The sequence below is a fragment of the Tauraco erythrolophus genome, chromosome 8, assembly GCF_009769465.1.
Source record: "Tauraco erythrolophus isolate bTauEry1 chromosome 8, bTauEry1.pri, whole genome shotgun sequence".
NCBI classification, from domain to species: domain Eukaryota; kingdom Metazoa; phylum Chordata; class Aves; order Musophagiformes; family Musophagidae; genus Tauraco; species Tauraco erythrolophus.
This window is the reverse complement of record NC_141472.1, coordinates 21,656,104-21,910,278: the sequence shown is the minus strand read 5'-3', so window position 1 is coordinate 21,910,278 and position 254,175 is coordinate 21,656,104. Positions and strand designations below refer to the sequence as shown.

The following is a 254,175-nucleotide window of genomic DNA, read 5'->3' as shown; positions in this document are numbered from 1 at the left end:
TGTGTCTGAGGCTAACCTTCCCCGCCGCCGCTGCTGCCGCCGGGGAGGGGAGGGGAGGGCGCAGGCGGGGAGGGGTCATGCGCAAACACGATCGCGAGCCGAGCGAGCGCCGCGCTCTGCCGGCGCCCAGCCGAGCCGAGCCGTGCCGGAGCCGCCCAGGGGCGGCGGGCGGGGAGCGGCGCCCCCCGCACACGCACCGGCCCAGCCGCCCGGCGCGGCGCGGCCTCAGCATCCCGGCCGCCTCCTGCCTCCACGGCCGCTCCCGGCCCCTGCCCTGGGCCGGCCCGCGGCTGCCCGCCGGCCGAGCCCCCTCCCCACGCACGCCCGGCCCGCGGCGGGGACCTCCCCCCTCACCACCGTCCCCCCCGCCACAGCGCGCACCTTCCGCTCCGCGGGTAGCGCTCCACTGGCCGCCGCGGCGGGGGCGGAGGCGGCTCCCCCGAGGGCGCGGCGCTTCCCTCCGTCCAGGTCTTTTGGGCGGCCCGGTCCGCCCGCACCGGAGCCCCCGCACCGGTCGCCGCGCCTTCTCCCGCGCCCCGCCATGGTGGCGGGGCGCGGCGGCCGGCGCGGGGGCGGGAGCGGAGCCCGTACGCGCCGCTGCCGGGGCTGGGGCCGCGCCGCCCGGCACCACCCCGGCGTGGGACCGCGCGGGGCGAGCCCAGCCCGCTGCTGCGGGAAGTACGGGCAGTAGCAGCGGGGCTGAAGAGGGAGCGCTTCCCAGCACGGTCGGAGGCAAACGTTTTGGCAGCTTTTCCTCCAGGCGCTGACAGGGATCTGCCGGATTTCGAGTGTTTTTTCTTTTCACGCACAGGACGGTGTGGCGGTAGAGCCACGGGGGGGACGGACCCCATAGAAGCTGTTATCCTGAGGGAGAAGGTGTTTCTGGCCAGCCGTAACCTGCCTCGCTGCAAAGCAGCAGCTCCCAGCAGCTGAGCTGAAACTCGGGCAGGAGCCATGTGCCAGGCCCCAGCACCTCTCACCTGCCTCGCCCAACAGGCTGAGGCTCCCAGCTGGGCACCAACCCCGGCCCGTGCATCTTTCAAAAAGTACCTCTTCCTCCTGAGTTAGGCTAAAGTGCAGACATAGCAGAATTTAAACCCAATTTTCAGTTTTTCCTTCCTTAAAGCTAACATAGTCTTCACTGAGAATATAAGATATGTGAGATACTGGAACAAAGCCTTTTAATTTACGAGTACAACTTATGTATGGCAATGACTTTGGTTACTTAAAAAAAAAAAAAAAATCGTAGTTTGCAGATACATTGCATTCTGCATATATAAAGAAGTATATTCATCAGCCGGGCACGGCACTCATTTTGTGGTTGCTGTGTGGAGACATCCTGGCCATCTACTAACCTACTTTCCCCTCTATTTGAGAACGGCAGGAATAGATTACTGATGTTGGGTTGCAATCTGTGCACAACACAGATATTACCAATTCTGTCTCTTCCTTTTAAAGTGACATCTGTCAAATTATCTAAGATCTTCACCTCCCACAAATATACAGCATAGCTGCAAGTTTCTTAGCAATTTGGTATTAACTTGAAGTAAAAATTAGTATGTTTACTTGCTAAATAAGTCTGTTCCAGGACATACATTTAGTAACAGCTGTACATTTTTTTTTTGGCAGAAAGAAGCAATCTGATACTTCAACCAAGACTTACTTGTTTTTAAGGACTTGATCCTAGAGAAGACTTCTTGGGCTTTACCTAAGCAAATTACACCAGGAAATTGTTAGTACTTAGGCATGAAGTAAAACAGTGCTTGTTCACTCTGAGTGCAATGTTAATATTTGGCAGCCAGCATAGAAACTTCTTGCAAGGTTAAAAACACAACATACTCATAATCCCACAATCCATACGATAGCTCATTTCCTGATGAGTATATCCTGCTGCAGCATGCTGGGTTTAAAATCTGCCAAGTAAGAAGCAGTAAGTTAAAGAAATTCAGTCTCTTTTTTCATACTCATTTGCATCCACTTAATACAAGCCCCTGCTACCCTTACAAAAACATACATAAACCAGCATTCTTTCTGCCAGTTTTGCTTACAAACTGTTGCCCACAAGTGGTTCCACAGATATGGTTGGGACTCCTTGTTCAAATAAAGCATCAGTCACTTTGACGAGGGGAACAGGATATGATGAGATTCATTACCTCTTCTGTCAGACTTGTAGTATAAATATTATAAAAACACTGAGATGTCCTTTAAACTGTCATAAATTAACACTATGGAAAAATAATCAGATATTTGCAATATCTCCTCATGTGTTAGAAGGCATCTCACTGAGGGGCCAGGAGTGAGTGGGCGCGTGCTGCAGGACTCCCCACCCGAGCACTCAGTAAACACAGTGCCTGCTGCTTGGCAAAAATGGGTACCAGCTGGAAAATACAGGTTAGGGTCTACTATTCGTAATACAGCAGAGCTGTATCTCTTGTTTTTGTAAGCTGTTGATGTAGATTGAAAGCAGAGTGTGAATTATATAGATCATCTCCAGATGAGACAATCTGTATAACTTTAAAAATACATGGAGCTGGTTTATTTCACCTCTGTAGTTCATATAAAACCTACTTTCTTAATGTGTTAGAGCTGACACTGATTTTAAGGCATCCCTTTATTTGCAAAGCCACATTGCTTTAGTGTTACCAGTTTAATAGTATCATGGCAGGAGAGAACATCTTCATTAATACCTTTTAGAGATTTCCAACATATTCTAAAAGACTTCCCTTATTACGTAGCATCATAAATGTACATAATGCTTTTCCTTGAATGTCCTGCCTTCATTTTGCAATTAAGCTTTATGGTCCAGTGGCCAGATGGATAACCTCTCTCTCTCAGTGGTGAGCAGTCAGCTCAATGTCACCCACTCAAAATGTTAAAAACTAAATCCAACTCAAATAGTACTGAAGAAGTATTACTCATTCTTTTTTAAAAATACAATAAATATTAGATTTTTTTTTTTTGCCTTTAGTTTTCAGGAGCAGAATAGTCTGCTATCCAGGTTTCCTATGTAAACACTGTGCATCATTGACATTAGGCATAACTTGAGGTAGCAGATACGGGGAAATCCCCTTTCAGTGGAATTGCAGTGGATAATAATGAAGAAGGTGCCACATACCTATCTACAAGGGAAGCCTTGACTCCAGGCGAAGCCCAAGAAAGCTCATTTAGTTTTGCCAACTGCTAAGGAAGAGGACCTCAAAATTCAGACCAGAACAGAGAGGAGTGAAATGCCTATGTGCTGTTTTTCTTGTGAGAATGTGTCAAATGGAAGTTAGCAAGGCTTATCACAGTAGCAACTCTTGAAACAAGGACACCTGAAGAACAGAAAAGCATCATGACATTTTGTTATTCCAAAGACAGAAAAAATAAGCAACAAAACCCCTGAAAAACATTAAAATTGTGAGAGCTTTCAACTTCACTGGAATTATTTGTGCAAGAAACTTTAATCACAGTAAGTTCACGATCTACCTTAAATCTTTAGAAAAGTAAGAGTGGTTATTAACTGGCAGATAGCGAAAGAAAGGGCTTAAAGAAAAGAATTGATGGGCTGCAAAGTGAAAATAAGGAAGATTACAGCAGGAGCGAGTTTCCGGCAACATCTGTATTGCATCTATAAAGATAACCATGTACTCAGGTCAAATGTCAATTTCAAAACTTTTACATACATCCTTTACAGAACAAAGAGACATCTTTTCAAACATTACATGTGGTAAAATCCAGAGTTTATCCCAGATGTTCTTGAGGAAGAATACGCTATGATTGTGGGACCAATTACAGAGAGATTATAGTTTCTTCCCTATTCTGAGATCATCACCTTCACAGGTCACAGACGCCAAATATATTTTGTTGTCCTTGTGAAAAATATGTGCTCTATTAGCACCAAATAATACATGTTCTTAGTATCTGGCTATGTCTTATCTCTCTTTTTCCCACCAAAATCAATTTGATACTTGCTGGCTTAGGTTTCATGCAAGCAGCAGATACTGCAGTACCTGGGAGTAGTGACTGATCAGGTCAGGTAAACAATTACATGACTAATGTATGTTTACATATAGGTTCTAAATAACACTATTATTTAATTATGTCAATAATTCAAAGGAAGGCCTCAAATTCATGGGACAATCAGAAGAAGTAGAGGTAGAACAAGAACTTGGTTTATCAGTCTTGTACATCTAGGAACGAAAGTCAAGAGTTTCCAGAATTATGATCAATGACAACATCCCTGGAAAAGTATTAAACTATATGCTTCCATACTTAAATCAGTCTCTTATCAGCTGAGATCAGGAAAATGTCAAGAATCAGAGATCATTAGTGTCTTTACTTCAAATGCTTTTGGTATCTATTTCCTTCTCCTGCTTCTTTTGATAAGGAGTTCTAAAATATGCCCAACAAGGGTATTACATCTCTTCTTTTTAGCGTTTCGTATATTTAATCAGAAATATTTAATATGCAGCCTTCTTCCATCTTCTTGGACTTGGAGCAAGTTGCTTTCTTTGACAGACAGTAGAGCAACCCAGCCTTGTTTCTATCCTTTTCTCAAACAAGCAGTTCTCTTCTGTAAGCAATATTCAAATCCTTTGATTTAGCCAAATCAATTATTTGCAATGCCAGTGAAACTGAGGTTTTGTGTGTTAAGAAGTCTTCAAATTCTTTGTTAGTTCCCTCTCATCCTAGCACTTTGGATAATAGACCTGTAGTGGTATTTTCTTAAAGCACAAGCTATTACAGTATGCCACACTGTATATTTGCCAGTGTGTTTGCAAATATATATGGATTTTATACACAGATATATGTATATACACATGTACACATGCATTCACCTACCCCATGTACAGAAGGACATACACACCCCCTATAACTATACCAACACCAGCAGCCCATCTGCTTTAACATCACAGTAGAAAAATATTCCTGTAACTAAATAGACATACTGGTACAGCAGCTGGAGTAGAAAACGCCTAAATTATTTCATCATCAAAATGATGTATTTATGACATTTCTAGATTAGATGGAATGTAGTATGCTGGGAAAACATAACTTGGGAGAAGAAAATACTGGTTTCTGTCTTTGGGAATGCTGGAAGTTTGTAGCTCAAACACTCTGTCCTTCCTTCTCCTGACACAGCTGAGCACATGTATGGACCTTCCCTGGGTCGGATCAATGTGCTCCTGGCCAGTCTAGGCTGGAATGACAACTAGAATCTTCCAGTCTGTGTCCTGTAGCTTCGAAGATTCAAAATGCAGTTTTGGCAGGAGTACAAGGTAAAATGCCAAGAGACTGTGACAGCAAGCACATTGCTGTGATGGAACACAGTCTCAGATTTTAACAGCTTCTGCACCTGATTCTCGCACAGCGTCTCTATTTATGAGCAAATAGGAATGTTGCAATTGTGCTAACATTAATTTTCAAGTTTAGTTAAAGTTTTCTAAAACTTATTTAAAGTAATATTTTTTATAGGAAAAAGTTATTTAGATCTTGATTAAATCAATTTTGAGGCTCACTGAATTAAAGCTGTCTCCCTGAGCCATATACTGCACTACATGCTTTATAATTTTTTTTATAGCACTTGCTAGCAACTCCGAGTTGCAAGGTAACAAAAACATACATAAGTAATATACTAGCAAAAATATCTTCCCTAAATATACCAGCATATCAAGATGCAGAGAAGCAAAATTAAAAAAAATGTTACCACGTTAAGCCTACATTCGAGAAATAGACACAAACACCATGTAAGCACAGATCTATTTTTATCATCCATGTAATTGTCATAAACTGCATTTATCATACGTTTGATATCATCACCATCAGTCAGATCCAGTGATCCACCTCTCTGCTATGATTATTTGTACTCCAAATCTCTAAGAAGCCTGCAAACAGCTTCCCTTCAAACCAAACACAAAAATTAAACGGTGGGGTTTTTCACCATAGGAATGTTCCTCTCGACCCTAGTCTCCCTGCTTTAGCTACTAAGATTATTAGCTCCATTCCAGTCATAATCCAGGATGGTTTTACAATCCCTTCTTGTATATGTCATTTTAGTTAAAAATAATTTGGTTTTAAATGTTGCCTGGTGAAGAAATGAAAAACCCCATTCTGATGGATGCTACATTCACTTTCTTTTCCCTCACCTGTCTGTTTTCATTTTATTCTATTGCTTTGCTTCCTGTGTCCCTTGCAATCTACTTGTCTGCTATTCCCTGCAATTTTTTTCCTACACTCAGACTATTCCTTTTATAACGCTGCTGTCAGGTAAACAGGCCCCTCTTATCTGTCAGGCCTCCTCTCCACCTTTTTTTGAGCTCATGCTTTTCCACACATCTTTCATACTTCTATCTCACTCTTTACACCTAATATCTTCTTGCCTGAAGTATCTGTCTTGCCTGGAGCTTATTTTTTTGCCTTTGATTTTAAGCCATTAGAGACAGACAGTGTTTGCAGAGAGCCATGTCTGTTTGTGGTTTCTAATAGCAATGGGGCATGTCTTAATGCTTTTTTCAGGCAAAAGTCATCCCAGTTTAGGATGGTCATGTTTTTGCTAATTGTTGAATAAGGCCTTCAAATTTTGGCCAGATAATATCCACAATAAGCCTGATAAATGATGAAATATTAGACATTAAAATGACAGTATTGTAATTTACAGATTCCCTGCTCCTGTTCCCTTCCATCTCCAGGTGAGCTGGTCAGCTGCCTCTCTCCACCAACACCCCTGTGCTGGGAATGGAAGAGCTGCTTTGCTCCATCTGATCCGACACCCACCCAGTCCAGTGTCCTATCCATGGTTCTGTCCAGACATGTCATATTCCTCCAACAAAAAGTTAACAGCCCCATAGCCAAGCTGCCCAGCACATTCCTGAAGGGTACTGGGAACAACTACTTGTGATTTTAGGCAGTTGAGGAGATAGGAGAGGAAAGGATGGTTTGCATATTATTTAGCTTATCTATTACTATGTCCTGATTAATACAACGATGGAAAGTATACATATAAAACTGACCACAAAGTAATCAAACTCATGATGCCAAAGAAAGCATGGAGTGGCAGAAAGAGAATGGGCTTCCCAAAGTAGATTTTAGTTGGCTTAGGAAATGAACGGGCGGGTAGATCTTTTGGAAGAAATTCAGAAGGAAGTGGGAGCATAGGAGAGCTGACAGTTATTGAAAGAAGTGTATTAAAGGCACAACAGCAGGCTACCCTGATGCAAAGAAAGCTCTGACAGAGAGCAGCAAGGCTTCATCAGGAGCTATTTGATTAACTAAAAAACAAGAAGAAATCACACAAAGTGGAAATGAGCAGATGACTCAAAATGAGCTTAAAAGAATTGCACACTCATATGGTGAGCAAATCAGGAAGGCTAAGAGGCAAAACTAGGAAAGGACAGATGGACGGATGGACACACACAGACACACATGCAGTAAGGGAGATCAAGGAAGGTTCAAATCCACTGTCAACCAAGAAAGATAGCAAATAATGTGACATGGAGAAGACTAAAATATTCAATGCTCTTTTTTGCCTAATGTGTCTACAAAAATCTCAGCATCATATATGCAAAGCAATTAAAGGTCCAAGAAGCACAGATCAGAAAAGGGAGAGAATGGGTTAAGTGATATTAAGACGTGCCAGTTTCCCATCCTGCTGACTTAAAGTGTAGTCCAGAAAGCAGTGGATAAAGCCTGCCTCCCTGCAGCCTTGTGTCTCCTGTTTGGATTAGCCCAGAGCGAAAGCTCTGATGGAAATTTATGGCTGGAATATTCATAATGTTCTTCTGTGAGTTTTCCAATGCCTGATATCATGGTTTCTTTTACACTGAATTCCTTGTTGCTATGGAGGAGACTCTATTTACCTGCTCATTTTCACAAAAAACTGTAGGAATGTGGTACCTTTGAGACCACCACTACTCAGTCCAGTTCAGATGGAAAGTGAGCAACAAGTTCAAAAGGTATGGTGTGGTCTAACTGGTCATACAGTGTGATCATATAAACTGTGTTGCCATAGGAAAATGTGCTAAAAATTACCCTGGAGCACTTAAAAAGATAAAATAATGCCTGCATGACGATTCTGGTTTCTTTCTTTTTTTTTCTGTCGTTTGGGTTTTGGGTTTTTTTTTGAGAATTTGTGGAGTACAAGGGAAGTCCTAGAAGACTAAAAGAGATGAAAATACTGCCTGTCTTAGGAATTAGCGTTCAATTGACCTACCTTTCATAAATACTTCATCCATCTCTGATGGATACTATCATATACACTATACATATCATATACCTAGTGTATAGGCACGAAGATAACAATATAATAGAAAACAATTAAGCAATAAGATGTTAAAATGTAATCTTAGGATCATTATTGTGTCAAACCTCTCTAATTTCCTTCTTGGAAAAGGCAACAGGCCTATTGAGTAAGAAGAAAGCAGTAAATGTGGTTTAAAAAGTTTTTAGTTGGGTCCTCTAATTTTGCCTGCAATACAAACAATGGTGTAGATGAAATCAAGTAACAGTTGACACACAAGTAGTTAAATATTTATCCCAAACAGTATTTATCAACAGTTTTCTGAGAAAGCAGGATGGCACTGCAGTAACATCCTTCAGGGATTTCTCATCCGTCCCATTCTATGCAATTTTTCATTGAACAGCTTGGATAATAGAACAGGGAGTAAACTTGTAAAATCTGCAAAAAATCTGGCAGGGGGGTTGCAAAGACATAGGAAAACAGATCAGAATTCAAAATATCCAGATAACGTGAGAAACGGTATAGCTGCAACAAGCTCCTATAATATACAGAGAAACTAAGTACTACCCATGCCCAAAATAAACCCGAGTGTATCAGTACAATACCATGACACTTTAACAAGGCAACAAGATTGCAGAAAAGGATAGGAAGGTTTGAGTGGATTTCAAACTGAATATGAGTCAACGACATGATGATGTTGCAGAAAGGCATTTCGCATTCCAGGATGTATTGGAAAGTGTGCAGTATGCGAGATGCAGGACCTAATTATTTTGCAATCTCCAGTGCTGCTGAGGCCTCGGCTGGAGCGTTCTGTGCAATTGTGGGCGATGTGCTCCAAGAACAATTTCAACAATTTGGATGGAGTTGAAATGAAATCAACAAGAATGATAAGTTACTTTGAAAATACGGCTTACAAGGCAAGGTTGAAGGAATGGGGCTTGGCTTCCTCAGAAAAAGAAGACTGGGGGGAAAAAGCGTATTTGAAGAGGCAGCATACAGAAAGCCATGATAAACAGTTCTTTGTACCCACCTGAATAATAACAAATAATTGTTCAATTTGCAGCAAACAGTAGTAGACTAAATTAAAAAAAAAAAAAGAAACAAAACCAAATCCTTTCAACTTAAAGTCTAGATTAGATGGAATAGCTTTATGGAGGTTGTGGAATCCCCTTCATTTGTGGTTTTTAACAGCAGCCTACACAAACATCTGTCAGGGATGACCTAGTTACCCATTTCCTGCCTCAGAACAGGGATGGACTGGATGACCTTTTAAGGTCTTTTTCTGCCCCTCTCCTTTTATTTATCCCTGTAATGATTTCAGTACTAGAGAACCTGTTTCCTTTAACTTGGCTGCTCCAGGTTAGGCAGCATGGCTGTTGTAGGCAGCCAAGGCCTTAGTAAAATAAAACAAACCTCCATGTAAAATAAGAATTAATTTGGAAAATGAAAAAATAACACTAATTTTAGCAATTTTTAAAAATAAACATGTAAAAAAAACCCCAAACCCAGATTTTTATAATGGCAAATGCTACTAACACTTTTTTAGCCAGCTTGCACGTATATATCTTTGCAAAAGCTTCATTCAATACTCACTATATTCTGTTAATAATGATCATAGAGTTAACTGTCATAATGAGTGATATGATCAACCACATGCCAAAAATCATAGTGCTGTGTTAAACTAAAAAAAAAATTCTTGATTAATTACATTATTTCTTAAAGTACAGTTATATTGTCCAAAACATCCATTTTGTAACCACTAAGATGTCAAATTGTGATTTTTGAATTCTTTTAAAACAACCAGGATAGTAAAAGGTATTTTGATTTTAATTCTTAATTTTGATCTGGCTTTGTTTAAAGAGAAAAAATACCTGTGGTTTTCAACAAGAAACAAAAGCGATACATGAAATACAAAAAACAACTCACAGAAAAACTGTGGATGAAGCTCTGTCAACACCTCAGGGTTATGATGGTATCATAAACCACACGAGAGCTTTTCTCCTGTGCTTAAGCTGCTGTCATCAGAAACCTTCTGTGTTTATCCACAGCAGCCTTAGGTATCTCTGTTACCGGTACTTAGATAATACCAAGCTATGCACATGCACAGAGGCATGAAGTGTTGACCTATAGTTACAGTTGTTCTGATGACACTTTCATCCTGAGAGCTAATGCAATCCCTTTTAAAGAAACAAAAACATCATCATCCATGCTAAAGTCTTCATGACTGGTATGAAACTTTCAGATGATTTCTAAGAGTTCATTTTTAAAAATACATATTTCTTTTCCCATTTTTCATAACTACCAAGAAGGCCTCTTCCAGTTATCGAAGCATGAAAAAAATTCTGTTCCAGAATAACCTTTTAAAGTATTTATTTAAAATTACTTTCCTAGAACTCTAAAATGGTTATGTTTTCAGACGAAGCTCGTAGTTTACAAAACATACATAGCATAAGAGGGTTTTCATGTATTCCAACCAACCAATCAAGAAAAGAATCCAATTCCTGCTACTGGCCTGCAGTGGGATAAAAGGAAACAAGTTGGTAAACCACAGACATCTGGTTCAAAATATGGGATGTGTGGCCAAAGGTCGTAACATGTTCTGTATTACCAAGATCAAAAAAATCTGATCAACCTTTCCAAAATAGTGTGAATTATCAGAACTACATTAAATGGTAATTTATCCAAGATCAACGTAATTTTTATGTTTGGCTCTACCGTTTCTGTAGACAGGTGAGTTTGTTTCATTTTGAGTGTGTTTCCCAGACGCTGCTAGGTGAAAAGGACCTGAGAAGGAATTCACTGAAGTAGCAACACAAGAAAGCAAAACGCCCATTGCTTCAGTTGGTGTATGACATTCATAAGGAGGAGATTAGCTTTCATTTCCAGTCTTAACACACAACTGCGTGCTGGATTTTTACAATGCAGAAATGTGAGTGGGAGGGTATTGCCAGAACGCTGACACGTCACGATGATTCCTTTTTCATTTTCTGGATTGGATTTTTGGTTGTCCTGCATACCGAAATGTAAGCTTTTCTCCCCCTTCCCAACCTTACTTAAAGCACACAGAAGAGCTATGAACTCTATAATCTAAGAATTAGCATAACCATTTGGGAAATATTAAGAAGAAAGTACAACGGTTGTGCCTGTAAAAGTAAGTTCTGATGCATGCAAAAAACCCAAATGTATACAACCAGCTGTCCAGTTTCTAACTACAAAGTGAAATTTTGTGCTTATAAATACATGTTTTTGTGGGTGCAATGTATGTAGAATTGCTTCTTTTTAAACCAGCTCAAACTGAAATTGAGTTTTAGGCCTTCGCATCTTTCCACCCCTCTGGTATAATACTGCATATAGAATGAATGGCATCATAAGGGAATTTGTTTGTATCTCAGCTCTTTTTTTCACCAAATTGTATTCCCAGACTGTTCCCAGCAGCTGTTCATCTAATTCATCAGCAAGAACCATAGAATATATTCAACAAGATTATACTGCTTTCATTCGGCCCCTTCGGAGAAGCAGAGGAAAAGTAGAGAAGTAGGAGAGGTAGAATGCAATACGTGAGCGGATAGGAAACCACAAAATTCCCACAGTCCTGCAACTCAGTTAGACCTCAGTTATAGGCAAAACCCCGCAAAATGCCTTTTGATGTGTTAATTTAAAACTAGCTTTCCACATGGTCCCATTTTCTTCTCAACACAAGGGACGCTAGCTGCTCTTGAGAAAGAAAAAAATTAAATGCCTGTCATATAGTTTTTCCGTGCTTACTTCAAGAACAAAGGGTTAAGACAAGCATTGAAAAAGCATCCAAGAGATTAGATAAACAAATAAAAATGCTTATGTATGTGTATATGTGCGTATGGTGATAAGACAATTCCTAGACATTTTTCCCTCTCCCCTTGCTGCGACACAGACAAAAGAAGGTGTCAAGACTGTTCGGCCTCCGTCCTTTCTCTTCTGCTGCAGCTTTCAGCAGGCACAATGCTTATTAGTACCACAACAAACAGGGATTTTGTAGTTCAAGTGAATCACATCTTCTGGGTTGTAATCAATGGTTAATAAAAAAAAAAAAAGGTCATAAGTTAAGGACTCAAACTGCAAAGCAAACCAAAAAGTAACTAAAATATGCCACAGTATGCAGAGATGACATTGACTCTTACCTGCACCTAATCAAAGAGGCTCAAAGATCAAACCAGACACATTCCTCTCTTGCTTGTAATTTGCACTATGACAGTCCAGCGGTGTTGCACAGAAGTGTTAATGATCACAAAAGCTACAGATGGAAAGAAATTCTGCGTGTCCTTCAGTCACTTAAGGATTTTTCATTTCATGTTTGTATTTTCACTCCTTGGTTCAGTATCAAGCACTGGTGGTTTTTAGCGGTGGATCTGCAGCCCAGTAGCTCTCAGTACACTGGAGTATTCTTCATTATTGTCTGGCAACGTTAGCTTAGCTGATTTTTCTGGAAGGTGGAAGAAGGGTTTTTGCTGCACTCTCTCATCAGTTTCCTAATTCTCCAATAAATATTAAGAGGGTTGGATTCATCATTCTTGCCAATTTTAGTAGGAAGCAGTAACTGTCCACTAATAATATTTATATTTGCAGAGTTGTCTTCTCTGTTATGTTACATCTTGGCCCATAGCTGTTCTTTTCACAAACAATCCATATTTATCACATGTTTGTAAAAGTCAGTATCAGTATGCAGATACTGTAGCGTATTTTGAAGATGTCCTGTTGCTGTCTGGATAGATGTGCAATGTAAGTCCTCCATTATGACCTTATTTTGAGATGTCCTCTATTTCCTGTCTATGTTATACTTCAATCCCCCTTTTTTAGATTGTCTCCAATTTGTTGGCCCCGTTCTGGTAATGACGTTATCTCTAACTGAATGCTTTCAGTCTGCCCTGACAGATGTATGTCAGGATGAATCTAGTATCATAGTTCATATACTAGAGAAAAAGATCAAAACTGCATCCTCTGCAACACTGATTAAGGGACAGCTTGAATCCATAAGGCATTTCAGGGCATACCGCTAAAGATATTGCCTGTATGAATAGGAAAATTCAATCTATTGCATGTTGTATAAAAAGTCAAATACTGGAGATACTCAGCACGTAGCTAGCATGAAATGAGGCGATGAAATGGTCTCACTGTGCCAAGCCAAATACCTCGGGATGGTGACATCTAATACCATAATACAGAACTTTGCCCAGTCTTGAGTAAAACTTCCAGTACTTTCAGACTCTAAAAGGACTCTGTCACCTCACGCTACAGTTCTACTTCCTTCTGGTTTGATAGACATCATTTTTTTCACTTCATTTTTGGAAATCATTCAATAAAATCCCTTTCTTCCCTTCTTAAGTTCCCTCTACCATGTGCACACTCTCCTTCAAGAGTTTTCCTATTTGCAGTCAAGAAAGCTCAAGCTTCTCAGGGAGGATCGTTGCAAAGAAATTCAAGGGCCAGCTTTAGTATGAAACTTGTTTTATCATTTCCAGTGATAAAAGAATTCCCTAACATAGACAACAGCCATCACTGAGCTTAAAGCAACAAGGCACCACTTGGTCTGAGAGTCAGCTGATTTTAAGTGTGCAATCAAATACAGGCAGGGAAAACTGACTGATGTGTCAGAGCCACCTTAATTTGGAAGAAGACATTACACAGTGCACTGAAGCACCCATTATGGCTGCTAGTGCTGCATATATGTATAAGCTCAGCAGAAGGCGATCTCCATTGCTCTGGCAGGAGGCACCCAGACACTATTCAGAGAAAGAACAAGTGCTTCCATGTCATTAATCGAGCCGAGAGAAGCAATCAGAAGTACAAAGTAGAGATCCAATTTCATAGGGAGAGGCTGAATTAAATTTTGGACTACTCTAACAAGTATCTGGGGAGCTACAGGAAACTATTACGCAATATAATTTTATCTCCAGGATTCATTCTGAAGCAAAAACATCAAGTAGTTATTTTCTCAGCTGACATCTAAACAGGCCTATGAAAAAAGGTATGTTAGTCTTTCCTGGAAGATATGGAGCAGCAGTCTTCAATCCATGACATGTAGGCAACATACTGGCCAAAGACCCTCTGTAACATTGCTGATGTCCACAGCGCTCTACCTGCTGAGCAGTGCGTCAGTGAAGACTAGGATCCCAATCAAGAGTCTTTTTCCTTCTTTCATGAGGTGCAAGGTACCTCCCAGAAATCCGTTCATGACCATATCTGCTTTACAAAAGGCAAGACCTGAGGATCGGGAGCTAACACAGAACTAGATAGAATCAAAAAAGAGAGCTGAAAAATTAAACAGTGCCTTGAAGGGCTTTAAAAACATACTTAGTTATAAATGGCATGCTTTATTAATAAAAATCAAAGAAGCTTTACCACATCTGACGTTCTTTGGTGAGTTTCAAAAAAATGACAAAAAACAAATGTTCACCACAGTTCCACAAAGAATCCCAACTCATCCTGAGTCTACCTCATTCAGGTACAAAGAAAATAACGTTATACAAACCTGGAAAGCTGGTGACTAACATTAATACACTGCTCAACAGGATGCTTGCAGAAGCTATTATTGGCTATGGATGTCGTTCAATGTTATCCTCTTTCTATGCTATTGCATTGATAATGTGCTGGCAGAGGCTGTATTTTATACATTAGCTTTCCTAGGAAAGCACAACTGCACCTCAGGGGTAAAATTGTGATCCTACTGAAGTCAGTGGCAAAGCTCTCGTTGTTATAAATAGGGCTAGAATTTCACATTAGGAGTTATTGTATGGAGAGATGTACTAATCCTTTATTCCTCATCTGTCTCTCTAGGGAAAACTTATTCTCACTTCTGCAAAATCTTATATAAGACTCAATGCCGACACATGAAAGAGCATCTCTATCAGACCTGACCGCTAAAAGACAATGCATCTCATTTTCCGCCTTCCAAAGATAGATTCACCATTCAAATTCCACTGTCACAGAAACAACAGTGAAAGCAATGCCTGTCGCAGATGATAGGATTCAGTCAAGGCTTAAGGATCCTAGGGAAGCAAAGGGAACATGGTTTGCAATCAGATATGTCAAGTGCAATTTGTTATTCACATACTTAATAAAGCTCACAGACCCCAGGACCAGCCAAACTATTTTTTTCCATTGCCAACAAAACTTAAAGCACTAAAATCAGCTGTAAGAATCATCAGACAACTTTATGTACAATTTGCATTTTTTTCACAGAGTCTCACCCAATTTTCTTATCAGACAATTCCACTTCAGGTAGAAAAGGTAAGCGCCTAATAACACACAGGGCTCCTTTAGCTGCTTGCATGCTAACAACTAATATAATTGTGCCTAGCTTTTTATTTTAAATGGAGACTACCTGCTTCCCATAACAATGGTCCTTCGTTAAAGGACATATTCCATCATGATTTGTATGATACCTACCCAAGTTCCCAATGGGAGTTGTACTTTGGATAATAAATGTAACTGCTTTGATCCATACAGATTTGGGGCCAGTTCTATCTCCTTTTCACTTATTCTAGTCACTATTTTGATCTTCTTTTTGATGATACTTATAAATTCATATGCCAAGTTATTATTCTTTTTTTTAAATCCAAAGAAGTTATAAAATATCCTGCAAAACTTGTTCCAAATCAAGTTTTTAGATCCTCAGGGGTAAACGATAATCCATGGTCAATTGCACATACTCATTTATTTATAACATTGTTTAGAGGCAAACAAAATAGCAGCAAGATGTTTCTGCACATTAGTTTCTATTTTTCATATATTTCTGTATTGTTTCCCAACCACATCTCAGGCATGCGTAAAGCAACACAACCGCAGTTATGCAGTTCTCTGCAGTTCTAAGATTTTGCCTACATGGAGCTGAGAAGGAGCAAGTCAGCTTGCTTTGTTTTGGAATTTTTATTTTGTTTTATGCACACATGCACACAAATATGAGTACTTACGTTGGAGCACACAACATTAAAGAAATGTTCATTTTCTGTAGCTTCTGAGGCAGAGCTGAACCATTTCCAAGGAAAACTCTGTTCTCACACAGTGAAGCTTCGCTATTACTGTGAAAAGATCCGTTGTTCTAGATGACCCACATTTTATTTCTGCGCTTTAGTAGATCCCTTAAAAACCCCATAGCTCATTCTTGGAGTGACTAGAGAAGATAGAGCAGGATACTGATGCAGATTTATTATTCTTTGAACAGGCAGAGCAAGGAACAGAAGACAAATAGGAAGTATCCTCCATCTCAAAGAATACGCAGCATTGTTCTGCGCTAGCTGCGAGTCTTCAGTACCAAAGTTACTGCGACGCATGTTACCGTATCGCCCTTGCTCTAATCCAACCATGGGCTGATAATGACTGAGAAGAGGTTATTACTCACCAGTATGGGACAAATTCTTAGACAGCCTCACAATCAATTCTAGGTAAGCAGCTGTAGTGAACTCCAGGATTGCAGCCAGGCCCTTTTTGCTGTTGTACAAAACAGGTACAAAATATCCAGTTGTTTGAGAATCCTTTGTTTATATATGACTTTAGTGGTCCTTTATGATGGTGGTTATCCATGGCTCTAGTTATTTGGTCCTGATGCCCAGCAAGGACAAACTGTTTACTGGATAGCTTCTTGGGGTAGGATTCAACAATCTGAAAGCAAAGTCTACATAGGTTTTTTGAAGAAAAAAGTTACAATTTCTCTTTTATAGATTTCACTCGTCAGCACTATCATTTCGAACTCTAGCCCTTTTACCTTCACGTGGTAAAGGGTAAGAGTAACCCTTTTGGCAAGGAATGCTGCAGGGCATTGGAAGAAAGAGTCCATCTGGGGATCAGGACGCCAATAACTGAGGCGAGCACACATTTAGAGTAACTCAGGACTGACTGACTCTGGCTCAAAAGAGCAATTGCACTGTTATTGCAAAGTTCTCATAAAGAGAGTGTGAGTGCAGAGTTCACAAAGACATTAGCTTTTTCCTGCTTTTCAGGATCAGAACTAAACTGTCACCCAGCCTTTTTACGAGCAAGTAGTTATCGCTGTGAATAAACTCAGAAATGCTACTTACAATCCTATGTGTTTAATATTAAATCTCTAATCCCTGTTAGTGATTATGGGTATTTTTCCATACAGCACTTGTCGAATGTAATTCACAAACTTAGATTCATGTCTGATTTCAATATAATTTTGCTTTTGCATAAAAATCACACACAAATCCCAAAACATTACAGGGCTCAAAAACCTTGTTAAATACTATCTTCTCCATAAAGACTTTGTACAAGATACCTGAGAGATCTACTCAAAAATGCTGAAACAGACAGGGCCTGAAATAGGCGTATTATATAGAAGTCTCACGTACACAGCGAGATTTCTCTTATACTTCTGATGCAGTTTTCTTTCTGACCCCCAGGGCAAAACTTCTCATGACCACCATCTGCAGGAAAAATTTACTGTCAACATATACTGTAGACTAGAAGGGAAAAAAATGAGCTCAGACCACATTCACACCAACCCCACAGCTCCTTAAGACGCTCATTTTCAAAATATTTTTGTTCAGTAACATGAGCTTTGTTTCAAGTTTCTTTATGGCAGGTTGGTAGAACCAGGATGAAGGCAGGCTTGCTAACCACCCAGAGCACTTGCCTTCTTTTTAATTTCTCCTGGGAATGAAAAGTACATTCAGCTTTTCCTCCTTTGGCACTACACTGCCCTTATGGAAGATTACTGAAACGTGACTTTGTGAAGGCTGTTTCAAGCAGAAGTATGTTCCTATGTATAGGAATGATGTTAATTCCTGTCACTCTGAACATCCAAGTGAGATTGTTGTTAAAGCTGCTCTAAAGGATCGAGGGAATTTGTGCCGTTCAGTTCAATGACTTTCATCACCTCTATTAGACTAAACATAAATGTAATATAGCCAAGCCAGATTCCAAAGGTTAGTCTTTCATTTAGGCAAAGTACTGGAGATGCAAAAGCTGTGCAGCATTTACAGGAATCAAACACGGATTCAATAAACCAATTGAACACGAAAGGAACATCCTTTCTAAATGCAAATTATTCAGGTGCAATTTGAGTTCCTTAAAGGTTACTCTTCTGTTCCCTCTCTCTGTCTGATAAATGAGAACACAGAACAGCTTAGTTTCCTTTTTCAAAATTCTTTGTATTAAGTCATCCTCCTGCTTCTATTACAGGCCTTTTCTAAAAGGAGCAGATACAGACTCTAGACTGCTTCTGTCCTGTGATTGCTGAACACCAACATTAATCTTTTACTAAAGCACTTCTGAGAAAAACTAATTTTAAAAAGTGAGTCTGACAATGCAGCAGTGCACAGACATACTCAAGCTGCAAGATTTTCTCTTTCATTTTCATTTTGTCAAAAGATTCCACATTTTCCTATCTGGAAGAGTAAAACCACAAATATCAGGAAGGTCCTAGAAAAAGCAACCCAACCATACTTGATATTAAACTGATCAAAGTGTCAACAGATCTACCTGAACAGGTATGCACGATAGCTGCAGATCTTACTGTGAAATTTCTTTATGATGAAATCTTTTCTTAAGTGAAGTTGGTGGCCAAGCTTTTACTTGGTTCCTGTGGGTCAGAACAGTATTTGTTATATCAATTTTGAGCTAGGGTCTTAAGAATTGTGGGAAAGAAAACTATTATATTATATTAAAAATGTCATATTAGAGATGCTCTCTACAAGAGGGACTATAATTGTGTGTAAATTAAACACTACATAATAGTAGCCACTGACTGGGAAGCTGTTGTGGGCTCTTCGTGGCATTGGCCAAATCCACAAGTATATTTTTTATACAAAATTTGTGTTTTGCATGGAAATTTAATTTCACCACAATTCATATAGCAGTATCTTCAGAATTAACAGGGATGGCTGAAAGTTCAGGGCCTTCAGGTGAAGAAAAAGACTGAATTAAAATGGCACCGAATTCCACAAGGAAACAAAACCTAAATGATACTACTGGGAAGTACTGCTGCAAACTGGTTATATCTCACTGTTAAAGACACAGGGAGGCCGCTTCCACTGGAGAAAAGAAGTACTAGCAGTTCTGTGGATAGAGGAAATATTTTGCATTTACCATGTTTCTTTTCACACAAGATTCAAATGAAAAGTAGCAACTGGGCACACAGTGTTAGCTTTTAAACTGGAACCATGGCTATACTTCAGACAATCACTAAGTCAGATTTTATATCTGTCTCATCTCAGCTGCATTCTGTATTTTATAACTGTACCAAGGTCTCATCCATTATATATTAACGGCAGCACACATGAAATGGCTAGTGTTTTGAATGTTGTAGGCATAAAATACGCAAATAACAGTAAGAAGTTCAGTTAAGAAAAAGAGACACATTCTGGTTTTTGATCCTGTGCAAAGACAGCATCCAAAATAAAGAGAATTACAATAAAGACTGGTAATAAAGTCACAAATCGATACCTTCAGCATCCCATGCATAACTGAAAGTAGGATTCAGTCCTTTCCAAAGAACATGTTAGAAAGTTTCACATAAAGGGCTGGATAATATAACATTTACTGATTTTCCTCGTAGTGGAATGAACCAGGACTTTCTTGCTTTCCTTGTATCTGCCACAGGCAGAAGAAATATACTTGTAGGTCCCGTATTAGGCATTTATCTTCTGGAGCCCAGAGATCTTGACTCCATCTACATGCTGCTGAGAAGCTCCAAGAATTTAGCAGGTGTTGCAGAGCACCAGACAAGTAGCCTATGGCTAGGGGCAGGTTAGTAACGGTACCTTGTAAGACAAATATCAGTGCAGTCCTCCACCCTAGTTTAATCAGAAACGGATTCTTCTCATTTTTCTGCCGTAATATTGTCAAGAAATCCCCTTTTGTTGTAAAATTGTCTGTCTCAGTCTTACACCAGTTGGAAGGAAACTGATAAAACTGGTTTTGAGCCAGAAGCAAATAAAAAAGTACTCATTTCAAATTTTAACGTAAGTTGTGAACTCGTTGTGGTTTTGTAACTCACACACGGCTGACTAACTTTTAAAACCTCAAACTTTGCATGTTTTACGTTCTCATAGCAAACGAGGGCACAGTCTCATTTTGAAGCTCACATCTCATAGTAAGGTAATGACTTTTTTTTTTTGACTAACCAATCAGTTGCACATGAACCGCCCCACTGCGCATCGGATGCAATGGCCAGTACTTTGCCGCTTAACACAGCAACAGGTTTTTTGCACCCAGTTAAGAAGTTCTGTTCCCAGCTGTTTCACTTTCATAAAAAAAAAAACCTCTTGAAACACACTGTAGGTACTGAGGGTGAAAGTTTGATACAAAGCTTACAGAAAAAGATATTTTTTCTCAAAACAGTCTTTCCTCCACTGCCGTGCACTTACCTGGACTTTAATCAATCTAAATAACGAAGCATTTCCTTTAGGGTAGATTTCGATTAGATATAAGGAAGAAATTTTTCACTCAGAGGGTGGTGAGGCACTGGAACAGGTTGCCCAGAGAAGTTGTAGATGCTCCATCCTTGGAAGTGTTCAAGGCCAGGTTGGATGAGGCTTTGAGCAACCTGATCTAGTGGAGGGTGTCCCTGCCCATGGTAGGGGGGGTTGGAACTATCTTTGAGGTCCCAACCCAAATGGTTGGTTTCCAACCCAAACCATTCCATGAATCCATGATTCTATTTCCTTCACTTAAAGCAGAGCTGGGCACTGGTGTGCCCCTGGGCCGTGCTGGGCCGCCAGAACAACACCCATCAGACCTCACAGCCTCCATTCAAGGACTTACTTTTCTGGAAGACTCTGGCAGCCAGGTGGCGAGGCGACAGTCCCTGTGCTGCCCACGCTCTGCTGCAGCAGAGCTGTGCGGAGGGAAGCCGGAGCGAGTCACGGCACCTTAGCGGCACCAGCCGGCGCCACGGCCAAGGCTTGCCCTGGCACAGAGCCGTGCCGGCACTGGCGGCAACATACGCCATCAGCCAAACTGACCTACTGCTGACCAGGCAGAATTTCTCCCTCCCTGCCGTACATTTTCAGGTGGGGAAGGACTCAGCCATCGTCTCTTCAGCTACAACCTATGCAGAAGGCACAGAATGTTGCCAAAATTAAACATCGGATCACCAGTGCAAAACCGTGCTTTTCTAAGAAGGAGCTCCCACTATATAATGCGGGATTATACACATTTATCTACAGTGAAAGTGAAAACACCTTTTTGTAATTCTGATTCTCTGATACAGAATTTTGAATGTCAAATAAGGTCCTATATGAGCAAAGTTCCCAAACAAACAGACCAAAGTGTACAGAAGTTCACCAGAAATAAAAAAACCCACCAGCTCATAAGGTGAATGTTGGTATAGTATACCAGCTGCAAAGGTAAAATTAGTACAAGTCTTCTCTGACAATGTTTATTCAGAGAACTGACAATTTCCAGGTGGTCTCCCACAAACTCACACTCCTTACCCCCTGAACATAATAGCTAAAATCCAGTCGAACAGTTAACATTCTCCCCTTCTAAGGCTTAATGTAAGCTTCCTTCCTTAACTTAGGTTGCTCTTCTGTTCCCTCCCCAAAGTCTATTTGTTCCACCTCCTCTGCATATAGTGAGAGCACACGAGCTATCCTGAGAGTTTTGATGCTTAGCAGACACTGAAACTTGCCACTCTTCTGTACTTCTTTTCGTCATTTTTTAATTTTAATTAATTATTTTCTGTTTGTCATAAGAGCGACGGTTTTCAGGAGTGCGTGTATACAAGGCACAGCTTTGGTTCTGATACGAGCACTGTTAAGAATGAAATCATTCAGGTCACCAAAGCTGTGTACGAGCGTCCACGGCTCCCAGATTAGGGCTTTAAATGTTCACCTCTATATTTAGAAACCTAAAACCAAATGGCCAACTTTCCTGATGACTCAGCACCCGTACCGACTGCAGAAGAATGTGGATCCCCAGCAGGCCCCTTGTATAAAAGTGCTTAGAAAGTCCAAATGTGAAAGTTACAGCTTAGACACTTTCCCAGACCAAAAACTGAAAGTCCACTAGTAACTTTTCTTCTGCTTCTCATCCCATACTACCATTGGTTTTAGGAAGAACTTCTAAGCATACAACCTTTCTCTTTTACCTTACGTTAAATGCCTCTTTAAATTTTTTTTTTTTTTCTCATGCCTGGACTTTTCTTTAATTGGATGCCAGCCAATTTTCATTTCTCTACCTCCCAGCCTGCTGATGTTCTCTGTGCTCCCATGTTATTTTTATATACTCATACACATATAGGTATGTAGGTAGGTATGCATATGACCTAAGCCTTTTAGGCTTCTCTTTGGCAACAACTGTTCTGTGGCATTTAAATAAAAATTAAATCAGAGAGTCCTGAAGTATTTGGCAGCACTCTCTGAGAGATAAGAGTGGGCTCTGGGCTCCCCTGGGGAAAGTTTGCACATTCATTGCTGATCTCGCCTAGCAAGCTGCGGGTGAAAACCAAGAGGCCTGAAGCTGTCACTATTCACATAGTTACACCTGGAGATTTATGTGAAATTCTGTATTTATTCACTTTATGAATACAAATAGTCATACTTACATAATGTAAGTAATATGTAAGTTAAACTTACTTACGTTCCACTTGGGAATCTCCAAAAGCTTTATTAATGTAAATCAGAAAGTAGAGTAGCTGGAAACAAGAACGTGAAAATGATATGAAGTATCACAAACATACATAGAGTATACCTGTACTAAAAAAAAATGCTGGTAACATAGCAGATAAAACTGTCCCACTCTGGATCTCACAGATGGCAGGAAAATACACTGGAAACAACATTCAGTTAATATTTGCCTGCATTATCATCAACAATTTGTGGCTTTCAAAGAGTGTTACTATGTTTGTTCTCTTTTTTAATCTGATGGACTGATTTAGTAAAAGTCAAATAAACAATTGTGAAAGAAATGGAAGCTCAAAGAATAATGTAAGTTTAAATTATACTGCTTTACTGGTACTTCCTTAGAAACACTTACCAATGTGCAAAGTCTTTCGGTAATGGAATAACACAATTTCTATGAAATCTAAAAAGACGGAAACATAAATATGCATTTTTCACTTCCTGACAATACGTTTAAAAAATTCATTTTTTACTTATTATTTTTTTCAGTCTTCACAAATTTTGTTATTTTGGACTTAAAAAGACTGCTAATTTTAAGAATAGGCATACTTTCTCACAGATAGTTTCTCAAGTATTTCAGAGAGAAACAGCAAAAATGAACATGTCTTAAGCATTTTATTGTAAATCACTTATCTTAATCAACCATGCCTATCTGGTTGGTTGTCAAGTTTCACACTGCCTGTTAGAGAATGTTGTAAGATAAAAAATTCTGAAAATCCTACACTAAAATAAAACCACAGATACGTGAGCATCTTAAACCTATATCAAACTTCAGCCCTTAACCAAAGTAAGAGTAGTGAACAAAGCTACTGTCCCGTGCAATTGATTTTTAATTCAATTTTTTAATGATTAATCTAGATATTCTTACTGACAGAATATTTTTGTACTACTATGTTTGCATTTTTATTTTTACAAGGAATAATAGGCACCAGTTAATCCGGATTCTAATTGCAAGCAACTAGTCTATATTTTGAGACTTCAGGGGTCTTCTGGATTTACATTGACATATACGACACTGAGAATCTAAGTCAAAGGGGTTTTTTTTCAGATTTAACCCTGAGGCCTTTTATTAACATTATTTGTTTCAAAGTAAAATAAATATTTACTGTTTCTGATGCTCTGCCTCATGTTAATTGATGTAAGAAGAAGAGTGTGGTTTAGTAGTTTGTTAAATACCTTAAGTGTACTTATGTGCCTTGCAGACTGTGTGCCATGTGGTTTCCTCTTTCATCTGCTTTCATTTGTTAGTAAAATAAGTACATGCAAAATAAAAAGAAAATGAAGAAAGGTTCTTGTTGATTATATCGATTCTTTGTGAACTTCAGTAAAATAAAACGTAGACTTATTGCTGGTGTGATTTTGTTGTTCTCTCTTTGTATAAGATAGCTCAGATTGCTTCAGATTTGAAAAATAGACCTTATTTCAGAGTTTGGTAACTATCACCAAGTATTTATTTAACTCACTAATATTCGCTCTTGAGTAACAAGATGAAATGTTTATCTAAAATAAAATTACAAGCATGTTTGTCATAATTTTTATCTCAAGGCAAGTCAAGCTGAGTGACAATCACAGCTTTGTCACACCATCTTTTATTAACACAACTGTCTTTGGTTGTTAGATCACAAAAATGTAAAAAGGATTAAATGATTGATTTTGAACAGCATTGTGTATCATCTTTGGGTTTAGCTCAGCGCCTGTGTAAACAGGCTTAGCATTGTCATTGAGAATTACACCCATTTATGCCAGGGATTAACATGCCAGGGTCTCTCCCTGTGAAATCACAGCTCCAGTCTAAAGATGCAGCTTCTTGTTACTGTTATTTTCTCTTCATCTGAAGTAAATACACGTTTAACTACAGGCTGCGCCGGTAGCTCGTGAGGATGGAGATTAAAACCAAAGTGTGCGCAGAAGATACAATTGTGCTCCGCTTCAGAGTAAAACTCGTTTCTCAGAGGGATTGTCACCCACATGCAAGTGCTGGAGAGCAAACCTCCTCCTTGAAATGCCTCACACTGTCTTTTCACTTCTCCACCCACCACTCTTTCTCATCCTCTCACTGTTGAGTGTAATCAATGTCACTGGAAACTGAGCTGCCCGATTCCTCGGAATGACATCTGACTACTGTGCTTAATAGGGTATGTAGCGAACACAGCCATTAAAAATGGCAAAGCTTTTCCTAGTGTAGAAGAAAAGACTAGTGGTAGGTTCAGATTCTCTAAGCCCATCTGCTAAATCCTACGCTGCACAACAACCCTTTTATTCAAGTTCAAAGATGCAGCTCCTCCATTTACAGAGCACTTGTTATTTGGGAGGAAATGGAGGCTAGAGCGTGCCTGACACTGAAGAAAGGAAAAATGAGTGTTGGCTCTGCAATGAAACCCTCCAACACAGCCCGTCTGACCCAAGCATAATTAATCAATTCAGTGCTCTTTTAGCAAAGCGATTACTTTTAGTCTTTGGCTTTTGGCTTGTCCAAATGCCAATTTTCAGTGATACTGTCGAAAGTGACAGGAAAGTCTGGCAAGACTGATGTCTCTCTCCCTCTCTCTCAGGCACTGTACTGAATTCGTCATTCTATATAAAACACTAACTGCTGTATGATTGCTACAGGACTACATGTTGTCATGCCAATTAGTATGTTCTCTATTTTCCTTTTTCCCCCTCCACCTTTTCTTAATTCAGTAAACTGTGCCTACTAGACCCATTTCGTATTCAGGTTTATTCTCTAGCTCTACTGCTGAGCAACGTAAGGATCTGGCAAAAGGTAGTGAGAAAGGTTGTAGGATTGTTGGGAGTTTTTTACTGGAGGCATTTTAAAATCTTAAACAGTATGCAGATTTTCCCTTTCACACATCTAAAAATAAAAATATCTAATATAACCCATTTTTGGCAACTCACCAATCTTTCAGCCTTGCAAACATTGTGATTCCTTGTGTTTTTATAGGGCACACTTTATGTATTTATCAATGTAGGTTTGTCACCTGCCAACTTGTCTAATTTATCTTGCTTTTCGTATTGTAAAGGGATAAACTAGACCTTCTAAAATACTAAAACGTAACGTTACATGCCATGCTCATATTGTCTATCATTCATTTCCCTAAACTGTCCTCATATGAAGTTTTTTCACGTGTGTAGGAATTTTCACCATCTATTTCTACTGCATCTTTTTTCTAGCTGAACAGGACACACTACAGAGAAGACTATACACTGGATTTATGCAATAGCTATACAGCATTTTATTTTTACATCATATTTATAAATTTTAACATTTTGGTTGTTTTTATAACTAGCAGCATACACCAAGTCTGTGTTTTTAATCAACTTAAAAGTTCATTTAGTATCAATACACTGCAACACTCAGATTATTCTTTGAGTATATATTAAATTGTATATGTCATCAGTGGGTTTTAGATATCATTAAACTAATTCACTTGCTTTCTTAATCTTTCATGTTCCCTTCAAAATTGTAGTAACCTGGTCAATAAAATGTTCTCTGAAAATGGGACTGTCTTGTTGCTAGCTCCTTTTTCACAGGAACAACTTACAAGACACCTTTGGCTAACATTAAGTATATGAAGCTTCCTAACATGGATATTAAGTTTAATATTCTTGATGATGTACATTATACCTCAAATAACCTAAACTTTCAGTCTCTTGGATGAATGCTCCCTCGAACCACGTGTTTTAAAACAATAAACATATTCCTTCTCTAAACTGTTGCAATCCCAGACAAAGCCTAAAGATTTTTCTGCTATTGTCTGTTTAAGTTGTATTTCTAGTTTATACAATTCATTTACATTCTGTTGAACAGATGCAAGTATAACAGAAACTGAGACTGGGAGGCACTTCAAGGTGATAATCTGCAGATATGGTCTTGATTTAAATGGGACAACATCAGAACATATGGAGTAAATTTAATTGTCCTACCTTGATCGAACACAATCAGGATGCAGACACTTCTGCTATTCTTTTGTATTTGCTTCTCAGGAGGTCGGGAGTGTAGCTTCTCTCACTATAGAGTTTTACTTGGAAGAAGGTAAAAACATTATTCCCCAAGGGAAAAGCAAAAGCAGGTGTATCATAAACCTGCCTGCACTGTTGCAAACACATGTGCATAGCACATATAAACTACAACAAATGAAACATTCCATCTTTGTAATAAATTGAAATACATTGTGCACATATGGATGAAAGACAAAGCCTATAATATTTCGCTAAGATGTGAAAATACGCTATCACTTGGGAGAAACAGACTTTGAAGATAGGTCTTTCCACTCCAATCCTTACCCCAGTTTCTTTGTTTACCCAAGTTTCACTCTATTCCTGTGACAGATCAGTCCTCTTTTTCCTCTTGCCTTCTTCATTTTATTTCACTCGTTCCCAGGCCCAATGTCCTCACCCTGCCCCATTGTCTCCTGTTACACTTCTCCCTACATGGTGCCTGTGGTGTTCTCTTCCTCAGTTCCATGTTCAGTTCTGCATTTCATTCTTCTTCTTTTGTCAGTCCATCCAAGCTTCCTTCTTACCCCAGTTTCCAGAAGAAACACTTGCTCCTTCTCTTGTCTGCCTTTGAGCTGCATCTTCACCTTCCTCCCCTCCAGCCTGTATAGCTTCTGCTTTCAAATCAGGCAAGTTGTTCTTTTAGTTACTTGGTACTGGCAAAGGGTGGAGGATGGTCACTACTTGACAGAGAAGTTCCCTTCTCTGCTTGAAGCCATGTAGATCATGCTTGGAACAGCAGGTAAGATGAAAAACCTGCTAAGATGCCCATGGCAACCCATGTAGTTCTTCCTGACTGTACAGGAGGGCAACTGGCACATAACTGATGTAAAAACATCCCTCGTGTCCAATCTTTGTTCCAAACATGGAGAGAAGTTTAGCTTTCAGTATCTGTAAAGTGACCTGTATTATTAACAACACCCTTGTTTAATATTTTGGGGTGGTTTTTATATATATATATATATATATATATGGTTTATTTGCAAGGTTGTTCAATCATCCATTATGAAGACACGCTATGAAGAAGAAATGGTTTAAGTATGAACTGCCTACTGTTATCACTGCCATTACAAACAGATACTCTAAGGTAAATTTGGTTTAAAATAATTTAAAAATATAGCAAATATCACTAATTAATTTAGAATCTATACAATTCATTGCATTCACACAAAAAAGAAAAGCAATCTGTTCCACACAGAGGAAATAAAACTCTCTTGCTTCAATCTTAGAAATAAACCAGCCAGCAAACTTTACTGCAAATGTTTGTGTATATAGCTCCTGTGGAAACTGCTTAATTGCCTACTATGAACAGGAAAAAAGGGAAATGAGGGATATGTCAACAGATCAAAGAGCACACTGGAGCAGCGAATAAAGATCACACCACAAATCGATATGAATTTATGTTAAGTGATTTCCATTGGTGTTTAATACAAAGTTGAGGATGGTTTGTTACAAATTTTTAGTCAATACTAAACAGCAGAATCTGCAGATTAGCCGAGTCACAAGCAAAGGACAAAACAGAAACAGTAATTTCAAATACAAGAAACTTTTCACTAGAGTTCCTGCTGTCTCCCCGTCTGCCCTGCATTTTAGTTGTCCTCCTCAGATTCAATGGATTTGTAGATATGGCACAAGCACTTGCCTTGGTTTTGCTGGAAAAAAAAAATCAAAGTTTTTTACATGAGTTAATTGTTATTGACTAGATACTTCAGAAATAGTGTAGGAAAGAAGGTTTGTCACTTCCTTTACTTTATAGCTGTCTTGTAGTTGCTTAAAAACTAAGCAAGGTCTAAACCGATAAATACTACTCTCATGCATCCCTGTACGGAAGTATAATGCAATACCAGTGGAGATGGGCAAAAGGCAAACGCTATTGATAAAGCAAGCCAAAGCCAATGAAGCCAAAGCTCAGTTCTAACAAGATTATCTTTCTCTAATTGCCATTTGTATACATTCATAAGTCTGCTTTACCAGCACAGGAAATCATGCTGAACATAAAACCCCATCAAAACCAACCAACCAACAAAATAATTTGCAATTAACCATTAAAATGCTTACTGCACTTCTATAAATTTACAGAAAGAGAGAATTTAGGTATGTATCTGATTAAAGAAGTAACTTTGGATTTCAAAGGTGAAATTTGCAGCCTTTTTCTATACTGGACACACTTTGTTTGCAATATCCTAGTTTCTCTGTCCCCCAGAAATTAATTAACCACAAGCCATTTTAAACTGCATCTCTGCATCTCCTTTCTTTCATTTCAGTAGTTCTACTTGCTTTTATTTTGTCAATATTGTGATATTAGTTTTCCCAACTAATACAGATAATTTGAAAGTATTTTAAAACACATGGCCTTGATTTTTGAAAACTTGGAATGTCACAAAGTCAAAATACAAAAAGTCCTACCCAGATTCAAAAGTTCTTATCGGGAATGATGTCTTTGTCCACTTCCCCTTCTATCAATCTTACAACTGTTCAGACTAGTTACAGTTCACTTTACAGTGCATATTCTACACTTATTAATAGTATCTGATCTTATTACTTATCTATAACAGGCACCATAATTCTAAGAGGCAGCCAACACTTATGCTGTAAGGTATGGAAGAGAAACAACCAATTTTGCTCAAGGCCATATGAGAATTCAGAGTTTGATTTCTTCTGATGTCACATTTTTGTTAAACTAACAACATAGCATATTAAAACCTTGCCAGAATCAACATATCGGTGTGAGAGCAAAAGCAAACATTTCATTAGCCTCTACACATGGAAAATCTACATCACACATGAATAAGACTGCATGATGCTCAAGAGCTTATCATCACCATCAGGCCCCTGGAAAATTCTACAACTGAAAACACTTTGTACTAGACTAAGAGTTATGCATACTCCAAAGTCGCGATTAATAGCACAGGGTAGCAACTTAATTAAAATATAAGTGGATATTTATTTACATTTCCCATGCAGATGTTATAGTCTCTTAAGACCTAGGGCTTGAAGAAAAACAGCTATGTTTTCACCTTTGATTTATACCACAAGAGTTTTATGGCAGGTTACAATAATGCTATTGCTAACCAAAGCTTCCTAAGCCACTTAATTCATAAAACAGTATCTTACTCTAACGGGAGTTTAGTATACACCAGAAATGCAGGATCAGATCCTACCTTCAAAGACTCCTTATTGCACCTCATTCTTGAAACAGATTTGCGTTTATAGAAATTAAGCAGATCTCTCATCTTATCAAAGGGGATGAAGATTCTTAGCATCTAAATTTAGACTATTTTTTTCTAGAAGACAATCAGTTCTACGTAGCTTAGCAGCTAACAACTTGCAAAAAAATGGGTTGTCAGCTGTGACATGCTTACCCTTCAGACTAAAACAAAAGCAAGAAAAGAGACTTTGAGAGTGTTGCTATACTAATGACACTCAATATTACCCACGTTATAGATTACATGCATTCTACATCCTTGTTGAAGTAAGAGGGATTTATTTTATTCATTCATCTGTTTCTTGTCCTCTCCTCCTTGTGGCTAAGTGATTGTAAAATTACATTTAAATCACAGAAGTGTCATCTTTAAATAGGTCAACAGCCTCAGTATCATGGTCTGCATCTGAAAACAGTGTTTGCATTTTGGTTTTCTTCTCAGAAGTACTTGATGTACTAGCGTAGTCCTGTCCTTTTACTGTCTCTCTACAGGGTCAACCTGATCTAGTTGGAGATATCCCTGTTCCTTGCAGGGGGGTTGGACTAGATGGCCTTTGAAGGTCCCTTCCAGCCCTAACGATTCTATGATTCTATGATTCTAACACAAAATCATTGTGTCTTTTTTTCTAAGACTCAAGCCTTAAGAAACCAACCTCTCTCTATAAACAACAAAAATATCTCAGCTACCATGTACATCACCATTTTAGTGTGATTACATCACTCTATAAAAAAACGTACTCTGGACAACTCTTTTTGCTCCTCCCTCTGGTGTATCTGACGTATCATTCAAACAACGCTTGTGTTTATCCAGGCAAATGTTATCTATTCGGTTTCAGCAGTTTTGGCATTTTGGTAATTCCTTTCTACATGATGTTCAGTCCACAACCTACGACACTTTAATGTGCGTGTCACTAAGTTGTTACACAAACTTGAGTTTGGCGTGTTTCTAATGAGCATGTAGATGGAAAGTCGAGACTTGAGAGCAGTAAGGCAGCCACAGCGGAGGATGCCAATCACTGACTAATCTGATACCCAGGCATATCACATGCAGTTAGCATGAAATGATAACTTACATGCAAATCAAAAAGAGATTTTGTCTTCATTATTTATGCACCAAGAAATTTCCCCCCGAAGAGGAAGTGCAGTTGCAAAACACATGGTAGTTAAAAGAGACATGACTCAGAAATTAACACAGCACAGCTTGTAATGATAGTGAGAACAGATACACTGTTTCTCTAAATCTCTGACACAATTGTGCTTCAGTCTAAAACTTTTTAGGTACTGTGAATTTCAACAGGAACAAGATACATGCTAATACTTATTGACTATTCATATTCAAGGAAGTAAAATAGTGCCTGGACACAGTTATGACTAGATTAATGCACATCCCTTTCTTGCATATGAAACAGAAGTCAGAAATGTGTTTCTTTTTTTCCCCAGATCATTTTCACACACATACATTTACAAAAGAAATCAGGGAAAGGTTTTCAGTTCAATATATTTCTCCTTTTCCGTGGCTAACACAAGATTTATAGGAAACATACATACCCAAATTTGCTTCAGTTTCTGGAGTTCACAGTACAATTATCTATATGGGTGCCTTTCAGTGGTTTCTTCAGGATTATTCAGAGACAGAAGCAATGGTTTTTGGAACTTGCTTTGTATCCAAACTCGCTGCATTTTCACTTTTTTCTTCCTGTTTACTTGTAATCGCCGATCAACCAAATTCTGTACTTCAGTTAATCCAGCAAAGTTGAACATGTTCAATACCTCATCTGTTTCTCATATGAAGTATTATTGTAATTAAAAAAAAAAAAAAGACATTTATAGAATGTAGTAATTAACAACTTGCAGTTCAACCAAAGATGGAACTAAATCTGGTTTGTGATTTTCAAGATCAAGGAAACTGCCTGTAAGTAGTCTTTCGTTAGAAATTCACTTTCACAGCTCTCGATTTATATTACAGTAAAAAATGTTACGTTGAGGCCCAAACTACATGGGTTATTACTCATGGCATTCATAAATCCCCTTTCTTCAGAGGGTTCAGTATGCCAGACTCAAGGAAAACAAATGCATACCATTTGGTCACTGTTCGCGTATTATCAAGATACAGCTATTTCACTTGCCAAATGACAATCCACAGATTTATGCCAACATCATTATCTCCTTCTTGTCAGTCATCACTGCAAAACTTTAAGCTTGTTTGCCATGAGTAAGCACAAAACAAGACATTTAAAAACTAAGAAGGCTCTTTAAATACAAGTGATTTCCCATAGATGTCCCAGATCTTCCTTCTGACTCCTGAAATTACTCGGGCTGGGATAAACCCTGATCCATCTCTATTGCTTACAGTCCAGGTTACACAGGGTAAAAAGAAAAAAAAAAAGTTAAAAAAAAAGTATTGTGATGCTCACTCTCACAATTTCCAGTAGATGGGATAAAATACACCAGTCTAAGCTGACTGCCATCAGAACCAAGTGAGGAGTCATGCGAAGAGCAGGACTATCCATAATCAAGAAAGAGCAGTCTCACAGCTCAGACTCACCAACATAGCAGAACAAAATACTAGACCACTGCTACCAAATGTCCTTCCAAACATGTTTATCACAATTTTAAGAAAGAAATCAAGTACATCTTTAAACAATAGAATTTGAGGATATCATCAGACACAAGATGCTTGGACAAAGAGAAATTCCAGCGATGCTTGCATGCAATCTTGCAGGACTCCAGTTGCAACAAGGGTATACATAAAGAAAATTATTTTCTTGCAACAGTTAGCTTTGGGCTTTGTAAAAGCAGAACATCAAAAAAAACCCCAAACAATAAAACCTTTAAATTTCTGTTCTAAGATGAGCTTTTATAACTAAATAATCTTGAGAGACACTCAATCCTTTCAATAAACTATACCATTTCATACCTTTGGTAAAGAAATATACTCTGGTTCCATCTCCTCGTACATAAAAATTTTCTGACAAGCAATGACCTAAGAAATTAGAGCAGTAATGAAAAAAGATATGTCACTTTTATTTAAAAAAAAAAAGAACAGTGAACTATAAAAGCATTCAGGAATTACCTTTTTTAAAACGAAGTTGAGCTGTATCATATCTTCCATAGTCTCGAAACAGCAACATTCCTCCAGGTTTCAGTAGTTTAGCCAACCTATTTACAACCCTTTGCATCCTGAGAAAATAGAAGGGATACTGGTGAGATTTGCAAACATAACTTGTTTTTTCTAGATGTTTGGAATACATATAGATTTCCGAAACTACAGTGAGAAGATGTGTCTATATTTACTATAAAAAGGTCAGGCACTAGTGAACAGGAAGAACTCTTTACAAAAAGGCTTCTAAATCAAAAATTTAATTTTTTTTTTTTTTTTTTTTTTTATTAAATTAAACCAAAAAATAGAAGGAACTGCAAGAGAATACAAACTGGAAAGAGAAAAGGAGTCCTTTTCTTTCACTTCAACAGAATCTCAAGGATAGATTAAACCAGAGTTTTTGAGTATATGGGTCATATGGGTCAGGCAGTACATGACAATGAATGAACAGTTAGCTATGTGCATTGGTGAGCTAGACTGAGCCTTCTCGCTGTACATAGCAAAACCAAGGGCCTGGAAGGCAGATGAAAATTTATCTGATTTCTTATGGAGGTACTGATCATATACACAGAATCAATATCTCCACACCTAATGGTTGAGGATGGAAAGAAGAATCCAAGTAGTAACTCAGGAGAGGAAGCTGGCAGAACTCCGTCTGGAGATACTGCTAGTTAGAGGAGGAAAGTTTGCATCCTCCAAAATGCTGACAAGTTTGTGAATCTTGGTAGTATCTAACATCAGCTCTTCCTTATCAACATCACACCAGCCTGCTGTGTGTATGATAGGAATAAATACTCTTTCCCCATCACTAGACCGGAGCATCTTCATTCTCACTTTTTAACCTTACCCTAGAGCTACTTATGAATACATTTGCATCACTCTGCAAAATATGTTCCTAATGAATAATGGCTTCTGCTTGCCTCACTCTTTCAGAATAAACTGAAGGATTCTGCTTTTCCATATTCATGAAAGACAACAAAAGGCAGTCTGCACCTATCAGGCTCCAAGGCAGAAAAGTCCACTTCCCTAATTCAACTCTCCTCCCACAAGGAAGCAGATAGGCCATGTAGAAGATGTGGAGCCAGAGTGAATGCTAAATGAATGGAAAGGAAAGGCAGGGTGCTATACCTGAAAAGAGCTAAAGAAAAGTGAGTCCTACTTAACTATACAAAATCAGCATACCATTACTGTGCACCAAGAGAACATCCTTACACCATCCCTGTCTCTCAGGTGGCCTTACCCCCTTGCCTCAAGAACGTCAGAAATCAAGCACTAATGCAATGTGGTCCTTACGCAACAGCAGTGCAGGCGTCTTACCTTGATTTTTAAGGGACAGAATTAAGAGGTAGTTCAGCAGAAAAAAATATCTTATCTCCCAACAAACAAAAAGCAGCATATACTTGTTAAGCACGGAACTCCCTTAGAGGAAGCCAAATGCTTTAAAAATTGTCCTCTTTGCTCATGCTCACAAGCAACCAAGTGTGCTGCCACAGATAGGAAAGGCAGAATAAGAAACTGTTCAACACAGGTAGCTGTGCACAGAATTACAAACACTGCCTATATAAACATAGGTTTTGTGCACATAGAAAAAATGTACATGCACGAAAGGTGAAAATGCTCTGAGAAATCTCATCCGATAGGACTAGAGCACACCAATTATATATCTTGAAGAAAGTTTAATACCTTTCAAATTCTGCAACCAACTTTTAGAGGGGACTTCTAGCAGAATTTAAGTATGTTAAAAATTGGGTACAAGAGTAGCAATTATCAAAAACTAAATACAATGGCCCGAAGTAAATCACTAAGTAACAATTGTGCTGAATACAAATGTGTCCCTCTCGTGTATATTTTCCAGGTCTCCAAATCACTGAAATTCTGCATTGGCATTCTCTTGGTTTTCTTTTTCATTTCCCACTTTCAAATTTTCCAGAAAAAATGTATACTGAGCAAGATGGATCTGGATTACATTTGCCTTTATGCAATCATTCTAATTCTGAGATGACAGTAATGACTAACAAATCTTTGGAAAGTGGGTCTTACAACACAGATAATTACACAGAAATCTTTATGTGTGTATACACACACACAAAAGCATCCATGTCATCCTTTAGATGCTGTCATGGGGAGGGGAGGGAAAAAAAAAACACAAACATATTCTCAAATGACTAATAGGACAAGATCACAGAAATTCTGACAGAACATCTGATTACTGCTTCTACAGGCAAAGCGATTGCGATTGAATGAATGCATCTCTATTGTCCAATTTCTTCCTGGCAGCATCACCACAGTTACAGAGGTCTGAAATCTACTGCTTGAATTGTTTTTGAAATCTGGACCCAGGCTTTGCATGACTCACGTGCTCATCTCTGAACAAACAGGAAGGAGCAATATCCTATATAGGAAAGATGTTTCTGTAAAGCTAATCATTAAATAACTTAGGCAGAGAGGCAGGGAAACAGTTCTCAGACAGGCAAATACGGTTCTGTTTGCCAAGCCCATTTTAATGACCTTCTTAAAGTAATAAATGTATTGCCACACATACAGCATGTATTTCCCTTCATATGATCTAGTTAAAGGAAGAGACAAGGAGTTTAACTTACATGCCTTTTTTTGCATTTTTCCCATTAAAAAAGGGGCATTTTCACAATCAGCCAGCCTTAATAGTCATAAAGTTTGGTTCATTAGACATGGAGAGGCATTAGTAACAAGGCTAACAGCCCTCAACACTATGCATGACAATTAGATCAAGTTTTCTTAATCCAAACAAGTTACAAAATTCTGGATGAATTTTGTTTAAAAGGCCTGCATGTAAGCATTTGCGCATGGCTAAAGCAGCAACCTAAGTCTTTATTAACATACTGTAAGGTATTAAAACATGGATGTTTGGGTTTTATCACTAAAAATAATTTCCTTCTAGAAGACTAATGATCTGGGCTTATAATTTGTAATTTTCTTGAATCACTGTCACTTTTAACACTGTTATATTTAGTTACGATATATTTAGTTACGATATACACTGATAGTTACGATAACACTGATATATTTAGTTACGATATACCCCCTGTATTTGGATGGAGACAGGAGGCTCACTAATGAATTACCCTGATCAGCTTTTCTCTTGAAGCCTGTAAATGGGACACAGCATTTAAAATGCCTTGTTTAACATGGATCGTAGCTTACTAAATAATAAATTAAAGATTCATCACCATCTTCTGCTATTCTTGAAAACCTCCAGTGATAAAAGAGATTTAACCCATTTGCTTTGCCCTTTAGTCTTCATTTACCTGTCAGGATGAATAGTGGAGAGCACAAAGACAAGGAGAATGACATCCAGGATCTCATCTGGAAAAGGATAGGGTAAAGCATCATCACACACATCATGAACAAAGGCAGAACACCAGGCTGAATTGTAGGACGAATGTGACTGTCAGGAAAAAGATGAAAAGAGGCACAGAGAGAACAGTAGTAGTTAATACATTTACTATGACTCAAGAAACTTTTTTCCTTCAATTATTCAGCATTGTAAAACATCTCATATAAAAGCCTATTCTGTCTGGTATCTTACTCAAGCTGAGAAGCAAGCTCACTGATGGTATTCATTCCTCTCCGCACAGAGTAAGACTTTGTTCTTTGGAATACTGAAAACTTCAGTTAAAAGTTGTCAAAGCCACCACATTCTTTTTCATGAAGACGGCTTCCTGGCAGCCTCCTGAATTACAGGCTTATAAGGTACTCAAAAGTGAGCATATGAATTACCTTTACCAGCTCCACTGCTCCTGAAGCAAAATCACAACAGTATAGAAAGGTTCCAGGCGTATTGCTAGGAAAACAAAACCAAGATCAGTTAAAAAATTATTATTGTAAAAGATGAAAGTCTACATCTGTGTTCATGGAACTACAGAGGGCCCTTTGGGGTTCTCCACAGGTTTGATCAAACATGCCTTATTGATGTCTAGCACATGGAAAGCCACATAGGTTGTAATGAACCAATAGGGCAGACAAATTCATAAGAATACCAACAGGCAGTTAGTACAAAAAAAGAGAATTATAGCTTTGTCAAGGGGGAAGTGAAAAGGAAAAGAAAGAAGGTCACAGAAGGCTGTCAGGATTGATGACAATGTCCTGGTGTACGAAATAAATGCACATTAATAGGTCACATTTTCTTACAGAAGCACTGCATTAAGTCTCTATCATCAGCACATATATTGCTAACTAAACTGCACAGGATTCAGGCAGGGGTGGAGTATTGCAAGAGTCATCCACAGTTCTGTAGAGTTCGGGCTCCCACGTGCCACCTTGCTGTGCTTTTGATTAGATTAAGCAGTACTGGTTGTTTCCCTCCATTATCCCCTTTGTTTTGTAAGCCAAGATGAATAAGAATTTCCTGTAGCACTGTGTTTCCTTCCTCTCCCATCCAAGACTAAGCCAGCTGCAAATTTCCTTGTACCATTCATCAGATACTAGTAACTCTAGGGAGAAATATTTTTCACCTCCAAAAAATTCATTTAAGAGAAATTGAGCAAGCCCCTCAAAATCTACTGAGGGATGACCTCATGGTCCACTCACAATCAATTAATGTGTCTTTAAAAATATTTGAGATTTTGGGCAGATGGTTTCTTTAGAAAGGGAATCAATAAATTCTGGCAGTGCCTATAAAATCTCACAGTATACACAGCTGAGTTAGTGACCTCTCTTTGTGGGCTCAACAGGAGAACCCTCATGGACCAAAATATCTTCTGTCCTTGCTGCTGAGCAAAACTTTTATCAGCTCTGTGCCCACCATGAGAGTTGGTGAGTTTAGATATTTATCATGGATGATGACAAGCAGCCAGGCTTTGGACCCAGCCAGTCCCTTGGGAAAGGTTAAGCTGATCACCTAACTGACTTATTAGGATGTTATTTTAATTATTTTAGAGCAGAATAGGAGCTCTATAGAAAGTCAACTCACAACAAAGACACAGCTTGATGTGGATGGTGATTTCATGATGCACTGTATTAAAAGCAGTAACTTAAATTTTAAGGGGGGCAGGTGGAAGCAGTTTAGAAGTTATGTTACAAACCTAAGTGAACAATTTTTTTCATAGTCAGGGTACACTCATACTTGATAGTGGCTTCTTTTCATATGCATACAAAAGGCATTTTTTATATTATTAAATTCAGAGTAAACCCAACTGTGCTATAAAGCCAGGCCTGCTAAGAGACAAGAGATGTTTCCATCAGGTCATATACAAGACAAACGTGAGTTGTTCAATGTACCAACCAATGTGATAGACTGAAGGATTTGCATAAGAATAGAGATCTCCAGGAAAAATACCTAATGAGTGGATTCTTAATTATTAGAAATGCCAACCTATTACTAATACCTTCTGTGAGGAAAACACAAAAGTTTGTCTCATCTTTTTTAACACAGACACATGATATCTTTCCCCTGTACAGCGTTACTTTCCAAACTTTTCAGATGAAACAGGGCTCCCCTGTCATTATACACTGTCTAAAGCAAAGCATTTGTTTTGGGATGAAGATGCATTGCTTACACTAATAGGTTTCATGTATGATTCTGGTGCAACACTCAATGCCTCCTGCTCTCTGTTTCCATATCCACAAAATGGGGTGTTTTTGTATAGTGGTGATGCTAGCAATCAGAATTAATTTATAAAATAACAAACTGTGATGTACTCAAGCTCTTGGAGGCAGGAATAAAAAGAAGTCTGTTTCAACCCTTGATACATATGCATCCTTTTCAATAAAACCTTCCTGCCTACATGGAGAAGAGGAGGCTCCGGGGTGACCTTATAGCGGTCTTCCAGTACCTCAGGGGGGCCTACAAGAAAGATGGGAAGAGGCTGTTCAGGAGGGCCAGTTGTGATAGGACAAGGGGTAATGGTTTTAAAACAGAGGGAGGTAGATTCAGGTTGGATATTAGGAAAAAATTTTTTACCATGAGAGTTGTAGAACACTGGAACAGGTTGTCCAGAGAGGTGGTGGATGCTCCATCCCTGGAGATGTTCAAGGCCAGGTTGGATAAGGCCCTGAGCAACCTGATCTAGTTGGAGATATCCCTGTTCCTTGCAGGGGGGTTGGACTAGATGACCTTTGAAGGTCCCTTCCAGCCCTAACCATTCTATGATTCTATGATTCTATGGAAGGGAGGACATGCTGTCGTAATAGATTTTGCTAAAACCAGAAGCTAAGTGAATTAAGATGTTTCAGAGAACTAAGTAATGCAATACAGGACTCGTGCCTTCCTTGACACTAAAACCTGAAGCAACACGACAAAGTGTACCAGCCAAATTCAGAAATAATACAACTTCTTACCAGTAGATCACATGCCATTATCTACTGTTTCTAATTTTGGCCTTTTGAAGAGGTATCTGGTAGCTTCACAGTGACATATAAAACAAGAGAATATTTCACCTGCCTGAGATCAACTACAGGAAATCAGTCTGAATGCACCTGAAGACAAACCTTGTCAGCAAATATGGTAGCCCCCAAGACTAGAGTTGACCAGTAAGAGGAGTATCTTGTACTGATGCTACCAACGTTATCCGTGGTCTGCAAGTAGTCAGCATTTCAAGGCTGTAAAACAGACCACTCAACACTGGTGAGTTCTTCCAGCACTGGTCTAGCACCAACATTTGAAGCAAATGAAGACGAGAAAAGAACTTTCATAGTTGAAAACCCAGCACTACATACCATAGAACTTTCAAAATAGGAAAGACACTGTTTCCAGCACCACAACCAACCTAAAATCAGAAGAGAAAAAAAAGTTAAAACAAATTACTAAACAAAACCTCATATTTTTTTTTAATTTTTGTCTTAAATTAGTTGGTAGGTAGGACCCACTAGACTTGAAGGTATGTTGGACAGAAAAGGTATAAACAGTTCATACCACAATTCTCAAACGCCTTCTATGATCACATTTCTCTTCTATGTCTTTCTAAAGTTAAGAGAGAATCCATCTCTCAAACTGCATAGGAAAATGCAATATTCTTGTCTGATTTCATCATTTGGCAAGAATGTGTCAAGTACTTGCACTTTAAGACAGAGCACTTTGAGACAGAATTTTCCTTAGGAAATTAGAAACCCAACTTCCAGTGAAATCAGAATCTGACAATCTAGCCCTAAATTCTGATTTGGGAGAAACTTTAAAGGAAAAACAAAACTCAGATCTAGATTTCTTTGAAAGTTTCTGCTATAAATGAATGTAGTACGTCAAATTCTAAATGTTTACTTTCTTGATACTTACTATCTTTATCAGGCTTTTAAGCAACTAAGAGGAGTTGTATATGATGGGTAGAACTTTTGCAGTGCATTACCTCTAATATTCTGTAAGTGGCATCACTACCAGGGAAGGATTCTGGCCTGCCAAGTTCTTCTCCACTGTTTTTACCTTGAGGATTGTCAGTAAGAGATTTTGCTTGGTTTTTATTATATACATATCCTTGTACAGAAGTAGAACCACCTCCATAATTTTTCTTCCAATATTTTTCTCCTTTCTCAAACATTTCATTGTTGTGTGAAAAAGTGTTGGTACTATTTATTTTTGTGTGTTTTGAAGATCTTTCTTCTGTTTTCAACTCTTCTCTTCTGTTTTTTGGAAGAATTTCTGGAAACTCCAGAAACAGCCAATTGCGATCCTTGAAGAAGTTATTTTTATGAGTCTTGTAAAATTCATTCCAATATTTACTAGCTTCTCTGTCATATTTATCTGAAATTAAAACAAAACAAAAGCTTGGTGAATATGAGCTTAGCTACAAAATACTGTAAAGCAACATGGAATTTGGAGCCCAAATTTACAGGTTAAACATCCATAGTTTCCCGCCTTGTACACGTTTAAATAAAAATATAAGGATTTGGGGTCTTATCTTAATCTATGTTCAAAATAACTCGCATGAGGGTTTAATTAGATTTTATGTCACTTCAGACGGGGCAGACAGGCTTTCTGCATCATCTTTTTTTTTTTTTTAATAAATGTAGCGACATAATAGAACAGCATCACTAAAACACTCAATCATAAGTTTCTTAGACAAGCTTTCATGTCTCAAATTATAAAAGCAATGTATCTTTTCAATTAAATGTTCTCCATGATTTTCCTATTTAAAAAATACTAAATTGAAATTAATTTCATTATTTATGAAACCCTGTGAACAACTGCAAATATGTTGGTAGCTAGTCATCTTTCAAAAAAGCCATCAATTAGAAATCCAGTTTTGTGAACTGGAGTGGTAAGTGCTACTGCATAGCCAACAGATAGCAATTTACTCTTAACCATTTAACAATGCCGTTTTGACAGAAAATAACAATATAGTGAAAAGCAACATATTGGCTTTGTTACTTTCAAAACACTTCGGACAGTTTTACAACTGACCTTTGTGTTAACTTTTAATTCACAAAACATTCCAACTGAATGTTAGAACCTCAAAGAACAGGACTGGAAGGGATGTCACCCAGTTAGGGAATTCATACCCCTTCTCCACAGAAATTTGTCCAACTTGTTCTTAAAAATATCACCTTTCATATAGGTTTGACAACGTTCTTCAGTAATATATCACAGTCCTTCACCATCTGTACAGTTTGAAACCTTTTCCACTACGTAATCTGAAATTTCCTTATTGCAATTTAAGTGCATTAATTTTTGCCCCCTTAACCAAGCACATAAAGCAAAGATTACTCAACTTTTTTTGCAACACCTATTTACTTATTTGAAGTCTTTTACTTTGTCTCCCAAAAACAGTCTCTTTTCTAGGTTGTCTAAACCTAACTATTCTTTTTTCTACAGAAGTTATAATTTTTAGACTTCTGATCATTTTAATTTTTCTTCTCTAGATTCTCTCCAATTGATTTACTACTTTTTGGTATTGTATTCTGGTAAAGGCATCATCAACGCAGAGCAAAAGGAATGTTTTACGAGGCTTACAGGCTGTAATCCTGTTTATAACTCCCAGCTTGCCATTTTGCAACAGCATGACACTGCTGATTCAGCTAGTGACTCACCACAACCCTCAGATCTTCTGCAAAATTATGACCTAGCCAATTGTTCCAGAACCTAATATTTTTTTCAAGGAATTATTCCTAAGCAAAGTAGTCTGCATTTATTTTTAGCAAATTTATATCTTTCAGATCCTTTTTTTTTTTCACCATTTGTCCTGATCTTTCTGAATCCTAATCCTGTCCTTCACCATACTTGAAACATCTCTTTGCTTGATATCATCTTCAAGTCTCCCATTTCCTGAGGTCACTAATGAAAATACCAAGCAGAACTGGACACAGAACAAAATGCTTCTCTGCCCAGCACAACCTTCCATTCTGAAAGGATCTCTCTAGGCATTCCTTTACCCAAAAGCAGTTTCATTAGCTCTCGCTTGCCTAACTCGCTTATGAAAATGTCAAGTAAAGCAAGTCAGAAGCCTGACTAAGGATAAATTTCAGGACATCTGCTGTTTTTTTCCTTATCCCCAGGGCTTGTAACCTTCTCCAAGAAGGAAATTAGCTTGATTTTACGTGATTTATTCCTGAAAAATATTTGTTGGCCAGTATTCATCTCCTTTGTTCTTCCAAACCCAGTGTCTGCAAGCTCTGGATTATCTCTTCAGTATTTTTCCAGGAATTGAAATTAATTCTCTGACTCTTCTCTTTTCACATCTCCTTTTTTAAAAAAAAAGGAAATATTCTCTTTTCTGCTTTCCCAGTCATCCATGTACTCTATGGATGTACTTTGTAACCTGTTCTTTCTCAGTACAAGAACAAGATTTTTCCTCCTTCTCACTAGTACTAATTGTGCTAGCCACTGGACTGCACCTAAACAGTTCAAAGGAAGGCTGATAAAAAGATAAGAATTACAGCTTTTTCAATGTCTCTTTTGTTGATGGTTTTCCTTCCTCATCCCTTCTAAGTACCAAACCAAATCTTTTTCCCCTCATTCCCAAAGCATTTACAGAACCATTACCCTTGACGTCTCTTGCTAAGTGTACATTATATAATGTGGTGCCTTTTTATTTCGTCCCTACTTGCTTACACTGACCCATTAATTCTCTTAACATAAAAACACAGAGTAAATACATGGTGCATTTCTCCTACTACTCTTACTTGAATCTTAACATACTGTTTCCTAAATTGCTACATTTTTTCGGAGATAAACAAGGCTGAGAATTATCATTAGAAGCACAGACAGGCAGTGGGAAGTGGCAAGGAGGTGGCAGAATGCCTTGTCCTAGAAATCTGCATAATTTTTTTAATTTAACATTTAATACATCCAATATTATTATTAAAGGGCAAGATCCAGCCATGCAGAGTAGTTGTACAGGCTTGTTTTATAATGTAAGTGCAGAGTTGATTGAGGTCATATATACCAGACTTCAACAGTTGCACATTCACAGATTGTTCAGCTTCAGTGTAAAAAACAAACCTTCTACTCAAAAGGTTCTTAAATCATTATCATCCTTGTTGTAGTCACTACTTTTCTACAAGTCTGCTCAGAACCCTCGTACTTAAATTCCCACCAAGTTTTCCAGATTTCAGAACTGAAGGAAAGCAATGGCTAAAGTCAGCCTTTCAAATTGTATTAGTCTGGTACTACACAGGTTCAAGTGAAAGAACGCTTTACTTTCCCCTCTTTCACTGGTCACTCCTGCACCACTGTGTAATAACCATGCATGCACTATTATTACCAATTTTTTGTTTTGTTTTGTATATTTAAGTAACCTGACTACTAAATTTTCCAAAGCATGTAAAAATGACGAAACTAGTAAACATATAAACTTATGAGACAAAAAAAATCCCTTACTTAGTCAACTGATTTTTCTCCTTAACAGAATCCTTCACACACTAGCAGGCATGCCTGAGAAGAAAATGGACATGCTAATAAGCAAACCAAATTCCTAAAAGTAGTATCATGAGCTCCTTCAGTTTAACTTCTCTTGACTTACCGAGGCTCACCAGAACTATTCTATTTTAGTGATATAATAGAATTGTTGAAATCTGTCTTGTCTTTTTTCCCTTACTGTAGTTTCTGAGGCCCCAAAATAACCTGCTCATTAGCTTCAGTCTAGTTCATTGTTCATATAAATAGGCCAAAATGTACTTCCACTTGCAGAATGAAGCTGAAACTTTCTGAAGGAACACTATCAGCAATGCTCACCTATCCAAGTTCTAAACAGAGAGGCATTCATAGGAAATGTGCTTGCATTCTTGTATTTCTTGGCAATAGACAAATGCCTGATTATTCCATTTCTCACCAGCACACACTAAATTCTAATTGATTGTAGATGAAGAATGAAAAGTTCAATGAGCTACATGGTTACACAGCTTACTTTTCACCTATGAGCTCTTTTTTCAACTTTTTATACAAATCAAATTAAAATACTAGATGTTATTTTTGAAAACAACATTATTCTCCTGTATTCAGATAAAGAATGTGAGAAGTAACAGAAAAGGGCAGGATGACAATCCCAGAGCATTCAAAGAGATGAAGGACACACAGTCCAAGACACATTCACAGGTAATTCAAATAAACTCCAACACTTGCCCTGGTTACGTCAATGAAACCGAGCACAGGATCATAACAACACTATCTAATTTGACAGTTTCAAGACACACTAAATAAACTGAAGCCCAGGACATCCAAGTAATTGTTTTCAGAATATTGTTCTAATAGGGAATAAACTAAGAATCCAGTCTTCTATGTTACTATCAAGTTGATACTCCAGCTTTAGCATACATAACTATCCTAGAGTTCAGTCTAGGATTTAGTTTGCCAATTTGAACCTAGAGCTATCACTCTTCAGAAATGCAGAATACATTAAGTTTACCCTTTAAAGACATGCATGAAATTCTTTAATCATTTACAGAGCAGACTCTGTATGATGTATTGTAACACCTTCCCCACAAAGTAAGCACACTGCTTCCTGAAGCACTCTCAGCTCAGCCTGGCCAAGGCAGCAAGCTGGGACCAGCTGGGACCAGTGCAAATTTCATGGCACTCAACTGAAACATGGTGCAATGTACAAACACTAGCTCTCTAAACAGTCCACAAAACATTAAAAAGCATTTGAGTTTTCTACATGGAACTTTCATCCCCAGCACCCTAGCTGGCTGCAAATTCCATTCCCTCTGATGATGTAACACTCCTGTGCAGTAGGAGTTTTATTCTGAAGAACTGCAAGAGAAGCCAGAACTTGCAACTGCACCATGTTGATGTACTCGTCTTACCTAGTGCCTATTGCCCCCTTCAAATGCAAAATTGCTCAAATAAGTAACTGAATTGCTAGAAAAACACACTTTGAGACAATCTTTTGAGGTAACAAAAAAAAAAAACCACAAACAAAGCAACAAATTTAGATAAGAGAACACAGAAATAAAAAAAGCGTTCCTGGATTTTAAAGCATCTTTAAATGCTTTAATAAATAGCATTAAAATAAGAATTTTTAAGCCAATATGAATTGTTACCTTGGTCTTCCCATTGGACTTTCACAAGTGAGTTTTCTGCCGCTTTTTCCTTGGCACTCTCTTCTTCTTCTTGTGACCACTGCATGTGGTCCCTGCAAAAGGCAGTTGAAGAATCAGCCTTTAAATACAATTTTCCATAATCTTTTTTTCCTGCAAGTGTTCCTACATCTATGCTATCTATATTTGTGTAAAGTAGTTCACTACATGTTGTATTAATTCATTAAACAGTCACAGAACCAAGATCTGGTGCTGCTGGCAGCTTCTAAAAGCAAATCAGCTGTCCCTTCAAATTGTCCAGTCTGAACAGTTTTAGAAATCAGATTAGATTAGATAATATAATTTAAGTAATCTGTTAGATCCTAATCCTACTGAAATTAACTAACTGAAAGCCTACGACTAAAATTCCTTTGGTTACTATGGGAAAAGGAACAAGGTGCCACTTTGAAAAGGGTTGATTGTCTCTAAAAGCTAATGAGCATCTTCCTGTTCCATGCATGGTGACATATAGGTAATTTAATTCTTAGACCTTCACTGTTCCTCTTTCGTTAATTGTGGGAGACTAATTGGTATGTATTTGTCTGCTTGCCTCAGACTTGATTTCCGCATCTCTACTGAAATATTTCTCATTATTGTCCCCAGCAGGTTGCCTCTCCCCTTCCTGTATTTGTTCGTATACCAAATGTTCCTGTGCAGTGTCAAGGCTCTGACAGACGTGCTGTAGGACAATAAAACTGAATGACCGAAGCATTACTAGGCAGTCATCTTCTTGGAAAGACTTGCTTCCCTCACTGCTATCACCGTTTTTGACTTTGTCTATTCTAGCAAGCTGAAATCAAGGACTATTCAGATGGCAATATCTGTCAGAAGGGCTGACTCTATGACTTGCTGTGGTATAAGCTTTAGCCGATCAATTGTAATTCATCATTGTGTGTCTGTCAGAGCCCTTAAGGGCTTTTTTTCCTCTTGTCCCTCCTTAGAAATTCATAAAGCTGAAGAAAGATTTCTTCGCTCTTTCCTAGAAATTACTATATGGAAGACCCCAAACAACAGGATTGCAGCAGCACTTGTTGATCAAAATCTGCAAAAGAGGGGACAGCATAATTCTTATGCAAAGTATTTACATAGTTTGGATGCTTCAAATGAGGCAGCTCCTTCAGCAATACAAGCTGGCAGAAACACAGGATACAGAAGAATTCTACGCACAGAAGTGTTTAAATACATAAGGGTTTTAAGCTCAACACTGAGAGCAGCAAAGCAAGCTATCCGTTTTAACCACATCAGAAAGTGTTGACGTGAGGAGACCTGACATGAGATCAAGCAATGCTACTTTCAGTTCAGCTTATTCTGCAGATCCACTTTCTGGGCAATCCTGTTCCTTTCAATCTCATCTTCACAATCCATCCCAACCATTTCATCATAGTTTGGTAACTCTGTATTAGACTGTCACTGAATGCTTCCAAGAAAAGCTGAAGCTACACATGATCAGTTATTTGGAAGGAAATTAAAAAATGAAACAAAACTGAGTTTCATCAAGGTACAATGTTACAGAAAAAGGGTGGTCTTTTTCTTAAAATCTTTTCCTACCTAGACTATATAGCCTACATTTGATTCAGCATTCACACAACTAAAGGAATCTTCCAACTAGCAGGAGGTCCTGAGTCTGGAATATGCTTAAGAACTACACTACATATAGTTTTATGAAACATGCAGACAAATTTTACACTCTTTTAATAAAATAACCAGCCAGTTTCCAGCTTCCTTGACCAAGGAACTTACAGAAGTATAGATAACTCCAGATTTGGCTTTAAGGTGGTATGTGTTGGGGACATCTAGTTTAGAAAACAGTAATAAGTGTCAGACCTATTTGCATATCTTACCTCATAAGTTAAGCTCAAATCAGGGACTAAAAAGAGTAATGAGGAGATCAGTTTATTAACCAGAAGACAAACTTCTGTGTCACGTTCTTCTCTTAAGACCTTTTAATTAATCAGAATTTTATTAGAGAAACTTTTGAAATAATTTAGATTAAAAAGTAAAATGGACCAATTAACAAATAAAATGGACTACAATAATAATAATAATTTTAAAACCCAATAAGTTGAAAACCTAATTTCAGAACAAAATCTTGTCCAATAACTTCTCTGACAGTTGCCAGTAGGGGACACCTCTGAGGAAGGTATAAGAACTGCAGTTCTTTCTTGAAACTTGTCATCTGTTACTCCTATGTTATGTTACCCATTAGCCACATCCACTTGCTTTTCTAATTTTGCTAAATCCTTGCTCTCAAAAATGGTGTGTGGCAGAATGCACGAACATATTTTAAAATTATGTAGAAAATATTTTCTTGTATAGCTTGTAAATTCCCCACTTCTCTTTTAATCAAATACTCCTTGTTCTTAAATTATGAACTATAGGAATAACAATTCTAGGTATCGTGGTCTAACTCGGCCAGCAACTAAATGCCACGCAGCCACTCACTCACCCTCCCCCACCCCCTAGGGAATGGGAAAGAAAATTAAAGGGGAAAAGGGAAGGAGACTCGTGGGTTGAAATAAGACCAATTTAATAATAATAATACACAATTAAAAGTAACAATGATGAAATAATACTAATAAAAATATATAATGTATATAAATTAATATATACAAAAAAGTGATGCACAGTGTAATTGCTCACCACCCAGTGACAAATGCCTGTCGCATCCCAGCAAATGATGCTGAAACAGACAAGTCCCGAAACCGCAATCTCAGATGAGTGAGAGGCCCGAGAGACCAAAAGTCTGAGAAAAGACCAAAAAAGTCCCCCAAAAGAGAATAATTCCAACTTCATGGTTAACCCTCATCTATACACTGGCCATGACATTTCATGATATGGAATATCTCATTGGCCAATCTGGCCCTCAATCCTAAATCTAATTTCAAATCATCAAGGGGAGTTGTGGGCCCTTTGTCCTAGCCACGCTTCACCTGATGTGCTCCTGCACACTGGGAAGAACATGGGAAGCTGAAAGGTCCTTGATGTCTGAGCACCAACTATAAATATCAGTGTGCTATCAACGTTCTTCTCATAACAAATTCCATACTAAATCCAGAACACAGCACTCTTCTAGCTATTAAAAAGAAAAACTAACTCTGCCCCAGCCAAAACCAGGACACCAGGTCTTCCAAATACCTTGGGTAGATATTCTACTTTCTAGATAGATTTAGATATTCTTCTATCCTTCTACCACTTCCTATATCACTAACTGTTTTGTATTCCTCTCCATTCCACGGTCAAAAGTCCTAGCCTTTTCAATCTCTTTTTTCCCAGAGGGAAATCCTAGTTGCTTAGCATTCTCACTCTTTTCTGAGCTCCCATTAATCATAAAAATACCTTTTACAGATGGAGATGTATTGCTGCAAATCAGGGCAATTCGTAGTCTTGTTAACATTTGCATGTTACTGTTTTCTCTGCTATTATATCACTTATGTATGTTAAGATTCAATTTTTTTTTTTGACAACTGTGCACTGTATGGACATCTCTGCTGAACTATCTGTAACATCTTCAGTACACCTTTAGAAGAATACAAGTAATCCACACGTTCTTTTTGAAATTATGTCAATTTTAGAATACAACACTATCCAGCATGCAACGTTATTGTACCGAAGTAGTAACTTTCTGCCATCATAACATGGACTACTTATCCTCTGTACTTTCTGTCTCCTAATTCATTACTGATCTATAACAACATTTGGCCTTTCATTCCATGACTAGCTACTTGCTCAGCAGCTTTTTCACAAGTCACTGAGAACTCATAAGTCAGGTTACTCGTGACAGTCTCAAGTTCTCTCTAGTACTACCTTTCAACGTCTAATCTGGCAGCCCATTGTTATACGTACCGTCCCCCATTATCCATCATGGTAAATAACATACAAAAATATAAGAAAGTCAGCCTTGAAGAAACATCTCACCACATGTTATGCTCAAAAACCTTAGAAGGATCCGTTAAAATCCGTGATCCAAGTGGAACGGCTGGTCGTCTACTACTTTGGTGCCTCTGTTGCATCTTGCTTTTCCTCAGACATAAAGCAGAAAGCCTTGTAATGAAATTCATTTTGTTCAGAGACCTGAAAACACAATTAACTCAAATTACAGTTTTGCTGTAATTTAATTGTTTATGTCACTTACATGAGAAACTGGTCAAATAATCAAGCACCAATATCAACGTTAGTAATAATATTTTACCATAAAATGAATTTAAATGCTTTTTAGAAAATAGCAACATCCCCTCAGTGTGCTGAAAGCCCAAACAATCCCGGAGTGGGCTACTTGAAAAAAATTTCTTGAAAGATAAATTATCTGGTATCATTTCAAAGTCTTATCAAGGCAGGGGGAAAAAAATAAGAAATATACAGTAAAACAATAAAGCAAGTTAGACATTGTACCTTTAAGAAGACAAGCAAGAAGTGATCAGTAAAGAAACCACTTGTTCTAGTGGGTACGTACTGTCACTGAGATTGACATTTTTCACCCCACTCACTAGGTAACCATCTTCAAAAGATTTCATTCTAGAACTGTGACTGTGGTTTTACGCTTTTAGATAGGAAATGAAAGATTTTATTTTTTTTAAAGTGTAAACATTATGCACCAGAAAGCCTTCCAAAATTTCTGCCATGTATTCTCCTGATCCCTCTTTAATGCCTTCTTTGAAATGAATCGTTTTAAATGTTAAATTTATATTCATGCAAATTATAAAGTGCTTGAGATTTTTCTATTACATGTATAATTCTTTCTTATATTGCTATATTTTACTTTACTTGGAATCTCTTCATACAGTATTAATAATGAAAGATAAGAAGCATGTGTAGCTAGTACCAGCATTTTGTCTTGTAGGGTTTTTGTAGTTTGTTGCATATTCTTGTTAATGTAGGCTTTTTAGGAGATGAGTAAAACAAAATACCTCTCCTACTACTTTTACCCTGATGTGCCTTTGTTCTTTTTTCCTTCAAGTGCTCTGCAAATGACTTTAAAAATTAATCTTAGTTCTATTTTTTCTGCCTCTTTTTTTTTTTTTTTTTTTAGTGCTTCTTCTGTATAAACCACACATACAAATTGCATAACGCACTGGAAATACAAAATGTAGTTACAAAAGAACAGGCACAGTTCAAATAGACATTATTAGAAAACATTTTGTGCAAATTGGTTACAAAATGAAGATTTTTATCCCGAGGAAAATAGTACTATTTGATCACAAGTCTTGCACTGTGAATAAAAAAAAAAAGATTAATTTGTACACATCAATACAAAGCCTGGCAAAGGAGTCACTTCAATTAAATGAATAATTCCTCATTTAAGGTGTATGAGTCATGCTTTAAAAAGGGCATTGTTTATTCATTTTAAGCCTACAGGGTAAAAAAAAAAAAAAAGGAGGAAAAAAGATTAAAATTTCTTTTTATTTGTCAAAGATTAAGTAAAATAGGGTTTGTCTTTTGGCTGTCAATGCCAAATAAAAACACTGACAAATTTTGGCTGCTGAGACTGTAATGTTACCAGGATATGGGGCATCACCATACAGTGAAAATGTAACATTTAGTCCTATTAAAAACGTAAAACCTCTTCTAATCTTAACAAGTTTATTACAGCTCTTTTTTTTTAATGTGGCTCAGCAACTAAAATAATTCTAGTTTATACTTTAATTACTACAAACTGTTCATGCTTTGCTTTTGAAAATATGTACACATTTTTCATAACATAATGTATAATTATTAACATATATGAAATATTATTAAATAATAATTATGAGACATGAAAATTAACACACCATGACAATTTCTGCAAAATGCGGAAGGCAATATTCTTGAAAACAAAACCAAATCCCCTAAAAAACCCCAAATCTCCCAAAAACCCAATCTGATCTAAAATCATTAATATTAAATTATAGAAATGCCTGGATAAAGATTCCATGATTACGTCGCAAACTGTTTACAAATCCTCTTCCTCCTTCAATCATTCAAAAAGACCTGAGACAGTATCTTGCATTTCCCGTGCCACCATTGATATTCAACATAAAATACAATGATTCAGCTGCTAGGCTAGTCACAGAATTTTTCTTGGGTTTCTAAGTATCTCAGTAAGAACATGAAAAGATGTGCAGATGGGAATTATAGTTAGATGACTAAGATGATCTTGCATCAGTAAAACCCAGAGATGCAGCTCCTTTCATGAAAATGTGATCCTTTGAGTGATAATTGCACAATTTTAGCTGATAAATTCTGAAACATCAAGAAAATGCAAGGAGAGGGGTAGGTGGAGGAGGTCAAGTTTACTGTTATCCAGTGTTAAATGTGAAGGAATGCCTTGGAGTATGTAGTGGAGTATGGATGCACGTATATCCCTGAGAGTTAGAGTGATGCATAGATCATGGGATTAACGGGCAATCTGGCTACTAGATGTTCAAAAAGCATCCAGATGACTTGGAAGCCTAAATTTCATTTTCAGAAGCAAGTCGTTGCTCGATTGTTTCTCTAATTGATTTTGTTAATGAAACAGGCAAACACCCTTTCTCTTTGTCAGATAAGATGATCATACTCTGAAGCCATGACAGCAAGAAATGTAGTTGTCCGAAAGAATTAGGAGTTATTTCCTTGTTCAGAGCCGCAGTCAGGAAGGCTTTAAGATTGATTATTAATCACAGCAATTAAACATTCCTCTCCAAAGATATTATCATGAAACTGAATTACATTAAAAATGCCTACATTTTGTGACAGCATAACTATTTTTCAGAAAAAAACTTTAAAGAAACAATGCACTTGGTAACCACACTCAAAAGCAAAATGGAAGATTTTTTTTTTTCCCTGTGGAGCACTGCCTTTTAGCCTTTGGAATTTTGTCATTGTTACAAATACAGATCAGATCCTCAGTTTAGTTGAGAAGCTTTAAGAATACAGCCTTAAAACTCCTCCCCTCCTCAAACAAGCTAACACAGCACCTTTAGTACAGCTTTCTGAAGGTGGACATGCAGAAGGAAGTATACGCATCAAGTGCTAGCTAGACCTGAAACAATAAACCTCTAAGTGATGTTGGCACTAAAACCTCAGAGCAGACACACCCACAGAGGAAAAACTAGAGACACGAGAGAAAAGAACTGTTCTAATCTTGCTTTTTAAATAATGAATTACACACCAAAACATACGTGAACCATTTAATTGATAAGTAAAATCCTTGACAAGTATCAGTTCTGAAAGAGATATCAGAGGGAAAAAAAAACAAAAAACAAAACAAAACAAAACGGAACAGAAATAACCTGTCATTTTTGTCCGAGAACCTAGTTTAATGACCTTATTGGACAAAAACATTTTGAGATTTGACTGACCTCCAACTACAAAGCTAATCACTTCTTCCATTTCCAATCACTAAGCCTACTTGTAGAGTTTCTATTATAAAGAAAAAAAATACCCTATACTAGGAAGAGTATGTGCAGCTTATGTTATATTTCTAGACAGAAAAGGATTCTCGAAACAATGAGCTTCATACAATTACTTCTTCTGCTAGGCCCCTAGAAGCTTATCTATACAACATTTGACAATTAATGCCCCATGCTCTCCTGTAAAGTGTAGCTGATCTGTTTTATCACCAAACACTACCAAAACTCCGAACACCTTACACAAAATAGATGCAAGTGGCAATTATGGACACAAAGTGAAAAATTCTTCAAGATAACGGTAAGACAGAAGCTATAACTATGAATTACCAGTGGTTATTTTTAAAATACATATTAGTATTTCTTAAAATTTCAAATCAAGGCAGGGGAGAGGAGGGGACTTCACTGTCAACCAGACCCGTTCATTAAGTGAATTCTTAATGCTATTCTATTCTACCAAGTGACTAAACACGCCCTCTTAGGGCTTCATGATTAGTCTTTCAAGGATATACTTTAAAAAAATCGGGCACATCTGAAGCAATAGGATATTTCACAACTTTTCAAACTCAGCAGATCTAAAACTCTCAACTGTTTTTCTTTCTCATACATCGCCACCACCAATGATGCAGGTGTCTCTGCGGGCACACAGCAACTCCAGTAAAACTACTGCAGAGCACTAACTATCAAAGGAAAAAGAAAAACAAAACAAAAAATTATTTTGATTTATTCTGACTCCTGTAGACACAATACAGTTAACATTGGTTAAAAAGCAACAGCAGATAAAAACAAAAAAAACACCCTACCAGAAATTATTTTAACCACATGCACAGAAATGTTAAGTAAGAAGTGCCTATTCTTACACCACCTGTGAGATAGCCTGTTAAAAAGTCAAGCAAAGAGGAAATCGTTTATAAAACAGTAAAGGGAAGGAGATAAAACTGTTCATTTACTGAAAACATTTACTCGAATCACCATACATCTAGGAGATCCGCAATAGAACCTGAAGGTATGTTATTTGGGATAAAATAATGTATGCAGGTACTATATAATCACTTCCAAAGTAAGAAAGAAGACAAACAGCTATTAGGGACAAGCAGAGCGCTAAAAGTCCTTGAGAGTTTAAAAAAATATTACTATTTAACTCTCTAATTTTGTATTCATTGAGAATTGTTTCTCAGCCACTATTCTCCATCTTGATACTCCCGTTGGAATTATTCTGCTATATAAACTATTTTTGAAATATCTTATAAAATGACAGGTTTTGCAATAGTATTTTTATTCTTTTTTTAAAAAAAAAAAAATCATACCATTTCTATTAAAAAAAGGGAAAATGTTATTCAATTGAGATTAGGAACTGCAACATTAATTCTCGTTGGCATATGATTCTATTGATCTTGGAAGACAGCGGAAGCAAAGAATGTTTTCTCCGCAGTACTGAGGGAATCAACTACACTAGATAATATGTTTTTAAGCTAATGTAGACAGTTTGAAAAAATGCAACTAAAGATAATATAATGGCAACTGCAAGAAGAAAGAGACATGAATGGCCAACAAGGAAGAAAGAAACACGTGCCTTAGAAACACAGATGTATTTTATACATATATACTGAATTTTTAACCAATTAATGTGAACAAGAAGTAACTAACAAAAGCATTTTACTTGATTTAATCGTATGGATAAAATGTGGAGTTTAGTTGCTACAGGTGACTAATGTAATCTGGTCTATCCTAAACTAAACCTGAGCTCCTATTTCTTTTTTCGCTTGCAAAGGCAGGTGATAAAACATTCTGACAGAAGCTTGTCAAAAAATGCTGATTCAAGAAAATCACAGTATTTTTAAAGAAATGTAGCAACTCTGATGACACTTTAATATATTCAATCATTTTTACTAATTTTTGGAATGTTGAGAGATTTTGTTTTGATCAGGACAAGTGTTTTGTTGAAACTGCATTATTTCAAGCTATAAAAGAGATGTTCTGACTTCATTATCAAAGACTATTTTGCCTTTAAAATGAAGCTTCAATAAAGCATTTAAATTTAATTCAAAATACTTCAACTTGTGAAGAATACCTTCATTCCAACTGAAGCTAAAACTGTATTTTGATATCCTAGAATCATTCTTGGAATAGAATTTCTACTTTTGTACTGAGTCTATTTATAGTAACATTTTCAGTGTTAACTGTTCTGCTGTTCTGTGTTGTAACACCTACTAAAGGCACACTTAGAAATAGTGTCATTATAAATATTATTGACTAAAATAATTCGAATAATAGAAATTAAGAAGATACCAGTCACCCTCAGTACAAATCTCTTAAATATTGTACAACGTAAAGAGGCAAATTCACAAATAATTCTTTAGGCTACCATCTGGCAAATACCTGTACATCTGTTTAACTTTACAGGCAAATTGTCTTCCCACATAACAATGAGTGTTTGTAGGGTACAGGATTTAAATACATAAGTATTCTGTGCAATCCTTTACTTTTTTCCCCCCTATTTTTCTCCTTTTTCCATGAGGTAATTAACATCTTTTCCTGTTATTTATACAGCAAAATACAACACGAATCTGATTTACTAAATTAATCTATTCACAAGTTTAACATCAAGAGGAAGCCATCAATGGTAAATATAGCTCAGAAATAAGGCTTCCCAGTTAACCTGTGCACCCTCTGCTGGCTGCTGCTTATGTAGGAAGAAAAACAAACAAAAAAACGCTGTGTTGAGTTTACGTATACATATATCTGCACAGTGAACATACACCTAAGTCTCCAAATATATCTTTCACTCAAATTGTTTTTCAGCCTATTGCCTACAAAATACTGAACACGTAACTATATTGCCTAACAATCAAAAGAGTATTTGTCTCAACACAAACCACGTTTTTCTATTATTAAACATACTGAGAACAGACAGAACATGAACTTTACCACTATGCATAATTTATTTTGAAACACCTCGTTCATTTGCATCCCCGCAAGACTGTGGATGTCCACACGGACTGTGCTTAGGTGCAGCCTGCCCTGTCAGCTCTGAAGTCACTGACAGTGCTGCAGACCCGCCAGACAGCATGGGGAGCATGCTGTCCTAACCCGCTCTTTGAAGGAGCAACTGCAACCATCGTTGCTTGAGCTGTCTTCATCCAAATCACTGCAAAGCACCAGAAAACCACAGGAATCTGTCCTTTGTTACACTACCAGGAAGATAAAAGGTTCCACTCAGAGATCCTGAAGAACGGACACGGAAACACGTAAAAGGTCAGTAACTTCCACATTACCCCATTTGGGCACCTCGCCTCAGAGAAGAAAGGGAAACGAGTTCTTCCACAGACTTCAGCTGCTCTGCTGGCAAGTGGCTGTTGATGACGGCGGTAGTTTTTGGGACACAGCTCTACAAATATAAAAACGGAGTGTCATACACCTCGGGAAGCTGCTGGCGGCCCTGCAGTTTTACAGAGTTTTGAACAAATTCTTTAAACCACCTTCTTACCCCCTAACCCCAAGTCCAGGTGGGCTCCATCCAACCCCGCACTATCCGAACACGCCCCACGGCGGGTGCCCGCCGCCCGCCCGCCGCTCCCGCTGCTCCCGTAGGGCGGCCCCCGCGCCCGGCCCGGGAGAGCCCCTGCGCTCCCGGCAGGGGGCGCTGGCGCCGCGGGGTTCACTCTCCGTAAGGGACGGGGGACAGTGAAGGCGGTAAGTTCTCACTTCCTCTCAACGGAACTACTGCTGACAAACCTTTCCTGCCTTTATTTAAAAAGGACAACGGGTAGTCTGTTTACACGCCCCGCATGCCGGTACGCACTGCGTTGACTTCAGTCCCTTCAGCGCAGGGTGCGGCGGCCGCGGCGGAGGGGGCAGCGGTGCCGGTGCGGCTCCGCGGTACCGGCGGGCCACCACTGCCAGCGGCTCTCACCGAGCTCTACACAGCGACCCTCCTCCTGCCCTGCCGTCCTCTGTGCGGCGCTTCACCGGCGGCGACGCCGCAGCACCCCCGTACGAGACGCCGGCCCCGCTCCCGCCGGCTGGCGGGAACCCGGCTGCCGCGCACCCGGCTGCCGCGCCGGAGGGAGCAGGCCGGCTGCCACGGGGCATGGCGGGAGATGTAGTCCGGGCGCGCAGCGGAATTCCGCCCGCGAAAACTACAGCACCCGGCGGGCCGCGGGGGGAGGCGGTGGCCGTGCGGGCGGTTGTCGCCTGGCGGTTGCGGTAACGGGTCGGTGGTGGTGAGGGGGGTGCGCGAGCGCGGCGGCGGTGGTCGTAGCCCCGCCCCGGGACGGCGCGGCCACGGCGGAGCCTCATCGGAACGTCTCGGTTTGCGTCTCCCGGGAGTCGGAGAGCAGGGGCCCGCTCGGGCCTCTCCCCGCTTCGCTTCACCTCTCGCCAGGCCGGGGGGGGGGGGGCGCGGAGAGAAATCCCGCACGGGCCCGGGCCCTGCCAGGCTGACCGCCCCGCCAAGAGCGAGCCAGAAGCCGGGGAGAGAGCCGCGCCTGCCCCGAGCCCGGGGATGTGCCCGCAGGCAGCCGCCGCAGCCACCGGCGGCAGGAGAGCCGCCTCCCGGGCCACCGGGCCTCACAACGTCTGCCTCCTCCTCACCCGCAGGGCCCACGGCTTTTATGCCAGAGATGCCGGAGTCACCCACAGAAAAAACCTGGGACTGCTCAGAAAGATAATGTGTCAGGTAATGGCGATGCTTCCCGGAGCGGGCCGGCTCTCAGCCGGGTGCTCTGAGCGTCGGTCCTCGGCCCAGGCGTTGGAGAAGTCCCTGGGTTACGCCGACTAACAAGTTCGGGGAGAAAAAAGCTGCAGTTTTGCTGAAGAGAGTTAGAAATGGCTAAATTTATTTCATGAGGCTCAGACCTAGAGGTGTTGAGAGGACTGTGCTGTGGAAAAACTGCAGAAGCACTTGTAAATCTAATAATCATGTTAGAAATAGCCTTCTGTGAGAATTTATGTCACTTGTTTCTTTCCCTACAATGGCTTAATATACCAATATAAGTGTTTTAGGGAGCATCGATGTTAAATTTGAATCAAATTCTCACAATAAAGTAAGATAATCAGCAGAGGTCTTCAGGTAAACATACCCCTAGTGTGTCAGGGAAATTTATGTTTAAGAAAAAATAGGAATTAAACTAATTATAGACTAAAGTGAACTTGATTTTTTTTATCAGAACTGTTACTGCTCCTGTGGAGTAGTTGATAGAGATAGAAATGCATTGAAAGTGAATATGTGAAATTTAATTAGAAATTTTGTTATATTGAAAATATATTTATTGGAAGTGAGCCAAAGTGTCCACTTACACAGCTAAATAATGGGCATACAACATTTACTAAAATAAAAATTAGTACACTTGACTTACACAAATTCTTATTTTTTTGTAAGACTGGAACCTTTGTTAGTGGTGTTGAGCTCCTGACGTCTCTAATGCACGAAAAAACTTTATGTGAGCAGTTTATCCCATTAACATTTCAGGCACTTCTTGCAAATAACTGTAAAGGCATTTGTCTACATTTCACACAAAACACCAACAGCAGAAAGAACTCAGATGTTCAGTAAATTCAGTTAATTGCATGTAAAAGAGTTATGTGCTTATTTACACTCTGGTGACTTTTATCCTTGATTTTAAAAGTTGCTATTAAAGTTTAGTTGCCAGTTTTAATGCAGGCAAGTTAATGAGAAAATAATGACAAAATATTCATTACCCCTGCTGTCCATAATAGCTAATAAAAAGATCTTTTAATTTGGCTTTTAAAAAAGACAAAATTTCCCTTAAAAAGCCTTTTAATTTGGTAAAAAAAAAAACCACCCAAGATTTTCTTTTAGGTATTCAACAGCAAAGGTTCAATTGAAGTAAGTTATTAAGCTGCAGGAGCCAGCCAAGTAAAATATTTTCTAAAAACAGGGTTTGTTACAAAAGCCATCACTGTTACAACTGCTCTGTTTCAGGAAAGTACTAAATTCAAGAATGTTTGGACAACTCATTCTGCATCTCCTATTGCATATGAAAGAGGAAGAATTTACTTAGACAATTACCAGTGCTGTATTAGCAGGTAATAAATTTATAATTAAAAGTTACCCTGGCTTACAGTTTTAACGCTATGATTCTGTTTTAGATGCGTTGCTAACTTTACTCATCCAAATAGCCTGTGTGAATTGAACAAAAAATAACCAGGTGCATAAGTGTTAAATTACCCTCGGATGTCGTTGTGTCTTAATGTGACACCTGCTTTGGTGAAGGAAAGTCTGATCTTACTGGTGCTGTGTAACTTCAGCTTCCAGAGCACTTTAACAGGAGTGGAAGATTATCAGCGTTTTATAATTTTGCACTAAAAGTCAAGTGAACGGTAGTTGTTTGTGATCTAGTGACTAGCAGGGTGCTAGAGAACATGTCACAAAATCACCCTCTGTAACAAGCTTGGTACTATGTCTATAAATTCTGCATTAAAGTAGTAAATTATTGTTCATGTGAAAAAAAGTACAGTGTGCAGAGTACCCGCTGGTTTTGTTAATGTATTTTGCAGATCAGTTTTCTGATCTGATGTACTCTCCTGTTCCATGATCAGCTGCAGAGACACAGCTTAGGAGGCCCCACAGGGCAGGGCAGAGGATGGGAAGTCATGTGTGCACCAGTCCTTGTCCTTGCCTGTCTTGTGAGGGAGGTAGCAGGGGCTTGGAGAGCTGCATTGCTGAGTAAGTAAGTTGTGGTCAGAACAGTTTTGAGACAGTGTCAGATGATACATAAAAAACAAATTACTCTGCCAGTGTAAACCACTGAGAGTTAATTTAATTAATCTATCACTTACAGCAGAGATTTAAATCTACTTAGCTGTGTTTTATTCCTACTTTGTCTGAATGCTTTCCAGTACTGGCTTAACCTGTCTAGCATCTTTCAGGTTTATCTTTGTCTCATCCTCTCCCTGAGGGGAAAACTCTGCACATTGTGAAGTTTTTGTTCTTTTTAAATATCTGTACATGACGCCACGCCTTTATATTCTGAAAGGCAACACTGGAAAAGCTTGAGGGGAAGGTTCTAGGATGATAGTTTCTGAAATATGCTTTCTTTTTAATGTATATCACTAAAGTAAGAATGTTACTATTAAGTTTGCTATTTAAAAACAAACCAAAAAAAAAAACCAACAAAACACCACTAGACCATAAAACATAGAGCAGGTTAGCTTGTATGTATTATGTTGTACTGACTATTGTTTATTAGGCCTTGATTTGAGAGCAATTTCAGGTTATGTTTACAAAGTAAAAATAAGATGCTTAGATTTCTGACCTGCCTAAAGAGAAGGCAGGATTTGTAAAACTGTATGAAATGGTTCGTTGATAGAAAGTCATTTATAAAGCAGACTAATGATTAACATTTTCCTCCAGCATTGCACAAGAGCCAAGAATACTTTATCAAAAGGAAAAGTGTTCGAAGTCAGAAAAAATAGAAGATGCTTTATTATTGGAATGCCCACTGGTAAGATTACTTTTTAATAGAGCATTGTTGTGGAAAAAAAAAAAACCACAAAACAATACCTTTTAGTGAAACATACTTAGAATGGAGTGTTCTTTCCCTGTGAACTGTTTTCTCAGTGTTTTTATGGCGTTTGGTCATTTAAGGTTTGCAACATGTGCTTATTTATTTTTACTGAATGTTTAGAGATGTACTTATGTGAATTTCACAATAGCACATCTAAATCCTTTTTTGTGAGCTTTTGTGGAAGATTTTAAAACCAGTGCCTTTATGCTTTTGCAACTAATTCTAATTCCTTACAACATAAATTCTGATTTATTTTTTAATTAGCAAGGCCAGTAGGTAGGAGTTTTTGTTTTTACCAGATCTGTTGTCGTGAAAAAAACACACCTCACAACAGATAAACTGAAAACCCATTAAAGCAGCTCTGCCCAGTAGCAGAATGCGTATTAAGTTTTGTTTTCTTGTTATTGTGTCAAAATGTTATATATCCTCCAAGCACAAAGTTTTTTCTGATAACCTTTTGTTACGCAGGGAGAAATGCTACCAAGTCCATCACACTATAAATCTTCCCTGATAGTCTTGACAGTGCGGAACTGGCTTCTACGTCTCTCTGCTGATAGTGGAGAAATACTGGAAAAAATACACCTTGCTGGTTCCTCATGCAAATTCAGGTATAAAATATTGACAAGGCTTTATGTAATTAACAGTCATTAGTAGCATACTGGAGAAAGAGAATTGTGTTCATACCTGGCGCATTACCTGGCGTCCTGCTCCTGCGTGCCGTTTTCTCTTGAAGAATTTCAGCAGCTCAAGTATTGCGGTCTCAAATTTGGTATCAAGATCCACAAAAACTAGGCTACTTTTGGCTTTTCTTTGACAATTTTACGGCGTTTAATATTGCAATAGCAACACACCAGTAGAGGACCTTTAAGAGCTGTAAAACAAAATTCATAAAACATGAGAAAAATATGTTTAAAGATGAAAATGTTTTTAACTTGCAAGCATTCTTCTCCATAGGGTACCCATTTTGCTCTTTAAAAGCAGAGTAGTTATTGCTTCTGGTAAACTGCATCTTTTTTTCAGTTCTCAGAAGAAATTATTTTCTTTAGGCTGAAAGGATAAGAAAGCAGCGATTTGTGAAGTGAAGGAGAAAAATTAAGACAGTGAATGTTAATACTTCCAGAATTTTTCTTACGATCCTGAATGGAATAAGCTATTCCTAGTTCCATGGGTTTTGCATTATTGCAAACAGGAGACATCTCAGGCACCTCTCCCCAGTCAGAAACTGAACAGTTTGCCTGGACAAAGGGATCTGCCTAGTAATAGTAGATTATATTTTATGTGAAATAATGTATTTATTATTAAATTATTTTTAAATTATTAAGATAGGCCTTTCTTGTCACAAATAGGTATCTGAGCTGGGATACTCCTCAAGAGGTAATGGTTGTAAAGTCAGCTCAGAATAAGCTCCCTGCAGCAGCACGACAAGTAAGTTTGTTGAAAAAAATCTGTCATTCTTAAATTTTTACAAAATAGATCAAAAAAAATTTACAAGGACAGTCATGCAAACATTATACTTTGTTATTATGGTAGAAGATGAAGGTGTCCTGCTGTTAATAAATGCCTCAAGTATAATAACTATATTCAGTATTGTTATTCCTTTCCAGGCAGGTATCCAACACTCAGTATTGTTCTATCTTGCTGTATTCCAAGTTTTGCCTCTTTCATTCGTTGGAATGCTAGAAATAAACAAAAAGGTAAGTTAATTCCTCTGTTAATTGTGATCTGTTGTGTAGTTGTATGAGAAGCACCGTTTAGGCAACCGTCTCAGAATTTCAGAAGTCATACCTACAGCTTAAAAAAGCATAGTGCCCTGAAACCTAAATTAGCAATAATGTTGTTCTTGTGTCTGATAAGGGTATTGAGGGGAAGATTCTTACTTCAAATGACCAGAAGAGAAAATACAAATGCATTCTGCTATTGGATTACTCTATTGACATGTAGAAGGACTTTAGCCTTTACTTACAGCAATCATAAGAGTTGAGAAATCCTAAGGTGTTTATAGACTTCTTTTCACCTCTTGAAAGAAAGATAGATGTGCTTCTGATCCACTCCTAGTAATAGTCTGTGAATTCTGTACGCAGTTACAAACGTTTCAAACTTAGAATCATAGAATAGTTTGGGTTGGAAGGGACCTTAAAGATCATCTAGTTGCAACCCCCCTGCTATGGGCAGGGACACCTTCCACTCATCCAACCTGGCCTTGAACACTTCCAGGGATGGGGCAGCCACAGCTTCTCTGGGCAACCTGTTCCAGTGTTTCACCACCTTCAGTGTAAAAAATTTCTTCCTTATATCTAATCTAAATCTGCCCTCTTTCAGTTTAAAGCCATTGCTTCTTGTCTTATCACTACACTCCCTTGTCAAAGGCCCCTCTCCAGCTTTCTTGTCAGCCCCCTTTAGGTACTAGAAGGCTGCTTTAAGATCACTCCAGAGCCTTCTCTTCTGCAGGCTGAACAACCCCAACTCTCAGCCTGTCTTCATAGCAGAGGTGCTCCAGTCCTCGGATCATCTTCGTGGCCCTACTCTGGACTCACTCCAGCAGCTCCATGTCCTTCTTGTGTTGGGGACTCCAGAACTGAATGCAGTATTCCAGGTGGGGTCTCACAAGAGCAGAGTATAGGGACAGAATCACCTCCCTTGACCTGCTGGCCACGCTTCTTTGGATGCAGCCCAGGATACAGTTGGCTTTGTGGGCTGCAAACTCACCTTGCTGGCTCACGTTGAGCTTCTCATCAACCAACACTCCAAAGTCCTTTTCCTCAGGGCTGCTCTCAAACCATTCTCCGCCCAGCCTGTACTTGTGCTTGTGATTGCCCCGACCCATGTGCAGGACTTTGCACTTGGCCTTGTATTATCATTGTATCACTTGTATTATCATTGAATGGCAAAACGTAAATATGTGTCTTGCTTTATCAGTCAAGAGCAAACAACCTTTCTGAGGTCGGTTTGTGACCTGTAAGAGTGTATATATTAGGAAACCCAAGCCAAATGGGCAAGTTTTACTGTTCTGGTGAAAAAACTTGTCTATGTTAAGTTGAGAGAGCTCTGGATACAACTTACAAATGGAACAGTACAAACATGCAACTCTGTCTTCAAAGCTCCATGAGCTATAGTCTCATTTGAGCTCCAAAACTATTAGTGGGTTTTAGCCAGTGCTGGGTTGGGTTGAGGCTCTAATTGAGATTGGGCTGGCAAGTTAATGAGCGGGGTTAAATACTTTTCATTTGGGCCCATGAAAGTTTAGGGGCACTGTGTGTTGTTCTGTTCCAAATTAGTATTTAAACTGGAAAAAAAAGTTGTTACCAGTATCAAAGTTACTCTCAATCTGGTTAAGAATGGCATGCCAGATTCATCATGGTCATAGTAGGCAAAACATCTAAAAGAGTTCAGTTTGGCCTGCACTGAGTACTCATCAGAGTAATTGTTACAGCTAGGAATAATGTCAGGGTGGAATTTGGGATTAGAGAACACACCCAGGGGAGGAATCAACCAGTGAATGCAATGTCAAACCTGATACACATCGGTGGACTATAACTGTTAGATTAGAGTTAGGATTAGGGTTACTGTTCAAGACTACAGAATGCTGCTAATGCATCAGCTTTACTGAGATGGTGAACCACAATAAAGTCTGAGTTCAGACTAGCTAAGGTCTCAAGGATAGAACGGAGAGTTTAGGGTTGGAAGATTATTAGAGTTTGAGTCTGAAAGACACCGGGATCTAAGCTAACAAATGTATTGAGAAAAAGACATAAGACTAAATAAGAGGCAAGGTCTCAGGAGTGAATATATCTTTCAGTTCCAAACTGATCAGAAGATCATTGATAGTGTTAAGATTTAGGAGTATTAGAGCCTTTGAGTTTCCTTTTTTTAAAAAAAAAATGGTTTTTAAGCCTGTTTTAACTCTGTCATAGTGATTTAAATTTAAAAAATGAAAACTATAATTCCAAGTATTTCTATTAAAAAAATTATTAACTTCATGTGTTGTTATTTATTAAATACTAAGAATTAGTTTGTTGAGTTTTTCTCAGTGGAAATGTGCTAAGTGGTGGCACAAATGAATACTGCACAATTGTTAAAAGGGGTAAGTCAGTTTCTCATATATGTGTCTAATTTGGATTCAGAGAGGATCCTGTACTTTGTGACAGCTGGGTAATGTAGTTTTTATACAGTTGTACACAGTCATAGAGCCAAAATTAGACTAGTATTTTACCCTGGTGATGAAGAAAGAAGATCTGAAATCAGTACTTTTAGATTGAGTTGTTAGCTTTGCTAACGTTCCTGTGGGATCCTGGGTAATATAATTGATTCATGTATTACAACAACTGGGTAACATGATACGAAGATACACTGAGAACTGATTAGAGAATGAATCTGCTTGCAGAATATGACTGATCTAACCTCAGGTGTTACTGCAGTGCGAAGTATTACAGAAACTCAGCAGAACCGATGAGTTAACAGAAAACTTCGTGAACTAAAACACTGATCATAGTGTTTGGTCAGACTAAAAAATGAAAGCGATTGCAAAATTAAGAACATAACATCAGTGTTTTGCATTGTCTCTCAATTATTTCTTCCCTAATAGAATATATTTCTTCTCCTTTTTTTTTCCAGATATTTGGTAATAGCGTGACAGATGTTGCTGTTTCTAATGGAATCCTGATTGTAATGTATAGCATGGGTCTCGTCAGGCTCTATAACTTCCAGGCTATCTCTGAACAGGTAATGAAATATGAAATTTTTCATTTTTGGGGCAACAAATCATAAATATTCATGTAATGCCACATAAGTACATGGGAAATATGTCAAAGGATAGAGTTCTTGCCTAAATCTGTTTACAGTCAGAAGATTCTACCCACACCAGTTACAGGTGGGAAAACATAACAGATACAGGGTCAGACAGGCACTTAAGTGCATATAAAGAGGAGCTATGTAAATGCTAGACCAGAGTGTGCTCTTCTTTACACACCTCTTGTATTGGTTCTGGCTGAGATGGAGTTAATTTTCACCATAGCAGCCCTCATAGTGCTGTGCTTTGTATTGGTGGTTAGAAAGGTGTTGATAACACACCAGTGCTTTGGCCACTGCTGAGCAGTGCTGACACAGCATCAAGGCTGTTTCTTGAACATTCCCTGCTGTGCCCCTCACCAGCAGGCTGGGTGTGGGCAAGATCTTGGGAGGGGACATAGCCAGGACAGCTGACTCAAACTGACCGGAGGAATATTCCGTACCATATGATCTCTAGGCAGCAGTAAAAGCTAAGAGAAAGGAGGAGGAGGAGGGAGCATTCGCTACTTAGAATGTTTGTCTTCCGGAGCAACCGCTAGGTGTACTGAAGTAGCTGAACATTGCCTGCTGATGGGAAGTAGAGAATAAATCTCCTGTTTTCCTTTGCCTCCACACACAGCCTTTGCTTTTGCTTTATTAAACTGCCTTTAGCTTGGCCCAACAGGTTTTGTTTCCATCTTAATTCCTCCCTCCCTGCCCTGCTGAGGAGGGGATTGATAGAGTGGCTTGGTGGGTATCTGGTGTCCAGCCAAGGTCAACCCACCACACCTAGTCTGTCGTTACGGATGAGTGTTGAGCCTAGAAACTGATGAGTATGGAAAATTGTTTGATCTGAAGCAGAATGGCAGTGAGACTTTGGCGTTTATATTCTTTCAATCAAAAACCAAACGTTAATTCAAAAATAAGACTTCAAGCAGTATCTAACAATAAAGAATGCAGTAGTAACAGAGCAGTAAAACTAAACAGAAAGTAAGTACGCATGAATAAAGCTAAAATATTCTGTGTTGTTTTAGTTCATGGAACAGCCGTTTGATTTGGGACATGAATTCAACTGGGATGGTCAAGTGGGAGTTGTAGGAAAGTATCCATTTGGTCTTCCATGTAACATTAAAATAACAGGTATTTATGATGTTTGTATTATCTTGGCTGGTGGCTTTTACGGATTGATTATGGCTTTCACATTTTTCTTTCACAGCAAGAAAAACATGAAAATTACTGTACTCATATTGTGCTGTGGCTCTATTTCTGGGTTTACGTTATAGTAGAGATACATTTTGCTTTAATTCTAATTACAAGAATAAATTACATAGGACTTACCTAGAAAACTAGTACAGCAAATAAGCTATTTGAAAAGCTTCATAAACAATGCCTGAAGCGGAAACCCCTTCCTTATTTCTGAGACACAACTCCTCTTGGGAAAGAGGAAGGGCTAGGGCAGCTGTTAGTAACACCCAGAAACAGTATTCAGTATGTAAGCAAAAGATGTAAGAATGTTTATTCTAACTGGCAGAGGGAATTCAAGGAAACAGAATACAATTTGTCCAATTGCATGTTGATAATTCTTCAGTTGTCAGAAATGTGGCAGTTTCAATAAAGTTAATTCCTCAAATTCCTCCACTAACTTATGAATGTTCTACTTTATGTAATGACTTTAATTTCTCTGAAACCAATCAATCATTTCTGTTGGTGCATTTGAGGTTAGAATTTGGTGCTAAAAATCTTAATGAGTGACCACAGCCTGAGACTTTCTGTGAAACTTTTTTACTTTAAAAATACATTCTCACAAGTTCACACTTGAGGCACTTCCAAAAAAAAATTAGTAGGTTTCATCAATATCAAATATTTAATTTTGAATGTTTCTCTATTAAATGGTTTTTACAGGTGACTGTCCACATTAAAAAAATGCTTTTGCTCTTTATGTTTACAAACAGTATCAGATAATAACAGGCAAATCAAATCAGATTCATGTAAACCTGTGGAAATACACTAAGATAAAATACAGACATACGTAGTGAAGGCTCTCAATTATAATGCAGTGTTTTATCAAAACAAAGTGATAGGCTGCTATAATTCATGTCTCAGGTTCTGCAAAGGGCAATTTCTCCTCATTTTCCTCTCTGAGTTTGCAAAATCACAATTTCATGTTAGGGGCCCTGTGGAAAACTTGCTGTTGGAGTTTAATAGAAAGCCTATTCCATATTTGTTCTCATGTCTTATAGACTGTTGTAGTTGTTAGTTTTGAGATTTAAAACCAATGTACTACAGAAAACATTTTTGATCTTGAATCATATTCAAGAATTTATGCTTAAGAAGTTTTGAACTTGTGACAGACATTTGCCATGGCTGCTCTTTGCAGATAGTCGCATTCCTGTGGGTTTTGAGCTGTTTTCTTTCAAGAAGGAGATGGCAGACTGAGTGTTCAATGCTTCAGTGAGCAAGATTTTAACAATTTTAGAGTTTAAACTTGTATTTACCATAATTTAACCATGTGTAATTTTCCTGCTTATTTAGTCCTAGCCTTCCTACAGAAATTGCCTGAAGGGATGGCACCCAACAGGAAATGTATAGAGATCAAAACTTATAGGCTACCTACCACGTCATTTACAGCTATTGACTGGTAAGGAATTTTATTTTAGTCACAGTGGAAGGAGTGGAAAAGGCACCTATAAATCTTCATTATGTCACTCTCTGAAAGGTCCAGAACTTAAAACTGTAGTTTAATTTATTATTAGAGAATACAGTTTCATAAAAAAAAAAAAAAAAAAAACAGAGGAAGATATATTGCTTAGATTTTTTTTACGTTTAGAACAAATACACTTGTTAGTGCTGCCAAGAACAACTCGATGGCTTTACATTTAGATGAGGCTGGAGAGTTTTAAGGAAGTGAACAAAGCAGCTCAACTGGAGACTGAGAACTGGCAATGCTAGGGAAAGGACTTAGAAAGAATGTGAACAGCAGGTGTTGAGCAACAAGAATGAGTGCCACATAGCAGGAAAGAGGGAGGAAAGAGCAGTCACGCTATCACAGTGGTTTAAGTGGCCATGACCTTGCAAATCTTTGCCAAATGAACATTAAAAAAGTAAGGCATATTTTATCGGCAGCCTGTGCTGCTTAGAATTGATATATTATTGAAACACATTTAAATGTATCATCTTTCCATCTACCAGAATTTTTGAGAGACATTGTTGTATATGCTTTATTTAAAAAGAAAAAGTTGATAAGGTAACATGTTAGCAAATTTTCTTGACTCATTTTTCATTTCTAACAGATTTTAATATCTATAGGTCCTCTGCTTATGCCTCCATCTTCAACACTGTCTGTATTTTCAGCAGATGCCTCGTTTTTTATAACCTACACTTTACTATATATACAAAATATATAACATATATATAATTTTGACATAGAACTGTATCTTGCACAGAATCTCCTATGTGTTAGTCCAAAAGACAACTAGAAGATAGCCAGCTTAGGAAAGATGTCATTTCCGTGGGCAGTGAACTAATTGTTTTCAATCTAAACAGCTAAATTCTTGGAAATATGAGTGAAGGAAAAAAGAGAGAAGCACTATGTAAACAAATTTCTGATGTCATGTGACATCTTAGCATCATTGGCTAGGATCTCGATAGTTCTCTAGACCAAGCAGGACAAGAAGTCGTCAAAATTTGGATGAGATCTTTGGGACACAAAAGTCTGGATAAGAGCCTCATTCTTCTCACAATAATTGAGCTTGGGGTTTTATATTCTGCCTTTTTAAATGTCCCTTGTCATTGCAAATTTTCTCCATGCTTTGTCTTCTTTTTTTCCAGCACTTCTATGTACTGTTAGAGCTGATCTTCAGTCTAAAAATTATTTAGTTATAGCAGCTGTAGAAATTGCTTTTATTTAGCTAGTTGGTAAAAGTTGTTAAGCTCCATGCAGTGCATTTCGTTCAAAGATACTTCTCTCATTTAGTACACAGAGAACTTGTAAGAATGGTGTATTACATCTGAATAATTTATCCCAACTGAACTGAAGGGAAAACTAGAGACCTTTTGCCATTAATTATGGCAATAAAAATTCCTAGATTTTTATTGATTTTTATGAACTCAGCCAGAGATTCCATTTGTTGTGGTCCACACTATTTTGTTGTATTACGCAAAAGGAGAAGGAACATTCAGGTTCAGATATCTTTCTGCATTTAATTCTCTTGAGATTGCTGCTGTTAGCCTGTTTCCAGCTATTTATCACTATTTTTCCCAAGAGAATAGTGACCCTTTTGATATGCTCTTTGATCTGTTCATGTGTACGTCCTCTCTCATTCAGATGAGCTGGATTCATTTTAGTTGTTTGCTACATCTTTGCTTGTCCAGCTTGTTTGGAATGAAGTAAGTCAAAGGTAGCAGAAGAGCAGTTCAGCATGAAGATCTGAGAAGGCAGTAACCTTCCACAGGGAATTGCAGATATATGCCTGGATGCTAGGTGAGGTAGCATAGGTGGTGCTAGAAAAAAGATCACAACCAATGTATTTCCACCAGTCTTCAGAAGTTCTGAAGAATTAATAGCTCTATTGGAATTTAGAATTGTAAGGATCACTGGAATTATGATTGTTCTGCTACTAATGGTGTTAACATTACTGAATATTTGCAGATACTCCACCTTTGCTATTTGAAGCATCTTCTCTGGAGAATGCATTTCAAATTGGAGGTTACCCCTGGCATTATATCATCACACCTAACAAGAAAAAAAATAAAGGAGTCTTCCATATTTGTTCTCTGAAAGACAATGCTTTGGTAATATATTCAGATAGCAGCTTCTCTGAAATGAATGTGTATCACATTTGTCTTCATCTCTTCTTCTGAGTAGTGCTCGAGGTAACAATACCCTTGTTTTCCAGTGTGGTGCTCTCACTGGGATCACCCCACAGCATTACATCTGCTATCCAGTGGAGTCATGTGTAAAATGTTTTCTTCTGAATTAGTACTGTTTCCAATATTTCCTTAATTCCAATATAATTGTAGCACGGTCAGTGCTACATAGCACTGTATTCTCGGCTTAAATGTTAAGGTTCAAGCAGAATCTCATGACCTTGTTCCTTGCATGGTAACATCTTGATGCACTTCGGACTAGTCAGCCTCCCAAATGGCATGACTAAAGAAATATTTTAAATTTCAAGAAATTGCAGAAAAAGTTTCCTTAGTGTTTGTAGTTTAGCCTTGATTTGTACCTTCTCTCTCCTCCCCCAGAAAGATTTTATTACTCAGTTTAATCCCTCTCTTGCCCTAGAAATATTTTATTGCTCAGTTTAATCCAGCATTCCTAATTATTTTTGTTTATGTGCTATTCATCATACATTCTTTTGCGTGAGCTCTCTATTTCAGCTTTTATTTTGGATCTGGATTTGACCTGAAGATACTTCTGTAATAGAAGCAGCTTCTAGGCCTGTTAGTTCGGAGTTCTTCACTAAAAAACTTCTCATTTGTAAATGTCCTCATCTCTTTTACTAGCCCGATCAAATCAATGATCCTCCTCCTGTTTTCAAAACAGATCTTTCACAACCATAGCTGAAGATCAATTTTAATTCAAAGGGACTTGTAAAATCCTTTCTCACCTATTTTTTTTAATGTGGCTTCATACTTTTGAAAATTGGAATGATCAGGGTCAGCTAAATTTAACAACAAAAAGCCACTGCCAAAATCCCAAGATTTTGACCAGCTTGCAGCTGAAATCACAAGCTACCCCAGGCTTACACACACCACAAATATTTGCTTAAAAGAGGCTGAGCCTGAGGTTCGAAGCTGAAGTCAAAGTTTGTGCTAATGCTTTTCTCATGTCTTGACACATCTCATGTCTTTGACACTTGAATTGCTGGAATTGTTGAAGAGTTTGCAGAGTGTAGGCGAAATCTTCCTTTTGCTTAGTTTCAGGAGAGATAGGACCATGTTTAACTGTGGTACAAGGTCATTGCTTATTGCATATTAAAAGTTGAAACTGTTCCATGGAATATCTGGAGAATTGGAACTGAGTCTATTTTTTTTGTTATTATTGTTCCCCTGCCATCCTTTCTGGTCATGATTAGGAGCAATACTTAAAATCCTTCAGAGGTATGTGGAGAGGAGCTCAGTATTTCTTCTTTAATTAGATCTGTGAGACTTTAAAAATACTGATATTCTAAGCTTTCCTTTCCTTCTTCAGGCAAAAAATGGCATACAGGATATGAAATGCTGTTCGCTGGAACCTGATTGGATATACTTCCATCCAGATATGTCAGGTAGAATAATCCACGTGGGACCAAACTTGATAAAGTATGAACCTTTTTTCTCAAATCTTATATTCATTAGAGGAAAAATTGCATAGCTGCATAAATTCAGTAGTTTGACAATTTGGAGGCCAAAACACTCATCAAGCCATAGAAACTTTTTAATTTGTCAGAATCAGAAGTTCTAGTAGAAACATCTGCAGATTTCTATGTGATGAATGTGGGCACTGGCAGGCAACACTAGATTCTGACATGAAACATGTTCAAGGACCACTGCATTAAAATTTCACTGAAAAATGTAAAATACAAACACGCTTCAGTTATTTTTGATGTTTTAATATACCTGTTTTTTTTAAATTATAAATATAGAAGTGTTGTAGTCGGTGAATTAGACTGCATGACTGACTTTGTAATTTCTCTTTCTTTGGTAGAGTCCTGAAGCTTAAGGAAGTAGAAAATAATACAGATCAAATGGAGATTGCAGAAGATTTTACGATTGTGGCCAACAGAGAAAACTGTGTGAGTTTAGTGTCCGAGATCAAAATGTATGATTTTGAGCAATACGCAAGGGTTTTGCGTATGTGAGTAATCACTGTGCTTTATGGGCCTAATTCAAAGTTTATTGAAAGATATTCCAGGTTTTCGTTGGACTTTAAGCTGTATGAAAAAAAAAAATTGAAAACAGTAACACTTTCTGGATAGCTTTCTGAAACCTCCAGTCTTATCTTTAGTTTTCATCATTCTTTATAGTGTGCAGTATAACCATGTATCACTGATATAAAACATACTTAAAAGATGGTGACAGATTCCTTCAAAAGAAGGTTCCACCAAGTGATAGTTGTGTGTATCTCTGGTGCTCAGGTAAGCTGATCATACAAATGCTAAAAATGTTTCAAGTCTCTCGCAACTTAGGGGTAAGTCTTCATAAGACAACAAAGACAAAATATTACTTCCAAAAGTCTGTTTCTTTTCCTGGCCGTGTACATCCGTCACTCCTTGTGACAGGGCTGGCATTCATCTAACCCTTGGTGAGCCAAATCAGTGCACTAAGATAACAGAATAATAACCCAGCAGAAAAGGTGAGTACTTTTCCACTCGCTTGGTGATCCGACCTGGAGCTGGAACAGAACAGAACTGAATCATCAGAAGGGTGCAGAAAGGTGGAACCAGATGGCGAGGGGATGATCTGAACCTCCTGGTAGAAATGAGCTGTTGAATCACCTTGGTTGCTTCATGAAGTCTTTTGTGATAGAAAATCACAAAGACAGTCTAAATGTCAAAAAGGTTAAAGAGCACACTTGTGAGAAAGTTTTTTGGCAGTGCCTGGAACTGTCATTTTGCTTCAGTGCATAAAGTTATGTCTTACATAAAAGCAAATTTTTACAGTTTATGAGTACTGTAAAGTCCCTGGAAATCAGTGGTATTAATTTTGAAGCTTCTGCAGAAGAAAAGTTTGTGTAGTAAAAATCTACACCAACTGAGGAATAAAACTTCCATTGAATCAGAAAGGATAAGGTTTGTCATCTAATGACTTACCATATTTATTTATTTTTTTAGAGTTTGTGTAGACAACTTCTGTTGTAATAAGAGGAAAGAAATAAGAGTTCTGATCCTAGCTATGCTATGCCTTTTCGTTTGACTTTCATTAGGACATTGATACCTCAGTTTTGAATGTTTCTGGTGTTAATGGTGCCCAGTGGAAGCAGTTGTGGGTAGTTTAAGTTGCTGCTTTCCCCATCTTCTGGAAGTAAGAGTTTAAGAATCAAATTGGAGGTGACTTAGCTGTCTTGATTCTCATTCCAGCATCCTGGCCTCAGTCACTTCTCTTCTAAAAATGACTGGTAGCTGAGAACCGTTGTCACCTCTACAGGGCTGAGAACCTCTGAATATGAGTAAACATCAGTAATATCTCAATTAAAACCACTGAGTTTATGAGCCCTCATAAAGAAGAGATAGCAGCACTAGGGCCATACATCGTTAATGAGTAAAACAAGGTCAGAAAGCAAAAGCCATTAAATAGTTTCTTCTTATCTGTTTGATGTCTAAAATACTTTAAAGTCTAGAGCCACTTTTTTCTTCTTCTTCAAAGGTGAACAACGCTGTTACTGTAACAGCTTCTGGTCGGGTGGTGAAAAAGCGTTTAACTTGCTGGATGATGACCCAGAACAAGAGGTAACTGAGTAAGAGCAGTTCATGGATTATTGAAGATGTTTAGCTAGCCATAAGTCATTCTTGTTTCACGTGCAGTGGCTATAATCGTTAGCCATGTTAATCTTTGAGTTCTTTATTCCTCTTCTGTGGCTGTCTTTGTCTTCTAAACTTCTAATTACTTCACTTCACCGTCTCTCTGTCATCTTTTCTCCTTGGTTGACATTTGCGCTTTGGATAGTCTCTTTCGTTACAGAACTGATCTCATGCCCCATGATACCGTCATAGCTCTACGTGCCGTCAGTGGCACAGAAATGAGATGTTAACGTGACAAACCATTACTCTTCTCTCCATTCAAACATCTCCCTTAAACGTTTCTTATAATGCATTTTGGGACATGAAAGAAACATACTTCTTTTTTTCTCTAATTTAGATTCCTCTAGTCTTTGATATAGTATCTCTAAACTGTTTTTTTCTCTCCCAATTACTTTGATTAGATTGCAGGACAAGGTAATTAACGTTTTTTCTTTAAGTAACTGCTTCTTGAGAGTGAAAACACTACATGCCTTGGTGTTGAGTCATCAAGATGTTATAAAGAATATTTTTTAGCTCTCTATTTAAAGCTGGAGCTGTATTTGACATAAACACAACAGTTAAAATTAATCAATTTCTGGCAGCCATTTGTATTCTTTTTTCTGAGGAAAGAGATTTTGCTGTGGTAAAAATACAGGACAGGCCAATATAACCCGTAAGGTCTGCAGTTCATTTCTATCCACTTTTTTTTTTTTAAACATAATAAAAATCAGAGTCTGCACACTGTTTTTTTTTTCCTGATGTTAACACTGTATTTATGATTCCAGTAGAAATTTTTCCATTATGAAAGAAAAAGACTGCCTTTAAATTAGAGTATGTTACCAGGTTCATGACAGTGAGATAGAGGCAATTAAGGCAGTTCACAGTCTTCATCTTTTGATCTCAGTTCTTCACTGGCACATACTCGGTGGAGCAAGAGAGCTCTAAACAGAACATACAGGTGTTCATGTGAATGGAACTACTCTAATATGCCCATCTCCTCAAAACCAGTAATGACTTTAAGCTCTACTGTCTATAACATGTCTGCTTCAAGAGAGGGCATGGAGTTTAAATTGTTTCTTCTGCCACTTTCAAAGTACTTTTTTTCTATTTCCTGTATGATATATATAAAATACATCTACTTGCACATTAGGATTGTTCAGAACATGACTTTATTCTCTCCTCTCTTAAGGAATGTTGCTGAAATACATTGGACAACTTGTGTTGGGAAAGATGCCTGTTGGGTGTCAGGCTGGCAAAGTGTTCTTTGTCAGACCAGAAGACAATTTTTCCAATTCTGCTTTCACCTGAAAGAAAAAGAGCTATGCCATTTAGGTAGAGGGGAATGTGAATTTATGCTTGATTTGTAAACTTGAGGTTTTGTTTTTCTTAAGACATTCAAAATTGTGGACTATGAGGATGAATTGGATTTGTTATCCACTGTGGCAGTTACTCAAATAGGAGCTGACGGAAGAGCTCACCTTGACTTTCATTGCAATGAACATGGGATTCTACTGAAGAGTATTCCATTACTGGAGTCCTGGGATGTGGTGAGGAGAATTCCTGTCTTTTGTTTACGCTAACACTTCCCCTTACCTGTCTACCTACCATTTTTGTTCAGATTTGAAGCAGATATATAAACAGTGTTGCCAAGTGCTATGGATGAGATTTGTACAAAATAATAATCATAACTCAGAAATTTTAATTATTCCATCAGTCAGTAGTTTGTTTATCTGAAAATCTCCTTTATTTGAAATAAGTATTTTTTTTGTTGGTTGATTTGTTTGGGTTTTTGGCTGGGGGAGGGGTTGTCCTTAGGTATTTCTGAAGTATTTACCAACTTGAATACTCACCCTCTGGCTAGTTACATCAGTTTAACTTTACAACTTGTAAATAGTCTCACTAGCTTAACTTGAACTACTCACGCATAGAATTAAGCATGGACCTCACTGTGTGTTTATTTGGAGAGATGGAATGGGCTGTTTGTGCAGTCCAAGTTTAGGTGGACATCCAACTTAGATGATCTGAAATATTCAGCACCTCTTTTATCATTGACTGCAAAGGCAACTTAGAATCTTAAATCAGATGCTCTCTGAATTGCACTTAGATTCCTAAAACAGGCATGTGGGAAACTCTCAAAGTTTTAAAATTCTATCCCTTATCTGGAAGAGCAATCTGTGTGTATCCACACAAAATTCCTGTCTGATCATGGAGGTCACCAATGTTAAATACTTTTTGTTCCCCAAGGAAAACGGTATGGGTATTAGCAAGTCATGGAAATGGAGACTGCAATCAGAATTTTTTTTCTCATTTCAGACTTACAGTCATGAAGTTTACTTTGACAAAGACCTTGTATTACATATAGAACAGAAGCCTAACAGGAGGTTCAGTTGTTATGTTTACCAAATGGTCTGTGATGCTGCAAAAGATGATGAATGTTCAAGCCACGAAAAAACAGGAAGAGTGTTTTGTAAAAAAGGAGGGAGATTTTTTGAATATATTTAAGACATAAACAACAACTACAGAGACTTCAATTTGGATATTTAAGGACTTCATACATATGAATAAGTCAACTACTGTTTTTCAGGCGGGATTTAATCTTAACATTTTGTATTACTGTGTGAAGTTCTAACTTGTTTTTTCTCTGTGACATTGTACACTTGTCTGTAATCCGTAATGGCTTTCCATGTATTCACCAGTGCATCATTAATGCTAGATGCAGCATTCCTTGCCTCTCTTCAGCTATTGAATTGAAATACTGGACATCAAGGAGAAAGATGTGGACTTACTGATAACCTACCATCTGCTGTGGTCTGTCTTACGTAGTTTTATCTATGCAACTTTAATACAGACTGTTAATTACACAAAGTGTGTAAAACTGTATAGGATGAATTTTATATGTCGTATAAAAGTGGCAGAGTTACCATTAAACCACATAGACAAAATCCTTCTGTTTGTTTTGTGTGAGAAATAAAAAAACAACTTTTCTGGTTGTGTTTGTTTTGGTTTAAAGAGAAGAATTAATAAATTATATGTTTTTACTGCCTTTTTAATATGTATTTATATATGCATATATATACACACGTATAAAAACCCAAGCAATTCTCTGTTTCTCCCTGTGTCAAGGGTCAGGAGTTGTTCAGTCTGAGCCAGAGCGACCCAACGCTCAGCCAGATCCCTGTGTGCAGCCTGTCTGACGCCCGGGAGTGCCGTGTGGTATATTCGGATCCTGCAGAATGCAGGCTTTCGTTTTTAAATTAAAAAACACCCACAACAATAAAATACAGGCTTTAGGCTTCATGGCAATAAAGAGCATTTCCAAACACAAGCCAAACGTGGGCTCAGGAGAGTAGCGTGTGGAGGGACGACCAACATGCGATTTCCCGCTGCTGCCACCATTATCCTCAGCGTGATAATTTTAAAGCCAAATATCTCTTTTCACTGCAAGCTTTACTAATGAGGTGTGGATCATTCTAGCTGATGCAGCAGTGAAGAGCTCTAGAAGAATTATAAAAACTATCTATTGTGAGTTTTTATAAAATGTGTAATGCAAAAGAAAAGCGCAATAAAATTGTGGAAAGAAAAAACAACACGAAAAGGAGATCTAAGAAGGTAATGAAACAACAGTAGAAATGAAGAGCAGCAGCAACACTCTACTCCCACTCTAGCTTCAGTAAGTTTTCACTTAGTATCAAAGAAAGAGAACCTGTCCGTTATCTGCTGCTAGGTAAGTAAGGTATCAGGGTAAAAACTAATATGAATCTATACTTGTAGGTAGAAGATCCAATTCTTAAGCAGATACTGATATTTTATGCTCATTTCTGTTTGAATTATTAAAGCGGTTCCTCCCAGAGCAAGAGATTTAAACTTCATATTTTATTAAATAGTGCAAGTACTGCTCATCAGGAGTTTGCTGTACTTTTCAGTGACTGTTATTTCTAAGTTACCACAGACTTTTGCAGTTACGTTCTGCTAAATCAACAATTGTACATCAGTATACATCTTTTCAAAAATGCAACAATTTGTAATGACCAAAAGGCAGACCAGACTTTGATGAAGATGATTATGGGCTTCGTGTAAGAAATTCTGTCGCTCTAAGTGTGTTGCTGCACTACAGATAATGGCAGATATTCCATCCTGGAAGGTCACATACAGATGTTTTCACTCAGAAACAGGTGAGATGTTTCTGTTTAGCTTAAAACACCTTGAAAGCTATTTAAGACTAGAGAATCCAGAACGACTAGGCCTGAAGACTTCTATGAGTGTATTCGCAACCCTACTTAAGAATGGTCTGGGACACACCAGAGAAGCAGAATTACTAAATGCTTCTGGGTTGTACTTTTCAAGCTGTGAACAGCAGCGTTGCCTTCTGTGGAGCCCCAGGGAGTTCTAAAAATAAGCCTGTCTTTGAACGGGAGGAAAATCCTGACCACAAACCAGTAGTTTTTTACATTGTTAAAAATAACTCTGTATCTGAACCAAACATAAATACATGCATGCTTGGTGGCAGCCCACCTGAATCAACAGATTTTATTTCAAGTTAAATTTTGAAACAATTTTACTTTGCCAGGAGATTTTATATTTAAGCATTTTTTGGTAAAAGTTGCTGGCAGGGCTGTACTATTGTGCAGTATCAAATCGATATGAAATTCAAACAAATGCATTAGATCTGACCTGTAGACCTACAGTTTGATGTCCATTTATGATGATTCTAGAGCACTTACCTTTCTCTTTCTCATAATGTATATTAGGTACTTGAAAATCTTTTACACAACCTGAATAATTCAGTATACTAAAGAATAACAGTATTTGTAAAGTGGAGAAATTCTGAGGATACTCGTGGTTTCCATTACAGAGGAAAAATTACTTTTGTGCACATGCCCAGCATAGTTATCTCTGCAAACACCAAAGTGTGACATTAGTACAAGAAAAGAGAAACAAAATTGCTTTGAAAAAAGAGAAGTAACTTCTTCAAATATAGTTTATTTCCCATTTATAAATTCAGAAATTAAGATAACTAAAATACAGAAGACAAATATTCTTCAATTTCATAGGCAGTAGCTAATTGCTTTATGATCAGGAAACCCATTTACCGACAGCTTTCTGTTCTACAAAAATTGGACTAAGGAACTAGTAGTGTGAAATTCTGAGTTCCCTTACTGCCTGTGTATTTCAGGGGGCTGTGGCGTTCAGAGCCTGCAGATAAAGCCTCAAATAGATCAAATGCAGTCTCAGGTAAGTGGACCAAGTGCATACTTGAAAAGATTGAAGCTGAAGAGCTCATGCTTCCATAATTTTCACTAGCAGTACATGCCCAAGGAAAAAAAAAAAAAGTGTATACATATATATAAAAATGTAAATGTATATAAGAACTGTTAACATGAGTAAAGATTCTCAAATGTGTAATTCAAACAGAATTGAAGGGCTCTTAGCCACTTTTGCCAACATTCCCAATTAGGTAACTTCACCCAAACTTTCTGCATTTTCAGTGTGTAGAAATGTTTCTTTATTCTTTTTTTCTGGATATGTCCTATTACTTCAACAGCATAGATTCTTGCTCATTTTATTCCAATTTTCCTCTTGATATTGACAAAAATACCATTTGTATTACTTAACAGTAACTGAAGACTGCCAAAAACTCACCAGCAAGAAACATTTTTTCCTTACGGAAATGCGACAGCTATCCCACACAACGGAACAGCTAATAATCAAATTAATTTGCTTCCCAGTTATTATAAACATTGCTATTAGGAATACCTGCTACAAAGGACACCTGTAGAGCGTGGCATGTAGACTGGGTGCTTTCTTAAAGAGCAGTTGCGAGGAACTACTGCTAGCTGCTTCAAGCAAAGTCTCTGGGCACTCTGCCTACAAAAGGGAAAATGTTGGTTTAGTAAGTTTAAAGGTCATGAATTCCATTTTGTTTCACCTAATTCATGTTGGGATTCACCTAGGGTTGTTTGAAAGAAGCTTTCTGCTGTTGCTAGAATGTACAAAACCTAAACGATACAAGTGGAAAAGGGGAAGAAGTAATCAAACATGGTTTTCTAAGGCTGAACCGCAAACGAATTTATAGAACGGCGACTGAGTTCTTTCATAACTGCCAAGTATTGCTACAGTCACCAGCACAAAACCTTTAAAGAACTTTTTTTTCTGGAAGGTGTGTGAATTGATCTGATCTGTACGTAGCAATGCCTCACTAATAAAATTGCATAGCATATCTGAACCCTTTCTTTATCGAAGAACTGGAGAAATTTAATTAGTCTCTGCTAAAACAAAGAATTCAAACACTTCCTGCAAAACTGTTACTTTTGAAGAATGGATGAAGAGTACAGTAATTGCCAACTACCCCTATTCATACTTGAAGAAAGTTTCTGTTTATCAACATGAATTCCAGGTGTCTCTCCCGATAGGCAGATTGAATAGGTTATGAGTACTAAGAGAAGGAAACAAGTATTCCAGTATTTAACTTCAGTGTTAGAGATATGTAAGGGAACATCTTTGTTTTGCAGCTATTTCGCAATCTTAGATTTTCAGAGAGGATCACTTGAAGCTTTCTGGTTGTTAGACTTGGCGTTTCCGCAACTGTAACTTTAGTATTTATTTCTGCTTTACTGAAGCTACAAAATGGTGACCAAAGTAACCTTCAGGAGCTCCAAAATAATTTTTTGTCAACATGTTCTAATGTTCTTAGACTAAATAAATTTAAAGTAGTCAAACTGCTTGCTTTGGATAATGAGAGATTAAAATAAACTGCAAAATAGTTTGGTTTTTTTTAAATAAAAGGAACTAGGTATCCTAGCAGAGTGAAGAGTTACAATGATACAATTGTTACGAACTGCTTTGGTTGGCATAGCTTAACAACTCTTTTAGTAAACTGGGAGTACAAATACCTTAGTCCTGTCTGAGTGGGGAAGGAATAATGTGTTCTTAGGAATATTATATTTTTAGGGAAGAGTAAGTGCACATTCTTCTCAGGAAGAGACAAAGGAAGCATGGATGGGGAAGTTAAACTTACTAGAATTACTCCGCAGAGTGGCTCAAGAGCTCTGGCTTACTTGAGACGCTGCAGGAAAAGGAATGCACTCCACGTGATCCATAGGATTGCAGGCTCACCAGCCCATCTCCAGTAACAGCTGCTTGCCAGAAGCCAGATGGGAAAATTATCCTGTTAACATGTTTACTTGGATGCTCCACATTCAGACTCATACATTGGCAGTTTTCCTGATTATCTTCTGGATCTGCAGTTCACCTCAACTTCGGGTATGTATGCGTGTTGCCTGTCTCTAACACACAGCTTGCAGCATGGTTGCGGCACATTTCCATGCTCTGGGGCAGAGATGTAGGAAATTCTCGACTGTTGACAGCACGCTTTTCCTCTTTTAGCCCTTTATAATGCCACTGCCTCTTCTTTCTTCTGCCTGGAAGCTGGCTTGATTTTATAACTGTCTTAGAAATATTTGTTTCATAGACCAAAGCAGCATATTTCCAGCATTTCTACAAAAACAAGATCACTTTCCCCCCCCCCCCCCCCCCCCACTTCACCATGATGTCTCAATGATCATCTATCTGGACAGAGAAGCAAAAATGGGTTCCTAGAAGTGCTACCCCTATCTTTATCTGTACTCGATAAACATAGGAATAATTTCCCAGTCAGTGCCTAGGGACTGAAAAGATAGGAAAGGATGATATTTAAGGTTCCTTCCAACCCAAACCATTCTATGATTCTATGACTGGCTTCTCTTGGTAAGATTTGCTTTGAGCATAAGAAGAGCACACACCCTTTCTTTCTCTTGTCATTGAGTATATACTCACTGACAAGGCTGCTGAGCAGTGGGGAAGAAAATGAGAAAGCACAAGCTAAATAAAAAGTGCAAGCAGTAAAATTTTATAATCTTCCTTTGGCGGTTCCAACTACTGCTCCATGATTCCACAATTTTCAAAAATTTTTACAAAAGACTTCACATTATTAGAAAAATATTAAACAACTCTCAGAAGCAAAATGTCTACGGATTGAAGCACAATAAAGTGTTTCATGGCACAGGTAATAACGACTGGCCTATAACCAGTATAGAATTTTGGACAAAAGCTGTACTATGTGCTTTATTCTACCTCAGTGAAACCTCTCTCCAGGGCAGAGAGTAAGTAAAGATTATTTCTAGGAAAGATCCCATTCAATAGTCACAATTTTTGCAAAGATAAATTAGCGATGCCCTCAATAAGAAAAGTCAAACGGTTCTGCTTCTTAGACATGGAACTGTGCCAAAAAGAGTAAAAGGATCATAGCGGTTGATTTGCGACATTCAAACACTAATTACTTAAACTCATTTGTCAGTGTTACTCCGGTAAGATAACTTCTGAGGGGATATTTCTAAAACTTCCAGAGGAGTCAGTTAAGTTAGCTGCCAGGACAAACCTGGCTGGATTATCTCCACAGTTTCATTTGTTTACAAGATGAACAGCCACCAGGCTTCTGAAAAACTCATCCAAATGCTTTCAGGGACACTGTAACTCATCTGGAATGTCCTGTTCTAAGGCTTGGATCTTCAATGACTTGTCCAGGATGGAAAAATAGCAATGAAGTTGTATGTGGTAAAAGAGACTCTAACCTTATTCTACCTACAGCTCTGGCAAGTCAGTTACCAGTCACTGGAAATTAGAAACACTTCCTGTATTTAAGAAGCTATATCAAAAGCACAAAATAACGATCTATGGTGACATGGTGTGTTGCTTAGATAAACATGCATCTACATTTATGTCCAGGCTGCTGCTCTCAAAATGTGTGAATGGTATAGCAACAATGACAGAAGCTGCCAAATAGCCACGCGCCGCAAGCACAATACAGGCAGCAGTCCCTTGCTGCCTCTCCAAAATAATCTGCGAATCTTTGTCTGTTTCATAGGTCTTATTTTGTATCTCTACTTTGTAGGTTCTTCCGGGTCTGAACTCGTATTCATCCTACTCCTACACCTGACAATGCAGCAACCCAAAGAAAGAAGCGCATATTAGGTGATGTCCCGACAGAACTGCTAAGAAGGAGCACCAGACGTGCTGTACTGGAAAAAACACTGACATGCTCTAGGAGACAGAGGCTCTGGGAAATCTAGAGATGACAAACTGCCGTGGCACCTACACACATTAATGGTTAACAAAAGCAGGTGTTCATTGATCCAAGAGACTCGAAAGCCCCATACAGGCTAGTTTCATTTTTATGCCAGTGGGGGTTTATGTTCCAAACAGATTATCAAATGCATAATTCAGCCTTCAGCAGTCAGCTGTATGACGTCGAGTTCCCAGCCCCATGTAAACATGCAATCCCCTCAGACACCGTAGCTGTGCTAAAGACTGCTTCTGACACTATACCAATCCGACACTTGATACAAGTGGGCAAGAAGAGGTGGAAGAACAGGAGACAAGGAGAAACACAGGCAGGAGTTACTAACTGTGCTCTCTAAAATCTCTTCTGCACCACAGATTTTCCATGAAGTACATTTCACTTTGTCGTCTAACAACTTACTTTGTACTTTGTTCAAGTCTGCTTTATTGAACACTCTGCAAGCTTCAACGTTTCTTCAATTTTATTTAAAAAACAATTTGTTCACAGTTAGCTGGCAAAACAAGGTTTCAGCTTTCAGTTCAATAAAATTCTATGTTTGCTCTTGTTATTGGCTGCTTTAACAGAGCACACCAGTTTGAGCTACAGAAATTCAAGAAGGTCTTCTGAAATACCTAGTTTTAGGCATAAGTAAAATCCACTTGACTAGAAGGTATCTATATGGGACTGTTGGGGCAACTCGATATAATCAAAGCTGGTTGAAATCAGTGGGAGCTGGAAGTATTTTGCAATTTGGAGATTTAGTTTCATCAAAGGTAGATTAAAATAAATATTTATTGTGTGTTAGTTTGTAGGCTTCATGGAGACAAAAGACATTTTATTAGACCACCTCAGATAACTGGAAAGAATGGACCTATTTTGGGGCCTATGAACTCTTTTTTTGGAATTATATGTAATAATTTTGTCATTCCCTGTATGGAACTGACAAGCACCGTGAAACTGATGCTTTGTGATCTGTAGCATTTCAACATAAATCTGAAGGTTTTATGATACTCTTTAACTAAACACTAAATTTTTGAACATATAACAGAGGTTATTTGATTATTTAAAAGATAATGACTAAAGGATTCCAGGGAAGTAGAGAAAAAGATACTTTTAAGAGGTAAAAATACTCTAAAATTGATCATGCATAAATACTACACTGTTTAAGGCATGTGCATAAGGAGGCGGATTTATGGTTTTATTATATGTCAGTTTGCAAGTAAATAATACAAAGATTCACTTCATGTAAACAATCCACAGAAAACTTACTAAAATTTTTATGAACATAATATTGAGATCACCCATTTGCCTCAGGAGCTAATGACAATCTGGCATCCTTGGAAGTTCATGCCTGAGTGCATTCATCAGAAGACTCAGGGCTTAGATCTTACATGCTGTGACTTGTGAAACTTAACAATATCACCGTCCTAGTTACCACTGTGACTAGAATGAGCAACCACTTAAATCCTGAGAGCAGGTAACACCAAATCCATGCAAATTAAAGCTAAACATCGTTATATAAGTTATGCTCAAGTCAAGTTTTCCTGTAAAATGTCAGAGCCAAACATCTATTTTTAGGAGATTACAGAGAATAATGAAGAAATGTATTTGCATCCCACTCCAATCTGGCTTGGTCTTCACGTCTCTACGTAGATGTTTCCAACACTTTAGTAAGTACTGGGTTTGAATTGGCAGATTCTCTCTGAAACTATTCTAAGTTCCATAAAACTGTTTCCTTTCATTTTTTAAGCCTCAACTTGAGCATCAGATATCAAACAGCTCAAAGACTAGCCTGAGTGAATAGTATTTTGTTCTCTCAGTCAGTTATTAACTTCCAATTCACATGTATTTTGACACTGTATATATTTCAGAAGTAAACTAAACAAATACCAGAAAAGTAGTGTTGAATATATGTTTGGGCATATCCTCCTACTACATTTGGCAGGCTTCAGAGACAGCTGAATGCTTTACAGCAAAGGAAAAAACAGACTGAATACATGATTTGACAAAGCTGGTCTAATCTACCAAGTTATGTTTTTCACTAGGGCTGCCTATGGTCTCCTTTGCAATTTTGTTTTGTTTTCTTCTGTTTTCCTCTCTAACTTCCCTGCAATGGGCCTTTTCACACCTGTTGGAATTGTCTTAAGGTTTGTGCACTCCCTTTCTTAGCTAGTGGACATTGGATATATTTGATGCTGTTCAACGGAACAATGCCCAAGTACTCCTCTGTACTTAGGCCAGAGTCCATATATGACACTGGTTAGTACCTGTTTCACATTTATAGCACTCATTGAATCCAATGGGAAGTCAATGAGATGTTCATGACAGAAAGCATGCTCCAAGCGCAGCCCATCAATGTCTTTAAGCATGCTTTTACCCCACATTTTCTGAATGCCATTTGCCACTTCATTACAGTAGAATAGAAATAGAATTGTTTAGGTTGAAAAAGACCTTTAAGATCATTGAGTTCAGTCATTAACCTTGCACAGCCAAGTCCACCACTAAACCATGGCCCTAAGTGCCACATCTAAGTCTTTTAAATACCTCCAGGGATGGTGACTCGACCACTTCCCTGAGCAGTCCATTCCAATGCTTGACAACCCTTTCAGGGAAGAAATTCTGCCTAATATCCAATACCTAAACCATGACACCAATCTAAACCTCCTTTGGTGCAACTTGAGGTGATTTCCTCTTGTTCTATCACTTGTCACTTGGGAGAAGAGACTGACACCCACCTTGCTACGACTTCCTTTCAGGCACAGAGAGTGATAAGGTCTCCCCTCAGCCTCCTTTTCTCCAGGCTAAACAATCCCAGTTCCCCCAGCTGCTCCTCATAGAACTTGTGCTCTAGACCCTTCACCAGCTTCATAGCCTTTCCTTGGACATGCTCCAGCACCTCAATGGCTTTCTTGTAGTGGGGGTCCAAAACTGAACCCAGTACTCGAGGTGCAACCTCACCAGTGCCGAGCAGAGGGGGACAATTGCTTCCCTAGTCCTACTGACCATGCTGTTTCTGATACAAGCCAGGATGCTATTGGACTTCTTGGCCACCCGGGCACACTGTCAGCTCATACTCAGCTGGCTGTTGACCAACACCCCTAGGTCCTTTTCTGCTGGGCAGCTTTCCAGTCACTCTTCCCCAAGCCTGTTGCGTTGCATAGGGTTGTTGTGACACAAGTGCAGGACCTGGCACTTGGCCTTGTTGAACCTCATACAATTGGCCTTGGCCAATCGATCCAGCCTGTCCAGATCCCTCTGTAGAGCCTTCCTACCCTCAAGCAGATCAACACTCCCACCCAACTTGGTGTTGTCTGCAAACTTACTGAGGGTGCACTTGATCCCCTTGTCCAGATCATTGATAAAGATATGTCATGGTTTGATGTGGAGGGGGGGGTGGTTCTGGTGGCAGGAGAGGGGTTTTGGTCCCTGTGACCTCCCCGGTTTTGGAACCGGGTTAGGCTTAGTTCTGGCCACCAGATCAGACTGCCATCCCCCTCGGGGTTGAGCCAATAGGGCGCCTCTGCGAATTGCCCTATTTAAGTCAGGACAAAGGAACCGGAAAAGGTGCTTCGCCCAGGATCGAGCAGAGAAGGGAGGAGGGCACTGCCCCCGCTCCCTGGCTGCCGGCTGGGCAGCTGCCTGCGTCGGGCCGGCGCCGCCCACGGAGAATGGCGGCAGCGGAGCCAGCTGGGGAACTCGGGGGCACCCCACTCCCAGGGTGCCCACTGGGCTGAGTTCACCTGGAGAGGACTGAGATCTGAGAGAAAACAGCTGCATCGACACCAGGTCAGTGAGGATGGAGCGGGAGGAGGTATGCCGGAGCTGAGTTTCCCCTGCGGCTGATGGTGAGATAGCAGGCGGCCCCCCTGCAACCAGGACGGCCTCGGTGGAGCAGAGACCCACTCGCAGCCCATGGGGAGAAGATGCCTGAGCCTGAGGATGGTCGTGTTGGGGTGCACGGCAAGGCAGAGAGGCATCTGGAGTCTGCGTGACGACCCACGCCGGAGCGAGTGGCTACAGCTCCCTAAGTACCCGAGACTGTGGTAAAGCCCACACCAGAGCAATCTGTGGGGAAGGATTGTTTCTAGTGGGCTGGACTCATGCTGGAGAAGTTTGTGGATTTTTCCTCGTGGGTAGGGGATCCATTGGAGCAGGGGAAAAGGGTGTAAGGACTCCTCCTCCTTTAAGAAAGAAGCAGCAGTAACAGCACGGAATGAACTGACCTGCACCCCCCAGTCCCTGCCCCCTGTGCTGCTGGGGGGAGGAGGTAGAGCCGGGAGGAAAAGGAAAGGGGGGGGGAAGGTGTCGGTTTTAAGATCTGGTTCTGTTTCTTTCTGTCCTCTCAAGTAATCGGTTTTTGTTTCCCTTTGTCCTTCTAAGTAATCATTAATAAACTCTTTTGCTTTGAGAAAGCCCTGTCTGGTTTGCCCAGGACCATGGTTGGTGGGTGCTCCCTCTGTTCTTGTCTCAACCCTCAGTCCCTTTGGTTTTTTTTTTTTCCTCTCCTCTCTACTTTACTGGAGAAGGAGAGACTGTGTGAGTTTTAGTTGCTGGATCAGCCTAAAACCACGACAAGATACTAAACAGAACTGGCCTCAATACTGAGCCCTGAAGAACACCTCTTGTGACAAGCTGGCAATTGGATTTAAGTCCATTCACCACAACTCTTTGGGTGACCTTATAGCGGTCTTCCAGTACCTCAAGGGGGCCTACAAGAAAGATGGGGAGAGGCTGTTCAGGAGGGCCTGTTGTGATAGGACAAGGGGTAATGGTTTTAAAATAGAGGGAGGTAGATTCAGGTTGGATATTAGGAAAAAATTTTTTACCATGAGAGTTGTAGAACACTGGAACAGGTTGCCCAGAGAGGTGGTGGATGCTCCATCCCTGGAGACGTTCAAGGCCAGGTTGGATAAGGCCCTGAGCAACCTGATCTAGTTGGAGATATCCCTGTTCCTTGCAGGGGGGTTGGACTAGATGACCTTTGAAGGTCCCTTCCAGCCCTAACCATTCTATGATTCTATGATTCTATGAAAAGCTTCCTCGGCTCCAAAACCAGTCGGACTGGCCTCTGGCCAGGGCTGAGCCAATCAGGGCCTCTGCGAATGCCCCATTTAAGACAGAGACAAAGGAGCCCAAATCAGGCTGGACCTACAGTGAAGAGAGGGGGAGGCAGGTAGCAGCAGCCCAGCACAGGCAGCCACACGCCCAGAGACAGCCGTGGTGGCGTGACTTGGAGAGCTCCGAAGCGCCTCACTCCCGGGGCACCTGCTGGGTGGAGTTATACCTGCTGGGACTGACAAGGTTCATCAGGCCTGGCACAGCTGCAGTGGAGAGAAGACTGAGACCTGAGCAAAATGGCTACACAGACACCAAGGTCAATGAAGATGGAGTGGGAGGAGGTGTGCTGGAGCTGAGCTTCCCCTGCAGCCTGTGGTGAGATGGCAGGTTGTCCCCCTGCAGAACATGGAGATTAACGGTGGAACACAGAAGCAGAGATCCACCCGCAGCCCGTGGAGAACTCCACGCAGGAGCAGAGATGCCTGTGCCTAAGGGAGGTCATAGATTGTCTCAGTGGGAAGAACTCCATGTTGCTGGAGACTGATAACAAAGCAGAGGTAGGTACATCTGAAGTCTGTGGAGAACCCCATGCCCGAGTGGGTGCCAACTCCTTAAGAAGCCGTGAGTCTGTGGGGAAGAAGCCTGCACTGGAGCAATCTGATGGGTAAGGATTGCATCCTGCTGGAAGGACTCACGTTGGAGAAGTCTGTGGACTGTCCCATGAGGAAGGTATTCACTGGAGCAGGGGAAAAGAGTGTAAGGAGTCTTACTTCTTTAAGAAAGGAGCGGCAGAAACAATGTGACAAACTGACCTGCAACAACCTCCCTCATTCCTCATCCCCCTACACTGCTGGAGGGAGGAGGTAGAGCTGGGAAGAAGGGAGGGGTGGAGGGGAAGGTGTTTTTGAGATCTGGTTTTGTTTCTTGTTATCCTCTCTGAATGAACCGTTAATGAATTAAATTGATTTGTTCCCAAACCAAGTCTGTTTTGCCTGGGGCAAAACACGGTTGGTGGCTGATCCCTCCCTGTTCTCATCTCGACCCTCAGGCCTTTTTCTCCTGTCCACCCCACAGAGGAGGAGGAGAAGTGAGCAAGAGACCTCATGGTGGCTTAGCTGTGGGCTGGGCTAAACCACAACAGTCACTTTGTCATAGAAAGAGATCAGGTTGGTCAAGCAGGACCTGCCTTTCATAAACCCACACTGACTGGGCCTGATCACCTGGTTGTCCTGTACACACTGCGTGATGGCACTCAACATGATCTGCTCCATAACCTTCCCCAGCACCAACGTCAGACCAACAGGTCTCTAGTTCCCCAGATCCTCCTTCTGGCCCTTCTTGTAGATGGGTGTCATATTTGCTAACCTGCAGTCAACTGGGACCTCACTGGTCAGCCCGGACTGCTGTTAAATGATTGGAAGTGGCTTGGTAAGCACTTCTGCCACCTCCCTCAGTACCCTTGGGTGGATCCCATTTGGCCCCATAGACTTGTGTGTGTCTAGGTGGTGTAGCAGGTCACTAACAATTTCCCCTTGGATCATGGAGGCTTCATTCTGCTCCCTGTTGCCGTCTTCCAGCTCAAGGGGCTGGGTTACCGGAGAACAACTGATCTTACTATTAAAGACTGAGGCAAAGAAGGTATTAAGTACCTCAGCCTTTTCCTCATCCTTTGTCACTATATTTCTCACCACATCCAACAAAGGATGGAGATTCACCTTAGCCCTCCTTTTGTTGCTAATGTATTTGCAGAAAAATTTTTAATTGTCTTTTATGGCAGTAGCCAGATCAAGTTCTAGTTGAGCTTTGGCCCTTTTAATTGTCTCACTCCATAATCTCACAGCATCTTTGTAGTTCTCCTGAGTGCCCTGCCCTGTCTTCCAAAGGTCATAAACTCTCTTTTTAATCCTGAGTTCCAGCCAAAGCTCTCTCTTTAGGCAGGCCGATCCTCTTCCCTGCTGGCTTATTTTTCAGCACATGGGGGTTGCCTGCTCCTGTGCCTTTTCTTCTTGAAGAATGTCCAGGCTTCCTGGACTCTTTTGCCCTTTGGGAGTGCCTCCCAAGGGACTCTGTCAACCAGGCTCCTCAACAGGCCAAAGTCTGCCCTCCCAAAGACCAAAGTAGCAGTTCTGCTCATCACCCTCCTTACTTCAAGAATCGAAAACTATTATTTGTGATCGCTAAGCCCAAGATGGCCTCCAGTCATCACATCACCCACAAGTCCTTCTCTGTTTGCAAACAACAGGTCCAGCAGGTGGCTTCCCTAGTTGGCTCATCCACCAGCTGTGTCAGGAAGTTATCTGTCTTCCACAGACTCCAGGAACCTTCTATACTGTTTCCTTTCTGTTGTATTGTATTTCCAGCAGATACCTGGTAAGTTGAAGTCCCCCACGAGAACAAGGGCTAGCGATTGTAAGACTTCTCCCAGCTGCTTACAGAATATTTAGTCTGCCTCTGTCTATAACAGACACTCACCACGATATCTGCCTTGTTGGCCTTCCCCCTGATTCTTACCCATGAACACTCAACCCTATTGTCACCATCACTAAGCTCTAGACAATGAAAACACTCCCTAACATACAGGGCTACCCCACTGCCTCTCCTTCTTTGCCTATCCATTCTGAGGAGTGAATAGGCAGCACTCCAGTAGTGTGAGTCATCCCACCACGTTTCTGTGATGGCAACCTGCTGTGGTTTAACCCAGCCCGCAGCTCCGGCACACCTCCTCCTGCTCCATCTTCACTGACCTTGGCATCTGCATAGCCTTTTCTCTCAGATCTCAGTCCTTTCTCTGCTGAAGTTGCACTGGGCTGGAATGGCCCAACAGAACTTGGCAGTCCCACCAGGACAAACTCTGCCCAGTGGGCATGCCGGGAGTGGGGCACTCTGGAGCTCTCCAAGCCACGCCACTGCAGCCATCTCCAGTCAGGCCAGCTCGCCACCTCCACCCTCTCATCACTGTAGGTCCAGCCTGGTTTGGGTTGCTTTGTCACCATCTTAAATAGGGCATTCTCAGAGGTGTTGATTGGCTCAGCACTGGAGAGGAGAGGGGGTCCAACCAAGCCAGAGGCCAGTTCAGCCAGTTTTGGAGCTGGGGAAGCTTTTCTCGCAGCTTCTTAGAGAGGCTATCTCTGCAGCCCCTCTCATGCTACCAAAACCCTATCACATAAACCCAGCACACAACTATATCATAGTTTTCCTGCTGCACAATGACTTTCAGCTCCTCCTGTTTGTTGCCTAAGCTGTGTGCACTGGTGTAGATGCACCTCAGCTGGGCTATTGATCCTGCCACCTTTTTCGAGGGAGAAGCTCTAATGTGAATGTGACCATTCTCAGGCACTTCCGTGGTTTCTAACACATCAACAACTCTTGCATCTTTGCTGCTGCATGGATCTCCATCCCCTACCTCCACCGAGATGGCAGACCAAAGGACCTTGTTAACACACCATCCCTCAAACGCTGGCATGCCGCCCCCAGGCTTATCTCTAGCGAAACTGGTTTTATCCCCTTCCCCCTTCAAATCTAGTTTAAAGCTCTTTCAATGAACCCTGCTAACTCCTGTGCAAAGATCCTTTCCCTCTTTGAGACACGTGTACCCTGTCTGATGCCAGCCGGCTTAGTGTGTAAACCAACCCCTGATCAAAAAACCAAAAATTCTGCTGGTGACACAAGGCTCAGAGCCAGGTATCGATCTGCTGGCTCTTCCTATTTCTTCCCTCATTATTCCCTGCAACTGGAAGGATAGAGGAGGATGTTACTTGTGCTCCTAATCCCTTAACCAGTTGTCCCAATGCCCTGAAGTCTTTCTTGATCACCCTCGGACTTCTTGTTGCAAATTCATCGCTGCCTGTCTGAAAAATCACTAATGGACAATAATCTGAGGGCTGTACCAGGGTAGGAAGCTTTCTCTTCAAGTCTTTATTTAACCCAGGCCCCAAGCAGGCAGCAGGTTTCCCTAAGAAGTTGGTCCGGTCTGCATATTGGGCCTTCTGTTCTCTCCAGAAGGGAGTCTCCTACGACAATGACCTGCCTTTTTTTTCTTTATGGAAGCAGTTTTGATGCAAGGCGTAGGCCGACTTAACTTCAGTGACACCTCCGAGCTAGATGAACCATCATCCTCATCATTGTTTGGTTCCACTTGCAAAGCCTCATACCTATTACACAAGGGCACTGGGCAGGTGGGGAAGTCACAGAGGAGACGTGCCTGCTGCACCAGGCAGGAACTTGTCGCCATTGCCCCCTATCCCTGAAGTCGCTGTGTTCAGCCAGGTGGCGAGAGGATAGAGGATGCTACATATCATGCATCCTGTCTGCCTGTTGGGCCTGTCCCAGGGAAGGTGGGGTGTGATTCCAGTAGTTTCTCTCTCTCTTGCACTCCCTGATACTTCCCAACCTACTCATCCCCTCCTGGAGCTCTGACACTAAGCAGATAAGCTCCTCTGCCTGGGTGCACACCGCACAAACTGCCGCGCAAAAACTGCCGCGCTACGCCCTGTAGCGTTCCTGCTTTTTATCTTAGAGTTTATGGCTGTGTTGGCTTATCTTTATGGCAGGTCCGTAAATTCCTGTTGCCTATGAGTGTCCTCCCCCTTCACACCCGCCACCCTCCACTACAACCACGTGCACAAAAGCCGCACATCACCTCGCTGACGGCAGTGCCGGGAGGGGGAGCGGGGAGAGCCGCGGGGCCGGCGCCCCGGCAGGGGACGAGCTGACACGGGAACGTCTTGTCTAAGGCGCAGCGCTGAACGCTCGGCAAAGAAACGCCCGGCAAGCTCGTAAAAGCCGCTTTAAACACAAACAAACAAACCAACCAAAAACCGCAACACCCTCCTCGCGAAAAAAACAACTCTTGAGACCGCCGAGGGACGCCGAGCCGCCGGCGGGCAGGGCGCCGGGGCGCGGAGAGCCGCCCTCCTCCCGCCCCGCAGGGGCGGCGTCCCCGCCGGGTGGGCAGCGCGCTGCGGGCGGCACCGCCCGCCGCTCCGCCGGCCGGGGCCCGGGCCCGGCCCCTCCTTCGCGGCGCTCGCTGCCGTGCACGGGGCGCGGAAGATGGAGGGCTACGGGCGCTTCTTGGCGCTGCTGGTCTCGGCGCTGCTGGTCGGCTTCATGTCGGTCATCTTTTCCCTCGTCTGGGTCCTCCACTACCGCGACGGGCTGAGCTGGGACGGCAGCACGCGGGAGTTCAACTGGCACCCCGTCCTCATCGTCACGGGATTCGTCTTCATCCAGGGCATCGGTGCGTCAGGAGCCCGGCCCCGGGGCTGTGGGGCGGAGGGGGCCGAGGCGGGGCGGCGGGGGGACCGGGGCGGCGGGGCGCTGGGCAGAGCTGCCGGGACGGCCCGCGGCCGGTAGCGGGTGACAGCGAGAGCGCAGCGGTCCGCGGTGTACGGGCGGGAGCGGTTTAGGAAAAGCCAGCGCTCCCCGGGAAGGGACAAAGAGTCCCTTGTAATAAGCCGAAACTGTTATATATGTTTTTTTCTGCAAGCACTTGTTTACCCTGGCCTGGGATTGCGTCGCAGTTTGAGTAATGGTCGCGAGGTGTGTTTTCCTAGTCAGCCTGAATTTATGCAAGTTGAGAACCAAAATGCCAGAAATGCTGCCCTAGGAAAGTTTCTCTCTTTTGGCTCCCTCTCTTTTGGCTCTCTCCTGTGTCCCAAGAGGAGAAAGGAAAGTTCAGTACCACTGAAGCTGGATCCAGGAACGGGGTTTGTGCCAGACAAAACACAGCACCATAAGCATCCTTAAAATGCAATTCATCAGCCCAGACTTGGCACAAATTATTTTGTAAAATATGTATTTTAAATTCATTCTTAATTCTGCTTTCTAAATAACACAATGATTATGATGCGGTAGTGGTTTTTGTCATTTCATAGAGTGTATGAACTTTTGATTGCATAGGGTTCAGCTTTGGACTGACTCTTAAATGTTTCCCATTACACTTACAACATGAACGGTATCTTTTTTTCCATCCCATACAATTAGTATGTTAGGTCTTAAGCAAAAGGATTGTTCCTTGAGGCCAAGAGGAGTACTGCAGTTTGAACTGGGTGTTTCCTGTTAGCGTAACTGGCTAATTGCAAGAAAGCAACCAAATTAGACACATAGTAGTTAATAAACGGTATCAATTTAGGACAGAAAAATACAGTGCTCTCAGTAAAGTTTAGAAAGCAGATAATGATAGAGCACCACAGAGAGGCTTATCTAGCCTGTGAATATATTTAAAGTGGAGCTAAACATTGCAAAAATAAGGGCACTGGACTGTACCTTAAAAATCCTGACAGTTGGGAGTGTTAATTTATGCTAATGACATAAAAACTAATGGGGAAATTTGACTCGGGTAACAGGTGCTAACACTAATTTTTTATAAAGTCATTGACAAAATTCTTGTTAGTTTCAATATGAAAAGAACTAAGTGAAACAACTCTCCAAGAAGGGGAAATAAATACTGCAGAGAACAGTGAAAATTCTCCTATAGTTTTACCACTGATTTTTGAGGGGAGAGGACAGGGAAGATTTTACTGTTCTTAGGTAATGAAGAACTCTGGAGACTTGCAGTATAAATGTAAGCAGGAGTATTTTTCTTTTGTATTAGAAAACAAACTAGAATTTTATCTAGACAAACTTAGAATTTAGCTTTTAATAACCTTATTTACATTTGCTTCACCGCTGAACGATATATTGCATTCGTCCAGCCAGAAAACTTGTCCAGCACATCCGGACATTCATTCCAGTGGAACATGTTGTTTGTATCACATGTGCACTTACTCGCTCGCTCACTCCTCGCGGGAGCTCAGCCAGTCAGAGGCTGGAAGATGCAGGAGGAATGGGTGGCTCCCTAGTTCTATCTACCAAGGGAATGTTGTGATTAGAACACACACTGCAAACTTCATTTTTTTCAATGAGAGTGGGGTGTGTTCTCAGCTTTGTGGCTTCAAGTTACAAATTACTATTGAGCAATAAACAGTATTTTGAACTTGGTTTACATAATATTGCTCAATAGGTCATGGGAAGTGTATCTTCAGGCTATAAATAAGGAATAAGAATCACCTCTTGACTTCACTAAGATATATTCTACTTCCTGTGATCAAACTACTGTATTTTATATAAGTATAGACTTTTTGAAGAAAATAGGAGGAGGTTTTCTGCAGCTTTTTCCTACCCATTTTCTTTTTTTCCCTCTGAAATTCCATTTTTCTCTGTGTCAGAGAGTAAGGATATTGCCTCAAGCCTCGAGTAGGTAAGAATATCTGTAACAGAAATGGAAATTTACCACAGCTCAAAAAATAAAAGGGAACATATGCAAGGAATTAATTGATAATAGAACATTATGCTGGGGAGGAAATCTTATTATCTAACAAGAAAAGCAAAGTCAGAGACTGAAGGAGTTTTGTAGTAAATCAGATGAAATATCAACAGATAAGATAGCACTGCAAATCTGATTCAAATTTGGCTGACAGAAGTCTGCCACTGAAATCGAAGTAATTTGGATGAGACTCGGGAATAGGGTACCTCTTTGCGCATATACAAGAAAAAGAAGCCTTTAAGTAGTTAAAAGTAGAAAGGAATAGCTAATAAATATCTTGGTTAAATTTGTGTGAAGGATTTGAAATAATAACCAAATCAGCTGTTTCCTGAGTTCATTAAAGTCTATACAAAGGATAGAAATGTGGTATTGTTGGTCTGTGGGAGGCAGAAGGGATGACTATAATAACGTGCATATTGGGAAGCGGATGTGCCCTGATAAAAGTGTGGTATATATCTTGTCAATCAAATGAAAAAGCTGTAGGCATGTTAATATTAATGCTTGCTATTTGTCGATCAGCACCTATAAGTAAATGATACCTGACAAAACACTGTCGGTGCACAGTAATTGTCCAGATGATTTCCTAGATTTAAAGCACCAGTTATGACAAAAGGCGGGGGAAAAACCACAGGCAATAAAAGACTGTGCACATATTAGTACAGCAACATTTTTTAAAATAATAAGACAGGAAAAAAACATGAGGAAGAGTGAGTTTTAAGAAGGGCTTAAAGCAATAGTAGTGTGATTAGTAGGTTAAATAGAATTCCTTACTTATTTTACATGTGGAAATGTTGAACAATGACTGTAGACACCAGGGCATGCTCCAAAGGAGTATGTGCATGCTAGTCCATGTTTGGCCTGCAAATGATTCTCTCCCAAAAAACTAATTAAGGAACCCATCAATATATAATATGGAATGAATGATGTTTGAGAATTTCCCTTTACTCACCTAATAAAAGAGTATTTTTTTCTACAGAGGTGTGACAAGCTCTGTTGCAGACTGAGGAGCAGCCTGGTGGTTTTTGGGGTTGTGGAAAATTGAATAGCGAGTGAGTCAGAACAAGGAGGGTGGGGCTAGTATTTGTCTCCCATCCTCAAATCAGTCTTCTATTGCTTATGAGTCACATGTAAATTACACAATAAAGTCGTAGGTTGACACTATGAATCTTGGAAGATGCTTTAATATTCCTCGTCATATATGGTTTATAAATATCATATAACTTCTATTTTAAACAGGCTTAAAACATGAGGATGTAGCCTAATGTCAGCAGTATATTAGCAAAGGAATACAACAGGAATGTTATTAAGAGTTCTTACAGAGAAAAGAGAAGCACTGCTCTGCCACATTACTATGTGGTGTTACAGAGTCAATTAAATTTCCTCTGTGTGAATGAAATTACTTTGGTGGGTGAGACAATCTAACAGCTCACTGTGGCTGAAATATTCCTACATTTTTCCTCCACTTCTCCCTTTCAGCTTTCTCCTTGACTTAGACTTTATCTTCCTACTGTTTTGGGTTTTTTTCTGTGCCAGCTCTGCCCCTTGTCAGAGCCATAAACTGAATTAACTCAACTAGCAGAAAACTAACACCCACCTACCCATTCCAAGTACAGTTTTTGCCAGAATAGAAAGTTGAATTGCCTGCACAAAGGGTCTCAGAAGTGCCATAGATGGGAGAAGGGAGATGGTGGACAATGTGCAAGACCAAGGAGAAGGAGTGCAAATCTATTTTGAAGTAAACATAGTCTTTCATCTTGAAATCACATCTAAAGATAACGCTTGCTCTGACAAACATGATTATATCTGCTTCAAACCTAACAAAACATCTGTTCAAAGGAAAAATAGCTAACTCTTGGAGTTTCTAACATCAAATGGGCTGCAGAATTCTCAAGAATTGGAAGGGCAAATGACTGCTGAGCTGTAAGGGTCTCATCACAGGCAACTTGTGAAGAGACAGCTCGCTTGATGAGCTTAGTTTGAGTCCCTTTGAAATCATAAACTTGTCCATTCGGTGTTAAAGTGGTTCCCAAAGAATCTAGTGGGCATTCAGAACTTGCTGAAGATAAGTAACAGGATCAGCCAAGGAGTAGGAGAGGAAATAGGAGTGAAGAGGAACATTCCTTTCTGGCAGCTGTGAGGTGCTGGGCAGTGCACCCCCAGTGCTCCTAGGATAGGAGGCATCTCATGAGCAATCCATCACACCTTGCTGCAGCACATCCCAGTCAAAAATACTGGAGAGCTAACTCTAGAATTTTGCTTTGTACATTTGATGAAGAACAGGTGTCCCATGCCACACACAAGATATTGCAAGTTCCCTCTGTCCTATGTGACATGCTTTAAATCAGCTCAAAACAGGAGTGAGATCTGAGTGAAGAAGCTGTGTCGTCTAAGGATGTCTAGACTGTCAAATCTCTTAACAGTAGTAGTGGTGTAGTGATACTGTACATAGAAAAAGTTCTTCGCAGGACTGCGTTAGCATATCACCACTAAAAATGCTGTAACTGTGTATATGCTTGTCCTGATTTCGCTGGGATGGAATCATAGCATCAATTTTCTGTTCAGAAAAGCTACCTTTCTAAAGGAAGCTGCATTTTTAAGAAGACTGCAGCACTCAATTCTGTGATAGCACTCGATTCTGTGATAACAAAGTTGATAAGACACTTTGTTTTAGTTTGTAGCCAGCCATGGTATGCAGGTATCCATAGTGATCAAGGATTTTTCAACTTGTTTTTGCTCATGACCTAGATGTCGGAGAACCTGGGGGAGCGTGGTCAGGGCGATTGACACCTGAACTGGCAAATGGGTATTCCATACCATGTAACATCATGCTTACTTATAAATTGGAGTTTGTTGGGAACGATCTCTGGAAGGTCACAGGTCATTCCGCTCCCAAGGCCTGCTCTCTCTCTTCTGGGATTGTGGTTTTGAGATTTTCCTGCTCCAGGATCACTAGCCAGGAACAGGCTGGACATTGGTAAAGGGGTGGTGAGCAATTGCACTGTACATCACTTGTCTGTATATATTATTATTATTATTATCCTTATCATTGCTATTTTTAATTTTATTTCAATTATTAAATAGTCCTTATCTCAACCCACAGGTCTTCCTTCCTTTTCCTGATTCCCCTTCTGAAGTGGGGAGGAGTCACTGTGTAATAGAACAGCTGGCTGTTGTTTAGCCCCAGACACAGGCTAAGCATAGACAGTGCTTTTAACCCAGCCTACTTTAATTTGAAGATGAAATTACACATCACATCTGAGTCAGTTTTTAAGAGCTTGCACCACTGAAACCAGAATCTTCCTCCTCCTCTCCCCTTTATTCCCCAGATTGTCTTGCTTCCTCCTGTTAGTCAGAAAAGCACCAGTTACGAGAAGGGAAAAAAAAGGTAAAGGGGACCATGTCTTTTTGCAGTGATAAACACTCAGATGTGCTCAGGTTGCAATGTATAACATCACATATAGCCCTCATGGAAAGAGGATTAAACCAAATTGTGCTATCATGCATATGTCCCGGGCTGCAGCACGTGACACACTAATGTATGGTATTGTTAACAAGTGTCCAAACCATGAGTCTGTATTCCTTGCTTTTCTGTGATCCTGCTTGTGGGAAACAGCCCAGAAAATTCATGGCCCAGATAGAGATCTGAGACTAGGCGTACGAGAGACTAGGGAGTTTGATAGTGATTCTGGAAGTTTAATCAACTAGATGACAGCATCTTATGCACCAAAGAAAAATGCTACACAAAAATTTTAGCCTTTCTTAATAGGTGGTCTTCTGAATATAAGAATTGGGCCCTATTCCTTCAGTCTGACTAGTAGCAGAAAAATCAAAATCCTGTGCAGGGTCCCTGTTAGATCAATTTAAGGAATGAGGAAAAGATGATGCCAAGTTGTTTACTGTTCTTTTTTTGAAACACGCTTAAGGGTTTTTTTTAAATTAGGAAGAAATCTCCCTAAAAACTATATTTAAGCGTCAGTTGTGTATTTGGAATATGCTATGCTTATGTGTAGGAGAAAAAGCCTTTTAATAAGACTTTTTTAGAGGATTAAAGATTGGATTTTCCTGTAATTTACAATGGAACTATATGAATGATGCATGATTATTAAAATCTAAGAAAAGTTATTCTATAAGGCATAAAATCTTGTTTCTGTTCTTTCTTCAGCTATTATTGTGTACAGGTTGCCCTGGACCTGGAAGTGCAGCAAACTCCTCATGAAGTGCATACATGCTGGATTAAATACTGTAGCTATGATTCTTGCAATTGTTGCTACGGTCGCTGCGTTTGACTACCACAATGCCAGTAACATTCCTAACATGTACAGTCTGCACAGCTGGATTGGGCTGATTGCTATTATATTTTATTCTCTCCAGGTCAGAATCCAACTGTATTTATAAACAGGTTGTAAATTTGAAGAATGCGTTAAGTAATTCAGGCACAACAGGCCTTCACTAATATACTACTGGATACCCATTGTACATTCTGTGATTTGGCAAATTAGCATGTAAATGTGCAAAATCTGGATCATTGACTTCAATGAAAAACGTATTTTAAAGCATATTTTGTTTATTTGTTGGGATAATGGCAGTTTATTTACTATTCAGTTATATGGTGCTTCTAAGGTCTCTAAACTGCTGAAGTTAAAGTGATTTGGTTTGTTGGCACCATATTTAAACAGTTAGCACTTTTATTAAGGAAGTCTTAAATGAAGTAATTGTTTTTCTTTTTTTCCAGCTGTCATAATTTTTAAGTAGTCATTTCTTGGCCTCAAGACTTTGTTTATCAGCAGAACAAGTGCACCAGGGAGCTGTGCAGATCTAAAGGATCTGACATCTGAATGAGCTACTACTGGCTAACCAGTTTTCCTGAATCAGCAAAACGTTGATAAATGTTCATGTGAATGCTTTTAAGTGCTCCTATTGGCAGAGAATTAGAGTTATCATAATCTAAAATGAGCTAACCCAGTGTGTTTTGCGTTCAGCATAGAAGAAGAGCAGGCATGCCCTGACATTTAGTGTGCACATACAGATGTGATGTTGCTGCATATGCATTCTGAATTCCCTATATTTTATTATTGCATGATGGAAATTTATTTTGTTCCTTCAAATTGTCGTTCTTATTTTTTTTGACAAAACACTGAAAAGAAAACATAAGACTTAGTTATCTGGTGATCAAGCACAGAAAATCACCAGCTGAGGAATTTGAGTTCTGGACTTTTATCCTTCATTGCTCAGGCTAGGAGGTACAGGAAATAGTGTCAAAATAGTGTTTTTAACACTTATAAAAATAAAGTATATTGCAGCATTGTTGAGTATATTCTTTATAGGTGAACAACAGCTAATGAATAAGAAGGAACGGTGTTAAGATCTTCCTTGTCTTAACAATGCAGTTATTTCAGGAAAATGTCTGCTGCCACTTTACTTAGTATCAGCATTTTTTCTCATGGTTAAAATAAAGAATTGTGAATAAGATCTTAATTCTACTTTTCATTTTGCTACTATAAACGTGATCAATGGCACTTAATGCCTTGCCTGTCTCATCAATAGAACTGTGGTATTACTTCCTCCAAACTGTGATGTGAGTCTCCAGTCAGAAACTGATGTTTGTTAAGTGATTGAGCACTATTGTTAAAAAATAGTCATAAAGTAGTATCTCTGTTAATGAAGAAGACACAGTTTGCCAGAAATGGCATATCAATCTCAGAATTGAAAAATCATTGAGGGGGATGCTCACATAATACTATATCTACAGGAACAGTACTGTAAATGTATTGTATTTAAGCCAAATGTATGTTAATACAGTATAGCACAAGGACATACATTTAAGAATAGGGCAGAAATGCAAAATGGAGACTGTCTCTTGGAAAGCAGTGTCTCTGGAAAGAAGTACTCAAAGATGACATGAAGCTCAAAATGAGTTCTCACAATGCTGTGACAACAGGAAAAGTAAATTCTCTGATAAGAGACTTTGAAACTCCATATATGGCATTAGTGACACTAATATGAAATACTATGGAATACAGGTTTTTTAATGTAGAAGATTAAGAGATGACTTGATTATGGTCTATTAAAAAGCTTCCCGGGGAGAAAATACCAGGCTCTTTAATCTGGCATGGAAAGACAAAACAAAGACTAAGACTGGAAGTTAAAGCAAGATGAAATACAAATTCATGCAAAATTTCTAATCTAGCAGCCGCAGTGAGAACAAACTAAAGACGGGATGCAACCTCAGTATGACTGGGCAAGCCTCTGACTGCAACCACGTGACATGATGGGTTATTCTCCCTCACAAAATTAGCACTACTGGGAGGACTGATGTCCCTTGTATAACTTTATGTCACCCACACACATCTTCACTCTGTAAATGCCAACTGATTGATATATTGAGAGACCATTGCCCTTCTGAAGTCCTTTAATTTGACTAAAACTGTAACAAGGTAAAATTATTTAGTCCACTCAGGTCAGAAGGTTAGACTGCCTCTGATCTTCATTTATGTGTAAATCTGTAACAGAAGCAGAGGCTAGGACTTGAAAAGACTGTAATAAATGTAGCTACTCACATCTTCAATATATTACTGAGTTAGTAACACTGAAAACTTTTGTTTCCAGTACTTAGTTTGGTTGCAGTTTTAGCATTACCAATAAATTTGGACACTGATAGTAAGTGGGATTATTTATAAAATATTTCATGTCTGCTTCGTAGGTGCTAATCCAGAATTATTTCTTTAGTTTTGAAGGGAAACACATTCAGAAATAAAAATGCCAATTCTTTTCAAATTTTTACCTGAAAATATCTCGGAATATTTATGATTATTTTTATTCTGCTTGAGAAGTGCAGCTTGTTTCCCATAGAGATTTAACTATGAATCTGTTTTGTGTTTAGCTTTTCTTGGGTTTCGCTGTCTTTCTGCTCCCTTTTGCTCCAGTTCCTCTCCGAGCAGCTCTCATGCCAATACATGTTTATTCAGGTCTTACCATCTTTGCAACAGTGATTGCAACAGCTCTCATGGGAATCACAGAAAAGCTTCTATTTTCATTGTAAGTATTTTTTTTTTCACTTTTTTATTAACGTTATTCATTGCGAACTGTACTTCTCTTTGCACAGAATAATAACCATCTAGAATCAGGACATTGTTTTGTTTTGTTTTGTTTTGAAAAGGCCTCCTACCTAGCAGGAGACTGTTGTTTTTAGACCAGGATTGTCTTTAAACAACTGACCTTTTCTTTTTTTTTTTTCCCTTTCAAAGGCAAAATCCTTCATATAGTGCATCCCCACCAGAGGCAACTTTTGTCAACTGTCTTGGTCTTTTGCTGGTCATATTTGGTGCGCTTATTTTGTGGATGGCAAGCAGGCCCCACTGGAAGCGCCCCCCAGAAGAGAATGCTAAAGTTCTGGGGCCCATTGGAGAGACTCCTGAAGGCACAGAAGCAGAATCCACAATGACAGACGGCAGTAATGCAGATAAATCTGATCTGAGGATTAATAGTGAAGCAGACAGAAAACAAAACCTCAAGCTTGATGAAGCAGGCCAAAGATCAACTATGTAAAGAAAATACATAGAATAACAATGCTACTATACTGCCAAACCCTCCTGGTTCTTTCCAATTTAGCTATATTGATATATGAATAGGTTGGGGTTTTACTTTCAGTATGGCTTGCTCAAAGATACTCAAGTTTTCTGCAAATGAATTTAAATTCCAGTAAGTCCGAAACATATGATATTGGTTCATGCTCAGTCCTCGTTTAAAAAATGAGAGCGTGAATGACATCACATAACGTAAAATCACTTAATTGGAAAATGTTCTCTGTATCACTTCTTAATTTAGTGCTTGTATCTCTTTTAGTCCTGAAAAGTTAACAAGATTGAGACTAAATTTTGCTCTGAATGATTTTTGCAGGTTATGAATCAGAGTCATGAAGCATACCAGACAGCAGAATTTAGTTGGTCACACATAATTTTTCTGGTAATATTGACTGTTTTAAAGCCCTGATTTCTCAAGATGATTAACCCCCTCACCAGCTGCTAAGATCTATGGGATTTGAGGTCATTCGGCACTTTGCAGAGTTGCACCATAAAAATGTTTAGTCTAAAATTCTGAATTAAAAAAAAGCAATGAAAGTTTGCCTGAAATGGTCATTAAATGTTATGTTCCCTTTAAAAACTTCCAGGGTTTTTGTTTGGTTGGTTTTTTAATCAGAACGTGTCTGATTTTAATCTGAACGTATCAGTTTGATCCTCTACTGGCACTTTACTTTTATAGCTCTTTCCAGTAATCAGAGTGTTAATGTATTATACTCATTCATTATTTTCACAGATATAAACAATACTGATATTTTTACTACTATAGAAGAATAATTACAGTAGATTATTTTGATCGTGTATGTCCAAAATGATGAGCCTTTCTATTATAATCTCTTGTAAAAGCTGCAGAGCCCACTACAAGTCCAAATTTACCACTGTTTGTGTTGCAATATAGACTGTTTCAGACAGCATATAATTTCCTATTTTTTTTAAGGCTACATGAATTTTTATCTACTGCAGCTTTTTAAAATGTTTAAACACATTACACGTCAGCAAATATGTAACTTTTGTAGTTCAGTGTTGTGTTAGTACAAACAATTTCGGTCATGAGTTATTTTGGATCTTCTCTGACAAGAAGCACCTCAGTTCCTGTTACTTGATTTGTAATAACATTTAATTATTTGGTGAATGCAGTATAGAAAGCTAGCATAGTAAATCATTTGAAGAACTTTTTTGCTCCTCCATTTGGTACTCAAGGACTACAATCCCAGAGTTCTATGTTTTCATTTATATATATGTTTGTGGATGACTGGGACCCACCTAGCATTGGTGTATTGTTTCATTTGAGAAAATACCTGCTTTTAAATGCCTTAGTGTAGAATTCGAGTATGACAGAAGAAATACTATCCTATTGTGTGAGTACTCCTCCAGTCCCCCTATATATGTGCAATGGATCGGACAGCTTTTTCCCTCTTTTTCAAGTTCCACACAATTATCTGTCTTGCCTAAAATTGTTCTACACAGCATCAGCATAAAATCCAAATAATAATGATAGCAGCTTTCTGAGAGAAAAACGAGCACTTGTTTTACATGACATTAGTGCTGAACTGACACAACATGATTATTTTATGCATCCTATTACAAATTTATGTACTGAACATTAAGTAGGAAGAGGGATTTGCAGTAGGTTCTGGAGAACACTAAACTGTGCTGTCTTCTTTTCTTCTGATCTCATTATGTCCTGCTCAACAAGTCTGCTTTTTTGGTGAAATCAGTAAGCATCTTACATCTGGTGAATGCACATTTAGTCTGTGAGAGATGCTCTATTAACACTTTTGAAGTATAACAGGTGAAGTGAATAAATGAACTCAACTATTCTAGTAATTTACTATGCTAGCTTTCTATACTGCACTCCCTCAGGCAACAGCGTTTTCAGTTGGTATGTGTTGGCCTCTACTGTGTCTCATCCAGCTATGAAAACGAGCTCATTCAATCCTTGCATAGTACTAAGTTGTCTAATAAAAGTGTGTGTTTGTGTGGAAGGTAGTCACTTGTCTAAGGATTGTTCCGGAAGAAACTCTAACTGTACAATGTATTAGGAAAAAAACCCTACAAAATCTGTGATTTCTTTTGTTACAACACTGACCTGGATGCATTGAAATCAACAGCTTTTAGGGGAATGGTTCTGTATGCTGTTAAAGTTAAGCTATAGTAACCAGTATGCCTTCTGTTTTCCATTTTATTCCATGTACTTTTCAACAGTAATGATACTTGAAAAAGAATGGTGGCATTTCTTCACTTCTCTATTCTGATGATATGAATCTAATTGAAAATGAAGGATTAGCAACCTGTTGAGGGTAGTCTGCCAGACTGTATTTTGTTTTTCAACTTTGAGGTTAAACGTGATAACTCAGTGGGAGCTGGAAGATTCCATTCTGGGAAACTATCATATCAGTGATATCTCATGTGTACGAACTGTGGGCTCTTGGCTGCGTAGGTCTTTGGAAGGTCCCCGTGAGATGCAGTAGCTGTGAGCTCCTAAACCTTGCTCAACCTTGGTGTGTGCAGTTTGGAACAGACTCAACATACTACAGACTTTTGTCTTCTGTTCTAAACTGATTAAAAAGGTCTTTAAGTATCCTTGCAACATAGGAGGTTAGTTCAAGTGCTAAACAATAGGACTTTGGACAGTAATTTTCTGGGGGAAAACCCCCATATTCCTAAAGCTGCATCTCAAAGTGACCTTCCATTAACTTTCCTTTCATGCAACTTTTCTTACCTGTATTTATGTGTAATAGTAGCAACACAGGAAATAAAAAGGTGTCTTTTCAAAGATATAAATGGAAGGTAGAACTCTAGCTTTTTTATCAGGATTTTTCTGCATGTTTGGAAATCTTTTACATTGTTGTTTTTACAGGGACATGATTGGTCCAAATTTGGATTCCTATAAAAACATAGGAAATTACAAACCCTAACATTGAAAGTGCTATTTTTTTAAGATGCCTGAAAAAAAAAAAATTTTTAATGTATTTACATGCTGTCATGCAGTACTGCACACTGAAGCAGAACAGTGTTTTTTCCAACATTGATGAAACTGAGAAATGATGGTGCAAATTAGATTTTAAAATTGAATGTACAGTAATTACATGTACACTTGTTACTACATGTAACCAAGAAGATTGCAGATGATATTGTAAATATGGATTACTTGTTTACATGGATATTTTATTGAAAGACTAAAAGATATTGCCAAATATTTTCTATTTCAGAAGACTTTTTTTTGCTTCTATTTCAGAAAATTCTTTCCTCTGTTTCTAATCATTCACAAGAGCTTAAAGAATTATTAAATTGTTTTGTTACTTATGGTACTTATTTGTAGATGAAAGAAAATGTGTAATTACAATGTCTATTTTCCTTATTCTTTTTTGTATATTAATAAAAATGATTTTTCAAGCTTATGATACCACTGAGTACAGATTTGTACTATGAGAAAATACAGCTTTCTAAAAAAAAAAAAAGCTCAATTGTATTCACACTTGAAAGAGGGGACTCAAAATTTTGGCAGAAGGACTGCATTTGTGTGGAGAAGGTTTTTTTGTACGTACTTGATGGAACCTTCATAACTTACGTACAGATTTTTTCCTCATGTTAATGGTATAAGCAACGCTTATGGTCTCTGTAAGAGTCGTGGGCAGTAATGAAGGGTAAATTACTATACAGGAAGAGACTGAAGCCCAGGTCAAAAAAATGGGTGACAACCATTCCAAGCAATACAGCTAACAGAAGAGAGGAGGTAAAGTTGAGAAAATCCAGTTACTACCATAAACATATCAGAACTTTTGCTGTAACAAAAATGAAAAGGCCACAGCTAACTCTAATAGAAGAAGCAGAAGCAACTAGTATAAATTTCAATGAGCTCACTTATGTTTGCCAAAGATGGTGATCACATACTACCAATCAAGATAAGTTAGCTTGGGGCTTGAGTTTACCGTTGAGTCCATGGCCATGTATACTGACTACTCATTGGCTCTCAAATTCCATCTTTTGCCGATCACCAAGTCAAACAATAGCTATAAAGAGAGCTATGAGAAAATGGATTAAAGTTGTGAAAATGCTTGCAATTTTTATTTCAATTCTCACTAGCATTTCATTCCAACAAAAAAATTGCCATCTAGCAGTACGCAAAGTCTGCAGGATATTATTAAATAGTGTGATTAATAAGCAGATTTTCAAGTATTTTTGTAGCAGATGATCCTTATCATATGTATAGACAAGCAGTAATCCACTAGGTGGCAAGCACTACCAAAACGGCCTTTGGCAGATGCTAGTCTATCATTCCTTTAGATGACAGAACAATATGATGAGTCATCTGCCTTAAAATAAAATTCCAAGGTTAGTAGACATAAAACATGCAGTCGTGTCAGCATTGATATATTTAGTTTTATATTCATTTAAAGGGCCCCCACTTAAAATACAGTATATTTCTTCATCTCTGATGTTGGAAATTGTTCTTTATTGTGCTCTACCTCAGACTTCTTAAACTCATGTTTGTAACTTCTGTGCAAGTACAAGCTTGGTTAAAAGACACAACAAAGAGAACAAAAAAGCATTAAAGTTTAGAGATAAACTCGTGCACGAGATATGAAAGTAGCAAGAATTAGAAAAAAACAGGAACTTACAGTACTTTTGCCCTTTGATCTTGCAGACTCACATAAAATTTGACCCTGAAAAAGTGAACATTAGTGCCAATTTCAAATAACCAAAACATAAAGTTGTCCCCTCTGATACATGCTAAGAGCTTCTGCTCGTAATTTACTCTATTTGTGGATACTGACTTCGTAAGCATGTTTTCTGATATATTCCACTGAATATACTAATTTTAGTACCACTGAAAGCTATTTTGTACATGGTGTGTTACTGTTACGTCTTGATCTAACTTGCTTACCTGTCCTCTCGGGCTGTACTGGAAGATAGTTTGTCGCCTATAGCTAACTGTGGCAGTGATTTCATGGTGTTAGTAACAATGGGAGTACTGACGTACACAGGGTGCTGTGGTTTTTCACAAAGCTTAGTATTCATGTTTAGATGAACAAAGTAGCAAAATGCGTGCAATTCTGATTCTCCAGGATGTTGCTCTCATTATTGCTGTGACTATTGGATCTGGCAGAAATACTGTGTTAAAAGACCTTCAGTATAGGTATTATCCTAGCAACTCAGCTTGACTGCTCGATCTTTTTGGATTAGATGATCTCTAAGGTCCCTTCCAGCCTATGCCATTCTATGATTCTCTCATTTTGGGAAGGGCAAGTCAGTTTAGTATAAATAAGACAGTGCCTCCTAATGCCTTGAAGGACTAATTCACTCTGAAGTAAGCTCTTGCGGAATGTAATAACTGGATACAAAGATATTTTGTACATCAGTTCAATATGTACAGATTCAGATTATATTACAAACCTCACTTTTAGTTTTATGTGTTGTCAACACATTTATAAGATAGTTATTCGTATAATACTTAGTCTCCCTTTGCCTATCTCTAAACATTTAAAATACTCCTAATCAAATTACTAGTAATATTTTTTAATATGTAGGTCTGTAATAATAAAGGATACCTTGGGGTTTTGGTCCAATATATTGAATTTTCAATTAAAAATATTTTTTTTTGTGGCTTTAGAGTCAGTCTGTATATAAAATACATAAAATCCATCCCACCAGCTACATGCAATGATTTTTGGTTACTTTAAATCTATAATTTGAGGTCTGACCCATTTTGAGAGAAGACAGCTTCTGCAGCCTCTATGCAAAACACTAGGAAAAGCAGAAACTTCAATTTGTTCTCTTTATAGATTTGTTTATTGAGAAAGAAGCTTTGAAATAAAAGGCTTTGAAAGGCTGGCAAGCTTGCTGAATAACGAGTTGTTACTCTTTGAAGGCATATTATCTTAAAAATTACAAGAAAACCTGAGTATTTCTAATGAGTAGAGCTCTTATTTTTGAGAGAAAATAAATGGAAGAGTTTGATAGGATATTTTTTTGTTGTTTTTTTTTCCACCTGGGGCTGCCTGTTGCTCTATGTGGAAGTTTCCTGCTGATTTGACTTTTTATTCTGCTGTGAGACTGATGCCAAGATTTACATGATTGCTGTGGATAGGAACTGGATTTAGCATAAGGACGATAACTGCTTTTCCCCTAGGGAGAGGTAGAAAAGGGAAAGACAGAGCTGGGCACACAGACAATATTATCTGAAGCTATATTCTTGCTCAATTATTTTATTCAGCCTCTATTTTAGATTATGCTGCAACTAATAAAAGGCAGGAAAGCTACTGGCCTCAAGCCAGGAACACAGATAAGCAAAGAATCTATTTGTGTTTCAATGTGTATGTCCAACTATAATGGAAGCATTATACTGTTTTTATATAGAGCTGACCACAGTGCATCTTCTAACATACGTGTAATTAAGAAAAACTGACATTAGAATTTGCCAGGTGGAGAATCGCCTTATTATATGCAGGGTTCTTCAGCAGAGAGAAAAGGGTGATTGTGGAACTGTGCATCATTACAGTTATTTTAGCAATTCATTGTCTGTAGTCTTTTGCACATTCTTTGATTTTGGATTACATGCTCTGAACGCTAAAACAGAGGTTAAGATTTTTGCTTATAAGGCAGACTTGTGCAACATGAAATCATTTACAGCCAGTTGTCAGACTTGACTTGTTAACCTACAGTACCTACGGAAAATGCAATGTCTTGAGATACTTAAATGTGTTTGCATCACAATGCAGAGAGCTTAACGAGCAAAGCTAGACTCCACAGGAAACAAACAATAAATACTGAAGGAGATTAGCACTGAGAGGGTAAAGGTTTTCAAATGTAACTATTAACAGATCATTTAACAAAATTTTAGTAATTTTTCTAATTAAATCATATACACTGAATAAATAAAACTAAATCACATAAGTAGTCAGTAATTAAACAAGCCAGATATAAATATTATCTACTTGGTCTAGAAGTTTAAGTCCAGTAATTAGAAGACAGTATCATATTATCGAGGTAAATATTCTGGAGTTCCTGAACTAAATGTATATAATAGAAAAATGGGTAAGAATTCCCATCATTCCCTTTTCCTTCATTTAGTTGCATGGACAACAGTTTATCCTGACATTAAAATCAAATCATCGAACTAGAACGACTGACTCTATGTTTTTGCATCTTCTTGATTGCAAAGTTATGATAATTACTAAAGATAACTGATCCTTTAACTAAGTTGTGCCTGTTGCAGTACAGTACTGGTTTTGGTGGTAGAAAATAGCATATTTGAGATACACTGTCACCATCTGCAAAATTTTCAAAGGGCATTTCTTGAAAAAAAGGTGTCATCTTAAGTCTGCTGACAGTAATTGCTTGGTATTTCTGCATATGCTAAAGACTACCTTTAGTATCAGTGTTTCTTGAATAGAAATTTTAGCAAAGCCTTGAATTTGGGGTATATAGACAAGCTTCCTGGAGTTTAGAAGTCTATCTGAGCAACAGATACTACCCAAAGTCTTAGTGAACTCCCCATTCTGCTAAGACTCTCTGAACACAGAATTATTTTGGAAAGAAACCTAATAACCTGATACATAGCTACAAAATTACCATCAGGGTTATGGCAGACTCATTAACATTGCTCTTCCTTCCAGAACCATTTATTTTCTTTCCAAAACATGATAAATTGAGACTTGGTTTGGGTTTTTACGTTTTTTTTCCCCTTTTCGAATAGAGAGATGACATGGAGCTTCTCTGTTTTAAAACGTTTTATTTATTTTTTGCTACTTCCTGTTATGTCACATTTGACTTAAGTTTCTCTTTCATGGGGAAGAGAGCACTATGGGGAACACAGGTGCCTCATTTCTCCCCTATCTGATCTCTGTGGTTGGCTAACGAGATTTCTAACGATGAAATTCAGGGCAAGAGGTCTTACCAAGATGTTCAGAGAGTTTCCAGTCAAGCTCCTGTGAGCTATTCCGACCTCCTACAAATCACAGGTTGTAGGCCTTTTCAATAATTCCCATACCAGTTCAGAAATTATGCCTGAGGTATACAGAAAAAAATGGCAATTAAAGAATTCAGATGATAGAATACTCCTCCTACCCTAGATACATTGTTCAAAATTTTAATGAATCAAAAATTTTGAAGTAATTAATTAATATTTTTAATTTATTTACCTTCAACTTTTGATCACTGCATTTTATGCTTCTATTTGGTAACTAAAGGATCCACTACTATCAGCTGTTTTCCTTCTATATAGATATTTATAATTATGACCAAGACAACTCACTATCTTTTCCATGAAACTAAATGGGGAGTCTGCGTATCAAAAAGGTAGACTATAAGGCATAAAACGTTCATTCTTCTGTCCAAAATGAAAGAACCCACCAAACTGACTACACAGAGGAGGATCACTTTACACCCTTGCAAAAGGCTATAAACAACCAAAAACCTTCAATAGCTCCAGGCTGAGGCTGTCACTGCTAGCTCAAACTATCACCATATTCATTATGTTCCGACAGAGTCCAGCAGGCCCAGCGCAGAGGCAGAGCAAGTTCACATTTATTTCTGCAAAACACAATATAAAACTATCCTATATATGACAAAGCTGGCTTTAGGACTTCTTTGAGATATATGTGCTCACATAAATTTTCACAATTTCATCTGAAAAAATAAAGTCTGTTTTAGTTTTGTAAAGATTTGGAATAAAACTGACTTTTGTAACAGGATAATAGGTCACTTTCTTTCCAGTAGTTCTTTTGGCCATTTCATTCATTTGTACGGTTCAGTGCAGGACTGTGATAAAACTACCAGCACCTGACAGCACTTCTTTGCCTCAATTCATTTCTACACTTGCAGCACAAGTCAGGAAGGTGACATTATGAAGACAAAAGACAATTCATAGAATCATAGAATGGTTTGGGTTGGAAGGGACCTTAAAGATCATCTGGTTCCAACTCCTCTGCCATGGGCAGGGACACCTTCCACTCACCAGCTTGCTCAAAGCCTCATTCAGCCTGGCCTTCAACACTTCCAGGGATGGGGCACCCACAGCTTCTCGGGGCAACCTGTTACAGTGCTTCACCGCCCTCAGAGTGAATTCATCAGATTCATTAGAAAGACAAAACATCTGATCCTATTTAAAACCAATACAGAAACCTGTACAATGAGATTTTTTAAAAGCAACCAACCGGCCATGATTCCAGTTAGCAATATAACCAGGAGAGCCTTTCTGTAAGGAAAGGAAAAGTGCCAAGGAAAAGGAAACAGTATATGTAACTATATATACACCACCGCAGTGGAAACTAGCTAGAAACACAGCGCTTTGCTATAAAATACAAAAAAAAATGTCAAAACTCTGAAATATGTGTACAAACTGGATTTCAAGCAGAAAAACAGAAATCTTGCTGGCAGCTTCCCAGATTTCCAGACTGCTGCTGCTTCATTAACTGAGTGCTATTGAGCTATTTTTGCAAAATGAAGAGCGTGTTGCTCCCATGCTTCAAAGTAAAATACAAATAAGTATCTACTGCAAGGATATTTTCAAGAATATTATTGTGTGCTGTTTTGTACTGTGTAAAAAATACCTGGAAGGCAAACATGAGTTTATAACAGTATATAACACTGTCATGGTTTGACCTGGCTGGCAACCAAATGCCATGCACTCTCCCTCACCATCTGAGGGCTGGGGAAGAGAATTAAAGGGGAAAAGGGATGGAGACTCGTGGGTTGAGATAAGAACAATTTAATAATAATAGTAATAATAAATTAAAAGTATTAATGACAAAATATTAAGAATATTATATGAAAATATGTATAATAATATATACAAACAAGTGATGCACAGTGTAATTGCTCACCCCCTGGTGACAAATGCCTGTCCTGTCCTGGCTAGCAATCCCAAACCAGAAAAGTCCTGACACTGCAATGCCAGCAAGAGAGTGAGAGAGACAGAACTCTGAGAGACCAAGCCCAAGAGAGCCCTCAGAAGAGAATTCTGAACTTCTCAGTCAACCCTCAGCTATACACTGGCCATGACATTACATGATATGGAACACTTCACCAGGCAATCCGGCCCTCAATCTTAAGTCTAAATTCAAATCATAAGAGGAGTTGTCCCAGCCATGCTGCCCCCGAGCCTGTTGTGCTCCTGCACACTGGGAAGAACACAGGAAGCTGAAAGGTCCTTGATGTCTGAGCACCAACTATAAACATCAGTGTGCTATCAACGTTCTTCTCATAACAAATCCCATACTAACCCAAAACACAAAGCTTTTCTAGCTGATAAAAAGAAAAACTAACTCTGTCCCAGCCGAAACCAGGACAAACGCCTTCTTCCACTACCACTGTGATTTATATCAGTTATCTACGCAACTCGAAATTCAGAGATGTCAAATTATGCTCTATAAATTAATTATGTAAATGTCACTGGTTAACCAGATCATTCCACATTAGTTTCAGGGCACTCAGTTTTGCTCTGTCTGACCAACATATCTTTCTCTGGCAAGAGACTGTTTCGACATCGTTTCATTTGATGACCCATGAAATGGCTCTGGATTGCTAGACTCTCTCATTTTCCTCTTTCTCTGCCTGGCTGTAGCTGTGGCCTACCTGCAGGTCTAGCTTCATCCACTGCCAGGTTCCACTGAGTATTCAGACCTGGAACGAGGAGCTAGTCTAATTTCTGGTAGACAGACAAGATGGGTAGCAGAGATAAACCACTGCAGTCTGTGGTTCCTTATATATTTCCCAACATATTTGATTTGGGTATACTTTCTTCTGTATTTGGAACACATAGATTTCTGCACCACCAAATGAATACTCATGCGTCAGAGATGCTTGGAGTATGTTATACATTTTTCATGCTCCTTGACTCAAAGGTACAAGCATGGATATTCTCACAAAACAAGATTATATGCTCATTGTGACTTAATGGATTTTTATCAAAAAGTTTTGCCATGAAAAAGACTCACAACTGAGGTACCCAGGCAATACACAACCGTATCTGTATATAGGCAGGTCGTCACTGGATAATTCAGAATGACATGCAAGGACAATGAAGAAAAGAAAAACAAACAGGTAGGGAACTTTTACAGTTGTTCTCCATTCCAGAGACTGCAACTCTGTGAGATAAATACTGCTTTGGAGTGCCTCGATTGCTTCACAATTCCAAAGCAAACTGATGATCAATAGTTGTAGTAAAGTCTTACAGAATAAGTTAAATGTACTATAGGACATTAGAGGAAACACACAGACAGCAGGGCAGGTACTACTTTTTATACTGATTTCCAAGTATTAAGATTCTTCTTCAAGTGGAGTTTTAATGAAACTGAAATTACAAAAACTCAACCAATATATTACAATAAACTCATCCTGTAATATAATATTCAGACACTAAAAACCACAGAAACAGAAGTTTTCTAGAACATGCCCTAGGGTGATAATTTCTGACACTAACGTACTAAATTCTAGGGTATCTACAAAACTGTAACTTGATGCAATTCAATAAAATTTAGCTTTGTATTTGGAAATCAGATGGACTTCACTTTACTTTCTCTGCACCTGAGGCTATCTCATATCTCTAATACACAAGAAATTGAAGTCTGACCTTAGTTATATACTCCAAATATTAATTCCAAATATTAAGAAATATTAAAAAAAACAAACGTTAAGTCATATATTCCAACAGTTCCTTGACTATAGGCAAATATTACAACTTTTTTCCCTTTTACACAACTTACTATGTATCTTAGTTTTGTTGGGCTTTTTTTAAAAAAGTATAACTAGCTTCCACAGCCCTTTATAGCAAAATATTTTCCTTGGCTCATGTAAGTTTTTTGGTAGTAGAAATTTTCCACTTTTTGTTGATCTAGAGATCTGCAGTAATGCAGTTATTTGAAAAGGAAAATTGGACGGCTTTGCATTGTACACAACATTTGCATACTTGAGGATTTTTAACTGATTAATTCCTAGAGTAGCTAAAGGAAGGAACTCTGCCTATCTACTTTGAGCTTAGATATCTTTTAGAACAAAAGAATTAACACACAGCTGTGCAGGGACATCCACACACAAACATACATGCATACGGCCAGCTGTAAGAGACAGACACACATTCTGAAGTCCAAATTTTTCAAAACAGCTTCTGATGCTGTGTAAGTAAAAGTCTTGTAATATGCTACACACCACACAGATGTAAATAAAATGGCAGGTTTTGCCCCAGGCAGTAGGTAATTTAAGAAATCTAAAAGCTAGCATTTGAGCCTACAGTTTGTCATGACCCAAAATTCACGATTAACTTCAACATCTTAAAAAAGTCATTTATAAACACCGAACATGCTAAATCTTATTATTTTTGCCAAACGTCAAATTGTCTTTTATTTTGAACTATTAAATTACACATCTAATAATGGCCTAATAAACCACCTCCAACTGCATATGCAACTGTAGAAATGCACAGAGATCTATTCCTCTTCCTGGAAGCACAAAGTTTTTTCTTTAACGTATATCCTACTGACCGATAGATACTGCATAAATAGCTTAGAAATGGCATAATTCTGCAGTCTAAAGGTTTTTCTGAAAAGGAAGTGCCTTGACTGCTCAGTGTGTGTATGTGTGTGCATGCGTGCGTGTGGATATATACATGAATAAATAGACTACATCATGTATACTGTAGAACCCACACTTTGCTACAGTTGTTCTTTCACCGACTTCTGTGGAGACAGGAGTTCTGGCCAACTGACACTTTAGACTTTCAGGTGAAACTACTAAAGCAGGGTCCTAGTTCCGAGTGCCATGCTCCACTGCTGTCTTTACAACCACACAGCCTTAAGAAACTGACTTGGGGATGCCACTGTTCACCTCTCTATCCCTGTCCGCAGTTCTTGCTGACATTATAAGTAACTTTATACAACTGCAGCATATGTAAGCAATGGACTATCAGAAGCTTGAATGTTTACATCCCAAGTTAAACTGCAGCCACAGAATATAACTATCAGAGCTGTTACAAAGTGCTGCTTAACAAAAAAAAAAAGGACATTCTCCCTGAAGGTTTTGTTTGCTTTTTTTTTCCTCAGTTTATTGAGAAAGACATCTTAAGATGATTGGTGTAAAGACAACATCATTATTTAAGATTTTTTTTTTTTGCTTCCTGCCAAAGTTACAAGATAAATTATGTAAGTTGGATTTCAGCATGCATTTTACTCTGAATTTTGATACACTGAAGTGCAGCTGCATTTTTTCCTGGAAATAAAGGCATAGAGGGGTTCTATGAATACTGTTCATATTTCAAAGACTTATAAATCCAGTATGTCTATTTTTTACGTAAAAAGATTTTTTTTCCCAGCTATTCACCTCAAGCTTGACTTAGAAACTGAAAGTTAAAACACATTGCTTTCATACAAATTAACTAGCAAGGCAGCTTTTCACTGGGTCAAAAAGAACTGGTAAAGATGTGCTGCAATTCATTACTATGTTTCTGGAAACCTAGCTTTCCTACACTTGAAGCTTCCTTTCTGGATAAATAATCAAATGACATCGAATCTGATGTCAGAGAGCTTATCTAATTACTTTTCATTGACTTGAATATATATTTATGTTTCTTAGCTGTTGTTGTAAGTTTAACAATAGTGTTTTTCATTGAAGTTGGAAAAAAATTCCACGGATTCACTCAATGAAACGTCAGTCAAAGTTGAGGAAATGAATGTATTCTATCTCACAGTAAGGATAAGAATATGAACACGGACAGAAAAACTTCCATGACCTCCTGCCTCCTGTTTCTGACCCATAACTTCTTCCTCCATCATGGTAATGCAAGTGTCCGCAGGGTTGTTTGGTGAACTGTGATAGAATACTGATCCAATCCTTCACATGATCACACAACCAACCAGCCCAATTACGATAGGAACATGGGTGAGAATGGGTGTCCAGAGTGAGACCTACTTGAGACAGAAGTCAATGAAAGAAATGTTTCTGTAAACCATATCCTCAGTTAAAATGACATACATTAAAGCAACTTGGGGGATTCTATAAAAGGGATCTGCACTTGTTCAGTTAAAACTGAATTAAGTTTTAATTAGAATTTATTTAGTTAGAAATACTTTTTTAGCACAAACTAGGCTTATAAATAAAAGATAAAGAAAGAATGACTTCGATAAAACCACACTTTTTCATTGGCAAAGTTAGTAAGAGAACAGTGTTTAAGACAGAACTATAACACTGTGTTCCTAAAATAAAAAAGTGTATATCACAGATTTCCCAATTATATGAGAACTATAACACACTGTTGTGAGCCTGCCATCAGAATGTGTGGCAGGAGAAATATAAAACACAAAGTTCCAAAAAAATGCAGTAAAATTGTAAAGCCTTTTGTAGTATTGATTCTACAGATCACATGACCTCTCAAATCCAGACACAGAATCTCATAACACAATCCTTTTCCAAACAAAACAGGTATCCAAGTAAAAACAGTTGTGCTGTTTGACCATAGTTTTCAAGCTGACTGTTGACTTTGCATGTGTCCATTTATATGTCTACTTGAGATGTGCTAGGACTTCTTTTTTTAGAACTAGTGAATATCCATAATTGACTGTTGAAGTCATTATATTTCTTGGACTTCATTTTAGCTGCAAAATTAAACCCCAAAGTAATACCTCTTGGTCACCAAAAATCAGTGTCACTTTGAGAGAATTAATTTCATTATTTTATCCTCACTTACTTATCTCCTATCTCTTTAACAACTGTTAAAATATATATGTTTTAAATTACCAGGCTCAAGGCTTCAAGTACAAAAGCTTTTTTTTGGCAGGCATTATACATAGGTTATTAACATTGTCTCTGACTCACATAGTCAATAATCTTCTTAAGATTATCCAATCTGTCATTATCTTGTTCAGCAGTTCTTTCTGTTTTCTGTACCATATTAACAAAGGTATATAAAAACCTTTTCTCTCTTCAACTCATAATCCATGGATAATTTCTTTGCTCTGGAGTGGTCTAGCATGGTGTTCTGGAAGTCACCTGAGACACGTACAGTATACGTAGGACGTTCCTGCATCTATATATTCTAGCACCATCGTTATGGCAGGTCCTTCAGCACAACGTCAGTTCTGATTTATACCTAACACTTTTATTCTGCAGCCTCAGAAATTTCTTCCTCCACACTTCTCCAGTCTTCTGACACCTAGTTTCACAGATCTGGTTGTCTTTCTGTTATTGGCTTTGGATAGTCTCTTTCCACTTCAAGATAAACATGGAATAAAGTATTTCGCCTTAAATGCTTATCCCTTCTCTTTTCCTGTTGTTACTGTTGCAAGCTTGCACATTTGGTAGTATTTTTGAACCTTCTAGTTTCCTTTCAAGCCATTTCAGAATATCACAATATTTTTGTTCTTATTTTAGAACATGTAGAAAACCAAAAACCTCCTTCTTGCATTCAAATGTCAAGCAACAGCATAGAGAATCTAGCTATACTTTTGAAAACTCAGAACATCAAGGTCTGATTAGCATTCTGGAAGAAGTCCTTTAGAAAGGGAAACGTGAGGAACATGTACTTTTGTGCACTACAGCACAGTACAGAGATCTTTAGCGCACTGATGACAGAATTTGCAGTTTCCTTTTAGCTCTCTAGGGAGCCCTACGAATTTCAGATGCAGTAGTCCATGGTTCAATTTCTTGCTGGAATGGATTCCTCACAAGTAGGGATAATCCTTCATTTGCTGTTTACTCACTTGGATATATTTCTGTATTTTGTACTGGCCATATCAGGCTTTGCAATGCTTATTTATTCTTGTCAGAATGCACTCCTGCATCAGCTGATTTTATTACACTTAAATGGTTGAAATGGCACTTTTATTCTATGACTTTCTTTTCATTAGCCTAAAATAACTTTTCAAAACAATTACCTGTAGGCTAACACTTCTCATGCTTGTTCTCAGACTAACAGTCATATTTTTACCATTTTTCGTTTCAAGAAAATGCATTCAGTAGTTTTCGAGGATCAGGCTTTCAAATATATACAGACAGTTGTTTTCATTAAATATTTACCAATTACAATAGTTCCTTCTTTTAATTCAAGTTTTTTTTTCCCCCTGCTAATTATAAATAAGTAATATATAAATAACTCCTCAAATACCACTTTCAAAAATTTTTTGTTTTGAAATTCCTCCTGCAGCTTGCCTCCTTTCTGGTTCTGTTATAGTTACGAAGTATTTAGAGCATTTTTTGACTTGACTCGCTATCTAAATTTATTAAATAAAATTAATAATAACCTCAACATCTTTATGATATGAATTATGCGTAAGTTGATATACATACTACATACTACCTATATTACAGAATTGCAATTTATATAATAATAAATATATTGTATATAATAACCCGATTAAAATATATCTTAATTACATAGAATAGACATTAATGTAACTTTAAATCTATAAGAGCTATATAACTAGCTAAGAATATGCTGTTGTCTAGGTAAATACAGCACACTGTGGCATAATATATTACACAATATTATATGATCTCATAGTCAATATAACATTTAACAATAATGCAGTTTAAGGAAAGAGCGTATTGAGCTGAAAGACAGCACATGAAGATGGGAGACACGGAAATATCAGCTTTACGCAAACCTTATGCTGCACCACCTGCCAGCTTCTGTCGTGTACTCTTCAGCCATCACTGAATCTCCTGTGAACAATGGAAGATTCAAAATAAATCCAAATCAGAAGAAGCCACAGTTTTTAGAGTAAAAATTGCTCAGTCTTCCTTAGTTATGGTATTTTGGGTAATCCACTATTACCGAACTGACAAATTTACTATTGGTTAAGAAACTTCTAAAAGCATTTCCAACATTGTCTTAGCAGACACTGAATCAGAATTTTCAATTGCAACAGTACCATATAAAAAGTCTATTTAAAATGTATTTCAGTCCAATGGCTAACATGGCAATTTCTCATCTCTCAGCTTCTTAGTACCAGCACTATTCTTCACAGTGCAGAAACAATTCAAATACACGAAGTCACATCAGCATTTTGTTGCGTCCTACAATGTTTCAGTAAATAAAACAAAATGATTTGATAATCCCAGATATAGCTTAATCTTTCTGGATAAATAAAAAGCCAGTAAATTAAAGCATTTCCTTTCATTTTACACAATATTATGGAATTTATTTTAATAAAATGAACTCAAACATCTAATTGATTGGTTTCCAACAGTAATTTAGAGACAAGGTTTTCAAAGGCATGAAAGCCTATAAGAACGCATCTAATTGATTTTCAGAAATAGTTGAGGACTTGATCCTGCATTCACTGCAGTCAGCAGTGAAATTTCCATCAATTTAAATAAGAATAAACTCATACCTGCAGAGACTAGCTGGTATTTATGCCTTTCATATTATCCCTTCCATAGCTAAAGATCTTTTTTTTTTTTTTTAACACAAATAATCTACACACTTGATGTGAAGTGAAAATGCTAAGAGCATATATTCGTGTCAAAATAAAAGAGAAAAAAATACTGGTTTCATACATACATTCGGTGTAATTTACCTTGTATTATAAAAAAAATAGCAAGCCACATTTGCAAAGAAAGGTAATGAAAGTTTTAACACTGAAGATGAGTGAACATACTGCAACTGCCATTCAGTTTTATGGTGACTCTCTTCACTGAAGTCAATGAGATTATTTAAGAGCAAAACAACCAAAATGTTGAACACATAGTTTAGTTTCTAGGTATTCAGAAGCAATTACATTTACTCAAATGCTTTACTGCTGCAAAAGTGAGGAAAATGTTATCAAATGTTCAGTTCCATCTAATGATCAAATACACTATCGATAAATGAAACACTGTGCTAAATAAAACAGCGTAAGATCAAAGAAATGCAACTGAGTATTTAAAATGTATTAATATCTAGGGAATAACTGGCTTTTAAGAGAACTGCCACACTGATACACGCGAAGATCAAAAAGTGGTGGTAGCGTTAGCATTCTAAATTCATCTAGATGAGACAACAAGATAATTAGCTGTAAAAAATCCACAGTCTTATTTTCAACATAGTAAAGGATCAATTTCATCTAAAGGCAAGTGGAGTGTACACCATATCATCTGATCCAAAGTAGTGACCTTCTTGATTCAAATGCAAAATGCCTATTCCTATTGCAGATGGAATTTACCAGGACAAAGTGTTCAATAGAAAGATTACATTTCCAGTGGGGCAGAAAGTTATTTGTCAGTGTCTCATTACAGCCTTGATACAAACATCTTGGATTTCAATTAGCTTTGAGATAGAGCGGCAATAACCCGGCACTGAGACTACCAACAGTTCTTTGTTTCTTACACCGTTATATGTGGATTTTTGTTTCATTTGCAATAAGATATTGGGAGATTGCCAAACGAAAAGAAATAGAAGGAAATAACATTCCAGTCATTTTAATGTCAGAGATATCACTTAGTGATGTCTGTCTGATAACTTTGCACTAGGAGGCGAGGGTGACATCATTTACATTTTTTCTAGCATAAATGAAAAGTGCTGAATTCCTTGAACCATAAGTGTCCCATCAGTTCTTCTACTCTCACTGTCCCACCTCCTATTATTAACATACCATATTCACTCTGATGCTTTTGATCCCTTTCTATGAAAAGTAATTTGCCTTCTCAATGGAAATAAATATGAAATTTGCCTTAGTAGATTTCAGGAGTTCAAACGGTGACCTGTAGAAATTTCCACCCTATAGAGGTCATCTTTTAGCTTTACAGATTTAGAATTTGCAGTCATTTAAAATGTTTACTTCTAAATACTATTTGATATTTGAGAAAACTAGTATATTCTTCTGAGTTGATCACGGAACTAGGAGTGGGAAGGGCAATTTTTAACCATCACTTGAATATTTGTGACTGATTTTGAGTTAACGCTGGTAAAACTCGGGATAATATTTGTCACCCTTACTTTATACCTGTGTCATGAGAGTAACTGTCAGCTTATGAAATGTGGCAGGAGGAAAAGCTCAGAAATCAGGCAGATATGATTCAGTTGTTGATTTCTTTGTTAGTAAAGAATTTATGATCTATGCCATGCAGATATGATTTTAATAACACTCAAAATCATATATGGTGCCTTCCACTAAAAAAGCTTCCTTTTAAATATCAATTCACATAGCTTTAGCTGTAAGAAATATTGAAATAAATATGGTTAATTTGACACATTAAGAAACTGAGACTAAGAGAAAATAGATATGTCTGTAACCTAGGAACCAGTGGCAAAAACTCCTGGTGACAAAACGCTTTTCCTCCTTTGATATCAAGGTGAAAAAGACACGATTTAAGTCACTTGCCTCCACAATTCCAGAGCAAGCACATGAGCTGGAAAGTTGGTCCCTTTTAAGATGAATTTTTCTATGTACTAGCCACAGGCTTCTTTCTCTAAGAGAAAGGAATTGATCTAACAATTGATCTAACAATCTAAAATCAAAAAGCTTGATCTAACAGTAAAAATAAAAATGATGAACATAAAATTATAAAACCTAATGGATCTGTATTTTTTACTTCATCTTGAACTCCAAATGGCTGTTGTAAATATATCACAACAGTTGGTTAGTAACTGTCTGTGAACACACACAATGTGTTGTAACAGTCAAGCATCTATAATGGACTTTTTCCTTACTCCTGAATTGCAGCCACCTTTATGGTAATGAACAGCAAGAAAAGACAGAATATTTTATAGTGAAATTAAAAATAATTTTCCTGATTAATGGGAGTATTGCTTAAGTATCACTCACTTCCACTGACTTTAAAAACAGTTGTCAGTACATTTTGCTCCTACATACACATCTGTAAAGATGTGTTGGAGCTTGCTAGCATTACTAGCATACACAATACTATAAAAATAATGTTGTTTAATTTTTGTCATATTGCTATAAAAAATTAGGTTAGACTCTGCTTTGTACATGCAATGCAGAACAAAAACAGTCAAATCATACATGTAGATTTCTTCAAGAAGAATATCTGAACATATTGTATTTCCTGTAAAATAAATTCCCCAGCTATAAACATATATTTAATACTTTATTATAATGAAATGAAATTCATACTTTATAATGTAGTTAAAGATTTGAATTTTTTCTGATTGTTTCTTTTTTTGCAGAGAAGCAGAGTTTGATTGTAAACCACTAAAGCTGCATAAGATTCCAGATTGTTTTTTCACAAGCAGGTCTTGCTGGAGAAGAATTACATCAGGTTTTTTTCTTCCTGTACTCACAGCACCATAGGAATACAGACTCAGAAAGAACAGCCAGAGATCTAGTCCAACCTGCTTTAGCAGAATCAGTGCAATTTAACATATAATAGCTGTCTAATCTCCTGTCAAAAATGTAGAGATAGAAGAGATTCCAGTACCAAACTGGAAAAAAAAAAACAAACCAAAAACCCACAACCTGCTTTCTCTGAGACAAGCAGGTTCATATCTTACAAAACTTTTTCTGACAGAAATGACAGATTTGACTCCACAGAAAACTGAACAGAGAGCCAGAAAGACCTGTGGTGATGACGCCTATGGTTAAAAGCATTAATAGGATAAAAATTTGCCAGTGGTAGAGTATACACATACATGCCAGCAAAATATACCTTATTTGCAGGAAATTGTGTGCTTCTCTCAGCCTTTGAAAAACCGAAAGCAGCAGCTGTTTAAATTTCTAACATTATATAATATGTGCGTTTCATTGTCTTATGGTTTTGAGTCTTAAAGTCACAGAATCATACGATTAAAATCATGTGTCATGGGAAAGATGTACGCTTACTTAACTCTACACAAGTTCACACACATATATTCCATTTACAAGCCTTACAGAAGACCTTTTGCAGTTTGCTCTCTGCTTTCTGTGTTAATACAGACGCACTAATGTAATCAAGGGCATTGAACGATGCACTATTCAAACCTGAACAGGTGACTTTTGTTCAAAATGTTGTTTTTTCTAAAACAAACTACTTGCATAGATAAGACTACTTGACAACAAAACATAATCCACAACATTTGTCAAACAGATTAAATAACAGGATATTATTAATGTGGTCAAATTTTGTTCAGGCGAAATAGAAAGATCAAATTTATCCCGATTTTAAAAAAAACCAACAAACAGGTTAAGATAGGATGACGTGTTTGTCTAGAAAATCAATCTATAAATAAAACAAAGGAAATCCTGTTTGTTTGGAGTATACAAAATTAAACTGACATTAGCCCTAAATAAGCAAGTAGAGGGGTTTAGCTATCCAAATCATATTTACCGACATTATACGTGGCTTGAATTTAAAATCTTTTCCTACGATTTTTTTCATAGGAGTGCACACAGATTTTGCAGGTTCTGAGTGATTGATTTTAACATCTTTGAATTGTAACAAAAATCTGAATCAAATTAAAATACAGTTTAGCTGCAAGTCTCCATTGAGAGCCAATCAGATTTTCAAAACATAAGTTTTCTTGCATAAAAACTGTTGCAAGATCCATAAGAAATCCCCTTACAAACATTCCAAATTATGTAAGACTTAAACAGCACTGTTAGCATATTACCTCTGTGAACAAGGAGGATGAACTTCTATCATACTTTGGTAAATATTCAGCCAGAGAAGGGCTGCTTCTAGTTCGGATCAAGTCTCTATAGTTTTGGCTGGGACATGGAACACATCCCTGTCATCTTGTGCCTTCTCACGGTATTTGCTCTGCCACTTGCGATACGTTCCAGCAGGATGTTTACTATAAACCAGATGGCTGCAGTAATTGTTCAACACGAGATTTACTACGCCACCTCCTTTCTGCTCAGGTGTTTTATAAACACTGCCTAGGAGCTTAGTTGGAAATGTGTTTATAACTAGCAGAACCTATCTACTGCCTTGCAACTTATGTTAAAAGTAGAGATTTACTTAAGTTAAAAGTAGGAAATATTCTCAGAAAATTTTTATATTAAAAATTGCTGTTTATCTGTTTGCTCTAGAGTTTAATTCCATGTAATTTTTCAGACCTTCTTCCAGCACATTAGCAAATTTCTTATTAATGTCCCAAAAAAGTAACAAACTCTATCTTTACTGACATTGTTGTTAGCAGTAAAATGACTCCACAGCACCAGTCTTTATTGAATAGAACTGACTGATGCTGTGAGTCAGTGACACAACTAATTCTCAAAAAAATGCGAAAACATGAAAAGTTAGCTGTTACACTTAACAGTTACAGAAGAATAAATATTACCTTGTGGTAAAAATAGAAGACCGGAAGCTAGGAATCCTAAATTCTAATCCCTGTGGTCTTGTCACTGAGTCTTTTTAACTCTCTTAAAATAATTATGAAGTATTTTACATGAGTAATTATTTAACATTTCTAGAATTAGATAATTTGATGTCACTGGATAAAAAATACATGCATTTTTAGTAAACCTTAGTATTTCAATGTGCCTTTGTTCATATTAATTTTAGTCTAAAATATACTTTAAGATTATATAAGAGACTCCTTTTGCTTACTTACAGAAAAATAGCTGAATTCTTGATGAAAAGTTAAAAAAGGCCCCTGAAAAACTGAACACTTTCTCCTTATTTAGCCTATTACAACACTAACATAATACATACAAAAGGAACTCATCATCTTAACAAATATTCAAACGTATTCTCCCTTTGATGAACACTCAAAACTTCCATGAAGGTTAACGGGAGACAGGTGCACAAACAGGGTAGAATACAGCCATCTGGAAATAGTTCCTTTTGGCTGATCTCCTGGCAGTTTCCACACTCTCTCTTAAACCCATCAGAACTAGCACAGGTTTTGGTGCATTACAGGATCCCTTAAGAAGCTCCCATTATCTCCTCTCCTCTTAACCACATAATGGAAAAAAATGAGAGTACTGTACACAGACCACACCAAGGAAGGAGAACTTGCCTTGGAATTTTTCAACTGGTAAACCTATTTTCTATAATGCTTAGTAGTGAATCACTCTTAAGTGCTGGACCATTCACAAGTGTATGTGTTTTGCGCCAAAGGTTACCAGATTGCAAAAGTGTTCTCATTTCAGAAAGGGCCCATCATTCACCATCACCTTATTTTGACACAACAGAAAAAAAGTATGTCCATCTAGCAGGAATAGGAAAGGGGGGAGACGGACAGAGAGCAATGCAACAAATTTTCTAAGGGAAAAGCACAGACCATTAAATGATACTAGAAAAGTTATATCTTTATATTAGGGGATGAGATCTTCCTGATTATTTCAATTCCAGTAAGTCTGTAAGATGGACTTTTAATTTTCCTGAAATATGATGAAAAAAAAGTATTAAAATGGAGCACTAATGGAGAAAGGTAGGCCAACTGCCTTCTCCCAGTCTCTTGTACAGCTATAAAGGACAGTGCAGCAGTGGCATTACTTGAAGAGGGAACTACCCTCTCCAGCACAGATCTTGGGCTCACGCTCCAGAGAAATCACTGCTCTCCAGCAGCACAATGAGGTGACAAAGCAAGGTGAGGGCCCACCTGCCTTTGCTATCTATCCTTCTGATTCAGGCAGCACGGAAGTCTAATGTTCTCCAAAAGACAAAAGTAGAGGCTCTTCTGAATCAAATACTACCTTCTTGTGTTTAGTCTGGATTCCTGCCCACCTGCAGCAGAGACCCGAGTTATCTCTACCATTTCTTTACATGTCTCAGAATAACTTCTCAGTAATGCACTAATTCTGTTTATGCGGGTACACAATCACTGTTAAAGCTGGTGTTCATGTCTTAACCAAGCTGTGTTCATCCTAGACCCAATGCATAGGATGGGTGCATAAAGTCTTCTACAAGCTGTTTTCCTGATCTGAGATACAGAAAGGGTACACCTCACAGCATAACTTCTCCACATTCTTACAGAGCACTATAAAACTGCGGTTCACTATACCACAAGATACTATCACCAGGAAGCTGAGAGCAGAAGAAAACATTCACCTGTAAACGCCTATAGCCAGTATGCTTTCTCAAACCTGTCCTCCCACCATATACCTCACGAGTCTTCCAGCTGATGAAAAATGTATCAGATTATTTAAACTGCTGTACATTTGCGATCATCAACTGCTAAAAAAATCTCAAATGTACTTGTATAGAGTTAGTATTCTGTCAGTGTTTGTGTCACTGATAAACTAACTCAGATATAGCGATTTGAAAACTACAGCTATCATTTACAAAGAAAAAAGAGAGATGTCAGCGTCGCAAAAAATTAGCTGTCGTAGTTTCTATATTCTAAAATGAAAGACTAATGTAAAAAACGGTAACATGACCTTCAGCAGCTATACGTAGGTTCAGGACCAGGAAACATACTTCAGTGTTGAAGATCAATTACCAAAAATCAATTAGCTAAATTCATTACAAACGTGAAATATCCGGCTCCTACAATCATGATTTTAAGTGTAAACTCTAAAAATATTCCTGGAAAGCTTCAAATACAAAATTAGTATTTTATGGCCAATCAAGAAGCATAGGTAAAACACAGAAATAAAACACTAAAATTCCTGTTCTGAGGTGCACACATTACTGTAAGTGATATTAGAAAATTCCGGCAAATAAATTCAAAGACGACAGCCGTTTGTGGAAGTTCATTACTACCATCTTCACATTTCCATCTCTGAAGGAAAACGCAACCCCTTCTCTTGCACATCATACAATTTTCTCTGACAGTTTCACTTATAGTTTCTCTGAATGGTAACACCCACACTCTTACCAAATGCATGGGGGTTATTCAACGATCAGAAGCCATCAAGACAACAGACAGTTTTTCTAATTTTTCTTAAGGTACAGTATGAACCCTGACTCACATGGAAGACTACAGAGGAGTAAATAATCAACACTGACTCCGGCAGCAATAGAAGTTCTCCTGGGAGCTATCCCAGCAAAGTACCAACCTATCTGTTCAGTTTATGATACATAACAGGACTGCAGCCCAACACAGCTTGACTGCAAATGCAATCTTTTTCCAGTGCTCATCAGCATAAGTTCAGAAGATATACCCACCAGACATAAACGTTTGTAAGTCCAGTGATTTTAAATAAATTATTCCAATTTGTAATAGCAGAAAATTCAACCCTCTTGGGAGCTGCTAGTTACTGCCTCTAAAAACTTCGTATCAGTGTTGTGAACACATGCTCCACTTGAGCTATGAGTTGTCCATACTAACTCCGCTTTGGTAAGCTCCGTTTTGGAAGACCAGCACCCTGAGGAATCAAGCACTTCATTGAGATAGCAGTCAGTAGCACTAGTTCAGAAAAAACTTTACATATGTTTCCACAGGATAAAAGTGGCAGTACACCTACTAATTTAGGAAAACTGGGAAGCAGCAAAGTCACTTACTACCAGTTGGTACTTGTACCAAAATGAACTGTGTAACTTCATTACTGCATGATGCTCGTTGATGCAGCTTGGGCTGGCACAGCTTCACCTCACTCAGCACACACAGTGAAGCAGTCTGCTATATATACATAACATATATCATGCCGTATCAACCTGACAACCCAACTCCACTTGCTGACATCCACAGAAAGGAGATTTAGCTCGGGTAATTTTGTTCCTAACGCGACACTCACAGCAAATCAGGCTTTTATACATTCTATCCTCAGGCCACTGAAGTGATCGTGGCTACCAGGCCGCCGGGCCCGCGATTAACGCCACGCAGTTCAACCGCAGTCCGCGCCGGGCTGACTCGTTCCGCTGCCCAGCGGCCGGCACCGAGGCGGGGGGCGCGGCCCCGCCCTGCCGGGGCGGTCACACCCGCGGAGAACGCGCGGCCCCGCACGGTCCCGCTCGGCCGCCCCGAGCTCCTCGGGGCCGCCCGCCGAGGGCGCGAGGCGCGGGGAGATGCCCCGCGAGGCGGCACCGCGTGACCCCGCCACAGCCCCCGCCGCGAGCTCCCGCCGCCGCTAACCACAGCCGCGCGCACATGCGCGCTCGCGCCCCCGGCACGCGGTGGCGCTCGCTTTCCGGACGCCGCAGCCGCCGGTCGCGGCCGATGCGGCCCCCAAAAGACTACAGCTCCCATCATGCCCAGCGCGGCCGCGCCACACTCCGTCCGGAGGGCGCCGAGGCCGAGGCCCGCCTGGCGGGGCGCGCTGCATGCTGGGCGTCGTTGTTCTCAAAGCAGCTTCACCAGCGCGCCACCGGACGGGTTCGGCGCTGCGCCTCGGGAAGCGCCCCATCCCCGCGTCGCTTGACGCTGGTTCCCCCGGTGAATATCTTTCAGATCGCTCCCCCTTTACGGTGCGAGCGACTGGGGCGTTGGTGTCTCAGCGCACTGCGACCCTGTCCAGGCTTCCGTGTCCTTCCACAGTTCCCGTAAGTTCCTGCGCATCCCAGAACGCTTTCGGAGCTGGTTTGATCCTCGGCGCCCGCCGTAGGCTGCTGCCTGTCAGCTGCCGGCGCCTTTGTGAAGCGGCGGAAGCGGAGCGGGGCGCTGTGGCTAAGGGGCGGTCGGAGCAGGAGGAGGTCCCGCTACCAGGTGCGCGGGGTCCCGCGGCGGCGGAGCTACCCCTGAGGCCGCTGACCGTCCCGGCTCTGCGCCGCCGCCTCCCGCGGGGGACCCTCCCTCTTTGGACCTCGCCCTGTCGAGCGAGAGGCGCGGCAGCGGGGTGGGGCCGGGGGGCGGCCCGCCCGGGGCTCGGCCCGGGATCGGGGGAAGAGGGTGCGGGCGGGCGCTGAGGCGGGGGTTTGGCACTGCTGTCCTGTCCTGGGCCCCAGCGTGGGAGCGCGCTGACAGGCTCCCTCTCCGATACGGCCCGTGTGGGATTTGGGTGGGGAACTCGCTCCTGGCGGCGCTCGGTTCGTGCTGCTGTCATCTCCAGGCGGGGCGGGATGGGCGCCCCGCTCCTCGGGGGCGGCTCCGTTTGTGCCGCGTGGCTTTCCCGGCTCGGCGTTAGACAGACGGACGGGGGCGGGAATCCGTGGTGTGGTGACAACGCGCCTTCCTAGAGCTGTTTTAAAGCGACACCAGAATGCCGTTTTTAAATGCCGGCAGTACATTTTTTTTGTCGTTGTTTATTTACTGGTGCTTAAGTGTTTGCAGGCAACGTGGAGGAATTTGTACGTTTGCCCCAGTATAGATGCCACAGATGTGTCCGTATTGGGGTGGATGTGTGAGACTTGCATCATTTCGCAGCCATCACCTGTGCTTAGATGTGCCATGCAAGCACTTGCAGGAGTTTTTAATTTTGAATTAGTGAACAGTTATGTTACCAACGCTTAATCTGCTGTCATTGTTATCAAGCTCAGTGTAAAAGTGTTTATAGATCTCTCATCTGTTGCAGAACACGTGGATTTTCTTAAAAACAGTAAAATTAAGCTTTTTTTCGCTCAACTCATTCACGGAGTTTTTCTTACCTGTGTTCTAAATCTCTGAGTTCCAAAGTGGGTTTTTTTACCTTTTGTTTGTTGTTGACCTTCTTGTCTGTATTTAATTGAGTTAGTTATGTAGCAAAACCTTTTGTAGAATTTTTCTCTTTAAAAGATCCACCAATTTCTTAGCAGTGTATAAAAAGCTTAGGGAAAAAAGTGATAATATTTACAGGTTTTTTTTGGCCATCACACTTGCACTTACTTTGCCTTGCAATTTGTAGCAATCCTACTAAATCTCTTAATAAATCTGTATTTTGAATCTTACAACTATATGTAGAAGGATATATAGCTTACATACTGCTAAGTCATAGCATGCCAATATTTAAGCTGTTGAAGTGAAAAGTAAAAGGTAGGTGTTGTGTTGGTGCTCTCCTTGCTGTTTTCGGTCTCTGAGTTGGATCTGTAGCTGTACAGAATCCTACGGCAAGATCAGGTAGCCCCATCTTCGGTGCCTAATGTTTCTTCCAAAGCAGTTCCTTCAAACAGCATCAGAACTACCTTAGGAGTGGATGCTGTCACCACATCATAGTTCTGTCTGTTTGTTTTAAATCAATCCCTTTAGTATGGAGAACATGTTAAGTGAAAGAAACGTGGAAATAGGAATGTGATTTTTAAATTATTATTCTAAGGCTTTTCACAGTTCTGGTTTTAGTAAGCTAGTGTAGTTCCTTTAATGATGTCTTATTTAAAGGAAAGCTGCTATCTAAGAAACCCCAAACCAAACCAAAACCAAACAGTGGTATGATTTCTGTTGATCAGTGTTTCAGCCATGTCTGACAAAAGTGAACTGAAGGCGGAGTTGGAGCGCAAGAAGCAACGATTAGCTCAAATCAGAGAGGAGAAGAAAAGAAAGGAGGAAGAAAGAAAGAAAAAAGAAGTAAGAAATAATTTTCTCTTTGAAATTTGACTGTTTGCATATGTAATTTGCCTGAAATTTAAGGGTAGGTTCACTTAGTCATTTGCTACATTTTATTCAGGGAGTGTCTATTTAATGGTTGGTTGCCGATGCAACCATAGTGCTTTCATTTTCTGATCAGAGCAAACACCTACTGTTTTCTTTAGAATTATCCATATGATAAGTTAGATTTTAATTATATTTTTAATCCTCACTTGTGTAAAGTTTGGATTTCTAAAACTACTTGTGCGCATTGACGTCATTAATCAAAGCATTGCGAAGTATTAAACAAAAGCTTTGTTTAGTGAGTTGTGATGGTGTTATTTGGAGCACTCATTTCAGAAGCGCAGTTCCAAGGATGTCCATGTGAATTGTCTGACTGTCGGTATTATTATTGTACAAACAATGTGCTGCATTCTTCTGCTCTTTGACTTCTCTTTAGCCTGAATTTTAAAATCGGAGCAACACTCAGGATGTATATGCTACTTGTGGGTTAGACTTGGTTTGTTAACAGTCTTCTGGGTTTCTCTCTGGTAAAGTGTGTGACAATCAGCGATTTATTACTGTGTTTCTCCTGAATGCAGATTGTACTTCATAAATTAAACTTTTGCTGGAATGTTTTGATGTACTTTTTCAAGAATTCTCTATGTTTTGATTATGATCTTGTCGGTATTCTAAATTATCGTATGACTGAAGACTAGGCAGCTGCCAGCTACGTGATTTTGACAAAGGGAGGGAAATATCTCAAATTATGTTATGATGATCTTGTAACAATGTATTACCTGTGTCTGAGATTCCACATGTGATGCAATAGCTTACCAGTTGAGAACTTGCTCTGAAATTTGGGAATTGCTTTTTTAAAAGGAATTGTGCAGTAGATTCGAAGCATAATGTGCAGTCATGTGAGGTGCAATTAGTCTTTAATCATGGCATAGGGATAGAATAGCTTGGTCTAGATTTTGCTGCTTCTATTGAAGACTTGTATTTGTATCATAAATTCAAATTTACAGAAATATCCACTTGCCAGTGACAGAGTCATGAACACCTTAAGCTAAGAATTATATTTCTGTAATTGAATGAGTAGTTAAATGAATGTGGAAAGAGAGGCAGTGTTCAGCATCTTTCACAGCAGAGCTTCCGTTATTTCTAATTTAGGGGGATGAGGGTATAATTTTTGTTCTCTTTTTTGCATGAAATCTAGCAGATAGTAACATAACTTAAAGCTACCTAAGTGCTCTGTAAACTTGAAGTTACTGCAAAGTTTTTTATGATTTTCTTTTTGTGAAACCTGAAGTCAAAAGAGCTTTCTCACTAAACAGCTTGTTGATGTTTTTGTTTTAAAAAAATAGCTTGAAGTGCACACATAGAAAATCATCACTTTTTACATCTTAAACATATTTTCTTAATTGCTACACACTTTAGCGTGTGCTCTATCTAGCCAAGTGTCCTAATACTTTCTTGACCAAGAGTGGTGTCTCTTACTGTCATTCTAACTCTATAGTGTTTTCTTTGACACAGTTATTGTCATTTCAAAATCAGAACAATATGATTGTGTCTTTGAAATACTTTTATACACAGGCACATAATTTTTTTTTCAGTCTTTGCATTTTACAGTGCTTATAACTTTTTTACACAAAAGGTATTCTTGATCTTGTGAAGTGTCAGTCATTTTGACAAATGAGAAGACAGTTTTTGTGTGTTATATATGTCTTTTAAAGACAGTACCAAAGCTACAAAATTTTGTGATTCTTGTCTGTCGATACAGAAAGGACCATCAGAATTACTAAAGTCAAATATCTAACCTATGTGATGATAGGTTTCAGTAGCATAAAAGAACCTATGAGATCTTAAAAAAAAAAGTGAAACAGTTTTAAATACTTGTTAAATGCTATAACTTAATTATTGAATTATTTTTAGACTGATCAGAAGAAAGAAGTTCTTCCCGTACAAGAAGAATCTGATCTTGAAAAGAAGAGAAGAGAAGCTGAAGCCTTACTTCAGAGCATGGGGTTGACACCTGAGTCTCCTGTTGGTAGGAATGTTAATAATAGTTTGAGATAAATGTTTCGGGGGGTTTTGTTTGACGTTTTTGGGGAGGTGTGGTTTTAAGTCTTTTTGTTGGTGATGGTTGTGGGTTTTTTGTTTAAGATTGTGGTATTTATATAACTAGCCTGAAAGTACTCTGGCCACTATTTTCTGGGGTATACATGTCTGGTTTTTGATCTGTTTTGTCCTGCATGATCTCTGTTATAAATGTCAAGTGATGTGCTTCAGTACACATTACTAGTACTATTTTGTAAAAGATATGTTTTACACTTAGTGAATTATTTGGAGTATTTAGTATTTTAGCTAAAATATATAAATATAATGTATTTGTTGTTCTTTTTTTTTTCCCCTGCACATTATTCTTCTGTGGCTTTTTCCTTTCTCTTTTTCATAATGCCCAGTTTTAATTCTGATATTTTTGTTCAGAGTTGGCTTGTTTCCTTTCTGCATCTTTTACACCCTAATTTTCCTTATCTCAAATACCTGACTGACTTTGATGGACTAATAGCAAGACTATGTCTAAACTTTAACTATCAACGATGATGATCCATGTCTGTGCTGCTCTTGGATAGATTAGCAAATTGGTCGTTCCCTTCTGCCTTTATATAGCCACATCTCTCTGGAAGATGAAAACAAAGAGTATGATAATTCAACTCCACTTTCTGTCTCTAGCTCTGAAATCTAAGAGCTTTAGAACTTATTTTTCAGTTTAGCTCAATGGTGAGGGTCTATTTCAACTGGGTTTGCAAATAAAAAATAGTAATAATTTGTTATGGTTATAGTATATCTAGGACTACATCTTCATAATTGCTTTTGCATAGTCCTCAAGTGTTCAAAAGTGAATGTGGAATAAACACCATTATAGCTGCTCCATTCCAAAAGCCACAGCAGTCATATTTAGTAACTGTTCTCACAGTTTAAGGACTGCATTTGGGCTACAGTGTTTTAAGTAATCAGTTCTTACCTACTAGAGATTTCGTTTGTGCGACTAGTAGTTGAACACTTTCTTGTATGAGTTTTTGCTAAGGCAGCTGACGAGACTCTTGCAGAAATGCATATGGTGGTGGTGGTTGGTTTTTTTTTTTTTAATCTGTGAGAATCTAAAAACCATGGGATAGTCAGTTCTCAAAGCAAGTCATCGCATAGACTTAGAGTAGCTGTTCCTGACAAGCTCTTTCAGGTGCTGGCATGTAACCACACTCTTCAACGTACACAGATTCTCAAGGAATTCATTCTGTCCCCTTTCAAGATACCTAGATCTGATCTGGATCCTAATTCAAGCTAAAATTGTACCTGACAAATTTGGTAGCCTTCTGTGATGGGGTTACAGCGTTGGTGGATAAGGGAAAAGCAACTGACATCATCTACCTGGGATTGTCCAAAGCATTTGACACTGTCCCACACGACATCCTTGTCTCCAAATTAGAGAGACATGGATTTGACGGATGGATCACTCATTGGATAAGCAATTGTCTGGATGGTTGCACTCAAAGAGTGGCAGTCAACGGCTTGGTGACCAAGTGGAAACCAGTGTCGAGCAGTGTTCCTCAGGGTTCAGTAGTGGAGCTGGTGCTGTTTAACATCTTTGTTGGTGACAGTGGGATCGAGTGCACCCTCAGCAAGTTTGCTGATGACACCAAGCTGAGTGGTGTGGTTGACACCCTGGAGGGAAGGGATGCCATCCAGAGGGACCTTGACAGGCTGGAGTAGTGGACCTGTGCAAACCTCATGAAGTTCAGCAGGGCTAAGTGCAAGGTCCTGCACGTGGGTCAGGCCAATCCCAAGCACAAATACAGGCTGGGAGGACAATGGATTGAGAGCAGCTCTGAGGAGAAGGACTTGGGGGTGCTGGTGGATGAGAAGCTCAACATGAACCGGCAATGTGCGCTGGCAGCCCAGAAAGCCAACCGTATCCTGGGCTGCATCCAAAGAAGCATGGCCAGCAGGTCAAGGGAGGTGATTCTGCCCCTCTACTCTGCTCTCGTGAGACCCCACCTGGAATACTGCATTCAGCTCTGGAGTCCCCAACATAAGAAGGACATGGAGCTGTTGGAGTGGGTCCAGAGGAGAGCCACAAAGATGATCCAAGGGCTGGAGCACCTCTCCTGTGAAGACAGGCTGAGAGAGTTGGGGTTGTTCAGCCTGGAGAAGAGAATGTTCTGGGGAGATCTTATTGTAGGCTTCTAGTACCTAAAGGGGGCCTACAGGAAAGCTGGAGAGGGACTTTTTGCAAGGGCGTGTAGTGATAGGACAAGGTGTAATGACTTTAAACTGAAAGAGGGGAGATTTAGATTAGATCTAAGGAAGAAATTTTTTTGCAATGAAGGTGGTGAGGCACTCCCCATCCCAGGAGGTGTTCATGGCCAGGCTGGATGAGGCTTTGAGCAACCTGATCTAGTGGAGGGTGTCCCTGCCTGTGGCAGAGGGGTTGGAACTGGATGATCTTTAAGGTCCCTTCCAACCCAAACCGTTCTATGATTCTATGAAAACATCCTACTCGCTACCTTTCAGTAGCGTGCCTGAGGCACAGGCTTGGTCCTCCGACTGGCTACTGGCGAAGTATGATAGTACGGTGATCGTACACCTGAACTGAGGCTAACTCACAGCTGACCAGCTTGGTATGCAGATAGCTGGAGCTCGCATTGTCAGTGTAGGTGGGTATCTTGAGATTAGGTTCCTTTGCAGAAAATTGTATTAAAGATTCCAAAGGCAATTGCTGTCATGTTAATCGCCAGAAAGTGGTAGCTCCCTTATGGGAAAGAGGACCTTCACAACGTAAGTATGCTTTTGGTATCTACCATACTTGTTATATAAGAAGCCATAAGTTAGTGAACCAAAATAACTCTCAAGAAGGTAGTATAGTTTCATCCTCTGTTGAAGCCAGTGGAATTTCACTTGGTCTTTTCATAAGACTGCTGGCCTTTAAATAGGTTTCACCTCACTAATGGGAAGACTTTCTTCAAAACAGTGTACCCCACAGGAGGGCAGTGTAGCATAAAAACTAAGCTGCTGAATTCTTGTGGCCATGCTTACTGCTAGAGAGAGCTGACAGACTTTTGTACATGGTAACAAGACATGTTTCCAGCATCACTTCTTCAGTTAAGAAAGGGTGACATTAAAATGTCGTTGTTTCTGAGAACACACAAAAATAATATAGGAATGTAAAAGCCTGTGGGCACTTCCTTTAGTATATATTATTCAGTAGATGGTGATGATGAGTTAAATAAACTTTTAATAATTTCAAGCATTCACTGTGATTTTGTAAATTTAGGGTGGAATTTTTGTCAACCAGAGCCATGTCTCTGTTGTGGGATGGGATGGAAACATTCTTCAGAATTCACAATATACTTGTGATTTCAGGAAACTCTCGAGATGTTCAGGATCTAAATTCAAAATTCCCCCTTGCCTGACCCCTGACAGAGTAGATACCAATTTATATGCATAACATGTTTAGTTGGTTAAAGGTTCTCTTTAAGGGTTGTTAAAGAGCGAATGTCTTCTATGAATGTTTTGCATATTGCTGAAAAATGAAGCATATAAAGACCTTCAGTACACACCCTGATTCTTAAGCATAAACCTAAGTTTCATTAAATAGTGAATTTCACTATTTCTAAAAAGAAAAGTTGAAAGAAATATTGAAATAGCTTTGTGTTTGTATCAGATTGCATGGTGTCATTCACTGTAATGTATCAGTTCCAGAAAACATATTGCTTTTTAAATGGTAATTGCAGTCTTCATCCAAATGCAGAGAAAGAACTGACTTGTAAGAAAAAGTTTCAATATAACAGTACTACACTGTTTGTCAAGTAAAAGGAAGGAAAACACAAAAATCCCCCAAAACTCAACACTAGAAACTTTGTTCTAATACACAGGATTTCTGTTGATTTGATTCAAACTAGAGCAAAAATGACTGTATGCTGCATGACGAAGCTACTTTTTTTGGTCTACGCTTCAGTGATTATGTATTTTGAAACAAAATTACCAGTTACATACATTCAATGTCTAAGTTTTAAGAAAAACTGATGTCAAAGCTATGTTAACAACTATCTTCCTTTTATGTTTAAGCAACGTGATTTAGTGGAAATCACCCTTTGAAAATTGATGCCATCATTTGTCAGAAGTTCAGTTGAAAAATAGATTTTCAATTCATTTTCTCTTAAATGTCTTTCCCTCCATTTTGTACGCTCCAGATGCATAAATGCCAAACAATTGCATGAAAGTCCAGCATGAATTGTTAACATTGTCTTTTCCCCTCTCTTTCTACTGTTCATTTTCATTCATGTATTTTTTGTTTGCCATCACTTTTTTTTTAATACTTCATGTTAAATTAATTTGAAAACATCCTAAGCTGTGCAACCTCTGCGAGTAGTAACAGCGGATACCTGTCTGTTTCACTATTTAGTCCCTCCTCCTACCTCTCCGTCTTCCAAATCCGTGAGTACGCCAAGTGAGGCTGGAAGCCAGGACTCTGGTGATGGCGCTGTTGGATCTAGGTACGTCACTTTCCTTGTTGTTTTCCTTTGCTTGATGCTTTTATTCTGAATAATTAAGCTTTAGAAGAAATAATGGCTAATTACTGGATTATAATATAATAATATGAGGTTACAGCGTTATTGAATCTGTGAACAGTGACTGTTTTAATTTTCAAATTAAAATTTGAAATGCAACTATACTTCCTAATTTGAAATTGCCAACATTAACGTGGAGTTGTTTAAACTTGCAAGTTTAAAGTGAAATGAGTCTGAATGTCTTGCGGAAATTTTCTTGTAAGCGTCAATGTTTCGGAACAATAGAAAAGTGGAAAAGTCCAACTTCTGGGCTCTTCCCAGCTTTTTCTAAAGGAGGAGAGGCTGTTTCCTTTTCCCTCTATTCTAGTTGATCTAATAAAACATACTGTCTACAAACTTTGCATTACTTCTGATTTGATTTTTTTCCTTACTCGGAACAGTTTCTTGTTATTTCACTCTGTAGCTATCCCTGTAACACAACTATACCACTCAGTCTCATTTGGCCAAAACATAGCACCATGGTAGTACAGTCTTTTCCATTCCAGTATTTGCCAAATTTGTTTGATGATTGACCGTATTTTCTGTGCATGACAGTTTGAGAAATGCTGCTCTAAAGAGAGTCAGAAATATTTCTGTTGAACTGGGAATTCAGAGCGGCGATACATGGGTGATAAACTGGGAAACACTACTTCCAAAGGGTATTTCTGCTGTTTTCCATGCACAGTCTGCGAATAAGAGCAGTATTTACCTATTAATATTGGTAACTTGTATTTTCTCAGCAAATTAAGTTCATGTACTTAAAATTTACTGAGTAGGCATTATGGATGAAGTTTAGTTATAGCACAGTAACTAAAGCAGTTATCATCAGTAACTTTTGTGCTATACGGATATTTCTTTTGGAGAAAGAGTGAATACTTACACCGCTTTCAAACATCTTTTAAAAAGACTGCAGTAACAGCTTGTGTGCATGTGGATTATGCATGCATAACTATATACTATCTTAATCTGAAAATATTCAAGATTTTAATGACCTGAACAAAGGTTATAAGGTGCCTATTTCTAAGTAGCAACCATTAAGTTAAAACAGAGAGGATACATCAGGCAGCAGATATTCCTCATCCCTGGAAGTGTTCAAGGCCAGGTTGGATGAGGCTTTGGGCAACCTGGTGTAGTGGAGGGTTTCCCTGCCCATGGCAGGGGGGTTGGAACTAGATGATATTTAAGGTCCCTTCCAACCCTAACCGTTCTATGACTCTATTCTATATGAACCCAAAGTCTTTTTTTTTTTTTTAACAGTGCCCAGGTGTGATCTCATGTGTATCTTATTCCCTATGCAATTGAAGTTCACCTGTCATGTTAATAAAGAACCAATATCATTGTTCCTTAACTGAGTAACAAGCAAATTTTAAATATTTGAAACCTATGATTATTGCATATTAAATTGTCATTTTACATTTAAATTCACTGTCTAGAAGAAAAAGCAAGAATTATTTGATGATGACTTTTAAAAACAAAAAAAGAAAAAATAATTTCTTTCCATTCATACATAATTTAAATTCAATATGTGTAGGCCACATATCTCTAATTAAACACCATGTTGTGTACTGAATTTACCTCCACCTCATAGGTGTACTGTGCTCTCTGATTGTATGTTCCTCAGATGTAGTAACATAACGTTGTATGCATACATTTTCTTAAGAAGCCTTGAGAAAACTTGTATCCTAGGCCTCTATAGCTTCATGCATTTTCAAACTTTAAAACTAAATCTGTCTCTTGACAATTTCCCAGATGTGGAAGCATGAAAAGATTGTGATCTTGAAGGCGTGGATGTATTAATGTATAGCTAAATAGAACTCTTTAGAGTCAGTGTTAGAATCCCCTTGCTTGTTCTCTGACCACTGGATAACATTCTTCCCCTCTCCCATTAAACTGGTGTCTATATCCTAGTATGTTAGTACAAGTTTGCACAGCATTCCTAACGCACACACACGCTTGAAAGTTAATGGGAAAAGTTGGACTGTGTGATATCCCTTAGTGTTATGCCTGGCGTTTCACAGGTGACTTTTGTATCTATATGAGATATGTTAGAAAGCCCAAGTTGTTCCACATGCTTGATAATCTTAAAACAAGCCCTTTCATTTTAGTGTATGATTCCTGTTCTTTTTTTTTCTTTTTTTTGGTCTGTGGCCATTTGTTCTCTGATCATGCTGCAACTATACAAAGATGATCTGCTTTTGTTAGTTTAGTCTTTTCTCCTCTATGATGCTGAATTTTGCCAGTAGCTTTACTTATTTGATAATTAGTAGAGCAGTGTTCAGACTGTGTTCCTGCTGTTACTTCCATCTGTCTTGCTTTGTTTTCATCAGTAAAGAGTTTTGGTTCCCAGTTTGATACTTTTCTTTCTCTCTTTTTGCTCAGTTAAGAGTATAAATTAAAGACTGGAAATTAATACAGTTGACTTACTGGTTAGGTGGATGCTTCATAGAATTAGTTTAAATGCAGAAAATACTTTTTAGAGATAGAGGAGGCATTAGGAATATGCCCAGATACAGAGAAGTTTGGCATATGTGGAAGAACAGGAACTTCTGTTCACTGACGCTTGTAGATAAATTCATTTAACTTAAGGCATAACAAACATCTGGACAGCGAAAGGAACAGTATTTAACATCATTTTGGTACACATATAATAGGTGAATTTTATCTCAGAATGTTACCTTTATTTTAAAAGACTATCTCTGTGGAAGATTTAACTGTATATCCTATACTGCTTGTTGACTTGAACTGTTTTAAAGGACACAGTGTCCCTGGTACCACTGAAGCAACTGCTGAAAGTTAAAAGAATGCTTTGAAAGCAGGAAAGCAACCTCAGTAAGGGCTAAGTCTTAAGCAGGCACAAAAGTTGGAGCCTTTTAAACTTGTAGCTCTTTCCCCAAGTTCCTCTCAAGTGGCGCTGAAAGAGTTGAGAAAATATTTGATGAGTATTGTGGTAGTGCAGTGCAGCATTAGGGTCTGTAGATAAGTCATCCTTTGCAGAAGCAATATGAAGGGGGGGGGGGGGGGGCGGGGGTGTGGTTTGGTTTTTGCTTTCTTTTCTTTTTTGTCCTTTTTTAATGCACGATTGAGGAACATATGAGCAATATCCAGCTTGGAATCTCAGGCACCAAATTAAACTCCAAGCTTAAATCTATTTGGTCAAGAAAAATAGCAGAGACCTAAATAATTAGTATACTCAAAATAAGTAACTTTATGGTAAAATAGTGTATTTTCTAATGCACAAAAGATATGGGAAGGTTTTAGAGATTTATGTATTAAGCTATTGCTGTGGATGTGACAGCATTTATGTAGAATGATTTGCTAAATATGAAGACAGTGGATTTGTAATTCTTAATTAAATGATAATTAATTATTCTTCTAATGCATTCTTTCTACAAGAACAAGGTAGTGCCTGGCACACTGGTGTTTATGGGTTTTTATGGCATTGCCTGTACATTTTTGAGATCAACTTTACCTTTAGGAATTCTCCACCTGGTTTATAAGAACATTACCATGTATGGGAGGAAATGGAAAATTACCTTTTATTGACTTATTATAGTAAAATATTACATATTTTTTTAAATTTGTTATAAAACATGATTTAAAAAAAATTCTGCCTAAGCATGATAGCAGGCAGTAGACTAAATTAAAATTTGTGGAGAAGGGATGAAGGGTAAAAATGAAGGGAAATGGAAGATTTATTTCCCCCTTCATTTATTCTGATACAAAAGTGACTTGAAATGGATTGGTTCTGTTCATTATTCCACATGACTTTGAAATGTGTTATTAATATAAAGCCCACTGTTTCTAAGAGATTTAAATATCTTAAAAGGAATTGGCTCTAAATCAGATGACACTTATAAGCCCAAGGCAGTGCTTAACCCATAATTACTGCAATGTCACATCTTGGAAACTCTAGCAGTTCTCTGTCCCAGTGGAAATGCATTTTTGCCCCTCTACCAAAAGGCTCATGTGTTGACTCATTTCCTTCACCGATATGACAGTTTCCTCCACATACTTGCTGCTCTGGGCAAGATTGCATTACGTTTAACCTGTCTTATGACATGAACAAATCTGAACAGATTTTAAAAGGAATTTGAAGTTTTTAATGGTTCTTGTCAGCAGTTAAAATATTTTTATTTGCCTCTCATAAAGGATACGTTTGTTTGCAGATCTTTAACTTTCAATCTTTAAAATAATTTAATTCTTCTCTAATAGCTCTGAATTCTGTGTTTGCTTTTAACTTTTGTATTTACTGCATGTATTATTGCACTGAATGTTTGCTGAATTTCTCATAACTGGTGTTACATTGCTGTTTCTTGTGAACAATGAAATAACTATAAGCTTACTGTAACTCTAGCATTTCATAGTGTGTATTTGCTTTACTAATCTCTGGCCTTTTTTGCTAATGCTGCATGATTGTTCAACCTGGGGTATCAGGACGCTGCATTGGGATACTGATCCATCAGTTCTTCAGCTCCACTCTGATTCCGATCTGGGGTATTGCATAGATTTCTTATATTCCCTCTTTCTTATGAATAATAAGTGTAAGAGCTTATTTTTTTCTTTAAGACTTTAAGTTGTTGTTAAGAGACTGTTCTGTAACAGTAAATTCAGTATCTCTATACTTAGTGCAGTTTGCTTGCAATGGGAAAATTTTATATTATTTAATATACGTAAGATGCTTATTTTTAATAAAACTTATTAATGTTTTTCTTTGAGTCTTTCTTTGGCAAAATGTAAACTTTAAAAAGTCATTTCTTTAAAATAAAAAGCTTAGAATAACCGTAAAGAGAGTCACTCCCATCTTTTCTTATGTTTATAAAAGCTGTAGCTCATTATCAGCACTTACTAAAACCCATATCGTACTATAAGAATTATGATTCTACCCATCAAAACCTTTCAAAAGGGATTATTTTTTTCTTTCCCTTTTATCTTAGGAGAGGGGTGGATAATAAGAAATTAAATTTTATATAGGTAAATTGTTGTTGGATTGTTGCAGTATTACTACAGTACATACTGGAATTAGCTTTTATAGGAAGTTGCAATGACTGAATTAATGTGTGTTTTTTGGCAGTACATTAGGCATTGTACTTTGATACTAGCTGAATCTGCATTTATAGGATCTTCCATAAGCTAAAGTCAGAAAGCTCAGAGGTTCTCATTGTATTCTGGAGTAATGTATTATGGATAATTCACTTGTCAATGTGTGAGTTTCAGATTAGACTTGCAATTCTGTATTCTAAATAGTATCTTTAGAGGTAGACAAAAAAGGGCAGCACAGCTGAAAGGACTAGGAAATGCTTTTTCCTTCAGAATAACTAAGAGGTTTTTTTAAGCTTTAAAATCTCAGAACCATTGCTGTACAAACATGACTCATATGAGCAGATCTGTTCCACTGAAAATAGGGATATGTCATATATGTAGCAGTACCTAGTCAGCCACAAAGAACAAAGCTTTGAAATTATATCATATAATCTATCTGTATTTTTGCACATCTTTCTTTCTTTTTGTTGCAGATGTATAAATAGCTGCTGGTTTTAAATAATAATGATAATAAAATATTAGTCATAATCATGTGACTTCTTCAGAGTTAAGTTTCCACTGGATTTAAGTTTGACTAAGCAGTGCTGTGACATGATGACTTGGGTATTATTCTAGGCAAAATTAAGTAATTCATGAAGTTAATATTTTTTTTCTAATTTCTCTATTAATTTTATTTAGACGTGGACCTGTTAAACTTGGAATGGCCAAAATTACACAAGTTGACTTTCCTCCTCGAGAAATTGTTACATATACGAAGGAGACACAAACTCCTGTTATGACTCAGCCAAAGGAAGGTGAATGGTTAACTTTTTACTACCCAATTTTGTGTTGGTTTTTTTTTTTTCTTTTCTTGTAATAGTGATGACTGACTGAATTAGAACAGCACTTGTGATCTTGAAACTTAAGGTAGAATGAAGGTTGATCGGTGAGAGAGTCAATATAAATTCTATTTCTGAATCATACAGGTCTTGCTAAAGAGCGTTACTGTCATTCTGCATCTTGTTTAACGTTACTCTTATTACTAATACGTGGCATTTCCTCACTCCTAGTAAATGTTCAAATTAGACACCGAGTTGTTTAATTAGCTGACAACTGATAAATAGAAGTGGGATGATATATCTTGCATTTATGACATTTAAGAATCCACACACAACTTCCCTGAAGGGTGTATATCCTAACAACAAACTTGGCAGTTAAACCCCCCAGCTTTTGAAGAATTTCAGTTTTTATACCTGGAGCTTATACATTCAGTTTTAAAAGAAGGAACTCATTTCTTTATTAACCCGTTCAGTTTCTATTCTCAGCAAATGAACATAGACTTTCTTTCAGTCATGACTTCTTTGCTTTTCAGAAAATAATTTTTTTTAAGAAAACGTAGTTGGCTGGTACATTTGCATTTCAATGTTGAAACACTTGAATTTAGCTGCAAATGAAAATACTCATCTCGACCTAGTTTTTTATGTAGTTCTACAACAAAATCTTAGTTGTTTAATATGACTGACTTTGAGTATGTGTCTGCTAATAATTTTAGGACCTAATTCTACATTCATAATTTTGTGTTTTCTTGCTCTTTATGTGAACTTTTGGGTGCTTATGCAAGGAAATAAAAGCACTTTTTAAAACCTGAAGAGAATACTTAAATGAAATCTTGTGCTGGCCTTTCCAGAAACTGTATGATTTACCTGGAAGTGTAATACAAATGATATAAAGTGTAATGCAGAATTGTTGTTGCTCTAGTCTATGTCAATACGTAACTCTCAAGTTTAACTAGATGCACATGACGCTGTGAGTGAGTTTAAGTGGGGAGGGAAAGGGAAAGGAAGTAAATTGCAACAATACTTTGTGTTGAGAAGTTGAGTCCCTTCTTATCTCTGGGTATCCAGTGTAAGGGATTGGTGTGTCTTCAGAACACAATCTGTGGCTTTCAAACTTCATTAGTGAGCCAGAATAACAGAGGATATGCTTTTTCTCTATCTGTGTTTCTTTTCCATTGTGCATTTTTTCTGTATCCTTGCACAGATAGGCATTTGGAGTTTTCCTGTTTTCATTTCTCCTATGCCCTTACCTTTTCCTTTCTCTGATCTCTCAGGTTTTTTCCCCTCCTCTGTCAAGTTCATGGAATCTGAAGACTTAGTTTGTAGTTTGTGTGCTTGAAGAGTTTTACTTCTGCTGCCTGCTGTCAGTGGAGATTGCCTGGGATCGTATTATCTTGGTTTCACACTCAGTGGATAGGCTATAGCTGAAGTTTACTGTAGTGGAGCTGGAAAGATGGGTCATCTGTATTTCTGCATTTACCAGAAAGCTCTCTCAATACAGATGTTGTCTCCTGATCCATTCCACTCTAAACATAATACTGTTTTCTTGAGGGTCATCATCATTATTTCATGTATGTGTACTTCACAGAAGTCACTTACAGATGCTTTTTCATCATTTCAGTGTTGAGAGCCTTTTTTAAGGTCTGTCTTAAGACTGCCTAAAATACATTCATAAATAAGCTCAGTGTTCACAATTTATGATGACATCTAAAATAGGACATGGGTTTAAAAAAAGTTAAGAAAAATCATGCTGCCTCTAGAAAAAGAGAGTCACTAGGTGATAGGTTTTGATTATGGGGAGAAATTTTTAAAGTCTTTAAAACAATTGACAAAAAGCAATATGCTGAATTTTCAGAGTGCAGTTAGATACATTCTATATAGTTTTAGTTTATCTCATTGATTCTTATTTCTTCTCGCAATCTGAGTTGTTGTGGTTTTTAATTTATTGTAGTGAGTGTACTGTAAATTAATCTTACAAAGTACCCTTGAAAGTTGAGCTTGCAACTGAATTTACATGTACAAGTAACCTTCAGTAACTCCCTCGTACAGCAACAAGTTGCATCTCAGCTGAGATGCCCTGTTCACACTTTCTTATAAAAGGGAGTGTATTGGACCTGTGCTGTCGAACAAAGGAAAATAGAAGCAGTTTTATTAGATACGCTGTGCAGTCATTCTGCAGGTTTCGGTCTGCTTGTGCTGCAGGTTGAATTGTGCTAGCACCGATTTTGAGGAAAAAAGAAAGAAAAGAAAAAAACAAACTGAAAAAACAGTCGTTTTTGTTCTACTTCTATGTGCCACAATATTTATGTAGCTATATTGTAATCTGGATTGGGAAGCATTCTAGCAACAACTAATCTGGTGGGACAGATAGTATGTAGGGGAAGACTAGTTTTAAACTAAAACAGTTCCTAATAGTCATGGAAACGTTTATGGCAACACAAACAAAATGACAGTTACATAGAGGAGATTTCATGTCCTCAACTTAAAGTTGGCCTTTGGAGATGCACGTTTTGGATCCAGTGTAACAAACAGTTAAATTTACATAATGAGTACCTTTCACCTAAACAGTTCTGATGTTAAAATGTCACTCATCTCAGAGGTTGATAGAAAAGACTGCATTCAGTAGTTGAAAAATGCAAACCAGGAAAATTCTGTAGCTAGAGAAGGGAAGTAACTAACTTAGTACATTCGTGCTTCTGTATAGTGCAGGCATGTTGCACTGTCCTAGATGATATTCAAATGTGAATAACTCCCTGCCACTGTCTTGCAGGTTCAAGGCTGCTCAGCTGCCAGCTGTTGTGAGCCAGTGGTCCTCTCCATCTGTAATGAAAGAATGACCAGTTTGCATGCAGCCCTAGATGCGAGAGCTAGAATGTGACCTCAGTGCTAGTGACACGATGGCCTCTATTTATGCCAAGACAAAAATTTCCACTGCTGGAATTATGACTTTTCCACATTTCTTCACCCGCGCCCCTTTGAAGTGTTGTATCCAAAACAGTAGAGAGCCTTGTCCTTCTCTTATACAGTGCCCAGCTCCTAGCTTTGAAACACGACAGCTTCCTTAAGAGGCGGAGGCGTTTAGTGTTCTAACAGTTCTCACAACTTCCCTTGTTTTATTGCAGTACCAATATGTTGATTTATTATGACCTCAAAGTATTTGAGAAGTGGCCTGTCTTAGGAAGGCTGATACTTTTTATAATATTGTGAAACAATAAAATCAGGCTCTCTCTTAGAAATCAGTTTCACTCTTGGTTAGAGATTGAGTCATCTTTAGAGCGCTAAGTATTTTGCCACAGAAAGTCATTCACTGTATTCTGAACTGTAGGGAATATTAAATTTCCCCATTAATTGAAGTTAATAAACATGTTTCACAGTTCTTATAAGAAGACACGCACATCCGAAGTAGCCTTAGAAGGTAATCTGAAATTCTTGTTTTATGGGCTTTTCGTATGATGGGTGTAACCCACAGCTGCTCTTTCCTCAAGGTCCTGTGTGTACAGAAGAGAAACACAGTAAAAAATGATGTTGAGGTGGCAGTCTTGGTGCTCTCAAACTTCTTGTTTTGTTGAAAATACTGACACATGTCTGTTTTCAGTACTTTTTTCCTTTTTTTATTTTTCCCTTTCACATTTGTTTTTTTCTCCAGATTTTTCAATAGCCTTAGTCTTCTATACCCTACTGTTTCTGTAGCAGCTGTATTTATTATGTAAAAGAAATTAAATTAATTCATTAAATGGTTCATTGTTCTGAGGAATATAGCAGAGAAAATACACGCTTTTTTTTCCTCTTCTTCTCTTGGCATATCCTGTTTCTGTTTTTTTGAGGTTTTGTCATTCTGTGATACAGCAGTGACGGTCGTCTTTTTTGTTTAGGGACCAAACAAATTTATTTTGGCATGATAAAAGTTTTGTGCCATACCTGGTGCTGTTCTCCCTTATTTCGTAATGAATAAGCCTAACTGTCTGTGCCATTATTATACTTTAATAACTTTTGTCACCATCATAACATGAACATCCTGTGTTCAGGCTGCTCCATTCCCCAGCTTCCTTGTTCTGCCATCCCCTTTTCTACTATCTAGATCCATTTCTCACTTCCCATGATGCTGTTTGTAACACTGCTGCCTGCTTCCCTCATTGTCCAATTTTGGTGGATGTGTTTTTTAGTTAGTGTGGTCAACTGTTTATTAGAGCTGTTATTTAGCCTCCCTTTGGCACGCTCTATCAGGGAGCAGATTTTCAGATCTACTCTCTGAAAATACATTTGAAATTGTGTTCCCTTCATACCCTCATTTCTTTCTAGCAGGCAGCAGAAGCAGTTTCAGCAACAGAGATGCAATTCAGATGTGAACTCTGGTATATGTCTTGCTGTCCTGCAGGTTCCATGTTGGCCATGTTGACAGAGTACTGTAATCGTTGGTGCTGTCATACTTCTCGCTACGCTGCTCTCTGTTATACGGTTTGATCTCTTCCTTGGTGATTTGCTAACACATTGTTCAATTCGCATGGAAAGACATTCGTCACCAGTACACCCAATAAATGTGTTATGAGTCCTTGAAGTATTTAATCCAAAGAAAGATGGGCATATAGGGGAATGCAGGGCTTTTCCTGGGCTAATGGTTTACTTGTTATTTAGTGCTGCTGTACAATATTGTGCACAACTAACGGCAGACAGTATTTAGCGTTTTTGTCATTCTGACTTAAGCTGAGTAATAACAAGTTGGTGTATAAGATTGGCTTCTTGCATGCTGTTACAGTGAATGTAGCATTTTTACATTTTGATATTTTAAAAAGAAATAATGGATCCTTATATATTAATATCCTGTACATGCCTTAAATGTACAGTGAAGTATAGATGGGAAAACTTGATATGAAGACATTGGGCTTAACAAAAGCCACCCATTTCACAGATGATTTAACTTTGATTAACCTACTCTGCAGCAACAGATTACTCAGACAACTGGAACTTCACTCGATAGTGTTATTGCTAGGTGCAGCCTAATTTACAGCACTGCTTTTCTTTCTGTCATGCCACAATACATCACAATTCTGATGTTAACTCAAAGTGAAAGAAAATTCAGTGGTTCATTAAACCTGTTTTTAGCATTTATTGATAAGAAATTTGTTGCTATTAAAGTAGCTGCTATTTTTATGCAATCTTTAGTGCTCAGTTTGTAGCCTTAGATCCTCTGTTCACCTGTCAGAAATAACATGGAGTTAATCCTTTAGCATATTATAATGAATATTCATCAATATGTCGATGTGCCATTTCCTATCTTCATGGCCCTAATGCTAAGTCTTAGCAGCCTTTTTTTAAATGCAAAATTGTATTTGGTATACTGACAATTGAAGTGGCATAAAATGCCAGTAGATACGTTCAATAATGAATAAAGAGGCCAAAGTTAGACAGTACCTTTAAGGTTTCCAAATTTATATAGCTGACTTGAAATAAAAGCAGTACGCCACTATCATGGGTTCTTGACTTAATAGATATGGAACTTTTCCAGAAGTAGTATGTCCAATCTTTCAGTGTTTGCTGGGTAATATGTTATTGTTAAGCCAATTTCTTGCAAATACCAGCACCTGGCCTGTTATTAAGTAAGTTTAAGATAAAAGGAGAGACAGGAGAAGTAATTTGAAACAAAAATTTCTTACCTCTTTTGTTGTCCGACAGCTTCATGCTGCATTTTTTGATTGGAAACTTATGTGAGAAAGCATCATAATTTTGGATAAGAAAACATCCTAGATTCCGATAATGAGGTCAAGAACTTGTGCGTATGGGTTTGGTTTGGTTTGCTTTTTCCGCTCCAGATCCCTTAATGAGAAAGTTTGCATATAACTTTTCTTTCTTTAGAGAGAAGGGTTTGGATTTATGTAGTTACAGATAAATCACGGTGAGATGACATGTTCAATTTCAACTCTGATACTTTGAGAATATTAAAATAAGTGCTGTATCCTGCATTTAAATGCAGTAATATCAGCTGGCTGTATGCAGTGAAAGTACTATGAAGGAATTTAGATCTCTGTATAATATATGCCATTTATGTTTCAAACATTAAAAGGCAGGAGCAATCAACTATATGATCTTTTGAATAAAATATGTAGATTAGAAGGTCACTTAGCACTAAGGGGTTGACCATCTGCATTTGACAAGAATTTGACTCCTGTCACTGAAAATGGTACTTAAAATCAGTGTAGTATGACTAATGGGGGGTTGGGCTGAAATTTCTAATTTGGGACTTTCAAAGCTAGAATAATGTATCCAGGGTGACCCAAAACCAAATTTCTGAATTTGAAGGCATCATTTAAATCTGCAAGATTGATTGGCAGGGCGAGCAAGAGGGGGATTTTTATCCAAGTGGCTGTGATGTGACTCTGTGGTCCTGTATTTGTTTTTCTCAAAATCATGTGTGTTAACTCGTATTACATTTTTTAATTAATCAGTGTTCACACCTATAGTGATTTGACATTAAGAATTCCATTCTTTAGAATTGCTACAAGTTATACAGTTTTCAGATTACTAGTCCGCTGTGCATGTGAATCCATCTAAAAAGGAGCAGTGTCTTTCTGTTTCTCTGAGTGATTATTTTGCCCAAAAAAAGCTTTCATTTTTTTTAAGTAGCACAAAAGCTGTAATTGGCATGCTTTGTAAGGAAGTGTCAATGTGCAAGAGAGTGGAGATCACTAAGAATTCTTTTACGCGTTCTTTCCCCTTTGCACCACCGCCTCCTCAGCAGGGTCACTGAGATCACTAGCTTTTCTTGAAATGGCCATTTTCACTGGCAGGTGCATTATACCCTGTATTTTCAGATTGTTTTTCCATTCTGAATGTTTGGCAGGTTGATTGCTCTGGCTGCATTGACGGAGAAAGGGCTGACAAATGCGGTTGGGCTGGCTGAAAAGACAGTGATTACTGTTTTCCTTTGTGGCTGATTGAGGCCCTTGAAAGGAAAGATTTTAACCTTCACCATTTGGTTCAAAAGTATGAGCATATATTGAAATCATTCATGCCATTTATCCTAGTTCTGTAAACTTGTCAGAACGTAAAAATCGCTCAATTTCAAGTAATGTAGGATTGGCATACGTCATTATCATTTTGATTAAGTTGGAGTTTGTATTATTGTGTGCATTATACAGTGTCATTTAAAGCTTTCTTTCCTGCAGGTACAGTTATATTTTTATTGCCTATACTATGGAGTTAGAAAGATTTTCAGACCTCTTTAAACCTATCACTATGTGTGTGGTTTGGCAGCTGGTATGGCCTACAAGCTGTATTTTGTTTGCAGGGTAAAGGCTTGTCTGTAGACCTCCTGGAGTGCTGGTAATTGCACAGGCTTGCCATTGGGGAAAGACATGATTGGAAGCAGTCAGGCAGAAAAATGTTGTGCCATCCCATTGCCACCTCGTAGCAGAGAGACAATCCTAGCAGTACCATCTGGTTGTTGCTATCTAGTCAGCTGGCCTGGCTGCTGGGACCATGGCTTGGCAGCTGGTTCCCATCCCTTGACCACCCTTTTTTTTTTTTTCTCAGTCTTTTTTTTGTGTGTGTGTGTGCGCGTGCATGGGGATTTTTTAAACTTTTTGTTGTTGTCAGATAACTTTGAACATGGGTCAGGGAGATGGCTGCAACAAACAAGCCTAGTCTCTGTTGAATACTGTCTCATTACTTGTGATGAGGCATGCAGCAGACTCCTGCTGCCATTCCCTTATGAACAGATGACATAGCTGTTTAACCAATAAAAATAGTCTTTTCAGAAGCTTATTCTAGAAAGTGGATGAAGAAAAGCCAGGAAATGCGTATTCCACAACACTAAGTAATTTAAAGTTATTTTCTGGTTTACAGTATTCAAAGAAAAATGAAGAAAGTGCTGTAAACCTTGTCAGTGTTCTCGAACATTAACGTTTTATGTTATTCATTGCAATTAGGGAAAACACATTTTGCTGTAAAGTTCTCATTGCCAAACATGATACAGATAATGAGCCTTGCATTTAGAATGACAGAAAAAATGTAATCTCCTTGCTATTATCTTTAGCAAAATTTGCCTCTCGGAATAGCAACCTCAAAGCTAATGTAAGCCATCTTCATGCCATGTGAAGACCCATTAGACTCTGATGGTTTCAGATCACAAGCAAGCAGCTGCTCTGTAGACTATTTTAGACATTTTTATTCTGCAGCATTAACGTGTCAGTATGTTACACAGAACATGCATCCACCACGTGGTTTTGTGTGGAATCGTAAATGCTCATAAGAGAGATTTCCACTTCGGATTCTTTACAATTTCTTATGTGTCTTATTTCAGTTTATACAGCCACATAATTTAGTGCAACTAAAATCCAGGTGTAGACAGTGTTCCAGTGATCTTTTGGTTTGAGATAATGTCATCCTGGGCACTACGTTTTACAAATGTAACCATTTTAAGCTAAATTATACCATTTTACATCAGCTTATTTGAGATTCATGTGGAATGTTACTGTTCTTCTTTAAAAACATTGACAGTCTCACCATAATGTTTCTCCTTAGATGAGGAAGATGAAGACGATGTGGTTGCACCAAAACCATTAGTTGAACCTGAGGAAGAAAAAACATTAAAAAAAGAGGAGGAAGAAGAAGGTACAGTTCACCTCAAGATATTTTGACTGTCCTGTAAAGAAAGGCATCAATAAATTTTAAACTTCTTTTCTTTCCATTAAGTTGAAATTAATTTGATTCACATTTTAACAATTGGCTAGCAAAATATGATATGTAAAAACTTATTTAAAATCTATGGATGTTAGGAAACAAATTTTCTATCATTATAAATACTTTTTTTTTTTTTTCTTGGAAAGAATTGATGAAAGTATGTAGTCCTGAGAATGCATGTATAATTCTTTTCCAGCTGCCCCTCATGAACTTACAGAAGAAGAAAAACAACAAATTTTGCATTCTGAAGAATTTTTAAGTTTTTTTGACCATTCCACAAGGATTGTTGAAAGAGCCCTTTCTGAGCAAATCAACATTTTCTTTGACTACAGTGGAAGAGACTTAGAAGACAAGGAAGGGTAACGTGAATGCTGGGTACTTTACTGTGAATGTGCAACTTTTGTAACTGAAAAGGTGATCTAAGATTAATATCTTCTGATTGCCTTTATAGAGAGATTCAAGCAGGAGCAAAACTGTCCTTAAATAGGCAGTTTTTTGATGAACGTTGGTCAAAGCATCGTGTTGTCAGTTGTTTGGACTGGTCATCTCAGGTAAAAAATAACGCTTACATTAAGCAGTTATCTTTGTAAATTCTTCTAGCTCTATGCACTTGACCTTTCTATAAGCACAATTGGTACAGGCTGCATTTCTGGATGTGTTCCTTACATGCTCCATAGATTGCCAAAAGTAAGCAGAGCTGCTAATCTTTTGTGAAAAGTAGCAAAAGCGTTTTATTATGAAGAAAGTCTTTGGCATATGTTTCTGGTTTATGGACTACTGCTTAGAGGTAACTGTTAGCTTCACTAAAAAAAGCTCACTTAAATGTAAAAAACAGAACTTGTAAAAAAGCAAGATATGATGAAAGACAGAACAAGACTAATGTGTATGTTAATGCTGTTTTATGAGCTAAATTGGAAACAATTACAGTTTTAACTGACAGTTTCTTGTTCATATATAACGTAAGGTGGCTTTCGGTTTTTGGTGGCTTTTTTAAGCCTATTGTGGCTAAAGAAAACAAAGATTCTAGGATCATTTGGACCATTACCTAGTCATCTTGCTTACTTTGAGTCTTTTTCACTTATTTTACAGTACCCAGAATTACTTGTAGCCTCTTACAACAACAATGAAGATGCACCTCATGAGCCTGATGGAGTGGCCCTTGTATGGAACATGAAGTACAAGAAAACTACCCCAGAGTATGTCTTTCACTGCCAGGTATGATTCTGTCTTGGGGTGCTAAAGATTTTACGTTGATCAACTTGTCCAAGTACCTTCTCTATGCATAATGATTTTGAGCTGGCGTTCACTTTAGCCATATGTATTTGCAAACAGATGTTGGTAGCTAGAGACTTCAGTTTAGAAACATTATTCTGTTTCAGAATTTCTAACCTTGTTCAGAATTCAGGCTTGTTTGAGAACTCATTTTCTTATTAAAAAAAAAAAAACCTTCTTGTGTAATGTTTGAACCACAAAGGCGGTTTGTATGTAAGGGGATTGAGTGGGATTGTATACTATTGGAGCTTAGTTTACTGAATAAAATTAAGATGGCCTGAGGAGATGGAGTAAGGATGAAAACTAGAAACATATGTGTCAAGATAAAAGCAGATGGAGGTTTTACAGTACTTTTCTGAAAGATAAAAACATGCAAATCTCTTCTGTTACACCAAGCCTAGGATAGCCACTTTATTTTCAAAATGCCATTATTCTGAAAAATTACATAGTTGAATCAAAATTTAATCCCATGTTGTCAGATTACTGTCAAAGCCCAGATTGTAAAAGTAACTTTATGGTATCAAAACGGATTTGTATGTTCTCTAAGAAAGTGACCCCAGAATGTGACAAAACATTATTAAAGTCTTGTGCATTACCAGGCTGTCCCTTGCTAACAAACTACACTAGGAGGAATTACAAGTGTGTACATATGAAAGGAAAGAGGAGGAAAGCTTCATTTTATGAATACAAATTAAAACTAAGACTGTTGGGGGTCCGCAAAGGGCTTGAGAATCCTTAAGTAATTGGACAGCAAAATAGTGTGTAGAATAAATCTAGGCAAAGAACTTACTCTGATATTTAGTCCCATTTTCTTTAGTTTTAGACATAGCGTTGTTGAATGTGTTTTGTTTGTTTTTTTCCATTCAGTCAGCAGTGATGTCAGCTACGTTTGCAAAATTCCATCCCAATCTGGTGGTTGGTGGCACATACTCAGGGCAAATAGTGCTATGGGATAATCGGAGCAATAAGAGAACCCCGGTGCAGAGAACTCCACTTTCGGCTGCTGCTCACACGGTAGGGGTGAAATATCTTCAAGGACTGTTCCCTGTTGAGATGTATTTAATCTCTGGGAAACTCTGTCCAGTGCACTTGATTGATAATGCTTAAATGTTTGTGTCTGTATTTTGCCGATGCTATCACTGAAGAACTGGGCTATTCCCAAACATCAGTGTCAGAAAAACAAATCTCAGTTTCATAGGGGAGTATTCTTTGTACTGTACCGTGATCAATATTTTATGCTTTGTTAAATGGTAAAGTTGAATATTTTACTGTATGTTAATTATACCAGAATCGGTTGTTACTTGGAAATTCCTTCTTCTGATAGTATTTTACATTTCTTAGCACCCAGTGTACTGTGTAAATGTTGTTGGGACCCAGAATGCTCATAACTTGATTAGTATCTCAACTGATGGGAAAATATGCTCTTGGAGTCTGGACATGCTTTCCCAACCGCAGGTAAGATAACTTTGGATATACCTATAGTATCTATTCCATTTGAATATTTTGTAGAAACTTAATGAAACTAAAAAGCATTAATAAACATTTTCACACACACACAGAATTATGCTTAAGGTAGCTTGACAAGTATTTGATAAAATATTTCCTCACCTGTGGAATCAAATATTGTCTGTTCCTTTTTCTGTATTTTTGTTGCACTTTTGTGCAACCCCACAACCTACTATTGAGAAATCTAAATGACTTTGTAGATGTTAATATTACCTTTTTTTTAAAAAATAAGTAAGTTGCTGTTATTTTCACTACAGGATAGCATGGAGCTGGTTCACAAACAGTCCAAGGCTGTGGCTGTTACTTGCATGTCTTTCCCTATTGGAGATGTCAACAACTTTGTTGTTGGCAGTGAAGAAGGCTCGGTGTACACTGCGTGCCGTCATGGCAGGTGAATACAAACTTGAACTATTCAAAGGAAATAATAATAGTGAAAGGATGAGTCCTTGCATGCTTTACACTCCTAAAATTATTTGCAGTGCATCTTTACTCCTTTGTCTTGAAGGAGTTCAATATAGTTGTCTTAAGGTGTTCAACATAGCTGTGTATGAATTCCAGTGCACACTTTTTCCTGACTAAGAGCTTCATTAAAAGCAGTAGTTGGAATATTGAATTGGTACTAAGCTGCCTTCAGTGACTAGTTGTTGTTTGTGTTGATGAGGGCAGCATAGGTCACTGCAGTTTTATTCATTTGAATTGTAGCACAACATTCTAAACTTCATATCGGTTCTATAGATAATTGTACAGTAACATCACGCACAAATCTTAAATTGGCTCGCTTTTCTCCTGCTGTTCAATCTATTTTGAAATTGTCTGACTGTATCTTATCAATTGCTTTCTTAAATATAATTGAGCGTCCAGGTTTCATCTCAAATACACATCACCCTTGCTGCACAGCTTTTTGGTTTCAAAATACCCCAAATTGTATTACTTTCGTGTAACATCTTTCCCGTCTGTTCCTCCCTTTCTTTTTCATCGCTTATGATAGGAGACTATTAAGGATATATTGTTACTGGTTTATGTCGAACCCTGTGTCCATAAGGTACATGGAACTTCTTTTAAGTCAGTGGGAGTTTTGTGCTCGTTCCTGAGGACGGGATTTTGTTCTTTGTATGAATGGAAGTTTTAGCTATTGCTTGGAGAAAAATGTAGTTAAATGTGTGAGCTGGTACCTGCTGAATGAGTCTCTTCTGCCTGTGGTGTGTTTTGGCACTTAAGGTTAGCAGAAAATAGATGTTGAAGTAGTCAAGCCTGATCTGGTATGATCCTGTTGTGATGAAGCCTTTTGCAGCGGGGTAACATCCATACAGAGCAGCAAAATCTTCTTGTGGCTACATTTAAATTGCGTTATCTCTGCAGATGTATGGTTTCCAGATAAATTAACCTTGGTTATATATTCTAAAACAGCAAAGCTGGAATCAGTGAGATGTTTGAAGGACACCAGGGACCAATCACAGGTATCAACTGCCATGCAGCAGTTGGACCTGTAGACTTCTCACATCTCTTTGTCACCTCTTCTTTTGACTGGACAGTAAAGCTTTGGACAACTAAGGTAACTTAAATAGATAGTTCAGTGGGTTTCTTCGTAGTCCTTGACACAAGGTGGTGCTATAATGTAAGCTACTTAAGGAACTTCGGTAAACTGAAGTCAAATCGTGGGAAGCTCTGTAGGTTCCTAGCAGCAGTCCTGCAAAGGGGAGACAGCTGATGAACAAAACTATAGTTAACACAAAGCTTTGCTTTCAGATTGTACATCATTTGTATGCTTCTGATCCATTCTGTTCATCTTTTTGCCTTTTGTTATCAACAACGATTAGAATGTGATCAAATGTAAATCATGTTGTAAAATCAGTTACTTCATATTGTGCATAAGGCAAATGTTTTGCTACAATTTTGTGGAGGACTAAGGGACAGCACCAAAACTGATGTGGGTTAAACTCCATGAGGCTCACAATAAAAAGATCTATCATTCCAATTCCCATTGCCAGAATTACCTCTTCCTCTGTTAGTTTGATGCCCTGAGGAATGCAAAGCAGAGGAAGCAGCGTTAGAATCTCCCAGTAATAGTCTGAAGTCACTGAATTATCACTGGCTTGCTTTGCAAGATTCTTAATGCATTCAATTTACAATATCTCTTACAATCTGCTGCTCTTACAACCTGCTACTGATTGTTTTATAATAGCAACCAGCAAAAAGGCTGCGCTTTGGAAAACATCCCTTTAATAATAGCGTTAATTTTTGGCTGCTTTTTGCAGAGGCATTTTTTGCAGTAAGTCAAAATGTGAGTCACTTTTTAGTTATTGCTGATAATGCTGTTGAGAAGTTCTGTATTTTGCTTTACCCATTAGCTTTTTTGTTTTGAAGTGCAGAGTCTGGGTATTGCATTGTTATGTTTGCTTTTTTCAGAATAACAAACCTCTCTACTCCTTTGAAGACAACTCCGATTATGTTTATGATGTGATGTGGTCTCCAACTCACCCTGCCTTGTTTGCCTGTGTGGATGGGATGGGCAGGCTTGACCTGTGGAATCTCAACAATGATACTGAGGTGAGGCAGTCAGGTTAACAGTCAAATGTAGCTGGAAAAGTGTTTGTAAAAAGTGTTTGGGGGGGGGAAATGTCAGGAGTTTACCATAGCATTCTGGTTTGGTTTTGTGCTGTTGTTCTTAAATATTCTGTAGTTCCAGTAGTTTCTGTGTAATAGATATAATTCTTCGATTACGGGGTTGTAACTCAAATGACTCCTCGTAATGCGTAACAGTGGTAACTAAGTTGCTTTACCTGTAACGAGAGTGCAAAACGTCTGTTGGTGTGACACTGATCCATGTTGCGGAAGTGATTATAGACCTCCCCCAGTACAGCCTCGTCAGCCTGCAGCTTAGTGCCGTGAACAAACCTGTAACCCAGACACCACCGTCGTTCCTATTGCCTTATTACTGTAGCAATACTGCAGTGGCATTGTAAATTGGTTTTGAACTTACCAAATTGAATGCTGGGGTTTTCTGGTGTGAGTTACAGACTTGGTTATAGTATAAACCTTTTCTAAGACTTAAACTTCTTGGAGGTAGGTGAGAGGAAAAACCTGACAGATATTCAGTACTTAAATTTCACCTTCTTAAAACTGCATATAGAAGACAGGAGTTCTGTAGGATCATACACCAGCCTACGGCTTCAAATTGGAATTACATGGTTCTAGCCTTTAGACAGGATCTGACCTGCTAAAGCAGCTGATTTCATCCCTGCCCTCTGTCATAATCTTTCTTGAGATCCTAGGGCTCCTCCTTGCTGTCTGACTGAATGCGTTTCTGTCTCCTGTCTCACGACAAGAGTGCAGATGTGCTTTTTGATAGAAGATGTTTGTACTTTGGCCAAGGGACAGATGTGTTGTTTTGGCCACTGAGAGTCTTTGAGATCTACGTACTCTGCCTCAGTTGAGATGTTGGGTACTTCTTTCGATACAACACTGAGGGACTAGGCATGTTCTCTAACCTATAGTTTATGGAATCCTTGTGCGTTTTTAGCAATATGTTTTAAATGGATACAGGTGCCAACTGCAAGCATTACTGTGGAGGGCAATCCTGCTCTGAACCGTGTGAGATGGACACATTCTGGCAGAGAGATTGCTGTAGGTGATTCAGAGGGACAAATAGTTATCTATGACGTGGGAGAGGTATGTATACTGTGTGTTGTGCAAAGTACATTACAAAACAATCAAGTTTCTTTGACTTTTATTTAGCAACTTGCCTTTAATTTTTTTCCCCCATGATCAAAGGAATAAGGTTTAATTTTTATTTTCAAATTAATGTTTTCTTTCTGTGTCTATTTCTGGTATTCTAGCATAACTTTTTAGCATGCCATCTGGCAACCAATCAAAAAGTAAAAACATTATCGTAAGGCTGGTGAAATAAGATGAAAGAGTCAATGGTTTTGTTTGTAGAGACTTTATCTTCTTTGTAAGTGTGACATGTGTGAATTCTGACCATAGCTTGAGAAGTACCGAACAAATAATTTTGCAGTGAAGCAGTCTTGACTTCATTCCTACAGGGAAGCTGTTGCTATTGCAAGTACACGTACTGCAGTAGTACGTAACTAATTGACTGGATGAGGATATGGCATAAGTATTTCCCTTTGGAGGCAGTCTCTCAGATGGAGATGTATCATGAAAGCTTGTAATAGTAGAATTACATACTTAAATACAGGATTCTCAAATTCTGCTTCTTTTATTAGTTAGAGCCTTCTGATGTTCAGACTATTTTAAAAGTTACACTAAATAAAGCTAAGCTTTTCTATTGGAATTTCTTCTGAATGTTACTTAAGCGCTCTGCTGTTCCAAATTAGCTCAGTTTTTATTTATCCGTAGGTTTAAATAACATTTTCTCTGTCAACAGCAAATTGCCGTTCCTCGCAGTGATGAGTGGACTCGATTTGGTCGAACGCTGGCAGAAATAAATGCCAACAGAGCTGATGCAGAAGAGGAAGCTGCAACCCGCATTCCGGCGTAGATCTTTAAAAACAGGCAGCAGTGGTAGATTTGTGAACAATTTGATGCAAATCTTAAAAGTGTAAGCATGTGTCAGTTCAAATAATAGCTTAAAGGAGGAATATATGGATTCAACTATGGACTTGGAAAATGTATTAAGATCACTGAAAATCAGATCTTGCATTGTCACTTTTTATATAAAATGACAAGCACATTCTTGGATTTGTGTAACTTTTAATACAGTTAACTTTGACTTTGCAAGGAACTTCTTTTGCTGAAACTAACCTGGTGTAAATTTGCTGTTGGGCTTCTGAAATTTCCGCTTTGTAACAGTGTATCTATTTCTGAAAAGTAAAAGTTCTGTTTCTAAACTGAGCTTTCTATATTACACAGACCTTCAGTAGGTAGTAAATCTCTGAAGCATTCTTTAATTTCAGCTATTCAAATTACCCACGGATATGCATGCATGTGTTCCACGTGAGTTTCATTGTTATATCTAGATAAGCCTCAGACTCTGGTAGCAGGTAATATATGTGAATAAAAATTGTCTGTAGTTACAAACTTATCTGGTAATTGGACCTGAATTAATGAAATACATATTTAATATGAAGCTCTTTTGTTTGAATTGATGCATTACAAGGTGAGACTAATTCATAAATAAATATTCTGTGAGCACTTGTCAGCTAATCTGCAGCAGTTTGAAAGTTCCTGGGAGCTGCTGCTTTCATTTTACTATGCACATCAGAGTTGTTTTCTGCCCCCAACCTCCACTTCCTACCACGGCAATCAGCCAAAAGCAAAAAGGCTACTGTTGTCAATTTTTTCTTTTCCAAAGGATAAAGAACTAGATTTTGACTTAATTTCTATAGCATGATGATTTGCATTTTGTTAACTGCAGAATTCCTACTGATTTTCCGTATTAAGTTAATGAAAGATGTTTTCATTACTTTTTCACTTTTGTATTGAAACAAAACCTCTCAATGGCTTGAAACAGAATTATTAGAATTCCTGTTAAAGGTTAAATTTTTTGAGTACATCTTTCTTAGGACATTATAAAGTTTCCCATCAAGACTGGTTTGGGAGTTGGGGGGCAGGGTTGTTTGTGGGTTTTTTTTAGTGAATATTCTGACTTGTACTACTTAGGCACTAAACCAGTATTGATGCCTTTAACTTAGGACTCTAGGTTTGTTTCTCATATTCTTAATCTGCTACAGGCTTACTGTTTTGCCAGAAGAGCTGTTTTATATGCTCAAAAGTAGGAAATAGATTTATATTCCTTAATCAGCTTTATGTCCAGAAGTATTCTTACTGTTTCTTCATCATTTATGCTTTAAGTTTGTTGTTGTTTTTCTTTTTTTTTTTCTATTTCTCCATGTCTCTGTTCTGTTATGAGCAGCTCATAGAGACACAGGCAGCAGTAACAGCAGTTCTGTCTTCAGGAGGTTCTCTTTTTCAGTGGGTTTGAAAGTGAAATGTATTTAGGCTTCCATTGGTGTTGGCTTGTCAGAAGTCCCCCTCTCTTCTCAATGCACAGTCATGCTGTTCAGTTTGACATTTACCTTCCATGTTTTCTTCAACCTTACCACAGCAGCTATCTGGTCAGTTGAGACACGTGAACTATATAAAGAACAGGCACGTCATGTGATGATTTTTACCCTTTAGGCACAAGAATTCTTAACGAGCAGAATGTTCTGTTGTCTTGCTGGTTTGGGGCTTTTTTTTGTTAGTTTGTAGTTTTACATAATTTCAACCTTTTAATAATTTTTAACAAAACTATTCTGCATTCATTCCTGCTTGTGTTCCTCCCTCACCAACATAGTTGAGTACAGGTTAAAAATGTTGTAAAACCCTTACCTGCAACATTAAGAGACCTGCAGTGATGCTAGGTACTGTAAAAGATCATCCTGGGAGCCACACTATCCAGTTTTGAAGCTGTACGAAATACAAATGCTGTCTTGCATTGTGAAGTCTCCTAAGGCCTTGATCAAGCCAGTCAACAAGCTGTGACTAAGATTAAACGCCAGTGGGTACCTACCATTTTTGTATCTATTTAGAAAAGTGCAGAACAAAATACACAGATTCAGGAGATGGTTCCTAGGAAGCCTGTCTCTAGAAAACTCTACAGAACAGGTAATTCTTTTAACAGAAAAAAAAATGAAGACAGGCAGAGCCTTCTAATGGGGTGTTATATAGATATAGATACATAGAGATATATACATATATGCTTGTTGCAGAATAGTGATTCAACTCTCAAGTTCAATGTATTATAACCTCTAGCTCACTAAATTTTATTCAGCATCAAAAGATTTTGCATCTTGCATAGAACTGAAGAAGGGCTTGTCTGTGTGTGCAGTATTCAGTTTTTAAGAAGCTGTTTTTTCATAAGCTGACTAAAACTCTTCATATAGGCCTGCTGTCACCTGAGCAAGAAAATAACAGAACCTCAAATCGGTTTATGCTGCTGGAATACACTGTACTCCAGAGTGTTTAATCCTGAAAGAAATATGTAAAAGTAAAGATTCGAGGTTGTCATAGTTCAGTGAGCAAGGCTGGAAACCCACCTATCGCTTCTCTGGCTGTATGGGTAGTATAACTGATTTTCCTCTAGGACTGTAGGATTCTAGACTCCCCTATTTCCTCTGACGTTTTTGCACTCAAAAATTATACCAGATAAACTTTTGGCAGACACTAAGCCAGAAATAGTTCAACCTTTTCCTTTTTCTTCTCTTTTTACTTAGCATTCCACTAAACTGGAAGTCTGAACAATCAGTTTAGCATATAAAAAGAACATAGAAGTCTCATGTCCATCCCCTCCCTCCCTCCCAAATAACCTAATCTTTCAATGGTAAAACAATCTAGAAATAAAGAGAAAGCCTTCATTATTTTTTTTTTTTTTATAAAAAGCTTCCCATTCTGGGGAAAAAAAGCACTCTGAGTAATAAATTTGGTAAAAATTCTTGAGTCTGCTAATAACTGGCAAATATCTCACTGTGTTTTAAATATGCTACCACAGAGGTAAGATCTATTACGCATTTAGTATTACTGTATATTTCAAGGGAATTCTTTGTTACAAAGTAGTGCTGCAAAATAAAATATTGCATGTGCTCATCTACTTACTGTGTTCTCTTACGCTTAACAAGCCAGCACATTGCGTTTTAATGCCTTTGCTGTAACTAGCAGTGAAATGCATTCCTTCAGAGGCTGTGTCCTGTACTGTACCTCCACTAAATGGGTGCATCTAATCTTTAAATTTTAACCTATAATCTGTGGAGGAAAAAAAAAAATCACATTGGGCAACTTTTCTATAAGCACAAAGAAGTGAATTGATTTAGGTGTGTTTAAATATTTTATTGTCACGATTGTTAACAAAATGCCTTCAAAACATTCTGTACATTTCAAACTGGTTTGAACTGCAATACCCATTATATAAATGTAGGTGTATAGATGCCATGATGTCTCTGTACAAAGATGTACAATATGTACAGTAACACTAAATGCAAGCTGTGCAAGGCAAAGTCTAGACTACAGATTCATGCCACTGGTTAAAACAAGGCATAGAACCACAGCTTCAGTCAGTTCTTTGTGTGCAAATAAACAAATGCAGGTATGTATTAATATTAGAAAGGAGCAATTAGATTTGCAAGCTCAGTTCAGCTAGAACAACATGCAGCTGACTGGAAAAAATACAGTACTACTCTTGTGAACTTCTTCCACTGCATCACTTTGTTAGGTTGAAACATCTTTTCAGGATTCAGCTGCTATTTTTGTTTGAGCTGAAGCGATGCCAGGAGATCGAAACTTTGGAAGATACAACCCAAATTTATTTTCTATACCAGCAAATGTAGCTGTAGCAAGTCTGTATCCACCTATGTGCTCAGGGTTAACAGGAGGAAGATCTGAAATGCGAGTTTTTGGGGTAGGTTCTGATCCAGAAGGTTTGCTGTTTGAAGAAAGAAAAAGAAAAAAAAGCCTTTGCTTTATTTAAAATGTTTTCTTAAGCCTGGATAAGTTTACGAAATCTAGACTAGATACTTAAAGCTTTTGTCTGAAGATGGAAGACTGTTAAAGCTGACCTTAATTCACTTCTATGGTCAAGTAAAGTTGAGTTCTGACCACTACTTAATGGGAAATCGAGGCCAAAACTGAAGTTACACATTTAGTGACAGCTTTGTGTAAATTCTTTGAACTTCCTGTGACATGGGGAAAATGGACAAAGTATCTTGCTACAATAGAAATACAAATTTTATGTAGTGTATTAAAATAAATATGAAACATCTTTTTAGCTCCTCATATGTTTAGAAGTAGCATGCAAGTTTCTCTCAATCATACAAGGATGGGGGGATTTTTTGCACGCTGCAATTTTAAGCACAGGTGCTCAAAGTCACCAAGTTTAAGGAGTCTTATGCATAGGAAAAAAGCAAGGTGTTGTGGGGCTTTTTTTGTTCAAGCTAAAAAAACAAATATTTGACTTACAGGCCTCCAAAATCGACGTAAAGCCATCTCTGCAGAAGTTCATACGTGACCAAAGTAACACCAAACTGGGGTGAAGATCTGAACACACGAGCTGTTAAATACCACAAATCATAGTGTCAAACAAGGAAAAGAATTTCTCGGGAGAGAAGCTAAACATTTATAACAAGATGTTATTTTTTCAAATACTGCTCTGATTTGAGTCTTTAACTAAGGAAGTGCTAATTTGCAGGTTCGGAGTCAGCCTTAATATTCAGAGTGCTTTTCTCACCTCCAGCTCCCTTCCAAAAAGCCGAAGGGCCTTCTTCTCTTAGAATCTTTCCAAAGCAGTCAATAACTCCACTGTATGTTGTCTGGCCAGCACGGGCTGCCACTTGCAGTCTTGTCTTGATGACATCAGCAGGGGTTACCAAAGAAGCAGCAGGCACACCTTTTAGAAGAAAACCACATTTAATTTGCACAAAGAATCTTGTAAAAGATGAAACACTTCTCACTGAAAAATACAACTGCAAACTTTAATATTTTTTGCAAGAATTAGACATCACTAAAAATGAAAGTTCTTACACTCAATGCTAATATAAAGTGTCGTGGTTGGTATAATTGTTTTGAGCTTCTTCTAAATTTAAAGGCTGTAACTGATAGTAAAAAAAATAACAATAGACTATCAACAGCAATTCAACATCTTTAGTGGTCTGTCACTAACAGCAGTTTCAAATAGATAAAAGACATTTTTAACTGCACACATATGCTATATATGTAATAAGAGACTGATGACAAAAATTACTTGTGCAACCTCACTCTGTTCTACAACATACTTTGCAAACTATATAGATGATTCATTTGGGAACCTGAATGCTACACATCCATTTGTTAAAGATGTTAACAAGAAAACTACTACTTAAAACACCTATTCTACAGAAATACGTCTGCACTGCTGTTTGGACTGTTCTGTAGGAGAATAGATGCTGCTTACTTCAACAGGCAAGCCATAAAAAGACTGAGGACAATGAAGGTGTTTTACAAGTCTGCTTAGTACCAACAGCGTGATATTAGCCAACAGTGATGGAAGAACAAATCTCCACTTCCAAGGCACCACTCTCAGCTTTCTAGTCAAAGGAAAGGAGAAAGCTTTCAGAAATGTACTCCACAGTATTTAACTGTGTTATCTGAGATATTTCTGAATACTTCTGAACACACTAAAAATTTCAATCTCTTAAGAAGAGGAACCATCTTCTGACTTGGAATTTTGAAATTGATTTTGACTTCTGTTGTTCACAAGTCATTGATATGCATAGGTGATCGTCAACTCCAGAGTGTCATTGATCAATTCAAGAGGATTTAAAGGAAAACAGAAGCAACTTAGTTAAGCCTACAAGCATACGCTACTAACAATGATATGCAGATTCTCCTTTACAGGCAGATACCTTCAGATTGCATTCTTCCCTGCTGCGCATGCCTAACAGGAATTCCTCATCAGGAATTTGAAATTTGCAATTCAGAAAGGCAAATTCCTGTACATGCTATAGAAGTAGGCCTACGAGATATGCTTTTAGTAGGGTTCATCATCACTTTAGTATGAGTGACCCAGAAATGCTAATCAAACAAATGAAGAGAAGCTGTGAAGTTTGCAATCTAAACATAAAAACAATGAGTCTTTATATGAGATACAAGTTAAACAATAATATTTATATGTAAGCTAAATAATATTCCACTTGTGGCAGCTCTGCATTACTCGAGAATAAACAGGGCTACAAACTGCTACTAGATTCCTAGCTGGTTTCTCCGTTCCATCTGGCACAAGGAACATACCAACTGGCAAAGCAGAGGTGCAGCCAAGCTCTGTATCAAGTCCAATATGGGAAACTGCTCTTTACACACAGACGGCTCATGACTGGTGTATGTAGAGTGATTCCTTATGACTGTAACAAGTAACAAAAGGTGTGTTCAGCCCAATGCTGTTTCTAAACTGCACAGATTCCAACACTGAATTGGACTGACAGGCTGCAGATGATACCTGCTTTTCATCCTAGCGATCTAATACTCAGCAGTGCAGAATCCGGCCATCTGTATCCGCATTTTTAAATATCCACCACTACAGCCCCTATATTTAGTATTTTTATACCACTTGCCATTTACTAAAAACAACTTTTTATCACAGCTGCATATTCTCTTTATACTAAATATTTTTGAGAAGCCTTAAAATATTTTAAATTTCAGAGTGTGATACGTTAATTTCAGCTTCTTTACAAACTAATGCCCTATTTTTAACGATTACATTTGAACAAAGTTTCTTCTCAGTTATTCAGGAATCCAAAACTAGATAAGTCATTTTCTTCTGAGCTCTTATGATATCTCATTTTATGTTCATCAAAGATTCAAATTAGCCTTCAATTCTGAGAGCACAGTAACAAGCAAAACCCCATTGAGACAGACAGATCAAATTTGACTACAAGTTGCCGAGCTGCATTACGCTGTTTATCCACATTATGCAAATGTAATTAGCTCTCATCAAAATTACATCGCCTCCTACTAAGGATAACAGTGATCAAATTTAGATTAAATCAGATACAATGGTACAGTACCCTTCCTTTATATGGGGCTACTTAATGAATATTAAATATTACTCACTAAAAGAAAAAAAATTACGCCTAGAAAACATTCTGCAAAATTACCTGCAATGGCTCCAGCTGTAAGGAGATTAAGCCCTCCCACATGGCCATTTTCATCAGCAAGCATCAGTTTACTATGAGCATAAACAGGGAAGTAGATTGCAGAAAAGGGAATGTCTCTGAGGAAACATGCTTTGGCACCCTGTCACACAGAAAAGAGACGTAATACAAATAAATTTTGTAAATAAGGTTAAAATTGATATCCAGCAAGCAGCCTGAGCCCAGCAAGTACCAACTCTTTTGATCTACCAGGTAAATAACACAGAAAATAAAATGTCTGAGGAAACAGAAGATGTAGGGTTGAACTTGAAAAAAGAGTAAAATACATCTAAAGTAAGTTTCTAGAATGAGGAAGATTCAAGGTTCACGTCTAATATCGGTGAGCAATACATGGCATCAATCCTGACATCAGTACCTAGGAGCAATACCTTTTACATAAGATGTGTCCAAATGCAATGAAGAAATTGACAAAGGTCTGTCCTTATGCCTTGCTGACAACAACCTGCAACCACGGAAGCAGCAAGACAAGTCCCAGCATGCCATTACTTCCACCAAGCCCAAAAGCACTACTAAAATATCAGTGAGGACCACAAGAGCTCATACTGATCTCCACTGCTCCTCACCTGGCTGAAGAAGCTGCACTGGAAGGCTATGAAAAACGGAAACCACCGCAGAAGGGGAGTCGTTTAGTAAGGGGAAGATATGGGGAGACAAAGCTGGCGGTCTATAACACTGCAAGGAGTAGCTCCTGGCATTAAAGAGTTCCTTAACAGAACTTTGTATGCTGTAAGTACGGTGGAATACTCATAATAAAACGTATCGAATAGTCATCTTTTAGTAACTGCAGCCATCAGTCTGTTACCAACTAAAATAACTCCTTCTGAACAAAGCTCAAATAAGCCCAGAAATCTCGTTTGCATATCCTGAAAGCATGCATGTTAACAAAACACCACTCCTTGCCTAAAGAACCAACCGGTACACCCCTACACCAGCAGCCTCCACACAATGGACCCACTTGAGGCCAGTCACCCAATAGTTACATTAACAGACAGCACATTGCAAATCCTACATGGCTTAAGCAGAAGACCCGATAAAGAGAAACTCATTCCTTCAATTATTTTCATGCAGATACTTTATGCTCTACAACAAATTCTTACAGTTATTCACAAAGGATAACGCAATCCTAAAGCACAGCAGAGTTTTTAGTAAGCTCAGTTGTTAATTACTGAAAACAGAAATGGTAATTTTGCCCCACGTACCAAAATACCTGTGATCTTTAGGAAAAGAAATGGTCATGAATCTCATCTACCAAATTCAAAATAAAAGCGTCAGCTCTAAAAGTCAGTTTGCACATTTTTATAGTTTTATTGCAGGTCTATGGACAAATCACGTAAAACAATGTTTTCTAAGTGCACAGCTAATGTAACTGCTGAATTTACGTATTACCCCTTGCACTGGCAGAAGATACGGGAAGAAATACTCTTCCTTGTTTAAGGAAACTAATAGCTTCTGCTCCATTACATCTGATCTGTAATGACGGTAGTAAGTATACCTGCAGGGAAGGAATCTGTTGACTGGCATTCTGCTGAAGTACAGTATGGTATGAGCATTTTTTTTTAGTGGAATTTGTTATTGACAAATCCCACCACTTAACTTCTTAAAAATCTGAATCCTACTAAACTCCACTACTGTTTCACTGCCGTCAAATTATTAAGACAAAGAGAATATCCTGCTGCAACAATAACAATAGAGATAACAGAGATTCAAAATAAACGTAAGAAAAACACACAGGGAAAGCTAAAGAAACTTTTCACAAAACCCCACCAAATGAAATGATCAGCGCCAGAAGCCAGCAGGTCTGCAATACAGGACTCCCTGTAGCTTGGCATAAAAGCCCAAAGGATAGAATGGGGGAGTATTTTTTTGTATCCCACTGCCATTAATATAGAAGTGGGTTTTCTTCACTTTTCCACCGTGGGGCTGCCCAGCAGGAAGAGATTGGTTTTAAATTCAAAAGATTTCTTTGTTTTTAACAGGTTTTGTTTCAACAACGTAAAAGTTTAGCATAAAACATAAAACGATGAAGCCACTCAAAGCAGAAATACATACCTTATAAAGACCAAGAAGGCCTAGATCTTTTATAACAGAGAGGGCGCTGACTCTGGGTCCTGTAGTAATTTCTCCTGCTACCTGCAACCGAATCTTTACAATCTCCAGAGGATTAGTGAAGATGACCTGGGAAGCTCCTGCCTGCAAACCCCAAGCAAAAGAAAGTAAATTGCATTACTAGAGCATGTGGCGATAGGCTGATTTTTGCAAGGTGCTGGGTGCCTTCACTTCTCACTGCATTGGCTGGTATTCTCATGGAAATATATATGAGAGAGATTTAATAAAGCACCTGTCTGGAAGTTAAAAGCTCTGAATCACAAACCGTGGGTTTGTACAAAATAATTTTTTACATTTATATTCCACAGAGGTGGATTAATTCAGTCTGTCTTTACTTTTCTCCATGACATCACTTTCTGAAAGTCATCGCTGTGTTTAAAAGTCTATCAGATACTACACAAAATACTAAACTAAAATAATCCTTAAGACTTGTGCTACTAGAGCATCAAACACATATAAAGACCTTATGTTTATTCAATAATAATCCATCACCAATGTGTAGACAAGTTATTTGCATTTAGTGGTGGTGATGCTGTTGAAAAGGTAAATTTGCATTTAATGGTGTAATTTTACATTATTAGAAAAGGTGTTTGGAGTTTTGTTTAGCAGCCTTTAATTGTCCTAAGTGGAAACAAAAGACAATATTTAAATAGGAAGAATAAAGTTTCAAAATATGATACTAGACAGAAACAGGAGTCACTTTCTGTGACTTTCTCTGAGCTGAGTATTACAGATTTTATACGCAGGAAATTTTCTGTTAGCCGTGCTGAAGGACTATCTTGCTAACTTCCTAGCAATAGTGTTGCAGAGCTGCTTCAGATTCTGGACTTTAACCAAAGACTTCCAAAGAACTATGTTTCAGATTCTCATGAGAGAGATTCGATCTGACAGTTCAGTTTCAGAAGCATGTAAACCTATTTAAAATGACATGTTTAGATTTCTCCCTGGTTTGCTGTAGGTACTACCATTCACTTCTGGAGAAGTATGTGGTTCATCACAAAACAGGTTAACTTTTACTAAGTTTTTTTTCCCCTCTTCCTAAGCCACCTTTTTTCATTTAAAAATTAAACCCACTTCCTTAAAATTTATGGCATATAACCACTTGAATACAACCAAATCTAAAAAGCATTTCTTCCGCAATCTAAAAGCTTCTCTTAATCCTGATCTATTCCTCCAACCTATCAAATTTTAGTGAAGGAAAAAGATGCTAAACATCTGCAATTAAGGCTTTTTTCCACTTCTAAATTGCCCAGGAAATAAACTCTCTTTGTGATGCTGTCGGTGTGTGTGAAGGAAAATCAATAGCCTGCTACAGCACCTCCTGGACAGCATGCATGGTGCTCTCTGCTAACCGATTCAGAACTAACGAACACTCATCCTTCTGCCTACAGCACAATCTTCTTCTCTCCAGCAGCAGGCAGAATCGACTTGAGATTCGCCCTGAAGCACGCCTTAGAAGTTGGTAACTTGAATTACTCTAGACTTGAGACAAAAAGAGCTTTGCAAACCTTAACAGCTCTTACTGGAATGACCAAGCACTTGGGCAGTAACTACGGGATGGGGACATGAAGCATCAAAATCTCCACTGGTCACACATCTGATACTTCACCGAGCGTTTACTGAGCACACTGCCATCCTTTTATCACAAGCCTCATTTATTACTTCATTCAGTATTGACATTTAAAATCATCATTGTTACAGCTTTACTAAAGCACCTTGACCCAAACAGTGGGAGATCAACCCTGCGTTTGGTTAATTATCTCCACTGTAGTAGTAACTGTCTTTAACACTTCCCACTCAAATAATCTGTTTACATTGTTAATCTTCATTTTATTCCCTCACTTCTTCACCTCTTTGAAACAACATCAAAGCCTACGTTTTTGTGGACATATATCACAACCATCAGGAAGATCACTAGAACTCCCAGAGCAGCCAAACTGATCCCATCTTCTCTGTTCCTTGGACTTACTGTATTGTGTTTACTCAGTTACCTGACACCACTCATGTCCAAAGCCATTCTTCAGACTCTCTTTCTTCTCATCTCACCTTTTCCTTCCTAGTTCATACACACCTACGCATGCAAGATGAAACAGCTGTCCCGCCAGGCAAAGTTCCAATCTAAATAAAATTTATAAAATTCGCATCTGGCAAGTTCTGTTAAACAATACTTGATTTTTTTTTGTTCGTATTACACTAAACAGAAAACCAATTTCAAATGTTTTTCATTTCCCTACATAATTTTTAAAAATAATTTTGGTAGATAAAACAGTAAGCAGAATGCTCTTACTACATAATACAACGCATCGCACAAAAAAATCAAATAGCTTTAAATTTAGACACTAAGCTAGAAATTCACTCCTTCTAGACAATTACCAGCTACCTGCCTATTAAATATGCATTCTTTGTTTACATATATATGTGAAATTCCATTTGTTATTTTTAATGTTATAAATTAGCACATCCTGCAGAGCAGCTAAAATAACTCTTCCTATTTGCCTAACACCCACCATAGAAACACAAATAGGCCAATTCGTAAACATTTCTATTTTCTACCCTGAATTCAATCTTCCTGCAATTAACATTCTCCTCTCCTAGGTGCACAACTGCCTACCTTTCTGTTAAAATCAGCAACAGCTCTCTTCTGATACAGAAACGAAAAGAGAAGACTCTGAACACAACACATTTTAATAATTTAGAAGCAATACTATTATATATATTACAAATTGTATATAGTTAATATAGAATTGTATATTACGACAAAATTAATATTAAGATATTATTTGATGATTGGTTTATTGAGCACAATAAAGTGTAACTAAAACCCTAACATATGCCTGCATTATCAGTAGAAAACCATTTGAAAAGTTCTTTAATTACATGAACGCTTTGAACGTCGAATGTTTACAGCATTGACAAACCTCTCAGCAGGCAGCTTTCTCAAAAAGAGCTGTAACTGTCAAGACAGTTAAATACTACTTATTAGCAATATGTACTTCTAGCCAAGTGTAGACTTTTCACACAACTACACTTGGAGCTCGGCAAACTTTTCTGCACAGCGGTGATTTGATTCACATAAAGAGGAGCTCCAAATTCATTGGAGCTGCATCAATGAATTAGACATATCCCACGTACAGATAAGACAAGCCTTGAATTTAATACAGGATATGTAACACAAGAAAACTCACTTTTTCATCGGGTTGTTTGTTTTTTTCTAATGAACGTGAGGGTTGGGTTTTGTTTGTGCTTTCTTTTTAAGTAAAGGGGTGCCCATCTACCTGACAAAGACCGTCTGAGGCAGAGGAGGGTGCTGCCTGGGGAGCAGAGGAAGAGCACTCCTCAGAAGAGGATGCAGAGGAGAATGACACAAAGAATCTCCAAATAAAAATGAACTGGCAGTGTGCAGCGTTGCAATACAAATCCCCACGCTCCTCTGCAAATCATTGGCAATCATCGTCATTCTTTTTCAAAGTATCTTACTTCAGCTGTCAGCTATGTATGTTAAATACACGTGCACAAGTATATACATGCAGAGGTATACATTGCAGTCCTTGAATTTCTTTTGGAGAAGGTGCACTAAATCTAGATCTTCCCCCCATAAAACCTCCCTTCACACATAAATTACAACAGACACTTTAAAAAAGGTTGACAAATTTGTTTCTGAATGGAGGTTATTCATACACATCAAAAATACCAGTAATAAAAGCTTCTACTTAACCTTAATGTCATGTAAAATAACTCTACAAGGAGCAAATAAAGGAACTAAATCTGACAGCAAAGGTTATGAGAGAAAACATGTAGTTTGAGATCCCACAGCAAACGCCCCATGACATGCCAAAGGCTGAAGGAAATACACAAATGACCCTGCAACATGAGACCTCTTGCCCTTTCCAATTCCACCCGAGAGGCATATGCTGCAAAGGGGGAGAGGCCTATTTCAAGCCCTTCCTTCCTTCCTTCCTTCCTTTTTGAAACTACCACATCCTGGACCACAACTACGTCCCATACAAGCAGCTAAAATAAGATGTTACATAAAACAGTCTCGTTTAAAAACATCAAAAGAACTTGCACTTCTTTCTCAAGGCAAAGCTGTCATTGTTCATGCACCTACAGTAAGCTTACTGTCTCATTTACTAAAGAATAAATTTCTCCCTAACTTTAACTCTCCACAGTCGAGATCAAGACAAAGCAGTAAAGTTTAATTCTGCTTCTAACTTTATCTGTTTAAAGTATATTAAAAGAAGTAGAGTATCTTCAAGATTTTGAAGGAAAAGTATTGACAGCTATAAATCTGTATTTTTTCAGCTGTTAAATAAAACCAGTAGCATTTAAAATTATTTTTTCAAAAATAAATATTTGACACATTCCTATTTGCCTGATAAGCCTATATACATGTTTGTGTGTATGTATGTATAAATACCTATGAAAATTCTTCTTACAAACATACCAAAATATTTGGACTAAATGTTACATTTGATGTTTAAATATTAAAGAATTTTTAAATCAGTGGTAAATTTGGACTTCAATGTGTATATATGTGCAAACACACACACACACATCCCAACCCCTAATCATCAACAGATGCGTTGCCTACACCTCACAAGAAGGGTTCTTAGCCCCTTTCTGTCTGGCACCCCACATCCTCTTCCTCCCTGCAGCATGAATTGGCAACGTCTTTCTGATGAAACAGGATTCATCCCTTCAAAACGCTAAGCACCAGGCACACTATATTGATGGGAAGAAACCATTTTTCTCCTGTGTAACTCATAGGAATTACAGCTTAAAATCACAGCATCTTTGTCTACTGTTAACAGTACTTATACATCATTCACACAGCGTTAGATGTCTACTTCAACATCACTTCCCAACTGAGGACCAACAGCTGCCCTACAGCACCTTGCCCTTCACCATGTACTCACACGCATCATGCGTGTAAGTTCCTTTGAGAAGCACTGTCCATACCGGGTATGTGCTCTCTGCTTCCCCAGCTGCTGTCGGGATACAGGAAAGCATTGCCGGAGCCTCGCTCAAAGCTAATGGTAGCTGAAAACTCCAAAGGCAGGAATGCAGGCTAATCGCTGAATTACAATGAAATGTAATTCAATTAATTACAGTAACAGTAGGGAAATAAATTGTTTTCTCTGAACAGGCATAAGCGTGGATAGTGCTGTTGATGATTAACAAAGCAGCCTGCTCTCGGGAAGGTAGGAAGATGGGATATCAGTTTCATCCATCAGGGACCAGAGCCCTTTCACTGACAGGTATGACCTGACCGCTGTAACCGAACTGCCCCACATAGCTGTTCTGCGCATTTCAAACACAGCTACAGCTTGGGAGCAGCTGGGAATACTTGGGCTCTGACAGAGCAGACCCTACACTTCCCAATGACATTTACATTGCCCAGTGGCTAGCAGGTAGGTTTCAAGGAGCACAGGGCACGGGCTGCCTGCGGGAGGTCCCTGCCCTGCAGTAAGGAAGGAAAGACAACAGACAGGCAGCTGGCCACATGAGCAGGCCACCGCATGGGCAGATGTCTTTCAGCTATGAGAATGAAGACGTTTCCTCTTACTGGGAATGGGAGTTTACTCCATAACATTACAGGATCTGGGAATAACTGGAGCCTGAGAAGTAAGATTTTTGCCGAAGAGGTCCAGTCTCCTGGAGTTACTGTTTCTGGAGGAGGCACGTGTCTGTAGGCAGCCCCTTTGCTGGATGGTGTAACACTTCTTGCAGGCACTCCAGAGCTGAGGATACTGAACAGCCTACGCAGGTTCTCTTGAGTCACTGCTGTCCTAATGTCAAAGGTTTCACCTGTCCTCATGTGTGGGTCTTGGAAGACTGTAACACCATACGTAGGCTTTGATATGGCCCTGCCGTCCAGAGAGGAGAATTCGCTAGATCTGCCTCCACTTCCCAAGCTGCCTCCACTTCCTCAGGAGAATTTTTTTGGTTCCCAGTTGAGGACTGTGGCATGCACAATGTGCTTTTGTACGGCTTGCAAAAGAGTGGGCCTTCAAAGGTCAGGAAGGCCTCTGCTGTAAACTCTATAATAAACGGCTGAAAATATGGCTTGCTCATCCACTACCAGTTCCATACCAGAAATAATGAAAAAGTGCATTAATCTTGTTAATCGGGAGAAGGTTCAAAACTAAACACAGGCAAGTGATGGTCAGAAATAGTAAGAAGTACATCTCTGAGAACTACATACAGGCATAACGCTGTTTCTTCTGATGTTATGACAAGGTGAAAAGCACGCTTTGAATTTTGCCTCTATTTACAGCGTACTTTTAGCAAAATAGTTAAGTGTTGAACAATAAAGAAATGCCACAAAAAAAAAAACAAGTTACCCTAACTAAATGCCGAAAATAATTTTGGCATGTATAAAACCCAAACAATCTCACAGTAACCCATCATTTTGTACTAACAGGGAAGGAATAGAATAAAGGGAAAACAAAGAAGAATGGTAGCACCACCCAAACAGAAAATCATGCGTGCCTCTGTGTGTAGAAATGGACTAAGCTTACCTGTGGCACTTTCTTGGACGTAACTGTTGGTTATGTTTCATATTTTGTAGAAAAACAGTTTACAATGAACACCAGAAGGGCGAAGATCAACACTATTTTCAAGCAACCCAACACAGAAAAGAGTTGTCACAATGAAGATAAAAAGGACTGAAGATGAGGAAGAGAAAGACTAACTATCAGCTTGCTACTGCTTTAGTCAACTGATAACTTTCAGACTTTTAAAATAAACTTTACAGGCTTACTAATAAAGATTCTGGTATGTAGGAAGAAGTGAAATTGCTAAAATGGAATACGCAGTAGTACAGACAGAGAAGTCATCAACTGGTACGGCATCAGATGATCCAGAGGAGGCTCCAAAGAAATGAACATCCCTGAGGTTGGTAAACTGTGGCCAACTCCTCTCCTACAAATGCCAACTTTGTTTAAAATTCTCCCAGATTCAGTGAGGTAAGTATTATCTTGAAAAAGGAGATAAGAACATCAGCTAAGACAGTCAGCGAGAAGAAAGGGTTGTGTTTTGTTTGGACAGATTATAAATCTGCTCACAGAAACAACCAAATTTCTGAAAGCTTCTCTGAAACTCAAATTTCTTGCCAATTTTTGCATGTTCATTACAGTAAGACAATATAGTTATTTGGAAAAAGGAATACCTACCAGGAAGTGGAAAAGCCTCTAATCCACATTGAATTTAATATTACACATTTCAGTACAAAACAATGTAAAATAGTAAAACTGATTATCAGATGTTTGATTTTAATTATGAATTTCTCCACAACACCGAGAAAAACACTAATTAATTAGATTCACTTCTGTTATAAATGACCTGTATGTGCTTTCTGTGTTATTGAGCTTCCCAGAAAAAGGTTAGTCTTTTGCTAGCTACACATCACAGCTGCTTTCTCACATTTCTCAGAAAATAAACTTTGTACACTGACAGGTGAAGACTCAAGCATGTACCAGGCTGCCAAATTCAATCAGGCAGGACTATAAGCAGCCTCCCTTCAGGGCTGCTTCTTTGAATTAAAAGTTTGCAGAGGTCAACAACCTTTTTGCCCCAGGTTTTGTTGTAAGCTGAGGAGGTTTTATACCAGCCTGTCAGCCTACTCAACTGGAAGTTATTAGTGTTCTCCGCTACAAAAGAAACCTAAGTCAAGGCTTAAACATTTTACAGGGTTAACAACTGCTGGGGAATCCCACAAATGAAATTAGCCAATATGTAAAACCAAAAGAAATCTACCATCAATATCAATTCAAACCACTTACAGATTGCTAAGAGATCCATTGAATTACAGCCCTCAATCTCAACAAAAACACAATTTGTTTTTGAACTGTATTTAGATGATGGATGTAGTTAGCATCTGGAGTAACGTAGCTACATTTTATATGATTTATAGTTAAACATAAAATTCACTCATACCTGTTATCTGAAAGGTAAGACTACATTCTTCAGCTTTTCCACGTTTTCAAGAAAAGAAAAATTTCACGCATAGCAAGTTGAAAAGTGTATTTCTTTTCCTTCTTAAAAACTCCAGCAAGAAATAGATTTTTAAAACTGTTCTAGCTCCCTCGTCCCCGGAGGAAACTCAAACATGATCTCTATAACCCATTCTCAGGAACTACCTTTCCCAGCTAACCATGAATGCCAACTCAAGCAAAAGTATGGAAAGAGAGAAAAGGCACCCTCTCTATAGCCTTTTGTGAATAAAACCACTGCTGAAACCGAAAGTTAGAAACTGGGCCAAAAGAAGTTGTTTAAACATGTAATTCCAAGGGAACTCAATGGAGAAGTATGCAAAGCTTTCCAAACAGAAAAAGTACTTCTTAAGTTCCTGTAACTGGGAGAACACAGAACAGTTCTGTGAAAATTGACAAAGCACATCCATTAACTGTCATTCCAACTACTGCACATGACTGAGAATCAATTCTTCCTAAGAATACAGGATGGATACTTACACAGCCTCCAGCAAGGATCTCTGCGGGGAGTGGAATGGAACCATCTTTCTTAGTAAATTTGTCTCTGACAAAGTCATTAACCTAATAAAGATACAATACATTACACACAATTTTAAGTTATTTTTCTTCCTTATTAACGTATATCAAGTACATCTGTAACCATACATATGAGAGTGCTTGTAAGTGGTCATCTTTCACACATTTTAGGAAATAAATCCTGTGTATGTTAATAAACAAAAGCATACCAGGAAAAGAAAAAAAGATACGTACAGTTAGCTTAATAGCCTTTTCTGGAGCAACACCTATCAGCTGTGGTAACAAGCCTATAGAAACAAAGACATCATAAGGCAACATTATCTTCCTAATATAGAAACTAGTATTTTATAAGAGCTCTACAGAAATGCCTTTCTGCTCATGGGGTATCCTTTGAGGTGGATGGTATTTACGTATGTGATGCTGCTGGCGCACTGCACAGTCATACCAATACAATTTTGTATTAAGATTTCTTTTGACAATGGTCATGAAAAGAGTGACCAGATCTGCCTTCCACAACCAAGTCAAACCTGATGCTGTTGCTGTACAGAAGAAAAAAAGGGTAAGGACTGAACATACACCTTGGATAGGTCTACTACATAAGAGTTCCTTTGACTTTTTTAGCCCCTTAATATCATTTTCCCATAAAGCTTGCAATTACTTTTTAAAATAGGAAATTACTTGTGAGATATACACATGACTATGATAAATTATCAACTCACTTCTATGTGATTCACTAACCTGAGTTTTCTGAAGGCTCCAGTCAACTAAGGATATAAAGGATTTTCTCTTGTTCAGTCCAACATGGTAGCATAAACTTCTTTAAAGTCTATTAGTATCAAGTATTTTTTATCTCACTGAGAGGAAGCATTAGCGGACAGAAACCGATTTTGAAAAGGCCCTTGCTCCTGGAAAATAGCTACTACCAAAACGAACTGCCATTTGACAAAAGCACATACACTTTTCTAGGAACTAATAGGTTTAAGAAAAAAATCAGTAGATGGCAGTCTTAACTTCCTAACATACAAGATTATAACAGCACCTGTTATTTTTAAATTCATTTCTCCACAGTCATTTTGGCATATATATAGATTACAAAACTTAAAAGGCTTATTTTTATTAGAAGTGTTCATTTCCTAATGCTATTCCACAGTTAGGGAATATCAATTTGTCAGAAGTGTTTGCCAGTTAACTAACAAAAAATCCCATGCTAATTATGTCAAATATCAGATAACAGCAACAAAACTGTATCGATGCAGCTTTCCACTGTCCATTAAGTGAAAAGAATATGGCTACAAATTTATAAAGAATGTTCAAAATTCCCCAAATACTCAGCCTGCAGAATTTTGATACTGCTTCCTTAAAAGGAAGCTCAGACCAAACATACCTAAATAGGAAGTGCAGCAGTTAATATATGCAGTGCAGTGTTTTCTTCCAACATAGTACTTTCTGTGCAATTTACAGACTTACTATGCTGAGGAAAGGTAGTTATTAAATACAAAGAAAGGTTGACAATAACAAAAAGAAATGCTGCCCTCCCCACCTGAATCTCTGATCTACCGTTAAAAGAAAATCCAGCTCTGCAGTGCCTACACTTTAAAACCCCAAAACTACCAGACAAAACACCACAAGACAATCCCCCACACCCCTCCTTCTATGCAGCTGAACTCATTGGGCACACACATCATGTGTGCTGGAGAACCTGGGACCCTGCATGTTTTAGTGAGGGTACCTTAGAAGATACTTCCTTAGTTCCAAAGTTGGATGCCAGGATTCAAAAGTGTGATAATTTTCTTGACCAAAAGTTGTAAGTTTTTATTTAAAAATATGAACTTTCCATTATGCATTCAGATCTATTTTCTAAACTGCGGTAAACCACTACATTGTATCGTTACATTACAATACAATTAGGATAATCCAGCTCAGGAATATGAGAACCCAGTAACTGACCCACAGTCAACTCCATCAATGTTTCTGTTGTTCAGTTTAATACACTTCCATAGACCATCTAATTCTATGAGCCAAGACCTTAGTAATATGCTGGTCATTAAGTGTAACATTTTCAGAACAACTACATAAACTTATTATGCTAAACAATCTTAAAGACAATTATTAAACAGATTATCAAGAAGTTTAATAAGCTAACATTCTTTCAAACAAGCACATATTTTCTCAAATGTAAAGACCTGCTTTTAATTCATCAATGGAATCATCCTTATTTCAAAGTGTTTCAGAAAGGTTAGAAAAAAACTAAAACCATTGGGAGGAGGGTAGAGTGGGAAGAGAAAGAAAACAGTACTGAAGAACAGCACTGTAGAAGTAGTCTCATAAATGTAAGTCAAGGAGTATTTGCTTTTGTGAAAGATTTAGCAACAAAAAAAAAAAAAAAAGAAAACAATTTACCAGTAAGACGTATTTTACGGAGATTACAGCTATTTCATTAACATTTTCACTGACATATTCCTCCCTCTACTCACTTGCATAGCAAAATCCTGTAAGATTACAAAAAATTCTTTAGCCAGAATCCACAGACTTTCAAATGCAAAAACTTTTCAGGTACTGTCCTTAAGGGACACTGTCCACTGTCTTCATTAACAAAACATATTGCAAAGCAGAAAAAAAGGCTGTGACGATCACAGAAGTGAGTGACTTTTCTCCAACTAAAAAAAAAGTGTGCCAATTAGTAAATACCTTACTGATCCTTATGAAAACTGTGCACTTCATTAAGTTAGGTGAAATGACTACAAAAAATAGAGAATTCAACTAAATATCAATATAAGGAGACTGGCTAGCATATACCCCCTATGTATAAAGTCACCTTATTGATGTGATAAAAACCCTTTCAGAATCTTGTCCTAAGCTAAAATAAGACACAAGACAGCTTTCAGTCTAACTGACAAAACTGATAAAAAGTTGCTTTTAATTCTTAACATGCATTTTAGATAAGGTTTTTTTCTTTTTTTAAATTATAACTTTTATGAGTTCCATTGTTGCTATTTTAAAGTAAAATAGGGCAACATAATACAACAGTAGGATGCAATTTCTTGTTTACAGGATAAAATTGTAAAACAAGTCTCACTACCTACAAAAGTATGAGGCATAAGATATGGTATCCAGTTTACCAGGTACATTTCAAAATGCCTGTCTTTCGTCTCTTTTAACAAAAAATATTTGCAATAAAATGGATCTTTATTCCTCGGATGGTAATCTGCTCCTGATGTTTGTCCCCAGCCAAAAGTTACAATCCTCAGTTTGTGAGATAACAATCATGTCCACAACGCTCACACTCCAGAAATTAGAACTTCAAACAACCTAAGCAGCAAGGAGCAAATCGGTAACAACAAAAAATTGCCCAGTTTTTCCCAGCAATTTTTTATGATGAACAGAGCTCAAGGTAAGAATAACATTCAGCTCTATGAAACAGAAGCAAAACTGTACATAATATCAAGCTTCCTCATTTTCCCATAAGAAACTAGCTGTTAAGGTATTAAAAAAAAACAAAAAGGCAGAAAAACCCCGACTCGATATATTTTTTTCTTATTCACTTACCTCTGTAAAGACCAAAAAAGCCTTCAAAACGTAAAACCTTTTTAAAGCAGTCAAAGCTGTTTTTATACATCAACTCTCCTACGACTGAACCAGACGAGCGCTGATTCTGCATACGAGTTTTCACCAGGTCTATGGGATATACCGCAGTAGCGCCAACAGCTGTAAGAAAGGATTTGGAGTATTATTTCTGCAACATCATTACTGATGCAGGATACAATGATTATGATGATTTTCTACAACATTTATTTAAACATAAAGAATATATAAGCTGATAAGATCTCTGATAATAAGATCTCTGATATGTTGGAAGTAAGAAAGGACAATACTGAAAGTCTTCAGAAAAGTCTCAAGGAGAATGGATTACACTATTACATAAAACAAGATGCGTAGAACAAAGAAAAGTGATCTCAATTACCAGTAAGGAATGAATTACTGACTAGAGTTTCAGAGGACTGTGGAGGGATACTCGAACAGCAGCGATACTAAAGAAAGGGAATGGCACAACCGAAAGGGGTTCTACCCTGCAATTCTTCATGTGTATAACCAAGAAATGCACCTTACATGAAACCACGCAGTCTGGCAAGACAGTGTTAAACTAACCCAAGCTTGAAAACAGAAACAAATATTACTCACCTCCAGCAACTGAGCCCAAAGTGAACCTGTAAGCTGACTCAGCGATCTGAAGCCAGATAGGCCTGCCTAACTCTCCAAAAGATTGCTGTGTTAGGAAAAGAAAAGAAAATAAATGCTTGAAAATCTGCACAGAAAAACAAAGATGCCTGTGAACTGACTTTTATAATGTTACAGAAAGAATCTGATAAAAACTGGTAGCTGTATGTTAAGGAGGAAGAAAAAACCAAGAAATTCCTATATAACTTCCACCACGCCTAATGCAAGAAGCATATTTTTTAAATATTCCTTTCAGAAAATATTCTTCCTTACAGATTCCTAGTATAACTGAAACAACTACAGTCAAGAAAAAGTAGACAGAAAGTCAAATCAGTATCTCACAGATAGCATCTATCAGCATGGGACATATTTCAAGATTACATACACATCAATACATAGCATAAACATGACATTTTATGTCTTCAAAACAAGCAAAAAGTCAATTATTCCCCAAAGTATTCTCCACAAGACTTTCTCAGGCAGTTGATAATTTACAGACACAACGATAACCTCACTCACGTCAATCACATACACTACTATAAATGCGTTAGTGTTTTAAATAAATACAACTCTGCACAGAAAATATTTGCAGATATTCATAATCATATTATTAGATGGTTATTAGAAACAAGGTGACTGGTAAACAAGACGTAAGTGTTCACAAACTTGCACTATAAAGTGTGCAAGATGAGCCAAATTTTCTTCCAAACATAAATTAAGAGAATTAGAGAAGAATTTATCTTATGCAGTATAACTTGCCTGGGTTATATCAGCTGCCAAGATACTAACTGCTAAATTCCATATTAAAGCAGATACTACAGCCCATCTTCCAGACACAAACCTGTTTTTCTTAAAAGCACCTTGTACCGTTAGCAGATACGCTCCTGACAGCACAGCTGGAATGTGTACAGACCTCAGACTGCTACAGGCAGCTTTGCTCTGATGCATATTAGGGATCCTCGACAAAGATTATCATACGCATGTTTCGCAACTCACTCACCCAGGCTACTTAACTAAGTACATTTGGCTCACTGAAGCTCTGGAAAGTGGAATATCCACAGAAAGACAGCAGGTACCTCAGTGTAAGCTACTTTCTTTGGACTGGTCAGATAACTTACATCAGACGTGCAAAAACCTGCCTTTATTGCATAACGTTACACTTGTATGCACACAATATAGGTCAAAAGCCTATGAGATAAAGATGGGATCATTACCTGTAAAAAATATGAATTCTATTTCGTACAGTTTTTCCACAGAAGAAAAAGATCCAGCTACCACCATTTCCTTCCACAAGACACTTTCCTCTCCCAACAGTATAGCTTAACAGAGAAGTTCTAGGTAGCACCAAAACGATAAACTGCACATGTTGACCAGCATAAAAAAGTATAAATCAAATGTATTGTCTTTACAAGCAAATAAGAGCAATACATCTGAAGAATGTCCTCACTAGTCCCAAAACACTAAATTTTCCTGATTTAAAAAAAAAAAAACACACAAAAATAAATTCTAAAAACCAGAGATATCTCTTCTGATTCACGTAAATAAAAAACACACACAATACTACTACCCCAAAAAGGCTTAGAAAAAGGACTCATTTTTCATTCCAAAAAAATATTCTCCTAGTTTAGCACACCTGCTTCCTTTTAGCTGTTTTAAGGTTATTCTTTTTCTTCTAAGCTCCACAGAGTTCTCATCAAAATTCAGTCATTACATTCAGACATTAATCTTAATGAGTATGTCACTAGATGTTAAAAATCAAATTCTTTGTGAAGGAAATGGCACTTTTATGTTATTAAATAAGTGTCCACAAAGTTTGTAGTTTACTTGTGTGTTCAGATGGATATGTAAATGAATGTAATTAATGCTATAGCTTTCAAATCATGAATATTTATAAACAGAAAATTACTGTAGCTGTCATCCTCATAGGATATTCAGCTGCTAGGCTTCAAGAAAATCTCACACAATGAAAAAATTGACAATAAAGTAAACATGGTTGAAAGCAGGCTAATTTCCATTTCCACCAAATCTACAAAGATAGAGTGAGTTTATGTAAAAAATTAGATTTTCCTTTAAGAAGGAATTCTAAAAGGACACAAAAGTGATTACAGACTTGTTTTCATTTTCCAGGGACAGCTGGACCTCACTGGAATGACATTCTCTCTTCTAGAAAAGGATACCTTTCATTTTATCGCGACAGTTAAATAAGATAATATCAGGTTAACTTAGGATAAGGTCTAGTAAAAAGACCGTTCCTTATAGAACAAGGAAAACGAAATTACTTTGCTTTCTGCTGTGCTCTCTTACCACAGAATGTAGAATAGGATGACAATATAATGTATTACTCCAAGAGTGTAAAAAGAGTATATTCTGTTCTAGTGATGGGTGAAACTTTAATCAATGAGCTCATTTTATAACAGTGCCAAGCTACAAAGGCAATTCTGACTACAAACAAAAACAAGTTAGTATTTTGTCTGCTGAGAAAGGAGAGTGCCACAAAGGCACCAATTAAAACCAAAGTTGGCAGTTTGGAATGTAATTACAAAACTTCACAAGAAATATTTCTCATTGACTGGATAAACATTTCTGGATACACATTTCTGTGTCAATCCATTCCATCATTCGTGCCTTGAGGAATCCATAAGAAGTCTGTCAGCATTAAGTAGGCTTTGGACACTTATTTTACTGGCTCAGAAATGTCTAATCACCTACGGACAACAGCAGTAACATTCAGAACAGACCAGACACTCATCTTCAGATCAACGTGTTTGAAAGAGAACTGAATGATCAAATCCACCTGTAATAACAGTAACCAAAATACACTCAAAGTCCCACATATACAAGACTTGCTATATTCCATATAGGACAATTTTTCAACCATAGCAGTTTAACTAGTTCAAGATTTTCCTATTACTGATACATATCCTAGATTTTGTAGTGGATATAACTGCTTAAAGGAACCTCTTTGCAATATGCATTAAAAGTGAGCTGAGAAATAAAAGGCTTTATAAACACAAATTTTCATTTTCAGAGAGACTCCTGGGACCCCTCATCCACTAGCAAATTCAGGACATTCAGGTAGTGAATAAGGCACGGGTGATTTCGTCACTGCGCTGCTGCTTTATCTCGGACCACCCTGCAGCACCACTATCTGTCACTGGCATCACCAGGGTAGAGAATCTGAATTTCACTTTATGGGAGACAGTGTAGCTTGGAATGGCTGACAAGGGTACTGCTGCCAGCTGCATGTCCTCCTGCCCCAACAGCCCAGGTGGCTGAGCTACTTGGGAATCAGTTGCTGAATCGCTGCAATTCAGGAGAATTTTAACGCAACTCATCACCAGCATCGGATTGCCACAAATGCTGAGCTGCAAGATACGGCCGTTCAGCAGCTGATTCCTTAGCAGCTCAGCTGTCTGCGTGCCAAGCGAGGTGTGGGCAGCTGGGAGCAGAACCCAGCCCAAGCCAGGCTATGCCCACTGGGGAATCAGAGTCCTTGCATGTGTTGATAGGCACCCCATAAACTCCTAACACAGATTGAAAGAGAGAGAATTGGAGTTGTTTAGACATTGTAAGAAAATGGGAACCTTCTGGATGAAAAATTGTATTTATCAACTGAGTACATAAAGATCTGTTTAGTCAAAACTATGGGATATGCTCATATAAGACCTTAAGAATTAGATATCCTACTTCCCTTAGGAAGGGAAGGGATATGGAAGACATCCCATTTTCCTACCTTACAGAGGAAAAAGGGATATGGAGACATCCTTGGAGCAAAACGCACTGGGTTCAGATGAACGCTATCACATTTTCTTGTAAAGCTTACTCAAGAATGTACAGCACTGCGTGGAACTGCAATTCCTCATAAAGTTCTAACAGTAAAAATAAATAAAAGATTGAGCAGAAACTTTTAAGATCAGATCTTATTTTTTTCATTTTGCATAATAAACACCAACATGCAACTGGCCTATGTATTTTATTAATATGCAACCACGTAATTCACCATGTATGTATGTCTGTCTTTCTGAATCTGCTGTGTAACTGTTTCAAGGATTTTCTTAAGTGCATTATTCTCTTTACACTGTTAACAGTTGACTCAATTCCCCCTGATCTACTCTCATGGAACAGTCACCTACAAAATGCTCCGTAAAAAGGATCTTCCTAGAACATACCTGGAATGGAACGGAATAGAATACAATAGAACAGGATATATATCTTAGCAGCACAGTAGATGACCCATTATGTTGTGAGCTTCAATATTAGCAGTACTTAAGGTTCAATCTTAGATGAAGGTGAAGGTTAAAATTTAATTCACAACTAAACTAGCATTAGGCAGATCTGCTTGCAAAAGAAAACCTCTCAGATTATATGTTGAAAAACAAAAATATAGTGAAAATAAGCCCTCAAAACCTAGATTTATTTTTAACACAAACTTGCAAGCTATAGTCCTGAAAGTGAGGAGTATGATACCCAATAACTGTGGTGGAAAGTCTAAACATAAGCTAAACACCTGCATAATGTTTGGTCCTAAATCTTCAGTTCTTACAGTTGCAAAAAGAGCCATCGAAGTAAGAAACAATTTACATTCCAAATCCTACCGCATAGTCTGGGACTCTTATGCAATACTATACATGTATATGTTTAATAAGGAAAGTATGATAAAAGTAAAGCTAGCAAACATGAACATAAAGGTCTGGTGAAATAGAGGTCTAACATTCTACTGTGGTATTTTTCATCTTCTAATTCTACCCTTTTTATCAGTTCCAATAAATTTGAATTCCCCTTCTACTGTCTAGGTCTGACAGCCAACAAGCACAGTAAAATTCAATGATCATTTTAGATAAATGGTTAAGCCAATAATTTAATCCAATTTTTCAAAAATAACATATTTACAAGCCTTGCACTTAATTATCATATTTTTACTATCTAAAAATACTTTTATAATCACAGAGTTAGATTATTTAGCAAAGTGAACGGCCTTTTCAGGAGTGAACAAATGCATTCACAGTAAGGAATCCAAGTATCTATACATGCTTATATCTAATCATGCCATCCTTCAATATGACATCTAATATCTTGTTTAGACACATAGAATCATAGAATCATAGAATGGTTAGGGTTGGAAGGGACCTCAAAGATCATCTAATTCCAACCCTCCCTACCATGGGCAGGGAAACTCTCCACTACACCAGGTTGCCCAAAGCCTCATCCAACCTGGCCTTGAACACTTCCAGGGATGAGGCATCTACAACTTCTCTGGGCAACCTGTTCCAGTGCCTCACCACCCTCTGAGTGAAAAATTTCTTCCTTCTATCCAATCTAAATCTCCCCTCTTTCAGTTTAAATCCATTGCCCCTTGTCCTATCACATGCTCCATAGTCTGCCCCATTTCTATCCTTATCACAATACACACAGTGTGTTTCACTTGTTAGGAATCCATTTAAAGTGTATTATTCTTATTTTTCATATGCAAGCATGTGTAAACACTCAGTTAACTTCAACAATATTATTGTATATCTCACTTCTACCTACCTGCCTCTGGAGTTCTGCCAAGTTGTAAGGTAATGCACCTTCAGCCAGCGGTGCTATTCGCTCAATATCTGCCAAAGTTAAGCGCCTTTACACAAGGCAGAGAAAACCAAATTTTAGATAAAACATCAAACATATTCAATATAGTATTCCTAGCCAGACCCCACAGAACACATCCTGAGTTTAAAAAAAAATCTGTCTTATCTGAATGCACATCTAAGTCTGCTACACTGCAATAAAGAATCCTTGCAGTTAGGGCATTCTCTTCTTGTAGCTCACAAGTGGAGATAAAGGGGGCTTAGATTATTCAGAAACAAGTTCTTGATTACTAGTAATAAAGGATATAATACACAAATCAAACTATTCTAGGTATTCCTACCTAAGATTTCACACACATTAAAGACCTATGCAAAACATCATCAATACTTAAAATAATAATACCAGTGTACTGTAGCTTCTCGGGACTACTGCAATGTATTTTGCTATTTTACATGTATATCTATGATATGACAATTAATAATTGTGTTTGATGTACACAATTCACTTACAAAACCCATGCATATATCAGTCAGTTTACATCAAATAAATTACTGTAACGAAATACAATGGAATGCACAACTTTTTAAAATTAAGATGAAAATTAGTAGTTTTCACACAGAAAACAGTAAAATGATGATTGTCAAATGATAAAATTATTATGTTACCCAGTAACACTGTATAAGTCTGCAAGCTGGTAGAGAATATCTATTTCCAGTGGTGTAACTTGTCCAAATCGGATTGCAGAGTGGGTAAATTCCTCTGGATTTAAAAGGGAAGGAGAAGTAAAGCAACTGTGTTATTTGTCAAATTTCCTCTTTAAATGCTCACAAAGAACTTTAACATCATAAAAATTATATCTATCACCTAGAAGGAAAATTCATGATGCAAAGAGAAAAGATATCATTAGGAGAACATCTATTTTGAAGCAGGCCATTTTAACACAGAGCAAGTCTGACCCCACAACTCTGATTTATGGTAAGACTTCATCAAAGTCAACAAAAACCCTCATATTAGCAAGCTTAATAAAACCACACCCACAATTTGTGATTCTTGTTTCTGAAGTTCTGCAAAACAGAACAGAACAGAGTAATGGACTGTTACTCACAGCTTTAAGGGCAACTGACTCATCTACTGCCAATGTGTCCACATTTCTTTCTCTGCTAGTTCTGAATGACCCCAACTTAGGTTATTCATCTAGCCAAATTACATGACCTGTTCATGACATAATCGGCAAGCCACAGTAAACAAGCCTGAGCAGTGAAAACAGTCGCTTTTTTTCACCACACAAATCCAAGCAAGAGGTATTTATGTATCTGCACCCAAAAACATTGCTAGGCAATTTGTTAGCACAATTTGGAGGAGGAGGATAGGCATTTCATGCTTTCCTTTAAGGACAAAGGTATGCAGAGCATATGAACATAAGCCAAACAAAGGAACTTGGCATGCTTTTCACCCCACACAGGCTTGGCTGGTCCCATCCATACAGGTAACAAAATCGATGATAAAATCTGTCACAACCCGCTCATGCCTGCAGCAAGACTGAAATCTGGCAACCTTTCATATGCACAGGGATCAGCTACTTCCTAATGGACATAAACTATACATAAAACCACTCAGGCAAGTAAGCACTAAAAAGTTATAAATTATTACCATTTTTCTAGAGAAGATTTAACCATGGATAAAGTAACTAGAGCTAAACCAAGATGGAGATTACTGATAATGAATTTTTCAAACTTAACCCATTCTATCACATTCCCTAGGAACTTTCTATTTCTAAGCAACCATCCATCCCTTTCAAGGAATGGTAAAATCCTCAGTAATATGCTGACTCGCAGTCATTCATTCAAACTAATACGGCCAACATTGCTTCTGTCAGGATCCCAATTCTTCTCCTTAACGAGCTAACTGAAAATCATTACTAACCTGTGAGGATGAAAACCACCCTTTAAACACTTTCACCACAGCCCTAAGCTTGCACACTACTGCAGCTTCTGACTTGCCTTAACCCATATGCAACACCAGAGTAAAAACTGGACAGAACTAAAAAATTAATAAAATATAGGAAATATACTTTACCTTTTGTGACTTCAATATCTTTTCTTGTACCTGCTATGTTACTGTATATCTTCCTAACAAGCTCCATGTTATTCAAAAGGGCATTAAATGCATTGAAATAGGAGAAGCTGACCTGATGTGAAACAGTTCCACCAGCTACCTTTAAAAATTAAATGAATGCAGTTAAGTGCCTTAAGCCCTTTTACAACATCTTACTACAAATTACAGAAACATCCATTTGGGCAAATAAGGAAAGAATTAAAGATATCTTTCTATTCCTGTAATTTTAATATATTTTTAATAGAAACATGAGGGGAGAATTATTAGACAGGATACTATTTTTTGGTAAAATAGAATATTAGGAAACAATCAGGAAATAATCATATAAGTAGATTATTAATCAATTTATCTGATACACACCCTAAACGTGCCACTGAGTATTTTTCTAATACTTTCTATTTCTAATAGAGAAATGCATGTAAATGCTACTTTAGATAAAGGCACTAACTAACTTCTTGCATCACATACAGCAGTAACCATTTATTTCAAAGTCTAAAGTTAGTAGATACTATAAATTTTGCAGAAGACCATATGCCTTATTAGTTAGGCAAGGCAAGATTTAAAGGTAAAACATAACTTTCATTCCTATATACTTTCGTATAGTATATACTTTTAGTTTATAACTTTTATTTCATTACTTTACTTATAGAGCTTGCCAGACTATCACAGCTGTAACTATTCTACCTCTAGAATCTACATACTGATTTTCCAAATTCTGATCTGAAAAAGAAAAGAACATAAGAGTATATAAAAGGACAAAACTGTAAATAGTCTCCACTTTTTGAGATCTGTCACATATTCAAATATAAAAATTAGATGCTTTTGTCCTAAATGAATTTTCTTTCTGTGCCAAATAGAGTTTGCCCTGCTTTAGTGGAAAGTCTAGTAGACTAATTCAAACTGTTTCCAACAGCACTTTAAGCATGTAAACCAGACCGCCAGACTTTCCTACTACTGCAGCAAGTTTCACCCTGCCCACTCTACTATGAAGGTGACACTCTCTAGCACCAAGCTAGTCATAAACAGGTAGAAGACAAAGCACGAGAGAAGCAGTAACATCTTAAAACATTACAGCTATTGAACGCCGAATTCAAGGCACTTTTCTGTACACTTACTGAAACTAAATTTTCTTCCACGAACGGAGTTAGCATATGCGAGCGAAGGGTAACCATGATGTCACTGAAGTCCAGCCCAGTTATCATACCACTTTTATTTTTGTCCTTCAATGCAAAGGCTTGTCTTGCATGTTCTGACTGCAGCTCCTAGAATGAATATTCATAAATAGCAGATTAGAGGCAAATTCTGTAACTCACTATTCACAAAACTCACTAATTCAATATTCTTACAGCATGCCTCAATACTTCTCTGCATGTAGACCACAGCACAACTGCAGTTTAAACTTCCAAGGCTAGCTCAAATAAAACAAGAAGTCTGCATACTGATTCTATCCACAGATTCATTCCTCTGTCAAAGAAAAGCCCCAATTCAACTGTAAGGAAATATGCACTTTCAGTAAATGACTTGAGAAATAAACTTCACGTACTCATGTCCTGTCTGCTATCCTGTCCTTTATTAAACACTTAACTGCTAGAGAAGCTTCTGATATTGATCAAAGTGAGCTTATCTCTTACACATCCAAGATGAAATATGACTGGGCTATTAGAAACTAACTCATTGAAAAGTACTTGAAAATAAACAGGAAGACAGTGAAAACTATATAATATAGATTTAGATTGCCCCCAACAGCTACCTCCCATAATGTCAGAAATGGTCACTTATTTCAGGCAATTTAGAACTCCTATACAATCTGTAAAAACCTTCATATAAAGCACACTGCAGTAACCTAACCTCGAGACAATAATGACGGTTGTAAATTCTACGTCCAGAAAAAGTTGTTTCCTTTTATTCAAGCAAACAATAAAGCACATTCAGCTGTCATTCAGACCTCTAGAAGCAGCTAAAATAATAACCATGTTCTGACAGACAATAAAAGGGCAAACTATCTAGTTTATACCACCTTTACAGTAATTTCTCAAGTCTTATAACCTCAAGATCCAGGTTTTCTAGATCAGGGTGCAACAAGCCTGCTCTGATCCAAGTCCCAAACCACACAAGATGCTGTTAGACCAAATAAGGAAACCAACCTGATCTAAAAGGAGAGACAATATCCAACTCGTGTACATACTGAAATTACCACAGCACATACCACCCTCCTATACTAAAGGTTTTTATTATATGATGACTAGTGAAAGGTGACTGTATCTTACATGACAGTATCTTGGAACAATAAACATAAAAACAGAACAGGTATTTACCACTTTGCTCTGGGTTCCAAACAAAAAGATTCTTCTCACTAGCAATCTGGGTTTTTTTTCTGTACTAGTGTCCTGAATTTGTGCCTGAGATTACTTAAAATATGTAGTCTCAAATGCAGTACACAGTTTATTCCTTGAAAGTCACATCGAGTTATACTGCAGCCTTGAAAGTCTATGTCAAACTCCAGTATCTCAATTTACGGTACAGACTTCAGATCTTGTCTAGTTAGACATATTTTTCTAGAATCTGCTCTACAGCTAGATACAGCTCAGCACAGGAAAGAGATGGACCTGCTGGAGCAGGTCCAGAGGGGGTCCACAGAAATGATCTCAGGGCTGGAGCACCTCTCCTATGAGGAAAGGCTGAGAGAATTGGGGTTGTTCAGCCTGGAAAAGAGAAGGTTCCACGGAGACTTTATTACAGCCTTTCAGTACTTAAAGGGGGCTTTTAAGAAAGATGGGACACCCGTTTTTCAGTAGGGCCCGTTGTGACTGGACAAGGGTAACAGTTTTAAACTAAAAGAGGGTAGATTCAGATTAGATATAAATTTTTTACAATGAGGGTGGTGAAACACTGGAACAGGCTGCCCAGAGAGGTGGTAGATGCCCCCTCCCTGGAAACATTCAAGGTCAGGTTGGACGGGGCTCTGAGCAACCTGATCTAGTTGAAGATATCCCTGCTCACTTCAGGGGGGTTGGACTAGATGACCTTTATAGGTTCCTTCCAACCCAATCTAGTGCATGATTCTATGATCTATTTTTATCCTGGACAATAATTACACATTATATCAAAGCACACCTATCACTCCCTACTTTTAAGACAGTATGTCCAAAACTATTTGGTACTAAAGGCCAGCTCTGAAAGTGCATAATCTATTTTTCTTCAGGTCCACTAGACAGAAAACTTAAGTAAGATCATGAGGTGATCAATGCATGTTAATTTATGGAATTCAGTGCAATTACCTACAATTTCGCAAACTCCTTTCTCATGAATTATAATGTACACTCTCCTAGACTTTCCTCTTCCTCCATCCTTTATAACTGATGTCTTCCTTTACATCCTTCTAGTATAATGTTCAATTTATAACACGTTTTTACTGGAACTTTTTGTCTTAGCACAAAGTTCAGCTCTAGGAGTGAGATCCTTTAAAGCCTGATCCCTAGAGGGTGCTTCAGCAACAGCTCAGGAAAGCAGATCTGTCTCCTGTGAAGTTGGCTGCATTTAAGACCAAACTCCCAATGTATGTGTGGTAGCATGCATGCCAGTGACAGCAAAAAAGGGTTAAGTATTAGGATAACATTTACAAAACGGAAAGAAACATTAAAGAAGCTAGTACCTTTATATGACAGGTTATATGGTTAGTAACAACTGGTTATATTAAGGATGCAATCTTTCTCTGATAGAGGTTAGTTTTGCTATTAAATTCCTGTGACAGAAAAAGTCGACCCTCAATCCAGTTTAACAACAATCAGAAAAGGGGTTAATTTCATGAACAGTCTATTTAGTCTCATTCTTTTATAGGATGCTATTCAAGTTAAAGCACAGTGAGTACACCCTGCTCACAGAAGTGGTATGGAGAAGCAACATTTCATCATAACTGTCAGGATTAGTCTCAGATGATGATTATCACTACCAGAATAAGCTCAAAATTTATAATGGTATTAGTGTATTATTAGAAGTGAAAATGAATTTCCGTTCTACTTTGGAAGAAGGTTAATAACTGACCTGAAGAAACTGAGTGAACTCTGAATAGTTAAGATGCTTCTTCCTGTTATGTCCAAAATGCAGTCGAATGAACTCACAGTCCCAGTTGAAGGGGATTTGAAGATGAATAATAGTTTGTTCAAATATTTCTTTGACATTTGCTTCAGGAGAGGGAAAAACAAGAAGTGAGCTTTGGGGTACAGTAAATCTACAAACATTCCAGGAAGGATACAAACAAATGATGTTTTAAACAGCTGTTTAAGAAGTGGTTTAGTTTGTTAAGAATAATTGCTAACCAAACCTTTACAGACCTATATAAGAACACATTTGCAACACAACGTGATACTTTTTGCATTACTGCATAAAGCCTTGGAGTGAGTGTTTTATTTAGTTTTAATTAAGAAGCAATTTCCCTCATACATGACAAATAAGAGCTATTTTGCATTCTGATATAAAAATCAATAGTGGTTCTCCGTCTCTGCTAGGAGTCAAATTAAGCCCTTTATCAAGAGCACGAATACCTGCATTACAATCTCACGCAATATTTGTCATACTAAGTACGGTTTGATTGAAACTTGATTATTACAATCACACTGTCTGAATATGTCTATTGAAGATAGCTATAAGAAATGCCATCTAAAACATATCATTAACTCAGCAGAAAGCACCTTATTAAAAGCTTTTGATAAGGCCTTAGCACAAAAATCAAATCCTATAAAGCATAATTGGTAGTCTCAGTTATTAATATGTTTTAAGATAAGTGAAGATGGAGATGTCCTCTTTTAAATGAAGAAAAAAAACTGTCATTTAGGAATATGGAATTCTCCATACGTATACTGTACAACTGAAATCTCAATGCCAAACGTATTATCTGAATTCAGTCAAAAACCTCATCTGAAAAAAAAAGCATGCATTATTCATATACAGCATTGCCATGCTGCAAACAAGCCTGTTTTTTGGGCGGATTATCCAACCACATAAACAGTATAACTGGACATCTATCCATACATCCATACCATGTGAAGACTTTCCAAAATCTTCCTCAAAGGACCTGAACTGATTAGTTTTTATGAACTAACCTAGAACCTGCTAACAACCAAAATAAAACGTGGCATATAGCTTAAATTCAAAACAAAGTACAAAATATTTAGCTGAAAACACACCTCTTCTTTTATATGTTTAAACAGTGCTGCTAAAAGACAAAATGCAATGAGAAGAACTTTAATAATCATTTGATAACTCCATCAAGAGCTACTTACTTGGAGTTACTGTGTTGCTTTCTCTATGCCAAACGACTACTTGACTCATTCATTCTTTCAATTCTATAGCCATTTAACTCATTCTGGATTAAATCTAGGCAAATCACTATATGGTTTTCTCTTTTCAGTGAGGAAAGGAAGGAGAATGTTCAGAACAAATCTGTCTCAGAATGAGAACATACAAAGCAGGATTCCTTGGCTAGATCACCTGCTTCAGAGAGCACATATTCAAAGGGAAGATAATGGCTGCCAAGTGATTTAACTGTAACTTAGCCCTTACTTAAAAGTAACACAAATTATAGTAAAAAAACTGCAATTTAAACCATAGTTTCCACTGCAAGGCAGGCTGAAGGAGTTCTTCAGATAAAAAAGGAACTTAAAACTACCCTGACTACTTGTAAATGTCCACTCGTATCTATTCACTAGTATCAATATGCAAAGTGCAGGTTAAGAAAATGATAAAGCACCCAACACATAGTGCTAAACTATTTTATTTTGCCATGCTTCCATTGTAAGGTTTGTTTGTAGCAGATTTATTCATCCTTGCTAGAGATCAAGGATCAATCTTTCAAGCTAATAAAATTAAGTTCTCCTTCTAAAGACTACTCTGGTAACTTTGGTTATTAACTTTCATCCGCATGGTCTGCAACATTAGTAACACAATTATTATGAAAATGAAAAAGAACACATATAACAAACTGATCACAAACTCAATTAGCAATAGAGGGAAAAGACAGCAGTAAAACCATGGAAACCAGGAGAGGTAAATTTAAATTCCCCACCTACCATTGATTCACTGCAGCTTCTGGTCAAGCTGCCTAGAGTCTTTACGTACTACAAACACAAACAGATCAGTGCAGCTCACTAGCGAGCTTGCAAAACGGCACTGAACTGGGAACGGAACAGAAGACAGGCCTTCTTAACTGGATCTATTGGCTTGGCTACTAATGTACAAACAGGGTGCCAACTAGCCACTACTTCCACATCTGTAAAACTGACTTCTAATGCACTGAGTGCTCCTAATGAAAACTTAGGAAAGAACATGCTGAAGCAGCCAGAAAATTTAAATTTTATTTTCAATTGTTTCCAAAGATTGCTTCTTTTAACCTTAGAGAAAGGTTCAAAAAGTCTCACTTTTTTCTTGTAGGAAATTATTCATACATGCTCACATAGAAAAATCTTCCAATTATTTTTAATGAGACTTAAACCCTTGGTCTTTTCATAACTCTTATTCGAGCATTTAATTGTATACTATTTAAACAACCAAGAATCGATTTCCTATGCTGTTGATTTACAACTAGTTGTCAACACAAGTCAAGATTCTTCAGCACATAAAAATAATACTGGTAAATTAATTATTTATATTAATATAATTAATATAAAAATTTATATTCAATGGCTGAGTGTATTGGTACTTGAAGAACTAGCTAACTAGCTTTAAAAAACAGTATCCAGATTAGCCTGTTGCTTCTTTGAAAACTGAGGTGCTGTATTCATTTTTCTTCCACAGGCAACCCACTCACAATTACTAATGTATACTGCGTGTATTACAGTAGTCTGGGTTTAAGGATATGCTGTTGTATCTAATGCTTAACTAATTCCACACTTTGCTAATGAAACATTTGAGGTACAGGAGCATAACTGTGTACCTGTTGTGAATAACTGACACAGTTAAAACCACTGAAACTCTACAATTTTCCAAAGCCATTTGAGATTCTGAAACATCTAGACAAGCACTAAAATTTACTACTTCTACCCAAGAGCAGCAATGCTTTCTTCACAATATATTGAGAATACCTTTTTAATCCAATTTTGTTGGCTATTCTCTTATATTAAAGGAAATAGCCATCACAACTCACAACTCGTGTGATGAGACGCAGCAAACGGACAATCACATTTTGGAAATCATACATAATGTGATCATCACATACACTTTCACCACTTTGAATTATGATCAAATGTCTTATTTTTACTTTATTTTTTTTCACAGCAGAAGTAAAGCACTGACAACAAAGAAAAAAGGTAACATTAAGGTACAGATGCTGGGATTTTTGCTTTTTTTTTTTTATCTCCCTCAGTCAAAACCGAGTAATGCTTCTAAATTAAGATAACCTCCAAGTACTTCAAATTTCCAACTGAGTTATTCTGCAGGGGGCAAACAGCAAATTATTTTTAAACCCTTTCATTTTAGTATGACATTTTACAGAATGCATTCATTGTCCCTGTCAATACATGTTACTCATTTACTAATGTCTTCTCCTACTCTTCGCTCACCTTTCTGCAGTGGAATTCTTTCCTACTGAGCTGATAACTTTCTTTCCAGGCTTATAGCAATGCATTTTCTTCTCAGATAGGCATACAAGTCAGCAGCCCAATGACATACTCAACTTACCATCAGCCCCAGGAACAATAAACCTACTACTCTAGTGCACTAGTACATTACCTCCAAGGCGACATGCTTTCTCTCAAGATTGCTTCAGAATTTCCCCACCTAATCATTTTAAACAAATTATAGATGCCTGGAGCAGCTATCTGCAGGCAGCATACACATTACTGGCTCAACCTCCATCACACACTGTTACCTATCAGGCTCAGAAAAACGATTCAAAAAACCCGAAGTTTTTAGGCAATAATGAATTTCACAGGAGGAAAAATACTTTAAGTTATAAATGCTATGATGTCTTGTTGATGGCTCATGGTGGGGATGAGCTCAGTACCCCAAGTAAGCCTTGAGGTAGTACCTACTATTTTGACTTATCAGCTTCCCAAGAAGCAGTGGAAACTTCACACAATTCCAGTGCCATCAACAACAGAGTCTGCCATTCCCTCTCACCAGTGATGGAACATCAAATGTGCTTGTTAGAGACACAAAAATATACAGGTGATAGTTTTAAGTACTAGAAGAAGTATGCTAAAGGTTTGTTGTTTAATAGAGTGGTTTTTTTACATCTATCTACTCAGTCATCCACAGTCCCATTTGTACATATTTCAGTCTTAATGTACATAATGCATTTTAACATATTCTATGTTGCTATTTTCACTACCTCTGCTAACAGCAAATTTTACGTATTTTCACTCTCAAGCATATCAGTTAAAGGCAAAAAGATTTTTTTGTAGCACCTGATGCAATAGAAGTATATTAAGAGTGATCCAAATGTAAATAATTAATTAGTTTGATGTGAGAGCAAAATGACAAGTGGCAGGAGAAGTGAGAAAGCTAAACTAGAAATCGTTACACTGTATATCTACTCTTACTTTAAAAGGATCAGTGACAGTAATAGCAGCAAACTGTCAATATATATAATTTTAATGCTGAGTTCTCCTTTTCCATTCCCTCTTGCTGAACTATGGTTTTGAACTTAATACTATATTATTATTATAAAAAGTAAGGAGGAGCTCCCATCCTGCACTGCTCAGAAGTGTTCAAAACTGTGGTTTAAACCTGAAAGAATCATGTAACAGGAAAGAAACAAACAAAAACCAAAAAAGACATGAAGACAAAAGAAAGTCATAACATACAGTGATGTTGCCTACATTATCTGCATGTATTTTGTTAAGCAAAAGACATCTTGAAAACAGGCAACTAATGTATGGCTACAAGGAAGTTAAGAAAAATAACAGTTCTAGTTTACAGCACACTTGACAAAAACATGGGCGTTTTCCTTATGTCCTCAGATCTGTAGCTGTGTGATTATACGATTTTTTCTGTTTACATTTTAAAAGGTTTCCAGCCTTCATGGTTGCAAATAATATTTTATAAAGCAGAACTCAAGATTAAATCCAAATCCTAATATCTTCAATCCAATTGCTCTTCTAGAAATGGTGGAGGACTGTGTACTAGGAGTGACCTGTGTTTCCTGAAAAATACTACTCAAAAGCAAACAACATATATTCAACTCCTTTCTCTTGTTCTTCTCACTCACTTTCTTCCAGTGTTCTCAAACACTAGGTCCTGATTACAGGAAATTTCAACTTTCTCTCCCAGATCAAAATTTGTTTAAGAAAATAGATGGACAAGATTTCAGTATCACTGTACACGCAACTGCTGAAACTATTACATTGATGTTAATTATTTCAGTTCACCAATACCATGGTAATTTTCACATAGTTGCATTACCAGGTATCCAATCCCCTTACTGCCCCCCAGTGCCTTTAAAGACGAGGCCATTATAGTCTGCAAAATATTTTTAATTAGATTTTCAGCTGCAGGATGTTTTTAAAAGCCTTGTGTTCAGTTCCATAAATATTTTCCAATTATCTCCAAAATAATGTAAAAATTCTGAATACAGAAGAATCATGAACATGAAGGCAGTAAAACTATTTCAAAATCTCATTATTTTAGCTATCTTTCTATCCATACAGGCGTGGGTATTTAACTAAAAAAGTGTCTCTGAAATTATCCAGTTTATCAGAGAACGGCTTTCTTTGTGGTGACTCTACAAGGAAGAACAGCTGGAAAAAGCCTTGAAATTGTACATTCCAATTAAAAGTGACACAGTCCAGATCATTGTATGGTGTGCCAAAAGGATAGTTACAAAGAATTCTTTTATTTCCAGTTAGACAACCTATTTTTGAGAGAAGTTTCAGTGACAGTCACAGACGTTACCTTTTAACCACTGTAAGGATTATCTGCTTCAACATCAAAGCAAAACAAACAGCTTGAGCAGATTTAATATTCAGGTTTGCTTTAACCTCAATTCAGGTCAAAAGACCTGCACAGAACAGCAAGAAAAAGAAGTTTCCTTAACATTTCCTCCAGCATTAATTTTATGGAGTGTTTTTAAATATTTCACTCATGTTAAGTAGCTTAGACAGTTACATCCCATGATCAAAAAAGCTAAGTGGTTGTCAAGTCTTCTCTGGCGATAGCAACCCATAACAAGAAAGACACTGCATTAAAAAAAAAAAAAATCACTTTTCTTTATCAGCTTTAGCTATTATCTCTTAAATATTTTATGGTTAAAGCAAAATTGTAAGGGCTTATCAGCAACACATTTCCCATAAAATGTTCACCTAGGAATTATTTATGAAGATGTACAAGTATTTGATCAGGAGAAGAATTTTTTTTTCTATTTCTCCATGATTAAAAAGTCATTTAAACTAAACTGCCATTTGTATCAATGGGTTATTAAAACAGTCATTTTATTGCTTTTTGTTCACTAAGCTGACAGCAAGTCCAGCGCAGCTGAAAGACACACAGAGTGCTGAGCATGCTGTACCGTTTGCTCATACCAAGTAGGTCCAATTTCATATTTTTGTAATGGACCTACTCTACAAATATTGCAGCACACTATCTGCACATTTATGGCAGTCATTCATACAGGATTTCTGGATGTCCAAAACTCCTGGGAAAAATGTCCCAAAGCAATAAGGAAATAGATGACGGAAGGCTTCCTGTTTCAATAATCCAAATAAACATATGATATTGCACAGAAAAAGACAAAAGACATTGATTAGCATAGCACAGCTACAAAGTATTTCTACCAAATGGTTTCCCAAGAATCATAAACTCTTTGTCCTCTTCTATTTCTCAACTCACAAGACAGAGGTTCTTCTGTAATACAATTTAACTAACAGTTTCCTCATTGGAAGGCTGGAAGCTAAATTTTTGAAGAGACAAGTGGCAGATGGAGGCTAAAGAGGACTGCAAGAAGCTAAAGTGCCTGAGTATGGTCAGAGTCCATGTCAGTAAACAAATCCTAAAAAGGGGATGTGAATCTGACTGGAGCAACTTGCTTTCAAATATAGAGCCAGCTCTAAAAATCAAAAAGCATACTTAATTTTCTCCAGATAAGTGAAAATTTCAGTAGATGAGGATATTTTTTGAAAATGTCATACAATCACACCCAAATGATTTTGAGATGTTATCTCATGTTCAGTAAGGCCAGTGTTGGGTTCAAGTTACTGGCCTAACAGACCCAGGTTGATTCTGTGTTCCACTCTCCAGCACCTCCACTCCTTGTTCCAGATGCACAGTGCAGAAAAACTTCAGTAAATCCATGTCACTTCTGGCAAGACTTACTGCTTTGAGTTTGCTTTGGAATCAATGCAATCACATCCACACAGCATTGCACCTGAGCCAGAAAACCTTGACTCCTGTTTGCTCCCATAACCAACATGGTTTATCTGCAGACTAGATACATTATATACTCAGAAGAGAGAGCTGGCTTCTCTGATAGCAATTCTCACATCAATTGGCTAAACTTACTCCATTTCAGTATACTTCTAATAATTCATTACAACTTTTAAGATCTAATTTTATGTATTTGCCGTTTTTTTACATGAATCTAAACTCTGTGTCTTTCTGTTTATGTGGTGTGAAAATGAAAGAGTGCAGGACTCATTTATAAGACAGTCTCTACACGCCACAAGACTGACTTGGAAATTGACTGCAGTGGCCAAATTCTGAACATGTCATAGATCATCATTCACATTTTTCCCACATGCATTAATTTGCATGATATGCCTATGAAGTAAAAATAAGTAGCCTGTGTTACAAATGACAACAAAAAAAAGCAGCAGTAAACATGGGAACTGTAGCACAAAAATATGTACCACTGATATGCTACAACGTACTATTAAATATAGTAATAATTGCAATATAATTAATTTTGTAACAACAAGAAACCAATAGTTAATTTTAAATTCCTTAAAGAGCTTCCTATTCAAGATTTATCAGCCTTATAAAAAAATTCAGTGAGAAAGAGATAGAAAAAATGGTGCAATTTTCTGGTTTAGTTTCCCTTATTTGTGTTGTTCTTTTAGCCTTTAATATAATGATGTGCTCATAAAAATAACAATCCTCTGATCGAGGAATCTGTATACAAATCTGAAATTACTTTTTGTTCATTTACGAACCAGCTATCTCAAGTGGGTTCATCAGAGCTACAAAGTGCATATCCCCATTCCGTGAGATTATTAAATATACCATCGTTAACATGGTTGCACTGATTGCAGTAGTTTGTCTGCTTCCTAATGACTGCATTTACTGACTTCACCTTTATTTAACTTCTGAAAGACCTTCTTTTCAAGATGTTGTGTATCCAAATTGCTTAGTATTTGACCCTTTGGTTAACAATGTAATTTAACAGACATGGTAAGTCAAGCAGTTTGTTTCCATAAAGAGACCCTTGCATTTTTTTTAACAAGTTGCAACAATTTTCATAAGAATGAAATAGTACAAACAGCAAATGGTTACAAATCCAAGCATAATCTGTATTTTCTTTATTAAGAGCTTTATTTTTTTGGATAGAAATAACATTTAATTCTCATTTCATTTTATTAAAGTTCTTGGCATTGATTTATCTAATTTTCAGAAACATACGAAATTTTAAAAATAAAATCTACTCCTCCTTAAACTGCAATGTTAGTAACAGTTATTTAGCAACATCATAAAGCAGTATAGTTAGCCTAAAGAATTTTGTCCAATTACTAACTTATGTGATCAAGAAAACAAAAACAAAACAAAACAAAAGTAGCAAAACTTAACGGCCAGATTTTCTAATTTTTCAAATATATAATCTAGTTGGAAGTTACGCCTAAAACATTAAAGTAAGATTTGCTCCTCAAGAAAAGGAACACTAAAGTCGGGACTCAAAAGATTAGACCTCCTTCATTTTTACATTGAGCTGTTACTGTATCTAATGACAATTCTTCAAAGGTATGTGGAGATCTAGCACATATTTTTCAAAGCCCTCATCACTGAAGGAGTTCAAAGTCCATGACCCAGAACTTAGGATGACACTGAACAACACAGCACTGTATTAACTACTTCAGGAACAAGAAAAATTTTGTTTCAAGAAGACAGAGTAAAATATATTTTGTTTCTTTCTTGAAAAAAAAACAATGTTTTACTCATGCAAACTCTTAGGAAATCAGTACAGTACTGCACAATATGCATTTCTATGCACCAATGGTGATGAACCATTATTATGACTTATACTATTATAATCACTTGCTTAAACTGTTTTTCTTTAGATTTTCTTACCAAATGTTACTTCTCCATTGCCACTCTTGTCAAATAACTGAAAAGCAACAATGAATATTGCATCTGGAGTACACAAAACAGATTCAAATGCCAAAAATTCTTGATAGGAAATCAACCTACAAAGGAAAATACAGAAGTTATTAAGATCTTAAAAAATTATTCACAATACCAATGACATTTGGTAGTCGATGCTCTAGAAAGCTGTATGATCCAATTATTACAATAAAATTCTAATATAAAAAAGTTAAGACTCTACACTGGAAACTGAAAAAATATTTGTTACATAGAAGTAGTTACTTAACCTTCACGCAAATCAGCTTCTTCCTCTATAGAAGGACTGATTTCTTCGTATCCATCACAAAATATAAAAAATTCTCAGTGAATACCTACAATTTATTACCTTATCATTATAAATGTAAGCAGACAGCACTTCAAAATTAAGACATAAAAAACCCACAGAAATTCTACCACCATGGAATTTACAGGGCTGTCATTATATTACTAATTTGTGTATGTATTTCTACAGAGAAAGAAAAGATAATTTAATGCAAGTATAGGAATATAATATGCAACATAAATATTTTCTTAAAACAATGTATAACATTCATAAAAAACAAACAGGTTCAGAAAAAGTTATACTTCACTATGTACATAGAAAAAATATTACACTTCAAATATAACACAAACTGCAAAGTCAGGTACTTGAGGACAAGAAAGAAGGAAAGAAACTGTAAGAACATTTGCACACAAAGACAAATAGATATGACCAGGGCAGCGAAGGACTTGAGTGTAACAACAGATCATAAGATTCTGAGCTGTGAATGCAAGACAGTCACCATACAGAAAAATGCGACTCAGCATGCATTAGGAAGGCACTTTCTGTGACAGATAAGGAAGTAGCGGTATCCCCAGATAGGGTTCCCACAACATCTCTGAAACGCTGCATAGGAATCCAAGTCCTATGGGAATCCAAGTCCACATAAACTCTGACTTGAATGTACACACAGGAAACTTATTAGTAAAATCATAAGTAACGTTTCCAGAGGAATTCAGCTTACTCTAACAGAAAAAAACATTTATAAAGGACCCTAATGTTTAATGTAAGAGCAGCTGCAGAAAGATAAGCCCTAAGTCAGAAGAAGACAAAGGATAATGTTGGCAGACAAACAAAATCACATATCCATAAAGATATTAAGAGCAGGCATATACTGTGGCCTTTCCAGAATACTACAAGCAAAAGTCTTAGGTTTTAACAGCAACCTTGGTCTATTAAAACCACTGTGTGTTTTCATCCTTGTAAGAATAGGGGTCTCAGCTTGAGGACTTAGAATATTCCATCCAGTTACAAGTTCTGGAGCTCAGTTTATAGAAATAAATGATGGGATATCTATTTTAGCATCAAATAAATTATCAATGGGAATAAGAATTTTAATTTCACTTTTTAAATTAAACAAAAAAATTACTATTTCAGTAGATGCTTTTAAAACATAAAACATCACTCTAGATGGTATATTTTCCCAGAAATTGTGCGTAATTGATCTGAATTTAGTACTCTTCATAGGAGATCATTAGCTCATAGTGATTACTTCAAACATATACTGCTTACTGCTAAAGAGCCAAGTATAAATTCTGTTCCCTACAGACAAAAAAATAATAAAAAAAATCAAGCCACACTATTCATTACCTTATCTAGTCTTTCTCTGTCAAAGTACACATAAAGCAGAATTGAGATACTTTAAACAAGATTACATATGTTAACATTCTTGCATATATGCATTATACAGAAAATACAGAAAAAAAATTAGTGATTTTGAAAGGAATGAAGATATGGCAAATACAGAATTAAGATATTAATTTGTCACACTTTAGCCACAAAAATGAGAGATGAGAGAATGGTTCTTCAGATGCAAAGTCAATTTCACCCAAAGGATGATCTCGATAAACAAGGGTTTAGTATCAGAGAAACAGAATGTCCTTTCAAATAATTGTAAATATTGTAATTTCAAAATATACCTCACATACAAGTGCCAACCTGACATACAAATTAATTCCTAACCAGGAAGCTTTATAACTGACAGAATGAACTGACGATCTCTGTAGAATGCACTCGTAGAAGCCTGAACCTGAAAGAAGTCGTCTTCAGAGGTCTCACTTTAACAGAGCCTACAGCAAAAGGAGATACACAGATTCCATTTCCTTTCCATATATTCAACCTGCAATGCCTAGGAGCAGGGACATCCCCTCTGATCCTCCATTATCCATTAGGGTGGAGATAACAGGAGCCGGATTAAACAGAATGATGAGCCTTCCCACCCGATCGCTACTCAAGTGTCATTTAGTGAACCCGCTGCATTACAGAGTCTCTAACAATATCGAACCACTCACCTTTCATTTTATCTGTAACATTTTAAAAAATTTCCTTTCCTCTTATTTCCTCTGTACTGTTACCCTTCAAAAGCATACAAAGTAAGCTCTGTTCTACAATTCTTCTCCCTTTCCCTTTTTCCTACTGCAACTCTTTGCTCTTTTATCCCTACACAACATAGTCTTTAGACATTAGTATAGCTCTGCTGTGACTCTCCATTATGTGAAACATCAGCTCTTTCTTCAGGACTTAGCTTAAGAACACATTTCCAAATTTTAAGAATGATATCCTGATAAAAAGAGTACCCAGAAACAAGCAGTTAAAATGAAGAATTTTGAATGACTACTGTGAAATTTGGAAGGTTTGAAGGGAGAAGAAAATCTTTGATTTTGAAACTGCAATATCTACTAATGTTAATTGACTTAAGGAATTGTTCTGGCACATATATTTAAGTATATTATTGAGAGAGGATTTTTATCCTAGTTTCAAAACTAGTGCCTGCAGTCTGAAAACACAGGAATGCTTAAGCATCAGTAAAATGCGATCGTATAAACAGATAGCAGACAAGGCAGTTTAGGACAAATTCTAATTTAGAGCTCATCACATCGATTTCTCAGAACATGCATTTGTAATAATGAGGAATAAATACTTTGAAAGTGAAAAAACGTCTGTTTTAAGAACTACCTTACAGAGTTCCACTAAGGCAAACCAGTCTTCTACTGTAGTAATGGGAGAAGGCAATAGCACTCCGGAACAGTTAAGTAAGGATCAAGTTACCATCAGAAAAAAAGTAAAAGGCCATTTTTTTAAACATATGCCTACAGACAGCCAGTTCCAAAATGTGCTTTTTTTCCCTGAAGTGCCAAACTTAAACCTAAACAGAATAAAAAAATATTAACAAAGAAAAGTGACCAAAAATGCTTTGAGTGTTTATCTGAAGGGCAAGCAAGGCTAAGAGAATATGATAGCAGATACAGGAATGAAATTTTGTAACAGAACCCAAAGCTTCTCAATGACTTGCTGTGTGACATTGGGCTGTCATTTAATTTACAATTATATGCATGGAATAGGACTACTGATGCTTCCTTGGACCTCATGAAGTAACTTTAAGTCCTTGGAAGGATGTTAATGCATTCCGGAGTTCAGTTGAAGATTATAATAATTATTCATGCTACAGATTAAAGTCTCTGTGCTGCTGATATAGTTATTGGAGTCTGGATTTTGATATATTACAGCTCACTACAAATGAAAGAATGCAAATGTAAAAGTAAATAAATAAATGATGATGATGGGAGTACAATAAATTCTTCACATGGAACACAGATTAGAGATAAATATAGATTAAAACATTTAGGAAAATAAATTTCTGACAGGTATTCAGACAGACAAACATTTTGCACTGCAAACCATATGTTTATAATAATTCCCACTCCCACTGTCCCCATATAGAAGCAGATAAAGCACACTTACCCATTTTTGATTATCCCACTTCAAATATTACCCAAATTTAAAAACAAACAAACAAAAAAAACCCACAAACTCATATTCACAGAGAAAGCAACAAAAAAGTGATGCCTCAATGTAAATTCCTGTTGTAGCAATAAAACAAAGTATTCATTTCTTACCGTAAGAAAGATCCTTTTGTAAGACATTTTCTGAAGAAATGCGTATCATAAAAGATAACCAACAGCTTTCAGAGAAACAAGATACTCAACATTTTGGTTTACTAGTCATCACTTAGACTATAATTTCAACAGATACATACAAAATCGCCTTTTCAATCCACAGCAATGCAACAAACTGCAGCCATGTATTGCAAATAGAGAGACAGGTTATTTAGATTTATCAAATGTATGCATATATATATCTCAAATGCATTATCAAAATGCTGCAGCTTTACTAAAAAAAAAATAATTTAGCATCGCACTGAACAAGAGACCCCGCATTTGTAATTTAGCGTTTAATGTACACAGCATATACAACTTCATTTGTAAAGCACAGATACTGTGCAAGCTGCTCAGGATACTATGCAAACTAATAAAATATTCTAAAGCAGAACACAGGAAAATAAAAACATTTAAGTGATGTCAAAGGTCAAATTTAGAGTCACAAATCCAAGGAAGTTAAGGGGCTTTCAACATAAAATAATTTACATCTTCATATTTACAAACATGTTGTATACTGTTTTAACAGCAACTTTCTCTCTCTCCTCTACAAAATACCCAGTCCCTTCTGCATTCCTGACCTGTTCTTTGATTCATCTTAACCTTCTCGCTTTACTTAACAGTGTCCATGCTTCCTACTACAATCCAAGGCCAAAACTAGAAGCCTACCTCGAGCAAGAGAAAAGGCTCCTTTGAAGACAAGTGAGTTAGAGGGCGCTACCTCAGCAAGTGGACATTTTGTAAATTAGTTTCAGAGAACTGTCTAAAATCAAGCAGTATCATCTGTGAGCAGAGTTGGAAAAGCTTTATGTGGTGTGACCTCAGCTTGACTAGGCAAACACCTTCCTCCTTCATAGAGGCCTTAGTGTGTGCCTTTCCTAATAGCCAGCGTTTTAAATCAGACCTCAATGGTTTGATTTGACTGGCATGCTAGAGAAATAAGAAAGCTATTCCATTACTTCCATGTTTAATTACAGGTACTAAAGACTCCACGTAGTATCTAATCATGGACATGAATATTCAGAAAAGAACTCTTTCAAGGCACTCATACTACATTAAACTTATTTGCAGTCCAACTTTCTCTACTTCTGTAGCAACTGTTAAAACCCTGTTAAAACAAATTTTAATTTAAAACATGCATGTTCAACACCTATTTTTCCCAATTTCCACAAATTTATGGTCTCTCATCAAACTCATTCACTCGCACATTTACCAATGCATCAGAAACTTCTAATGGAAAGCAAAATTCTCACCCATCCTTAGTTTGATCTGCCACTCCAGCCAACAGCTGCACTGTTTTAGGATTGTAACGCGGATCTGTATAAAGTCCTAGGTATTTTTGCACAAAATCTTCTGGGGTCATGTAATGCTCACCATCTTTCTCAACACTGGCATACTAGAGTGAAAATAAAAACAAAACCACACAAACAAAAATGAAATCATTTAGATGCTAATTACCAGTGATTACAAAACTAGTATCTTTACTGAATATCACTTGAAACGGTGCACAACTGTTGGCATGTAACTGCTTTGAAATTAAAGGCCTTGATTAAACTAATAGCCTTACTATAGTAGTTGCGTTCCAACAATCGGATTATCCCTGCAGAATAGATGCATTCACATAATGACCGATATCTTCTAATAAAAAGACAATTACATATTTTCAGAAACCGTCAGGTAATTGCATAAATTCATAAAAATTACAGCCATGCTGTAGCTTTCCATTTCCAGCTACATTGTGAAAACACGTTTTCTTACCATTTCTCGTAGCAGGTATCTTCTGAATAATTGTTTCTGACCATTATTATAATTAGTTTGGAAAATAAATATTATTTCTTTTCTGGTTTTTGGAGAAATAAATTTTCCGATTAATTTTTTATCCTGAAACTAATGCTTCTGGCATTTTTCATTTAAGCAAAAATTCAGACACGAAAAGGATCTGAGTTGACTGAAATGTTTTGAGTTTTAATTTTATTAATAAATTTTCAAATAAAAACCACACACAAATTTTAGAATTATAGAATGTAAATATTAATAAAACTAACTAAAAATAAAATAACCAAGTAGATCATTATTACTTGTACACCAAGACACTTGCCACATGTCTGTACCAGTATTCTTACTTATTACTTACGTTTCAAATCATTAATCATTGGTTCTTATGTATAGGTCAACTTTAAATGAAAAATTAACTTTTTAGCATAAAGTAAACTCCATGCTCAGCTGTCCAGTTATGCTGGGTATTACCAATCTTGAACTAAGATCATGAGGAGGCAGGAGCAGAAAGCATCACAAGTGATGAATAAAAGACAAACGTATTATGGAAACTCATACTCCTCAGATCTTGTTCCAATATGGGAGTAGCATTGCAGGAAAAATTTCTGGTTGTTTATTTATGATATGTTGCCAATCTTAGAAATGAAACCTAAGTTTTCAGATTGCAAAGTTAAACTATATTTGCATCCTGGCATAGAGGAAAGCAGCTCATGAAAGCTTTCTAGTTCACCGAGCTACTGTGTCCCAATCCACTTTGACGACAGTTTGTTTCTCAGCATTTGTGCTGTAAGCAAGATTATTTGTTTTAAAATGCATCTCTTCTATTCACTCTCTACCATACAATTTGTACACAGTATTTAGATGCAGACCTTCAAACACAAACATAGAAATGTACTCGTTCTGAGAAAGAAAAGTTACAAAACTACACAGCTGTTTCACCACGCTTTTGACTTGCAGTAAAAGTAGTAATTTTTAATTCATTTGTAAAAACGTAATTCACCTTTCTAGGTTTTAGTCATTTGACTACATTAAGTGTTCTCTGCAAAAAACGAAATGGCAATGCCCCTCAAGACCTATAGTGCAACACCTATGCTACTGAATTCCAACTTCAATTAATGGCCCTGTCTGTGATTTGTAACTTTTCCACTATGTACTGCAGTATCTTCATTCAGCTGACATAGTTTTATGGGAAAGAGTAACAAAATGGGCCGATAATCTGCCAGGGACCCACAGGAATCAGAATATTAACAATAAGACCTACACACAAAACCTGTTAAGGTGTAACATTCTGTTATGATAAAGGGGATCATTCACATGTCTCATGCTTGTTTCAACTGTATGCAATCCAACCAACTCAGTCAGGACAGTATTTCAGCGTAAAGGAGCTCGCATCGGGATCAACGCCTGCTTAAGCATCTCCCGTATCTCTTCCACGATACCAGCCACTCACATCACCTCATCACCTCTTCCTCTTCTACCCTATAGCTACGGCGACAGCCGTTTGTAAAATTGCACTGTAAACCAGATTACTGAACTAATCCAGAATTAAAATAGATGATTTCCACAAAAATAGGAACACAAAGTAGTGGACAGGAATCCTTTAATTCAGCACTGCAGCTGACGCGACAATATAATGAAACTGTGGGTTCACTGAATCAACTCAGAAAGGTTCTCTTCTCAGTCGTACGCACAAGCGACTAAAAAACCCATTATGAAGCACAACTCTGCTGCAAGACATGCACTCCAGAGAAAGCCTTATGTATGAAGGACCATCGAACATGCAGAGTATTGAGCGTACCCTCAAGAATAACGGAATTCAACTGTGTGACAGTAGAGTGTGTATCAGAGACAGTCAAAATCTAAACATCATCATCTTTTTTTCTTGGCACCAATTTATCTGAGTTTATTACAAACAGTGAACTGTTTTACAATAAAAACTGGGGGGGGGGTGTGTAAAAAAAATTTGAGACAAAAATAATTAACTGACAGACACATTTTGCTCTGTATGAGAAGGTCATGGTATTTTCAAAGAGCCTGGCAGTGAGCCAATAAATTAAGGCCTGACAAAGTGGCGAGGCTATTCCCTTTCGGCATGTATTCACATTTGTCCTCAGGTGACCTTTTCACTACACAACTCAGTCAAGACTCTTCTAGAGCAAAATAGGCAACTGCAAATTGTATCTTAATTTGTGTAAAATATAACACATCAATTAAACCTGTGTTTTCCTCAGTTTTAAACTGTATTACTTTATAACACAAAATTCTTACTATGCATTTACAGACTGTCTCATGTAAGTACTTAATGAGTTTGCATGAGACTTTTTTTATAAACATCATCACATCACATGAACACGCAAAAACTCTATTTGTACAGTATAGTGCTGGGTGTCGCCACGCTTTCAGAAACAATGCTTTCTTGGAAAAACTGGTTAGTTTTCAGTTTAAAGCAGTTTTCTATCCCAATTATTCTACCCGGACAGAGAAGAAATAAATTCCAAAACAAAAGAGACCTATGGGTACTCTTAACATATTTTTTTTTTATTTAAACTGAGCTATGAGCAAGAGATTCAGGACATTTTTAAGCGGTAGGGGGAAGTTTCCTGTATTAAAATTAGAAATTTGGTTTTGTTTCTTTCTCCACTTTGCTGCAACAGGTTACACCTGCATTCAGCAGGCAGGGAATAATTCAACTATATTCTCTTAGGGCCGTGTCTTGACTAAGAAAAAAAAGAATGAAGTCTCGCTAAGAAATCTGGTAACTGTTTTTCTACATAACTCTTTTATCCTTCAGTGAATTTCTCTTTTGTTCTTTATGGTTGCTACTGAACTCAGTGGTTAGCAAGCACCTGAGAGGTAACTTATTTGACGGTGTACAAACATGAAATTTCAATGCCTGCATTTCATAGTTACAGGATTACACAGAAATAATAGCATCTCTTTTAATACAAGTCAAACTTAAGATTTTTAACAGCTTAAAATAGTGAAAAGAAATACGGAGCAAGCTTCAGAAATTCTAAGAGAAAAGTATACATCAAGCATCCATTAAGATACAACTTAAACTGGATAGACAGAGGACACGTATCACATGAGAGGATATGCACAAACAGAAAGAAATTTAAGTACACTCTCTATGAATAAGGTGGATGACGAAGAGGCCTAGAGTTCACATCTTCCCTTGCGCCTGTTTCCAAGGGAAGCCAAATTTAGGAAGGAATGCACGCCCTTTAGCTGAAGCTCACCACACAGGCCAGCACCCTCAGCAAAGAGCACAACATATCTGACCCCTGATGTGTGCAACACGAGCAATTTTTCATAACACGACTCTATACAACTTAGTCTTAGAAAGAGTGGGTTCTCTCGTTTTTTTTAAAGTTTGCAACTAAGTTTGCTTGTTATCTATCAAACAAAAAACACAATTTCAAACTCAATTATAATCAAATATAATCCAAAATAAATTCTCTATACCAGAAGTGTCTGTTTTGTTTGTCTTTTTTTACTGCAAATCTCAGATACTCTAGACGAGACAGGAGAGCTTTTGTATTTTTCATTTCTCAGAGCATAAAACAATGTAAAACTTAATTTGCGTGTTTCTTTGAAGATTACAAGATAGACATGGAGAAGACTAAAAAGTGTTTTAAAACTAGACTGCTTTTTAGGTCAATAGAACACGTATTGTCAGAGAGACAATTTCAAGATCCAGTTGTACGATGTTCTTTCTCTCCGCTTTTGCCTGTGTAACTAATATCAAGGACTTCAGACAATTTACTTATTTCCAAAAGAAAGCACTTCTACTGACTGGAAGTCAAGAATCATAAAATGTCCACGCTTCCAAGTTGAATAGAGTATTTTGACAGCACATTTCCCTTTTTTTGCAATCAAACATGCAGAAGTATCTTCTGAAAAGTTGGGAAAGAGCTGTGTGATATTCCAGAACCACTTGTTTTTTTGTATTAACATGTATTTTAAAAAATCATATTTTCATGTGGCTTGTTTTATTAACATACTCTACTGTGTTCCTTATCTACAAAAGCTAAATGTCATGTCAACAATAAAGGAACCTTTGATGGAAGATTTTTTTACTAGAAACTAAACACTGGGCTTTCATGGTTTGATTCCAGCAAAATCTGGAATTTGGTTTGTTTCTTTGAAGATTACAAGACAGACATGGAGAAGACTAAAAGGTGTTTTAAAACACCACCAGTTTTAGCACTCCACCAATGTTACCAGTGTAATCCAGTATGCAAAACCAAAATTCCGCCAAAATTATGGCTGGGATAGAACCTCTCTCTCTCAGGCAAAAAAGGTCTGTCTACTTATGTTATGTGGAAATTGTTAGATAATACAGTAGGACCAAAAGATACATGTGAAAGATGAAATAATAGATTTTATTATTTACTATATTGGCTCCAATACTTAATTTTATCATCTTTCCTTTTTCATACAGGAAAGCTTCTTGAATATACTGTGTAATACTCAACATAAAGGGAAAAGAAAATAGATATTTTAGTGATTTTGGAAATATCAGTGGCCCAACTACAGACCTGTTTTAACACAGTTCTGTTAGTTTCTGTGTTAGGTAGTTCTGTTAGTTTCTGTGTTAGGTAGTTTCTGTTTCTGTTCTGTTAGTTTCTGTGTTCTGTTGTTTCTGTGTTAGTTAGTTCTGTCAGCTTCTGTGTTAAAAGACTGTTTTAACACAGTTCTTATTCCATCTGCCTGATTCAAACCTTATTAACAAAGTTTTATGATTGATTGGATTTTCCTTTCAGATCATGCTTCACCGTAACTAAGGGGAGTGGAGAAAGCTTCATGCTGTTATTTATGTATGTTAATTCTAAAGCCCTGCAAGGGATAATATTATGAAATACACCAATCTTAAGAAATTAGTTTTAATTCCAAAAACATTGCCATTCGTCCATCCATTTGTAAGAGCAACACATATAAACTCTAAGGACAAATCATACAGCCACGGAAGCACAACTTTTTAGACTCTTGTAAAAGTGTATTTTAAAAATATTAGTTATGGTTATAATTGCTTTATAGAAAAATCAGGAAATACCTCTGAAAATTATTTAAGATTATAATTTGGAAATGGTTAATCACGATTTGTGTCAGAAGCAGTTCCTCCTCAACGCCTGAAGGCCCTTTCAACACACTGTGCCTGCAAAGTGAACTTTTAAGCATCCCACAAGCATGAGACGTGCGTGATGCCACGGCAAACTGCTGAAAGGGCAAAAATTGAAAGTCTGTCAATCAAGCAACATTAGACAGGTCTTTTTACCTGCAAAAAAATATCTCGTAGCTCAGCAGGATCCGCTCTTTTGATTGATTGCACCTGTAAACACAAGAAAGTGAGTGCTTCGGTACCCGGGCTACCGACAGAGCGCAGACAAAAACCGCGGCGCGCAGGGCTACGGGCGGCGGCACCAGGTCCCGCGTCTCACGGGACGGGGCGAACCTCAGACGCGACCCCTCGGTGCTCCCTGCGGGATCGACAGCTCTCCGGTGCCGGTGACAGCTGTCACGCTCCGGGCTGCCTGGAAGAGGCGCGGCGCCCCGGCCCTGCGCGGCGCCAGCCGCTGCCGCCCGGCGGGCCCGGCCGCCGCCGCCCGCGCACGCCGGTAACGGGCCCCCGCCCGCGGCCCGCGCCCCGGCAGCCTCGCCGCTTCCCCTCGGCAGGCGGAGGCACGGCACCCTGCGCTGCCCCTTCCCCGGGGCCGCCCCGCCATCACCGCCCCAGCCGGCGGCTTCCCCCGGCCCCCCGCGGGGCTCCCGCAGCGGCGGCGGCCTCCTGCCGCCACCCGCCTCGCCACCGGCCGCCCCGCGCGGGCAGGCGGGGGGGGTCCGCCCGCCGCCTCCAGCGACAAGCGACAGAGGGGTAGAGTCACCTTGACCGCCATGCTGCGCCCGGCGAGAAGGAGGAGGAGCCGCCCGCCGCTACCCACCCGTCGCGCCGCCGCAACAGCCGCCGCCTCAGCGCAGCGCTGTGGTAACGAGCGCCCTGCCCTGCCCTGCCCTGCCCCGCCCGGCGCGGCCCGCTGCCCTCGGCGGGCTCCCCTCAGCGGCCGCCGCGGGTCTCCACGGATGCGGGGAGCGGGGCGGACCCCACCAGCACCGCCGTGGCCCCGGCCCGGGGCTCGCCATCCCCTGACGCTACGACCCCTGGTCCGTGGCCCCCGCGGGCGGCGAGCCAGCCGTGGCCCTGCCTCCCGCCCCGCCTGCTTTCGGCCGGGCGCCTCGGCGGCCGCCCAGGCAAGGAGCGGCGTCGCTGCCCGCTCGCCCTCCGCGCTGGCCGCCACGCAGCCCCGCCGCGGGGGGTGGTGGTCACCCTCCCTAGCGCGGTTCGGACGGTGCGTCGCTCGCCCCACCGAAAGCACCAGGTAGCGGGTCCTCTCCGGGGGAGTGCTGGTAGCACCTCCGTAGTGCCAAACTCAACTGTTAAAATGCTGCTGAAGCTTATTCCTGCCTCAACAGATGCTGCGGTTCCCGTGAGGGTCAGCAAAGCTGTGCCTGTTGATACCAAGAGCTGAAAGTGTTCATAGACTCATACTCTGGCTGCAGGGCTGCGAAGTGGTAGTAGCCCTGTATTTCTAACAAAGAAACAGAGGCACAAAGTAATCAATTCTGGCTGAAATTCAGTAGCTTCTGACAGACTCTCCTAACACTTTAGCAGTAGAGCATGCTAAGTTGCTTTATACCTCAAACACGCAGGCCACAGCCTCAAGAAAGGAGAAATGTATACTTTGCAGAGAGTTCAAACATAGGAAGTGCTTATAAAACCTAACTGAAACAATAATACATGTTTTGTCTTGCCATACTATTTCAAAGGCCCAATGAGATCTCTTTCATTACATGTCACTGGGAAACAAAAAGGACAGCTTCTGTTATACCTCAGATAACACAGTGAGATAGAAAACTACAATACAGTAGTTGGGAGTTTATAACGGCAGTCACGAAACAATGACTCGCCTCTAAAACAACTAATTTTCTCTAGAAAGCAGAAATTTTGGCTACAGGTCAACAAAAACAACCTGAAGATAACTTGGACTTCACACACTATGTGCCTACCTACCAGCTGACAGCAGAAATAGTTTTGCTAGAAATTTGCCTATTTGGTAAGTATTTGACCACTAAACCATCTTGTTCAGCAATTCCATATATACACTAGTTGCAGAGTAACAGTGTGCATCAGCAAACGGACCCTTAAAAGAAAATTGAAAAGAAAAATCTCCATGGTCCTTCCAGCAGTGGCTGTTAACGAGTAGTTCCGCATATAGCTTGCTTTCTTATTAATGATAAAGCTCTATTTTTCACCTCAGTTGAAGCGTAACAGCAGCACTGAGCCCTGAGGTCTACATGCGAAGAGAAAGCGGAATTAAAAGAGCTCTGCCCACTCCAAAGCAGGAAGGGAAGATGTATTTTAGGCCTCTTCACAGAGGGCTAAGGTTCAGTGTAGCCCACGGGTTGGAGCCGGGTTAAACTGCCCAGCCCGCGCCTCACAGCGCTGCGGGGACAGGTGCGAGGCCGCGGCACAGAGCACTGCGCATGCGCGTCGGCCCCGTTGAGTCAGCCCGGACTCGCGGCTGCGGCGCCTGGGGGTGGCCGCGCTTCTTAAAGGCGCCCGCCGGGCATGCGCGCGGTCTGCGCGCCCTTTGCGCGCCCCGTATGCCGCAGCTGTGGGTTTCCCGCTGCGTTTCGGCGGGCGGAAGCGGAAGTGTATTTGTATGTGCTCATTTCCGGTGAGTGGGCGCGCGGGTTGATTCGTTCTGCCCCGGTGACTCGGTTGTCGCCGCCGTTCTTCGGAAATGGCGGGTGAGTCGCTGGGCCTGTTCCGCTCTGCACGCTGAGGGCTGGTGGGGCCTGCCCCGCCGCCGCGACCGTGAGGGGGATGGCGGCGTGGCCCCGGGGGCTCTAGGGGTGCGGCGGGGGAGCACGTCTGGGTGCTGCCAGCGCCTCTGGTGCGGGGCGGTGGAGCCCCGGGAGCGCTTGGCGCTGCTCTCCTCCGCCGGGCTCTTGCGGACGCTGGCGGCGCCGCAGCGTGGGAGCGCTGTGGCCGGGACGCGGGACTGGGAAGCGGAGCGTGAGCTCGGGGTGACTGCGGGCGGGCCGGCGGGGGGGGTGCCGGCGAGGGCTGACCGCGGTAGGATCGGGCGGCTGAGGACTCAAGTGCCTGAGCGGGCAGCGTGGCTGGGCTTCCCGCCCCCCGGCTGCTGTGGACATGGTGCTGCTGGGCAGGCAGGTATCCTGGGGCGCGCGGTCCCCGCGCTTGGTGATGGTAAGCCGGAGTGTACCTCCATGTCCACTGCTTTACTGGGGGCGGGGCTGGAAATCAAAAACCCAAACTTGTTTTTATTTAAAGTTTACCGCCTGAAGTTCGAGGAAGAACTTTCCAATGAGACTTCTGGAATGAAGGGGGCTGGATTTGTAAAGCACTCGAAATATACCGTGATATGTGATCCCTTCCTTCTGCTCTGGATTATGCTTTGAAAAACAGGCTAGGTGAAATTCGTTTGTTATTTCCTCCTGCATCTGCTCTGGAAGAGAAGTGGTAACTAGATAATTGCTGGTGGTATGCATGCCACTGTAGTTCACAGACACCTGTTTATGAAAATTGCTTAATGCAAACACTTGAAATGGGCTGAAACATGCTGCTTAACGTGTTCTTTAGAAGAAATGTGTTGGTCTGAATCCTTAATTTTTACTTACAGCTTTCAACTGTGTTTTATTGCCAATAACTTAGAACAATTAAATATTTTTTTATTGTAATGCCCTTCATTCTCAGAAACTAAAAAGAGAGATACTTGTGGTCTGTTTTCTAGTTGTTTCTAGTTCCAGAAAAGTGTTTGAGATAAATCTCTGTATTCCTTTTACATACTGTAGCTTTTCTTAACCTACTCGTTGAGTAATTTTGATGGGTTTGTATTGTGTGTTTTTTCTGGTTTTGAGAACCTTTTTCTAAATATATGTCTTGAATAATAGTGACACATGGATTGTACACATCTTAACTCTTTAAAAAAAAAAATCTTTTTCTTCAGGACTTACTGCTATGGAGAAGAAGCTGGCTGAATACAAGTGTAATACAAATGAAGCAATTCAGCTGAAACTAGGTAATGTCACTTTTTAAATATTGTGTATTTGATACTGGAATGTTTCAGTACCTTTTTAAGAAGCTTCCTTATACTTAAATCCACCTGGGTTTTAATATGTACTTCTTAATGTAAATGTACAAACACAAGAATAGGAATACATAGTCTAGTTTTGCTGAGACTAGTACAGTTAAAGTACAGAACGTACTATAAAGGTATAGAAGTTCAGTCCTGTCTCTGCGTGATAATGTCATCAGCAGTTTATTAGTGTGTTGCCAGAGTGCAGTGGAATTACATCTTGCCTTAATTTCTTGAAGTATTCATTATATTCGTTTCTCTTTTGTGCTCTAATCCTTATGCTATGGTACAGTCCTAAGTATGTGTCTTCTTCTTGGTGACAATAGCAACAGAACTTATTTCTTTAGGATTACAACTATCTAATTATACAGTTTTCCCTTTCCTCTTTCTTTGGGGGGTGGGATAGGGGGAAGTAAAAGCAAGAAAGAAGACTGAAAGTTGTTGGATTTTTTCACTGCCTTTTCCCCTCAGCATCTGGATTACACAAGACATTTGTACTGAAAATTGTTTAAAATCTGAATATAAAAAATGTCAGTCTTTCGAGTGCTGTTTATTGCTCTTTGTAGCTAATTTGCTTACTGGGACACCCAGAATACAGACAGAATTACTGAACTCTTGGTGGACTTGCTTGTATCTCAAACTTACATGCAGCAGTAATAGCTTGAAGAATAAGGCATATCTGTCTAATTTTTAATTTTTCCAGCCCTTTGGCAATTTGTTCCTTTGAACAGTACAAATACCATAATTTATTTAAGAAAATAAAAGTAATGAACTTATTAAGCCCTTTTCAGAACTACTACTAGGAATCTGTTCCATATAGTTTAGTAGCATTTTTAGTACACAGTCACCTTTGGTTTGTGAACTAAAATGTTGTCATAATCGAAATACTTAGTTTTAAGCCACTGTAATTGGGAAGTATTTCTCTTCCTCTTAAACGTTATTTCAAATAATGGTTTTATGACTAGGTCTAACATTTTATTTTTCTTTTCCACCTTTCTAAAACCAAAGGAAGGAATGAGAGATAATGACATCTGACTAACTTTTGTCTAGAAATCCAAGGAGCTACTATATCAGGTTTCATGGAGGCTGCTGAAGGGTTTCTAATTAAGGTACCCATTGCCCATCTCACGTAATATTTTTAGCTTCCTTTTTTCTTTCAGAGAATGTGGATATTCCACAAACAAATTATATTAAGATAAAAGACGAGAAGCTATAAAATGGGACCATTAAAAAAGAAAAACCCACATGTATTTCCCATGTGCATATAAAAGCAGTCATATACCATCCTCTTGATCCTAATTTCTTCCATGGTGACAATTCAGAATTGGTCTTTGGTTTTGTTTGTTTCTTTTCATTATTTTGTTTTTTAATTTTTTTAATGCTGTTACTTTACCTCAAATCTGTTGCTTTCTGAATTAAACCTGAGAGGACAAGAGCAGCCATTCTGTTTTGCTTTTGAGAAGACTAAACTTTTATCTTGTCACTGGAATGCTCGTTTGCATTTTTCTCTTTGGATAATTCCTTTCTGATATTATCAGAAAAAAAATTTTTCTTCATATCCACTTTTACTGGAGTAAAGTGGAAATGAAGCTGTAGGTCAATATTCAACATGCTTTTAAAAAACTTTAATAGCAATATTAACTCCCATAGCATTGCATGCTCATGCTAATGCAATATTGACTCATTCAACATTAAAAATATTGTCCTGGTTTTGGCTGGGATAGACTTAATTTTCTTCTTAGTAGCTAGAATAGAATAGTACTGTGTTTTGGATTTGGTGTGAGAAGAATGTTGATAATATACTGATGTTTTTAGTTGTTGCTAAGAAATCAAGGACTTTTCAACTTCCCATGCTTTGCCAGTGTGCAGGTGCACAACAAGCTGGGAGGGAGCATGGCTGGAGCAACGGATCCACCATCTCTGGCTTAGGCCTGAATTGGCCGATGGAGTATTCCATATCATGCAGCCTCATGCCCAGTATATAGATGAGAGCTGTCTGGGAAGTGCGCTTTCTCTTCTGGAATTTCATTTTCAGGATTTCTCTGCTCTAGGATCACTAGCTGGGGACAGGTGTTGGTCAGTGCGTGGTAAGCAATCGCACAGTGCACAGCTTGTATTTTCTGTTATTATTTTCATTATTATTCATGTTATTGTTGCTTTTAATTTTATTTTATTTCAGTTATTAAATTGTTCTTATCTCAACCCATGAGTCTCCTTGCCTTTACCCCTCCGATTCTCTCCCTCATCCTCTGGGGACGGGTGAGCTGTGTGGTGTTTGGTTGCTGACTGGGTTAAAACCTCGACAAATGGGCAACTGTTGTCTTGAGCTACCTGTGCCTTGTTAATGTGTCTGAACTATCACTTTAATGCCTAGGTAAAGAGTTATATCCCTTCCAATTTTAGGTAATTTTTTAAACTGCAAATACAAAAGATATTTGGGAATCAAGTATCTCAATCTTAAAAATTAAAAATCAAATTAAATTTAAATTTTCCTAGAAAATCCTACTTTAATCTCTGATTTCATCCACTAATTGTAAATCATATACTTTTGTGATGGAAGAACTCCTGTAACAATTACTGTGGAGCCACTGCTGTAACTCTGTAAGCGTGAATAAAATGCTTGTTTTGTAAGTTACTGAGTTTGAGTAGATGCCATTATAGCAAATATTTTTACATTACCAGAAAAGACCTTGTTTAATACTAGACTTTAAGGAAAAGTAGAGTCAGGGGGAAAAAAAATTGCTAATGATGTTGATAACATTGATACGAGTACCAGTATAGTGTTGATGCAGCTGTTTTGTATGTATCCATGCTCATTCTCCAGAACTTTGACATGAACATAAATACACATAAACATTTCCTTCTGTTCATTGCTCCATGGAAACCTCCTACAGTGAAGTGTTCTCACCTGCATGTAGGAGAAGAATGGCAGAATGAGAAGGCAATGCTGATTACATGATCAGTCTGGCTTACTGTGGGAATATCCAGCTGGGCAGTGTCCTCAGGGTTCAAGATGAAGTTAAAGGCAGGAACATTCAGGAGATATGTGTGAAGTATATACATGTATGCACCTGTATCCATGTCTCAGTTTTATTCTGCTTAATGATTTGTTCTCCTCAGATCAAATAACATGCATCTAAATTGCCCGAGATGTCTTTATTTAATTTGTGTGCCAGCCTACAGTACATAGGTCCATAATTGAAGCTGTCTGACTCTGTAGTGGAAGAATGCATGAACATCTAGCATGGCATCTGTGGATAAACAAACTGAAGCTGACGACTGGGTCATGCTCTTTTTTTTCTTCTCAGTTCGCTTTCCTGAGGATTTGGAGGATGACAACACAACGTTCAATCCAGAGTATAGCCATCAAGTGTTTGGAGATGAGTAAGTTAAAGCATCCAGAATTGAATTAATAGGTCTGGAAGGGGAAAGTTGCTTCCAAATTATTAGAAAACAAGAAATCCTATACCAGGCTATTTTAAGTGACACAGCAATACTTCAGTTTTGTGACTGTGTAAAGAGTTGCCTTGGTGCTGAGCCTGTAGTCGTTTTATATACTATTTCTAAGGTAGACTAGCAGAGAATTAAATACTTGATTTTGCAGTCAGAATGACTTGTTTAAGTGGGTATTGTTTCGTGGTGTCTTTCTAAGATTAAGAATTATCAATTCTTGCTAATAACTTTCACAGTAATGTGTACCAAAAAAAACCCAGTATTTAGCAACATTATATCAATTTATTTTTTACTACTACATGGGATTTTTAGTGAATAAAACATGAAAGTCAAGTGTTAACTTAAACTCACATTATTGGCTGTTCTAGATCATTGAACATCACCTGTGTTGAATTCAGGGGAGTTGCTCTAATATGTACATTTGTAAGCAGTTAGATGTGCAGGGGATACAGAAACTATAGAAAAGTATTGTTTCTTTTTTTTTTTCAAGTATGTGGACTTTCATTAATATTATTGTAGGGAAGTTAGCCACACCGTCACGAGTGCTTGAGTGTCGTTTAATGTTTTCAGTAGAGTGATATTCAACAGTCTAGCCACAGTTTTTTTTTTTAAAAAAAAACACTAAAGAAGATCCACATGCACATGACTGGACTTCTTGAGGTAAAGGTTTACTTCTTGAAGTAAATTTCCAGTTCCTTTAAAAAGCATTCTAAGTACTCCAAGTAGGATGAACTACCTATATTAATTGTAATAAAATTAGTTACACTACTACATACCTATTGCACCTATCATTGGCAATAATTATACTTTTAGTAATGGGAGAACTCTCCAATCTGTCAGTATAACAAGCAAATTCTTGTTCTGGCACTTACACTTCGAACTTTAAATTATAAATGTGCTACCATAAAAGAAAAATCTCAGTAAAAAATTAACTATGCATTAAAACAACAAAAAAGGAACCTGTTTTTTTTGTGAACATTAACATTTTCTGCAGTTTGCATTTTTTGCCTGAAAAGAAATTCTCTATACTTCACAACATTGTAACGTTTCTGTTGAGGCAATTCATTTTCAAAGTGTAAAAAAGGCTTTTGTATTCCAAACCTTTTTTTTGCATTTACTCAGCTCTGGTTAGATCGGATGAGTATATAGAAACTGTCCGCCAAAACCACACTTACAGCTATGACAGATTATCTATCTGTTTTATACAGTACAAATTGCAGTACTATATTCCAAAATACTATACTACATTGCAAAGTGAGTTTTAATAAATTTTATTGATCAATTAATATAAATAAAGATTAATGAGTTTAAGATATTGAGAAACATCAGTGCAGTATTGGCTATTTTGGGTATTCTTTCTTGAGCTGTCACAGTAAGGGCACAGACACCGCCGTACTGAATTCAGGAACATGTTCTATTTCTCCACTAGAGGAGCAAAATCACTAGTAGAAATGGTGTAAGGCATTACCTCTGTCTAGATAGCGCACATCCAGTTGGGTTCCCTTTTCCTATTAGGAAGCTTAGTATACCTCACTGAGAAAGATGATGTGAACTTCAAAGCTCATTAAATGAAAGCTTTGTGATGTGAATGGTTTGCTGTGAGACTTTATTTATATAGAGTTCCTGATTACTCTTTTCTCCTTCCTCAGTGAAGTTGCCTTTGGCTACAAGGGGCTGAAGATCCTCTTGTACTATATTGCTGGTAACCTGTCAACGCTCTTCCGCATCGGATATACGTCTAAAGTGAATGAAAAGTTTGACTGCGTGGAGGTAAACACAGAACCAGACCTGCGCTTAAAATATTATTAAGAAGGTTTAGTTGGGATATGGACAAGAATTCTAGTTTTAGTAATTGCCCACTCAAACCTGATTTATGTTAAAAGCAAATAATCAAGGCTTCCTTTGTTGCTAAGCTGAAAAAAAGCTTTGAACTTCATCAATATTTTTTCCCTTTGTTCCTCCTGTGACTGCAGTCACAGCCAAAATTGTGTTGAACAGTGCAGTCAAACATAAGGTGCTAATACCAAGGCCAATTCCACAAAAAAAGGCAACAACTTAGCAAGTCTGTATTTCCATGTTAACTGTCTCCAGGAGGAGGACTAGCATTGGTGGTTTTTATATTGAAGAGAATTCAGTAAGAAGGAAAAGGAGGTTTCTGTAAACACCTTGTGAGGTAGGATACTTGACTGTGTCTCTTCAAATGGCAAATGTGGAAAACAAGTAAGGTAAAAATGAGATTAGAAACTTGTTGATATCAGACATGCTTTACATCTTACTGAAAGAAATACAATAATACAGTTACCTGCAGGATGTTTTGTTTGGATTTTTTTTCACTTTTTTCCTGTTTTGCCTACAGGTTTTCCAAGCTTATAGAACACTTGTGGAAAAGCTTTTTTTAATTTTTTTTTTTAATCCTTGTGTCCATATGCTCTCAGAATATTTTTTGAGAGAATTCCACAAAAGCTAAGCTACTCAGTCCTTCAGCCTACTGAAGAAAGGTATATGGAACTTAGAAATAGGAATAAAATATTTTCTTAATTTTTTAAGCTGTTAAATACTTCTATAAGTACCTGTACAGTTGTTTGGGAAAAACTCAGGTTTTCAAAGTGGTCTCTGATGCATTAAGAAAAGTTAATATCATCTGAGTTAGTTATAATGGAGAAAAAATTGAGTTGATTTCTTTCCAAAAGAGCTATCGATACAGTTATTGATGAACTTTCGTAATACTCTGTACTGTGAAATGGCTGTACATTTGCACTGACTTCAAATTACTATGCCTGAGAAAACCTTTTTTTTTTTTTAGAAAGTAAACATCTTTGACTTCGAGCTATATTTTAAGATCCTAATTTCAAATTCATCTGAGTTTATTTAAATATTTTCAAAGAAAGGCCTATCCTAAATGAAAAAATACTGAAATGACTTTGTTAAAGTCATTTAAAGAATTTTAAAGAATTTTAAGAGTTTTTAAGATTTAAACATTCTTCTTAACATTTAAAGAATTTTAAAGATTTGCCCTTCCTTCTTCTGAAGTTGTATTAGAATATACTTAGTTCAACAGGCTAAGTGCCTGGACATGTCTGAAATACTTTTGAGGCGAGGACAAGATATCTTAGGAGTGAAAGGTCATGCTCTTCAATCTTTGGAAGGTTTTTAGAAATAAGGAGAAAAGAAAAGCCTGTTGGCAAAGTAGTAGTCATTAAAATAAAACAGTCCAACCAATATAATATCAAAATCATGTCATAACAGGAATCCACACCATAGCACCTTTTTTTATGTTGCAGTCTGTTTTCTGTACAAATAACAAAGCCACTTCACTTTCCTGGAGGTACAAGCAAGGTCAACAATGTCTGTCTTGCCCTAAGTACACTTGGCAACTTTTTTGATGGCTCAGAATCCTTGCTTCTTTCAAGCTCTGTTTCCTCTACTGAATTATTCCTCCAATTGCTTAAGGATTTGAGATGAGGACAAAAGAAGATTTTGAGCAAGGCTTCTGTGTACTTTCCAGACTACTTACAAGCTTTGACTGAATCAGAAGAGCGTGGTAGCTTACCCTGTGCTTCCCTTGGTAGTAATGCTGTGTGTCCAAATAGGCTGCTTATATGGCCATATCTAAACCTTAGTAGGAAAAATGCAGTGGTCATCAGTCTTGTTCTGTGTTCGTATTTGCTGTTAGTTTAACCGCTTTATGATATAAATGCATTTGCAGAGATTAAAACATGAGCTGTCATTACAGCAGTGTTAATTTACATGCATATTAGCATTTACTTTTTTAAGTTAACTGTTTGGTTGCTGATCCCAGCTCCCTCGGGATAATCATACTAAGATGCAGACTATCTGCCATACATGACAGGTAATCTTTGTGCTGTGGCTAGATTAAGCACTCTCTGCTTTTAACATAACTGATTACAAGTGAGAAGTTAGTTTTAGTGCTCTGCAAAGTTATTCACAGTTTGGGATTTTGTATCCAAATACCCACACAAGCCCATACAACAGCAGGTGTTTTTTTCCTGTGATTTTAAGTTTGGTTCCATTATTGCTAAAGCAGCTGCTACAACCTCTGTTAAGGACTGACAGAAATATTCCTCACAATTCCACTATTTTTTTTTCTTGAAGGTCTTTTCAAACATGAGGAAAAAGATAAGGTCATGAAATACCAAGAGCCAGTTGTATTTATGCATTTTAATATGATATCCCTAAAGATGGATCTAAACCATACTAGTGGGGAAGGCTCAGCAAAGTTTGATCATGTTTTGAACAGAAGCTGACACTTCATTTAGTGAAAATGGACAGAATTTATCCTTTGAGTGGAGTTGATTCTTTCAAATATCTGGAGAGGCAGCTTTCTTCAAGTGTAAATATTAATAGCATTGACCTCCACGCTACTTGCTTCTTTGAGATTTGCAGCTGTTCAAGTATCCTCCTTTTCATATGGATTTTATGAGAGGGTGGGGGAAAGTATTTCACTAACCTCTGAAACAATCTTTAGTATAAATGTATTAACTTGCTTTGCAGCTGGTCTAATACATTTGCTTTACATAAAAGTTAATGAAAAAGTGTCATTTCAATATTGGACATCTTTTTTTTTTAAGTAATACTACTGATCACTCCATTGCTCCCCACTGGAATTAATTAATACGTGTCATTGTTAAAGAAATCCAGCTTTCAAATATGTTTCTATAATTATTTTAAATGAGGCCACTTTGAAACAGCATCTACATAGAATGATAGAATGGTTAGGATTGGAAGGGACCTCAAAGATCATCTAGTTCCAACCCCCCCGCCATGGGCAGGGAAACCCTCCACTACACCACGTTGCCCAAAGCCTCATCCAACCTGGCCTTGAACACTTCCAGAGATGGGGCATCTACAACTTCTCTGGGCAACCTGTTCCAGTGCCTCACCACCCTCTGAGTGAAAAATTTCTTCCTTCTATCCAATCTAAATCTGCCCTCTTTCAGTTTAAAGCCATTGCCCCTTGTCCTATCACTACATGCCCTTGTAAAAAGTCCCTCTCCAGCTTTCCTGTAGGCCCCCTTTAAGTACTGGAAGGCTGCTATAAGATCACCCTGGAGCCTTCTCTTCTCCAGGCCTAACAGCCCCAACTCTCTCAGCCTGTCTTCGTAGCAGAGGTGCTCCAGCCCTCAGATCATCTTCGTGGCCCTCCTCTGGACCTGCTCCAGCAGCTCCATGTCCTCCTTGTGTTGGGGACTGCAGAGCTCAATGCAGTATTCCAGGCGGGGTCTCACGAGAGCAGAGTAGAGGGGCAGAATTGCCTCCCTCGACCTGCTGGCCACACTTCTTTGGATGCAGCCCAGGACACAGTTGGCTTTCTGGGCTGCCAGTGCACATTGCCGGCTCATGTTGAGCTTCTCATCAGCCAGCACTCCCAAGTCCTTTTCCTCAGGGCTGCTCTCAATCCATTCTCTGCCCAGCCTCTACTGGTACTTGGGATTGCCCCAACCCATGTGCAGGACCTTGCACTTGGCCTTGTTGAACTTCATGAGGTTCTCACAGGCCCACCTCTGCAGCCTGTCAAGGTCCCTCTGGATGGCATCCCTTCCCTCCAGCGTGTCCACAACACCACACAACTTGGTGTCATCTGCAAACTTGCTGAGGGTGCACTCGATCCCCCTGTCCATGTCACCAACAAAGATGTTAAATAGCACTGACTCCTGAGGAACGCCACTCGTCACTGGCCTCCACTTGGATATTGAACTGTTGACCACCACTCTTTGAGTGCGACCATCCAGCCAATTCCTTATCCACTGAGTGGTCCATCCGTCAAATTCATGTCTCCAGTTTAGAGACAAGGATGTCACGTGGGATGGTATCAAATGCTTTGGATAAGTCCGGGTAGACAATGTCAGTTGCTCTTCCCCTATCCATCAATGCTGTAACCTCGTCATAGAAGGCCACCACATTAGTCAGGCAGGATTTGCCCTTAGTGAAGCCGTGTTGGCTGTCACCAATCACCTCCTTATTTTCTATGTGCCTTAGCATAGTTGTCAGGAGGATCTGCTCCATGATCTTGCTAGGCACAGAGGTGAGACTGACTGGCCTGTAGTTCCCTGGGTCTTCTTTTTTTCCCTTTTTAAAGATGGGGGCTATGTTTCTCCTTTTCCAGTCAGTGGGAACTTCACCAGATTGCCATGACTTCTGAAATATGATGGATAGTGGCCTAGCAACTTCATCTGCCAGTTCCCTCAGGACCCACCGATGCATCTCATCAGGTCCCATGGACTTGTCCACGTTCAGGATCTTTAGATGGTCTCGAACCTGATCTTCTCCTACAGTGGGCGGTTCTTCATTCTCCCAGTCCCTGCCTTTGCCTTCTGTGACTTGGGTTGTGCAGCTGGAGCTCGTCAATGAAGACTGAGGCAAAGAAGTAATTGAGAACCTCAGCCTTCTCCATATCCTGGGTAGCCAGGTCCCCTGTTTCCTTCCAGAGAGAGCCTATGTTTTCCCTAGATCTCTTTTTATCACTGACATACCTATAGTTTTTCTTGTTGCCCTTGATGTCCCCGGCCAGATTTAACTCTATCAGGGCTTTAGCTTTCCTAACCTGATCTCTGGTTGCTTGGACAATTTCTCTGTATTCTTCCCAGGCTACCTGTCCCTGCTTCCACCCTCTGTAGGCCTTCTTTTTGTGTCCGAGTTGGTCCTGGAGCTCCTTGTTCATCCATGCAGGCCTCCTGGTGTTCCTACCTGACTTTCTCTTTGTTGGGATGCACCGCTCCTGAGCTTGGAGGAGGTGATCCTTGAATATTAACCAGCTTTCTTGGGCCCCTCTTTCCTCCAGGGCTTCATCCCATTGTACTCTAGCGAGGAGATCTCTGAAGAGGCTGAAGTCTGCTCTCCTGAAATCCGGGGTAGTGAGCTTGCTGTGCACTCTCCTTGCTTCCCTACGAATCTTGAATTCCACCATTTCATGATCACTGCAGCCAAGGCTGTCCTTGAGCATCATGTAACCCACCAGTCCTTCTTTGTTGGTGAGAACAAGGTCCAGCAAAGCACCTCTCCTCATTTGTTCCTCTACCACTTGGAGAAGGAAGTTATCATCCATGCATTCCAGGAACCTCCTGGATTGCCTATGCTGTGCTGTGTTGTCCTTCCAACAGATATCGGGGTGGTTGAAGTCCCCCATGAGGACCAGGGCTCGTGAACGTGAGGCAGCTCCTATCTGTCTGTAGAGGGCCTCATCCACCCGGTCCTTCTGGTCAGCTCCATGCACTCTAGCTGGTCTTTGACATAGAGGGCAACCCCTCCTCCTCTTCTCCCCTGCCTGTCCTTCCTAAAGAGACTGTACCCTTGTATTCTGACACTCCAGTCATAGGATTAATCCCACCACATCTCCGTGATGCCAATAAGATCATATTCCTGCAGGCGTGCACACACTTCTAACTCCTCTTGCTTATTCCCCATGCTGCGTGCATTGGCATAAAGGCATTTGAGTTGGAACCCAGATGAATCTGACTTCCTGGCTGGAGTGGCTGGAATTCCCTTCTTCTGTGGTATGCAAATATCATAACTGCCTGTTAGTCAAGAATAATCTCTGTTAAAATTATCCAGAGTCAAATGTAATGTACAAAGACACTGCCCACTTAAGTAGTTCTGCTACAAATGAAGTTTAGTTACAAGCCTGTACCAAATTCCCCATCATCCCTTCACAAGATTCTGATCATGAAGATAATTCACGGCAGGCAGTACTTCCATGAACCATAAGCTCAGCAGTTCTTGGCTGGCTTTGTTCATGTTTTTGCATGCTTCATCGTTTGTGGCTTTGCCGATGTTTGATGCTGCTGCAATAGTCAACTGGATTGTTTTTCTGAACAGAAACTTGCGTGTCATTGTGTGCGTCCGTGCCAATCGGTAAGGTATGAGTGCCTTGCTCTGATAAAAGAAATGAACCTTTCACCAATATCAAAGAAATACGCAAGGGAAAGGCAGTAAACAAATTTTTGTAACTCCTTGGATTACAAGCACGTCAGAGAGAACAGGTGTTAATGTAATTAATTCAGTACAGGTGTTAATGAAACATTATTTGTATGATGTTGGTATTTCCATATTCTGGTATTCCAGGACTTACTAACTGAAAATTGGATCACTTAAACATATGCCACCACTCAAATTGAGGATTCTGAGATTTCCTCTGTAAGAAAGGGAGAATTCGTTAACCCTAAAAGTAACTGAAGAATATAGTTTCTTAAATTATGTCAGGCCCCACTTCAAGGAGGGAGAACTTCTAGTAGGAGACAGTAGGTAAAAATATGTTGTGATCGTATCGAACTAAGAAGGCTTATCTACTGCTCTATCTGCTAAGCCTCTGTTTTCGTTATTTAGTTCTTTCTGTCTTACGGACAACAAGATTTTTGTGTGATGGCAGCCACTGATCTTACATGCTTTCGGGAGGTGAAAGTTTGTCTTCCTTCTTATCACTAATGAAGAAACTTACAAACCTGAGGGGAGCAAAATTACTTAAACATTATTTATATAATACTTCATATTGCGTATTCCCCCTTTTCAGATGTCTTTCACGTAGCCTGAGTTACTGAACTGATGCTTGGAAGTCTTGTTTTAATTCTAGATTATTTTTACATACCTTTTTAAGATATAAAATGGAAGTCACTACAGATGCTTAGTTGTTGTTTCGTACAGCTTTGTCAGTAGTTCAGACTTAAGATCTGTGTAAAAAATGCACTTGTACAGTTTAAAAAAAAAAACTTTTCAGAATGTGTTCCATACAAATACCTTTTCTTTACGAAATTCATTGATTCTGAAAAAAATGGCTGATTTTGTGTAATGTAGTTAAATCAGTAAGTGTAAAGAAAATACATTTAACTAATATTGCTTTAGGAAGAATAGCAAAGGTTCCAATAAATGCGTCTCCTTTGTTTTGAGAATGAAATGGATGTGGAGATTGTATGCATTTTAACTGGGTTCTTACACCAAGTATTGTAGAGCTATATTTTAACTGCTTAATAGCTCTCTCTACAAATATAAATAAAAATGTTGGTAGTACCAAACCATTAAGAATAAAACTTGTTTGTGCTGAACTGCATCCATCTTTCTCTACACTAAAAATGTAACTGAATGATAAAGTGCTATTCATTTGCAGGTGCATTGCTTCTACTTAAGGGACTATGGTTGAAAGGACAGGAATTAGTAGCATGTTGTATTAGCCTTTTGTAGTGTATTTTGTTCTAAGCATCTTAATTTCCCTGTTTTGAATGCTAAGTAGCAAGGGTCTTGGTTTTGAACTAATACCCATCATGCATGTAAACGGTGTGAAAGAGCTGCTTAGTAAGTTAACACAAAGTGTTCTTGTGTCAGTCCTTGTGGAAATAGATACAATACAAACATTACAGCTGAACTCACGGCAAACTCCATTAAGTAAAAACCTGGATTCATTGTCCAGAGGAAAGTTTGAATTGAATGTAAGCTCATTTTGTTGAATGTAATGTCAGGCTTTTAGGGGTTGTATTGAGGAGTATGGTTTTGTTAAGTCGAGACCAATTCATTAGGTTTTATTGCCTGGTGAGAAGCAGTAATACGTTATTGTGAAACTTCATCAAATATTCATGGTTAAAAAGAAGTAGTAAATGTATTCAATCAAGTGGTCTTTTTGGGGTCTGAAAAGGATTATGAAGTCTGCTCAGCTGATAGTCTCTAACTTTCACTTTGGTTATCCAAAAAGAGTAATTTTAATCTCTGAATTTAGTTTTGGTGTCAGAATATTTCCTCTTCCCCAGGATGCCAGACTACAGGTCAGACTTGCTGATAGTATCCTTAAATTATATTTTTATTGTTTTATGTCAAACTTTGTTTTCAAAATGTTCTTTGAAATGAATGTTGTCTTCTGAGTTTGCAATGTGTTTTGCAGCTGATTCTATAGGCAGGCATTTCAAGCAGGGAAAGCTAAGTATGCAGGAGTGTGCTAGCTGTCACTTTCCTGTTTGGGAGCTACTATTTTTGGTCTTTGTTTCTTTTCCTTCACTTAGTTCTGCACCACCTTATACCTCTTGTAAGTTGCTTGTTTGGAAAGTTCCTGATTTCCACAAGTCTGTGTGGCATAGTCTTGGAGAATTTCTGGCTGGAAAGTCTTAGCTTCTGAATATGCTGCGCTTTCAGAATCAACACTCTTAGGTTTTACTTGGGCAAATGTAACAATCTCTAAACGTAAAAATGTTCATGAACTTATGCTGTAACTACTGGGTTTTTGATGCTTACAGTGACTGGGTTGTGACCTTTCTGCATCTCATCAATGTGGCTCCTATACTTGCTGGAAGGTCACTACTGAACAACAGGAATCCTTGCCTTTTCTTTTTTCCTTACCCCCCCCTTTTTTTTTTTTTAAATACTGTTAGGCCATAGCACTTCTCTTATATTCATTTCTTACAGCACAATACTGACATCAGTGCTGTCTTTTTCTAATCTTCTACTGATCCTGCCCCCTTTTATAATCTCCAGGCAGATGATGTTGAAAGTAAAATTAGAGAAATCATTCCTCCTGGTTTTTGCACAAACACAGATGACTTTGTGTCTCTGCTGGAGAAGGAGGTCAACTTCAAGCCATTTGGAATGCTGCTACACACATATTCTATCCATAATGAGGAAGCTGGTGAAGATATAACATATCAGATATACAAGGTATGAAGAATTAATGAAACTTACCCTTTTGAGCAACCAACTTAAAGCTTATTTTGCAGTGATGTGCTTTCCGTAATGTTTGAACTGTAACGTATAACTACTATCTCTTTGCCAGTTTATTAAACATACTTTTTTGTATTGGAAAATTTAATTAGGATTTGCATAATTTTTTCCCTCTTACATCTGTGATAGGTTTCACCTGACTTCTCCTGGCTTTTTCCCTAGGCCGACATGACATGTCCAGGCTTTCGAGAATATCATGAAAGGCTTCAGACGTTCTTGATGTGGTTTATTGAAACTGCTAGCTTTATTGATGTAGATGATGAAAGATGGAACTACTTTCTAGTGTAAGTACAGTTCTAAAGCAACAGTGGACCTTATTACCTCCACAAAGCCTGCATTTTAATTGTGGCTGGCCAATTATTGGAGCAGTATAATGATATTTTTCCCAGGAAAGAAAAACCATTGTTTATGAGGCTTGAGTTTTCCTCCATTATGCTTTGGGAAACCTTGAGAATAGAGCTGAATTAAATGCTGTTGTCCGTTAGAGCCCTGAATGTAGGCTTAAACAGTAAAATGAGCTTTGCCTGTGTTTTCTTTTACTTGCCACCTATTCATCTTTATAATAGGCAAGTGCACTGAAGTGCTGTAAAGAGGCCTGATTTATCCAAGTTGCTGCACACCAATTAAGTGAATTGTACATTCAGAACATAGCAGGTGTACCCATTGGGCCCTCACAGAGTAGCTTGCTGACACTGAAAATTCAGTTGGAGAATGGAAAAGAAAATGGACACTGCATGGGAGCGCGACTGTAATTGACCTGCTTGGCTTTCTGTTTTATCTGCAGATTTGAGAAGTATAATAAGGATGGAGCTACGCTCTTTGCGACCGTAGGCTACATGACAGTCTATAATTACTATGTGTACCCAGACAAAACCCGGCCACGTGTAAGGTAATTGGCGGCGTAACTCGTGCCTTGCCTTTTATTTCAGAAGAGGGAACTGCTGAAGTTCCCAATACTTGTTTATAATGGTGTTGATTTGTTTAAAAAAATCCCCATTATTAGCTGGCTATGCACTGATTTATTTCATTGTTCCCTTCTCGAAGCGGAGGGAATCTCAAACAAGTTTTGAATATTTAGCCATTTTAAAACTTGGTTAAAAATTGCATCTTAACATGAAGACTGCTACACATGCTTTAATCTAAAATGAAATACTGTTCTGTTTTTAAGCCTTTATACTATAATGTTTTCAAATGTGTGCATTTGAACTGAAAATACATTCCTTTGTCTGTAGTCAGATGCTGATCTTGCCACCATTCCAAGGAGAAGGCCATGGTGCTCAGCTGCTTGAAACAGTTCACAGATACTATATGTCTTCTCCTACAGTACTTGATATAACAGGTTTGTGTTAAATTTTTAATTCAGTTCACCTGTTTAGTAAGCAACTTGTAGCATTCACAGGTTGTTAGCCTGCAAACTAACTGTCATGTTCGTTTGTCCGAATTAAATGGTCTTTTGAAGATTTAGCTTCAGCTCAGTTCAGGATTAATAGTACCCTGGTTTACAGAAGAACTGTATATAATGTAGCTTCTTAAATCCTTTACTTAGAGAACAGCACACCAGGAAAATTCAGTCCCTAGCATGAACGGATTACCAGCTAATTAGCCATTTTATTGTGAGATACACAGCTGAGTTTGCCAAGAGATCAAGCGTCGTCAAATTCCTTGTTCAACTTATCCTATTAGCCAAAACTCAAAATTGAGGGGGGTGGGGGGAAACAAACTAAAATAGCATATTAATTTAGTGTGCAAGCCAAAATTTAACAGACAGTGCAAATCGGTAGAGAATTTGTGCTCCAGGACCATGTATTGCTGGCTGAAGTCACCCATTATGTTAGAGGTGTGTGCACAAATACCTAAAAATAAAGAATTATTCAGGAAATTACAGAAGGGAAAAGGGTGTATGTGCATAAAATACCGTAACATACTAAACGGCTAGAAACGTGATGTCTGTCCTGTGATTTCAAGTCCACTATGGGAAGAAGTGCAGTTAAAACATGACTTGACCATTGAATTCTAGGTGCTATCTCAGACCTCATCTTAATTAGAATTAACGCCCCCATTCGAATTAAATACAATAGAACACTTACTTTCATAATGCATTGCTGCAGGATAATCCTAACAAGGTAATCCACATCATAATTTTAATCCAGTTCACAGGAACCTAGACAAAGTTATGCTTCCTTGTGCAACAGGAAATCGTGTGCATCATGCATTTACTTTTTCCCTTTAATAGTACAAAGCTTTACACAGCTTTTATAGCTAAGGATAAACAAGGTCTTAACATGGTACTGTATAAATCATGTGACCTGTTCACAGCTTAGTGCCTTAAACTCAGGGTCATAACAAACAGTAACTGTGCACTAAAATGGGCTTTATTTCTTTATAGAATAAAGCAAGAGAACACCTACAATATTCTACATGGCACTCAAGTTATGGAAATTATAGCTTTCACAAAATTATTTATTATCCTTTTTGAGGGGAAAATCAGGCTGGATAATCTTGATATGGCCAGGATATTTAGTTACATAGCATCTAAAAGCCTTTAACCTTTCTGAAAAGAGGAAATAAAGATCTACTTAACTTCTTCGAAAGAGCTAACGCTTTTTAAAAAAATTACTTTGGAATTTCACATTTACAACAAATATCTTGTTCGGCTTATAACTTGTCATCCTAACTGACACAAGCAAAATGTATGCTGATAGTGCTTAGTGTACAGCAACTACCTCATCTTTCTTTTAACTAAACTGAGTGAAAAGGAATGGAGTCAATTAATTTTAGTACAGCTTCTTCAGTCTCTTTTGCAGAGTAAGTGCTATAAGACTTGCCATACAAGATTAGGCCACTCACGCACAAAGCATTTTAACTGATAAAATCATCAGCAGCAGCAGCATTCTCCAACCCAAAAAATAAATTGCCAGTTGTGCAGTGCTGCGTATACAGAGCAAAAATTTCTATCCCAGTCCTTCTTGGTAATTTATTAGCTTTTGATTGACCTTGAACTGCAAATGTCAACTATATTTACAGTGGTCCTCAAAACTAAAGAAAAACACTGCTGGGCTATATGCTGTTTAGCAATAAATTCTACACTACTAGTCCACAGAGGAATGAGTGTTGGGAGGGAACATGACCCTGCTACCTACTTCTAGTAAGCCTGTCTGAACCATTAACTAAAGAAAGAAATACATTCACAACGTTGTAAGCATTGTCCCCCTGCATAGTCTGTAAGTGGGAACAAAGTTGCATATGGAATCCTGTTGATGTTTACCAAAGCTAGTTCTCAACTTTGGTGTTCTTTCTAAAGCAACAGCTTTAACAATTGTGCTACTACTTGAAGCAAAATGGAAGTAACTTGAAGTTGTGATCAGCTTTTGCTTAGGTCCTTCCAGCCTTTTAGTTTTGGATAAGCTTGTCCTTTGGGTCCTTGTACCTTTCACTGTCTTCCTTGCTAACAAAGACTATAACTCATGGTGAATACATGCCCTCAGCTAGCTTAGTTGCATACAGTAGGATAGTTTCAGCAACTCTTTTCGCATAATTAGTGTTCTAGTAGTTCTCCTGCTCTGTCAAATACAGAACAGATAGAACATTCAACAAAAAAGGGTTTATATGTGATTTTCTTTTCCCAAGGAATTAAATTGGATTAAACATGTGTATTGTCAGTCTCTTAGAAATGCATATATTGTACAATACTGCATGCACAAAATATTATAAGTTTTTCTTTCTGCAGTTTCTTCAATGTCTACTGTGAAACGTCTAAAACTTCAATGGCAGTACTTATGATTAAGTAGTTGTTTATATACTAATGAATACTGTATCTGCTTCTGTTTTCCATAGTTCTTTGTAATTACATATCAGAGATGAGGAAACAAACAATGCTGATATTAACCATGTGCTTTTTTTATTCTTTATAGCTGAAGATCCATCTGAAAATTATGTGAAGCTAAGAGACTTTGTTCTTGTAAAGCTTTGTCAAGATTTGCATTGCTTTAGCCCAGGAAAGTTAATGCAAGGTTTCAGCCAAGAAATGGTGATGGAAGCTCAACAAAAACTGAAAATAAATAAGGTATTAAATTAGAACAGTTGTAGTTGGACATGTTCTTACCAAACTAGTAGAATAACAATTAAATGTAGAGATGGAGACTTGGAATTTACATACACTGGCTTATTTCAACAGATTTTTCAGATGTATCTGAAAGGGACATACCTAGCTCGTGGTTTTAGATAAATGCTCTTTTTACTTACTAATTCTGTTGATGTAATAGAATTTGACATGGTTTCCATTTCTTTCAAGTACACTATACAAATAACAAGTGTTGTTTCGGGAATGCAGAACACTGAAGTAGCAAACAACTGCTACTAAGGCAGCTCTGACCACTTGGAGAACTAAACAGTTAAATCGAATGATTAAATTTGCTGGTAATCTTCTCAGTGAATGATTAAACTCATTAGTGAGTATGGTAGTGAAAAGGCAGAGCTGCTTAATTAAAAAATGTATTTGAATGTGGTTTAATGAAAACTTTGAGGCTTGAGGGATGGGGGTTGTGAAGCCATATTCAAATATGTTCATGAAAATGGTATAGCTTGTATGAAGAAACTACATCTGCAGCCTTCTATGTCTGATATCTTAAACTTGAAAGGATAAGTAAGTTGGATTTGGTTTTTTTCAGCAGTATCTAAACATGTGCTAGTGCAGCAAACAAGCCATCCTATTTTTGTTCTGTTGCTCAGCAAAAGAATACTTGGTCTTAACTTCTGTTTTCATACAGATGCAACCGTTATCAGTAACATAGTAGCAACATGATTTTTTTTTTTTCCCTTACCCAGGTAGGATACTAGCTGATCCTGGTTCCAAAAGCACTTCAGTTTTTTTGTTTACTGATCATATCATTTTCTTCCCTAGTAGACAGAAAACTTCAAATATTGTTGTTTCATATTTAGAACTTCCAGGGGGCCTTGTGAAGGGCAGTAGGTATATGGAGATTATTAAAATGAGAAAAGTAGATACTGTTTAGTAAAGTGTTGCTTAATGTTGCTGTAGTTCAAATCCTTTAGTACTATGAAGTATTTTTGGACTCTGGCTTCTAGACTTTCTCCTGCTCATTTACAGCAGATCCTTGAAGCACCTCTACAGCTGGTGCAACACTTTGAGAGATCAGACACTGGCTGCATGGAAGAAAATGATTTTGAAGGAAAAACAAGAAAGTTTATTCATTTAACCCACCAAATACGAGGATATGTTTGACAGAGACTTAGTCCATGCCTTTCACTGTCTTCCAGTAAGCTGAGGAACTACACTAGTATTTCACTATTTCTCCACTTTGAGTTCTATTGAGTGACTTCTTCGTTCAGACACGGTTTTTATTCTTCTTTCTGTCCGTTAGCAACACACAAGACGCGTTTATGAAATTCTCCGATTGCGTGCAACAGATATGGGTGATGCAGAACAGTCCAGAAGTTACCGGTTGGATGTTAAAAGAAGACTGATTGGCCCCTATAAGGTGTATATGACTTAAGTATCATTTAATACTTATTTCAAGGCTAATTATACTTGATTTTACTTTCATTTCCTTAAATGTAGTTGCAGCCAATTATGTTGCCAATCAACCACTATTAGTTATGCAGTGTTCAACTGACATGTGTACAGATGCGGAGAATGTTCATACATAGCAGTGCTGAAGATCCTGTGTTTGGCTTCTGACTGTTTCCTGCCAAATTCCAGCAGGAAGTTACTACTAAGCTTATGTTATCTAGCTACAAGTGGCATTATGCCCAGTTAGGCTTAAGGGGAAGAAAAACGTCAATTTCTTGGAAAGGTTAAAAACATCTTAAATAGACCAGCAAAAAATTTGGAGAGGTAAATGCTGTAATAAGTTTACGCTGCAGATTAGGTATAGTTTAGATTCCTGTTCTACTTGTTAGCTAGGTCTTTACAAAACAGCTTGCTAGAGGTAATCTAGCCATGTCAACATAGAACATCATGCAGATGGAATATAAAATAATTTCAGCAGTAAAGTTTAAGCAAGTACTAAACTTAGTGAAGAGTAACTTCTTTAGTTCCTATTAAGTATGCTTCTTGGGATCTTCAATATAGTTAATCCGTGTTCCATAAACTGACCTTTTGAGATACAAATTTTAAAAAAAAAAAAAAAATCCTAGGTGCTAATGGCATCAGTCTTTGTATTAAGAGTCAAAAGACCACAAATAAATTTAGATTTTTTGCTATAACTAACATGTTAGCTACTCTCTTCAATGAAGCACTTGCTAAGCAAACCAAAACCCTGTTGGAAAATTTTCACAAAGTACGAGAAGTACCTTGATTATCCTGCAAGCCTTTGTAAAGCAGCACTTACCCTATTACACCAAAACAGCACAACTTTGCTTGTACTCATGTTGGATTTAGGGGGGGCTGTTAGCAGAAATGAGAACCCAGCACTGTATTAAATACTTACCTGGTCTGGAGATAATACCATATCATGCTGAGTGACAGGACCTTAATCAAAACACTTTCTGTTCTTTCATGAGTGTCTTGTCTCATTTGCGAAGTTTCACTCATTGTCCACTACGAATAAGGCCATGGTTCTTCAGCTAACCATGGACTGTTACGTGGTTTCAATTCATCCACTCAGCACTGAAGCCCTCTGGGAGAAATCCAAAATTCCATAAGCAGCTTTAATTCTAGTGCTTCTGGCAATTGTTTCCACTTCAGTCTTTGCATGAAATAAATGCATTCAATGAATGGATTTTTGTATTGCTGGATATGCAATATTGCTACTACGTAATATTGCATTTTTAAATTTTCAGTTATTTCAGTGAGGATTCAGAAGAATCCTTAAAGCAGCCAGCACCTTTTCCTTGCTTTTAAGTTTCATGTTCTGAAACACAACCATCTGTTTATGGTAGTTCTACCTAGTACACAGCTTATTCATGCACTTATTTTAAACAATGTTTCCAATAAATGTTAGTCATGGTGCTGTTTTCAAAAACTTTTCAGAACTGCAGTTAGTAACTTTTGAGATATATAGTAATTTGGGAGGGGAGTAGGAAACAAATTTTAATAAATAATCAGGAATATTACTGCATACTCTAACACTGGTATCATTTTTTTATATAAAGCACTTGATAGCTTCATTTGAACGGTGCTGTACAGATGTAGAATAATTCTAAATTGCCAGTACCTTAATTTAGTAAAAATGGTATTGCATCTTACAGCTATTTCCTGGCTAACAGTAGCAGAAATGAAACTGTATGCAGAAACCCCAGATGAAATACCTGTAATACATCTATTCCCATTGAAGTCTTCACATCAGCAAGGAGGCTGTTGCTAAAAATAGTGAGATTTTTATGTATACGGCACCACTAGGTCAGAATGACCGATACAGCCAACTATGTCACTCTCTGTGTAAGTGCTAATACTACAGGAAATAAGAGATTTGGTATCTTAGTGAACAGGGCATCACTCTGAGGTAGTTCAGAGGGTGACCAGCTTGTGAAATTTCAGTTTCACTGTGGCTTCTCCATTTCTGAAGAACTCTGCTTTTTATGGTCATTAGCAGGCTGTGCTCCAAAACATGTGTCTTTGATCATATTTTTGTTCTTGTCATGCCTTTTAGAAGTAAACACCACTAGTGTGCTGCTTTTATAAATTGTAATACTTTGTTCAGGTTTGCTACTTGAACAGAACATACTTTTCTGCCCAGCCCAATAACTTGTTTCTAAAGAATCCGCTTGAAACTGTCCAAGTAAAATGTCACTAATTGCAGGTTTCAGAATCTTCTGTACGTGGATATGCTGGTAGTATATTTGGAGGGAAATGGGTAGTGAAACAACTGGTTTTCTGAAACATGCAGAGGAGTTTGCTTTTTATCTGGAACTTAGAGATAGCCTAACGCTACAGTATCAGACATAATGGGCGTTTAAAAGCTGACTCTGTTTTTTCCGAGCTAATATTTATAATCTTAACAGATATTCCTGTTAATTAAGGAGACTTTGAATTAATTCTAGAATAATGAGGTTTTAGTCTTTCTACTGACAGAAGCTTGCTCAGAAGATACTCATCTCTACTTTCATTTGGGCAACTCATCACATGTTTTGAGTGTCTTACTCATTTTGACTAGACAGAGCTAACATTAATCTAAAATTTGAACAGCTCTGCTTCTTTTGACATCCTTTCTACTAGGAAATGTTTCTCATTATTGGCCAGAAACGTGCCTGGAGGCTTCATCAGGACTGATACAGAATGTCCTTTTCTGAACTGAACTTTGCCTATCTATGGGATCTGTGGCAGATTATCAAAGTTTTTCTGATCTTACTCATTTACAGTTTACTGTGGTCTCCACTCCCTCCTCCTGACTCTCAGCATCAATCATGGAAGGAAAACAAATTTTCCTTTGAGAGATAAGTGTAAAATTTATTAAATAGTGTACAGAGGGCTTTGATTTTGAGACTGATGGTAGAAGTAGAATTGTTTGGGAAATTTTTGTTGTTTTAACAAACTCTGTGCTTTCATAGGCACTGCAAAGACTTACTGATAAGATGCCAGGCATACATAATGCATATATTTGAGGGTTTTAATGAAATGTTGAACGACATTCTGCTTTAACAAAGCGAGGGAAGACTGAAGAATGGAAAGTAACCGAAGAACTGAGCAGTCCAGAATAGATATCAGCTGTATAAGGATATATCTGGGGAAAGGAAAAACAGCTCAAAATCCTTTCGTATTTAAGAAACAGATGAAAATGTCACATATGTGACACAGCACAGGGAACACCTCATCATCTTGTCGTACAAATATGTTTATGCTTATAAATAATATTTTGCATTTCAGTGCTGTTACTGCTAATCCCTGGTAATTTTTGAATAATTTGTAACAATTTGTGAAATGTTGTCTGTGTACAGGAGGCTTAAAATTAATTTTATAGTCAATTATGAGGAAATTAGTTTGCTGAGCCAGCCACATAATGGGAAACCAGTGTGATTAATGTCAGCATAGAACTAAATATCCTGGTCAATTTTCTACAGTCAAGTTTTTCATGCCGTACATCTTCTGTAGTAGAAGTACCATTAGACCACTTCACTGGTTCATTGGTAATACAGAGATTATGAAGCTTTAACAGAAAAGATGTCCTAATCAAACAGTGTTACTATTTTTCTGTGGATTAGACACCTCTTGAAGAACTAGATACTGAAATTGAATAAATTTAATGAAATACCATGTTGTTGGTGATTATTGGTTGTACTCAAACTTCTATTTGTTTGATTGCTTAGAAAAAGCAGAGAGAACTTGCCAAGATGAGAAGGTGTCTTAGACCAGAGGAGCTGACGAATCAGTTGAACCAAATAGACCTAAACATGCAACATGAACAGTTAGAAGAGAGCTTCCAGCAACTTGTTTCAGATTACCGAAGAGTCCTGGAACGACTTGCACAAGCATGAGGATCCGCCTGTACAGGAAACTTGAAAATTTCTGTACAGTGTTGTAAAGCACATCCTTAATTGCCACTTACCTGCAAAAAAATCTCATGTGACGTTTTAATCACATTAAAGGTGACTTGTGTTTCTGTGCATTTTGATTATTTTCTATTTTTGTGTTGTAGGTTTTTAAATGTTGTACTTTAGGTTTGGGGGCACTTATTGCTGAAATAAACAATGTAGATTCTCAGATGCAGTATCACTGCAATTGTATGAATTTTCTTTTACCCTTCTGTTTTGCCTCCAGACTTAATAGGTATCTGAATAGCAAGTTAATACATAAACCTAAGCAATATAAATATTGCATCAGGCTGCTCTACATGGATCTATGGTACTGTGTAGGGCCTGTGCACTCTGTGGTTTAATGTTGTAGGAGCAGGTTACAAGACTGGTTCTGTGGTCTGGCTGGCACACTTCCCAAGTGCGGGCTCTCTACTGTTTCTTAAAAGTGGATCCTGCTCCCGTGAGCTATCAGACCCGTTCTTCTTAAGCTTCTGAAGGGCCTTGAGCATATTCTTTTTCAAACGCCCAGGTTTGCAGGTTCATAATTTCAGGAAAATACCTCGCAGTTGGGGAAACAGTCAAGACGCTGTAAGGACTGCAGAAGCACTTCAACTGGTGTAAGACGTACAAATCTGTAGGAAGCAAGTGCCTTTATATAGCTCCTTGACTATTCTGTTATTCATAACTTCTCAGACTTGAGGTTAGTTCTTAAATATCGTTTCTCTCCTTCCTCAAAGGAATTAATTGTGCTATCTTTTCTTGTAGTTCAGACTTTAGAACTGATTCGTCTTGGCCTGTAATCAAAATGACTTAATTGGAATAGGGATAATTGAAAACTATTAACCATGTTTCGTGGTCCTAGTGGGATTCAGGTCCATCTTCCAAAACTGGAGTTTGTAGATTGACAGTTCTCTACTACCATCTGCTATGATGTGGAGAAAGTGTAATGGTTTCCAAATGTCTAAAATATCTTGTGAATATTTTTTTTCTATTAAATTATTTTTAGAAATTTTAATTCTTCAAGCTAGAATATCTTGTCTCTATGATATTAGGTCATTTGTCTACTGTAGTATCCAAATCTATTATGCTCATTAATATTAACAATTTTAAAAAGACCTTTCCTGATTGTATTAGTAAGCCTGAAGGTAAATTGTGGGATTTGGTGGGTTGGGGTGGGATACTTTTGTTTGTTGGTTTTGGTTTCTTATTGAACATGTTCAGGTGTTGGTGATAAGTTCAGCTTTCCCTCTTTTGGCTTAAGAGCTGTGCTCTAATTTGGTTTCTGCATAGAGGTCCAGGATACTTGTGCTTCTGGGGAAGTCTACGCTAATGCTGCCTGAGCTTTTGCATTACTAAGGCTGAAGCCGCTCACGAAGTGTGAGCGTTTTAAGAAACTGTAGGACTAACGAGAAAAAACACTGCCTGATGGGCTGTTTGCCCACTTGGAGAGACTGAATGTTGTTTCCCTCTTCCTAAGTTTGATGGGGTTTTGGGTTTGGGTTTTTTTTGGGAGGGGAGGTGGGTGAAGCATAAAAAGGCAGAAGAGCCTGGCATATCTGTTACTTTCATCTTTCTAGCACCTGGTGTGGCAAAGGAGGTTTGTCTGCTATCGCCTCCGGGTCATATGGATGTCCCAAAAGGGCTAAGTGTTATGAAATGTAGGGTTGTTACCAGAGGTAGTGAAGGTTGCCATATACAATTAATGGTGTGGGATAGATACGAAAGAAGTACTGAGCCAAAAGGACAAAAATGTTTTCCTTAGACAAATACTGAAACTTCTCTCACACAGTGATTAGGGCAGATTAATCTTTTCATAACCTACTGGAATATTTTTTTCCTTTTTATGTTGACTGTTGAAAGAGGTGAGGTAGTGCCTCCAGTTCCCTTAGTGGTGAAGGTGCAGTCTTAGGCTGAGCATTGTTTCTCAGTCCAGTATGGGCTGGGATCACTCTAACCTGTTGGGATGTGCCTGTGGACAGCAAAACTTAGGACCTGGTTTACAGGAGCTATCTTGTTACTGCTTCTTGGCACCAAAGATAAGAATAAACAGCTTCTTAAGAGAGCTAGAAACTTTGAATCCTGACATCCTGCAGCAGACTACAGCTTTTGCAGCGCTGCTGCCAGGAAAGACCATGTGAGTACTCCCTAATCCATTACAGTTAATTAAGCCAATTATCTGAAACAACCTTCATCAGCAAATTAAGCTAGCCCTGCTGACTTGGCTTGAAGTGATCTAAGAAGCGTCTGGACTATCCTTTCGCGTGGCAGAAAGAGGCAATAATGTGTTGTGCAACAGCTAGAGAACGGTGATGGTTCCACTGACGCTACTGCTACTGCCCAAGCAGCACGTGCCGGTTTAGTTCAGTAGGCTTCAGGGGTGAGTCTGTTCCAATGAACGCTTTAGGGACTGAGTGCTACTGGTAAAGTTGGTCAGCACTCAGGTTTCAGTGGATGCTGCTAGACGAACTCCTAGCTTTCCGACTTGCCAGTCCCAGTATTTTGTGGCATGGTTTTCGACAGTATAACAAACCTCACCTGAAAGTGAGCTGCAGGATTCTTGTCTCTGAGGTACACACAGCAGCAACTCCAGCTATTCAGTAAGTCACATTTATGAAATAAAAAAAGCCCAATACTGTTTATAAAAGTTTAATAAGTTTTGAATAACACCTGTTTATAGTTCTGCATTAACATAATTACAAACAGGGACCTCCTATATTTAAACGAGTACTTACCAGTGTAGTATAGAAAATAGCATAGCTATCACCAGCATTGTCTGACTTCTGCGTGCTGAGGGAGGACCTGTGAACCAATAACAGGTGTCTACATAGAATTGCAGTTAGATACCGGGGGATCCTGTTTTGTGGATTTGTGAGCTGGCAAATGAGCACTGAGGCTCAGTAGCAACTTTTCGTCTCTAGATGCAGGAGTTGGATTGCTGAAGCTGTATGCTGTTAGAGCCCTCTCCCATTCTGGGCACGATATGACACCAAAGTAATTCTGGATAAAAATAGTTTTTGTACAAACATAAGTAAGATCTATTATCCTAGGCTTCTTATCTTAAGCTGCTATTGTTCTTCTTTTGAGTTACTACATACTAACAGGAACTTAGAGCAAACAGTAATAATAGGTTTATGTGATTTAATTTATGATTTTTTTCTGCATTTTGATTAAATCCAGATTCTTCAGTCGCTTCATTCAAACATCAAGTGAAACTCTGCAAAACATACTGATGCAGCATTTAAAAGAGTTTTGTGCATTTGAATATTCTTTTCAGAATGTACTTAAGATAAATATATTTAAAGTTTTTCATTGTAGATGCTGCTGGCATCCGGCTTCTGGTTTGCCCTTCCATCACTTACAAATCCAGTCAGAGCAACAGTGAATCTACCTTAAGAAAGTTCAGTGGAGTATCTAAAATGGTGAATTTAGTTCAACTGATAGGAACTAATTTTCTTCCTGCGCAGAGCTATTGTCAATAGTGCTAATCCAAGATTTTGTCCTAAGAGGTACATCAAGCTCTGAAAAATGTTTCTGTTTAGAAACCTGGGTCAAACTGTCCCCTTTCAAGTATTTTGAAACATAAAAGTTACTTACTGCAGATACTAGGAAAGAACTCCAGGCTCAGCAACTAAAAAGCCAAAGAAATACAATAGAATACCAATAGTTTCAGAACTGAGAGCGCTACCTGAAGCTGCAGGGTTTGAAGGAGACTGTAACTGCTGTAGAAGGGGGAATAAAGGTCTATGCAGCTGAAGCAGTATCTTGGGCAGTAAATGTCCGTGCCTCCTATGAACAAACACACAAAGCTGCGATATGGCAGTTTAGGCAATTCAAGACTGACCTATTGTCTCTCTCTGCGATGTCAGCGGGAGGGTAAGCAGCCCATAATGTCTATACGAAGGATTTACGTCTGCTTATATAGATCATTTTTTCAATTCCTTTTTGTCTCTCACTGAGACTTTGTTGCTCTTTGTGCTTTTTCTTTATCACATTGTATGACTGTCAGACACTAGAAGGCTTGAAATCTTATGTTGCATATTTTGCCATTTTACCTCTTCTCCCAGTGTCAGTTCTGACCTGATTTCATCAGTATCACACTGTTAGAGCTAGAAATACCTGTTATAATCATAAGCCTATCACCAGAAAGCTTGGAATCTCAGCTTTCAAATTGAAAAATACTATCTCTACTGCTACTGCTTTGTGAAATGCTTACTAGGATAATTTGGACTTGAAGTTGACAAAAAGCATGGTAAATTATTAAAATCTGTGTCTCATAAGCAAATATCTGTTACAGATATTTCTGTTTTCTTAAAAAAATATCAAAGACATGGAGAATGTTTTTATCCTCATGCCATCGGTGTTTCCAGCCGTTTTACGCTGCTAGCTCTTTCTCCAATGACCAGAAAGATTTCAATTGAACCTCAAGTTCTATCTATTAAAATGTTTCATTTACAAAAGGTTATTAACCACACCAGTGGCAGTATTTGGAATTCTGAGGCTAAAAATTTAGTGCAACCAGTAAAAGCAGAAGGCAGTTACACAAAGCAATACAAATAGAAGCAAGTTCTGCTCAGGCAGGGCATGCTGCCTGCCATCACACTGGCTTACACCTGTGGAGGGAAAATTGTAGGAATGGGCTTGCCTCCCTATCACTCACATCTTTTTTACAATGTAAAAAGAAAAATACTGTATATTCTACTCAGTTTCTACTCAAAACTCGTCGTTCAAATACATGCTTACTAGGTTCTTTGTTCCTTAAGCTAAAGCCTTCAGTAACAGGCATTGCAAGAAATGAGACTGCAGACTCTGTACCTGAGATTCCTTTAGACCTGTAATGGTACAAGCTAGTGTAAAAAGGATCATTAATCTAACAATTTCCAGATTTCCATGTTCAAAATATTTTTAATTCTTCAGACTAGAGAAGCAAAGAGAAAAGGCAAAAAAAAAAGTCCTCCTTCCGCTCTTCAAAGCACATTTCAGATATAAGCCTCCCACCCAAACTGAATGAATCTCAGGTAATGACATGATGAAGACAAAGCCTGAGCATTTCAGAACTCCCTCATTGCCATTGCAAAAAATATATACAGCAGGAGCAGAACCGTGCGCTGTTTTTTCTCTGGAGTAACGCTAGCTTCTTTATTTAGTAAATAAAGAACATTAAAGTTGTAAATATTCCTGGTATAGGAGATATGTGCTCCATTTATGACTGTTGCACATTTTGAGCTGAAGAGATAAAACATAAACGAAATCTAGATCCATGGGAAGAGCTTGACATCTCCTTTCTTGTTTCTAACTGGTACAGCAATAAGGGAGGTGTCCATGTTCAATAGCTGCTATTTTTAGATGCTTGTCTTTCTTCCAGTTAGGCCTTCCTCAGAACGGTATGGGGTGCTCATGTTTTTAAAACTTTCACGGTTTCATGGAAAAGATAAAATCTTTCCCTAGAATGAATTTAATATGATATGTCCTTTTGCTTTCCCTAGAGCTGTGATGTAACAGTTTAGTGTAGATTTGTCTGATTATAGGTTATACATATTTTGTACCACTGATGTAGGAGGCTTTTGGTTTTTTACAAGTTCAGGACTCCCAACTGTCTCACCATGGATCAGATGAACACCAGTGCTGAAAAAGGGACACCTATTTGTGATTAGAGGAGGACCCAAACAGCACCAGCGTCATGAGCAAAAACTGCTGTGGAACTAAATCATCTTTTAAGACAACATTAGATAGGAAAGTCTAAGTAGCCTAAGCCTAACCCCAGCTGCCAAGGTTAAACTAGAAGCCTATTTCTATATTGCTCTACATAAGATTTCAGGTATACATAAGGCATAATTCTGTTAGTTTATAGACTGTTACAGACTGCTTTCAAACTTGCATTTAAAAGCCTGGCTTTATGTCTTCCTTAGCACATCTTTTGCTTATTTCAGTATCATGCTGCCCAATCTTGGGAGGAAATAAAGTTGAGATTCTACATATAGAACATGCTGACTCGACAGCACAGAACCAATTTAAGTGAGATGGGATGTGGAAGACTCTCCTTGAAGAACATAACACCCAGATGTGTTCAAAAGACCCTGGGCTGCAAAGTGATTTCTCCAAAGCTGCCTCTCAAGCTGAAGCTCAGGACAGCTTGAGACATCACTGTGCATCTTAAATATTTCAGAAGATTTGCCAAATGTAAACAAAAGACAATTATATACATGAGGAAAAAGTTATTTTCTTTTGGTGACAGAACTTGAACAAAGCAGAGTATGATTTTTCAGGTTTGCTGTGTTAGGATACGGTGTATCTCTCCTTTTCTGGGGTATTCATCTTCATTTTAGTGGTATAAAGCTCTTAACAAAGCTATATCTGTTATTTATGTTTCTTAGCAAAAGGGGAAAACCTGCCTCTAAGCATAAATTAGAGACTACTGAATAATGACTGTTGTCAGGCTTAAGATTCACTCAGATACTGCTAAAATTACACAGTTTTTCTCTTGGAATGCAATCGATTGTAATTCGATCAATCCCCTCTTGGTTTCTGATATGCAAAAGGAATTGGTCCAGTCTAACCGCTCGCACATACCTACAAGTATTTGTGAAATAACCTGACACTTAAGGACAAGGTAATTACAAAGGTGGTAGCAGCATAATGAGAATTGTCTCCAGTTCATGCATTTTGTTATGCCATCAACCAGTTTTCAGGCTGTTACAATATGGAATTTTGGTCTTAACAGCTGCAGACAAAAGCCAAGCGTTCACTTCATTTTCTCTGACAGTGGCCTCTCATTCCACTAAGTAGGAAACGCCTATTGACTCAAATCAGAAAGGTGGGACTAGGCTACCTTGGAGCACTTTGTTTCTCTCGTTTAGTTGCAGTTTAGGAAAAGGTGGTGAATTACTCATCACACATGGCTACTTTCAGGTGAAGTGTGCTGTTCTCCTTCAGCACACGCAAGCACACCCAGCCCAGCACACATGTAGTTACTTATGCCAAGCAGCAATAATGTGCGATTGTTTTACGCTGTACATCGTTGTCATAGAACCAACGGCCGGGTGTCTGCATTCCTAAAGCCTTGCCAAGATAGGAAATAAGATAAAATGACACCTAATGAGATTCAAACTCCTGAAAAAACATACTGTGTTGTAGAATTAGGAACGAGGTGAGGGGCTGCACGTTTCTGCCCTGCAGTGAAATGTGTGCGTACCTCTCACCAGTGAGCAGCGGGTAACGATGCTCACGAGGTGCAACTGGGCAGCTTAGTGATGCTATTTCTTCATTTACTTCTAGCTCTGTTTTTCTCCTGTTAAAATCCTATCATTCTCCCCTCACTGAATACCAATGATGAAACATGCCAGTTGGTGCAGAATGTGCCTGTAAGTAGTGGATTGTTTTATTTTTGGAGGCAGTGCAAGGCATTGTGTTGATCTTTAAACTACTAAGTGCTCTGGTAAGCTCTGGTAAGCCTGTTGCGCTGTGGCAGCTGATTAACTGATGCACTTTTGCTAGGGATGTCCGCACAGGACCACTGAGAGGATCACAGCATGTTTTTTGGATCAGAGAACGCTTGGAATTTGCTCCTTAAAGGCAGAAATGCAGTGTAACTTTTAAGTTCATACATTTTTCAGGCTTTTTCCAGAGTACAGGTAATTAAATAACATCAGCATTCCCACCTGCCTTGGACTTTGAGTCTATTCTTGTTAACTAAAGTACAAAATTTGCACATGTGAAGTTAAAAACTACTAAAGGCTATACCGGGAGATCAATAAATCTGGAGAGATCTGGAGATAAACAGCCTCAGTTCTCATTTGGGAATCTGCTTACTTATCCCACAGGTTACCAGTGTGTGTGTGCACATGCATGTGCGTAAAAATACAACAGTCAGCACGTGTGTGTGAGGATATATGAAAGGATACTTTTATTACTTCTACATTTTGGTTTCTTCCCACTACTCTTGTAACCACTACCCGAATGCATTCTATTCATTCTTTCATTTGGTGATTTGATTCTTTCAGCTTTAGTATTTGCCTCCCAGCTGTCGGATTTATGTCCTGAAACAGTGTTTCTCAAACTCTGACGAGCCACAAGAACGTAATTTCTAAGCAATTGCAAAATGTGTTTAAAAAAAGGGTTGATACAGGCTAGCTAAATGCAGACAAGGAAACAAAACAGTGGAAAGTAAAAATTTTAAGTGGACATTAGCAGTTCAATTTGTTATTTATTTGACTGCAAATGAAACCGACCACACCAACACTGTGTATGATGATAGTTCTTTAAAGAAAGGTACTACAAAAAGATTGGAAAGGTGCTGCTCTACTAAAAAGTTTGCTGTTTTGGATCTTTTCTAAATGCATTAAATTTTGCTGTGCAGATGAAATAATGAGCTTAGCTAGAAAAATATTTCAGTTTTAGGGTTCAAGCTTGATCCTCCCGATTCCGCACAGGCCTTTACAACAAATATAACAGCGAAAAGTTGGTTCATAAAGAGCAGTTAATCTTTTTATTCACAAAAGCACAAAAGATTTGTTGTGTTGTCTTGTTGTTGTTTTTTTTTAAAGGGGAAATATTTGATGAGGTAGCTCCAGCACTCATGGAATAGTATGGTTGCAACTCTTCTGAGACTGTGTCCCACTTTGGGAAGTGCTGTCTCCCTGCCACGTCTCTGGTGAAAAGACTACAGTCTCCAATCCTGCTAGGAACGTTGCAGAGCGGTATAGCATGGAGACGATACAGGAGGGCACTTCAGCAGTACTTCAGGGAACGACAGCCTGAAGGCCGCCCCACATCCCACCGCAGCACAGGCCGAGGCCGCCCCTGACGGGTCCACACGGACACCCGAAGGCTGCCACCTGCAAACCCCGTCCCGCGGGGCCGGCGGCAGAGCCCGCCATGCCCGACGCCGCCCGCCCCACCGCCCCGCTCAAAGCCCCGCAGCTCCCCGTCACGGAAGAGCGGGAAGAGGGCGCTCCCGCCCCGCCGCCACGGCCGCAGCCGAGGAGCAGCCAGGCCTCGCGCCCGCCGGCTGACGAGCTGCGCCAGGCTGCGTGGAGGTGACAGCCGCCGGCTCCGGGACGCCGCCCGGCTCGGGCTCGGGGCCGGCGGGGCGGGACTCGCCTGCCGGGACTCGCCTCACGCCTGAGGCGGGCACAGCGCCGCCGCCAACAACCGCCGCCGCCGCGCGCGAGGCTGCCCCGCGCCCCGCGCGCGCCCGGCGGAAAAGCAGCGCCGGCCACCCGCCGCTCCCGGCCGGCTTCCCGCGGCCACGTGATCCCGCCTCACACGGGCAAGATGGCGGCGCCCAGAGCTGTCAGCGTGCTGCGGGGCGGAGGTGAGTGAGCCGCGGCGCCGCTGTGGAGTTGGGACAAGCTTGGAAATGGAGGAGCGAAAGGTCCCGCCGCCGCCCTAGCGGGGAGGGTGCAGGAGCGGGGACGTGGCAAGGCGTCCCGGGGCGGGGTGAGGTTGGGGTCCCGCTGCCGAGTCCGCGCTTGTGGCGACGCGCGTTCCCGCGGCGCTCCGCGTGAGCGCGTTCCCGGCCGGGCCGCCCCGGCGGGCTGGCGGCGGTCGGGGCGGAGCAGAGCAGCGCCGGCGGCCGCAGTGCTGACGGGCGCGGGTGGGCCGCAGGGGGGGTTCGCTCCGCTTTTTCCGGGGTAATTTTTGCTGTGACGGTTTTAAGTGTTTGACAGAAAAAGTAATCTGACGGAAGTGTGCGTGTTTCTTCTGCCAACCCGTTCAGCCGCAGAACTTTCTCCACGTGACGGCTTTTCGGGTCTCATCATCCCCTCACGCTCTTCCTGAGGTCCTCCTAAAAGCATCTCTTCTACCTCATAACCTTCACATCGCTCCCGCGTGTCTTGTTAACACGTAAGAACGATGGTGCAAGATGCTGTGCTTGGCTGAAAAACGCGTTACCTTGTTGTTGGCATAATGTTATTTGCCTCTCATTCCTTCGCCGCAGTGTTTTTATCGTCCCGTGTTAAACGAGATTGGAAGCTCTTCGGGGCACACCGTTCTGCCAGTGTTTCTTTTTAGCTGCTGTTGTGCCATCTTCGCGGTGTGAACAGAAGGAAACGCCTCGCAATGGTCTTGATGAAAGACTTGTATGATTAATATTTTTTTTGAAGACTGTTAAATACTTAGTGTAGTAATAGGGGATAGAGTGATCCCAGATTAGTTTTAGCTTAAACGTTAAATTGAATGCTGTGTGCTTTCAGCTAAAGCATAATATTGCAATGCTTTACAGCCAGCATATCAAAATTCCAATCTCTCTTCTCATGTTATTGATCCTGATCTTCTACTATACTTTTATTTTTCATTCTGTCCAGCAGTCTTGAAAAACACTGGAAAATGTAAAGGCCTTTTCTTCATAGTTAATCCTGAATTTTGCAGGGCAGAAGTGTCACATCTGTGTTTTTTCAGTGATGAAGGCTCGTGTCCATAAGGAAATTTCAGTTTGACTACACTCTTGGAATCCGAGCATCAGCTGAACTCTGGGAAGAGCTGCAACATTTGGCCTTCAGAGTCCCCTATTTGTTTTATTTCTAACAGCTGTCAAAACCTTCACTCTTTCAAGTGTGTGGAAGTATGTGGAACAGAATCACATTTTTTAGTACAGAATAGGATACAAACGATGGTTTCTTTGTTTGAATCTCAAATGAAGTGAAATTTAGTGTGCAGCTTCATTGTTTGCTTCAGCAGTTGTGTGTCTGCAACCTTTTTGTTCTGCATATTGTTTTGGTCTTGTATCCATGCCCTACCACTGCCTCCAGCCCCCTCCACACCTAGAAACCCAATGTCTGTCACCCAGTTAAAAAAGCCAAACCATTTAAATTTGTTAAGCCTTCATACCTTCCCTTCAGGCATCAAACCTTGTTCAGCTCCCCTAGTGGATATGCATTTCCAGAAGTTGAAAAAGCAAAACTGTCATAGTTCAGACAAGACTGATTAAACTAAATCAAATTTTCTCCGAATTGGACGGTTCAGTATAATTTAATTTGCAAATACTGAAAGACAGAAGTAATTTAAATTAGATTTCTGTTCACCTGAGGGAATCTATTCTACCTACATTAAATGAAAATTACTTTTTTATAGCCTCTTTTCTGACATTTTTTCGTATTTCTGATGTTACCTTTTTATAAATAATGAAAGGAAGGTTTTCTTTATTATAGAACTGTTTCTAGATAAGTGCATTTGAACAGCAGAGCTCTTGGAAGTTTTTTTACTGGTTAAATACTTCTTCCACATATCTGAAGGACTTAGGCTAGCCTAAAAAATCTTTGTTATATTTGAAAAAAAAAAGAAAATAAGTTGAATGAAAGATTGTAGGAAGTTAAAGAGGCATATAGGAGATTTATTTGAATAGTCTCTGCCTTGCTAGTGTCAGAATTGCAACACTGTCAACCCAAGGAGAAGGTAGGCAACTTTGTAAGAGTTTGCACAAACCTTTGTGAAGTTCTGTGTGCTCAAACACTGCATTTCAGAGTGGCCTTGCAGTGACTTAAACTACATTTTAGCTTCCACCCTGTCATGAACAGTATTTGAAAAGAATTCTGCAGATGATGCATAGAAGTGCGAAAATTGCATTTACCATTTTGTAAAAGAAAACTAAGAAACATCCGGAACACGGACACATCAAATCGGTGTGTCATGTGATGGTTTGTACTTACAAATAGTACGGATGATATGGTGATTCATTGGCTTGTAAATGGTCTAATTACATATTATGACAGTTTCAGGTGTTACAATAATTGCATCTGTGATACTTTATTGGTAATAAAATAAAGTAGAAGACATCAAAGAACTGCATGTCTACAAATACAGCTTAGATGGTTTAAGGCATAGTAGTCTCTTACTGATTTATTCATTTTTGGCAAGTAGATTAGTGTAAACTGGAAGCCCCTAATTTCTTGTAATAAAGTTTCAGGAGTTGGAGCCACAGGAAAAATTGATGAGAAGACATCTCTTGTAAAATGAGTTACTCACAATGGTAAATACTGATATAACTGATTTCTGATCTTGCTTCCCTATTTTAACAATGAATAAGTATTCCGTAATATTCTATGTGGGGTATTATTGGCCAGACTTTTGAAGTTAAGGCACTGTAGATTGACGGTGTGCGATACATCTCTTAGGTGTGCAGTCTGTGTTCCCAGGCTGTCCGTTTTCTTGTACGCCGCCTTGTTAAGCCCCTTGTGGAACTGGGACCTTGTATGCAGGCTCTTGAACGGATGCCAATAAACCTGGAAACTGCTCTCAGGTAGAAGCTGTAGCTTGTCTCCAACGCAACAGTATGTGAGATGTTGTGAGATACTTTTCTTCTGCAGATGCAGAACCTTTTAGAAAGTAATGTTTTCAAAATTTTTGAGAATGTTCCTCTTCCCCCCCACCCCCCACCTTGTTAGTAAAATGAAGAGGAGATACTTAAACGTGTTTTTAAACCGCTCTAAAAAAAAGCAGGGGACCTAGCTGGAGTTTGATTTTGTTGCAATACAGCTTCTTCAGTCTTGCACTTCCAAGTTTGCCTGGAAGTGCTGAGTCTCATTAGAAGTCAGTCTTTTTCCTTTTTTTATTTTTTAGCATTTTTTTATATTACAGAGCATTCTTATTCGGGCCATATAGATCACAAATTTGCTTCCCGAGTCTTGTCAGTAATGCATGGTTGAGTATTGTCTATACTCAGAGTCTAGGCAAAATTGAGTATTTCAAAGGAGTAATAAACTCTTCTCCAGCAGGGTATTTATATGAAAATCATCAAATGATTCTGAAGCATTACAGAAGTTAGAAGTATTAGGTCGGACCCTGCGGAGAGTGGACTAAAAGAAGAAGGTGTAGCAAATGAGGCAATATAAAGTGGTTTGGTTTACATCCTTTAGATAGAGTGCATATATATTTAATTTCACATAGTGTTTTTCTTTGTGGTCAGATGTGGCTTTGCCATTTAGGATGATAAAACTGGTAGTCAACTTTTAAATTACCATTTTATGTTGAACTCTGCATGTCAGTGTACAGAAGCATGCTATGGAGTCTCCAGCTGAGAAGGGGATAAATAAATAAATCAAGTGCCTCCTGTAAGTCTCTTCAAATCTCCATTTCCATGGCTTTTTGGTTTCCAGAAACATGACCGAGATCAAATCAGTTACTGAGTAACATCTGTCCAAAACTGCTGCAGTTTCCACCAAGTGCAAGGGGAGAGCTCTGTCTTTACTCCCTGGGAATCTTTTTTGCA

The 254,175-nt window shown here is 38.4% G+C and overlaps 6 protein-coding genes across 9 annotated transcripts; 4 read left to right on the top strand and 2 right to left on the bottom strand.

Annotated features, from left to right (window-relative positions):
• Positions 1-28,321: 28,321 nt before the first annotated feature.
• Positions 28,322-56,753, bottom strand: METTL8 (methyltransferase 8, tRNA N3-cytidine). The gene is made up of 12 exons (XM_086615582.1): positions 56,714-56,753; positions 56,254-56,366; positions 49,530-49,685; positions 45,579-45,670; positions 40,451-40,842; positions 39,828-39,877; positions 36,891-36,954; positions 36,419-36,558; positions 33,108-33,214; positions 32,952-33,017; positions 31,583-31,809; positions 28,322-28,484 (listed from the first exon to the last, which is right to left on the bottom strand). The coding sequence occupies exons 2-11, from the start codon at positions 56,256-56,258 to the stop codon at positions 31,619-31,621; spliced, it is 1,263 nt and encodes a 420-aa protein (XP_086471708.1). The 5' UTR covers positions 56,259-56,366; positions 56,714-56,753; the 3' UTR covers positions 28,322-28,484; positions 31,583-31,618.
• Positions 56,754-57,482: 729 nt separating this feature from the next.
• DCAF17 (DDB1 and CUL4 associated factor 17) lies at positions 57,483-76,760 on the top strand. Its single transcript, XM_086615894.1, is given in 15 exon segments — positions 57,483-57,656; positions 58,923-59,026; positions 60,354-60,444; positions 60,976-61,115; positions 61,854-61,932; positions 62,112-62,201; positions 65,119-65,226; positions 66,306-66,411; positions 69,920-70,062; positions 71,465-71,574; positions 71,960-72,047; positions 73,618-73,663; positions 73,666-73,700; positions 75,143-75,298; positions 76,065-76,760. Coding segments are annotated over 15 exon segments (1,659 nt in total). The 3' UTR covers positions 76,254-76,760.
• Positions 76,761-92,931: 16,171 nt separating this feature from the next.
• CYBRD1 (cytochrome b reductase 1) lies at positions 92,932-103,278 on the top strand. The gene is made up of 4 exons (XM_086615528.1): positions 92,932-93,139; positions 99,369-99,577; positions 102,087-102,241; positions 102,451-103,278. Exons 1-4 carry the CDS (start codon positions 92,953-92,955, stop codon positions 102,749-102,751), a joined length of 852 nt encoding a protein of 283 aa, XP_086471654.1. The 5' UTR covers positions 92,932-92,952; the 3' UTR covers positions 102,752-103,278.
• Positions 103,279-128,882: 25,604 nt separating this feature from the next.
• DYNC1I2 (dynein cytoplasmic 1 intermediate chain 2) lies at positions 128,883-162,185 on the top strand. 2 transcript variants are annotated; one of them, XM_086616188.1, is made up of 17 exons: positions 128,883-129,063; positions 130,879-130,996; positions 132,932-133,046; positions 137,463-137,553; positions 142,042-142,101; positions 143,326-143,441; positions 151,980-152,069; positions 152,335-152,497; positions 152,590-152,689; positions 153,228-153,353; positions 154,278-154,424; positions 154,752-154,865; positions 155,174-155,307; positions 156,324-156,468; positions 157,323-157,463; positions 158,460-158,585; positions 159,304-162,185. In XM_086616188.1, exons 2-17 carry the CDS (start codon positions 130,889-130,891, stop codon positions 159,415-159,417), a joined length of 1,890 nt encoding a protein of 629 aa, XP_086472314.1. In that variant the 5' UTR covers positions 128,883-129,063; positions 130,879-130,888; the 3' UTR covers positions 159,418-162,185. The 2 variants fall into 2 exon arrangements, with proteins under 2 accessions (XP_086472314.1, XP_086472315.1); XM_086616189.1 differs by lacking the exon at positions 142,042-142,101.
• Positions 162,186-163,139: 954 nt separating this feature from the next.
• SLC25A12 (solute carrier family 25 member 12) lies at positions 163,140-214,091 on the bottom strand. The gene is made up of 18 exons (XM_086615893.1): positions 214,062-214,091; positions 213,455-213,508; positions 207,654-207,796; positions 202,372-202,487; positions 193,147-193,286; positions 190,221-190,367; positions 189,067-189,205; positions 187,656-187,749; positions 186,955-187,039; positions 181,390-181,474; positions 180,757-180,915; positions 177,445-177,497; positions 177,175-177,255; positions 168,644-168,784; positions 166,538-166,676; positions 164,137-164,295; positions 163,869-163,959; positions 163,140-163,335 (listed from the first exon to the last, which is right to left on the bottom strand). Exons 1-18 carry the CDS (start codon positions 214,071-214,073, stop codon positions 163,140-163,142), a joined length of 2,034 nt encoding a protein of 677 aa, XP_086472019.1. The 5' UTR covers positions 214,074-214,091.
• A 1,842-nt stretch (positions 214,092-215,933) lies between these two features.
• Positions 215,934-241,158, top strand: HAT1 (histone acetyltransferase 1). 3 transcript variants are annotated; one of them, XM_086615641.1, is made up of 13 exons: positions 215,934-215,985; positions 217,209-217,280; positions 220,646-220,721; positions 222,440-222,560; positions 231,258-231,437; positions 231,663-231,784; positions 232,285-232,389; positions 232,733-232,839; positions 235,412-235,563; positions 236,882-236,998; positions 237,220-237,272; position 237,541; positions 240,765-241,158. In XM_086615641.1, the coding sequence occupies exons 1-13, from the start codon at positions 215,979-215,981 to the stop codon at positions 240,930-240,932; spliced, it is 1,281 nt and encodes a 426-aa protein (XP_086471767.1). In that variant the 5' UTR covers positions 215,934-215,978; the 3' UTR covers positions 240,933-241,158. The 3 variants fall into 3 exon arrangements, with proteins under 3 accessions (XP_086471767.1, XP_086471765.1, XP_086471768.1); XM_086615639.1 differs by lacking the exons at positions 237,220-237,272; position 237,541; XM_086615642.1 differs by lacking the exons at positions 237,220-237,272; position 237,541; positions 240,765-241,158 and adding an exon at positions 239,820-240,347.
• The last annotated feature ends 13,017 nt before the right edge of the window (positions 241,159-254,175 follow it).

Bases quoted from the DNA above. Each gene is read 5' to 3' on its own strand.
- METTL8 (XM_086615582.1), bottom strand. The intron at 33,018-33,107 runs GTAATTCCTGAA...CTAATTTCTTAG, and splicing joins TCAACTTCGTTTTAAAAAAG to GTCATTGCTTGTCAGAAAAT. The intron at 31,810-32,951 runs GTATGAAATGGT...TATGAGAAACAG, and splicing joins AGTATATTTCTTTACCAAAG to ATGAGGTATTGAACATGTTC.
- CYBRD1 (XM_086615528.1), top strand. From the start codon at position 92,953: ATGGAGGGCTACGGGCGCTTCTTGGCGCTGCTGGTCTCGGCGCTGCTG. The intron at 99,578-102,086 runs GTCAGAATCCAA...TTTTGTGTTTAG, and splicing joins TTATATTTTATTCTCTCCAG to CTTTTCTTGGGTTTCGCTGT. The intron at 102,242-102,450 runs GTAAGTATTTTT...TCCCTTTCAAAG, and splicing joins GAAAAGCTTCTATTTTCATT to GCAAAATCCTTCATATAGTG.
- DYNC1I2 (XM_086616188.1), top strand. From the start codon at position 130,889: ATGTCTGACAAAAGTGAACTGAAGGCGGAGTTGGAGCGCAAGAAGCAA. The intron at 133,047-137,462 runs GTAGGAATGTTA...TTCACTATTTAG, and splicing joins GACACCTGAGTCTCCTGTTG to TCCCTCCTCCTACCTCTCCG. The intron at 152,690-153,227 runs GTAAAAAATAAC...CTTATTTTACAG, and splicing joins GTTTGGACTGGTCATCTCAG to TACCCAGAATTACTTGTAGC.
- SLC25A12 (XM_086615893.1), bottom strand. The intron at 202,488-207,653 runs GTGAGAATTTTG...TTTCCTTTGTAG, and splicing joins GCAGATCAAACTAAGGATGG to GTTGATTTCCTATCAAGAAT. The intron at 180,916-181,389 runs GTGAGTAATATT...CCTTTCTTACAG, and splicing joins TTTGGGCTCAGTTGCTGGAG to CTGTTGGCGCTACTGCGGTA.
- HAT1 (XM_086615641.1), top strand. The intron at 220,722-222,439 runs GTAAGTTAAAGC...CTCCTTCCTCAG, and splicing joins CATCAAGTGTTTGGAGATGA to TGAAGTTGCCTTTGGCTACA. The intron at 232,840-235,411 runs GTTTGTGTTAAA...TATTCTTTATAG, and splicing joins TACAGTACTTGATATAACAG to CTGAAGATCCATCTGAAAAT.